This window comes from Gouania willdenowi, chromosome 6, assembly GCF_900634775.1.
Source record: "Gouania willdenowi chromosome 6, fGouWil2.1, whole genome shotgun sequence".
Classification (NCBI taxonomy): domain Eukaryota; kingdom Metazoa; phylum Chordata; class Actinopteri; order Blenniiformes; family Gobiesocidae; genus Gouania; species Gouania willdenowi.
This window is the reverse complement of record NC_041049.1, coordinates 50,553,971-50,842,328: the sequence shown is the minus strand read 5'-3', so window position 1 is coordinate 50,842,328 and position 288,358 is coordinate 50,553,971. Positions and strand designations below refer to the sequence as shown.

The 288,358-nt window shown below is 38.0% G+C and overlaps 7 protein-coding genes across 24 annotated transcripts; 3 read left to right on the top strand and 4 right to left on the bottom strand.

Annotated features, from left to right (window-relative positions):
• The first annotated feature begins 74,514 nt into the window (after positions 1 to 74,514).
• On the top strand, positions 74,515 to 90,951 carry tbxas1 (thromboxane A synthase 1 (platelet)). 2 transcript variants are annotated; one of them, XM_028449339.1, is made up of 14 exons: positions 74,515 to 74,695; positions 76,953 to 77,101; positions 78,325 to 78,418; positions 79,821 to 79,873; positions 79,952 to 80,048; positions 80,169 to 80,285; positions 81,626 to 81,714; positions 81,799 to 81,947; positions 84,173 to 84,303; positions 85,204 to 85,560; positions 86,568 to 86,656; positions 89,334 to 89,471; positions 89,605 to 89,767; positions 89,962 to 90,951. In XM_028449339.1, the coding sequence occupies exons 2-14, from the start codon at positions 77,001 to 77,003 to the stop codon at positions 90,049 to 90,051; spliced, it is 1,668 nt and encodes a 555-aa protein (XP_028305140.1). In that variant the 5' UTR covers positions 74,515 to 74,695; positions 76,953 to 77,000; the 3' UTR covers positions 90,052 to 90,951. The 2 variants fall into 2 exon arrangements, with proteins under 2 accessions (XP_028305140.1, XP_028305139.1); XM_028449338.1 differs by having other exon boundaries at positions 79,943 to 80,048.
• Positions 90,952 to 91,249: 298 nt separating this feature from the next.
• Positions 91,250 to 107,392, bottom strand: parp12a (poly (ADP-ribose) polymerase family, member 12a). The gene is made up of 11 exons (XM_028449336.1): positions 106,966 to 107,392; positions 103,723 to 103,858; positions 98,843 to 99,098; positions 97,870 to 97,983; positions 97,585 to 97,780; positions 95,912 to 96,080; positions 94,761 to 94,993; positions 94,598 to 94,685; positions 93,498 to 93,628; positions 92,504 to 92,655; positions 91,250 to 92,422 (listed from the first exon to the last, which is right to left on the bottom strand). Exons 1-11 carry the CDS (start codon positions 107,283 to 107,285, stop codon positions 92,172 to 92,174), a joined length of 2,046 nt encoding a protein of 681 aa, XP_028305137.1. The 5' UTR covers positions 107,286 to 107,392; the 3' UTR covers positions 91,250 to 92,171.
• Positions 106,963 to 232,075, bottom strand: srgap1a (SLIT-ROBO Rho GTPase activating protein 1a). 15 transcript variants are annotated; one of them, XM_028449324.1, is made up of 36 exons: positions 231,485 to 232,075; positions 195,157 to 195,352; positions 181,914 to 182,076; positions 175,865 to 175,927; positions 171,050 to 171,229; positions 168,126 to 168,254; positions 166,280 to 166,501; positions 165,999 to 166,100; positions 161,938 to 162,135; positions 161,479 to 161,563; positions 160,085 to 160,112; positions 158,213 to 158,318; positions 155,825 to 155,885; positions 153,348 to 153,425; positions 153,093 to 153,227; positions 150,213 to 150,318; positions 149,914 to 150,138; positions 148,090 to 148,169; positions 142,000 to 142,180; positions 138,300 to 138,434; positions 131,238 to 131,601; positions 128,729 to 129,135; positions 123,569 to 123,704; positions 120,424 to 120,585; positions 120,176 to 120,325; positions 119,850 to 119,960; positions 117,988 to 118,086; positions 117,783 to 117,890; positions 117,542 to 117,697; positions 117,281 to 117,415; positions 116,608 to 116,958; positions 114,128 to 115,113; positions 112,561 to 112,817; positions 111,920 to 112,110; positions 109,911 to 110,166; positions 108,757 to 109,828 (listed from the first exon to the last, which is right to left on the bottom strand). In XM_028449324.1, the coding sequence occupies exons 1-30, from the start codon at positions 231,546 to 231,548 to the stop codon at positions 117,296 to 117,298; spliced, it is 4,350 nt and encodes a 1,449-aa protein (XP_028305125.1). In that variant the 5' UTR covers positions 231,549 to 232,075; the 3' UTR covers positions 108,757 to 109,828; positions 109,911 to 110,166; positions 111,920 to 112,110; positions 112,561 to 112,817; positions 114,128 to 115,113; positions 116,608 to 116,958; positions 117,281 to 117,295. The 15 variants fall into 15 exon arrangements, with proteins under 15 accessions (XP_028305123.1, XP_028305133.1, XP_028305125.1 ...); XM_028449321.1 differs by having other exon boundaries at positions 108,757 to 109,825; XM_028449331.1 differs by lacking the exons at positions 108,757 to 109,828; positions 109,911 to 110,166 and having other exon boundaries at positions 110,864 to 112,110; positions 114,128 to 114,198; positions 114,394 to 114,460; positions 114,987 to 115,113.
• Positions 232,076 to 233,701: 1,626 nt separating this feature from the next.
• On the bottom strand, positions 233,702 to 246,825 carry rxylt1 (ribitol xylosyltransferase 1). Of its 2 annotated transcripts, XM_028449485.1 has the most exons (6): positions 246,337 to 246,825; positions 246,024 to 246,206; positions 244,660 to 244,762; positions 244,280 to 244,594; positions 243,978 to 244,148; positions 233,702 to 234,658 (listed from the first exon to the last, which is right to left on the bottom strand). In XM_028449485.1, exons 1-6 carry the CDS (start codon positions 246,482 to 246,484, stop codon positions 234,256 to 234,258), a joined length of 1,323 nt encoding a protein of 440 aa, XP_028305286.1. In that variant the 5' UTR covers positions 246,485 to 246,825; the 3' UTR covers positions 233,702 to 234,255. The 2 variants fall into 2 exon arrangements, with proteins under 2 accessions (XP_028305286.1, XP_028305288.1); XM_028449487.1 differs by lacking the exons at positions 246,024 to 246,206; positions 246,337 to 246,825 and adding an exon at positions 245,828 to 245,895.
• LOC114464861 (cytochrome b-c1 complex subunit Rieske, mitochondrial-like) lies at positions 246,785 to 252,448 on the top strand. Its single transcript, XM_028449488.1, has 2 exons — positions 246,785 to 246,995; positions 251,620 to 252,448. The coding sequence occupies exons 1-2, from the start codon at positions 246,884 to 246,886 to the stop codon at positions 252,228 to 252,230; spliced, it is 723 nt and encodes a 240-aa protein (XP_028305289.1). The 5' UTR covers positions 246,785 to 246,883; the 3' UTR covers positions 252,231 to 252,448.
• A 691-nt stretch (positions 252,449 to 253,139) lies between these two features.
• Positions 253,140 to 257,017, bottom strand: zgc:112052 (protein C19orf12 homolog). 2 transcript variants are annotated; one of them, XM_028450170.1, is made up of 3 exons: positions 256,890 to 257,017; positions 256,578 to 256,741; positions 253,140 to 253,755 (listed from the first exon to the last, which is right to left on the bottom strand). In XM_028450170.1, exons 2-3 carry the CDS (start codon positions 256,738 to 256,740, stop codon positions 253,490 to 253,492), a joined length of 429 nt encoding a protein of 142 aa, XP_028305971.1. In that variant the 5' UTR covers position 256,741; positions 256,890 to 257,017; the 3' UTR covers positions 253,140 to 253,489. The 2 variants fall into 2 exon arrangements, with proteins under 2 accessions (XP_028305971.1, XP_028305972.1); XM_028450171.1 differs by lacking the exon at positions 256,578 to 256,741 and having other exon boundaries at positions 256,890 to 257,004.
• A 3,426-nt stretch (positions 257,018 to 260,443) lies between these two features.
• On the top strand, positions 260,444 to 276,286 carry uri1 (URI1 prefoldin like chaperone). The gene is made up of 11 exons (XM_028451499.1): positions 260,444 to 260,838; positions 264,213 to 264,247; positions 267,526 to 267,604; positions 267,708 to 267,843; positions 269,934 to 270,025; positions 270,106 to 270,169; positions 271,939 to 272,137; positions 272,213 to 272,450; positions 272,582 to 272,736; positions 273,631 to 273,871; positions 275,671 to 276,286. Exons 1-11 carry the CDS (start codon positions 260,767 to 260,769, stop codon positions 275,860 to 275,862), a joined length of 1,503 nt encoding a protein of 500 aa, XP_028307300.1. The 5' UTR covers positions 260,444 to 260,766; the 3' UTR covers positions 275,863 to 276,286.
• Positions 276,287 to 288,358: the final 12,072 nt, after the last annotated feature.

Genomic DNA, 288,358 nt, shown 5'->3' with positions numbered 1-288,358 from the left:
CACTATGGATTAATAAAGGATACATTATTACATTATGATTGACCCCAATTCAGGTTAAAACATCTTAGCTGCCTTCAAAAGACCATTTTGTGGGCCCAGAATGTTTCTTTTTTCAAATGAAATGAAATTTGTTCAATCAAAAACAAACTTAATGTGCTGAAACGGATGCATCATAAGTGAATATGAGCTGTTACTCAGACATAGACCAAACGTGGAACAGTAAAAGAGTCAAACTTCATTATTACAGTCAGTCTTCTACATCTGCTGTAAGTATCCTAAGATCAACAAGCGACTCAATGGTGCCTGGGAAATCTGTCACTAGTAAACACAGCTTTCAGGTTCAACTACTTTAAAAAAGGGGGTGAAAAACATGTCCATGATTTTGAGTAAACAGATCTATCTCTCAGGGACAGTGTGTGGTATTAACAGTTGACACAACGTGACAGGCCTACACGCCAATGGGAAAAGATGTACACGTCTATTAGGGAAAGTCACATGCATATGGAAGTAGTTGCTACTGAAAGCACATAAATCTATGGGTGTCTGTAAATAAAAGAACACATGGGGGATAGAAGTGATGTTGTTTTAATCCTGGGATGCCTCTCTAGCTACTTAAACAATGAGTGCACTCAATCAGAATCATTTTTGGTAGATTCACCCCTAACCGTCCTTATAAGCCATTCAAAGTGTTGATGGTTTTCATTGACTTGTACATGATATAAATTAAAAATGAAATAAAATCTGTCTTTTTTTTTTTTTGTGTGCATTTCTATGTATAAATCTTTTAGGGAAGTTTAAGAAATGAGGGAGTTTGATTTACCCACTTTTAGTCCCAAAGGTCCCATGTCATGCTATTTTTCACCCATCTATATTTGTTTTAAGTACATAGTATTTGAGGTTTATTTCCCCAAACTAGCCTGTTTTCAAGAATTGTAGCCCTCTGAAAAGTCACTTTCTGAGCAACTCTACACAAACAGGCTGATTTGCGGCCTACTGCATATTCATGAGTGGGCGTGTCTATAGACGGGACACTGACTTCCTCCTCCCCGCACGGTGACGTAGGGCCAGAGGACGGCCCACCCTCCTGTCACCCACTCCGAAGTTGAGCTCATGCTGTTTTAGAAACACGAGACAGAGTGTGGGGGCGGGGCATTCACCGGTACATACATAGACTGTAAAAAATACATACATAGGACTGCACAAAGGACGCTGAAATGCTCACCTTTGTGGGCGTGTCTGTTTACATGTCAATCACGGCAGAGAGCTTCCTGTAGGCGTGTCTTCTCCAGCTCAGTGCTGCGTCAAATTCGTCATCAAAGTGGGTACGCTTTATCAAATTGGAGCGAGGTGTTTGTGCTCACCCTGCAGTAAGAAAGGAGCAAATCACCCTCTAACTAACCATTGAGGGAATCAATGAAAAAACACTTTGGGCATGTGTATGAAGCCCTAATAGCACTTTATCATGTTTAAATCACAGAAAAGTTGATTTAGCGTAACATGTGTCCTTTAAATTGAAAATGCCCATGTGTAATAATGCAATTCTTCTAATGTCTTCTAACATATTCATATAAAATAAACTGACTAACTGAATATTGAGCTTCTTTGCCATGAGCAGGTGAAGTTTCTGTAATGTATGACCATGCTTTTAAGTTTTTAAGGCGCAATCAAACAAATATGTTTGATGTGTATTTCATTTAGAAGGAATAACTTTGCGATAGGTTGAATTTCTTAAAAACAGCAAAGAAAGTTTCTATAATGTCCTTTTGAGGTGGTTTACCAATTGTAAAATTTAGTGGAAATTATGTGTTTTACCATCTTTTATAAAGGTTTTGATGCTATTTTTTTTTTTTAGCTTTTATGATCAACCTTAAGTTGAGCCATTTGAATTGCCTTGTTCCACAGTTTTACCCCCTCTTGTAATCACTTAACCTTTACAATATGCTGTAAAAATAAATGCACAAATATGTTCAGTGTCCAAAATGTCATTAAACTTTTAAATGTTTTTATGGAAACTATGAACATAGCTTAGCAGTGCACACAGTGTCATATATTTGTCGGAGCTACTTTGAGAGGTCTTTTCCTGTTTTCCTGTGAACACATACAAAGGATGCTTATCCCACGAGCAGCTAACAGCTGAATGCCCTGCAACGAGTGTGTCCTCCGTGCAGATAAAATGCTCAATGTCCTGTCCAGATTGCTGAGGAATGTTGGCGAGAGGCTCACTGATCCATATGTTCTTTCCCACATGGCACAGCGATCTGGACTCTTCAAATCCCATCCAAACCAATGTGTTTCATTAGAGCTGGCAGGACACAGAGTCTGTAGAGGATTAAGTCTATAAATCAGAGCTGAGTTACGTATTGAAATCAGCAGCCAGTCTGTGCAGAGCTATTACCCTGCAAATACAAATGGACTCTGGGCCGATGTGTTTAGTTGGAAGATTTTTCCCTTCTACTCGTCTGTAGGGGAGCAGAATTGAGGGGAACAGTGGTTTGTTAAAGGTAGTGTGTGTTTTTCTCTGTGTTTCTGTACTGGTGTGTGATGTAGAAAGTGGACAAGAGAACCTTAAGGATGTGAAAAAGACAATTCATAAACCAACCACCACCAGTCAGTTTGTTAACATCACTAACTTACTCACATTTACAGTGAAGATGCATCAACCCAGCCTAGAATTCAATTGTTGCACTATTATCCATATAAAGCCAATTTTTGCTGTTAGTATTTTTTTTTCTTTTACATTTTTGTGGGGCTCTTTACCCAATATATCCAAGAAGCCTTACATTCCATATTACAAGTGTCAAAGTCACGGCCCACAGGCCAAACATGGCTCATTAAAGCTTTCAATCCGGCCCCAGAATTAAAGTAGTTGTTCACAAATTACAAAGTACAGAGAAAGCCTTGATCTTAAAACTCTATTATATACTTGCTTTTGCCACCGAATGATGTTATGTTCCTCCTTAGAGAATATACAGAGTTCAGTCCAAAGCAGAGGTGTCAAACTCTTTTTAGTTCAGGGACCAAATACGGACCAGTGGGCCACTTAAAGTGGGCCATGGATCATCAGCAGAAAAACATGCATTTTCAACATTAATGTGTCCTAGTTTACACTTCAACCTCTCAATGACGTATACAGTATCTAAGGCACTGATAAGATCCAATATAAAGCAATAAGTGACCAATATCAGTTGTTTTCTTGATTTTGAGACCAATTTTATTTATTATGGGGTAGTTTTGTGGAATGGTTTGAGGAGAATTGCAGGATTTTGCAAAGATATGGAGTTTTTTTTACATTTATTAAGGACTGCCAGGTGATACCAGCACTGTGTGAGCCTTGCAAATATTGTGGAGTTTCATTGAATTTGTGTATTTTGAGGGGCTGAGATATCTACAACTGAATTAATTCAACAGTGAATCATGTTTTCTTTTTTACTTTCTCCAACGGGCCAAATTGGATGCTTTGAAGGGCCTGATTTGGCCCCCGGCCCTTGAGTTCATTGCCACATTCAGTGCGGTTGTTCTTATGCGCCTCAAAGAGGAAGGAAATCTTGACTTCTTTTTTTTCCACCTATTGCAGGAGCAAACAATAAAATCCAAATCCACTGCAGGAGACAATATCACAGCAACACAATCACAGATCCTCATTCTTCAGCTTTAAACACACGCGTCAAGCCAATCAGTGTTAAAGTGTGTTCCTCTCGCTGGTGCAGAATTATATCCTGATTTGAGCGTCAGCAGCTTCCGCCACGGTGTCAAAAAAATGTGCAGCCTGAAGCAGTGGCCTGAGACATGCAGCCACGTACAGCGTACACCAGACAGAGGCAACTGGAGGCCCGGGGGCCACTTGTGTCTAATTTTGTGCGGCTACCAAAACAAATCCCCAAAAATTGTAATTCAAGAAGTTGGGAGGAATATAAAGCCCAACATAATACAAAAAAAACTCCTAAACACAAAGTACACAAAACAAAAACACACAAAATGACTAAAAAAAAACCAAAATGGCAACAAAGACAGACAGAACAACCACTTAAACAAACAAAATGATCATGAAAACACAAAAAACAACAGCACATTACAGAATAGCTCTAAAGACATAAAAACCATCAACAAAATTACACAAAATGGCTGGAAAATACAGAAAAGAACAACAAAAATACAAAAGATGATCCCAAAAACACACAAATTGACAACATAAATGCAGAAAATGACAGAAGAATATACAAAATTTAACCAAAAACACAAAAAATAAAAAAAAACACATATAATGACTCCAAAAACACATAAAATGAAAGCTGCGAGCAGCGTTGAATGGGCCCTTGCAACCACACGCATGTCGGGACGTGGCGCACGTTGAGGAGTGTTGCCTGTTGGGGTGTGGCAGAAATTTTAAAGTTGGCTTACAAATGAAAGCTGCTAAGATTAATTTTCATCTACTTAGCTCTACAAACTCTTATTAACTTCCATAAGCACATCATCCAAGTGAACAGGCTGCTAAGAGGAATATTTCCATCTATAAAGATTCAACTTTATTGACCAATTCCCGGTTGGCTCTGTCATGGTCGCCATGGTAGCCGCTGTAACCATTGAGTATGGTCTGGTGACAACAAGGGGTGAAATGGGGGAAGGGGGGCTTTGGGCTCGGGGGAGGGCCTTGGTCACCTCTGCTGCGGCCCTGGAGTCAGCTGAAACGCACCTCATCCCTGGTGGTGATGGTGGGGGGGCGCGCGCACACACACACACACACACACACACACACACACACACACACACACACACACACACACACACACACACACACACACACACACACACACACACACACACACACAGTGACCATCTCTAAACCAGCAAAGACATGGTTCATTACTAATGACTACAGACTGACAAAACAACAAAACCACAAAGACAAAAAAGACAACCCCCCCCCCACACCCCTGTATTAATTAAGGCTCAGATTGGTCATTCTTCAAATCTAAATGCTGAGCCTTACATAAATGTTGATCATGTGGCCCTTGGATCAGATACAATCACATTTTTTTGGCCCCCCTCCCTGGCGTACACTGAGCGATAGTGGACTGCGGGCAGCTCCTTTGACCTTCCTCTCTGTTTGACCTGTTGTCATTAGCCAAATGTTTATTGTTTGGCTTGGAATGTAGCAAACTATAGCTGTCCTTGCACAAGAAAGTCTGGGTTTTATATCCATCACTGTATCCATCACTGCCTAATAATTATTCTATTTCTTATTTTCAGAAAATTCCTTTCATTATTTTTACTCTATTGGGTCCATGAATACAGTATGTATAGTGTAGGAATGTTTCTATTAATTCAGTTCAATTGAATTCAACTTTATTTAATACAACAATAAGCTGCCTCATAGCACTCATTACAAAATATGGAGTTATGATGGAAAAATCAACCATTTCCACAAGAGTTGGCATCAGCGACTGTGGAGAGGAACGACTCCCTTTTCTGAAAAGGTAAATAGAACATAAGAAAATGCTCTTAAAAACCAAAAATATAATAACACGCTCTGTATAAAGGTCCACAGTGTAAAAACCATACAATAAAAAGCATATCATTTGTAAAAAGTACAGTTTGAACTCTTACAGATCTATGTTTTACCACAGTTGGTGATTTTATAGCTTTTTTCACCTCCGGTTATTGATTTTAGCGTATATAATGTTTCTAATCCTCATATTTATTGTAAAGAATAACTGTTTATTCTTCCTGCTCTGCTTAATGTCTGCTTGTTGACTGAAAACACACAATGATTCACGCTCCCACCACACAGGATGTCTGGATGAGTAGAACCAGGTGAACAAGAAATGTATTTCATGGTACAGGCTGGGAAAGATGTGCCCGTTGCCTTCAGGGTAATTTAATATGCTTAAATGCTCAATATGCTCTTGTAAACAATGTATTCAACATATACATTCATTTAGACATTTATTTCTAAATATTTATTGAACATAAAATCCAGAGTGTTCCAGTTAGCTTAATCTCCTGCCTCATCTCTGCCTTTCACGAACATGTTGACGTCAGGTTATTGTTTTGATAGCTAGAGAATTCACATCAGCATGGTGCTTCCTGTCAGAGGTATAAGAATAACTATCTTCTCTCTGTGACTGGCAGCGATCAATCAAGCCACCAACATGTTCCTGATGGATGTGGTTTTATGAAACCTGCCTCCTGCAGACAGGAGGTGATGAGAGGTGCAGGCCATAAATACCAGTGTTGGTAATGGTGGATTATGCACCATTATGTATTTCAGAACTGCAGTTGTAGGAGTAACTCAAATTTCTGAATGAGTTTCATTCAGATTTCTGCTTTAGTGAAGGCAATCTACAACCTGCTGTTCTCATTGCAGTGAACCTGCATCATTTAGGTTTCTCCATGATGCTGTGCATCTGACGTCCTGAAGTCTCACCCTTCTCTTAAATTTCTCTCGGGAAAAAAATAACAGTTGTTTAGTTTTATATTTTCTGCCAACCTAAAATAGTATTTATGGTATTCAAAAAAATTTAATTTCATTCTATGGTTTCTGCAAAATCTATTTTTTCCTTACACCATCGTATCAGTAAGCAGAGTGGTGGCCCAATGTTTACAGCAGCTGATTTGTAACTGGAGGGTTTTGATTGATCTGATTTGATTTCTTTATTCATTTTGATCACGTAAATGACAGCTTAAAAACAGTTTATAATAAAATTTAAAAAAAAGTAAACATCAAGAAGAAGAAGAAATAGCAGTATCTAGCATCTTCAAATTCTTGTGCATCTCAGTTTACATGAGTTGCAAGGTTGCTGGTTTGAATCCCACTGTGGGTCATCTTTATGCTGTAGCCCCAAGGAGGCAGAAGGAAAGGAAAGAAGAATCAGGATAGAAAGGAGCAGTATTTTACTTTTGGGTTATGCATATTATTAAGTTGGAAAAACTGAAAACATTAACTTGGTTCACCTTCATTTTAAGTTAAATTCAATTTGACTTTATTTATATAGCGCCAATTACCATAACTCATCTCATAGCACAAGTTGGATTAATGCAAAACATTGATTAGAGAACAAGTAAATTATTAAGTCAATGTCAAATTAATCAATTGTGTCAGTCTAATTTATTGACTTAGTCATTTATCAATCAATCAATCAATTTTTATTGATAGAACACTTTTCATATATTCAATATAATTCAAAGTGCTTTACATCATTACATACATATTACATACAATAAGAAATACCCCACGCAAACAACCCACAGGAAACTCCACAATAAAATGCAGCTCAAGGTACAAACCCCGCCCACCACACACAGACACACAGGTAAAATAAGGACAATGGCACATGGCTGGGTACAGAGGATCTAGGTAAGGAGACGTCACAAGGAGCCGTCTGCACCAGGAACACGAGACAGAGTCCCCAGTCCAGCAAAACAGCAGAAGCTATTCACTAACACTGAGGACCATGAGATAGACAGCACCACTGCAGCCATGGCCCATCACAGCCCCTAGTGCAGAGGGCGTCCTCTGAGGAAACACTGGGACAGTAATCCTAAAAGACAAACCTAAAACTATATAAAAATAAATAAAAAGTGAATAAAAACAAAACAAAAAAACATAAAAGAACTATCCGAAAAACTATTAAAAAAAAACAAAAGATACACAATCCTAAAACTATAAAAACATAAAAGATAATCCTAAAACGAACTAATAATTAGTTAAAAGCTCATTTGAAAAGGTGAGTCTTGAGCCTGTTTAACTGTTACCAATTGAAACAACTCAATGAAGTTGGTCCAACTATTTTCTGTTTTCAGGCTAAGAGTTTTGGGATGGCCAGGTAGGGGGATCCATGTTATTACTATTAAGTGAAGACTAAGAGGCTGTTGTAGCTATTAAGGGTCATAATGCATGTAATGTACATGCAACATGGCTCCACATTCTCCCCTTGACACATTATCCCAATGTATGGCTTAGTATTTCAATATTTATTACCTGATCTCATTGATTTATTTGTCTTAGTCTTCCCTTCTTTTTCTTTTGTTCTTTGTCATCCATCCTCATTTTAGAGGAAAACATTCTGTTTTTTTCTTCTCTTGCCTCAGTGGTTCATTTCTGTCTTGTGTTGTTTGTGGAGGCTCAATGGAGCGTCACTTACTGGCCCCTCGACAGCTTCCAGACTACACACTGCAGCTGCTGCTGTAGAATAGACTTCAGAGCTGGCACCGCGTTGCTCCAAATTACCCGCTCTGCTTTCAGTGTTTAAATAATGGTCTTAGTGCAGAGTTAATGGCAGTTGTGGGAGGCCAAGTGATGAACACAGTGTTTTTTGGTGCAAAGCTAGTGCAAGCACAGGAAGGCCCGGGTCCCTGGGTTAATAGGGACCAGAGAGTGATCTGCAGTCCTAATGGAAATGAAGGCTGCTTGAGGGAAGACATTAACGTGGTTCTTCCATGTGTGACGTTTTGAAGGAGTGAATGTGACCATTATTTCCTATCATTGCTTTCATTGTTGCCTCTTTGAGGGGGAGGGATACAGTCAGATCCAGTCAGCAAGTGCACTTTGGTTAATACCATTAGTGTACATGCAAACAGCCCAGAAATCAATGTTTGCCATTCCACTCAGATGTTCTCTTTAACCAATAGATTGTAAAAGTATTCTTCTTTATTACTGCCTAGCCAGTGTTGCGTTGAGAGATTATTTTATTGCGTGGATATTTATGGGTGGGAAGTTGAGTCTCACTGGGGCTTTTTGTGAAACTCAATTGATTTTTTTATATTGGTCACAATAGACGAACAATGATGTGTCACAGAGGAGGAGCAGTTATGGAGAACTGTGAGCTTTTTAGTGGGAGCACGGTTTCGCAAACTGGACCTCAGGGACCCCTGGGGGTCCAAATGCTTTAGGTTTGGGAGTTTTGCAAATAATTAAAAAAAGAAAACTGTAAAAGTTGTAGTTCATCAATAAAAGTTGCACTATTACGCTACACCAGTTCACTGCTACACATACCCAACACTCCTACACGGACATTCTGAAACTCACAGATGAATATTTAAAGTCTATCTTCTCCTACCTCAGCAAGGGAAGCAAACCTTAAACTGTGATTTTGGGATTTGCAAATTCATTAGAAATAGACCAGTATTAGATTTTTAGAATACCTCTGAGACCTTATCTTTCTCTTGGTATAAAAAGCATATATACATATCACCATGGACCTAACACTTAAATACCTACTTTTAATATGATGCCCCACTGGATGTATTTCACATAAAACATCCTCTGTGCAAAATAAGAACACTAATTTAACTTCAGTAATAGAAAAAAGTGAGTGCCATACACCAGTGTTTCTCAAATGGGGGTACGCGATGGCACTACAGGGGGTACATGAGAGAGAGAGAGAGAGAGAGTGGAAATTTAACAAATGAAAGCATTCTTTTTAGTTAGAAATGAATGATAATCATTATATTGATGATGGGAATCATCTTGATTCGAACATGAACTGAAATGACCAGATTTGACAACAGCTATAGAAATAAATCTATTAAGGAGAAACTTAATACTGCTTCATTCCACTAATTTACAACATTTGATTCTTTTAAAATGTGTGTTATCACTCATTCATTCCAGCATTATCCTCTATAGTTGTTTTTTTAAAGAGTATAATTATTCAGAAATAGGGTACAGGCCAAAAAGGTTTGAGAACCACTGCCATACGCCATAAGAAGTGATACCCATGTCATCCGATATTCCATTTTATGGTGAATATTGGTCAGTACTATTGGTGGGCTGATAAGATGGAGAAGCCGATAAAATCCCCAATGGTCTCTAGTATAGATAAAAGTAAAACATGTTATCATCAGTGGTTTAACTGGGCCGGGACGCACCGGTCAATTGAATGTCCTGGCACTTCTCCAAGCGCCAGTAACGTACTTTCAGCGTTCCGGTACGCTCACTAGCGCGTCTTTTTTAATCCTTCAAATAGCTGCTCCACCGCTTATCAAAGCACATCAGCCTTCACAGTGCCGATGGAGGTACCAAATGTGTCCGGGTGCCAAATTAGTCCGGGGTCGCATGTGTAACGGCAGTTCGTGTACTACGTAAAAGGTTGAAACCCTGCTTTTTAAAAATATATAGAAGTTTATGCTTTGAGTGAATTCCGATTTATTTTGGTGTTTATCTTATTTTCTGTCTTGTTCTTGATTGTCAATGTTGTGTATTGTGTTTTAATCCGTTTTTTTCATTTTTATTTTTTTTTCAAATTAACAAATAAAAACACCACAAAACAGTCACATATTTAAATGTGTACTATTAAAATATTAAATAAACATCGTATGGTCGGTTTTCATTCAAATACAGTATTTATTAAATCTTTATTTATTGGATTTGTTCAGCACTTTGTTTTTACTATTTCAAGAGCAGGAAAAAAAAACTCTCAGTTTTGCATATAGACAGTTTACATTTTTTACTCACTGTTAACTTTGTTAATAAAAAGCAAAGGAAATGTAACTGTGTTCTCATTTGGATTATTTAAATTCTATATACATAAAAAATCTGTTCAATTTGATTATAAGTAAGGATTTGAGCCAAGTTAGTCCCTTTCCTTTTGGGTCTTGGGGGATCACGCTGCACGGGGAGAGGAAGGAGGTTGTACTCATTAACCTTAACAGCGCAGGCTCTGTCTGACTCCATCCAGCTGCCCTGTAACTCATATACAAAATATTAAAGATCTTTGGTTGTATATGTGGTCTGCTAACTGCTGGAGTGGGAAAGTTCAACAAACATTGTTGTTGCACTCATTCCATACATTATCACGTTTCTATGGCTATGTTCACACTACAAGCCTTAAAGGGGACAAATCATGCTAAATCCACTTTTTTAGCCCTTAAATGCATTTTTTTTGTATATTTAGAATGTTTAGAAGTACTGGAAAGTTCAAATTAATCTCTTCAGGTGCTCCGTTGATATCTTTATATTCTGTTTTGGTCATATTTTTCAATTTGTTTCGATTTTTCGATTCTCTATTACGTTTTTTGAACAATAACGTCACAGTATTTGCAGCGGAACTGCCAAATTAGTACATCAACTCCAGGTCCAACACTTCGAGCAATCCGCCATTTTTGTTTCTTGCTTTTATTTTGTAGTCCAAGCTCAAGGATGCTGAAGTTTCGAGAGGATAAGTCAAAATGTTTGGTTGTTGGATGTAGTAACCCACACGCTTCATTACACCGTCTCCCAGCATCAGAACCTTTTCAAAGTGCCTGGTTGAGTTTTATTTTTCACGGAAATGTACTCACATCTGTGGGTAAGGTCATTTTTGTGTGCGAAGCACTTCAAGGATGACTGCTTCTGCAACCTCTGCCAGTATAAAGAAGGATTTACAGAAAGACTTTGTCTGATTGAGGGTTCAATTCCTTCTATCTTTGGAGACGACGAACAGAGCACTTCGGTAAGCTGTAAATAATGCTAAAAAGTGTGATGATAAGACATCCCTGTCATTGTTTTGTTAGCATTAGCAGTTGCACCGTCTTCAGACTTCATATGTTAGCGCTGTGTGCTTGTTTTAGATCCTTGATGATATGGCCTACGTGATTTAATTTAAGTCTAAAGTTTTCATTAGTCATTTCATTTTGCCGTTATTGTCTCTGAAAAGACTATTAAAATGCATTTTGTGACGTTAGCTGGCGCTAGCGTTAGCTCGGTGCTTGTGTTAGCTCACTTGTTAGGGTTCTGCAGGTTCATCATCTTCATTTTCATCTCGCTCCGCTGGGTCAGACTCTGGCTTTAACATGTAAGGCTGGATGGACAAGTCTTCTGTTGTTGACATTTTGTAAATAACCTCTGAATAAAAAGTTTATGCGCCGCTACAAAAACTACAAACTACAAAAATGGCCGAGCAGGGTGGAGTTGAACCGAGTGTCACCTGAAGAGGGGACGGGGTATGGAGTGTCTCATTTGCATTTAAAGAGACCGCACCAAAACGAGTTGCTCTCAGAAGCACATCAGAAAAGGGGTAGAAAAGGGGTGGAGCTATAATAATGAGGAATTCAGACCCAAGCATTGCAGTTCTGCTTTATATAGACCACAACTGTTTGATTTATATGTAAAAAGGAAGGATTTAAAAGCATGATATGTCTCCTTTAATGCTCAATTCAGATTTTTTTTTGCTCAGATCCGATTTTTTGGTTTGGTAGTTCACATTACCATGTAAAATGTGACCTGTATCAGATTCCAATGTGAACTGTTTGCCGCACCAAACTGACCAACATGCACAAAGGAACAGTAAAAATGATGTCAGATGCCGCACACTGGAGGAAGTTTGCATTTTTACATTTATCTTGAAATTTTTTGTGCAGTGGGAGCCGGAGAATGAATGAGCAGGTGCAGAGGAGGACGAAGATAAATAAAGAAGAGAAAACCAAAAATGGTTTGTTTTGGCTTTTTTCTGTGCTGATAAGCTCATAAACACACAGCAATTACCGTATGAACCTTCAAGCTTTGCTTGTATGGAAGCGTCACCCCATATACTTATTAGGTCTAAGACCTTGCTGTCCCTCATTGATTTTCATGTTTGATTCATTTCTTTGTTCCTTTTATGAAAATGCATAGTTGTACAAGTTACATACTGTACGGTTCACACTTTCAATGTTTTATATATTTGATCAGAAAGGAGCGGATGGAAGAATAATATTCTTATATTTATCTGCCCCCTTTTTTAAAACATATTATTAGATGGCTTTATCGCTGTTCCCACCACATCAGCTGAACTCCAACATACTTTATAATATTCGTTGAATCATTTTTACAATGAACACATCCAATCAAAATCAAAAATCAATCAGATATGATGCAAGTTGTTGTTGTTTTTATAAACTTTTTAAATCTTTCTTTTGAGAATTCCACACTTTCACACCAGAAACAGACAAGCACATTTGTTTCAAACGTGTTCGTGCTATTGGATGTTTAAAGTCGTACCGCCTTCTATGATTTTCATCTTCACTAAGTAACAAATAACTTTTGTAAGTCCTGTGGAAGAGCTTTGTTTCTAGCTTTGAACATCACTAATAGAGTTTGCAATTCTACAATGTCTTTTAGTTTTAATAATCCGGACCTAATGAAGAGTGGATTTGTATGGTCTCTAAATCTTGCTTTAAAAATAATACGTAAAAGAAATAAAGACAATATGTTGCTGTGATTTCTACACAATGATTTAAATAAGGTAGAATAATTGAGCAATATAACATTCTCATTGTATTATACTGTAAACTGTATTTAACCTTATTCAAAATAACTAAGCTTTTAGATACCCTATTCTTTACATGCAGTATATGAGCTTTCCATTTTAACTTTTCATCTAAGATGAACCCTAGAAATATTATTTCTTCCACTGACTTGCTCCATCCTTGCTATCATCAATTTTTGCAAGGCTCCTGCTGGCAGAATGATGTTGCTATAAAGTGACGTCAAAGTATGAAACGCACATTAAAACCACTTTGGCCGTTCACACTGAGGTCGCAATGAAAAAAAATCAGATCTGTATCTGATTCAGGACCACATATGAAAGTGTTCTAAATCGGCTCAACTCGTCTGGGACACTGGGCTGGACTATCCTTCTATCCTATTCTGTTTGTCCTTCTGTTCGCTGACCCCAACCAGTCAAAGAGAATGGCTGCCACATCTGAACCTGGTTTCACTAGAGATTTCTTCCTATAAAAAAGAGGGAGTTTTTTCTTCCTACTGTCGCTAAACGCTTATTCATGTGGATCTTGTTGGATTCTTTCTTTCTCATTATGGCTTTTATATTTTGTTCAGCGCTTTGAGATGACTTTGTTGTATTTTGCCCTATATAAATAAAGTTGAATTGAATTGAATTGAATTGAATCTCATTTGAAAAAATCAGATACGGATCAGATTTGAGTGTTCACACTGCTTCTAAAAAAATTTGATCTGGTCACTTGACACCAGTGTTTGGAATAACGGCGTTTAAAATAACGGCGTTTAAAATAACGGCGTTATGTAACGGCGTTTTTTTTTCAGTAACGGGGTAATCTAAATAACTACTTTATATGCCGTTACAACGCCGTTATCGTTACTGAACGTTAAATACGGTGCGTTACATGCATTGATTGAATAAACTTTTTATCCGAAAGCATCCCTGGCTTCATACGCAGCTGTAGTGAAGAGGTGGGTTAAAAACAAGGTGAGCGATTATGATTGGCTAAGGTGGCATCATGTTTCATGGTAGCCAATCAGAGACAGTGTTTTTACACATGTGCCAGCGCACACACACACACACACACACACACACACACACACACACACACACACACACACACACACACACACACACACACACACACACACACACACACACACACGCACACACACACACACACACACAGGCACACGCACACGCACACACACACACACACACACTTGAAGCAGCAGAGATGGTGAGCGTGGAGCAGTCTGATGAAAAGTTGTCATTTTTAAGGTGGCGATACCAACACTACTTTAAATTAATTCTGGTCAAAAACAAGAACGTGCATGTGAAGTGTTCATTATATCCAGGGGAGAAGACTTTGTCGACATCCGTTGTAAGCAACTCAAATTTGATGAAACACCTCATAATGACACACGCATTTAAAAAATCTGAATTATTTGACATATAGCAACTTTTTTTTTTTCAGTAACGCAAATAGTTACTTTCCTTGGTAATGAGTTACTTTTATTATAGAGTAATTCAGTTACTGACTCAGTTACTTTTTGGAACAAGCTGTGAGTAACTATAACTAAAGACTTTTTTAAAGTAACATTCCCAACACTGCTTGACCCCAAAAAAAAGAATTTTATAAGTTTCTCCTTTTCTCTGATCAATCAGTGATTATTCATACTGGACTCGTGATTGTGAAATACCTGATGTTCTCAGAAGGTATTGTTAATAAATGAGCGAGGAAGAATTTGTGCCTGCGGAGCAAAATCCAGATTTGGTTAACTTAACGTAATCATAGATGATTTTGGCTTCTGAGTCTGCAGGGCCACTGCTCATTAATCACCTCTGTGTGATAAGCCTGTGTGTCGTATCTGTGTGGTGGTGTAACTGTGACGGACCACCAGCCAGGATGTGGGAACGTATGTTAAGCTAACATTGACAATGCTCTGCACACATGCACATGCACACATTCATCCACATGTGACAAGAATTGATATTTTAGTCTTCACCGCTGCAGGTAAAAGGGTTATTTCTCCTCCTCTCATTCCATTGTTTTCTTTCTTTCCTTCTCAGAGATTCTTCCCACCTTCTCTCCTGCCCATCTGGATGCATCCATTTATTCATTGGTGTCTCAGTGGGCCAAAGTGGGGGTCTCGAGGAGATCTGATCCTGGCACCCTCGCGTCCACGTGACCGTCTCCACATGCTCCTTTCACTTTGTTGCACGAGGGTGTGTGCTTTGCTTATGCATCAGCCATAGCAACCATCTGGGGAGCTTAGCTAGCCCACGCACAAATCAATGGTCATGTATCCGATGCTACTTTTACAAGACACTTAACAATAAAAAAGCAATAAGCTATGACATGGGTAATCCGGAGGGGCATCACGAGAATTACAAAGCAATTATATCAGTTCTGCCTTTCTGTGAATGATTTACAGACATGCCTGCAGCTTACAATGCTCATGGAAACCAACAACATTTCCAGAAACCAAGAACAGGATTTATGGAACTGTGTGTCTCACTTATCCCTCTCCACCTCCAGTCCTTTTTTTTTTTCAGGGTTTTTGAACAGATAAAGTGACATCATTAATAAACCTTTTGCACTCATGGAGCCTGAAGTGCATTACACTTTGCTTGTGGGTGTTTTTGTCACATGCCATTATTCACTAGCCATCACTGTGGAAATACAGCGTGTTCCACACTTTGCACGATTACATGTGGGATGATAATTTTGTTTATGGATTTACCCAAAGCTTTTTCTCCCTGCTGATGATAATGCAGGATTATTCCTGTAGTGGAAAAAGCAATGGATCACTGAGTATTATTTATTGTAGTTATACAGATTACAAGCTAGCACTATATATGTGGGTGGATGAAGATGCAAAACTCATATGACAGAAGCAGGACTCGCTTTTCTGAAAACTTTAGTTTTTGGCTTGAGGGTAGGTCAACACAGCAAGCTGTCATTCTTTCTCTTGTCTTAATCGAATCGCTTGGAAAAGTGGTTTGTTACAAGGCAAAAGGTTGTGTCATGGCAAGCTTAGGACAAAGTCACTGGGAGCAATTCAGGTTTAAAAAAAATAAGTCCATTTATTTTCTGCTTTCAGTCCAGACAGCATATCTTCTTTAAACAACAGGAAAAACAAGGAGAGAATCATCAAAAACAAATACTCCATCAAGGGGTTCAATTCAGACCTGCTCAGACATTTCCCTCTCCATGTGTGCTGCAGGAGCCATCTTGGCTTGTTCTCTCTTCCTCACCTTCACTTCCTGCTTTTATAGGCCCGAGGCTCCGCCTCCTCAATCAATGCCTCTCATTTCTTTAACCAAAACTGAACCCTTCATAATTGTAATAAAACAAGAATTTTACAAAATATATTAAACACAATTTCTCACTTGCAAAACAAATTAAATACATGTTTGAAATCTACATTTAACAATTATTCAACATTTTAGTTGTGAGGGAGTTTTTGCTTCCTAACATGGTTTAAGACTTTTAAGACCTAAGGTTTATTGTATAAAAGCTTTGGGTGATTGATCCTATTGAATAAATACTTCAATGTTTTTGTACATGTATTCAATCCTGTTAAAAGGAAATTATTCTCACACGTCTGGGTGAACATGAATTTGCCGTCCGGGCAAAATGAAATTAAAATAAACATTTGAAATGACCAAATTACTCCAAAATAACGGATGCTCACACTTGGTGTACTTGGAAGCTGTTGACAAAGTTTCAGCTTGAACAGCCACAGCGGTGGGGAGATATTCGCTCCACACAAACACGCACTCAGACCTTTCTTGCATTTATCATGAGATTACCATCCTTATAATTACTATTATCATTGTTATTACGGTAATCAAATATTTTCACTTCCAGCAGTTAACAATGAGTGACATTTACTATACTTGCAACATGTTTGAAGTTGGACTTTACAACTTAAATAGTTTGGAGCTGACATAGTTGGTAGAACAGTGATTGGTTAATTTGTTAATGTTGAAATTTCCGTTGAAACCTTGTGCTGCTTTAGGTTTCTCTCAAAATCAGTAAGGATTTTGTTTACCAAAATTTGATAAACAAAATCCGTGACCGCACAGTTCCAACTCTACTGTTTTGTAGACGGCATGAAGAAGAGAAGAAGAGCTCCAAGGGCATGTAAATACAGGCAACCAGGACCGGACTGCTGCTCAGAGAAGCAATATAAGTGATGGTAGAGCAGCAGTTTGATCGTGGTTGCCTGTATTTACATGCAACATACATCAACTTTTTGTTTAACTTTTACTGATTTTTAGAGCAACCTAAAGCAGCACAGAACTCAATGGACTAAAAGGGGCTAATCACGTCACGTCACCAATGATGACATCATTTCAACATGGCGGCACACTGGGTAAAGTAGTGCCAGTTTTAAAAGTCAATAAAACAAATATGGTGCAAAATAATGCGTTTTGAGAGGCATAGATCTTCTTATAAGGACATTTCAAAGGTTTTAGGCTACGTTTGTAAAAACAGTGAAGGATCCCTTTAATAACTGCAAGAGTTACATTTTTCCAAGAATTTAGTTACATTTGTTAAGAGTTGAGATTCTGCTTCGATAGAGTTGTAGACACCTTTTTTGGTCTGTCAAATGTATTTAAAAGAAACTAAAACTAAAAAGAGAATGTTCTCTATCTGCTTAACCTTGTCATGGTTTTTGAAATAGGTTTTTATGGTATTAATGCATTCAGGTCTCGGGCAAGTCTTGGTCTCGGATACTGTGGTCTTGAGCACAGCACTACAAACCCAGGCAATAGAACTGTGGCATTCATATCTTTCTCTTTGAGTTGTTTATGAGAAAATACAATACATCTGAGCTCCTGAACACATCTTTATTCAGGTCCACGGGGAAGGATCACAAATTACAATTTATTCCACAAATTGTCTTTCTGTAAACATTGCATTGTGTTTTGCTTTAGGTATAAAAAGTGTAACAGATTATGTGATTAAGTGTATTCATCATGACGTTAAATGGATTTCACTAGCTCAGACAAAACAAGTGATATCGATTTACCTTGACTGTGGCAACAAAACAGTGCAACAAATAACTTTTAAAGCCCTGTACATGTTATGGTCTGTGGGAGTCACTATGGCTTTACATACACCATAAACTCACCTTCTAGACTACAGTTGCTATGTGCGTAAGACATGTTTGATATACAGCTCAGTTCTCTCCTCCATGCCTGTTTTATTCTAACTATGATCACAGGAAGATGAAGCGTCTCCGGCTACAGCCAAGAGAAGTACAGAGTGTGTGCTTGACGTTAACACAATAAATACGTTCTACCATAAAAGGACTGAGACATAAAATCCTTTGCAATATGAGAGCGAGTAAAAAATGTCACAATCTGTAAATCAACTGTAAACAAAGATGTGTAATCCAATAGTTGCTCTTTATTTAGTTATATACTGTACATATTAAACTTTTCTATAATAAAAATATAACAGAAGACTCTTGAGGCTTTGTGTCTGCATGGGGCCGGCTTTGGGTCGTGCGTTGCTTAGCACCAGATCTTCTGCTTGCATAATCAGGCTACAGACCCTGGAAAAGCTGGGACTTCTCTGCCTAAACTTGCTGATTAGACAGGATTCAGCTCACCCCAGTGGTTCCAACCTTTTTTATTCCCCTACATGTGTCAAATTGTATAAACCAATATACAGTCTGTCTGTTTCTTTCAGTGTTTGGTGAGAAAATATACATTAAATATTAAACACATATTTTGACTACGTCATTGTTTTTTTTTTGTTTTTTTTTATCATTCAAGATGCAGAAATATAACTTTGACAAGTTTGTGTTTAATCTGTCTAGCCGTAGAGAGTCAAAGTCATCACTTTATTTTAACTTTATTATAGTTGTTACTAGGCTCTAAGCTGAGTGACAGCTAGCTGCCATATTTTTGTCTTTTTTAAATGCAGCTTAAAGAATAACAATGCCTTTATTTGACTTTAACTCTGAAAATATTTGCATACGTACTCTGTGTATGACCTTTTCAACTCAAGTGAATATAAAATATAAAATAGATGCAAACATAGATCAATCTTTCCTATTTAAAGTACAAAAACTGCCACTATGTAAATAGAACGCAAAACAGAGATTGACAATTCATGCCAGTCTAGAATTAAACACAAATCATGTCATCATCATGATATTCTTTAAATAAATAAATGAATAAATTAAAAACAAGTTTTTTAAAATGTCAAACTAGAACAGTCTATACAGCCCAGATTTGTGGTATGGATATGTTCTTTTTCAAGAATATTGGGATGTTTACATTTTCTGGCAGCAGTTGAGACCTTTGGTCATTGACTCTGTCTACTGCAGATGACCGTTGTACAGTTGATGATATATCTTGTGACGTGTTAATGTCACGATGTATGTTGCACGATAGAGGAAGAAAGTGTTCTTCTTTATTTATTTTATTTATTTATTTATTTATTTATTCAGTTTATTTCCGACATGGTTACTTTTTTTTTTTTTTTTTTTTTTTCTTTTTTTTGTACATGCCGAAAAAGGAGACGAGAGAAGCAGTTTGCTTATCCGGGTCCCGTCCCCTGTTGTCTCTTTTGATGTTGTTGGCTTGTCCTCTGCTGTAGAAAGGTTTTACTGCGTCATAAACAATCTGTACAGATTTTATTTTTCTTATACAAAACAAGGATTTAGTTCCCTTAACAGAATCTGAGATATTATTTACACTGATTCGACTAAATGATTGCTTATTTTGTGCAGTGTGGTGCAATTTGTTGCTGTGGTATGTAATTTAAACACATAAATGAAAACATATGCATCTGGCCAAGCTGCTTTTTGTCTGTTGCTCCATCAAGTTCTGATGCTCATGTTCCTGAAGGCTTATGTCACAGTTTTTAGTTGTCAAACTCACTGAAACCTTATCACCTTATACACTCAGCACAGTGTTTAAGTGCTGCCAAATCTTTCCATTCCACTAACATGAGTGATCTTGTCTTTGGTTTTTTTTTTTGTTGTTTTTTTTCAAATTAGAATATATTTTGTTTGCAGTTTTGTTGGTCTAACAATATTTTTAAAACTCCATCGAGAAATCATGAAGTTTGTTTGTACTGTGGACAAGTCTGTACTTGGCCTGCCAAATCAGACCCTTTAAAAAGGTATTGTTACTTCACATCTCACCCTCACTGTAAAACAATCTATTCTTCCCCACCCTTTCTATTTCCTACCTTGAGTCTCTCCTCCCTGCTCCCCTCCCCCTCCCTCACCACTTAGGTGTAACACTGCTCTCCCTTTTTATATCCTCCCTATAATAAAAGATTTCTTACCCCTCCTTAGGGAGGGCTGGTGATGGTCACAATTAAGCAATAAAATAAATCAATTTATTTTATTGCAATAACAAAACATGCATTGCTGTCTCATAATGATTACACTTCTTGTAGAAAAAATAAATAAATAAAAAAACAAAAATAAAATAAAAAGGTTGTTATCCGCTACACAGTAATGTCTTTACCATCTATTCTCATCTCTGTCCATTGACATGGTACTGATGGATCCACGTGTCTCCTCAGCAGGCTCTCTGGATCTCTGCGTGCCTGAAGGAGTGTATCATGCAAAGGTGTGACGTTTGTGTGTGAACAATCAATGTCTCATAACTTTTCATCAAACAGCATGAAGCATTTTCCTTTCCTTCCATGCTCTGCTCAGGCTAATCATCATCTGTCTCTTCTGTTTGTTTATACAAAAATTCTACTCTCCATATTGTGTCTTTTGGGCCACATTAGTTATTATTTTCTGCCATTTCTACAGAGAACAAAGAAAGGTACTGAAATATAGAGCACACGTTTAGTTTTGTAGTCAAAATTGTTATTTATGAATAAATTAGAATAATTCGTGGACTTTGTGGATTTTCAAGGCCTTTAAGTGGTGCAGGGAATACAAGACAAATAACAAAGAAAACATTTAAATATTTCTTGTGCATATTAAACATGAATGTGGTACATTTTTATATTATGCCTATAAAACAGTAAACTGTAATTTCTGAGGGGGCTTAGTTGTCCTGGGGCTTAAGTGAATTTCACCTTGAATCTTGCCCGCACTAAAACACATCAAACTAATTTGGTCCAATTGTTAATTCCATAAAACTACATTTCCCCACGTTGCATGTCAAGGCCACAAGGTCACCATAAGAACAGTGCGCACGTAACCTCGAACATCAGGCAGGAGTGGAGATTAGAAGCTCACGTTCATGTGTTAATATACAGTGAGACTGGGTTGTATTATACTGCTATGACTCTACCAGATGAAAAGTCCATGAACCATGACCAAATTGGGGGAAAGTATTCAGTGTCATCATTGAAGTAGTAAAGAACAATCAGGACAATTCACTTACAGTCAAACACGTGTAAAGAAAGAAAAGTAATAACACATCATAAAATTATTAGTTCTACAAGCAGGCTGACATCTCATCCCCAGCTTGTCTATCACAGCTCTAGTGTGTTCAGCTTAAGTAGAAGATGCAGCTCCCAAAGGATTGTTCTCAGCCCTTCACTGGTCCTCTACCCCTCCTCTTTCCTCCAGCTTTGCAGGAGTTGCATTTCCCAGATAGGTTCAATCCCCACCTCCTTTCGCTCTTCTGCAAGTAAAGAGCACCTACTTCTCTTTCTCGCTCTCTCTCTCTCTTGCTCTAAGTCTTTCCCAATATTCCTCAGTCGCTCCACCCCCACCTCTTGTGCCTTCTTCCAAGCGCAAAAGGTAGGTATTGGTTCCCAGAGGCAGACTGCTCATCCCTCAATAACTCCAGCTGCCTCCCTGCAGGGCTGAGCCCTGTCCTCCACCACTCAATTACAGCCTTCCATAAAGACATACAGATGGTCAGGGAAACACACACACACACACACACACATGCAGAACAAAAGAAAGAGAAGGCAAGGGAGGAAGGCTTAGGAGGCACAGAGCTGTCCATGCACTCTTGCCTCTACATGCACAGGCAGTGCACACACTCTGGACAGTAAATGGGCCAATCAGGGTTCAGGTAGCAGAGGGGTCAGCCTCTAATCGAGCCATTGCTAATTTGATTCCAGGACTACAGCCTATTTGTCAATTTGTTGAAATGTCATGATCCAGGTGAAAAAAGCTACACCGAGCAAGACAACTCAAAACTGGTTGGCAGCTTATAGGAAGAAGAATGGGTTATCCAATACCTGAGACACATTACCGTTTAGAAATGTAAGGGAATACTCCTGTTGAGCTGCCCCGAGAAGCTGAGGATAGAGATATAGCTGACCTTCACATGTCATGTATGTTTGTGCTGTGAATAGATTTTCAGATAAAAGGAAATGCAACAAATTCAATATATTATTACTGAGATTCTAAGGTATAGATCACATTAATCTATCTTAATAAAACATCTTTTTACTGACCCGCTTACTCCATGTTTCAAGGTCGTGGGGGTCTGCTGGTGCCTATCTCCACCTATCAATGGGCGCTAGGCGGGGGTACACCCTGGTCAGGGCGCCATCGCAGAGGGAAAACATTAGAATGGTATTTGTCATATGAATAAAATATTATCTCACCTACAAAAAAAGGAATTCAATTCAATTGTTTGATTTTTCTATGGTAATATTTTCACCTGCGTTTATTTACAGTGTTTGCTTATTTGTTTGTCTTTTAGCAGGATTACATCAAAAGTACTTAATGGATTTTGTCAAAAATGTAACCAAAGATAGATTGTAGGTCATGAAAGATTTTGGAGGGAATCCAGATCAATCAATTGATTCTGGATTAGTTTAAAAAATAGAAAATCCTCTCTTGGCGAACTTTCAAAAATTCATATCTCGGTTGGTAATTGACCAATCTTTATGAAATTTGACTCAGTTATGTCGGGTTGGTTCCCCAATTGTCTCTGTGTTCATTTTATCATATAGTCACATAATTACGAGTTACAAAAAGCTTGTTTTTCCCAGAAATGTTTGTATGGCCTCATGTTTTTGTGCTCTATGTACTGTAGAGACTGTCTTTCCCTCATTTCTTACCCGCTGTGCCACAGAGCACAATCCAATGAACTCAATACAAACTTATCAGACACAGAGCAACAGAAAACTGTGTGTACCATATAATATCTGGGAGATTTTCAGCTTATTGATAACTCCTGCTTAGAGTATCCTCACGCTTGTTTCTATCGCTACAACATTTGGTGGTTGTTTGTTAAATGGAAATAAATTGAATTTTTTTTTGGATCAATTTGTTTGCGTTTTCTTTGCATTGAAACCTGAAGCTTGTCTCTGCAAATGTATATTTATGATGTGGGCAAGTTTGAGACTATTTCTATATTTAGCATCTGGAGGAAGAAGTTAAAGAGGCCATGTGTGTGTGCGTGTGCGTGTGTGCATGAAGACTTGCAGGGGTGCTGTCTGTCAATTTTGACACATGCAGTTATAATTATCACACTGTCATTAAAATGACTCACTGTGAGTGCCTGGCAGGCTTCTTTATTGCTGGGTTTAATCTATGACCGCTTCTCATCTCATTATTAATATGGTAATGGATCTCCTTGAAGAGATTAAGGGATGCATCGGTTGATGGTTACTGTAAAAGCTATTTTAGATTTTTAGAGTCAGTGAGGGCTTGGAAGGCAGCGGGTGGATGCTGTGGCAGATCAGGGCTGTCAGGTAATGGAGTGGCTGCTGCTGCGCTTTCTGTAAAAATAGGGCATGTGTGTAATACGTGTGTGACAGAGGATTGATACAAAGTGAAATTTATGGTTTTTCATTGTTTACTAAGCAATATTTTATTATCATTATCATTATGTGTGTGTTGCCTCTAATCTTAACAAGCCTTTGAGATGAGATTCAGTATAGGCCATAAGATACCGTATTTGGGGGCTTGTCATGGATACTTCTAGCTACCCTTACACATACAGGTTGTTGGAAATGACACGTGTGTGTGTGTGTGTGTGTTTTCCTATTTCAACAGGCTTTTCAGATAAGTTTCGGTATAGGCCATAACATACAGTATGTGGGGGCTTGTTCAGGGTACTTCTAGCATCCCTGTTGTAAACATCTGTATCATATTTGTACATTTGTATTATTTTTGTAAACATCTGTATCATATTTGTACATAATTTGTATATTTGTATTATTATAATCATTATTATTATTATCAATCTATCTTTATTTTTTACCACTGTAATGTATGTTATTTTTAACAGTCTTTTACTTAATAATACACTTATTTAACGTTTATTCTTTCTTTCATCTTTGTTAAACATTTTATTCTTTTATTTGTGATTTTTTTTTCTTAAGTGGCTGTAATGAAAGCTATTTCCTCCGGATTCTGATTCTGATTTTGTATGTGTGTGTAGTGTAATTCTGAGAAAATTTTAGTCAGAATGTTGTTTTTTTGTTTTAACAGCAGTAGGAGATCTAAGTGTAAGTACATTTTTATTCTTTGTTAGTAGATAGTATTATTAGTGTCTTTTTTTCACTTGGCTGTCCACCCTCGACTTTGGAATACCTCAGAATGAATGGGAGGATGAATGAGTGAAGGAATGAGGGGCTGAGTGGGTGAGGAGTAATAGAAGAACATTGTGGTTATTATAAAGGGAGAGTACGTGGGAGTCGGACTCAGAAAGCTTCTTCTCCCTACTCCTCTTTAGTCATGTGAAATGCTTTGTCATGGAACTGTATAGCCTAAAATTGTTGTTTTATTTTTAGTCCGAAATGAATAAACAGATAAAAAGTAAATAAACTATTTGCTGTACGTAAATGCCATCACTATGCTTCTACTCTGAGCACACAGTGAGGGATCCCACATAGTAATTGGTCTTTTCATTGGTCAAGACTTCCACTGCTGCACCATCAAACCTCTTCTTTTTTCTCTCTCTCTCTCTCTCTCTCTGAGAAATTTCTAAGAAAACTGCAGCGCAGACACAAGACAGACAAGGCCCATTACATGAATAGGGTTCTGCCACATCCCATACTGCTCCTTAAACAAAGTCCTGCACATCAAGTCCTATAAATGCACATCCAAGGACTTTCACATCAGCAAAAAAAAAAATAATAATAATAAAAAGAATTGCCAATGCATATGAATTATTCATGACAAAGGTTCCAAGAGTCTTGCAAGGGTTCCATTCCCCTGAGTGTATAAATCTATATAATGTCACGATGTTATATGTTTATCTAATGAGACGCTAATGTTAGAGATCCACAAGATTACTTCTGGTGACAATGGCAAGAACTTTTCTCATTATTTGGATTTGAAGCAGCACCACAAACCTGAACACCGCTCCTCTTCTCTTATTCTATCCCAAGACCTCTCTGTTCTTTTTGCATGACATTCATGTTTCAGCAGGTACAAAGCATTGATATAATCTGTAGCATCTGCTCTTCATTTTCTATCCTACGTTTCCTTCCAAGTTTCTCCTCTGGCTGTTTTTTCCTCTTTTGTCTTTTGAAAAATGTCACCCGTAAAACCACTTAAGTCGTTGACTCACCCTGATCGCACAATCCCTAATACTCTGTTACACACACACGCAAGCACATGCACGCATACACACACACACACACCCCCGAAGGTGAAAGATATCTTGCCTCCAACATATTACTGCACTTCATTAGATTTGTTCATTAAAGAAGGCTCACAAGTAATGACTTTCTGCACCATGTGACCGCCAAATAGATTACAGTATTGATAATTGCATTAGTCTTATGATGAATATGCAAAAATTTGAGATGAACAGTGGGTGTGTTGCATATTTTGGATTGAATAAGGTGGGTTTTTTTTAGCCTCTATTTCGTCAAGGTTTTTGTCGTGTGTTTAACAGAAGTCTTCATCAGATCAAAGGGAAATAATGGGTATCACCAATGACAAAGGAGGAAATGAGAAAAAGAAAAATCCAGCAGAAAAATGGATTTATAGTTGTCCAAATATCCCATTCTCTCTTTCCCTTTCTCTCTCTCTCATAGAGTAGAGGTGTCAAACTCAAGGCCCACAGCCCCAATCCTGCCCGTCAGAGCCTCCACTTTGGTCTGCGGATTTTGTTCATTATATATTTGAAAATTACAACAAAAAAAAATCATTATCTACATTACTTTAGGTTAATTCCTGATACCTCAGTCCCTCCAAACTCAAAAAAATATGAACACTCCCCAAAATATAAAGGGATTGGTAATTTCTTACTACTTAAAGATTATATCCGGAGTTTCTGAGAAATCTATGTTTATGCATCATTCTTTTGAAATGCGAAAAAATACCTAACTAGTCTTTTACCAGTGTCTACTCCCGGTGGTCATTTATATATATTAATGTATATACAGTAAGTCCCTCCTTCGTCCTATAGACCCCTATACAAATGGAAACAAGTGCGGCGATCGCCCAGCCAATAGGCTTCAACTTCCTGTTTTTGAGACTGTCAATCAAAGTGAATGCACATGTCACAACAGCAAACAGGTAAATATGATTTTGGCACTTTCCTCAGAAATGTCCATTGCCAAAAGACTATAAACCTATATCAATGAGACCCGATGAGACCTTGTTATGTTTCGTGATGCGCGTTCAGAAAAGTAGAGGCGTGGCTTCTGGTAGATTGGCAGAGGCAGGGGAGGAAGTGGAGCGGTTTAGGGCGGGACATCGAGACGTTCTTTCAGAAACCACATCTACAAAATAATAAAAATAAATAAAAAAAATGCAAATTGTAGACCAGAACTCTCTCTGTGTATATTGGTATGTGTGTGTCATAATTTAGCTCCTGTTAGCATGTGCCTTTGAAGGTGTTTGCTTTTGGGTTTGCCCAAATACATGCTTCTTAGAAAATAATAAAACTGAATGACTTTATTCTCAGTAACAGGAGAGAATGGAATGAATAGAGGAGTTGTATTGGTAAAGCTCTCATATAGAGCTCTTTAGCTGCACCATGGCAGAGAAGCAGTCGCTGTGACTGACTGGGAAGATGCTCTTCTACAAATTGAAGAGTCTATCACACAGAAAAAGAAAAGCAGTCACTCCTTCAGGCCTTTATCGAGGTGATTCAGTACAAACACTTTAGCTCAAATGGTACTTTAAGCAGAAAAGCAAATTTTGAAAATCAAAGTTTAAACATCAACATCATTTTAGGCTGTTATTTCATTATGTTTAATGTTTGAAGAAAAAGAAAAGGGTGCATCCTCATTCGTCTTTTTATCAATATCGTACCACAGCAGAATGTTGTCTCTATATAAAGCTGACCACGTGAACGCCATCGCATCCTGAACAAAAAATCTTTAGCCCTTTTTTGTGTTTATTCTCTTTGCTTTTCAGCCGCCACCACCCCCACTGTTTCCCTAAATACTATACAGCACATTAGGCAGAGAGCTACTATTACAGATCAGCATTTCCAGGGAGCAGCCATGGGAAGCTCTGTGATAGAGTAAGCTCCCACAGATTTAATGGTTCACACATCTCTCACCACCTTGGCACAGCCTCCTCTCCAAAAGAAGCAAGGTCAGATTAACGCAGAAGAGACATCAGCCCAACTGTGCGACGTGTACGTGTTTGTTCAAGTTTTTGTATGACAAAGGTGAAGTCTTTAGGAGGAAAAAAGACAAAAGGAGGATGAAGTTTTCTCTCCTCCTCCTTTTTTCTTGCAGCTAAATATGGTGAAGAGTGAAGTCTTGCCATGTTCAAACACAAATGGAAATGTCTAATCCCCCTTGGTATTAAAGAAATTCCGACAGGACAAACTTCAGATCATTCATTGTTGCATTGAGTCAAGAGTGCCATATTGATCTGTTCTGTCTGTGATGAATTCACAATTAGAGTCATGGAAGGCCGCTTGGGAGTCTGTCCTCTGTTTGATTGAGCATGCCCTCTTTGCCTTCACAGATATATTTGGATGAAACATTAAGCAGGACAAAGAAAGTGCGTGCATGTGTGTGCACCCGCACTAGTGTGTGCGTGTGTTGCGTCCAATCTTAATATGCATTTGAGATGATTATCGGTATGAGCCACAACATTATTGGGGGCTTGTCAGGATACTTTTAGCTACCATCGAACATACAGGGAGTTAGAAATAACATTAGTGTGTGCATGTGCGCGCAAGCATGTGTGTGTGTGTGTGTATTCTCCAATCTTAACTAGCCTTTGAGATGAGTTTTGGTATAGTCAACAACATAATTGAGGGCTTGTTCAGGATGCTTCTAGCTGGGAGTTAGAAATAACATTTGTGTGTGTGTGTGTGTGTGTGTGTGTGTGTGTGTGTGTGTGGGTGTGTGGGTGTGTGTGTGTGTGTGTGTCTGTGTGTGTGCATGCGTGTGACTAACTCTGGCTTGGTGTTAAGTCAAAATGTTGGGATTCAATAAAGACACACAAAGGCAATTAAAAATAAAAACAATGAGTAAAAATTGGCAATACATGCAGTTATTCTGATTTAAATATATAATCAAGTTAAAGTATTTCTAAGATTATCCTTTCGGTGCAGGACATCAATAATCTACAGAGTGACATGAGATCCAGTCTGAAGGAATGCTGGTGTCAACGCTCCATGTAACAGGGGAGTGGTGGTCGGTTGAAGGGGGGATCCTGCCAACTGGGTCTGCAGCTTAATTAACTCTAAGCAGGCGAGCTGTGGACTGCCCTGTCGCCTTGCATATCAACGACCTGAGCGCTTTGCTAAGCACCTTAGCAAAAAAGCCCTCCTTTGTGAGCCAAAGAAGTCTTTCAGTCCAGGCCAGCAGAGCCGGGGGAGCTCCTCTCTTGAGTCTACTCTGTACCATTGGCCTGTCCTGGTTCCTTCTCATACATAATGTGAGCTGAGATCTCTGGAAGGACATACTGTAGGTAGCACATTAACATAAAGCCTTTTGACGATTAAATCACACTCTGAGTTAGATCTGGTAATCAGATTTCAGAACTTAATCAGATCTATGATTAGATTTCGCAACCACTGTGTAGCTATCAGTCTCTTTCTTATCAATGGAAAGGTCAAAAAACAATGCATGCTGTGATCAAGTTCTAGGTTTAAAAGTGCAGCATTCTTTGCTGCCAGCATTCTCCTAACTACCCACTGACCTCTAGTGGTCGTCGGTGGAACTAATCTATGATCTATAATTAATTGTGGCATTTCTAATTAGAACATATGCCTTTAAGATCTGCTTCCTTGATGCAAATGGTTCATGTTGTTTTATTTACAATATTAGACAATTTTCTTATTTTGATTCATTGATTATTGCACTGCACCTCCTGAGCTGTGACTTTTTACTTGCCTGTGGCCACTGTTAAAAATTGAGAATTGCGACTCACACGCGCACACACACACACACACACTCAAATGTAAAACTTCAGTCAAAGCTGCAGAGGTCAGAGCTTCGATATTAGATTTGGACCGCCTCCCTCCTCCAGGCAGGTTGGATGGCTGACCTTGAGATGTTGGACGGTGACAAATACACACTGTTTGTAGTGCTGAGCCTCTCTGCAGACTTAATGACTGCACTGCATGCATACTGACTGAGTAAATGACCTTTTTTTTAGACTTACAAACTAAATTGCAATATTTTATTGCAGTTTAGTTTGAGATTGAACATTTTCCAGCTCATAAGAAAATATTTGACAAAATTAATTATTCTAACAGTTAAGGCCCTGTGGCTTTACATTTTTCAAATTTGGCATTCATTTAAAGAGTGTAAAGCACCTGACTGTTTTGTATAATGAAGCCATCTGAACTGTTGAAAAGACACGTGAGCACTAATTTCTAACTTTATAGTTCAGCACATGATCAATGGCTTTATAATCAATTCTCCAACATTGTTTCATAGTAATGATCTATTATATGATTAATTTCATACACATTTCAAGTTCTGACCAAAAACATGCAGTCAAATTATGACTCCAAAAATACACCAAGTGACAGTAAAAACACCCGAAAGAGCAATAAACAAACACTAAATGAGAAAATAAGAATCACAAAATGAGTCAAAAAACACAGAAAATAACAAGAAAACACAAAATGAAAGCAAAAATACAAAACAACTATAAACACACAGAAAAATATACAAAATGACAACAAATACACATAGAAACCTTTTGTTCCTGTGTTATTGCTGTATTTCTGTGGCCTCTGCTGTAATAAAAGTAGCCAATTTCTTCACTTCATCTAGTAATGGTGCATTTTTTTAAATTACTGGAATATCATTGAATTTGCACTCAGCTGGACACACTTTGACAAACAGCATTCCATAGATTTTATTTGTGCCACAGAATCCAGTGAGCAAGTAAAAGCAGTTCATGGAAAATCTTCAACACATATGAGTCTTCAACATAGAACATATTTCATGGCTAATGCATGTGTCAGGTTAGTCCTCTGTCTTTTTCTCTTCCAGGTATGAGAGTATCAGATGTTGCACCCCATCATGACAGTCCCCTAGTGAGGACACAGTTAAAGTTATACTCTTTCTGGTACATCCTCCGATCAGTACCGGTCCTATAGGCAGAAACGCTTATGAAAGGCAGATTTCTTTCTTAAGAACACATCAAAGCAGCAAGTCTTGCTCAGTTCCCCACTTCAACATTTCTGCCTGGGCTGAACAAAGAAAATGAGAGAGACAGCCAGTTTGAAGTGGAAAGGCACAGCAAATTGGGTTTGCCAAGGCTGGCTGTGATGCCAGGACTGGATCAACCAAGTCAGAATTCGTGGAAATAACCCAAAAGAAATTACTACACCTTTCAATGAATGTAATCCACTACTTCCCTGTGTACTACCATTTGTTTTAACATCAAAATAAGCATTATCAAGCTGAATTTCTTATACTACTTGTAAGTGTATTTTGTAAAGATGGGATGAAACGTCACAAGATGTATTGTCGAGGGTTTGAGTGGTATCTACTACATAACTACTTAAGGTTTGTTTTGAGAGTTAAGTTTTGGGGTTGGCCAAAAACATATATGGGGGCTTGTTCAGGATCACACTCTCATCATGTTTTTCAGAGTGTACGTGTGTGTGTGTGTGGTAAACACTGCGGTGAATACGTTTTTCATGTGGTATTCATCGTTTTTTCTGTAGCCCCTGCAGTACTTTATTTGTAAATACGCATCTGGCAAACCGAAGCTCAACAATTTTGGGTTTAAGGGTTTCATTTGCTAATTAACAGTAGTAGTATCTTTTTGTTTACGCTGTGTTAATGGGCTATAGTTTAACATAAAGAGTTGATCATTTGTTGTTTGCCAGTGTTTTGCACCGTTTTCCTATATGGCTGTACTTTGTTGATGCAATGGTAGTTTTGTGTGTGTTGGCTGCTGGTTTTCTTTCTTTTGTGTGGGATGAGAAGAAAAGAAGGCACCATCTTTAACACCTAGCCCAGGATATAACAATTTTCAGGATTAGAGGAAACTACAATAAAAAGTTAGAACAATCTCAGGCAATTTTATATTTTAGAAAGGTCTTTTTACAAAAAAAAAAAATCCTGGTGCACAATATTTGGAAGGGATCGGTTTGGTTTTAAATGACGACAAAACAGCTTTTTTGGTGGAAATGAATAGAGACACCAGTGAGAAAAAGCATCTGAGGCATTTTTTATTGGCTTCAAGAAGAATGACCTAAATCTGGAACAAGAACACGAGACTCCAAGTCCTGTCGGCATTCTGCAGACGGGGATCTTTTGATTCATAATTTGTGATATGAGTATGTGCAGCCCACCAGCTGTTAGATGGTAGTGTCTGCAGGGGGCCTGCGGATGAGCAAGGCTGTCTAAATCAGTGCTGACAGCCTAACTGCTCTTCTGTAAGTAGTACAAGACAACTGCAACCACTTCAGAGCCTCTCCTGAAAATGTGTGCTTAACTCCTTGATATTAACATACTTCATTAGTCCTATAATGAAATCTTATGCGGTACAGGGTTGCTTGAGCGAATTCCAGCTCATTTCAGGCAGAAAGGCAAGGCACACCAAGGACTGACACAGAGACAGACCAAGCTTCTTTCTGCCATTTGGATAGATTTAACCTCCCATTGATGTGAGTGTCAAAGAAAGGCAGACTAATTTTTTGCACAGATTGCAAACATGGGTTGGACAAAATGGAAAAGTAATGCAATGATTTAAGTTCTACTTTGAGAAGCGAAGTTATTTTGTAAGCATTGGAAACTTTGAATCTGACAGATTAACAATGTCCTGTGGGGTTCCTCAGGGCTCTGTTCTTGGACCCCTTCTGTTTAGCCTTTATATGCTTCCTCTAGGACAAATTTTACAGAACTGTTAGGTTGATTATCAGAGCTACGCAGATGACACACAACTATATCTATCACTGAACCCAGATGACTATGGTCCCATTGAGGTGTTGTGTGACTGTTTAGAAAAAGTAAACTGCTGGATGAGTGAAAAATTCCTTCAACTAAACCATGACAAGATGGAGGTGATTGTCTTTGGTAACAAGGAAAAGAGGACTGCTGTCAGCAAGTATATTGAGTCTTTAAAAGCTAAAGACCAAGTCAAAAACCTTGGTGTTCTGATTGACTAAGATCTGACATTCAGCATCAGATCAAATCTATCACAAAAACAGCTTCTACCACCTAAAGAACATCTTCAGAATGTGAAAGGTTTAATGACTCAGAAAGATCAGGAGAAACTGGTCCATGCTTTTATCTCCAGCAGACTGGACTATTGTAATGGTCTTCTGACAGGAATCCCCCAAAAGAGCATCAAACAGCTACAGCTGGTTCAGAATGTTGCAACCAGAACAAAGAGATCAGAACACATTACTCCAGTTTAAAAGTCTTTACACTGGCTCCCAGTCAGCCTCAGAATAGACTTTAAAGTTCTGCTGCTGGTGTATAAATCTGTGAATGGGTTTGGTCCAGAATCCATCAGTGAGATGTTAGTCAGGTATGAACCCAGCAGGTCTCTCAGATCTATGGACACAGGTCAGATAGTGGAGCCCAGAGCTCACAGTAAACATGGTGATGCTGCGTTTAGTTGTTATGCTGCAAAGACGTGAAACAAACTGCCAGCAGAGCTGAAGTCAGCATCCAATAAGAACATTTATTAATCATCAAAGTTAAAGGCACTTTTTTCTCTACTGCGTATGATTGTGAGGGAGATTTTTGCTCATGTTGTTGTTAATATAGTGTGTTTGTTGATGATTTTAAATGATTTTACTGATTATTTTAAATTATGTTCATGTATATTTTAAGCTGTTAAATGTTTTCTGTTACACTTTTTGATTGTGTAAAGCACATTGAGTTGAACCAAACTACTGTCTAAAGAGAAATACGAATCCAGCAGGTTGTATGTGTCTTCCTGCTCCAGAACAAATTTCTGCACTTTTTCCAACACCAATATCTCTCTAATTGAATAATGTCAGACACATTTCCTCTGTCTGTCTGGAAAATTAGGATGCCCTTATAGTTAAAACTGAGGAGGTGAAGTCATTAGCTGGTTCACACACTAATGCTGTTTTAAAGACAGAAGAGAACACATACAAAGTATGTGCGGTCATTGTCTCCATGTGTGTGTGTGCAAAACTGGAATACTGAACATTTTAATGTTAAATACTTCATGGTAAATTGAAGCAGTTGGGTACACAGGAAGCAATCTGTAGACCACTACGGCTTTCTGTAAGAAATGCGCTATACAAATACATTTTTTTTGCCTTGCCTTACAATCAACCAGTTAAGACTGTTTAGCTTTTAGAGTGTATTCTACTATTCTTACTCGTGTTACACTTCTTTATCTAAGGAAAAAGAGAAGCTGTATTTAAAATCTCTTTTTACCCTAGATATATAGGGATCAGCAGTAGAAAGTCTTTAAATTCTCCAGATTTCTTTATAATGAATCAAAACATATAAAGACTAACTACACATACATTTGTAATTTGAACATTTTTACATTACTGAAATATCCCTGTTAAATAAAATGTAGTGTATGTTTTTACATATCGTGACTAAATGAGTCTGTGATACAACGAAACATAAAGAAAGCAGAATTACTAAAAATGATAAAGTCCCCACAGACGCTGTGTACATAGCAGCGTTGATTTGGAGACTTTCATGTTCTGCAGAAATAAAGAACTGTAGCCTACTTATGCCTTTAGTTCCAAAGCTATCATCTTTGACTTGAACAATATTGATGATTAATGTGTCTGACAAGCCACTTTGTTGTGTCAGGGTTGGGTTTATCCGGCAACTTAAAAGAGGTGTTATTACAGTTATGTGTGCTCTGTAAGTGATGACTGTTTGCTAGCTTTTGCAAAGACCCCATTTAGAGTAATTTAAATTGCTTGTTAGTGCTTAAAACAAAATTAATGTAAATTTAGATTTATATCTCAGCATACGCTATTGATGTTTGTTCACATGCTTGATGCTGCTGCACTTGAGGCTGAGAAAAACTCCAGTAATTGAAGAGTTATATTATCTGTACTCCTGTTGCTCTGTCTTAGGAGTAGCAGAACTATGTATATAGACTTGATCAAACGCACTGGAAAAGACAGGAAAACACAATAGGAACAGCTGCATGACTCCTTCCATTGTTGTGATGATTCGACCATCTGGGAGCTCTGCCTGTAGAATGAAATGATGACCCAGAGAATTGTTGAGGGAAGATGGGGTAGCGAAGTGGGCAGCAGAGGTGTGATGAGTGGTTGGAGGTGTAAACAAGATTGTGACTTTTCTATGTGGCAGACATCTGGGATCTTTGTGTAATGTGGATGCAATTGGAAAGAGGATGTCCTTGTGACGGCCTATTCCTTTGACAACAATGAAAGGGATGGGAGTGTTTTCTGTCCTCATTCTAAACCAATGTCCTCTCTTTTCTTCTTTACGAGCCCTATATTTTTCTATTTCCATTGTAAAAAATGTACATTACTCGTTTGTCTTTTTTTTCTTTCTTCCAGCGTCATATCTAGTTTCTTCCATCTGGATTAAAACAGCTCTTTCATATGCATACTCCCACTCTTTATTCCAATAATGACATTTTTATATGCAGATGCATATTTATTGCTACTAAGGATGGGAATTTTTCACCAGCGTTTATTTGTCTGTTAGTTTGTCTTGTAGCAGGATTACATCAAAAGTACCCTATGGATTTTGACAATTTCTTTAACGAATGATGGACCTTAAGAATCCATTAAGGGACGTTTCACATCGTTTTAGTCCTGGACTTTGTCCAAATGGGCGGAGGACAGGTGATCATTTTATCACCTTGGTTTGGCTAGGTTTGCGTTCAGTGCACAACTTCTGATCCACTCCAAACAGCCTCTGGTGCAGTTACATGAGCAACCCTCTTAAGGAGGAAGTTACTGGAGACTTCACGAGGCAGAGAAACAGAAACCTTAAGAAGAGGCTCTAATCTGTGGGTCACAGCGAGTGCTCAAGAGTGTGCAGAAACTATGGCCTTCACCATTTGTTCTGTCACAACATTCAACAATAGAGCAGCAACCTGTAGTTGTGTGTAACAGGATTGATTTTAGATTTAGTTCATGTGTTCTCAATCCAAGCTGGCACCTTAATTGGTGGGCGTTGCGATAAGTGGAAGGATGTGTATATCTGCACCTGTAGTGAACTGACGCAGAGATCACTTCCTCCTATGTTGAGCCTTCCGTGGTTGGGTGTTTGTGCTGACAGCGTCAAGCTGAAGTCTCCGGTTCATACTGGCAATAAGCACATTTCTCTCTTCTTTTAAACTCAGAAGTGTCGCCTGGGGCGGCGGTACTGTTCAGGTCTCTTTCCTGGTCCTCCCACCCCTGACACGGCCATGTGCTGCCGTAAAGGCAGGTGGTGAGACGTGTGTCAGGCTACCTCAGACCAGCTGCCGCGGGCCATTCCTGGGCGGGCGCTGCTGTTCTGTCCTTCCTCCGTGACTACGGTCGTCCTGTTTTAACGCTTACTGTGCTGTTGTTTTACAGACTCTGCTATGGATCACGGACTATGGCAACCACTAATGAGTTGTATTTTAAACTCCTACTGTGAGCGTGCATGCGTGCATATGCACGCGTGGGACAAAGTTTTAAGAACACAATTTTAATGCCACGTCGCCTGCTTAATTAATGTAACAACTTTTTGTAATTTAATTTGTTATTATTTTGGGTTAACCTTCCTTTGTTTTCAGGATTAGAGCTGTGGACCAGACGTCGCTTTCCTTCAGGTATTTTGAGTGATGTGCTGTGCCTCACGGGGGTCAGGTGTTACATATGTGTTTTGTCTTGTCTCTGTGTAACTTTGGGGTAAGTCTTTGTTCCTCAACATTTATTAACTTGATTACATTAATTTGATATCGTTTTGTTTATTTTCTCTGTTTTGCACAACAGAGGCTCATAAAATACTGTTTTTAAGAACGTAAAATGTGATTAATAAAAAAAAACAAATCTAAACCACTGGAATCCTGTCTCCTGCCCTTGTTGTGAACTGTTGTCAAACCTGTGTTTTTGCTGGTAAGATGGGTGTCCTTTACAAATGAGTGTTTGGAGGGAGAAAAAATCCTCATCTTGCCACACGTGCTTTTGGTGGTTTAAAAACCCTGTTTTACCATTTACCGTTCAGGGTTTTACGCCCTAGCCTAGGGGTACTGGAGTGTAAGATGAAGGTTTGCCACCTTCGCTGGTCTCAAGCAGAAAACAGAAGCCTATAATTGCATTTATCTATTTACGATTACACATGTCAGAATAAGGATCAACTGAAGGAGGGGGCTGTAGGCCAAACAAACCAAAAAGAAATACGGCCGCTCACAATGTTTCTCGATAACAAATTGTCCCACAATTTCCTAACTGCTGAGCCGGTTGAGACAGTGAATGATGGCACCAGTACACTCTGGTACTCTGCTCCGCCAGGCAACGTCATCTTTCCTTCTTTTTACTGGTCACCGCACAGAGGCTTGACCAATCCTGAAGGGACTGTAGGGGGAACAGAGGGTATTCATATTTGAAAATATTAATTATTGTTTATTGTAACATTAATTATGCCAGGAGTGTTCCAGATCACTTATTTTTCCTTAATTGTTCCAGTACCCAGTTTGGTGGGTCCTTGGCGCTGATTAGTCTTCTAATAAGAATCGTAATGTTAATAAAAACACAGCGGTTTACAATATGTACATTTTATTTTACAGGTTCCTATTAACATTAAACACAAGCATGATGATGATAAATCGTAGGCAATTTCACAATTATTCACAGGATTATTTTTTCACTCACTGGTATCACACATGATATACATTTTTACAACAATTTGAGTGTGGTGGATATGAGATATGTTGATAGTTCTATATGGACCTTTATGATGCTATATGAGGGACTGAGAAAAATGGAAGCTAAAGTAATGAAATCAAAACTTTAACAGAAACAAAATCAGTGACTATGAACTTTTTATGAAATTTTTGATTGAGAGATTTGGTTCGGTGTAAAGCCACCTTCCAGCCAGAGTTGTGAGTGCGTGCAGTTTACCCTCCTCGAACAGGCTTTGTCGACAACAGTTCCATGTGTGCAACCAGCAGATTTGGTGAAGCTTTTCCTTGCGCCTTCACAGGGAATGGTTTCCTCTTCTTCCTGTATGGGCTCGCTGGATACTGACTAGCCTGGATAGGGTTCTGGTTCCTTCTGTCAAACGGCATGGCTCTGGTTGGCGAAGGTGGTCTTCAACCAACCAAAATCTCAAATCAAACGCCAGAGTTCTTTGTCCAGTTATTTATTGTAAAGTTATAAAAGGGAAGATGGCTCATAAAGGGAAAAAAGTTGCTTAGGAATTTCAAAAATAGAAAGAAAAATAAAGGTTAAGGTTAAGGTCATTACTGAAGTGGCCTGAAGCCACTTCTTGACCGGGAAAAAGAGGTTAAATCATTTCTCTGACTTTCTACAGAACTTTCTCTAAACTGCGCTGGTCTGATCAACTAAAGAGCTGAAGGGGGTAAGAGAGACAAGAGTTTAAGAGACTACAGGGCTAAAGGGGAAGGAACAATGCAAGTTATAGGCATGTCAAAATGTTATCTGATTGGTCAAACACACATTTGCAGTGGAGGTGGGGTGAAACCACAGACTGTAAAAAAGATGGACGGGACATTTTCCCGAGGAAGTGAAGCTTTTTTTTAAGAGCTCCCCCTGCTGATTAGCTGCAGTATAGATCATAAACCCCGCCTCCTCAATGATAACGAATGGGATGTTGGTCAAACTGTAAAGTTAAAATACTCGTCACATACTTTTTTTCTAAACCTAAACTTTGCTGTGATCATTAGTTATTATCACCCTACATTGTGTTCAAGTGCTAATTTTTCCGTGAAATTTGTTTTTAAATAACTTATTTGAGGTTGAAAAACGGGATTTGACATCATATACAACGATGATTGACAGCCTCGGATCTTGCGTAGCTCTCTTTGTGAATAGTACAAGCAGTTACGTCATGAAGGGAAGCCGAGACACTATTAAACTTTTCCGTTCAGTTTTTTCGTCTTTTTTGAGCTACTAGTACTAGTACTAACCTTTATGATCTGATCATCTGAACAAGACGATGGTAGAATTTCCAGTGGAAAAGATACTTAAGTTTGTGGGGTCGCTGGGCTGCATAACTCATCAGGGCAGTACGCTAAAACAGCTGTTTTTTCTTGCAACTGTTTACATTTTTGTTTGTAACCTGAATGTTTTGCCTCTTCTGAGTTCATATTTCCGAATTTGCAGATGTCATGTCACTTGTAACAATGTGTCCATCCTACTGCTGGAGCATGTTCCATAGGGACTGAGTTTGTAGCGTCCTTGGTTCAAATTGATAAAAAAAGTACTGTTGATTATTTACATCTTGATATATACTGTATCTACAAATAGAGTCAAATAATCAAACATATATTGTATATACATATTTAATATTATTATTTTAGCACAACACAAGTAGTTTTCTCCTTGCTACGTCCTACCTCAGCTCACATCTCTTCTGTCTACATTTACTGCTACAAGGGTTGTGACACCATGACAGAGTGCTATTCAACGCAGCTGCTCCTGAGCCTGGAACATGACAGTGAGAGTCTCTGTCTGTCTGTACTTTAAAATAGCACTTACAGCTTTTCCTCTTCACTTCTTCTTCTTCTTTTTTCACCTTGCACTGCTCCTCAGTGATTCAGAGATAAGAGGCAAACACGCACGCTTTTATAATTGAACTTTAGAACTTCTGTTTTAATCCATGCATATGGTACACTGAGTAATGCATATTAGTGATAATGATAATACAACACAAGTGAGTGTAATTAAATTGCATCTTAAGATAGCACAGTATTCCTTCTGCTGGAGCATAAAGATATATATATATATTTTTTTTTTCAGCAGTTCAATGCACAAATGTGCTGCACATATTGATTTTAATGCAGATGATAATAGCTCTGCATTAAAATAATGAAACATTCTTTTAGCATAAAACAAAGTAATTCTCTTACGGCCTCTATTGTTTCCAGACAGGATTATTTGTCTGTAAAGTAAAATAAAAGAAGCTGAGCTGAGCTGGGCTGAGGTGACGTCCATAATTACCCAAGAGACAAAGGGGGCGAAAGAGAGGGAGGTGGTCATTTAGATGGGGTGTTAATTGTAATTAGTCATCTGGTGGGATGTTGCTATAGCGACCTGAGCCACCTTTAGTGCTGGCCTGGCAGTGGAGAATGTGTGTGTGTGTGTGTGTGTGTGTGTGTGTGTGTGTGTGTGTGTGTGTGTGTGTGTGTGTGTGTGTGTGTGTGTGTGTGTGTGTGTGTGTGTGTGTGTGTGTGTGTAGGACAGAGGGCAGATAGGAGACACTGCAGACCCACTCAGTCCATTTTCAACAATCCAGCCTCTTCAGAAGCATTCATCCTCCCATAGTCCTGCATGCCTTTTATGTACCATACTCACTTTGCTCCTTCACCCTCCTCTTTTTTCGCTTTATTTTCTGCAGCCATCACTCATGCATACTGACCCACTGTTTTGCTTTCTGCTCTGCTGCGTCCTCTCATGTCGGCTTTTAATCACAGGCTAGTAGTTTATAAGGATAGAGCTAAGTTGATGGGTTTTTTTTAAATACCACCTACTAAAAGCTCAAACTTTCAGTGTCTGTAAGGAATACTGTTGTACATTAATTCTTAAGAAAATGAAACCTTTTTCTAGAATATATAAAAAGTTGAGGAAATAATCATACACATTTATTATAGTGGTGGGAGAACACACTGAATTCACAATTTGATACAATAAACGATAATGGGCTCTTGATAACGATAAAATATTCTTGGGAAAGAAAAAAAGAGCTAAAAAATTGTGGTTAGAAAAATCAGCATGTTTTTTTTTTTTACTTTAACTCTGGATATACTGACATAACTGACCTTTTCAACTCACAAGGAATCTAAAAATTATTATTAAAAACAAAACAAAACCATAGCAATCTGGCCGGTGTGTAATAGATCCTATGGGGTCTATTACCACAATATCTTGTTGCACGATACATCATCCTACCTTTAATTTATTGTTATTTCAAAGTAGAATAAAACATAAACATGACATAAAATACAGGAAAAATGGCACATTACAAGAGTGTGTGTGTGTCCGGCTTATGGGTGGGTGGTGAAGGGGCTTATGACGCACTTATGATGCGGTCAGTGATCATATGGTACCATTTCTGTGTTTGTTTTGAATTACAATCTGTCTCTACAGTTAATTGTAAATTTTTGAACATTGTCCATTTCAAAATATTTAATGTGCATTTGTATGCATGCGCGTTTATGTTCACATTATCTTTTTTTTTTTCTTCTCTACTATTGTACCAAAATACCTTAGATTATATTTGTATAAGGATGTTGGTCATCACGGTTTTTGTGTATATCTGGATGTCAAACCCCACTGTTCTAAACAAAACAAGACAGTGCCTGAATAAATGTCCGATTAAATTTGAAAATTCTTTAAAAATCCATTACACACATAATCACAGAAGGTATAGATTAATGAGTTGTATCTATGACTCTTGGAGTAGGATACTCGTTAATTATTCTAATTTAATAAAACATAAGTGACGAGAGGGAGCATCATAATTTCTTCTCAAAAGATATATTTATTGAATAATATTTAATTAAAAACAGTTTTATTTGCCAGGATAAACAATACAAGAAACATGCATCACTTTTCACCTCAGGATGGCAAAGTTAAAGTTGAGTTTCACTATAAATTATCACTGTTATCAGCTGCTGGAGCTTAAAAAAAGAAAAAGAAAAAAAAATCTCTAACAGGCAGAGACGCAAAGTGAGTCGCATTCCACCATGCATCTGAACAAACCCACGTTTACCAGAACTCTACTGGTTAATAAGTAAGTACAAACCAAAGTGAAAACAAACCTGAAGCTGAAGAAACCCTAAACATTAACAAAAAGACCCGCAAACCTGAGTGACTGAGCAGAGACAGAGCTGTTGTGTGTGTGTGTGTGTGTCATTGAACAGAGCGTGTATGTGTGTAGGTGAGGGGTGCTCTGATTAGCCTGCAGAACGCAGGCACAGTCAGTTGACAATGAAGATTTGACTCGTACTCGGCAAAAGTGCTTTATCCGTACCAGCTATGATAACCACCATATCCCCCGTAAGGGCAGTCGGGGAGGGGTAGTGGAAGCAGTTTTTCAACCTAGCTTATCAGTCACCCCAGAAACCAAACTCAACCACAATTCATTAGAAAGCCTTTCTCTTGAAATTTGTAATCCCAAAAATAAAATAGAAAAACTCATCTTACTGGTTATAGTTTACTGTCCTCCTGGTCTATATTCAGAGTTTCTCTCTGAATTCTCTGACCTTCTCACTGATCTGGTGTTGAGCACCAATAAAGCTATCATAGTAGGTGACTTTAACATTCATGTTGATGATGAAAACAACAGCCTAAATAAATGATTTACCTCACTATTAGATTCAATCGGCTTTACACAAAAAAGAATTATCTTAATCATGCCCTGGACCTTGTTCTAACATATGGTTTATATATTGATCACCTGACAATATATTCTCAAAATCCTATTCTTTCAGATCACTTTTTGTTATCCTTTGAATTCAGAATATCAGCCTGCTTAAACTCGGAGAGAAAAGTACACGCTTGTAGATCACTATCTGAAAAATCTGTAGCTAGATTTAAAGATTTAGTTCCATCACTGCTTACCTCTGATATATCTCAACAGAGAGTAGCTATCAATGTCTTACGACAGAAAAAATAGATGATCTTGTCAAGTGCAATGTTGTCACTGCACACAGCTCTGGATGCTCGGATAAGCAACCTGCTTCTCTTGTCTCCTTTTTCGGCATGTACAAAAAAAAAAAAAAAAAAAAAAAAGAGAGAAAAAGAAAACTTCTGCGAATGCAACCATGTCGGAAATAAACTGAATAAATAAATAAATTTAAAAAATGCTCTGGCTCCGCTTAAAAAGACGACGATATGTCATAAAAAGGTTGCTCCCTGGAATCATTGCGAAGTCTTTTAAAACAAAGTTTTAAGTGGCTTTCTTCAAATATAGTAGAAGTTCATATTGCCTGGATAAAGAGTTTGTTAGCTCATAAAAAAAAAAGCTCTTCGCAAAGCTCGAACTTCCTATTACTCATTTTTAATAGAGGGAAACAAGAATAATTATTGGTTTCTATTCAACACTGTAGCTAGGCTCACCAAAAGCCACAGCTCTGTTGAACCTTCTATTCCTGTCAACCTGAGCAGTGATGACTTCATCAACTTCTTTACTGATTAAATTCTAACAATTAGAAACAAAACTAATGTCCCCCCTGCAGGAGTGCGCAATAATTTCTTAAACAAAGCAGCTCTTGAAATAACCCCAATATGTAGCTTTTATTTACAAGGTTTCACTCCAATTGGTCTAGCTGAACTGACCTCAATAGTTAGTGCTTCTAAATCAACAACCTGTCTTTTATATCCAATCCCAACTCCACTATTTAAAGATGTTCTTCCACTAATTAGGACTAATATGGTGAACTGGATTAATGCATCTCTGGTAACAGGTCATATTCCACAGGCCTTTTAAACCACTGTAATAAAACCTCTCTTTAAAAAAAGCAACCCTTGATCCAAGTGACTTGTCCAATTCAGAATCAGAAATGTTTTTAATGGCCATGTACAGTTTTAAGGACAGTACAAGGAATTTGTCTTGGTAGTTGGTGCACAAAACAAACAACAACAAAAAATAAAAAAAACAAAGAACAACCCAGCAACAATAATAATAATAATAATGATAAATATAAAGGATGAGGGATAAATAAAGGATAGATAGAGAATAAAGGATAAATAGGATAAATATATATATCTATATATAAATATATATATATATATATATATATATACAGTGCAGCAGATAATGTCATCATGGAGGCCAATATCCAATATCTCCTTTATTTTTCCAAAATTCCTGGAAAAAAATCATTGCAGGTCAACTACGTGATCACCTACTTAGGAAAAATTTATTTGAGAGCTTTCAGTCTGGCTTCAGAGTCCATCACAGCACAGAGACTGCCTTAGTAAAAGAAACCAAAGATCTCCTCTTAGCCTCAGACAGAGGGTTGGTCTAAGTTCTGGTGCTCTTAGAGCTCAGTGCAGCCTTTGATACAGTGGATCTACTGCTACAGAGACTGGAAAGTGTTTTTGGGATTAAAGAACATATCAGACAGAACCCACTTTGTTCATGTTAATAATCTCTCCTCAGCCCACGCCAGAGGTAATAATGGAGTTCGACAAGGTTCAGTTTTAGGACCAATACTTTTTACATTATACATTATATGCTTCCACAAGATAACATTATTAGAGAACATAATATAAATTTCCATTGCTATGCAGATGACACACAGCTCTATTTGTCAATGAAATCTGATGAAACTCATAAGTTATTAAAACTCCAGGCTTGTCTTAAAGACATCACATCGTGAATGAGCTGCAACTTAATCCTTTAACTCTCATATTAAGCAAATCTCAAGGACAGCCTTCTTTCACCTCCGTAATACCTCTAAAATCATGAATATCTTAGATCAGAGTGATGCTGAAAAACTAATACATGTATTTGTTACATCTAGACTAAACTACTGTACGTCTCTACTGTCAGGATGTCTCAGTAACTCACTAAAAAAGTTACCAGTTAATTCAGAATGTTGCAGCCAGAGTACTAAAGGGTACAAACAGGAGAGAGCTGTATTGGCTTCCCTTCATTGGCTTCCTATAAAATCTAGAAAAGAGTTTAAAATATTCCTCCTAGCATACAAAGCTCAACACGATCAAGCCCCTGTATATCTTAAAGACCTGTTAGAGCGCTATCGTCCAGGCAGAACTATCAGCTCTCAGTTTGCTGGTCTACTGGAAGTTCCAAACGTGTCTAGAAGTAGAACAGGAGGTAGAGCTTTCAGTTACCAGGCCCCTCGCCTTTGGAACCAGCTCCCAATCTTAGTACGAGAGGCTGCTACTTTCTCCACCTTTAAGGCTAAACTCAAAACTTACTTATTTGCTGAAGCGTATACCTTATAATAGCATTAACCTAACCACTAGGAATAAAGCCTTAAACCTAAAAATAGGAACTAAAAACTAAGATTATATAGTAGAACACCAACACTATATTCAAACACAATCCACCATCTACACATAGCTCTAATGGGTTGCAATGAGTGAAGTCCAGTCAAACAAGGTTGTGCCGGGTTGTAGCCAACCCCCCACATCTGAACCTTGTTGTATACCCAGCACACTGCTCACAATGCTTACACACATTTACACTAATGTCCACCCCATACTCATTCTACTCACACATAGTTTAGCACCAGGTGTTTCCATGCAGGCAGACCTGCTACTACTGTATCATGATTTTCTGCAGTCAGCGCCTTCTCCTCGCCCTTTTCTCTCTTTTCTGTTTCAGGTGTTGTGAAGCTGGAGCTGGTAGTTCCTGATCAATGGTTCACGGCTCAACTAGTCTGTGACACGCTGATGGTCTATCTCTCTATCCTGTTCCGTCCTTCCTCCTGTCCACTAACAGCAACCAGTCGAGGCAGATGTCTGCCACCTCTGAACCTGGTTTTGCTGGAGATTTTTTCCGTTTAAAAGAACTACTGTTAGAAGGGATTTTTCTTCCCACTGTCGCTTATGCTTGTTCATGTGGATTTGTTGGGTTGTTTCCTTTTTATTAAAAATTTTATATTTTGATAGCACTTTGAGATTACTTTTGTTGTAATTAGCACTACATAAATAAAGTTAGAATTGAATGAAATGTAATCCTTTTGTTAAGAGTATGGCAGAGGTGGATACACACAAAAGGCTGAACTAAAAAGCAGGCTGACAGGTTGAATAAAGGGTCAACTAAAAATTGACAGAAAGAAAACAACCCTGTCTACTGTCAGGATCAAATGAATAAAAAAACACTGACTTGTCAGAGGCATTGAGATGCAGACTGAGCAGAGCAGGTAAATAGGGTGAGCATTACAGGCCAATCAAGAATCACCTGGTTGACCTAATCTCTTTAATCACACACAGGCCTGCAGAAAGTCCAGGCAGCAGAGGTGAAAGTAATGGATTAGAAGTACTCAAGTTACTGTAATTGAGTTGCTTTTATGGGTACTTGTACTTTTTTGACTATATTTCTAAATCAATCATTTTACTTGTACTTAAGTACGTTTTAAAAGAAGCAATTAATTACATTTCTACACCCAACCGTCACTGAGTGAATTTTTATTTTTTGTTTTAAAATGATCAGCGGACATTGTGAAACTACAAAAAACTAAAACCAGACAACAAACATAATGCACGGCGCCAAAACAGCATTAAATGCTGGTTATTTTCTCAGTTTTAGAGTTAATAAATGTAGCTATACTTAGAGCTGGGCTATATGCACAGGGAGAAGTAACGTATTTCCGGTTGAAAAAAAGACCTGTTACCTCAACGCTTGCTTTTGGACAGTCAAAAAGACACTTTTGAAACGTGTTTTTCACTGTTTTGTTTTATTGTATTTGTTTCTGTGGTTGTGTGTCTACACAATGACATCCAAAAGGACAAAGTTTACCTTCCAAACAAGAGACATTAGCCCATCAAGATATCACTCTTGCGTCCCCAAGGCTACGTTCACACTGCAAGCCTTAATGCTCAATTGCGATTTTTTGTTTGTTTGTTCACATTACCATTTAAAATGTGACCTGCGTCAGACTCCAGTGGTAACGGTTTGTGGCTCCAAACCGACCCGCATGCGCATTGTCGCGTTTGTCTCAAAGGTTTTGTGCAGCAGAGCCGGAGAATGAATGAGCAGGTGCAGAGGAGGACGATGAAAAAGAAAAAGAGAGCCAAATATTTCGTTTTGGCTTTTTGTGGTGCCGATTTGCTTTCAAACAAATTATTTAAGATAAATAATACATATATAATGATAAAATAATAAACCAAAACCGACAGGTTCGACATAGACACGAGAAGTGGTCTAAATCTGATTTGAAAAGATCAGATATGGGTTGAATTTGAGTGTTCACACTGCTTTTAAAAAAATGGATCTGGTCACTTGACTCCCAAAAAATCGGATTTGGGCCACATTTGACTGCAGTGTGGACGCATCCTAAGTGTACAGCTTCAGCTCGATGTAATTCTGCTTTGTAAAGTCTTTACACTGGCTCCCAGTCAGCCTCAGAATAGACTTTAAAGTTCTGCTGCTGGTGTATAAATCTGTGAATGGGTTTGGTCCAGAATACATCAGTGACATGTTAGTCAGGTATGAACCCAGCAGGTCTCTCAGATCTATGGACACAGGTCAGATAGTGGAGCCCAGAGTTCACAGTAAACATGGTGATGCTGCTTTTAGTTGTTATGCTGCAAAGAAGTGGAACAAACTGCCAGCGGAGCTGAAGTCAGTATCTAATGTGAACATTTTTAAATCAAAGTTAAAGGCACTTTTTTTCTCTAGTGCATATGATTGAGAGAGAGATTTTTTGTCATGTTGTTGATGTAATGATGATTTTACTGATGATTTTAATTGATTTTACTGATGATTTTAATTGATTTTACTGATGATTTTAAATGTTCTTATTGATTTAAATGTTCTTATTGATTTTAAACAATTGAATGTTTTATCATGTAAAGCACATTGAGTTGCCTTGAGTATGAAATGCGCTATATAAATAAATTTGCCTTGCCTTGCCTTGAGTTTTTTTTACGTTTCCACAACAGGATGAGCTGTGAAAAAAGTGGGTCATCAACATCCGGAGAGATCATTTTCCGATTACAAATTACACAAGGATCTGTAGTCATCATTTTTTGCCAGTTGACATGAAGGAGCCATCAAATCCACAAGGGCGTCGGAGGAGCTGTCCCCATTCTTTTTGAATGGAAGAATTACTCCCTCCCTGCCTAAATTCCTGGTGTTTGGGAGCAAAGAGAGCGACCAGACTGTCCCTCTGAGGACCTCGAGGAGGAAATGGATGTACCATGTCCTGACAACAACTACTGCTTCTCTGCTGAGCCAGGTGCTTAGCCCTCAGTGTTATGGAGGAGGTCCGGGCGGAGAACGCTGCGCTCCGGATACAGATGGATGAGATGGCCATCAGCAACAAGTTTGGCTTGGAACAGTTTGCTGCTTCAGATGAGAACATTAGGTTTTATACAAGGTAAGAAATGCTATCAAAACATATCTGTAGCTATTAAAACATAGGATTAGTGCCCAGCTAACATAAAACAAGAGGAGCAACTCTGAATAAACGGGAAAAACTGTCAGTGAAAGGCCAGTAGCTTCCGCAAATGTATAAGATGTCCCCTGCTATTTATTCCTATTGTTGAGTTAAGTGAGATCAATGTGAAAACTATAGTAATAATAATATGATACATGATTCTTATTTACAGTGTATGAATCTGATAGTCTAAAAGGTTCTATGGTTTGCTTGAGTCAAAATACTGCAGTTTGTTCTTTGACTAGTGTTTTCAAATTTGACGTCTCAGGACATAAACACATTTCAAATTACATATTACGTATGTCATTAATCGATAGTTTGGGAAGTTCCAGCAAACAGTGCGTAAACTCAAGAGACTCAGCCATCGTTATCTAAACACAGCGCTCTGAAATCGCTTCGTCGAACCGGAAGTTCTTTCTCGGTCTTCACTCAAACGTGAAAGTGAAGCATGCATATAGCCCATACCTATTTTTTTCATTTTGAATTGAAATCATTGATGTTATTTTAGTTAAAAAACAAGTGTAAAAAAAGTAACTAGTGACTTTCACTTTGGGTACTATCTAATTGAGTTACTTTTTACTTTTGTACTTGAGTATTTTTTGTATGACTTACTTGTACTTGTACTTGATCACAATTCCAATCAAGTAACAGTACTTGAGTAGGATATTCTAGTACTCTTTACACCTCTGCCAGAGAGTGACAGGAAAACAATCAAGCATGCGCACACACGCACGCACTAAACCGAAACTCATCAAACGGAGTTCATTTTCTGAGGTAATTTCAGTGAAATTAAGCTACAAAGTTGGATGACGTTAAAAAAGGCCTTTTGTGGCTGAATCAGACGTTTGCGATATGAAGCTGAGCAGTTTATCTATCTGCTATTTCTGCAAAAACTAAAACAAACCCTCGGGACAACACAATGTAGAACAGAGATCTTTCACATCTTTTTTCAACGTCATTACTATTCTATTCTATTTAGCAGTGATTATTTTGCATGTAATATGTTTATGCATGTCTGATTATGTCATTGTGTCTACTGGCTTCTCTCTCCTGGCAGTAGTGCGACATAAAGATTTTTATTCAGGAGATATTGTGCTGCAGAGCAGGAGGACACTGCACCTGTCACATCCAATCAGCTCCTCTGTTTTTCTTCATCAGCCTTCTTTTCTGTCAGCCTTACCCCTGACCTGGCATCCATCCATCCATCCAGTGTCTCGCTGCACTCAAACTTCCAGCATCTGAGCTTAATTTTGAGTTAAATCCTTCTTGATGTTCAGTGAGACGAATCATCCAAATCACAGCAATTAAAAGCATCCACGATGAGACTGAGGCCTATGTAGACCTTTTGTACTTAAACACATCCTGTTTTTGGGCATCAGTGCACAGATTTAGTATTTCATTTGACGTATTGATTTCTGCTGCCTGGTGTGCCAATGGAGAGCAGTTGAGAGATGGAGTGAGATAAAGAAACACTCAGATGTGCAAATATCTCAGTTTTTCTTTGTGACGCAACCTCCTCCTTTTCTTCTAGTTCACTGATGGGCAACTCAATCACAGCGGGGGCCACAAGACTGAGATTGTATCTGATCCGAGGGCCACATGATCAACATTCATCTCAGCATTAAGAATAATAAACAATCAGAGCATTATCAGAGGAGGAAAAAGGTGGTTTTATCATTTTCTTTTGATGTTTTGTCAGTTTTTAGTCATTTTGTGTGTTTTCTGGAGTCATTATGTGCATTTTTGTTGTTTGTTGTGGTCTTGTTGTAATTTTATCTATTTTTCTGTAATTTTGTGCTTTTTAAGGGTCATTTTCTGTATTTTTGTTGTTTTCTGTATTTTCATGTCATTTTGCGTAATTTTGTAAACAGTTTGTGTGTCTTTGGAGCTATTCTGTAATGTGTGTTTTTGTAGTCATTTTATGTTTTATGTTGTGTGATTTGGAATTACAATTTTGGCGGATTTGCTTTGGGGGCTGCAAAAACATGTGACCCCCGAGCCACCAGTTGCCCATGTCGCATAGTCCTTACTTTCATTCCATCATTTATCTTTCACTCTTTAACAATGATCATTACCTACTCATGTTCCATCATGAGGAGGGAACATAGCATATGTTCCTGTCCTTTTCCTGGCCTCTGGTCCCAAAGTCATCTGAGAGGAGATCAATAGACACTATCAAAGCCTGATGCTTTCGTATCACTGCTCCAGAGATGGTTTCTTGTTAGGTCTTACAGCTTCCTGTCTTTTCCTTCCTGCACTTAAACTAGCACAACGTGTGTGATGACTGCTTTTATTGTAAAGTAATGTTTCTGTGTTGTGTGAAAATCACTCAGTGTCTTATGTTAGCAATACAGTCCCTTTCATGTTTTGTTACATGTTTTAATTTCATGTTTTCTGTCTCATTTTTTGATGTTTCCCCTGAAAAGCTTGTTGTCGGTTCTCTCTTTTTCTCTCTCTGTGTGTTTTCGTACATTGCATATAATTGTAACCATGCTTGCATTAAACTAAAAGTGGTCATGAATAAATGAATTAATTAGATCTTGTTTGATCCCCCATTATCTTCAGGCATTTTCTCCCCCCTCGATAATGACCTCAATACTGGTGCTGACTTTAATGGGATTTTAATTGATTTTGCTCATTTAGTCTTGCACTGTTTAGGATCTGACAGATTGATTGTTGCTCTTTTTCCTTTTGTCGTGCTTTGTTTTATATTTTACAAGACCTAAAACTGACAGAGCATCCTAATCTTTATTTAGATTGTTAGACATGGGAGTCCAACAGTGTGAGAAAGACCATCACTCATGCTCTTATGCAAACACCAATGACTAACCAGGCGTGACTAGATTGATTTGTTTCCTGTGGTGCAGCATCCTGCCAGGACTATGACAGCATCCTCAAGAAAATTAAGGTTTACCATATTTCCAAAACCAAATATCTTTTGTGTACTGATGACTTTGTTCAGAGAAGAAAGATAAAAGGGGAAAAACCATTACACATACATATTTGGAAAGAGATTACAGTTTGATTTCACATTCAAATATTTTACTGGGAGCATCATTGTACCTGGTAAAAAAAAACAACAAGAGCACTCGCAGAGCGCAAACCTCTGCCAAGTTTAGAGGTACTGTATCCACAGCACCTACCGGATCATCTCCAAAATTAAACATATTCTGACGTTGTCAGACCACCACCTTCTTCCACACTTTGAGATATTCTGCTAAAAATAATCCACATTAACAGACGGACAAACAGACAAACGGTGGTGAAAACATCACCTCCAAGGTAACTATTGTTCTGTAGCCTAATGCAAATACTTTTAAAAGCAGTGTGGTTAGCATTGTAAAAATGCTAAACTTAAACAGAATTTGATTTAAAGGTGCAGTCCGTAACTTTCAGATCCCTCCATCCCCGCTGCTCTCTTACCCTGCCTCCAAAGTCCCTTCCTCAGAGGAGCTAACAAGCTAACGTTAGTCCAACAGCAACATCACAGTAATATAACATGCACTGTTAAAAGCATATTACTGCAGCGCTTCTCTCTCTCAATGTGCACACACCAATCTATTAGCAACAGCAACAACACAGTGTCACTTAAAGCAGCCCACAAGGAGGCTGCAGTGATGGCAGCGTGCACACGTACAAGCAACACATGCGCTACAGAGTTCTAGTGTAACAATTACAAATCAAACATAATGTAAATCAAGCAGCAGTAATTACCTTTCAAGTAGAAAAGTTGCCAATTCCATCTTTTACTCCTCCAGACCATACACTGTAAAAAAGACGGCACTCCAGGCACTACCTTGCTGTTAGCATTGCTGTGTTTTGGCCACGGTGGAATGGGGGGAAGTTGAAGAAATTGGCGAAACAGCATATTTAATGATATCAAATTGTAGATCATCTAATCTATAATCTTCACATTGGATGAAATCCAATCAGAAATCAATACACTTTTGTTACTTGAAAGGTGGGACGAACCTTAATATCATCCCATATCAGATTAATAAATGGTATTTTAATCTTTTTTTTTAAAGCTTAAACTCTTATGCTTTATATTTTAATCATCTATATCTTTCACTGAATTAATCAAATAAAATCTTAATGTCATTTCGTTGACTAAAACTAGACTATAACTGAAATAGTTCTGATGAATAAATTGTTACTTTAACTCAGTTTCATTTTTGACAAAACTATGACTAAAACTAAATCAAAATGTGCAGTTAAAATGAATACTGTTGTAGATATTGCATAGGAATGACAATAATAATAATGATAATACTAGGTCAAAGACGCATTCATTCTCCAATAAAACCTGGACACATTTTCTCTGGACATTTTCAGTCTACAAATGAATATAATATTAAGTGTGTGGTCTAAATTAGGCAGAATGAAGGGATCCAGAAACTTGTCAGTAAAGCATTTGCAGTATCGAGTCTGTGGCCAAGTTACTCAGGCGGTGGCAATTTTTGGCTGAAGAGCAGAAGAGACGACATCACAAGGGATTATTGAAAGATCAGGGACATGTGAGCAGACGAATGCTCTGACCAACATTTGGTTTGTTTTGGAGTTTCTTAAAAATCTAAGCAGACCAGAAGATAAGATTGAAAACATAAGGAGGAGATCTCTACGGCTGTAGTCAGACCATCTTTCATCTCTTTTTCACCATGGAAACTCACAGCTGTTTCATTTTCTCCACACACCATGGAGGGGAATCTCTGTGTTTGTTTTAACAATGCCTGATAGAAACACAGATTTAGATTAACTCAGTTTATTGCTTCAATTTATAAGTGACTAATTGAGTTGTTTTTTACTTTAGGTTTATTACTGGCTAACTCTAAATAAAAAGTTTAAAAATAACTTATTTCTACTTTTAAAAAAATGCATCAAGTAAAACAATTTCTTAGTAGAATAATAATAAAATAACAGGATCAATGATTCAATTATAGGGTTTAAAACTATGAAAGGTTACTACTGCAACCATTTTAGTAGATAATATACAATTTTAAGGTGACCTGAATGAGCTTTGGTTTTCCAACGAACTCCAGCAGTGTTTGCCTCCCACTGTTCTCCATTTCACAGGTTCTCAAAACCGAGACAGAAAAGGTGAAAGGACAATCTTATTCCTGGTGCAATACAGTGAATCCCAGGTGAGGTGAGTGTGAGTTGCTATAGATGGATGGATTGGATGGATGGAAAAATAGTTTAACACATCACATTGACTGATAATAGAAAAAATAAAGCAAGTGACGTTTTTTTCATAATATATCAAATTGCCTGGACCCAATATTTCCTATCTGTCCACGCAGGATTTATCTGTGATGAATTTGCAGCCCAAAGAAAGATATGTAAAATCTGGTAGAGTCCAATTGAAAAATAAGAAAATCTTTATATATATATATATATATATATATATATATATATATATATAAATAAATAAATAAATAAAAGAACCATAACAATCTGGTGTGTATAAGTCGTGTGGATTTTTTTATTGACCCCAACTTGTTGATACCACCCGAACCCTCAACAATACTTCTTGTGATGTTTTAATATTGCAATATCTTGTTGCAAGATATATCACCCCACCTTTAATGTCATACGTAACACTTTCTTGATTCCTGAGGGAGAAATATACAGTAAAGATATACGTTATTTTACCTTTACAAAAATATTTAAATTAATACTATTGTATTGTGAACTCAGGCAATCATCCTATCCCTACTGTATATTAGTATTTACTTATTAGCCTATGTGATTAGTCTAAGGAACATGTAATCACTTTTTGAGTTATATATATATATATTTTTTTTTTTTTAATCGAAATGTATATTATGTAAAAATATGTTCAAATGTCTATTAACAGTTAGAGTACAAATTAAAAACCCTGTTTATATTTCAGGAATTTATATAAAGAAACCTTCTGAGTTAAAAACGTACTACAATTTAATGTTCCCTTTGCATGAAGGAGGTACATACAACCACACAATCATTCAAATAGGCTAAAACTGACTTTAGACTCGACAAAATCACAAAAGACTTGCAACTCAACTTAGACTTGAAAACATATGACTTGTAACTTAACTTGGACTTGAGCCTATTGACTCTGGAAGACTTGACTTCCTACCCTTCCATGAAAAAAGATTTTATGAAATGTGATTATTATTAATGAGCAAAAAATGTGCTCAAACACCTGCTGGACTTTGATTGACAGGTCCACCTTTAAACAAATTGACAGCCAATCAGAAAGCAGCTGAAAATATCACGTGTGGCTGAGTTGTGTGCGCACTAGCAGAGAAAATGATTCCAAGAGTAATATATCTTTTAGATTTAAAGGTTATACTGTGATTAATAATTGCTTTGGAAAAATTGTACTTCATTCCACTTTCCAGTATGATTATGGTTTGTTTGGTTAACTTTGGTTATCACTGTTATTTGACAAACATGTACTCTGTAATTCATTAATTGTTTATATCAGCTGAACAGACTTGCTCTGTAAAATGGCACTAGCTGTGGTACATTATGTATGACTTGTTAAGACTTGTAGAGCTGCAACTGACGTTTATTTTTGTAGTCGACTAATCTATTAATTATTTTTTCGATTTGTCCACTAGTCACGATTATTTCTCTGTTTTGAAGCACATATTTTGGACTGTTATTTTAACACCTGCTCAAATCCTTTCACCTGTGAACGTGTCCCTGTTGTACTGTGACAGCATGTTTTACAGAGAGAATTTAAAACTAAAGCAGTGGCTATCTGTACGGTTGCCGTATCAATATACAGACATTCTATCCGTACGCAGTGCCCCTCATTGGCCAGTTTAGGTCACGTGATAGGTCAGTCATTGGCCAGTGTACTTCGGTAAACGTACCAATAGCACCGGGGGTTGTCCGTACAAATAGACACTTTCTTAAAACAATGACATAAAACATGTATTTGTAGTGTAGTTATTATATTTAATACACAAAATATAATTGAAATCACAATAAAATTATGAATAAATGAAATATCACAAATTTATAGAGTAAGTTGTCTTGAGCAAAGTAGTATTAGTAGTAAACAAAGAGTGTAAATAAGTAACTTTAAAAAGTCAGAGCCAATCTGCCTGCAGGTTGTGGAGGTAATGAGATTTAAACCAATCACAGAGCTGATTTCTATCAGTGTTCTTGTCGTTTAGGTACCTCATTCGTATTTTTCCAGGTCTTCCATCCTTTCGATTAGAACGGGTTTTTCCATTTTCTCCTCCTGGGGGTGTGATGTAGATCCTGCAGCCTCTGGTCCAAGTTTTCACAATTTTTCCTCCTTTCTTCAGTTGGCGTGCCTTCCATGCGATACTTGCATTCTGCTTCGTCAGGTTCTCGTTCATAAACGAGAACCTGACGCAGCGGAACATGCGCGCTGACGTTGACGGCAGCGCGGATTGATGGAAACGGAAGAGAAAATAGTGCCGATTAAAACTGGAGGTATGAATTTTTTTTGTGGGCGGTTTTGCGATGTAAATGAATCAAGCTTTCAAACGCATATTTTTTCTATTAAAAACGCACAGTTTTGTGGCCCCGGAAACTAACCGGGACTACTTTCTTGAACAACTTCAAGCGGCCAGAACTCGGACCAGGGAGGTGACCACTGAGTGAGACAATGTGTATGCACTATAGTGCTGGTGAGGATTGCATACAACGTCATGTCTTAAATAGGCGAACTATCCCTTTAAGTAACAATAAAACATTTTTGTAAAAAATACATCTACATTTTGTCAAAACTCTTCTATACACATCAAGTGCAGGATTGTTAATAATGAGCATGTCCTAATAAACAGCTGCTTGTGTTGAGAAACATGTCTTGTGATTTTTTTTTTCTGTCCTCTCTGGTCTTCACACATGCCTGTCACGTCACCACGAGGAGACGAGAGAATAGAGGAGAGCATGACATAGATGGATCCCCCTGACGCAGAGACGGGCAGATTGAGAGGTGTAGCTGATCCTTCTCAGAAGCACTGCAGGCTTAATATCCCCTCTGTATCCTTCCTTTGTGCTGCCTAGAACCACCAGGCTCTCAGCTGACGTCAGTGTATATTTCTGTCCATCTCCTGGTCAGTGAGAGGTCGTCATCTTCAATGCATTATTCACACATGCAGCATCAACTCAGACAGATTTATCTCAACAAGGCGGAGCTGTTATCAACCTGGGATCAGCACAATGCATAAAATGACTTTTGTCACCTCTTTTTCATTATTACTTTCAACAATATATTTCCAAGCAACTGGTGCCCTGTCCAGAGTGTACCCCCGCAAATCTGAAAACAGCAACAAGAGGGTCAGAAAATGGGTGGATGGATGCATTTCCAAGCAAGGACTTTAAGGGAAACAGTATTTCTTCGAAAGTGTCTATTTGTACAATTGCCGTTGTCATCCTCACTAAAATACACACAATTTCTTCCCCACTTCAATCAATCAATCAATCATTTATTTATATAGCACCTTTCTTAAAGATTCAATTATAGATCAAAGTGCTTCAAAGAAATTCACTAATTGACAAAAGATAACAATGATAAAAAGGTTTGGAGACTAATGCACACAGAAGAAATGTAATAAAATAATTTTAAAAATATGATAAAATACTAAAGAGCCAGAGATAAAAAAAAAAAAAACCAAACAAAAACAATAAATAAATAAATAAATAAGCAGAAAAGGGAACATTTTTCAAAATATATAACATTAAAATGAGCATAACAACATAAAAATTAAGAACCCTAAAAATTATAAAAATCATAAAGCACTACATAAAAGCCAGACTGAATAAATAGGTTTTTAGATTATTTTTTTTTTAGCAATTTGTAAGATTCAATGTAACATGAAAGCAGGTTTTGTTTTTGTTTCTGTACAATCCCTGCAATGTTATCTGTAGATCTCTCTTTAATGGTGTAAACAATTAGCACAATGTTATGTGCTTTTAATTCACAGATTACAACAGGGTTGCAGACATTAGCCTACATACATAAAACAAGAATGAGCACAGCTAAATAAACCTGTGATGGACAATGATTGTGTGACTGAAAAGTTATACGTAATATAATTTGATATCCATTTGGTTATTTGTTGCTCAATGGTCACATCATTCAATTCATTTCAAATTTCATAGCCGATAAACAGGTAAACATGCCTCATGCTGTCATATGTGTTTCTGTTGGCATGATAAACATAAAGAACACTTGAGGCAAACTCAAGGCCCGGTGGCCAAATCCAGCCCATTAGACCATCCAATCCGACTTGCAGGAGAAACTTAAAATGACAGAAAACTTTAGGTTATGTATATACCTTCAGTTCTATGAGTAATATGAGTGAGAAGTCTCACTATGGTATGCAACCTCTGTCTGCATTCCTCAGAAGCATTTATTTCAATCTGCCAATCCTAATTGGCCAGTGAAGCGCGTCCATCCGCTAGGGGGTGACCCACCTCCTATAAAAGGAGGACACGGACAGACGCGCACCATTCAAAATAAGCACCTCTTCTCCTTGTTCGAGTAAGAAGGGTAGTCTGGTGACACATGTTACTCATCTTACTCATAGAACCAGGGTTATATACATAACCTAAAGTTGTATTTCATAATATTTCATGAGATGTCTCACGATGGGGTATGGAAATTCCTGTAGTGCAGACATGCTTTATTGAGCGGTACCAGCCCCAGGGCAGAAGTCTGATCATATCAGGTTAGTAAAACCGCCCGTGCCATGCATGGAGCGGAAACATCCAGCATGTAGAAATGGACAAACGTGAGGGGCGAGATCCAACTCGCTGCTGCACAGATGTCCTGAACAGAAACTCCCCTGAACAAAGTCCAGGATGTGGCAAGAACCCAAGGCGAGTGTGCACACAGACCCGTGGGTGGCTGCAGACCCTGACACGATTAAGCCAAAGCAATAGCCTCCACCACCCAGTGTGACAGGCATTGCTTAGTAATAGGCTTCCCCTTGCGGGAGTTGGCCCAGGAGACAAACAGCTGATTGCTCCTCCTGAGGCTCCTCGTCATATCCATACAAGTGTGGATCGCACGAACTGGACATAGCACATTCAACCCTGTGAGGCAGAAAAGGCCAAAAGATCAATGGGAGAACACCAGCCCACAACCTTTGGCACAAAGGATGATCCTCGCATCACCTTGGAAAAGCTGAGCGCACAACGGATGAACCGAGAGCGCATGGATGTCACTAACCCCCTTGGGGCCGAAGCCAGAGCCAGTAACAAGACAGCCTTAAGAGAGGCGAATTTCAGGCCAGCTTCCTCCAGTGGTTCGAAAGGAGGATGTTTAAGTCCCTCCAAAACCACCACCAGATCACACGGTGGTACCAGTGGTCTGGACACAGGGAGGGCCTACGTGCTCCCTTCATAAACCGGCAGATCAGCAGGTGCTGAGTGGTCGACTTATCCCCAAAGCCAATGTGACAGGCGGGAGCTGCCAGGGACGTGCACACAGCAGCTGGTAAATCTCCGCCAGCCAATGCATGGCCGGCCACAGAATCAGCGAGTGTCCGCTCTGAATCCCTCACCCTGGACAGGGTGGAGGGAACAGGTCCACCTCGGCCATGATCCATGGAACGTGGTCCCTCCCGAGACCAATCGGGAGAGACCACTGAGATTGCTCCCCTGCGCAGCAGGGATATGATCTCCTCTTGTAACACAATGGCCGATTCTCCGTGGGCCCGAGAGTGATTCATGGCAGAGCAACAGCGTTGGAAGGAACCGTTAGCCGGGGCCGAGGCTCGGAGGTTCACTACCTTTCGGCAGCGAAGGACAGCACCTACCAAGCAAAGCAAGATAAGAGCTGTATTCTACCCACTCCTACCTCTTGTGGTCTAGAGCAGGTGCTAGTTCTCCCAGTGTCCGGCGACTGGAATAAAGAGAATCCGCCTGTGGACAGTTAAGCTGGCAAAAGCAAACGCGAGATAGCTGAGATGAGAAGAGGCGTTTGAATGGTGCACATCTGTCCGTGTCCTCCTTTTATAGGAGGTGGGTCTCCCCCTCACAGATGGACGCGCTTCACCGGCCAATCAGGATTGGCAGATTGAAATAAATGTTTCTGAGGAATGCAGACAGAGGTTGCATTCCATAGTGAGACATCTCACGAAATATTATGAAATAGAACATGAATCATTGTGTAAATGAAACAATATTTGCAGGTGCTCACCTTTTTACAGGTGCTTATATCGCACGATTGCAGTCATTTTTAATGTTAAACTGTTAAAAAAAAAAAACCTTAAAATTCTTACAAAATCCTTCAATTTTCCTCACGGTATTATATAGAATTTCCCTTAATTAAATAGAAAATTATTACAAAATCTAGGAAATTCTGTTGGGACTGCTATCTATTTTGCATTTCATTTATACATAGAAGCTTAAAGGGGACATATCATGCTAAATCCACTTTTTTAGCCCTTAAATGCATTTTTTTTTGTATATTTAGAGTGTTTAGAAGTACAGAAAAATTCAAATTAATCTCTTCAGGTGCTCCGTTGATATCTTTTGTATTCTGTTTTGGTCATATTTTTCAATCTGATTCAATTTTTCAATTCTCTATTACGTTTTTTGAACAATAACATCACAGTATTTGCAGCGGAACTGGCAAATTAGGACTTCGACTCCAGGCCCAACACTTCGAGCAATCCGCCATTTTTATTTCTCGCTTTTATTTTGTAGTCCAAGCTCAAGGATGCCGAAGTTACGAGAGGTTAAGTCAAAATGTTCGGTTGTTGGATGTAGTAACCCACACGCTTCATTACACCGTCTCCCAGCATCAGAACCTTTTCAAAGTGCCTGGTTGAGTTTTATTTTTCATGGAAATGTACCCACATATGTGGGTAAGGTCATTTTTGTGTGCGCTAAGCACTTCAAGGATGACGTTAGCGCCAAGCTAACGTCACAAAATGCATTTTAATACAGTCTTTTCGGAGACAACTAATGAAAACTTTAGACTTAAATTAAATCACTTAGGCCATATCATCAAGGATCTAAAATGAGCACACAGCGCTAACATATGAAGACGGTGCAACTGCTAATGCTAACAAAACATCACACTTTTTAGCGTTATTTACAGCTTACCGAAGTGCTCTGTTTGTCGTCTCCAAAGATAGAAGGAATTGAACCCTCAATCAGACGAAGTCTTTCGGCAAATCCTTCTTTATACTGGCGGCGGTTGCTAAAGCAGCATTAGCTCGGCGCTTGTGTTAGTTCACTTGTTAAGGCAAGGCAAATTTATTTATATAGCGCATTTCATACTCAAGGCAACTCAATGTGCTTTACATGATAAAACATTCAATTGTTTAAAATCAATAAGAACATTTAAATCAATAAGAACATTTAAAATCATCAGTAAAATCAATTAAAATCATCAGTAAAATCATCATTACATCAACAACATGACAAAAAATCTCTCTCTCAATCATATGCAGTAGAGAAAAAAAAGTACCTTTAACTTTGATTTAAAAATGTTCACATTGGATGCTGACTTCAGCTCCGCTGGCAGTTTGTTCCACTTCTTTGCAGCATAACAACTAAAAGCAGCATCACCATGTTTACTGTGAACTCTGGGCTCCACTATCTGATCTGTGTCCATAGATCTGAGAGACCTGCTGGGTTCATACCTGACTAACATGTCACTGATGTATTCTGGACCAAACCCATTCACAGATTTATACACCAGCAGCAGAACTTTAAAGTCTATTCTGAGGTTGACTGGGAGCCAGTGTAAAGACTTTAAAACTGGAGTAATGTGCTCTGACCTCTTTGTTCTGGTTAAGACCCGAGCTGCAGCGTTCTGAACCAGCTGTAGCTGTTTGATGCTCTTTTGGGGGATTCCTGTCAGAAGACCATTACAATAGTCCAGTCTGCTGGAGATAAAAGCATGGACCAGTTTCTCCTGGTCTTTCTGAGCCATTAAACCTTTCACTCTGGAGATGTTCTTTAGGTGGTAGAAGGCTGTTTTTGTGATAGATTTGATCTGACTGCTGAATGTAAGATCTGAGTCAATCAGAACACCAAGGTTTTTGACTTGGTCTTTAGCTTTTAAAGATCGAGACTCAAGATACTTACTGACAGCAGTCCTCTTTTCCTTGTTACCAAAGACAATCACCTCCGTCTTGTCATGGTTTAGTTGAAGGAAGTTTTCACTCATCCAGCAGTTTACTTTTTCTAAACAGTCACACAACACCTCAATGGGACCATGGTCATCTGGGTTCAGTGATAGATATAGTTGTGTGTCATCTGCATAGCTCTGATAATCAACCTTACAGTTCTGTAAAATTTGTCCTAAAGGAAGCATGTAAAGGTTAAACAGAAGGGGTCCAAGAACAGATCCCTGAGGAACCCCACAGGACATTGGTAATCTGTCAGATTCAAAGTTTCCAATGCTTACAAAATAGCTTCGCTCCTCCAAGTATGACTTAAACCATTGCATTACTTTTCCATTTAGTCCAACCCATGTTTGCAATCTGTGCAACAAAATTGTATGATCTACAGTGTCAAATGCAGCACTTAGATCCAACAGAATGAGAACAGATACTTTTCCTGAATCAGTGTTCAACCTTATGTCATTGATCACTTTGATAAGAGCAGTTTCAGTGCTGTGATGAGAAAGAAAACCTGACTGAAATTTATCAAATATTTTGTTGAATGTTAAGAATTGACTCAGTTGGTTGAAGACCACCTTCTCAATGATCTTGGCCATGAATGGAAGGTTGCTGATTGGTCTATAGTTAGCCAGTATAGAGGCATCCAGTGTTCTCTTTTTTAACAGTGGTTTCACAGCAGCTACTTTCAGGGATTTTGGTACGGTGCCTGATTGGAATGAGCAGTTAATTATCTGACACAAATCAGTGACAATTGACTTTACAACAGTTTTAAAGAAGTTTGAGGGTATTGTGTCAAGGCAACACGTTGATGGATTCAGCTGCTGAACAGTCTCCTCTATTGTTTTTGGGTTCACTGTAATAAACTCTAACATTGTAGTTGACTCATCCCTCAGTGGTTGAAGCTGTTCAAGCTTTTTGTGATTTTGCTGGTTTGTTCTGATGTTTGACCTTATTGATTGTATTTTTTCATTGAAATATACAGCAAATTCATTGCATTTTCCAGCTGACAGTAATTCAGGGGCTATCTGATCTGGGGGGGTTGTGAGCTTTTCAATTACAGAAAACAACGTGCGAGAGTTGTTGACATTTTTGGCAATAATTTCAGAAAAGTATTGCTGCCTTGCTTTGAACAAGCCATCATTGAATTTTCGCAGACTTATTTTGTACAGTTCTAGATGAATTTGGAGTTTTGTTGATCTCCATTTACGCTCAGCTCTTCTACAGTCAGATTTCAAATTCTGCATTATCTCAGTCCTCCTCCAAGGTGTTTTCTGTGTGTTTGGTTTTCTCTTAGTTTTGATTGGAGCCACCACATCTATGACATTACAGACATTTCTATTATACTCATCCAGAAGATCATCAACTGTCTCAGCACTCAATGTTGGTGTCATTGCTATGGCTTCCATAAACTGTGCACTTGTGTTCTCATTTATGTACCTTTTCTTTAAACACACATAACTAGGGGGAACAGATGTTACAGTCACTAGGTCAAAAAAGACACAGAAATGATCAGATAGAGCTAAGTCTCTTACATCAACAGCAGAGATATCAACACCTTTAGAGATAACCAGATCCAACGTGTGACCTTGAGTGTGTGTCGGACCAGTCACATGTTGTGTAAGACCAAAAGTATCCATTAAAGCATACAGTTCTTTGGCAGTATTGTCCATGTTATTGTCTACATGAATATTTAAGTCACCTGTTATTATTAAAAAGTTGTATTCAGTGCATACAACTGACAGCAGTTCAGCAAACTCATCCATGAATTCTCCAGAATATTTTGGGGGTCTATAAACGACTAAAAACAGAACTCTTGAATCACCCTTCAGTAAGAATGACATATATTCAAAGGAGATAAAATCACCAAATGTTATTTCTTTGCACTGAAATATTGATTTAAAAATGGCAGCAACTCCACCACCTTTCCTGCAAGTACGACACTTATTTAAATAAATAAAGTCTTGTGGTGCACTCTCATTGAGAATAGTATTACTGATACCATCATTCAACCATGTTTCATTGAGAAATAAAAAGTCCAAGTGATGTGTCAAAATAAAATCATTAATTATTAGTGACTTGTTAACAAGAGATCTAACATTAAGAAGAGCTAATTTTAAAGACTTTACTGGAGACACTGGTGGACTTTTTGGATGACATGTTATAGGAGTCAAATTTTTATCTCTATAAAGCTTTTTGCTTTTCTTTAATTTCACAATTTTACCTGTGTTACCTGTCACCACAGGAATTAAAGAAGCTGCATTAACTCCATAGGGCCCTGACTTTTTCTGGTTGTTCCTAAAAATAGAGCTATTGCAGTCTGGACCCAGCACACATCAGGCCTGTGTCGCTCTAAGTTGAACACAGCTGGCCTGAGGAGAAGAGTGATCCTGAGCCTGGTATCGTCGAGGAGGGATGGGTGGTGCAGATTGACCATGGTGGGGTAAAGGGTGGGGTGTTAGTCTTGTGCCAGCCAGAACCAGCTCGTTCATCTGGGCAGTTAAATCCAAGAAGGCAGGGGTAGGAGAGAAGCTGGATGAGGTGGAAGTATGTGAATTTTGGGGTGAAGCAGGTGGGTCCTGAGATGCGGGGGTTGGGTTGACCTCTTCATTTTGGCGATTTTTATTTCTTGCTGGAAGCTCATTGACTCCATGTTCTTTCCTTGTTGTTCTGTTCTCCGATGGTACATGTTGTCCTCTGTCTTTATCAGAACTGATAGCAGTGTGACTGGTGAAGTAAAACAAGTTGGATGTGAAAAGGTTTACTCCAGCCTTGTTTAGACACAGTCCATCTGCTCTAAAAAGATGACGACGTTCCCAAAAAATAGGAAAATTTTCTATAAAATTTAGTGAAAGGGCAGCACAAGCCGAAGACAGAAATTTATTCAAAGAGTAAATCCTTGAGAATTTCAGATCTCCTTTGCGGACTGGAGGTATCGGGCCACTGATGAACACTTTAGGCTGTATACATCTCACAGTTTTTAGCAGATGGGTGAAATCCTGCTTTAACACCTCAGACTCCTCCTTGGCGAAATCATTTAACCCAAAATGAATCACAACATTTTTCAAATGTGGGTAATCTGCAACGATATGCAAGATTTTGTCAGCCAGGTCTGATACTGTGTCATTAGGTAAGCAGATCACTTTCACGTTGCTGCTAAACATCTTCTGAGCATCTTTAACAGAAACGTCTCCCACTATCAGTGTGTGAGGTTGTTGCTTTGGCCTACCATGTCACTTTTGTTTTCCTGAAGCACTTTCAGTCTTCGCAGTTCCAGAAGGTTGTGTGTTGACCTCATTAGAGCCAGATCCTTGGTCATTCAGCAGTGGGGCGAATCGATTACCCAGTTCTACATGAAACTGGGTTTGTGACTTGGTGATACTCCTGCCTTTAGCAGATGTCCACTTTTGTGCCTGGGCAGACAAGGGAGTTGATGTTGAGGCTGCAGTCTGCGAAGCCAGTGCAGGCCAGTCCGTCTCATTATCGATATCAGGACGCTTTGCTCGGCCCGTTAGCCTTTGAAGTGGATATGACTTTTTCTTAGGCTTAGCTCCCAGAGTATTCCAGGGAGGACTCGCACCTGTTGGCTTATCAACGGGAACAGGATCCTCCCTAGGCCTGATAGCTTTGTTAGCACGGGCTGGTAGCGAGTTAGCTTTATCCACTCCGCTGTTTTGAAACAGCGGCACAGTCGTATCATTATCATATCCACAGTGTCCATTAACCTCAATGTTTACTTGTATTCCTCGCACTGTAGTCTCCAGTTCAGTAATCTTTTGGAGGAGACTGCTGTATTCTGTTGTGGAAAGAGCCATTCTTCTGCTAGTTAGCTTGCTACTTGTAGCTAGCTAGCTTGCTACTTAGCTTTCCAGTTGAGCCAGCAAATAAAAAAGCAGTAGATGATTACCTCAGAGCCAGAGTCAGATGGTAAATGATAGAGTTTGATGTTGAGGTATCGTATCATTTCTCAGAAGAAAAAGTTCATGTTTAGTAAATAAATTCCTCTGTGAGCTCTGCTCTGCTCTTTTGCTGCTGTCAGCTCAGCTGCCGGAAGTACCAGTCGGTACTCCATATGAAGACGTTGTTCTGCAGGTTCATCATCATTTTCATCTCGCTCCGCCGGGTCCGACTCTGGCTCCAACATGTAAGGCTGGATGGACAAGTCTTCCATTGTTGACATTTTGTATATAACGTGTGAATAAAAAGTTTCTGCACCGCTACATAATCGTATCTCTTCTATCAAACTACAAAAATGGCCGAACAGGGTGGAGTTGAACCGAGTGTCACCTCTGCAACCTGGAGAAGGGGCGGGGTATGAAGTGTCTCATTTGCATTTAAAGAGACAGCAGTTGCTGAGTTGCTCTCAGAAGCACATCAGAAAAGGGGTAGGAAAGGGGCCTGTGGAGCTATAATAATGAGGAATTCAGACCCAAGCATTGCAGTTCAGCTTTATATAGACCACAACTGTATGATTTATATGTAAAAAGGAAGGATTTAAAAGCATGATATGTCTCCTTTAAACTATAGGTCACAATCCTGTTGAAATTATTTTTCCTGCATAACATCTGTGGCTTAATTAAAATCAAACTGCTCTGTATTTGGCCCCTCAACTAAAATGAATTTGACACCCCTGATAAAGAACTTAAACCGATTTGATCAAGAACTATTGCTTGTGCCAAGTGTTAGTTTGAACTTTGTATGTACTTTATGTATGTATGAAAACTTTTTTATTCTTTACTATTTCTCATTTTGCTTCCAAATCTTTTCTACAACCCTGGTTCATTGTATTTAAATGCAGTGTTGGAACGGAAGGCCATTGATTGATGTTCACGGCAGCCATTAGCTGCTTTCGCATTAGCTATAATTGAAATGGTAATTTTGATTATACAGGATGATGACCTGTGTTTAAACAGTTATCCAGGGCCTTATGGGTAATAAATGACAGTTGAAAAATCTCTTTAAAACTTACAGACACACCTTTCATTGAGAGATCAGTGATGGTAGATGCATAGATCTGGAGGATGATAGTGATTTTATTAACTGTGACTTTAGTTTCCCTAGAGCTGCTCTTTCTTTACATGCCTTGGTGGTATATAGATTATATGCTTACAGATTTGAAAATGTAATTCCATAATTTAAGATTAAAATTATTTTAAGGCTCTCTGGGGATGATTCAAGGCAAGAGTATATGTAGTGTTTGTATACTGTAGATACTTATTGTTGGTTTAATTGAAATAAATGCCTTTTTTTCTCCCAACATTTCTGTTTTCCTTTTCTGATTAATGACTTGCATTGTGGTATTTAAACACAATGTATTCTGCAGAGTGTAACTTTGTTTTCTTGTTTTTTAGGAATTGTTTTTCATTCCTATACAGGTTTGGAAGCTGATGGAACAAACGATTCACATTTATGGGCTACTTTTGGAGGCACGACAATTATTAAGTAAATTGTAACATACTTTACACACACTGTTTTTTGTATTTTTTTTTTTTTTTAAATATAAAATTCTCATTTATAAACAACCTGAATTTTTAAAAAAAAATAGAGTACCTGCTTGTTGTAAGCCTTTCCTCTTTTAGTAACTGCACCAGCAATCTAGGTTGAGCCATTTATCTTCTTTGGCATCTGAAAGCAATCTAAACTTGCATGTGCATGTAAAGCAAAACAGTGTTTTTATAGCTTTTCTTGCTGGAAGCATTTGTGATGGCTGGAAACAAACAGGCTTCTTACAGCAACAGGAGTAAAATCCAATAAACATTGCTGCTGGCCTCAAAACACTTGATAAAAAAAAACAAAAGGGAAATCTAGCGTAGCACAAGCTTCATATTTGATGTATTGAGATGAAAACCATTATTCACGCTGATATAATTTTAACTTTCTGGTCTATTACAACAAAATGGAGCCACTGGTCAATAGATCACTAATTTAATCCCTGCTTTTCCAGTCTTGCAGTAACAGGTTTAATGCTTTATATTCAAATTGTTTTGCCATTTTACATATTATTTCACCTCACAGCAGGTCTCATGCAAATCCAAGGTAATGTAATGTAAATAAGCCAGGTTGTGGCAAGGACTAGAGCAGCCAGGAGTTATAATAAGGGATGAGGAAGAAGACGGGACATGGAATCTAAAATACAGACATTATGAGCAATTTTAAAAGGTACCTATAGTGGAAATGTATAGTATATAACAAAGAAGTGTTCAATGTATTGCCAATAAACAAAATATGTGCGTCTTTAAAAAAATAGGAAAAAAAAAAAACAGTAAAAGGACTTCAAGGAATGATTTTATACCTTGGGGCATAAACTATGGGGAGCCGCCATTTTGGTCAGGATATGACGTACGTTCCTTGATTCCTGTAAGCTGTTGCAACGCAACAGTGTTACAATAGTCCAGTTTCTGAACAACGGTGGAGTGTAAAGCCAATGGTTGCTATAACAAGAGAAAAACCCAGCAGAAACATTTGTTTTGCGTCTCTAAGACAATTAGCGTAATCCAGCGTAATCCAGACGTTGGCTCGATAATATCGGTACGGGATACACACTTAAAACGTTTCTGTTGAGATGAAATTGGGTAATATGCAGTCAGATGCCATGACCACTAGGGTTGGGTAGGCACGTTGCAAATTGAGACCACCAATGACAATTTCATATGTTTCTGCTGTCAAGTGTTAATTCAATTCAAATCAATTTTATTTGTATAAAGCAATTTCCAACAAAGTCATCTTAATGCGCTTATCAAAATATAAAATTCATAATAAGAAAGAAAAAACCCAACAAGATCCACATGAACAAGCATTTAGCCATCTAACAAAATCAACATCGTAAAACACCATTGAAGAAACATAAACAATTATTTAACATAGCCTCCATACTCTCCCAACAAGATATATCTCATGACACGGCAGCGCATCCGTTGTTTGTGTTGGAAACACAGAAACACGGAGAAAAAGACAACAACTCAGAACATCCTCAGTGAGGAGCATCCACAAAGTCAATCCTTCCTTTTGTACCATTCACTGTGGAAAGTATAAAACATTTTCTGACCTTGCCTTTGCTGAAGGTCTGGTAGCTCAGGTGTTGGTCTCCCATCTTTTAAAAGCTGTAGTTTTTCCTCAGAAAAAAAAATTTCTCTGTCATCTTTGGCACTGTCATCCTGCCTGTAGTGTTATCCCGCCCACGAGCTAGAGAATGTAGCAGCAGCGGTCACATGGCATCTATTCACTAATGTACTGTGAACTTACGTATAGCATTTAGCATAGCACGGTTATGTCCAAAGGCAGACGTAAATGGTTTTCATCTTGGGGACCTGACTGCACATGCGCAAACGCGTAAAAACATGCAATGGGAACAGAGGCAGAGGAGCAACGTGCCTTTGGGAGGGGGTGTGGCCTCCCTCTGCCTTACAGCGGAGTGAGACTGTACAACTGTTCCAGGAAATGGCGCTGTTTAGCAATTTGGGCTATGAAACGCACAAAATGCGGACACTTTCAAACTTATAGGTACTGTAGGCTATTGGAAATGGAAAAATAAATAATTTATAATTATATGATAATTAAAACAAATAATCAAAATATCAATTCACCCTGGGTAGGCACTGCCTACCCTGACGTCACATCACTGGTGATATGAGAGGACCGCTTCAAGCAGAGCTGCTATGAGAGGGATCTGTGCGCTAAGCTAATGGACACGAAGCCAGAGCTACGTCTGAAATCAGACACGGTCCCGACAGAATTCCTTCACAGAAAGTCCTTCAAATGCAGCTTGTAAACGTACTTGTTCAGAGCACATTTCTGCTTACATGTAATATTATGGGCAGCTGTCATGTCAATAACCACATCCCCACTAGACTGTTCCCTCTTATTTCCTTGTAGCTAAATGATGAGCTGTTAGGAGAACTTACTGTACCTGTTTGTTAGGGCGTCGTCAGTTACTGATCATCGGAGGTAGGATCATCCTCCTGTCAATGAATAGATATCCTTTCACGCAGCTTTCATCGCAGCTGCTAGCAATATTTTTGCACTTCCAAAACCTAACTACTCAGCCATGGACCGTTTCTGCTGCTAACAGCTCTGTCCGTCAAGGTAATTCTGCATGCTGAGTGGGTACAGGGAGGCATATTAAAAGAAGGTAGTTGATGAAAAGGTGATATTTAATACTGTACTTTTATCACTAAAAATTTCTTTAAAGCGACAGTCAATGCCAATCAACAAATGTGTTATATCCTGACCAAAATGGCGGCTCTCCATAGTTTACGCCAGAAGGTATAAAATCATTCTAAAAAGTCCTATTAATGTGTTTTTTTTTCTATTAAAAAGGTGTACATATTTCATGTATTGGAAATACATTAAACACATTTTTTGTTACATACATTTTCACTACAGGTACCCTTTAAATGTGTGTTGCTGTTTTGAGGGAGTTGAATACTAATTGATACTTTCTGATGCAGGGTGGTTGGTTTCATTAGTTCATTTTCCCTTTTCTCAGAGTAAATAATTCACCTGGACTCATTAGGTATCAGACATAAGACATCAAAGAAACTGCTCTGCCAGCTTTCACACTGTTACCTGTTACCATGCCTGGATCTGCCTTCTCTTCTGAGTCTGCTGCCAAAGCTTTGTGCTTCTTTTTCCCATGCCTGCTAATAGTTTTCTCCTTTTGGAAGCAAACATTTGTCTTCAAGCTGTGCGTTTTACCCTGTCAAAGGCTTCAGTTTCCCCCTGCTTATAACAGTGCAAGGTCTTTCTATACAAAGTCAATGAATTAAAATGTCTATTAAAGTGCATAAATGTTCAGAATTTCAAAATACTTTTGTTAATAATAATCTAAATGTTTTAAACTCTAAACACTGTCTATCTTTTGATATTGTGATTGAAGAGTCTTCAACCAGAAAGTGTTAATGTGCTTGAACAACCATGTGAATATGATAAACACTCTCAGTAATACCTCAGGGGCTACTCCAGTGCTCATAAATTATAAATAGATGCATTTGTAATACTGCATATCGGCATGGACAAGCAAGTATAAATAAATTCATCAAAGAGCTAAGGTGAACAGATTATTGAGCAATGCCCTGAGAAACAAAATTGATTTTTTTTTTTTTTTTTTTTTTTAAATAAAAGATGAGTTGAATTTGTTTACGCTGTTTTATAATGAGAAAAGAAATTGGGAGGATAATAATAAAGATCTGTTAAGATGACTGACGTACTACAGCTCTCCAGTTAGAGTTTGAAGGAAAAAAGAAACATAAGGTTAAAAAGTTTACATTTGTTCAAAAGTCATGTCTCCATGTGAATATGGGGTGCTAATTGTAAAGTTGTGTACGCTAAAATAAATAGCAACATTTAGCAATTTGTGATATCTCTTGTAAAATATGTCAATGTTAAATCTCAATGTTAAATATTACATCTAATTTCTAAATGTTACATTTAAATCTCAATGTGAAATCTAAATGTTAAATCATGTCACGGTTGAAACTAAATATTTAGCTAATATGCAAATTCACTGGAAGTACCAAAATAAAAGCTCATTGACAGGAACAAGCACTAAATGTGGTTTGTTGCTAATTGTTGCTGTTTATTTTAGCGTGCACAACTTTACGATCAGCGCCCCATATGTGAACAGTAACTTTTAAAGCATGTTGGAAAGCTCGTATGATTTGAGCTCGTAAGACCTCCTCTAAGCTCCACCCCTTCCTGTAAGCTCGGATCAGGCTCCGCCCAAAGCCACCCACCCACAAGCTTAACACATCTAATATGCTCAATAACAAATTCTCCCAAAGCAAAACAAATAAAAAAATAATGATCTGCTTCACTTTTCAAATGATTCCTAATTTCATGAAGGCATCTGATTGGTTGTTTCTATTAGGACAGAATGGCAGGGATTGGTCAGAACTTTTACAGGACTGCAGCACAGACGTTGACTCTGTCATTCCTTTTTTTCTAAATACATCACCTTTAATGCACCATCACCTCTACCAGTGTTGTTCTAAACTTTGACAACCCTTAGATTCCAGTAGTGTGAGTAGAACAATGACAGAGGCAGAGGTGAAGACATGTTATTTACAGTTCTCAGTGCCCTCTGGCGGCCCTTCGAGCCAAATCTACAGCACCTACTCCTTATTTCTTCCCCTGCTAGTCTCTCCATTAATAGCTTAGTGCTGCTCCCGTTCCCTCTGTTATTCCTGCCTGGCTGCATACTGCACAAAGGCTGCTGCAGCAAGTTCATCAGACCAGAAACATTATGCTTCCCTGCTTTGATGAGAGTGAAAACCTCCTCAAACTCTGGAGGTCTTTTCTTATGACTTTATTTATCTTTGATGATCCCTTTGACCTTTCCTTCATCTTTCCTTTGGAAAAAAAAGATGCTTTCTGGAGGCCAAGGGCGAACTGTGCGCATTCTCTCGTCTTATACTCCAGAGCAGAGCGCTGCTGCTGAGTGGGAGATATGAAGTTCAGCTCCCTCATGGTGCTTTAAAAAACAACTATGGCTTTGCATTGATTTATCTGTTAAAAGGCCTGACATTCAGAGTGCAGCACACAGATCTTTGAACATGGTGTACTTTCTTGTCATCTTCCTTTTGACAGAGAGATGCAGTTTGATTACATATGCGAATGTAAACACTGAGAATGTGTGCAGTCAGCATTGTTTAACACCTCAAAAGGTTGGGATACGTAGCTGTTATTGAGTCAGCATAATTAGGACACTATGTAATCTGAATTTAAATGGCACGCTTGCCCTTAAAGACCTGTTCAAAAGCCACATACATGTACAATACATTATTACTGCATGATCAGCACAGCCTGCTCATTAAGCCACAGGATTTTTACTCTAAGAGTGGATACATCACACACAGTAGGGATGTAACGATTAATCGTAAGGCAGTTAAAATCGATTCATAGGTATCACGTTTCACATCGATACTCTGAAAATTGAATTGCAGTACTTTTTTTAAACAGCAGAGGGCGCTACATATATTTATCCTTCTCTTGTCCAGAAGTGTAGGCGGCGGGCGGAATCTCCTACTACTTCCTTTCTGGCCGCCTTCTACTCTTAAACATGTTCATGAATGATTCCGTACCCCTTTAGCATCGAAAGAATATCTGTAATTTTACGTGAATATCTGTAAAAGTCACGTTTTTCTATTAGCTCTGTCTGCTAGCACATTGCATCTCTTCTTCACTGCAAGAATATCTGCATGCCAACCAACCACTGGAGTACCAGTGCCCCCTGCTGGTCCAAACAAATATCTGATGTAAATACAGTGCAATTACTGTTTTTTTTTTGTTTTTTTGTTTTTTAAAAAAGTCCAATTTTAGGCACAAAAAACATTTTTAGTTGCACTTTTAAAAAGAAAAACAACTATTATGCAGTTGTTTACATTGCATTGTTTACTATAGAACCAGAATTTAAATTAATAGGCTTCTTCTTCATTTGTATTATTCTTTTATTTATTTGATTCAAGATTTATTTTTAGATAAATTGCATTGTTTTGAATAGTTTATCAAGGGATTCTTTTGCCAATGAAAAATAAAAGGAAAATAGTACAGTTTTTTCTAGTTTTTTTCCCAAAAAAAATAAAGGAATATTTTTCAGTCATCATTTGTCTACAGTCCCATTTTGTAAAATAAATCGTGAGAGAATCGTATCATGAATCGAATCGTATCGGGAGTTGAGTGAATCGTTACATCCCAAACACATAGTATTGTTACTTTAGCCGAACATGATTTGTAAGTGTTAAAGATAATTAAAACCTGCTGTTAACATCAGCATATGGCCTTATATTTACATAGATGCTGAGTCATTAGATCGAAGTCACCACAAAAAAAAACAGGCTTTATTGTGACAGACTAGTTTTCCTGACCCAGGTACTCTTAGGTCTGGAAAATAAGGAGGAAAAATAGAAACAGAGGAGAAAACATAGAATACAAAATAAAATATAATAAATATATATTGTGGAGTTATACAAATTCTCAATAGTGCCAAAAAACTGTGTTAAGTGAAATTAAGGCCAAAATTCTAACCCACATACACATGACATGGAAATTAAATATAGCACACCTTCAGAAATGTGTTTTTATGACAATGAAATGTGTTTTATAAACAATACTAATAATATATTTATTCAGAAATAATTACTAATATGTTATATTAACAGGAGATTCTAATTTAAAAAAAAAATAAAAATAAAATTCAGTAATGCATTTATCATCTCATTTGAAAAAAAATAAATGCAAAATGTATACGCCTTAGAAGGAAGATATACCGTCTCAGGAAAGTCAATGAATGGAAAAAAGGAGACTTAACACATTATTACATTAACATGGTTTAAGGGCGCCCTCTATTGACAGTTGAAAGTATTACAGTTTGTTATCTCATTGATAGAATGTGTCCAACTCATTTAGTTTAAAGGCCTCTGACTGTAACAGACCACTGATTTCATCTTTGCCCTTTAACAATTTTATGATCAAAAGCTGTGCAATTTAAACATTAATGCGCCCTAATGGGCCAAATACGGAGCAGTTTATCTAAAGTGGGTGGGCTGCAGATTTTATGCAGGAAAATGAGTAATTTAATTATTATTCTCTAATTTGCACGTATTCATATTTTACACTTACATACGTAGGACACTGATAAAATCAAAGCAATAAGTGACACATCAGTGCAGGATCTTCACTTTAAATTTTTTAGATTTTGTGATGCATTTTGATGTAATTTAAGGACATTTTGTGGAATCATTTGAAGAAAATTGCAGGATTTTGTAAAACGTTCTTTTAACAATTTGAGATGAAAAATGGCTGCCATCATGTGATATAAGTATGGGGAAAATGAGGCCTAATTTACACAATTATTAATGGTTTCTCTGACTCTTTTTTTTACTCTTGTACGAGCCAAATTGGGAGCTTTAAATGGCTGGATTTGGCCCCCAGGCCTTGACTTTGACACATATGATGTAAATAGTGATGTTAAAGCACTCAGTTACTGATATCTGAATCTGAAGTATATGAATTTATCAAATAATAATGCGTTTTTGCACATACCTGTAATTTTTACTTTAAAGCCAGTGTCAGTTGGTCTGTGTCTCCTTATGTCCATCAGGTTAATAATTTCCAGCTGTTCGGTTGATAAGCCTTTTCACATTCTCACTCTGGTTCAGTACTTCCGCATTAGGTCAAAGGTCAAGAGGGATAAACTCGCCATGGCTGACGGTGTAGGAAGCGAGCTGACAGAGATGATTTTATTATGAAATATAATTATAATAAAATAATTCGATGTTTAAGAATAATAAAACATATTTCATAATAACTACTTTATTTAACAATTTAATGACCATATTATATATTTGTCTGTTATTTATCAAAATTATCTTCATTTCAAAATGTAGCTTTTATTTTTTCAATTATGACTCTCTTGGGCTTCCATACAGGCCTCCCTTCGTCGTACAAAAAGTCCATAGCACAAACAGCGTCGTGTTGACATTTATATCCCTCTTGACCTATGACCCCGCCCGCCGGTTGCGCATGCGCACTTTCAGAGTGCGAAAGGTTTATTTGCCTCGTCATGTAATTAGACTCCACTACAGCAGGTGGCAGCAAACACCGGTTTTTATTGAATTACACACAAACAAGAGCTGTCAATGTTTACAGAGGATGTGCTGTGACCGCAGTGTGTGACGTAAGGACGGTGTGTGAACAACAATCTCACTAAAACATAGATCATATAACCATACCAGCTTTATGATGTACAGTAATGGATAAGATTAGCTGAAAAATTTGCTGTTTGTATTCAGGAAATTTACCCACACGTGATCAGGTGAGTGATTTACCGACTAAGAAAAGCTGTCAATTAAACAACTTGCTTAGATCACATGACTATCACATGACTTTTTTTATAGCTCAAAATGTAGTATAACATATTACATGATGGTTATTTTTCGTAAAGCTGTTGGTTGAGATGCTAGTTATTTTTGTAATATATTACAGTAATATATTCCTTTTTGAAGTACCTCAGTAGTGTATCTCATTACAAAAGTGGTAATATATTACTAATTACAATTAAAGTAACTGAAGTTACATGCATATTTAAGTGCATATTTGCTTTGTTTTCTCACTGTTTGCAATTATTTGAGGGGAAAAAAGATGATTAGTTAAATATAACTTATGGGGAACAAAAAAAGAGCTTTGTGCTCCTGAAACAGCAGAAATATTTGAAATATTTGAAAGATCGATGTTATTCAAACACTATCAGTGTGATATAATTAGTGTTCTGGACCAAAAGTAACTCAAAGTAATGTAACTTAGTTACATTAAAAAAAAAAAAAAAAAACAGTAATATTGTAATACAAATATTACATTTTTATCCCAGTAATTAGTAATATATATATATATATATATACAGGTAAAAGCCAGTAAATTAGAATATTTAGAAAAACTTGATTTATTTCAGTAATTGCATTCAAAAGGTGTAACTTGTACATTATATTTATTCATTGCACACATACTGATGCATTCAAATGTTTATTTCATTTAATTGTGATGATTTGAAGTGGCAACAAATGAAAATCCAAAATTCCGTGTGTCACAAAATTAGAATATTGTGTTAGGGTTAAATTTTGAAGATACCTGGTGCCACAAACTAATCAGCTGATTAACTCAAAACACCTGCAAAGGGCTTTAAATGGTCTCTCAGTCCAGTCCTGAAGCCTACACAAACATGGGGAAGACTTCAGATTTGACAGCTGTCCAAAAGGCGACCATCGACACATTGCACAAGGAGGGAAAGACACAAAAGGTTATTGCTGAAGAGGCTGGCTGTTCTCAGAGCTCTGTGTCCAAACACATTAATGGAGAGGCAAAGGGAAGGAACAACTGTGGTCAGAAAAAGTGTACAAGCAATAGGGATCACCGCGCCCTGGTCAGGATTGTGAAAAAAAACCCATTCAAGAATGTGGGGGAGATTCACAAGGAGTGGACAGCTGCTGGAGTCAGTGCTTCAAGATCCACCACCAAGAGACGCTTGAAAGACATGGGTTTCAACTGCCGCATACCTCGTGTCAAGCCACTGTTGACCAAGAAACAGCGCGAAAAGCGTCTCACCTGGGCTAAGGAAAAAAAGAGCTGGACTGCTGCTGAGTGGTCCAAAGTCATGTTTTCTGACGAAAGCAAATTTTGCATTTCCTTTGGAAATCGAGGTCCCAGAGTCTGGAGGAGGACAGGAGAGGCACAGGATCCACGTTGCCTGAAGTCTAGTGTAAAGTTTCCACCATCAGTGATGGTTTGGGGTGCCATGTCATCTGCTGGTGTCGGTCCACTCTGTTTCCTGAGATCCAGGGTCAACGCAGCCGTATACCAGCAAGTTTTAGAGCACTTCATGACCTGCTCTATGGAGATGGGGATTTCAAGTTCCAACAGGACTTGGCGCCTGCACACAGCGCAAAATCTACCCGTGCCTGGTTTACAGACCATGGTATTTCTGTTCTAAATTGGCCAGCCAACTCCCCTGACCTTAGCCCCATAGAAAATCTGTGGGGTATTGTGAAAAGGAAGATGCAGAATGCCAGACCCAAAAACGCAGAAGAGTTGAAGGCCACTATCAGGGCAACCTGGGCTCTCATAACACCCGAGCAGTGCCAGAAACTCATGGACTCCATGCCACGCCGCATTAACGCAGTAATTGAGGCAAAAGGAGCTCCAACCAAGTATTGAGTATTGTACATGCTCATATTTTTCATATTCATACTTTTCAGTTGGCCAACATTTCTAAAAATCCCTTTTTTGTATCAGCCTTAAGTAATATTCTAATTTTGTGACACACGGAATTTTGGATTTTCATTTGTTGCCACTTCAAATCATCAAAATTAAATGAAATAAACATTTGAATGCATCAGTCTGTGTGCAATGAATAAATATAATGTACAAGTTACACCTTTTGAATGCAATTACTGAAATAAATCAGGTTTTTCTAAATATTCTAATTTACTGGCTTTTACCTGTATATATATATATATAGAGTAACTTACCCACCACTGTGCATTATGCATTAACACATTTTATTGTTTTCTCCCATACAGGATTCTTCATTTTCTTCTAATTGATGATTAATGTGAAGTGTTTCCATCATGGTGGCTGTCCATAACTTATTAAGTTTATTCAAATATGAGGTCAGCAGTTTTTCTGTGTCACTCAGCCTCTTCCTCGTTTTTCTGGGGCTCCTCTCTTGGTAAGTAAAACAAAAAAAACCCCCAATTGATAGGTTTGTACTTTTATATAAATTTAATCCATACTTTCTTACTGAGGTGTGTATTGCCTGGCATCCGGCGATACCATTCGTATCCATACATAAGTCACGATACGATACGATATATCCCGATATTAAAGTATAATGCAATTATTGCACTTTTTTAAATATATATATGACTTAAACATCTAATTTGTAAATGTGTACACCTTCATGAGAACATTATGTGTAAAATATATTTTATTGGCATATTTTACACTCTGAACATTGGCTTCAACCTGCCATGTGCCAACAATCTAAAAAAAATAACATAATCTGCCTGTGGCTTTTAAACCAACTCTGACTTTAGTGCAACTTAACTGAGGTATATGCCTAGAACAATAACTAAAAGCAGAAAGTTAGTTCTTTCTTTTTAGATTTTATTGAAAAAATACAAGCTGATCAACATGCCCAGGTTTTAGCACTTTGTGCAGTTACAATGTCTCCTGCAGTGGAAAAGACTTTCCTGGTTAAATAAAAAAAAAAAAGATATGGATGCATTTAGAATCGATTCAAGAATCGTGCGAGGTAATATCGTGATACATCGCCAAATCGTTTTTTGTCAACACCCCTATTTCTTACAATGTCTTTCTGTAAAAAGGTCTTCCACTTTGGAATTGCTTTCGTTTGTAAAATATTCTGCACTCTTACATCCTGATTTTGTACTTCTACGGCCAAAGATGTGGAAAACCTGAATACAACTATTGTTTTTCTTCTCTATAGCGTATCAAATAGGGGTTTACATTGCCTTGAATCTGACGATACAATTTGATTCACGATTTGCATGTCACGATACGATGTAACACAATACGATATATATCACAATATCAATAATTACTAGAGTCACTTTTATGAAATACAATTTTAAAAAAAAATTAACTTTTGAGAACAAGTAAATGGTATTAACTGTAATTCAAGTACAAATATCAAAAACAAGTGGTATGTTTATCAAACTGTCAAATTACATTTTTCAAATAAGTTTAACTTTTTCATCTACAACAGATTCTGATTCTGTCAATTTCTTAAATTCTTTAAAACAAGTACTCACATACATCTATAATTGTGTCCAAGCTAAAATGCATCAAGGGGTTAGGTAGTTAAACAAGGTCTGATGTGGGTCAAACAAAACTTTTTTATCTACAGTATTCTGCTTATTTTTTCTGCAGGTACTCCGTTTACCCATTTACCATCCTTTCCCGCTGTGGCATCAAACATCCAAGACCAATACCATTTTATGGGAACTTATTTATGTTTCGCCAGGTAAGAAACCGTGAAGCACAAGAATGTGGAAAATCAATCTGATTGAGACAAAAATGTTACAAAATATTCTGTTTTTACATTTTTCTGATAGTTTCTGTCACTATGTTATTTACAATGTTAATTTCTGACAAAATCTGAAGAATTAGTTAGTCTTAGAAGTCACGGGTATTTTTTTCTTACAATTACTTCTAAAGCAGTATTGTCAGTGAATACCAAGGAACTTCTTCAACTTTATTTATATAGCGCAAATTACAACAAAAGTCATCTTGAAGTGCTATCAAAATGTAACTTGTTTAAAAAAAAAAAAAAACAACAACAAATCCACATGAACAAGCATTTAGCGACAGTGGGAAGAAACAATTCCCTTTTAACAGGAAGAAATCTCCAGAAGAACCAGGTTCAGAGGTGGCAGCCATCTGCGGCGACTGGTTGGGGTTAGTGGACAGAAAGAGGAGAACAGGATAGAGAGAGAACATCAGATTGTCCCAGACTAGTTGAGCCATGAACCACAGATCAGGAACTGCCATCATGAGCTTCACGACACCTGAAACAGAAAAAAGAGAGAAGACACTGACTGCAGAAAAACATGATAGGGGAATACAGTGGAATGAGAATGAATATGGGGTGGACATCAGTTTAAGGAGCTCAACTTTCTTTTTTTTGCTCGTTAGAAAGGCACAAATCTCTCCCCGTAGATAGATCATTTCCTTGTCGGCGCTTAGTAATAAAATGTCTATCTCTAACGGTGGCTAAGGAGCGGCATCTCCACGGTCTGTAGATGCGGCCATCTTGTTCGCCAATTGCCGATCACAGAGGATTCAGATGCACAGGATGGTCCCACACATGTAAGACTATACTGTGCACAAGTAAAACCTATTTTCAGGTTTAGGGCTTTGTTCATAGCGGTTAGGTTATTATACGGTGTACGCTTCAGAAAATAAGTAGGTTTTGAGTTTAGCCTTAAAGGTGAAGAGAGTAGCAGCCTCCCGTACTGAGACTGGGAGCTGGTTCCAAAGGTGAGGAGCCTGGTAGCAGAACGCTCTGCCTCCTGTTCTACTTCTAGACATGTTTGGAACTTTCAGTAGAACAACAGACTGAAAATGGAGTGTTCTGCCTGGGCGATAGGGCATTAACAGGTCTCTAAGATACGCAGGAGCTTGATCATGTAGAGCTTTGTGGGCGAACAGGAGGATTTTAAACTATTCTAGATTCTACAGGAAGCCAATACTGGAGAAGTATGTTGGTACCTGTTCGTATTCTGGCTGCAGCATTCTACACAACCTGCACTTTTAACAAGAATATTTTGACCCACAGTATACATTTTGTTTTTTTGTAAAATGTGAAAAATGTATATATTGTTTGTGAAGTGTTTATAGTTGTGTTTTGTGTAATGTTGTCCTAGGGTTTTTTCTACCCCATCAATGACCTGATCAGGAAATATGGGAAAGTATGTGGGTAAGTAGAGTTCTCTTTTGACTGATTTCACACTTTGTAGGCTTTAGTTTCACTTGCTGTTCTTTCATGGTGTCTGAGGTATTATTTGGCTCGGAGGCCTGTGGTGGTGATAGCAGACCCTGATATGCTCAGACAAGTGATGGTCAAGGACTTCAAAAGCTTCCCTAACAGAATTGTGGGTTCATTTTTAACTCAAACATTGCATAATGTGCTTTTTTTTTTCATTTTCGTTTTTTTTTTTTTACATAAATCTAATACAAACTTGATAAATTTTGACTTCTGTCGCTTTGCAAAGGCTTTTCGTTTTGCCACCAAACCCACCACCGACTGTCTGCTTATGCTGAGAAACGAACAGTGGAAACGAGTGCGGAGCGTTCTGACCCCGACATTCAGTGCTGCCAAGATGAAGGAGGTGTGATTTAAAATATTCGGCTCTCATTATGTCTTTGGGACATATTAGTGAATTTAATTTATTATAGGTTTATTAGGTGTGTTTTGGATGTCTGTTTCTATCATATGTTTATATACTTTAGAGGAAAAACATCGAGCCATGCTGGTAATTTCATGCTAAGATATCTTTCATGTTAGTGATGTCTAATAATAACAACATATAAAATCTTCTGAAACCTAACAGGACAATTATACACTGACACAGTTTGTCATTCACTACAAGGAAGTGACATTATTATTAATATGAAACCAATGTAAACATGCTGAAAATGTGTTTTATTATTATTATTATTTAATTATTTAATCTAATTCAAATATCAATTAAAATCAGCTAAAAAAAACACCCCAAATCAAATCTTATTCACACCTTAAATAGACATTGGTGCATCTGTTATTTGTTTATTTGACAGGGACGATCAACATTCATCAACTTTACAGTAAATGTACCAGAGTTGGTTTTTTTTAATCTGCTGTCACATTCTAAAACAGCATAAAAACATTCATAAAACTTTATCATTCACCTTCCTAAAGGGTTAGGGTTAGATCATATAGAATTCTTATAATTCTTAAATCAGTTGCAACTATTTGTTTTAATCAAACTTAAAGGCGTTACTAACTCAAGCTAATTTTCATTTTACTTTGAAAGTTGGATGATACCAATAAATCTGACTGAAATGTCATAGCAGTGCCTCTGTGTAATGTCACATTTTAAAACACGTGTGAAACCCAAGGCCCGGGGACCAAACCCGGCCATTTAGACCATTCAATTTGGCCCGCAGCAGAACGTTAAAAAGACAAAACACACAAATTGTCTAAATTACCAATAATTCAGTTGTAGATATCTTAGCTCAGATAATTCAAATAAAAGCCACAATATTTGGCGGGTCACAATTTTCTCATGCTTTAATCACAAGACTTTAAATCTAAAATTTCAAATTTTCAAATAACTCAATTTTCCTGAAATTATTTCACACAATCTCCCCAAATTAAATAAAAAATGGTCACAAATCAATGAAATCTAAAAGAGAAAATCCTGCAGGGACTGATATATGTCACTTATTGCCTGGATATTGTTGGAGCCTGACTGTATATACTTTATGTATGATTTATACAAAGTACAAACTTGGAGACATTAATGTTGAAATTGCTTGTTTTCCCAAATTAAAATCTGTGGCTCATTTAAGATCAACCTACTTCATATTTGGCCCCTGAACTAAAATGAGTTTGACACCCCTGTTTTAAAAGAACAGATATTGCTTTTATCACATTAATATTGGTCTTTGTTTATATGTTTCTATGTAGATGGTTCCTCTCATTAACACAGCTGTTAATGCTTTGATCAACAACTTGGACGTCCATGCAGAGTCAGGAGAAGCCTTCGACATCCACAAGTAAACCCAAGCACAGAAGCATGCCATATATGAATATTAGCAATACATTCTCACGTTCTCACAGTGGGTTTATGGTTTCTACAGGTCTTTTGGCTGTTTTACTATGGACGTCATTGCTAGTGTAGCATTCGCAACTCACGTGGACTCCCAGAACAACCCGGAGAACCCATTTGTCCACTACGCTCAGATGTTCTTCTCTTTTTCATTCTTCAGACCCATCATGCTGTTTTTCAGTCAGTAAACATTTCAGTTTTTTAAAAATACAAAGTCAGTGAATATGAAAGAGATGAAGCCCATTTTAGAAACTGTTTTCTGTTTTAAAGACTAAAGAATGTTTGATTAGTTATTAGCAATGTTTAAAAGCCGTTACCATTATATACATATGTATTATTGCTGTCCTATGTAAAATTGTTGCTCTTCTTTCTTATGCAGGGGGACAAGGGGTTTAAACATTTAAATGTTAATTATTATTACTATTACATTAACATTTGCCGAGGTGCCATCTACGATGGAGTTATAGCGTTCGAGATCACTTAAAAAGTTATTACAGTAATACCGTATCATTCAGGATGTAAATTCCAGTCAAACTTTATACTCTTCAATAGCGAGCCATATTATACATGAACCAGAGGCAAATAGTTAACGGTATTGTGGAGGATGTTATTTTGGCTTCAAATTCTCACATGTGCATAAGTCCAAAAAGCCACGCAGCAGCGCTGTTTCTAGCTGTGTGCTATTCTCCCCCTGTACTTAAGTCAGTCGCTGTGCACCTTTATCCCAGTTACGCACTCTGGGTGAAGCAGCCCTGAAATGTGGGTGTTCCCATTCAAATCTGCACTTGCGTGCATTCTCCTGTCTGCTGTCCTTTTACGCTCTTCTAACCCTGGAATAAGTGCAGGGCCCCGATAAGGTGAAACATTATATTGCACTAAAAATATGGACTTAGTTACATTTGAAATCACACGGACTCGTGCAGCAGCAGCTGTGATCACTCAGCTGCTGCTGCACGATTAATTAAAACTGACAGTCACAGACTTCTGTCCATGTTAGTGATTCAACTATTTTCATACTATGTCCAACGTAAAGTCACAGTTTGATCCACTACAGAGTGAAACAAGCTGTCATATGCAGATGAGGATGGACCACAAACTGTTCCAACACATTTTAATGAGGCTCAGCTCAGGTCGCTTTAAACAATTTATATTTAAAACTGTATTGTGGAAGCCAATATTTGTGTTTCACTGCACTCCCTCTGTATTAAAGCAGGACGCTCTGCGGCCGGGTTATTTCCTCATATCTCCAGCGCGTCTAACTCGATGACGCTTTACAGTGTTGATGATGATCAAGGAGAAAGATTTTAACTGTGACTCGGACAAAAGAATGCGGCCGATCCTCAGTCACACTGCAATAATCTGATCAATAATCTGATCAAATCAACCTGTTACATTGTTTATCAATGAAGGCGTTTCAAATTAAAAGTGAACTTAATCATTTTCTCGGATTTCAATGACATTTACAAGCATTAGGAAAACTCCAGGTTCCGTGATTTCTAGACAGCTCAAAAAAATGACATCACCACCTCCTTTCCTTCAAACCTGCCTTCATTCATACATGCGCTTTTTGGCTCTTTACGGGCGGTGGGCGTGTCAGCGGCCTGGACCGGAGAAAACGCGTAGGAGAGAAGTGCGTAACTGCAGGTGCGCAAAACAGCGCTTAAGTCCAGACCCCGAAAAGAGAGCTATGCTCACTAAGCTTTTCTTAGTTCGCTGTAAATTCTTGGAGGATTCCTTTTGTTAACAAGGTTCTGATTTGTGTCAAATTTAGTGTGTTTTCAGAATATATCCGCAAAGTATAATTTAGTTTATCTTAGTTTCACTTTCTATTTTCATATATCTATGTAAAGAGCCCTGCCTTGTTACAGCTTAGCAACCAATCACAATTCACTTCCTTGTTCTCTCCACCAATCAGGAGTCAGTATCCTCCGTCCTAACTTTCAGGCAAGTCAGTGCGCAGGTATCTTTCCTCGGGGAGACATGTTCAATCCTTCCAGCAATTGCACGGAGTAACCTCTCTTTCTTCTTCATTCATGTGTTCATGCATCCATGAGAATAAAACACGAACAACGTGAACGTCATGTACAGCGCCATCTATTGCAACCTGCAATAAAGAGTTGCATGAGTGTGAATCCTGTCTTTCTCATTGTTCTGGCCGGACAACCTGGAGAGATTGAAGAATTTGAATTCGTCCTAATTAGTCTTATCTGAGGTCACAAGTTTGGGGCTCCTTCCTGACACCTCCTTTACACCTTTGTCTCAGTGAGAAAAAGGAGGGGGAAAGGCAGGAGTTAGATTCAATGCTTCGAGGCCTGCTCTTTAAAGAGGCAAGGTTACAGACTGTCTGTGCTACATTTATACTTACTAACCAATGTAATGGTTTTTTTTTCTTCTTTTACATCTAGTTGCATTTCCAACCATCATGGCCCCTGTGGCGAAATTCATTCCCAATAAAAGACGAGACCAACTAAATCAGTTCTTCATCAGCACCATTCAGAAGATCATCCTCCAGAGGGAGGAGCAGCCTCCAGAGCAGGTAGACTCATGTCTTGCTGATGTTCAACACTTCCTCTTTTCCTAAATATCATCATAACCTTCTTTGATGGAGAAAATTCCAAGAGCGATTAATCACCAATAGGGATGTAACGATTAATCGTAAGGCAGTTAAAAATCGATTCATAGGTATCACGGTTGATATCGATTTTCTGACAATTGAATCGCAGTACTTTTTTTTTTAAACGGAAGTGTTGGCGGCGGGCGGAGTCTGCTAATACTTTCTTTCTGGCCGCCTTCTACTCTTAAATATGTTAATAAATGATTCTTTACCCCTTTAGCACCGAAAGAATATCTGTAATATTACTTGAATATCTGTAAAAGTCACGTTTTTCTATTAGCTCTGTCTGCTAGCATAGCTTCTCTTCTTCACTGCAAGATATCTGCATGCCAACCGACCACTGGGATACCAGCGCCCTCTGCTGGTCCAAACAAATATGACGTAAATCAGTGCAATGACTTTTTTTTTTTTTTTTTTTTAAGTCCAATTGTTAAGGCACAAAATACATTTTCAGTTGCACTTTTAAAAGAAAAATAACTATTATGCAGTTTTGCATTGTTTATTATAGAACCAGAATTTAAATTAATAGGCTTCATTTTCATTTGTATTATTCCTTATTTATTTAATTCAAGATTTATTTTTAGTTAAATTGCATTGTTTTGAATAGTTTATCAAGGAATTCTTTTGACAATGAAAAATAAAAGGAAAATAATACAGTATTTTCTAGTTTTTTTCCCAAAAAAAAATATTTGTCTACAGTCCCATTTTGTAAATGAAAAAAATCGTGAGAGAATCGTATCGTGAACCCAGTATCGTGAATCGAATCGTATCGGGAGTTGAGTGAATCGTTACATCCCTAATCACTAATGCTTTCGCTCGTAGAGACGCAGAGATTTCCTTCAGCTGATGTTAGACGCCCGGACCAGTAAAGAGGTGGTGTCATTGGAACACTTTGACACAGGAACCCACGCTGATGAGATGGAGAGCGAGAACAGAACCCATCTGCAGCAGACGACACAACCCCCAGCCTCAGATCAGCCACAGGAGGCACCAGCCACCAGACGGACTCAGAAAAAGATGATGACCGAGGATGAGATCACGGGCCAGGCGTTTGTTTTCCTGCTGGCAGGCTATGAAACCAGTAGCAACGCGTTAGCCTTCACATGCTACCTGCTGGCCATCCACCCGCAGTGTCAGCGGAAAGTACAGGAAGAGCTGGACGAGTTCTTCACCAGACATGTACGTGTTGTCGACCGATATTGTATTTTTACTCTGGTGTTGACATCAAGTGATGTTTTTAACACTTTTTTATGAGGGTAGATATGTTGCCAAGTGTGAGAGCTTGTAGGATGTGATGTGAGGGTGTGTATAAAAAAAATTCACACACGTGATATAAATTTAATGTCACAAATGATGTGGGAAAAAAATGTATACATTGACATTTACACAAAATTACAGCTGCAAACACGTTTTTTTTAATTACTTGCGTAAATGATCGTTTACAACCACAACTCACCGGCTACAACTTCCCCAATCTACATAATGCGATGAAGCAACAAAACATGTACGTGAACTGTCTCGTAAAAATAAAGATTTAGTAAAATACATTAACTGCTTGGCCACTCCATCAGCTGTCAGCTCTCGATTGTCATCTCCACATAGTGTTAACCTAAATTTAAACAAGGAGAATCACTCTCCATGACTCATTTTGTTCAGAAATTACTAACAACCTTTTTCTATCAATCTGTGGAGGTAAATTTCAGTATTCTGCCTTTACAGTGAAGAAAAATGACTGTTTCGGTCATATCCGCGGCTGCTGCGCTCTGGCTCCAAATTCTCGCTTCCGATTGGTCAATCACACACACGCGCGGGGAGGGGCTATTTCTACCAGCATGAATCAGTTTTGCTACAGACGCGTCTCGCAAAATGTGTTGCAAAACTCAAGCAACGCAGATTCACGTGAGAAAAGTAGTTTGTGCATCTGTAGCGGTAGATTCCAGAGAGTTGTGGTTGTAAACAATCATTTACACAAGTAATTAAAAAACATGTGAATAACTGTTGGATCACAAGTTTGCGGCTGTAATTTTGTGTAAATATCAGTCTATACATTTTTTCCCATCATTTGTGACATTAAATTTATTTCTTGTGTGGATTTTTTTATACACAAGCTCACATCACATTCTACAAACTCTCACATTTTGCAACATATCTACCTTCATACTTTTTCTGCGGTTTACTTTTCGTAGAGCGCACCAGATTACACCAATGTCCAGGAGCTGAAGTACCTGGAGATGGTTTTATGTGAATCGTTGCGTCTTTACCCGCCTGTATCAAGGTATGAGGAAAAATAATGAATGCAGACAAAACCCAACAGTCTTTAGTAAAGGTGTAAGAAAAAAAATAGATTTGGTGATATATCGCGATATTTCACATCGATCCAAAAAATGTCCAGATCATTTTTTTAAAAATGTTTTTTTTAAATCAGAAAAAAAACATTAAATTGTATAGCACGTAAACGCTCGGTCACTAGGTGTCAGTGAACCACATCAGACCTTATTAAACTACCTGTCAAGTCCTGCTCAATGTTGCGCTGCTCCTGACTTGAGAGGAACTCCTCTTTACTGGATGTTGTTTTCCTGGACTTACACTCCATGGACCAGACCTTCAATTACTGCTCTTTTTTTATTAAAAGTATCATTTTTAGGAAGGTACATCAGCTTAGGTGAAAAACCACAAAAGACAAACACACAGTACAACAACAATTAAACAACCATTCTTTCATTGAAGTCAAATTTAGCTTTTCAACTTTGTAACTCTTTCCAAGTATTTCATTTAGTTGTTAGAGTTTTAAATCCGTACCATTTTTTTCTAAACAAGGTTTTCCACTTTTAATCAATTACATTAAATTATTGGTATTCTAACAACCAAACTTTAAATGTATTTAACATGTACAGTAAGTCTAGTATTTATTTGCCCAGTTTTAACAAAGAAACAAATCAAATATTTATAATCATCATTCTTTTTAATCACACTTAACAAAATCATTTAAAAGTTAAAAGTAAGGTAACTTTATACTTTAACTCATGTATTTTCAAACAGTTTTAAACCACAATAGTTTTAATACATGTAGATCATTCTTAAACTACTTATTTAACCAACTACCTTTAACCATTTAATCTGATTTTATTTGTATTTCCCATTAACCAAGTGTGGTTTTAACTGCACAGTTCACGCGGCACCTTAATAAATCTTTAAATGAAACAAGTTCCAAAGTCAAACATTTCTTGCATTTGCCTGTTAAACAATTAACAATTGCCAAACTTTACAAATAAATGAACAAGAAATGCATTCAGCTTATGTTTCAATGCTAAACAATGTTTAAGTCGTGGGGTTTCCTGAACTTTTGAGTGAATTGTCCAAGCAACAGAAGTTTTTAAGGTTATTCTTACCAGCTGTCCATCCAATCATATAAAGAGTCTCTTGCACATCAAAGTTCAATCCCAGTTGAGGAACAGAACTCTGTCCACTCTGGATGCTAAGCATGCACTACCATTGTGTCAGTAAAAGAACCAGGTGTGCACACTCACAAGTGGGAGGGGCTTCCACCTGGTTCCTCCCCTGCTTAGCAGGAGGGCGAGTGGCACTATCTCACTATCAATGCATTTTAGCAGCTGGAAGTTGATGACACTTTATTTTCATAAAAAATATGGGACACTTTTATAGATGTAAGTGGTTACTAAAAAAATGGTTTTAAAGAACTTATCAGAATCACAATTTAAATCTAAACTTTTTTTGAAAAATGTAATTTGACAGTTTCAGAAACATACCACTTGTTTTTGATATTGGTACATAATAAAGGTTAAATTTGTAATTATTGATATTGCAATATATTTTAATGTATATCATATTGTTTAGTATCGGGATATATCGTATCATGACATGCAAATTGTATTGTATCATCAGATTCAAGGCAATGCACAGCCCTATCGCCTACCGTCTGTTGCTCTGTGTACTTTGGCTTTATTTTGTGTTTCAAAGTGCACCTTAATTTACATATTCAGTACTTCCTTAACTAGGGATGTCACGATACAACTTTTTCACTTCCGATATGATACCGGTATTGTTCCGATGCGATATTGGCACGAATTATATATACTTTTATTACTTATTTTGTAGTGTGGAATGTTAGAAAAGGCTTGATTAAGTGATGTTACTCAAACAGAGAACAATAGTCAGCAACAGTAGGGTGTGAACCACATTCATCTATGGATAGAAGTGGTGGAGCATAAAAATTTTATCGGAGTGCTTATATCGGTGGTTTTAGATGCAGTCCGATAAAGTCCGATATGTGTTTTCTGGCTAATATCGGATCGGGACACCTCTGTCCTTAACTACTGTCAAAAACATAAAGGATTTGTTATTTCCTTTTTAATAGTATTCTTGATTTCTCTGAACACAGCTCGTTAGAACAACAGAAAGCTCCTCTCTCTTCAAACCCCTCAAAAAAAAAAAAAGTTTTATTTTATAATCAAAATCAGAAAAGCTTTAATAATCCCAATAGAATAGATTAGAATACTCCTTTACTGACCCATAGAGTGGGAATTCACTTTTGCAGCAACATAATAATACAAGAGCAGACAGTAGAAACAAAAATACATATTTGCATAGATAATAGTGCAAAGCATGTAGAGTTGTAGGTTAGACAACAAAACAGAAACAACCAACACAAAATAAATGAAAATATTATTTAAAAAAGAAAAAAGAAAACACAATGTGCAATGACTCTTGAAGGAATTTGGTGTCAGTTATTGTGTTAAACAGTGGTGTTGAACAGACAATAACAAAGGATACATACATGATTAAAAAGTAAAAGTAAACCAAGACAATGATTTTATTAACACAAGAATAAGGATTACTTGTGAATGATTAGATGAAATACATGTGCAAATAATTGATACAAATATAAGAGAATATTTAAAATATAATCTTTCTGTTATTTTTGCCTCACTAAGGTATGCACGAGACATTGATGAAGACTGTGTTGTGAACGGCCAGGCGCTTCCTAAAGGAGCTTTTATTGAGATCCCAACAAGTTTCCTTCATCGTGACCCTGAGCACTGGCCAGAACCTGAGAGTTTTATTCCTGAGAGGTGAAATGCAGGAATAATCCAACAGGCTGACTTTCTGCTTATCTATGCCATTACATATCATAAACACTATTTCCTGTTAACAATGTTTTAAACATTTATTGATCAAACATGAACTTATTTTTCCCCCCCAAAGGTTTACCCCTGAGGCAAAGTCCAGCAGACATCCCTTTGTTTATTTGCCATTTGGAGCCGGACCACGAAACTGTGTTGGGATGAGACTGGCTCAGCTGGAGGTGAAAATGGCTTTAGTGCGTTTGTTTCACAGGTTCAACATTGTAGCGTGTTCTGAAACCAAGGTACGTCACCACTACGCAAAATACATTTAATAACAGATTAATCTCACTTTTTCTGCATTGTATGAATATTTATGGTTTTTCAAACATTAATTCACTTATTATAGATATGAATTATGTCACTTTAGGTTTACAAGGATTTTTAACTAACTCAACAATAATGTAATTCTTTGTTTGTCACTTTTTATTTCTTTCAGGTTCCTCTTGAGTTGAAGTCATTCAACACTCTTGGACCCAAAAATGGCATATTTGTCAAAATTGAAAAAAGACACGCAATGGAAGGTTAAACTGGGTTTTCTAAAGACTAAACAGGAAACAATCTTTAGGTAGGGAGTGCTTTACAAACTGGTTTAAAAGGAACATTTGTAGATTGAAACAATGTTCAGAATGATGGCTCCATGTTTGTCTATAAAGGGATAATATTCTATTCTTTAACATCGATTTCTAAATTAAATCTGAAAGTCTGCACATAACATGCATTTTTTTTGGCTTTATTGCAAACCCTGAAAAAAAGTTCCATTCCTCAAATACTTTAATGAAGTGTGAAGATTGAAATAGTGTTGCTCTGTCTGGATTGACTATGTTAATGCTAATCTTATAGCTAATAAGTAGCGTAGCAGGGCTTACGATTCCAACAATGTTTTTCTTCCATGTAACCTATTAATATATTTCAGTTTTAGATTTTTTTTTTTTTTTTAACTCCTCATAACAAACACTGTTACTACACTCTGATAAACAATGTGCACTGACTATACAAAGTGGATGGCTAGCTTTATGCTAACAATGCAATTCACACAATAGCATAATAATAGGGCAAAGTAACCAGATAAAAACTGTGAAATTAACCAAATGGTTGTTGTGATATGAAAAATTTGTGCAATTTCATTTGACACACGTTAAAAAAAAAAAAAGTATTTTGTTCTGTTTGCATCGTTTCTGATAACTGTATGTATTCAAATTACCTTCAGTTACATAATAAATGATCTGTGATGTGTTTAAGGAGCAGAAGTGAAAATGATTTGTTGTGGTTGGTAAAAGGACTTTGGTCTCAAGTGTTGCTGCTAAATATATTTAATATGGAACACACTATTATGGTCTCCATTTTAGTAAGATAACGTAGTCCTGTCATTAGTTTTAAATAAAGACACTCATTTCACATAGTGAGAGTGACGTGTATTTTGGTGAAACCTAAGTTCTCCTGTGGTTTTTATTCCCCTACTGTTCATAAGTGGTTACTACAGTATGTACTACTCTTCACCCATTTAGAATCACAATAAAACATGTTCACGCCTGTCAATTTACGTTTTTTCGATATTTTGTAACCTTGGAAATGTTTTTAACCAAGCAGCCTCTCCCTAGTGCAAAGAGCTTTGAATTTATGAAGTTTAAAAAAGTCACTTATTTACATATAGTTATGCATGTGTAGTTAAAAAGCATAAAACATATAGTCACATTTTGAAAAATAAATTAAAGAATATTTTGTGCTCCTTGCTCATTTTATTTTTTTATTGCAAGTAAAACAGTACAAGTATAAACAAAACCAAAACAACAACAACAAAACAGACAAAGTACAGGATGGAAGCAGTCTATAGGTTTAATGCAAAAGGAGGATGAGGTGGGGTGTGTGTATTATTAATAGTCAGGTGAGGTGGAGTAATAGATGATCAATGGAAAATTATTAATGAATCATTGTATCACCAATACTGCTGCTGCCACTACCAGCCCACCAACAGTCTAATAATATCTTTTTTTATTATTATAATTACAGTTACGCCACCACCATCAATTCTTTTCCACTGTAATCAAAAAGACAAATGGAATTAAAAAAAAAATCCATTATTTGAATGAGTAATAATTAATGTTCATGGGAAAAAGATCTTGAATGGGTTTAATTCAATTTCACTCAATGAATTAAGTAATTGAGTTGAGTTTTTTCTTCCCACTGTCACTAAATGCTTGTTCATGTGGATCTTGTTGGGTTCTTTCTTTCTTACGATGGACTTTTGTTCAGTGCTTTGAGATGACTTTGTAGTATTTTGCGCTATATAAATAAAGTTGAATTGAATTGAACTCAAAATACGTGACTATTAGGAACTAATTGTAAATACATATTCAACAGTATTTTTATGGTCCTGGAGCATCTTCCAACTCATCTAATCGTGAACATTAGAACTCATGTGGTTCTTTTAAATCTTGATGAAAGTGCTTGGATTTAAAAGTAATCACAGTAATAAGAAAATGTGCAAGGGGATATTTAAAACAAGCGCAGGTTATTTAAATGCATAGAGATATCAAACAAAACAATTATTTTTTCAGTGCTGTTCTCCTCTAACTCGTATCTTTAAGGTCACCATCCTCACTAAGAAGTTGCTCACAACCAAACAACAAACCTTTGATCAAACTTTGCTTATGAGTACTTGATGAGATATTCCGGATAAATCTGGAGTTTGTCAAAGATGACATATATGCTTGGGTTCCTGTCCCGGTTCACGCAGCTGTCGTACAGAGCTGTGCTACCTTCTTTAGCAGGCGGCCGTACAAAGCTGCTGTGTCCCTGGGTGTAGTCCCCCACCAGAACCAGGGCTACAAACATCACCTTGGTGCCTGAAGCTCTGCTGTATTTATCTGAAAGTGAAGCCTCTTTTGCAAAGTAACTCCCTAAAAAAAAGAAGATAAAGACTTATTTAAGATTCTGTTTTGTATACTTTATAATTTATTATATATATGTTTGCATTATACCTTTGCCATACAATGTGTTATGAAGGCCACACATCCTCCAGTCAAAATTTTGCTCACAGATGTCCTCGACCTGTTCCTCACTTGTCCCATGGAACAAGTGCATCATATTTGCAGGTTTTCCTCCATTCCTCGCATTCATTTGTTCCTTCTGACTGAACAATCAACAAGAAAACATTAAAAAAAATAGTGGTGTTTGACATCTGTGCAAAGTTCTTAAGAAAATCAAACTCGTTTAGTCCGAATAACAATATAAATATTAAGACGTACAAGGATTTCGCCGCATGATAGATAAAATGAGCATCATTGGGCAAGTTATTCATGAATATTATGATGGAAATAAAAATACTTTGAAATCTCATACACTATACAGGACTATAAAGATATATATATACACATCTAAAACAGGGCAGAAAATAAGATTTAGAGTAATTGTAAAGATTTTTTCAAAACAGCAGTCATGGCCAGACAGTCGCACCACACGACATTTTGACACTTTGAATAACAGAATAAATTACAGAAGTAATTTAGTTACACTAAAAAAAAAAAAAACAAAGTGATAGCATTAGCCTAGAAATAGCATCACCCTAACATTAGCATTAACCTAAAATTAGCCTAGCGATAGCCATAATCTAGCATTACTATTAGCCTAGCATAACAATAACCTAGCATTAACATAGCATTAGCCTAGCAATAGCATTACCTGAGCAATAGCAATAACTTAGTAACAGCATTTGCCGAGCAATTGCATTAGCATTAACCTCATATTTGGTATCTTTTAATGCATTTAAACCCTTTTTTTACTAAAAGAAATGCAATTGGACAGAACATTTAGGTGTCATGTAGTTGACCCACGTGTAATTATCCGACGTCTGCGTCGCTGTTATATTAAATCAGTCTGAATATTTCCTGTTGCATCCTGTGTTTTAACATTTGCATCTCTTGCCACCGAAGTGTCAGGTTATTGTACATTTTTACATGCAGGCCAGTAAATTACCATTGAAAGAGTTTCCACAAAGATGGATTCTGGATCCTCTCGATGCTAGTTATGGTACTCTGAGACATACTGTTCATAAACAGTTTCTCAATCATTCTGTACTCCTGTGCTGAGTGGGAGAGAGAGACCATCTGAAAGAAGAAGTGCAGGAAAAGAAATCCTTAATAAAAATAAAAGTGATAGTAAAAAAAAAAACTTTAATAAGAAAATGTACATATAACAAAATGTCTTGTTCTTGTGACAGAGAAAATTGCTCCGTTTCAAATTTTTTAAGTTTGTGATGTCACAAGCTAAATCGAGAAAAAAAATACCCTCCCCTCCGCTGGTAACTCCACCCATGGACTCCACCCCCAACCTGATGAAAACTTTTGCAAAAGACCGCCATTGTTTTTCTCGCTAGCGAAGAATTGAAGGTGCATTCACACCAAACACAACTGTAGTCACTTCAATCGCCTGTGATGAGTCGCTTGAAAATAGTGGTGCTTTTTGGTCACTCCATCGCTCCAGTGAACAGTGTGTGTGTGTGTGTGTGTATTAGCGCTTACATTTAACAGCACCGCTTTTACGGTTTAAATGATCAACTTACAGAGTTACTAGGCTTACTCAAGAAGTTAGCCACTTTAATTTTGCCCCAGTAAATTGAAGAAGTCTCCCGCTGCAGTCATTTCACTGTAGCAGGACGGAGGGGCTGCTGCCTCGACTCTCCAGACAGTGAAGGACAAGGGAGTTGTCGCTTGAAAAGTTAAAATTTTTCAACTTTGACCGACGAGGTTGCATAGGACCTCTTGAGGTTGCGTCATTTACATTGATTTTAAATGTAATCTAGTCACTTCAGTCGCGTTCGGTGAGAACGCACATTTAGTGTGTGCCACCCCACGGAAGAGAAGGGCGGGGGAAGTGGGAGGTCTATGCAAATCCAGGGACACACCCCCAAAAAAAATACCTCAATAATACAGGTTATTAATCCTCCCCTCTTGCTTAATTCATGTCATGTTTCGACCAAACACCAGCACAGATATGTCATTTAGACCACGGGGAACTGTTTCAAAAGGTGAAAAATTGATATAATATTTTACCTTTAATTTGTCATTTGAACATACCTTGTATCCATACGAAGGGAGAAACTTCTTATCCCAAGAGGAAGGAACGTTCCCAGCTGTTGATGAGGTTGAGCCCTGTGATAAGGTGCTACAGAGCAAACACATCCTGTGAACATCATGGAGATGAAAAACATTTATACGTCCCTAAGAAATTAATAAATACCTCGGCTGTGATTCAACATCCTTAGGGGAGAAAAAACGTGGCCTCCGTCTGACCTCTCTCCTAGTTTTGGATCGTGTGTCTATTTGATACATCCTCTGAGTTCCTGCTGTGTCTTTGAAGCGGAGGATGTAATCTTGTTGTCCAGCACTGAAGGAAATCTCTGCTTCTCTATCTGCCAGGTACTCCTTTTCTAAGGTTTGAGTGGTGACCGTGGCCGGTGTATCATCATCACTCTAAAGAATCAAAGAACAGAAAAAACACATTCTAGTGCAGGGATGGGCAATTTACTAATTAAAAAGGTAATGGCCACAATTTCAGATTATCATCTCAACAGTCAGAATAATGACCAATCTGAAAATAATAGAGAAAAATAAACGGTTTAGGCTGTTTTTGCCTTCCTTTTTTCTCTTTGCATGTTTTTGTGTTATTAAAAAAGTTTGGTTTTTTTGGCCGTTTTGTGTATTCTTGAAGCCATTTTGGATATTTTTATTGTCATCTTGTGTTTTGGAGCTGTTTTTGTTCTCATTTTGTTTATTCTTCTGTTATTTTTGTATGTATTTGTATTCTTCGTATGTGTTTATGGAGTAAATTGTGTATTTTTGTAGTACTGTTGTACATTTTTCTGTAATTTTGTATGGTTTTTTTTTAACATAAACCGTGTGTATTTTCCCTGTTTTGTGTGTTTTTGAATATATAAATTTTTTTGTCATTAGTGTTTTGGAGCTGTTTTTGTTCTTGTTTTGTTATTCTTCTGTTATTTTTGTGTGTATTTGTAGTTGTCTTGTGTGTTTTTAGAGTAAATGGTGTACTTTTGTAGTCCTTTTTGTAATTTTGTATGATTTTCTTAAGAAACCTTGTGTATTCTCCCCGTTTTGTGTGTTTTTGGAGTCATTTTGTATATTTTTGTTGTTAATTAGTTTTTTGGAGTCAATTTTGTTTTGGTTTTATTTATTCTTCTGTTATGTTTGTGTGTATTTGTACATTTTTCTTCTAATTTTGGATGATTTTCAAGAAACCTTGTGTATTTTCTTGGTTTCGTGTGTTTTTGGAGTTATATTGTACATTTACTTTGGGGGCTGTATGTAGCCCCTGGGCCGCCAGTTGCCCACATCTGCTCTAGTGACATTACTTAAAAAAGTCATATCACTTGCCTTTCCAAACTCCAGCCATTTCCCATTGTCATCTTTCCAATACCAAACCCACTGGGTTGTAAAAAGGTAATTTGGTGGCTTTAAGACAGAGGAGACAGTGGACAGGCGACGGACTGGAGATCCTTCAGATGTCATCGTTATAAAATCAACCGACTGTTCAAATACAGAGCTGCAAGGAGACACATTTCAATTAAATTTAATTGATTTGTGTTAAAGGTGCTGGTCATAAAATTAGAATATCATAAAAAAGTTGATTTATTTCAGTATTTCCATTCAAAAAGTGAGACTAGTATAGTATATTAATTCATTACACAGACTGATATATTTCAAATGTTTATTTCTTTTAATTTTGATGATTATAACTGACAACTAATAATAATCCCAAATTCAATATCTCAGAAAATTAGAATATTAATTAGGACCGATACAAAAAAAAAGATTTCTAGAGATGTTGGCCAAATGAAAAGTATGAACATGAAAAGTACGAGCATGTACAGCACTCAATACTTAGTTGGGGCTCCTTTTGCCTGAATTACTGCAGCAATGTGACATGGCGTGTAGTGAATCAGTCTGTGGAACTGCTCAGGTGTTATGAGAGCCCAGGTTGCTCTGATGGTGGCCTTCAGCTCTTCTGCATTGTTGGGTCTGGCATCTTGCTCTTTACAATACCCCATAGATTGTCTATGGGGTTAAGGTCATGCGAGTTTGCTGGCCAATCAAGAACAGGAGTACCATGGTCCTTAAACCAGGTACTGGTAGCTTTGGCACTGTGTGCAGGTGTCAAGTCATGTTGGAAAATGAAATCTGCATCTCCATAAAGTTGGTCAGCAGCAGGAAGCATGAAGTGCTCTAAAACTTCCTGGTAGATGGCTGCATTGACCTTGGACCTAGGGAAACATAGTGGACCAACACCAGCACATGACATGGCACCCCAAACCATCACTGACTGTGGAAACTTTACACTGGACCTCAAGCTACGTGGATTCTGTGCCTCTCCTCTCTTCTCCAGACTCTGGGACCTTGATTTCCAAAAGACCTGCAGCATTTACTTTCGTCAGAGAACATAACTCCAGCTACAGTCCACTCTTTGTGAATCTCCCCCATATTTTTGAATGGGTTTTGTTTCACAATCCTCTCCAGGGCGTGGTTATCCCTATTGTTTGTACACTTTTTCTGCCTCATCTTTTCCCTCCTTTCACCTTCCTATTAATGTGCTTGGACACAGAACTCTGTGAACAGCCAGTTTAGAGATGAACTTTTGTGTCCTGCCCTCCTTGTGCAAGGTGTCAATGGTCGTTTTTTTGACACCTGTCATGTCAGCAGTCATGACTGTATAGCTTACAGAACTAGACATGGAGACCATTTAAAGGCCTTTGCAGGGCACCAGGTGTCTTCAATATTGAACCACTCCACAATATTCTAATTTTCTGAAATACTCAATTTGAGATTTTCGTTGTCAGTTATAATCATCAACATTATGTCAGTCTGTGTGAAATGAATGTATACATTATACAAGTTTCACTTTTTGAATAGAATTACTTAAATAAATCAACTTTTTCATGATATTCTAGATTTATGACCAGCACCTGCACTTTACACAGATGTAAAAATCTGTCAAATTTAACCTCATTTAAATCATGGATAAGCATTCAAATTGCCTCACACGTCCTCACCTTTGTCTGCTCATTTGCAAGTACAGCTTTCTAGGAGCTGCTGCCACTTCCTCCATGCTGCAGGAGTCCTGTGCTGGGTCACTGTATGTCTTCTCAATCCTTTCATTGATGTCCAGGTCCTTCCAGGTTACATTGTCTTCGTCCAAAACCTCCCACTTGTAAGGCAGACACCAATGGACGTGAGCGCACTTCTCTGCTGAATTACATAAAAGACACTACTTTAACACACATACAAGACCATGTACAGTAAATTCTGTATCTGGGTGAGTTCAGCTGCAACAATACCTTTGAAGTTGCACTTTTTAAGAAGGTGGAAGAGACAAATTTCCTTCTTTATAGCTTGACTAGTGGTTATAGGTTTGTTCTGGGAAAACTGGGGAGAAGGAACTCTCACGACAGCTGCAGAAAAGACCCAATAAGTTATAGAAAGTACAAATGTGGCCAGGGTTGGGGTCAATTACATTTTTCAGTTACAATTACGTCTTCAATTTTCCATGTTTAATTACAACTTTATTATGATCACGTTGACCTGCATTTTTCCAATTACAATTCAAATTAAATGAATCACAATTACTGAGCCTAAAATAAATAAGCCAAAACTTAACCTTTATCTTGAGTTAGCGTTCTGTTAGCATCTCTTATGATAACAAGTCTGTTGTCTCCCTTGTCTTAAATCAGCTGTAAAATACACTAAAATATATTATCTATCACCTAATTAGTTTTTCATCTCTTGGTTACATTGTTAAGCTTCCTAATCAATGATAATATTGGTATTAATGTTCTTGGTGTGGGCGTCTGAGCCTCTTTTCTGCCAGCATACCCCTTAATTTAGTTAGTTTTTCTTCAAATATTAAAATGGTCTCAAAAGTAAAAAATAAAAAAAAAGCTGCATATTTTTTGAATTTTTATGCTTTACTATATACAGCATTGTCTCTATAAAGCAGGTGATTTTCCAAATATACTTACTGGTTTTTAACTCACACTTTAAATGTGCTCATCATATTTGAACTACTTTTTAGGGTCTGATTATATTATCTATATTTTTCTAGAATTTTCATGCCAATGAAATTCCAACTCAATTATGATTACAACAGCAACAGATTATTTCAAATACAATTATTATGACATCATAATTTTAATTAACTGTCAATTACGCAATTACAAATATAATTGACCCCAACCATGCATGTTGCTCTCAGTGTTAAAAAGAATAAACATACTTTTTAAAAAAAAAGGAATAATAGTTTATTAGACACACCTGCAGCAGGCCCCTTCTCTTGGTCCAATATGATGAACTTATTTCTGTAAATCTTGAACAGGTTTTTCATATTTTCTTCACTGACTCCTCGAAAAAACTTCAGTGTTTGTTCATCAAGTTTATGATTTCTCTTGCAGGTTGAACCAAATGTACAATCGCCCTGGAAATGGTGCTTGCACACGTGGATCTTGTTGCATGTGGTCGTGTATTTACAGGAGCCATGCAAACCTTTGCCATAGTTGTAATATGAGCATATCTGGATAGTGGGATGGAAACCAGGCTGGGGTCAATTACATTCTTCAATTATCCATGTTCAATTTTTCCACTTCCGTAATATCTCTAAAATCAGGAATATCTTGGCACAGAGTGATGCTGAAAAACTAATACATGCATTTGTTAACTAGATTAAATTATTGTAACTCTCTACTGTCAGGATGTTCCAGTAACTCAATAAAAAGTCTCTTGTTAATTCAGAATGCTGCAGCTAGAATACTAACAGGAGAGAGCATATTTCTCCAGTATTGGCTTCCCTTTATTGGCTTCCTGTAAAATCTAGAACAAAGTTTAAAATCCTCCTGTTAGTCTACAAAGCTCAACATCATCAAGCTCCTGTATATCTTAGAGACCTGTTAGTGCCTTATCGTCCGGGCAGAACACTCCGCTCTCAATTTGCTGTTCTACAGGAAGTTCCTAAAGTGTCTAGAAGTAGAACAGCATTTAGCTACCAGGCCCCTCGCCTTTGGAACCAGCTCCCAGTCTTAGTACAGGAAGCTGCTACTTTCTCCACCTTTGAGGCTAAACTCAAAACCTACTTCCCTTCACTCCTGATTCTCATTGTATACCCATCACACCACACAACACTATACTCAGACTGTATTTATTTATTTATTTATTTACTTATTTATTTTTGTCTTTGTTTTGATGTATGTTGAACTTCGAAAAATCATAAAATACAAAGTAAAAAAAAAACACCAACATTATATTCAAACACAATTCGTATTCTTCAGCTAATTTCAGACCCTCACGGAAAGTAATGTGCTGCCTTCAAATGATGTATACTCCAAGTTCCCAAAGTGGGGTACGGATAACGCCAGGGGTACGCAAATTGTCATAGGGGGAAATGAATAAAAAATAGGAAAGTAGAATTTAAATCAATCAGCATTCAGGAGTCTCCATGCATTGCCACAAATTACACATTAGCCAACTACCCATGGTTACAGATTATTATTATTATTATTATTATTATAATGTTCCTCAACATGATAGGTAAAATTCAGAGACCAATTTCACTGTAGGGGTACAATGTATGTGACCAACTTTTTTGGGTTGTGATGCCTTTTTAATATCATTTGGTGTCTCAAGAGACATTTTTCTTTCTTTCTAGAATTAACTTTTCATTTTTGTTGTTGCCAGGATTGAAATGATGGGCCAGCTCAGATATATTTACAGTAAACTGCATTTTATGTAAACTAGATTTATGTTTCAGGAAGTGAAGGAATACAGTTGTTTGAGATTATTTTGTGTGTGTGGTGTTATAATTTGAATGGTAATAATAATGAAAACATTAAAAAATTTAAAAATTCAATTTGACTTTTCAGAGGACCCCATTTAAAATCTTGATGACCGCAATGGGGCCATGACCCCAAGGTTGAAATGTTTAAATGTGCAGGAGTAGGGGGTACATGGCTTCACATTAAATGCTTGAAGGGGTGTGGGACTTTGAGAAGTTTGGGAACCACTGGTGTATATAGTTGTAAAAAAAACAATGTTTGGTACTTAATGCAACTCTAATTTCTTGTCTTTGGTATTTTTTCTTTATACACAGAGACATACTAGTATTCTGGCAGATGGAGAGACGTTGGCAGGTCAAATCCGTGAAGCAGACACTTATAAATGTCCCCTCTGCTCATACAAGGCTACTTCCAGGGCCTCTTGAAGCAAGGCATTTCCAACAACTGTGGGGTGTTCGTTTTGATGGAAAGCTCTACAATATTTAGTGTATTATTAATTTGTATTAATTGGTTAAATGTAAATATGTCTGCATTATTGTATATGACATGATGCCTTTGTGTTTTCTTCAAGCCCAAACTGAAAACATTTCAAGTGAGTCGAGTGCTGTTAGCTAGTTTTGTTTTGTTTTTCATGATCAACAACTATTGTGCTAATGATAACAGTTGCTTGTCCTGTTTATTACAGAAAGAATTAGGATTGTAACGATTAATCGTAAGGCAGTAAAAAATCGATTCATAGGTATCACGGTTGATATCGATTTTCTGAAAATTGAATCGCAGTACTTTTTTAACCAGCAGGGGGCGCTATCCACAAGTGTAGGCGGCGGGCGGAGTCTGCTAATACTTTCTTTCTGGCTGCCTTCTACTCTTAAATATGTTAATAAATGATTCATTACCCCTTTAGCACCGAAAGAATATCTGTAATATTACTTGAATATCTGTAAAAGTCACGTTTTTCTATTAGCTCTGTCTGCTAGCATAGCATCTCTTCTTCACTGCAAGATATCTGCATGCCAACCGACCACTGTGTTACCAGCGCCCTCTGCTGGTCCAAACAAATATGACGTAAATCAGTGCAATCGTTTTTTGTTTTTTTTAAAGTCCAATTGTCAAGGCACAAAATACATTTTCAGTTGCACTTTTAAAAGAAAAAGAACTATTATGCAGTTTTGAATTGTTTATTATAGAACCAGAATTTAAATTAATAGGCTTCATTTTCATTTGTATTATTCCTTTATTTATTTCATTCAAGATTTATTTTTAGTTAAATTGCATTGTTTTGAATAGTTTATCAAGGAATTATTTTGACAATGAAAAATAAAAGGAAAATAGTACAGCATTTTCTAGTTTTTTTTCCCCAAAAAAAAAATTTGTCTACAGTCCCATTTTGTAAAATAAATCGTGAGAGAATCGTATCGTGAACCCAGTATCGTGAATCGAATCGTATCGGGAGTTGAGTGAATCGTTACATCCCTAGAAAGAATGTGTGTTTCTGAAGAACACTGTTGAGGCAACAAGGTTCTTTTGATAAGACGGAGTAATGGATTATTGTCATTGGGACATGAGCTTGGCCTTGTAGTTAGTCTTGTAGTTCTGACAGCCTTTCTATGTTCAGTTTTGCTTTGTTTATGATGTATTAATGTTCTTAAGTTTGTATAATAAAGATATTTCCAAACTAAATGTTGCAGAATACACACCTGATTATTCCTTACACCAGGACTTTAGCGTAAGGATATTTGGCCGAGCAGCTTGCATGTGAAGTTTAAAGAGCTCAATTGAGGAGAAGTAACAAACCATACACTTGAATGTGTAGTGCAATGCCAAATCAATTCTAACAGACCACTCTCTGTATTCAATATTTATCATTTCTGAGTTTGCTATGCCTAAGAGGCCAATAGGTTAAGCTCAGGATGTCAATGTAGGTATCTATCCGCCTTCGAGAAACAGTCTCAACTATTCAAGGAGGCAAGAACATGTGTATCTAATGCGATTCAGAGTGAAACCACATACAGGGCCAAGTACAGGTTTGTGACTATGCTAGGAACATAAGACCATCGGAAATTTGTGCTACAAATGTATATATTTTATTTTGTATGCCTATAAAATTATTTATATGGCGTGATTTGTTCTTTTGTTTTTTAATTGTATAAGAATCACACAGCATAGTAGGAAATTTCTGCCACAAATATATACCTATTTTGTATGCCAATAGAATTATGTAACATAAAATTATTTATTTTGAGGTTTGTCTTTAACAGGTAAGCTGCTAACATGGAACTACATAAACATATGTTTATACATATATGACGGTGTACTGTATAAATCATGTAAATCGGTCAATTTGTCGCAAATCTCTGGATTCAGCCAATAGCATGCCGCGTGTGCCGCATTGAGCTCCCGCCCCGAACTGCGGACTGCAGTCAGGGGTACTTGACCCATTCCACTCACACATCATTTAGCACCAAGTGTTTCCATGCAGGCAAACCTGCTAATACTGTATCATGTTTTTCTACAGTCTGTGCCTTCTCCTCGCCCTTCTCTCTCTGTTTCAGGTGTCATGAAGCTGATGATGGCAGTTCCTGATCTGTGGTTCATGGCTCAACTAGTCTGGGACACTCTGATGTTCTATCTCTCTCTTCTGTCCACTAACCCCAACCACTCGAAGCAGATGTTCTGCCACCTCTGAACCTGGTTCTGCTGGAGATTTCTTCCTGTTTAAAGGGAGTTGTTTTTTCCCAGTCACTGATGCTTGTTCATGTGGATTTTCTGGTTTTTTTTTCTTTTTTCTTAAAGAGGACATATTGAGAAAAATCCACTTTATCAGTGTTTTTGAACACAGATGAGGTAACTTGAGTGTCCACCGGCACACAAAATATGTAATCCATCCAGTCCTTTGTGGTCTGTGTAAGTCTTAGAAGATAGATAAAAGTGCTTTGTTTCAAATTTTCTGAGTTTGTGATGTCACAAGTTGAATCGGGCTTTGCTTCGAACTCCAGCTGCCGAAGACACAAGAAGGAAGTGGCAATGTCCCCTCCTTAGTTAGGAAATACTTGTCAGTGTGTGCCAATCACTTCACCCTGACTGTTTCCGTAACCTCAGAACGGGTCTTAAACCTCCCCTTTCGCTTGATTCATGTTATGTTTTGACTAAACCCCACCACAGATATGTCGTTTAGACCACAGGGAACTGTTTTAAAAAGTGAAAAATGAGTATGTCCCCTTTAAGAATTTTATATTTTGATAACGCTTCAAGATGACTATTGTTGTAATGTGCGCTATACAAATAAAGTTGAATTGAATTAAATCTTCAAGAAATTATTCAACAAGATCTTTGTCATCATGTCTGTATAATCTGGGGAGGAAAACTTACCTCAGGAAAGAGGGAGGGGTCATTCTGTATCAACAGCTGGAACAGCTGTTTCTCTGGCAGAGCTTCAAGGTTGTATTTTCTCAAAACAGTTGCATTGTGTGGCAAAGTCAGGCTGTGGGAATTTTTGCACTTCAACCTGAAAATGAAAACTTATCAGTATCAACTACTGTGATCATGTCTGTTAACTTACTGAAAACAGAAAGGTACATTTAATTATCTTTTTTTTAATATCTAACAATTTTAATCTGGCTTTTCTTTTAATGGTGCAGCATTTGATTATTCATTACTTATTATTTCCACCACAATAGAGGTTTATAATTTCACCGCAGTTTATTCATTAGTTTAGCACAGGGGTGTCAAACTCATTTTCCTCTGGGGCCAAATATAGAGCAGTTTGATTTCAAGTGGGCCAAAGAAGTTAGGTTTGAAAGTAATTTCAACATTACGGTACTATGCCCTAGTTTGCTCTTCCACATGTAAATTATATATACGGTACAGTATGTAAAGTACAGGCACCGACAATATCCAAGCAATAAATGAGAGGTATCAGTCCCTGAAGGATCCTAACTTCTAAATTATCTGATTTTGTGACCATCCAAAGTAAAATTGTGTTTGTGATTAATTGCACAATTAAAATATAAAATAAAATTGATAGTTCTTTCCACAGCTTGCAATGAAAAAAGAACTGCAGTCATGTAATAAAAGCACAAGAAAACTGTGAGCTCTGTAAGTATTGTGGGGTTTCATTACATTTGTGTATTTTTGGGGACTGATATATCTACAACTGAGTTATTTGGTAATTTACAAATTTTTTACTTTCTCCTGTGGGCCACATTAAATGCTCTTAAGGGCCAGATTTGGCCCCCGGAGTTTGACACAGGTGGTTTAGCAGGATTATGTCAAAAGCATTTAACCAAATATAAACTTCACAACATAGAAAATTCCATTAAATTTCGAAGGGGTTCCAGATCAATATACTGACTCTGGATCAGATTCAAAAATAGAAAAAACGAATCTCAAGAATTAATAGGTCGGTTCATTATTGACCGATCATGATAAAATTTGCTCAGTTATATGGGGTTGGTTCCACAATGATCCCGGATTTCATTGGGGAGTCCTGTATACATTTGGACCTACTCTATGGTTATTAATGGGGATAATAAGTGATATTACTCAAACAGAGAACAATAGTCAGCAACAGTAGGTATGAGAAAAAAATTACCCATTTATTAACAATGGGTCACAAAGTTTTTACCTTTAAAATATAGAAAAATATTCTACAATTGAAAAGAATAAATACAAAATATAATAGAAGACCCTGAAAAAAACCCTGAATAAATCCAATAAAAACAAATTATATATCGGAGTGCTGATATTGGAGATTTTAGGTTCAGGCTGATATCATTTGACACCTTTTCTTTTTTTTTGCTGGTATTGGACAGATTACTAAATTTCTATAACACATTCCAAACATTTACAAACACCAGTATTTCCTTAATGACAGAAACCTCCAAGACTGTGAACAAACAAAGTGCTGAAGAAAACAAGTGATTCATGCACTTCATGTCTGCTTTGTTAAAACATGCTGACATTTTTGTTTCTTTAAATGAAGCTGACTAAACATGTGTTTCATAACAGATGAACAGAACTATTACCTGACTCAACATTCCCATACAAGGTGCAGCCTCTCCTTTAATTTTTAACTGATGACGTAATTAGTCGGTAAAGTAGGCCAGTCTAAGTCTAAGTCTCACTTTTCCAACTCATTTACTGGGTGTATTTAGCACACAAGCAGCAGTGATAAGTTAATACTGGCATTTCAAATATCAGATCATAAGTGGAGGTAATGTAAAAAGGAGTGTCTTGTTTACATAGCTTCTTCATTGTTTATTTTTTTGTTATACAATCGTTTTTTTGGTGTAGGTATGACAAATATGTGCTTTTGGGGCTTAGATTACTCACTTTGATGATGGGAAATTTGTTACATTTTAGGAATTACAAACAATCTTTTAAACCAGGCAAAAAAAATAAACGTCTAATATTTTCTTATTAAATAGAAATAAATAAAAATTTTGACCAGGATTTATAGGCTAAGTGAGAATATTGCTGACATATCAATGGATGTTCCTTAACTACCATTTATTTCACAAAGTGTCTATTGATACGGAAACTTATCAATAGCCCTTAGGACTATTGATACAGAAACGTGTAGAAACGTACGCACTCAAGGATCCTTCCTTCTGCTAACGTGGATTTGAATCCCACTTTTGTCATATGTATTTTTTCATTTTAACGTATTTAACACGGCAAATTCCACCTTTAAAATTACACATACGAAAAAAATAAAAATATTTGGGTATTTCCTGGGCTAGGGCTAAAATAAAAGGGTGAGCGGGGTAGCTAAAAATAAATATGAGCTAAAAAAAAACTGACGGAACTTTAAGTCACGTGGTGCACCTATCATGTCACCTGAACTGGCCAATGAGGGGCGCTCCGTATGAATACACCAGTATGTTATTCATACAATTCTGAATTAATAGCCACAGTCTTTATGTAACAGCGTTGAAGAACACTCTATTACCCCTTTACAACTGGCCTGGAGCTGGAGCTAAGTCGGAGCCATAGGTTAACAAGGAGCCTATCACTACCAGTGTTGGGAATGTTACTTTAAAAAAGTTATTAGTTATAGTTACTCACTACTTGTTCCAAAAAGTAACTGAGTCAGTAACTGAATTACTCTATAATAAAAGTAACTCATTACCAAGAAAAGTAACTATTTGTGTTACTGTCAAAAAAAAAAAAAAAAAAAGTTGCTATATGACCACAATTAATTTAAAGTAGTGTTTGTATCGCCACCTTAAAAATACCAACTTTTCATCGCTGCTTCCTCCAATCTGTAGTGTGTGTGTGTGTGTGTGTGAGTGTGAGTGTGAGTGTGTTGGCACATGTGTAAAAACACTAGCTCTGATTGGCTGTTCCATGGTAGCATGGTACCATGGTTCCATGGTAAATAAAACACATACGTTTTTAAAACATGGTTTGTTGCTGTTGATTATTTTACATAAAATCCTCTTTGATAGTGTGATTTGATTTAAACTTTCTACTTAAATCTGGTCAAAAGTTAAAAAAAAACATTATTAATATTTATTTTTTTTTTAAACGTGGTTTGTTGCTAAATGTTGCTGTTTACTATTTTACAAAAACCTCTTTGATAGTGTGATTTGATTTAAACTTTCTACTTACCCAAACTCACAACCTCCGCATACATGATACATACAGAGGTGTAACCCTTCACACTGCTCACACTCTTCTGCCTTTTTCTTACACAGTCGCAGTCCAGTTTTAGCCACGATCAGAGAATCTGGACAGATCTGAAGGGGTCCACTGGGCTCTTCTTTACCTTCTTTGATGGCGATGATCGTATCGTCAAACAGAACCGTCCGCAGCACCGATTCTGCGATGGTGAAACTCTTCTTCATTAACTCTTCCAGCCGTCTGAACTCCAAACAGCCGTGGTTGTCATACAGGAGGCTGAGGACGATCTTTGTAGTAGCCGATGTCATGTCTGTGAATAAAAAGGTCTAAAGAAACGACAACATTCACCGCCACCAAATTATTGGTTTCCTTTTAAAGGGAAACGAAAGTAAGAAAACAAATAATCAGCTGAGTGACACGCCCCCTCTGTCACGTGTTGAACATGTGACGTCAAAACCCGTTTATGCAAATATTACAATTCTGTGCAACAGTTTATCATTTATCAGTGTTCATTAGTCCTAAACTGATTAAGGAAAATATACTCAATGATAAACAATGGAAATGAGCACTAATGTGTTTAACCAAATAAATCAATTAATGTTATTTCCTGATTTTTTATTTTTATTTTTTACACTGTGAAATCTTGCACCAGCCAGCTTCGAAGTTATAAAGCAGGGGTGTCAAACTCCTTATTGTTCAGGGGCCAAATATGTACCACTTTAATCTTTGAAAAATCCATTTGAACTATTTTCTTTTCTTTTCTTCTTTTGAATGATTTATTTATTTTTATTTAAATTCATTTAATTTTTATTTTTTTTAATGAAAGTCAAGTTGTTTGTATTTGGGTGGGACATTAGTTTTGATTATTCAATCCAAAAAATATTGCTTCTGTCAAAAAACAAAATCAATAAAAATTAAATTAAAAATCTTCACTAAATAAACATTTTCAATCAAGGAAGAAAAGTCATAATTTGTTTGCATTCAAAAACTGTTTTTGCTTCATTGAAAGCGTTTTTTTTATTAAATTTTTTTTTTAATGAAAATATTTTTGATTGAAGCTTTGTTTTTAAATTGATTATATTTTTTTCTTTCTTTCTTTAAACAACACAATACTATTAAAGAACAAAAACCCATGATTACAGAAATTGTCAGATTGTATGAAGGAATGATCACCTGCTGATATATTTAAAAGAAACCATCCTAATGGAACATGTTTTTGTTTAAGTTATGCATTGCACATTTAAGATTGCATTCAAATTAGAAGAAAAAAACAGTAAGATTGGTGACGATATTCTAAATATTCAATGTTTTTGTAAATATCTGTAATCTACAAATTGAATCAAAACACTCATCATCATACTTTGCTGAGGTAAACTACTTAGGAGGGAGGCCAATTTCCATAATTTGTAATAGTTCCTGAAGGCAGCACGCCTCCTTAGCAACCAGTGTAGCAACAATCAAACATGTTTTGTAAACTTTGGTAACGTTACTTTCTGGTGTCATATAAGTATTACAAAGTTGGTAGAGGTAAAACAGAAATAAGTTGTGATGTAATGTGTAACTGTGGCTTATAAATGAACACTTTAATTTATCCGTTTTTCTTTTATTGCTTTCACTTTAGACTCATCAATGCAACCCTCCTGGCAGAGAATGACATGTTGGATCGGTTCCTGGGTCGTCTGGATCCACAGGATCTGCTGAGTCAGACAGATGGCTATGTTCCAGGTTTCAATGCAGGTTTCCAGTCAAAGGGGGAAGTGAGTGCTAGTCTGGACACGAGAGAGGATTTGCAAAAAGCAAAGGTCATTTATTACAAATAATATACCACATTCAACAACAGCAAATAGCAAGAAAAATGAGAAGTGTTGACGTCAGGGTGAACCAATGCCAAAACAACAAACAAAACTCCTATATATAAATCTGAACACAAAACTACTAGAAAAGAGAACAAAAATGGCAGCTTACCTCTGCAGCTTTTTAACAAATCTATTTCTAAAAGCAAAGAAGCTCTGCGTGTGTGCGTGCGTGTTTGTGGAGAAAATTGTCTGAGCAGCCGCATTCACACTGATATACTAGCAAAGCTCTCAAGTCTCACGTATTAGGTGTGAGACACACGCATTTCAACCTAATGTGAGTCACTGAGTGTGTGCATGAGCGCAGCCGATGTAAGGGCGTAGAGCCCACGGAGGAGAGATGGACTCATTGCCAGTCTCACGCACACACATTTCTTCTGGAAGTGTGAGCCACACACATGTTTTATAGATGAAGTTATTCTCAGTCTGCTCGCTAAGTTACATTTGTTTGTACATTAATTACGAACCTTGGATGATAAGCACCCATACACAAGAAATGTTACATTTTTATCAGATTCTACCTAAAACCCCACACTGGTGCAAACTTTATCAGTTTATCATGCACATGTCCTTTAGAATTAAACCAGGGAAATTGCACACGCTATTTTACTTTGCACCCGCACACATACCCCTTTATACCACTACAGAGTACACAGTATGTGCACCTCTTTGTAAATCCAACCTTCAAACACATACTCATTTGGCCATAATTGACAACTCTACTTAAGCTCCCATATGAAAACATACTTTCGATGGACATTGTATAAGTAAAACAATAATTTCAGATCCAGTTCTACCTTAAAGCATTGGGTAAAATTGGGAAACTACACACTACTACACACAACCGCTAGATAACCAAGGTGATGACAGCAAGCAAGGGAGAGTTGACACAAGCACTAAGGCTCTCCATCTGCCTCTAGGACTAATGTTTCTTTTGTAGGGGCCACTCCTGGAAAACTAATCAGCTTCCTCTGCATCGGCCAATCGCTGATGACCTGCTAAATGTGAGAAAGATGTTAAACTGTGGGTGAACACTGACTCTTCTACCAACACAGAAAACAAAAGGTTTACCAGACACACCTGCAGCAGGCTCCTTCTCTTGGTCCAGTATGATGAACTTATTCCTGTAAATCTTGAACAGGTTTTCCATATTTGTTTTCCATACTTGACTAACTCCTCCAAAAAACCCCATTGGTTGTTTATGATTTCTTTTGCAGGCCGAACCAAATGCACAATCGCCCCTGAAATGGTGCTTACACACATGGAGCTTGTTGCATGTGGTTGTGAATCTACAGGAGCAGTGCAAACCTTGGCCTTTGTTGTAATGTGGGCATATCTGGAGAGTGGGATGGAAATGACATCTTCAAGGAATTATATATTCAAGAAATTCTTTTTAATCATTTCTGTGTATAATCCAGAGGAAAACTTTCCTCAGGAAGGAGGAAGGGGTCATTCTGCATCAACAGCTGGAACAGCTGTTTCTCTGGCAGAGCCTCAAGTTTGTATTTTGTCAAAAGTGTTGCATTGTGTGGCAAAGTCAGGCTGTGGGAATATGTGCAATCAACCCTGAAAATGAAAACTTATCAGTATCAACAACTGTGATTCTGCTAAACAAATTAAATAGAATGGTATGTTTATTTATTGTTTTATCCTTAGCAATTTTAGATGAATCGTGATGTGATTATCTTTGATCAGTCTTTTTTTCCAATAGTGCATCATGGCACTTGTTTGATTCATTCATTTTCATACAAGGACAGATATGGACCGGGAACCAAATGTAATGTGGAACTTAAGTGCAAAAATAATGATTCACGTTAGCATGTACTTCACATGGAGCGGAATAATAAACTTTCAATAGTTGACTTAAAACATTAATTTCCTTTTTGCTTTTCTTAAGCATTCTGGCACAAACAAGGACACGGAGACACCTTGATGTAGAGCAACTTGCATCACAATTGAGGAATATTTCTATAAAAATATAAAGAATTGAAATCCATAATTCAGAAAAAAAAACCAACTCTATTGTGGCAGAAAAAGCAGGAAGGAAGGAATGCAGGCAGGAAGCTGCTGACACTGTTAGTGCATAAAAACGTGAGATTATACAATATTAATTCAACGGATAATGAACGGACAGCGCTCTAATCAGTTTCACTTTATTACAGCACAAATGTGCTTCTATTCAGGTTGTCCTTAATTTATCACACACACACTGGGATGAGAGCATATTGTTTCACTGTAGTATGTTCCTTGTGAGACTGTATGCATCCGTCCATTATACAGAGAGTGTCCGACACAGACTCCATCAGCCGACTGTAGATCAGTCCATAAGATGTGAATCTATACCTTTCCTAAAAGATGTCATCGCTAAACAAAAGGATGACATTTATTAATGAATAATTTCCTAAATTCAGCTGTCAGATCTGAACCAATCAGCATCTTCCAACAATGGGCAGGTTGTTTTCTAAGAGAAGTGATTGGTCAGGAGGCGGGACTTTAGTACTCGCTCAGATCTTATCCACTTCATAACCTGGTGTTCAGCCTAAGTTACCATGGTGATTTAGCCAGCGTTGTAGTACAGGACACACCGAATAAATACCAGCGTCATAGTACAGGACTGTCATGTTGCCATGGTGAGACTCATTTACTTACACAATGTAAATGTTGTCTCTGAGTGCTATCTTCATTTGCATGCTCTTTGGCAGAAATTTGGGATTAAGGAGATTGCACCACAGTAAACACTCAATTACCTCTAACACACCTCACTTTATATCCAAATAAATTACACAATAAAAGTCCCAGATATACGTAGGTAACCATGGTAAAATACCATACAATAATAATGATTATAAAAATCCCACTAAAACCTCTTTGATAGGGTGTGATTTGATTTAAACTTTCTTTTATTCATTAACAGAATGATTGAATGAATAGATACTTGTTCCAACCTCCGCATACATGATACATACAGAGGTGTAACCCTTCACACTGCTCACACTCTTCTGCCTTTTTCTTACACAGTCGCAGTCCAGTTTTAGCCACAATCACAGAATCTGGACAGATCTGAAGGGGTCCACTGGGCTCTTCTTTACCTTCTTTAATGGCGATGATCGTATCGTCAAACAGAATCATTTGTAGCACCGATTCTTCGACAGTGGAACTCTTTTTCATCAACTCTTCCAGCCGTCTAAACACCAAACAGCCCTGGTTGTCATACAGGAGGCTGAGGATGATCTTTGTAGTAGCCAATGTCATGTCTGTTGTCATGTCTGGTAATGGTTTCCTTTCAATAGGAAGGAAACAAATACTCAGCTGAGTGACAACAAAGAGGGACACGCCCCCTGTCACGTGTTGAACAGGTGACAGGGGGCGATTTCCAAATTTTTCATGCCTTACTGGTTTTTAACTCACACTTTAAGTGTGCTCATCATATACAAACTAGTTTTTAGGGTCTGATTATAGCCCTATCTCAGAAAAAAATTATCAAATTTTTCCATTATTATGCCTTGGCACTGACGTTTTTCTAGAATATTCATGCCAATGAAATTCCAACTCAATTATGATTACAACAGCAACAGATCATTTCAAATACAATTATTATGACATAATTTTAATTAACTGTCAATTACGCAATTACAAATATAATTGACCCCAACCATGCATGTTGCTCTCAGTGTTAAAAAGAATAAACATACTTTTTAAAAAAAAAGGAATAATAGTTTATTAGACACACCTGCAGCAGGCCCCTTCTCTTGGTCCAATATGATGAACTTATTTCTGTAAATCTTGAACAGGTTTTTCATATTTTCTTCACTGACTCCTCGAAAAAAACTTCAATGTTTGTTCATCAAGTTTATGATTTCTCTTGCAGGTTGAACCAAATGTACAATCGCCCTGGAAATGGTGCTTGCACACGTGGAGCTTGTTGCATGTGGTCGTGTATTTACAGGAGCCATGGAAACCTTTGCCATGGTTGTAATATGGGCATATCTGGATAGTGGGATGGAAACCAGGCTGGGGTCAATTACATTTTTCAATTACATCTTCAATTATCCATGTTCAATTTTTCCACTTCCGTAATATCTCTAAAATCAGGAATATCTTGGCACGGAGTGATGCTGAAAAACTAATACATGCATTTGTTATCTAGATTAAATTATTGTAACTCTCTACTGTCAGGATGTTCCAGTAACTCAATAAAAAGTCTCTTGTTAATTCAGAATGCTGCAGCTAGAATACTAACAGGAGAGAGCATATTTCTCCAGTATTGGCTTCCCTTTATTGGCTTCCTGTAAAATCTAGAACAAAGTTTAAAATCCTCCTGTTAGTCTACAAAGCTCAACATCATCAAGCTCCTGTATATCTTAGAGACCTGTTAGTGCCTTATCGTCCGGGCAGAACACTCCGCTCTCAATTTGCTGTTCTACAGGAAGTTCCTAAAGTGTCTAGAAGTAGAACAGCATTTAGCTACCAGGCCCCTCGCCTTTGGAACCAGCTCCCAGTCTTAGTACAGGAAGCTGCTACTTTCTCCACCTTTGAGGCTAAACTCAAAACCTACTTATTTGCTGAAGTGTATACTGTATAATATCATTAACCTAACCACTAGGAACAAAGCCTTAAACCTAAAAATAGGAACTAAAAACTAAGATTATATAGTAGAACACCAACATTATATTCAAACACAATCCTGTATCTACACAGTCCTCTATGGGTTGATGTCCAGGCAGACACATGCAGACAATGTGACGCAGACAATGATTCTCATTGTATACCCACCACACCACACAACACTATACTCATTCTTATTCCACTCACACATAGTTTAGCACCAAGCGTTTCCATGCAGGCAGACCTGCTAATACTTTATCATGTTTTTCTGCAGTCAGCTGGTTTTTCCTGATCTGTGGTTTTATGTCTCAACTAGTCTGGGACACTCTGATGTTCTATCTCTCTGTCCTTCTGTTCTCCTCTTTCTGTCCACTAAACCCAACCAGTCGAAGCAGATGTTCTGCCACCTCTGAACCTGGTTCTGCTGGAGATTTCTTCCTGTTTAAAGGGAGTTGTTTCTCCCCACTGTCACTGATGCTTGTTCATGTAGATTTGTTGGGTTTTTTCTTAAAGGGGACTGTCATAGGTAGGCCGTTTCATTTAAGCAGTTGGAGGAACAGAGTAGAGCTAAGGCCACGTTTCCAGGTGCAGACCAAAGTGTATTTATTAATGACTTCCAAGTAGAAAAGTATTTACAAAGAAATAGGCAAAAACAAAATTAAAACATGTGCAGCCCTCCAAACATAGCTCACATTATGCAGCACTCTTCCCCAACAATGCAGCTGAGCAGCTTTTATAGGCCGACAGATGATTAAGTCCCAGCCTATTCTGCAGCACAGGAAAGTTCTTAAAAACAACAATTTTATTCTTCCACACTATACATTACAAATCTAACAATGTAAAAACATTTCATTACCTCGACCAAATATATATGTTTTATTAAGTTAACGATATCTATATTAAAACAAACATCTAATTTAGCACAACATTTAAATCAAAGACCCCTCCTGCTCCTCACACAATGGTCCCTCCTGGAACCTTCTTAAGGTGCTCCGGCTCTCTGGGGAATCTTTTAGCCGGAACACCTGGGACCAGACCAGAGATACAAAGTAAGTTCATTTGTCAGACAATTATACATTTTATATTTAGTTTCACTCATACTTTACTCTCTGTTGCAGGTCCACAACCATGGGAAAAGACAATCAATAAATGTTTGTTTTACAAAGATAATATGCATGCGTCTTTTGTAAACAAGTAATGGACTTGCTTCATTACAGGGACAAAATGTGTAATAAATCCATCCAGTCATTCATTTGTTTGTCACAAGTTGAATCAGGCTTTGCTTCAAACTCCAGCTGCCGAAGACGCAAGAAAAAATGTCCCCTCCTTAGTTGGGAAATACTTGTTATTGTGTGCCAATCACTTCAACCCCGACTGTTTCCATAACCACATAACTCATCCTCTAAGAATTTTATATTTTGATAACGCCTCGAGATGACTATTGTTGTAATGTGCGCCATACAAATAAAGATGAATTGAATTAAATCTTCAAGAAATTATTCAACAAGATCTTTGTCACCATGTCTGTATAATCTGGGGAGGAAAACTTACCTCAGGAAAGAGGGAGGGGTCATTCTGTATCAACAGCTGTTTCTCTGGCAGAGTTTCAAGTTTGTATTTTGTCAAAACAGTTGCATTGTGTGGCAAAGTCAGGCTGTGGGAATTTTTGCACTTCAACCTGAAAATGAAAACTTATCAGTATCAACTACTGTGATCATGTCTGTTAACTTACTGAAAACAGAAAGGTACATTTAATTATCTTTTTTTTAATATCTAACAATTTTAATCTGGCTTTTCTTTTAATGGTGCAGCATTTGATTATTCATTACTTATTATTTCCACCGCAATAGAGGTTTATAATTTCACCGCAGTTTATTCATTAGTTTAGCACAGGGGTGTCAAACTCATTTTCCTCTGGGGCCAAATATGGAGCAGTTTGATTTCAAGTGGGCCAAAGAAGTTAGGTTTGAAAGTAATTTCAACATTACGGTACTTTGCCCTAGTTTGCTCTTCCACATGTAAATTATATATACGGTACAGTATGTAAAGTACAGGCACCGACAATATCCAAGCAATAAATGACAGGTATCAGTCCCTGAAGGATTCTAACTTCTAAATTATCTGATTTTGTGACCATCCATTATGTAATTCAAAGGAAATATGTGATTGTTTGTGATGAATTTGCACGTTTAAAATATAATTGATAGTTCTTTCCACAGCTTGCAATGAAAAAAGGACTGCAGTCATGTAATAAAAGCACAAGAAAACTGAGCTCTGTAAGTATTGTGGGGTTTCATTACATTTGTGTATTTTGAGGGACTGAGATATCTACAACTGAGTTATTTGGTAATTTACAGAGAAATATTGAAAAATAGAAATAAACATTTCAAGAATTAATAGATCGGTTCATTATTGACCGATCATGATAAAATTTGCTCAGTTATATGGGGTTGGTTCCACAATGATCCCGGATTTCATTGGGGAGTCCTGTATACATTTGGACCTACTCTATGGTTATTAATGGGGATAATAAGTGATATTACTCAAACAGAGAACAATAGTCAGCAACAGTAGGTATGAGAAAAAAAATTACCCATTTATTAACAATGGGTCACAAACTTTTTACCTTTAAAATATAAAAAAAATTCTACAATTGAAAAGAATAAATACAAAATATAATAGAAGACCCTGAAAAAAACCCTGAATAAATCCAATAAAAACAATTTATATATCAGAGTGCTTATATTGGAGATTTTAGGTTCAGGCTGATATCATTTGACACTTTTTCTTTTTTTTTGCTGGTATTGGACAGATTACTTCATTTCTATAACACATTCCAAACATTTAGAAGCACCAGTATTTCCTTAATGACAGAAACCTCCAAGACTGTGAACAAACAAAGTGCTGAAGAAAACAAGTGATTCATGCACTTCATGTCTGCTTTGTTAAAACATGCTGACATTTTTGTTTCTTTAATGAAGCTGGACAAATGTGTTTTTCATGTACCGTGCTCGTCGGAAGTATGCATTCATGTGGGAGCTTAAGTAGAGTTCATTATGGCCAAATGAGTATGTGTTTGAAGGTTGGATGTACAAAGAGGTGTACATACCCTGGTTTAATTCTATGAGACATGAACAAGATAAATGTGTTTGTTGTTGTTTTTTTTACTCACTTTTATATTTTTTCGTTTGGTGTATTTTTCTGAAATGTACACAGTCTTACACAGTCGCAGTCCAGTTTTAGCCACGATCAGAGAATCTGGACAGATCTGAAGGGGTCCACTGGGCTCTTCTTTACCTTCTTTGATGGCGATGATCGTATCGTCAAACAGAACCGTCCGCAGCACCGATTCTGCGATGGTGAAACTCTTCTTCATTAACTCTTCCAGCTGTCTGAACTCCAAACAGCCCTGGTTGTCATACAGGAGGCTGAGGATGATCTTTGTAGTAGCCGATGTCATGTCTGTGTTTTTGATTTAAGAAATTTAAAAGTCGACATCATTCACCACCAAGGTAATGGTTTCCTTTTAAAGGGAAACGAAAGTATACAAATAATGAGCTGAGTGTCAACACAGAAGGGATATTGAGAAAGAATTTATCTAAGGAAGAAATCTCCAGCAGAACCAATTTCTACCATTTTAAATAAAAACATGTATCTAAGTATTACATTTTGATTTGCACAACATACATAATAAATTATCTTTGTGTTGTTTCTTCACTCTGATTATTCTGAATAACTCTGCTTTTCCATTGCACATTGAGCAACAATAAGACTCAGGCGTATTAAATGTATCAGCTAATGTTAAGACATTAGGAGAAGTGTAGGAAAGCATTTCTTGCTGTCACCTGAGTTTAAAGAAACTAATTTAATGTGTCCTTTTCTGCTATTTGTGGGAGTTTCACTGGAATGTTGTGTTTCCAAGTTCTTGCTGCAGCATGTGCACTTTTGCTCCCAGCCTTGGAATGAATCTTCAAGGCAAACTATTGATAAAAAAAATGAAAAAAAAGATGGGTTTTTGTCGGATCCAGTAGGACAAAGTAATCAAATTAATTAATTAACTAAAATATGTTTATCATTAGATATTTCATTTTTTTTTTCAAACTCACCTCAGCGATTCCAACTTTCCTCTCCCACGTTTGTACGCTCTGCTTTAGCTTGCTGTGTTTGTTTCTAACTTGTAAGTATTCCATGGTACCAGGGGCTTCAAACTCAGACAGTTGGTGTCGCAGGCGCTGGTTCAGGACTTCAGCTTTTAAACAATCCTGAAGTGGAAAAAGACGAGAACAGGCTTTAGAGATGAAAAACAAAAAGATGAATCAGGTTTTAAACATCTCAACCTATACAAACCTGCTCTGCGTGTTTAATCTCATTTTCAATTTTCTCCAGCATTTTTTTCGTTCTTGTGATGTCGCTGCTCAATGCAGCAGACTCTGATGTCACATTCTGAAGCTTCTTCTGTTGAAACAAGACCAAACAAACCAATCGGTGGTTAAAGATAACTATGTATTGTTTACATGTGCACAAACATCCTTGAGAGGATGTAAAGAGTTACCTTGTGTGTGCTGAGGTTGCGTTGAACTTTCACATTGTTGATCTGAAGTTCATCCTGATTATTTTCTAGTCCTGGCTCAGAATAGTCCAGAAATACTCCCTGATTTTTACAGAAATGAAATGTATTTATTTACTCATTTAGAAAGAATAACAAATATCAAGAATTTAAAGTGTACCAAGGCCCCTGCAGGCCTGTGAGAAGTGCTTTAATTGTTCCTGGAATACAGTAAATATAAAAAGTCTACACACCCCTGTTCAATTGCCAGGTTTCTGTGATGTAAAAAAATGACACCAAGATAAATAATTTCACAACTTTTTCCACCTTTAATGTGACCTATTGTTGTGAAATATTTATCCTGGTGGCATTTTTTTACATCACAAAAACCTGGCAGTTGAACAGGAGTGTGTAGACTTTTTATATCCACTGTAACTGAAGAAACTAAAAAGGTGACAGAAGTCAAAAGTTCATTCCTTACCTAAAGTACCATGATGTCTGTTTCTAAGGAAGAACAGAATAATACTGTAATACTTGTGGTGGCAAAATTGATTAATTATGTATACTCATATATTTGCTTTTTGATCTCATTCAACTTAATACCCCAATTTGTAACTTTCCACTCCTGTCTGATGTCTTTTCCTCTTCCTGCAAAGTCAGTGGACCCATACTCCCATGATACAGCTTCTCTAAAGGAATGTCAGTTGGCCTCAGTTTAATCTCCAAGGCCAGAGCACGTCCAAACCCACCCCGACATCGGAGGTGTCACCTCCGGCAGACTGACCTTCCCCCCCTGGTCTCTTCTTTGTTGTCTGTGGAAGGGGGGAGGTGGGACAGTGGGGTATAAATGTGTGTGAAAGGAACATTTGGGCCCTTCTTCGCGTCTCTCCTCTGGCCAGAGAAGACCACTTCTTTGTCTATGCCGCTTTGTACCTTTTTATTTAGTTTAGATTAAATCATTTTTTTATTACTTCATCATCTCTCCTGTCTGGTCTTCATCATTTATCACCACAGAGTGTGTTTTCAAGTCAAAGACGAGGTAACCGTAAATTTCACCGTAACATACTATAATACTGTTATAAGAATCTATCTGACACCCGGCTACAACGTACAACCGTGAGTTGAGTTTTGTACAAACCCCAAAGTAAAAGCACAAAATGACCTCAAAAACACTCAAAATCATGGACACCAAAAACAAAAACCCACAAGACAGATGTATACAAAATTACAACAAAAATATACAAAAGGACAACAAAAACACACAAAACTACAAAAATCATAAGATAAGAGCACTCAGATAGAGCAAACCTCCACCAACCACCAAACCTCCTCTTTGCCAGATATTGGCAGTAATCTAGATCAATGATCCAGATCATGGTACCATGATCATTCACACTTGAAAGGCTTGGAAGAAATTTCTATCTCCATTAACAACCATACAGTAGGTCCAAACGTATGGGTACCCCCATTTTTTAGAACAACCATGATAAAATGGGTAGACAGGTGTCACGTACTGAGTTTGTAAACGTACTAAGATTTCAGTACACAGCAGTGACGTATTGGGATTGTACCCGTGCTGGAATTGCCATGCGCAAATTGTCATACTGAGATTACAATAATATCTTAGTTGTAATTCACATTAATATTGTGTATTAAGAAGTGTAATATGCGACACCGGATCCAATTCAAGATGAAACTGTGGGTAATTGAGGAACCTACGCAACATAACTGAGCCAAAGTTCATAAAGATCGATCAATTATGTAATGAGAAATGAATTTTTGAATTGACACTTTTAGGTGTGAAGCTTCCAAACAAAAGCAGATAAAACAGATCTTTACTCTGTGGTGTTTTGATTTTGAAACTCTACCTCATTCTTAGCTTTTCCCATTTGTTTCCTTTGTTGCAGTTGCTGCAGCAGCTTCTGCTCTTGAGCTTTCAGGGACTGGTTCTTCAGTTTAAACTTCTCAGACTGGTTCACCTGTTGCAGATGGTTTCCATGTGTAAAAACCAACAAACGAAAAAATGTAACTATGACTGTAACTAAAATGGGACATAGGAACAGAAACACTACTAAGGATAATATTTCACAGTGAAATAAGATATCAAATATAGGTTATTTATTATTATGCTATTAAAATTGACTGCCCATGTTGATGTGTTTGACCTTTTAAATAGACATTAACATAGTCTTACCTTTAACTTATCTGCAAAGTAGTGGAGCACCCTCTCCGGGTCCTTCATCTCCAGTTTGTGCTCCTTCATTGGTTTGACTACTTTTCGTTCAAACACGCTCCTGGCCTTTCTGATGTCATTGAGACGCAGTTCAGCTTCATTTAAGGCAGCCTAAACACACAGATTCATTGCAGAAAAAAACTTTAAATGGGCCTTATTTTGGTAAATTTTTAAAGTTTCTTCTGCATGTTTCGAGCATGTGGTGTTACCTTATAGCTGTCCTGGATTCTCTGATGTCTCCATTGTAGTTTTTCCTTGTCCTTTCGTGTTTCTGCCACTTCTCTCTGGGCCACGTAGAGTTTTTGTTCTAAAGTTAGCAGCTGGAGATGCTCAGAAGCGTTTGGCCTGAACGTACGGCCCCATCCGCCACCCTGACAGCACATTTTAAATAACTTACCACGTCAAGTTATAGAGCAGTGTTAAGGTTCTCTGCTGTGTTGGAGAGCTTCTGTAATCTCAAGCTTTTGACAGTAAAAGAATGCAGTTGTAAATATGCGCTATGAGATGACTTATTGTTGTAATTAGCGCTATATAAATCAAGTTGAATTGAATATCTCACCAATGCAATGACCTTCCCCAATATTTGCAGTTGTTTTTCAAATTGTTATTCATAAAAATGTCTCCAAATTAAAGAAAAATTGATCACAAAATCAAAAAAAATTCAAAGTGAAGATTTGACAGGGACAAATATCTATCATGTTGTTATTGTACTTTTATTTGCTCTCACAACCTGATCACGTACTTTAAATCAGCGATTGTTAACTGGTGAGTCAGAACCCAAAAGTGGGTCGCAGAACCTGTACTAGATAGGTTGTGGATCTGTACTGGTTGGGTTGCAGACAGCTGGTCAAAAATAAATAAATACTTAATGTCTCATCATGGATTACCATTGCGACAACACATCATCAGTAGGGTAAAACTAACCTGTCTCACGACATTCCAAACCCAAACGTTCCCTATTAGTGGGTGAACATTCCAACGCTTGGTTAATTCTGCTTCACAATGATAGGAAGAGCAGACATCAAAGGATTAAAGGTGGAGTGCCTTCTCCGGGTTGAAGATGAGTTCCTGCCCCAAGTGGAGGAGTGAGGCAAGGATGGAGCGAGAGATCGACAGGCGGATTGGTGCGGCATCTGCACCGATCCGTCGTGGTAAAGAGGGAACTGAGCCGAAAGGCAAAGCTCTCGATTTACAGGTCGATCTACGTTCCTACCCTCACCTATGGTCATGAGCTTTGGGTCATGACCGAAAGAACAAGATCGCGGGTTCAAGCGGCTGAAATGAGTTTCCTCCGTAGGGCGGCTGGAATCTCCCTTAGAGATGGGGTGTGGTGAAGGGTTCAAATGAAAGGGGCTGTCACCATGGGCATCGGGTCAGAATGCCCTTTTCAGACAATGAGACTGGATATCAGTTCAATAGGTTTATTCGATCAACTTCGGAGGCAACGAGGGTAAAAGAAAAACACACATGAACTGAGTGACCTCGGTGCATTGCTGAACTGCTACCCCATGTGAGGATCCAAAACTTGAGTGCAAGGGAGTGCCATCCTCAATAAGCACTGACCAGGTGAATGCAATCTACTAATCAGTGACATAATGCAAACCGCATGCAATCAAGGGGGGAAAAAAAGGGAGGAAAACAAGGAAGTCTACTGAAGGGAGGTGCAGTAAAAAGAGAGAGAGAGAGAGAGAGAGAGAACCTGTGGGAAAAAACTAGTGATCTTTGCTAAATAGGGTGAGAAGCTCAGTCATCCGGGAGGGGCTTAGAGTAGAGCAGCTGCTCCTCCGCATTAGGAAGAGCCAGATGAGGTGGCCCTAGCACCTGATTAGGATGCCCTCGGATGCCTCCCTAGGGAGGCATTCAGGGCACGCAACTTCGGAAGAAGACGGCAAGGAAGACCCAGGAGACGCTGGAGGGACTATGTCTCTCCGCTGGCCTGGGAACGCCTCGGGGGAGGAGCTGGAAGAAGTGGCAGGGGTGAAGGAAGTCTGGGCCTCCCTGCTAAGGATGTTGCCCCAGCGACTCGACAACAGATAAGCGGAAGAAAATGGATAGATGGATAGATGGATGTCTCTGATGTTGGTCTTTTATTTTGAAAGAAGCTTTTCTTTTGACAGGCGCATGCTGTGAAATGGAGAGATACTAAAACTCGGTGTCGTGATCTGAGTTCACATTGTATTGAGATTGTATATGCGCATATTAGCGCATGCGCGCACATGCGCACTACCGAAAAATTAATTTTTGCTAAAAAAAATGTATTAATTTTTGTTTATTTTTGTTTTCAAAGAGAATGGACACATGTTTTATTTGCTTATTGGATTATGTTAGGGTTATAGGGAGCACTCGGATGGGCAGATCAATGGTTCGCGGCTCAACAAGTCTTGGACACTTGGATGGACTATCCTTCTATCCTATTCTGTTTGTCCTTCTGTTCACTGACCCCAACCAGTCGAAGAGGATGGCTGCCACCTCTGAACCTAGTTCCGCTGGAGATTTCTTCCAATAAAAAAGAGGGAGTTTTTTCTTCCCACTGTCACTAAATGCTTGTTCATGTGGATCTTGTTGGGTTCTTTCTTTCTTACTATGGACTTTATATTTTGTTCAGCACTTTGAGATGACTTTGTTGTATTTTGCGCTATATAAATAAAGTTGAATTGAATAATCTCAGTACGGAGGTAAATCAGTATGTGACACCGGAAACATGTGGAAACATTTCGGACACAGAGTAAATGCATCCCTGTACGGCTGCACAGGCTGTAATATCACCAAGTTTATCATTGTCCCAGTTCTTAGAGCTATTATCTTTATCAGGGAGCAAATATTTATTCATGGTTAGTGGTTAATGTTTTCCAGAGTTTTATTGGGCTTTATTTACGGCTGATTAGTTCCTACTGCTCGGAAACACATTTTATTTATCTTTTAATTATTATTATTTAAAAGGTTACCTCATTCAGATGTAGCCTATGTGTATGTTCAGCAATTCAAAACAGGAACTATGCACAATAATGAAATAAAATTCATAAACTTATAAATGTGCAGACTTTACTATGTCTTCAAAATGTTTCCGGATGTTTCCAGGTTTTAGTATCTCCCTGCAATGCATGTTGCACAGGAAAATCTATAGATTTATGTGTTTTCAACAGCTATTTTTGAAAAAAGAAAAAACTAAATTTGGTTGAGTTTGGTGAGACCAGTTGAGAAGCCCTGCTTTAAATAACCACACTTTATAAATGGGTAAAAACTACAAACTTCATTTGTTTTGCATTTGAGTCCCGTGAGGGTGTGTTGTTGAACACTTTCCTCACATTCTCACTACAAATAATGAAGAATAATAGAATATTTTGCTGCACTCACTTCCCCCTTAGACTGGTAACCTGCAGTGAAACCTGGAACATCTCCATCCGGATGACTCAGCAGATCCTGTGGATCCAGACGACCCAGGAACCGATCCAACATGTCATTCTCTGCCAGGAGGGTTGCATTGATGAGTCTAAAGTAAAAGCAAAAAAAGAAAAACAAGCAAACAAAAGTGTTCATTTAGAGTTATAAATGACGTCACAATTTATTTATATGTTTTTCTTCTACCAACGTTGTACTGTTTATCTGACACCTGAAAGTAACGTTAGGTTACCAAAGTTTACAAAATATGTTTGATTTAAACTTACTTTAGCTCTTCGACTTGTTCACAAACGAGGTCTTTATGGTCGTCTATGTGTTTTCCGTTTTTCTCCGTCACAAGCGTTACCTCGGCCGCCATGTTTGTTGCTACACTGGTTGCTAAGGAGCCGTGTTGCCTTCAGGAACTATTACAAATTATGGGAATTGGCCACTTTCCAAAGTAGTTTTATGGCGATGAGCGTTTTGATAAAATTTGCAGATTACAGATTATTTACAAAAACATTTCATATTTAGAGTATTGTGACTAATATTACTGCTTTCCCCTCAGAAAATGTATGTTTTATCTTCTTTTTCTTCAATCTTAAATGTGCAATGCTTAACATAAACAAAAACAAGTTGTATTGGGATGGTTTCTTTTAAATGTATCATGATCATTCCTTCTTACAGGATTATTTCAAAAATAGGGTTTATTGTACTTCATTTCTATTGTGCAAGTGTGTTTTTTTAAATTCAATTTAAAAACGTTGTTTCATATATATATATATATATATATATTATAAAGAAATCTCTTAAATAATAAAAAACCCATACTTTCCTACACAAAGAAAAAGGTTTGTATTTATTTTTTCTAACACAAAGTGCAATTAACAATTTTCAGTCATAAGTATTTTTAATAAAAATAAAAAATACATAAATCTATTATTAACAAAAAGTGCAGTCATTCTTATCAAAGTGTCTAAAAAAACAAAAAAAAAACTACATTAAATATCATTAGAACTACAATTTAACTTTATTCTGTTAAATTTAGATGTTTTCTATAATGCATTTTTAAAAATATATAATTTTACATTATATTTATATAATAAATATAAATGTATTATTATTAATAATATTAAATAAACATACGGTATATATAATAAAAGTATATAATTACATTTTGTTCTGTATTGTTAAAGGTTAAATGTCCAGAGTTCATATAGATATCACTCCCATCATCTTGTTTTGTGATTTAAAATAACACAATAAAATAAAAAACAATCAACCTCAGACTCAACAATCTATTTCCTTTATTAGAAAGAAATCCTTACAGAAAACAAAACTAAATGTTATGACTTCCATGCCTTATATACAATTATGTACATAAAAGTGCAATGTCACGATGAGTTAGCCGTTTGTTATTTCTGCCACAGAACTGTGAAAAATGGCATAGTTTCTTTTACATAATCTAAAAGTTCCTTGAAAACATTTCAAAGGCACTTTCACGAGTACATACTACGGATGTACAGAACATCACAGAGTAGCTTAAAGCCTACAGACCGTTAAAACCATTCCTAGATAATATTCATATTGCTGAGTGACGAGAGCACACGTTTCCTATATATACAACTGGCTTCACACTGTGGGCGGGACAGTTATACATCATATTATGTCCCATGTGACTTCAACCCACAAGCACATCACAGGTAAAAGAAAAGAATAGAAAAATAATTAAAGTTAGTTCTTAAAAAAAAAAAAAAAAAAACTTTTTTTGTTTGTTTTGTTTTTACAATACACACAATATTTCTCAAGTCAAAAATAGTGTAAACCTGCTGTTAGGGGACTAATTGATGAAATATTATGTTGCTACTAAAGATTCCACCAACATGCAACCAGCTCAGCAATCTAAGCAGAAAAAGTAAGGGGGTGGGTGGGGGGATTAGTGTTTTATTTTTGTCGACAGTAAATATAATGTTGGAAATCCTGTTTATTTCTATTCCCTGTTCTGTGTCCTTTCATTCACTGGATGATAAAACACTGTAAAAACCCACATTCGTTCACTTTTTGTGCTTAATTTAGTTTGATTTTGGAAATGACTAAGAGTGTCCCGATTCAATATTTATATGGATATTTGCAAGTATAGGATTATATACTGTAATCGCTGATATAATCTATATTTTTATTAGATTTATTGCGCGTTTTTTTTCCAGGTCTTCTATTTTTTTTAATGTTTTATTTAGTTTAAAATTCAAATGTATGGAACCCATTGGTTAATAAAGAATGGGCAAGTTTTTCCCTCATATTCACGGTTTCTGTTTCAGTTATATCACTAATCAACACTCCACACTACAAAATAACTAATAAAAGTATGTATTATTGATGCTGATGTATCAATATCAGCCAGTACCCAAGGCTACAATATTGGTATTGAATTAAAGTGTTATCGGGACACCCCTAGACATGATTTGACAAAGATATATCAGCTTATTCTTAATATTCCATCGACACAACCTGCATTAAACTCAATGCCCAGGAGCATCCAAATCGGCCCGCAGAAGGAAATAAAAACGATAAAAGAAATTACTAATCACAGCGTGAATTAAATGACTGAATAATTCAGATGTAAATACACTGTATCAGTGCATTCAATTTTATAAATTCAATGAAAATCCAATAAAAATTGCTGGGGTTCGCTATTTTTTACAAGGATATCATCCTGTGTCCTTAAGACTGCATTCATTTTTAACTGCAATCTAATCAAATTTATTGAAAGAACGCTTCATTCTTTTAAAATGCTAAATTTCTTACAATCCAGCATAAAGTCAACCAAAACTACACAAAAAATGGTCACAAAATTATCGAATTTTTAAAGTGAAGATCCAGCACTGATATCAACATTGTCGGTCCCTTATATACCGTGTTTATATCAGTTATACGGTGGACATAAAAATGTTGAAATCACTTTTTCTACCTAAAAACTGTGGCCGACTAAAAATCAAACTGGTCCGTTTTTGGCCCCGGAGTGAAAACAAGTTTGACAGCCCTGATCTAAAGATCATCCACGCAAACCAGTAAAGAATCACCTCCACATTCACTGTTCTGCTGCTCTGGGTCTATGGCTACTGGCAGCACTCCCACTGTGTCCTACCTGTGATTCTACATTTCATTGCAAATAAAGTATCAACATCCAACCATTTACACAATAGCTTCAGGTTTTTTTTGGTAGATAAAGCCAAAAAAAAAAAAAAAAAATCTACGGCATGTGGTCCAGTTTGTAAAAACTCAAATGAATCTTATCACCCCCCCCCACAGTCATACACACTGTAGATACTGAAGTGTATTAATATAACAGGCATGTGTATCCCTGTTTTGGGAGTTTTGATACAGAAATCAAAGTTAAGATCAAGTAGTGGTTCCATCCTCTCCGTGTGTGATTCCAGCCAATGTGGATTAAAGGTAAAATCAGCACAGAGACACAGCGTATGTTGCTCCTTTACTGGGAAAGAAAGGTGCAGTTTACATGCAAATAGGGGAAAAATATATCCAACTGTTTATCTATTAGCAGAGTAGTACCGTTAATAAATAAGTAGTCCAGGGCTCATCGTCAGTCCAATCTTTACACCCTTTACTCTCTTCTATACAGACACTAATAGTGACTATTAGGAACTACTGACAATCTCCAAGTCTGTTAGTGTAAGGCCATTGAACACGAATCAGCCCTAAGGATCGTCTCTCATTGCCCCGTTAACACAGTTTAATAACACATGTAAACTAAACTACTGTCTACATCTCAAACTCTAAAGGAAGCCTTTGTGATTTGTTGTTCATATTATTTGTGTTTTTGAAAAATATCTATTGGACCTGAACCAAAGCAGGCTAACATCACAGCTGCAGATTTGGCTACACCAGTGGTTCCCAAACAGGGGTACAGGAGCACATTGCAGGGGGTAGTCAAAGACAAAGTCATCTTTATTGTCAATTTTTCAACATGTGCTGGACATGCAGAAAAATTGAAAAAAAAAAAAAATTCTCTCTGAGGCATGGTGTAAACTAACAGTAGAAAGACTTAAAATATATACTCAGAAAGATTTAACAATTCATTTAAAAATAATCTGAAAATGTTCCCAGTTTCTTTTTAGATAATTTACTGGACAAATTCATCACAAACTAACAGTACTATTGCTCAATAAAATACAAAATTTTCTTGTGTAGATGCCATTTTATCACACTTATGACAATAGGAGACAGTAATTAGATACATATTAGAGAAGAGACTGTATTTACTTACTATTAATCACATAAAAGTTGATATTTAACTAAATTCCACTTTAAATTCCACTCATTGTTTTGAATTTGTAGGTCAAGCCTTAGAGATCTAATGTTCAAGACATAATTAGGGGTTTAAGAGAGCTCGCTGTTCATATGTTTTTTCTAAATGAAAAAGCATATGAAATTATTCCGAGGGTACTAATAATATGAAGAGGGGGTAAACATGATTTGACAAAAATGCAAAAGGGGGTACACTGGACAAAAACATTGGGAACCACTGGTTTACACTTGAACTACTCTTCTCAGAGGTTTGTCCTGAGCAGGTCCCACACAGTGTAACACACTGTGTTACGCTATCACACTGTGTTACGCTGTGTCACATTGTGTTACACTGTGTTGCGCTGTCACACTGTGTTACGCTGTCACACTGTTACGCTGTTGCACTGTGTTACACTGTGTTACAATTTGTTACACTGTGTCACTCTGTGTTACACTGTCACACTGTGTTAATCTGTCACACTGTGTTGCGCTGTTACACTGTGTTACGCTGTCACACTGTTACGCTGTTGCACTGTGTTACAGTTTGTTACGCTGTTACACTTTGTTACACTGTGTCACTGTGTTACGTTGTGTTACACTGTGTCACACTTTGTTACATCGTGTAACGCTTTGTTATACTGTCTTACATTGTGTTACACTGTATCACAGTGTAACACAATGTAATGCAGTGTAACAATGCATTGAAGTCAGATTCAATGTGTTACACTGTTAGTGCGTTACAGTGTTACACTGTGTCACATGGTGTTACATGCTAGTTGAAGTTGTTTCCTTTAAGGTGCAGAAGCTGGTGATGCTTCACAGTTTATTTACATGGTGCAGGACTTGTCCAGAGGGTCCTGAGGAGATGTAGGAGGAGGCTGTGTGGCCTGGCTGGATCGAGGCAGGACCATGGGCTTGGGTCTCAGCGCGGGGGGCTTCAGCTGCACCCCCATACGTGGAGCCACCATGGGCTTGAAGGTGCTCATGGTGTCACTGGAGGAGCTGACGCTGCGGCGAATGGGTGGCTCGTTGTTGGCGGCGGACCGCAGCATGACGCTGTGGATGGGGCTCAGGGACTCGTTGGAGCTGGCCGGGGTGGGACCCTCTCCACCACCGCTGCTAGAGGTCTGCCGCTGCTCCAGGGTGTCCAGCACCACGTCAGGGGCGTGTTTGGCTGAGCTCTGACGCTCCAACTCACGCAGCTCGTTCAGGGCAGTGTTCATCGTTTCCTCGATGTCCTGCAAGAGCAGGAAAGAACAGGACTTCAGTCAAAAATATACAGACAATGTAGATATCTTTAAAAATTAAAAAAAAAAGGGCAAAGGAGGAAAAGAATAATTTTTGATACAACTTCTAATAAACATTTCTTTTTCTTTCTTATCCTAAAAAACAATTTTAATTTAAGTTTATTTATGATAATAGCGTTTTAAATGATCATTCATTACTCTGCTTTAATCTGCCGTGGATCGCATTTAGAAAATCCTGTTTCTGAATATTTAGGGGTGACAGTGACTCAGTGGTAGAGTGGGTCGTCCAATAAATGAAAGGTTGTCAAATGGGGTCGAATGCCGCTCCAACCAAGTCATTGTGTCCTTGGGCAAGGCACTTTACCCATATTGCCTCGTATGAAAGTGGTGTGTGTATGAACCAATGGTTCCCTATGGTGGCCTCGCTCCTGTCAGTCTGCCCCAGGGCAGCTGTGGCTACAACAGTAGCTTACTACCGTGTGCGGAGAGAAAGAATAATGCACATCAATGTAAAAGAGCTTTGAGTGTCTATGAAACTATCTATCCAATGCATTATTAATAATATATCTTTGAATAATACATATACATACACAGCAAGAACATTAACCTTTGATTAAAAAGGTCTTTTTTTAAAAAAATGATCTTGTGATCTTCAATGGCTCCACCAAACTCCAAAAATATCAAATACTGTAAGCATCCCCCTTTATTTTCCTCATCTCCAGGATTAAAAAAATTATAATAATTCTAGTTTAATGGGATTCATCAACACTTTTCTTGGAAATGGATAAGTTCCTGTAAATGGTGAAAAAATAAAACTATGAAACCACTTTGTAAACCTCTGCAATGATGTAAAGATAAAGAAAAGGATGACAGTCAAACTATAGAAGAAAAAAGCATGTGGGTGTAGCAAAATGTAGGAATAAATAATGAAGCTAATGAAGGAAAATAAGAAATAACAGATAATATAAAAATATTACGCAGGGAGTCATTGGAGAATATTCACACTTCTCCCTCTGCATGCTAATGTTTTTAGCAATAGAGATGATTGATCTCCTCAGATCTTGCTGCGTTGCGTGTAGGAAACAGACACAAGCCCAGCACAGCAAAGGTCTCTGCTTTCTAACAGAAGCTCAATACAGCAACAATTTGTGGCTCCTCTAATGGGAAATGCAGAGCGTTTAAGTGAGATAAACCAAAGACACTTTGTTTGTATTGTCTGAATAATACATTTGCGAAAAATGTACGTAAGACATGGGCTCCTGGTGTCCAAAGTAACTGCACAAATTAAGTCATAAAACACACAAAATGGCAGAATAAGCATACCAAATAAAAGAAACATACAAAATGACAACAAAAATACACAAAATGATAGTAATATATACAAAATGACAATTAAAATACGCTAAAATGACAACAAAAAATAGACAAAAATAAAGACCACACACATACAAGAATTACTAAAAATACACAAAATGAAAACAAAACCATTCAAAAGACAAAAAAACATACCAAATAGAGGAAAAATATAAGAAATGACAACAAAATAAACAAAATAAAATAAAAATACACAAAATCATAATAGAAAAGACACAAACTGACCTAAACACCCCCACAAAAACAATTCCACAATAAACAAACTGACAGCAAAAAAACACAAAAATGACTCCAAAAACAAAATGTCAACAAAAATACACAAAATAAGAGAAAAATATTTAAAGAGACAACAGAAATACACAAACCCTTTGGTGTTTGTTTTCCTGTGTTAATGCTAGGATTGGCTCTTTTTCTAAATGCTAATATGAATGTTGGTAATGTGGCCCTAGGATCAGACCAACGTGTTTTTGAGGCCCCTGCTGTGATAGCAGTAGCCCATCCCTAGCTGTAGGTGAACTATATTGAGTGCTAGTGTTAAAGGTGAGTTGTCTCCTTGCTGTCTGCCTGTGAAGCTACTGTAGTCTTTAGCGTGTATTAATCACACAGACACAGATGCAGCAGAGGAAGCAGAAGACAGGGACTGACTAGGTTTACAGGGCGGGGCAGGGCTTTGATGGTGGAGGGAGCAGCGGTCTCGTCGCCGCTCGTCCCGCGCTGACCTGTGCGATGGTCTCCGGGTCAAGTGGTTTTCCTCCGTGGTGGTGGTGAGCGTCTGTAAAGCTGGTGTACTGGCCCGATGAGGTAGAGCGGCGTATGGGAGGGCTCTCCATCTTCTTCAGGGACTCGTGACGGCTGATGTTAGTGAGGCTGCCGTGGCCGGTGCGGCGCCGTCGCTCAGGGCTGTCTATGGGGAGGTGGTTGCGGCTTCGCAGCATGTCTCGTGGGCTGAAGTGGCCCAGAACTGGAGATCCCATCTCTGGGGTGCCACCGTGACTCTGCTGGGAGGTGTGCACCATGCAGTGGATGTCACTGGGACGGGCAGGGGGTCGCCGACTTGGTGGGTCGGATCTTTTCCTGTGCCTGCTGAGATTAGGGTGAGAAACAGAGAGAGAATATTCCATCATTACCTCTGAGGTCAGGTTCAGGGGATGGAAACAAACAAAAAGTCTGATTCTGGACCAGGATCTTCACCTAACATTTGATTGATTGATTGATTGATTGATGTCTTTATTTGGAACATAAAATAATAACAGAACGAAAGTTTAAAAAACAAAATATGATGAATTACAACAGTAGAATAGACCATTGATTTGATCCACAAACCATAAACCTCTCATTTACATGTGCGAAAAGGAGTAGGAAGAAGTGTACACTTATTTAATCCTAGTCCTATCTTTATCTAATCCCACTTTTATTCATTACCTATTTTGCTTTTTCAAGTACAACTAATGATACAATTAATTTGGGGTGTCCTGATCCGATATCGGTCCGATATCAGCCAGAAAACGTATATCGGATTTTATCAGGCTGCATCTAAAATCTCTGATATAAGCGCTCCGACAAGTTTTTGTTGTTTTTGTCCCCGCCCTCAGTTATTCCCACCATATACTGACAGTAAAACATAACTGAAGTGAACTTGATCTGTTTGCACTTTAAAAATATAATGTAACATCACTTGATCAAGCCTTTTCTAACATTCCACACTACAAAATAAGTCATAAAAGTATGTAGGATTTGTGCTGATATCATAACGCATCGATATCGGCATCGACTAAATAACCAAGGCTGCAATATCGGTATCGTATCGGAAGAGAAAAAGTTGTATCTGGACATCCCTGCAATTAACTATCCATATATCATTATACAAACAATCTCCGTATTCACAAATAGTCTAAAGCTAATCAGTATTACTCAAAACAGAAAAAACAACAATAATCACTATTGATTAGTAATGCCTTTCTTCATTCTTATAGCTTGTGAAAATAATTTCTTTACACCCAATTTTAAACTGAATTATGTTTGAAAAATGTTTTAGCTCTACACTCATTCTGTTCCATAGTTTTTACTTTACACATTGACATACAAAGGCTTTTTATGTTGTTCGAACACTTAAAATCTTTAAATTTAAGTTTCTCCTTAACTAATAACCCTCCTTTCTTCCAAAGAATGTGTTTTAGATATTTTCTGGCAGTAGATTACTTATTGCTTCATCAAGTAGTTTGTAAATCAAATAAGAATATAATCATCTCTTAAACCAGGTGTGTGCAAGATACAGTAGTCTCAGACCTGGAATTATCACAGCAGTCACTGTAAGGGCTCCATTTATTGTTTAAAAAAAAAAAAAAAATATATATATATACTGTATATATATATTGGTAAAATCAAGATTTCTGTTTTGGAGCAACTCGCAGGGAAGCCTTAATTTCCAAAGTAATAATGTGAATATTTAGACACAAATAGTAATGTGTTTTATCTAGAATCTATTTAGAATTTTTCTCACACAATGACGAACATGAAACACACACTGGAGCGCTGCACATCTAAATTATGAATCCAAACATGACCTGAGATCATTGAATAATTCAAACCTTTGATAAAACACAACGTCACACCCGAGTACGGCTGTAGTAACTTTAATAATGCTACATATTCATCACTGGTACAGTGCATGACTGCAAACCTTTGAAATGTCTTTGACTTCAGGACTCTGTAATATAAAAAAAAATAGGCCTAAAGGAATTTTACAACATCATTTTAACTAACTTTTATATTAAAAAACTCAGTAACGATATAATAGCTGTTAGTTTATGATGATTTCAGGTTTCACACAGATATTAAATTAATCTCAGGCATCAAATCAGACTATTAGACATAGGCCTGTGTGTAAATTATAGATTCACTTTAATTAATGATATTTTATTCACCACTCAATAAAATGAATGAGTTTCTGTCAGTTTTTCAGCCATTATTATAACTATCATGGTGCTAACAATAAATCAACAGATATAAAGGACTGTGAGGGTTAAATAAAGTGTAAGTTCTATCACAGAAATGATCAGCAATATAACCTCATATTAATCCCAGTTGAGGACAAGGATTATGTAAAACGTATACTTAATCTTAACCAAATAAAATGGGAAATATTATGTTCATGTTTCATTTATTCAGACAGCTGTTTTTCAGGAAATGTACTTTGATCTCCTGACATGTTTCCACTGTTAACTATTTATTCAAAAAGAAGACAAAAACAACTTGCTGTAATTATTACTCGGAAGTCAAGGGAACATCAAAGCAATCAGCAGACGCCTCTGAACAATACTGGCAGTTGACAGTCGAAACATGTCAGGAGATCAAAGTAAATTTCCTGAAAAACAGTTGTCTGAATAAATGAAACCGTAACATATTATTCAAAAAGAAGACAAAAAGAATTTGCTAGAATTAAAATGGGGAATAGATTAAGTAACACATTTTATTACAAAAAATACATTTTATATGAAACATAAAGAGTGCTCTACTGCACATTTCTACGCGGATACGGCATTATAAACGCTACAACGGAAGAGTTCCCGAAAGTTTCAAATAGTTCCAGTGGGTCTCACACACACACACACACACACACACGCACACACACACACACACACACACACACACACACACACACACACACACACACACACACACACACACACACACACACACACACACACACACACACACACACACACAGTATTTATAATAAGAATATACTAAATGAGTACAATAAAACAAAAAGCTAAATAATATTTATACAAAAAGTACACAAAACGACAACAGAAATGCACAATAATATACAAAAAGGCTCCAAAGACACACAAAATGACTCCAAAAAACATATATTACAAAAAATGCACTAAACGACAACAACAATATGAAAATGACTCAAAATACACAAAACTAAATATCTATACAAAAAATACACAAAAATGACAACAACAGAAATGCACAAAACTACACCAAAAAAGATCCAAAAATACACAAAACTACTCCAGAATCACACCACAATGGCAACAAAAACAATAGTTATACAAAAAATGCACAAAAACACAACTGAAAGATACAAAAACATACATAATGACTTCAAAAAACATACATTACAGAAAAATACACCAAAAAAATAAATAAAATAAAATAAAATGAGTAAAAAAAACAAACACATTTATCATGCGCATGTCCCATAGAATTAAACCAGGGAGATTGCACATGCTATTTTACTTTGCACCCACAAATAAACCCCTTTATAACACTATAAAGTACAGAGTATGTACACCTCTTTGTACATCCAACCTTCAAACACATACTCATTTGGCCATAATTGACAACTATACTTAAGCTCCTCCCACTATATGAATGCAGACTTTAGACGGGCACTGTACTAGTGTGTTTAGTTTCTAACTGCAGTTGCAAAGCCTGACATGTAAACAGGTGCAGTGATGACTCCCAAACAGCAGGTGGAGCAGTCTGCATTCATAATGCATCGTTCCCTCTGGGACACAGTGTACCACCACAACAACAGGCCCTGCAACTCATAGTGCACTCACTGCTCACTCATCCTGAACCTATTGTGGATCGAGCAAACATTGCAACGTAAATCAAAGGACGAGACACCAATGCGCCAACAGAACCAGTCCTTGCTCATCAGAACCACACAGTGTGATCTTCCTCACTATGCAACGTTCCTGGGGTTGTGTGTTGATGGAGAACACCAGGGAGTGAAAATATCTAAATAAAAACCAAGATATAAATGATTCAGCACCAGTGAGGAGTGACTGAATAGAAGAGCTGAAAGTGAGGCAGGTTTAGGAAAATCTAAGTAGATTTAACAAATAATTTCATTACAAATATGTATTTTCTGTATATATTAGGCTTATCTATCATAAAAGGACAAACAGGGGAAAATACTAGAGGAGTAAACAAACTAAAACACTTCATCGAGAAGTAGTAAAAGATCAGTAAATGTAGAAAATGACTAAATAGAATACTCTATAACTCATCAAAATTACTCCCAAAACCCAAAATGACAACAGAAACACACAAACACAATCAAAACAAGACCAAAATATACAAACCGACATCAAAATACAAACAAAATAAGAGAAAAATATACAAAATGACAACAAAAATACACAAAATGACTCCAAAAACATACAAAATGACAACAAAAATGACTATAATAAGACATAAAAAACAAACCACATAAAAAAACAAAATAAGAAAAAAATATACAAAATGACACTGGTAAAAACCCAGTGAAGCAGAACATAAAATAGCAGTTAAGCTGAGGGCTGGAGTAGATTCTACCTGACAATAAATAAAGTTGTATAAATTATAAACAAAAAAGGAATACAAACCGGATTATTAAACTATTCCATTCATTAGAAAACAAATACAAGCTGTTGATGATAATAAATCCCTAGACATTATTCCTAAAGAGCACAGAGAGGTGTGCATGATTCATTCAGACATCTTCATCTGCATTCTGATGTCAGCAGACCACCAGGTGCAAATATTGCCTCCAGCATGAATCATCACTTACAGTGAAGTCACAGGAGAAAGTGAGACTCTGTGTGAAAGCACTTTTGCACATGCTCGAAAAAGAACAATCTGTTCAAGGTCGTACATTTCACCATGAAAGATACACCGGAGAAGATGAACAAAACACTGACAGACAAACAGCACACACTGTGAGGAGGTGGAGGTGTGCTTGAATATGTGCTGCCTGTGTGTGTGTGTGTGTGTGTGTGTGTGTGTGTGTGTGTGTGTGTGTGTGTGTGTGTGTGTGTGTGTGTGTGTGTGTGTGTGTGTGTGTGTGTGTGTGTGTGTGTGAATACAAGTTATTAAATAACCATGAATTGTCTGACCACGAGAAAGAAATTCCATTGAGCAAATAAACACTATTAGCAAAACCTATTTTGATTTATCGTCTCAAGCAGCTAATAAGCAAACAAACAGGCTTACTGTCTCTTCTGATCACACAAGAGGGACATTCGGCACCACAGCACCACCTCAAGTGTGATATTGCTTTTATACAACAGTTCTACAAGTTCATTTTAATAGTTAACAGTATTAAGCGGCAAGAGATTAAGATTTGTTTATTTAATCATTTATTAGGCTCCGCCAAAACAAATAGGTCCACAATTGGAAAGCAGACAAGGCTGTTGCCAGGCAACACATAAACAGTTGTTAGGGCACCTTAACAGCTTTACTCTGCTACTCTATATCAGCACTCATCAAATGTCTCTCGTCCAATCAAATGACTTGGTCGCAACTAACTGTTGTATAATACCATTTACAGTAAGTGCTGGTTGCAATGACTTCTACGAAATCTAATTATCCAATTTCAATGAAATTACAATAGAATTGTTTGTTTCTCAAAGATTAACAACAAATAAATATTAAACTAGTATCAAATACTTCAGTTTAATCAGTGTCAATAAACAAAATTATCTCACATTTAACATTAAAGAAATAAATGTCACTTATTTCAGTGAAAACAACACATTAAACAATAAGCGTTAAAAAGACAAAGTTAATTTGTGTGTAAAGTGCGGTTTCATTGGTTTTCCCAAATCAGATATAATTATTACTGGTTGATAAACTTCAGAAAATCCTGCCAAACATGTTTAATTGGGTCTGATATCGGATATCGGTCCAATATTAGCCTGAAAAACGAATATCGAATATCGGATTAAAATTTCCGATTTTTTTGGGTTTTTTTGCAATTCATTTTTTATTGATTTTATTTTATTGTAGAATACTGTAGATATTATGTTGAAGGTTAAAATGTATGAAACCAATTGGTTAATAAATAAATGGGCCAGTTTTTCCTCATACCTACTGTTGCTGACTATTGTTCTCTGTTTGAGTAACATCAAGTCTTTTCTAACATTCAACACTACAAAATAAGTAACTATTAATTTTTTATTAAAGAAAAAGAAAAAAAAGAGTCATAAAGATATGTATGAGTCATGCTGATGTCGGATCAATATCGGTATCGGCCGATACGCAAGGCTGCAATATCAGTATCTTATTGAAAATGAAAAAGTTGTATTGGGACATCCCTAATGTTTAACACGATTATTTGAGTTCATTGTTGTTATTAACTTCATATTTCTCTGCTGCACTGCACTGAATGCTCGCGCTGAAATCACGTGACATTTTGCAAGAGATTTCACGTCTGTCTGTTTGCAACAGTTGCTTCACATTAGATCACCTGTGTTACGGTGGAAAGTGGCATGTACATCTGTGGTATTGCCCCAAAATGTGTCTGGAAGTGTTTAGTCCGTGTTTTATAGTTATTTCCATTTCAGGAGGTGAACTCTGCTGCACATACTGTATTGCGTTAATATTACATCATATACGCACATGCATGTGAGGGTATGTTCCCTGTCATATTGCACTTTCCGCTTGATTTTGTTTGAAAATATATAAATAAATTATTTACAAAAGATAATTCTGTTTCAGAAAGTGAATTCTGTTTTATTTTTTCATCCATTTTCCGCGATCATGCAAATTCGGAGCCCCTACATAATAAACACTTATTTCAAAGTAGGTGTAAATGAAACACAGAAAGAGACACTTGGCCATCAGGTGCAAACCAGTAACTTTAAACTGAAGTTTTTGAGTATTTTCAGCACTTTTAGGATCTGCTCGAATTATGAGGAAGATGCAAAAAAATATGAAACTATGTTTCAATAGCAAAAAATCCAACGGTTGCAGGTTCGCAGTCATGTATAGAACCTCACCTGATGTAGGCTTCTGAGATCCTGGTGTCAGTGGGAGAGTTGATGTCTTTTCCCGAGCATTTCTCCTCCCCAGCGTGACCGCTGCTCGCCTCGCTGTCAGCTTTCTGGCTCAGGGTGTCTGAGAAGTTGTCATCTCTGCAACACAAAGACATGGTGACATTGAGACGTGCACGGAGCGCACAACTAACCCACAAACAGATGAAAACAGATGAAATCAGCACGAGTCAGAAAGTTCATATTTTTGCATTGCACTTTGATGACGACATCTGATATTCAGTTTCCTTTCGAGTCAGCATGGATCCTTTGCTAAGGTCCACAGAGCCAGATGAGTCATAGTCCTCAGCTATTCAGTATTCTACTGGTAGCTCGCACACACACAGACACACACACACACACAGAAGCCAGCTGAGTGGGTGTCAGTGAGGTATGTGACTGGATTTAAAGTGCAGTTGGTTGCAGCCTGTCAGCTGAGCTACTGCTGTTTCTGACAATACGGAGGAGTAAACTAAACAGTATGTACTAATGTGGCATATTCAGATGAAATCACACGCAGGGAGAGCATCATAAGCTATTGACAGGAAATCAGACATCAGTACATTTTGCATCTACAGCCTATCAACAGTGGCAAGTAGGAAATATAAATGTCAAACAGTCAACTTCTGCACAAATAAGAAGAACCAACTTCACCATCCAGTCTTTCAACAGGTTCTGATGAACTACGGCCGGGCCCGCGAAACGTCTCTGCGCTGAATAGCACGTACCACATTCCTGAGAATTCAGTGAAATGACTCGATTCCACCGAATAAAACAAATGAATTTGTGCAACGTAAAATGGTAATCTACGTTGAATTTCCTTTGAAAGGAGATATCACACGACTATGTTCCGATAAATTTAGAAATTAAACCCCCCCCACTCTCCTCCCTTTCCAAAAGGTCTCCAAGAGGCTCTTGACATGTCCATGTCAAATTACAGCCAGAATCAAAGAGCATTAACAGAGGAGAGTAGTCGTTTGAAAAATGGGGCCCCCGGGCGCATACGGAGTAATGGGCCCCATTAATATATTGGTATGTGTCAAAAACTCGGGATCACCAACTGTCGCAATATTTGACTCACAAATAAATCAGAAATCGACTTTCGTTTTCTTCTTTCTTTTGCCCCAAATCAAAAATCGGGCTCCGAGCGTCAAAGCATAGACATTCATATATCATACCTAGCAAATTTCAGTCCGATCCGTTCACTAATAACAGAGGAGTAGCGATTTTAACTAGTGTACAGAACAACAAGAACAAGAAGAACAAAGTGAGTGGCGTTTTGAGTCTGGTAGCCCAGCCTAAAAATAATAATCCTGGACATAGGCATTAAAATTAAAATTTCCATTGTTGTGCCGGTTTGGATAAATGAGACGGAGTCCAGATTTAGGGTTGCTGGTCAGATGTGAACGCAGTGTTTATTGTCCTTAACGTGTGTATCTGTGTGCGGTGGATGGGGTTTGTAGTGGGTGGGTGTATTTTTAACTATGTAAAAGCACTTTGAACTGCATCTCTCTGTAAGTAAAGCACTTTTTATAAATAAATATTGATTGATTGATTGATTTATTGTGTCAAAGGGTTATGCACAATTTTTTATGCATCTTTGTTTCTTTTCCTCACTTTGTGGCTATTTGATAATTTTAAAGAAGGTATAGGTGTCGGTATCCACTTATTATGCTATTTTTCACCCATCAGCATTTGTTCTAAGAACCCCAAAAACATAGTATTTGAGGTTTATTTTCTCATACTCGCCTGTTTTCCAGAGTTCTAGCCCTCTAAAAAGTCACTTTCTGAGCAGTTCTGAATTCGGGCTGTTTAGCGCCCTACTTATGAATGTTCATGAGTGGGCGTGTCTATAGACGCTGACGTGCCTGCCTTGCTCTTTTGTGAGGGGATCAGTGATCACCAAAGCGATTTTATTTTTGCTATCCACACGTTGTTGTTATTGTTTTCTGCCAAAAAACTAGACTATTGTTATTGTGAGTCCGTCTTCGCGCTTCAGGGTCCGTTTTTATCTCAGCAGCAGTAGCAGCAGTCATTCAAACTCTCACCGGAGTATGAAGCTGATAAGTCACTTTCTCCTCCTCCTCTGCTCTTCTAACTACAGGAGTGCATTTAAAGTGATAATCATTTTTTTGTATTGCATTGTGTCACAAACACATGAGATCAGCAATACAAGGCAATATAACAGGTCCATGGGTGGAGTAACCACCCATGGACCTGGGGGAGGGGAGGGTATTTTCTTTTCCAATTTAGCTTGTGACGTCACAAACTTAAAAAATTTGAAATGGAGCAATTTTCTCTGCATTGTAAGACTTACACAGACCACATACAAACGACTGGACGGTTTTATTTCACATTTTTTGTGCCAGTGGACACTGAAGTTACTTCATATGTTATCAAAAAAACTGCAAAAGTGGATTTTTCATAATGTCATCTTTAAAGTAACCAATCAAATGTATCACTATTATCTTTATTTATATCAAATCACCAAATCCAACAGTAATCATATTACAAAAGAAAGAAATATATATAAAAATAACTAAAATATTAGCTTGTTCAGCTAATTCAATCTGATCTAACACAAAAGCTTATTCAGTAAAAATAAAGACTTCCAAACAAAACTTAAATGAGCAGCATAAATCCCACAAGACACTAAATATTTTGCTGTGCACAATCAAAGCAGCTTTAAACCTACAATATCAGCTCCCATAACACTTGTGGAATTTGGGTTTTTAAATAAAAAGTGGATGGATAAAAGAACACATTCAATTATTATGCCAGGGACTATAAGTGCTGAGACAAATGTGCAGATACTCATCATCATGGCCATGTGAACATACCAGCCTGTCGTTTCCCGATCTCGTTAGATCTCGGAGGCTAAGCAGGTCTGGGCCTGGTTAGTAGTTGAATGGCCACTCAGAATTCCAGGTGCCACAGTGGGTGAGAGTTGCCTCATAGATATCTGTCATTGTGTCCTTGGGCAAGACACTTCACCCACATTGCCTAGTATGAATGTAGTGTGTAAGTGAGTGTTGGTGGTGGTCGGAGGGGCCGATGGTGCACTATGGCAGCCTCGCTTCCGTCAGTCTGCCCCAGGGCAGCTGTGGCTACAATAGTGGCTTACCACCACTAAGTGTGGAGTGAAAGAATAATGCCTTAATTCTGTAAAGCGCTTTGAGTGTTTATGATTGGTTTTGCAGATTAAAAAGAGAGTTAAAACAACCCATGCACACCTGGGAGTCCCTTTTGTGTGCAAAATAAACCAAAAAAAAACAGAAAATCCCCCCACGTTGCTGAAAATTGACTGTAGGGGGCGCCATTGCTTCATAGGGGAGAAAAATTACAATGTTGGGGGCCCCTACGCTCAACAGCGGTGGCGACCCTGATTTTCTATCAAATGTAATGAAAATGAAACTGCATAAATTAGGAGAAGTGTTGCATGTTGAAACTTAAACATTTTTTTAAGTTACTGCTAACCTTCCTTATGATCTTACCCTCTAATAAAAGTGAAACCATGAACAATTAGTATCTAAGAAGTGCTTTTCAAACTGGTAACCCTTTGGACTAATCAGTACCTACAGTATGAAGTAGCTCACAGTTTCAGAAAGGTTGGTGACCCCTGCTTTATATCATGGAAACTAACTACAGTCATGTGTGTATCACTCACATGTCCTGGACGACAATGTACTGGTGTGGCACCAGGCCATCGATGCCGTTATGCCGTCCCTCCCACCAGTCCTCAGAGGCTCGCTGGTACAGCAGCAGCGAGGCGCCCTTCTTGAAAGATAACTCTCGAGAGGAGCGGCCGACGTAGTCAAACTTGGCAATGGCTTCAATGGGTTCCCCCTCTGTCAACACAAGGAAGATAAGTCGGTCAACAAGTAGCTGATTATTACCACACGTGTGACATTTTATTGACTGATATAAGTGTTGTGGCAAAATACAATATCTATTTTTGTGCAAACACATGCTGGTGTTGATTCAGGACTGCTTGATACTGGCAAGCCTCTGCATGTTACTAATGTTTGTGCCATAGAGTTTAAGTGCACTAATCCAGCTGGGCATTTCATTTGTGGTCAATTGTAATATAGATCTACAATAGCAGAGCTGGGCTACAACAGGCCCTGAGGAAGTTGGGTGAGTATTTATAGAGGCTTGGGCGCAAAGATCTATATGACTCAGGGACGAGTCCATCACAGCATGGCTTATTAGACTCTGGTCATAATTACTCATTAACTTTAGGAATGAGTGGATCAAATAAACACAGAAGAGATGAGGAAAACATGTACTCACTCAACACTGTCCTGGTTTACATTTGATACCAATTGTGACTTTAGGAAAAAATAAAATTCAGTTTACAAAGGTACAGCTCCAACTGGCAGTCTGCGGGCCACATGCGGCCCTCGATCTTATTATATCAAATGTAAATACACAAAATAAATCCAAAAATACACAGAATGACGACAAAAAATGCACACAATAACTCCATAAAAATATAAAACAACAAAAAATACACCAAATAACTTCCAAAATCACACAAAATGACGGAAAATGCACACAATTACTTCATAAATATGTAAAACAACAACAGAAATAGACAAAATGACCCCAATAACACACAACATGACAAAAATGCACACAATCACTCCATAAAGACAGAAAACAACAACAAAAATACACAAAAAGGCTGTAAAAACACTGAAAAAAAGAACAAACAGGCCACAAAAACAAACAAAACGACTTGACAACACACAAAAAACATAAAATGACTCCAAAAACAAACAAATTGGCAACTAAAATACACAAGATGGCTCCAATTACACACTAAAGTACAATAAAAATATACAAAATTACAGAAAAACAAACAAAACAAGAATAAAATACAAAAATTAAAGGAAAACAAAACAAAACAACCACAAAAACCCACACCTTTGTCCTTTCCTGTATTAATTCTTAGATTGGTCATTATTCAAAATGCTGACATGGCCCTCGAATCAGAAAATCACATTTCTGCGGCCCCCAATGTTGTAAAAGTTGCCCATCCTTGCCCTACAGCAACACGAGTCTATAAATAGATCTGTTTCTCCTCCCTCAGCCCTACCTCAGCCTTGCTCCAAACTCATTTTCTCACTTCAAGTCAGACAGGGGGTCCCTCGACAGAGAAAGCACGACCCTAACTCTATAATAGTTTATGGTAAAAAGAGAGAGCAGAGGAAACGTGTGAAGCTTGTGACGGATGCGTGTCATGCCATGTTCTGGTGTACAATTCACAATTTTTCTACATTTCTTCCACTGAAATCCATGTATTCTAAAATCCTCCAGCATCCATTTCTATCCTTCCTTGCATCACTGGGTTGTCAGGATTGATGTTACTGGTTGTGACGCTGCACCGATGAAATGTGACAAGCCAGAATTTATGGTTTGAATTAATTGGACTGCACTGCAGTGGATAAGACTGTTAATAAAGTTGATGGCATCCTAAAAGAGGCAGGGAGTTTCTCATTCTTCCACGTTCCCTTTTCTGTCAATTCATCTCCCTGTGATCTGCAAATGTTTATTCAGGCAGAGGAGCACAAGTTGGCACTACCGTATAAAAAGCTACAGCTGGAGGCAGAAGAAACACCAATCTCACAGTGGGGAAATTATCTTCTCTGTCAGGTTGTACAATTATAACTGAAAATAACTGCAGATCTTACAGGCAAACAATAACAGACATAATATTAAAAGATATAAAAACTAACAAGTGTTGCTATGCTGTTAAAATTAGTGTGATAGGTTCATGTGCTAGCAGGCAGAGTGTACCGGGGGTACGTGATTCAGGGAGGGACTCTGTGAATGATTTATCACAGATGTACTGCATCGTGATTAATCACACCTGTTTTATATGCTCTCGGAGCGACTGGAAGAGCTACAAGCAGACTGCAAGAGACAAACTTAAACTCCTGCCGAGTCGAAGCTAACGGATGCTAACTGCGGCTATGAGAATGAACCGTTTATACTAGACAATGCAGCTCCACCAAAAACCAGCAATCTATCTGTGTTAAATGTCCAAACCCTCAGGCTGTGTTAGAAATGGCACATTGTTGCACTATACACTACAAACTCAATGAGTAAATACTGTCTACTACACACTATAAGTATGATTAGGATGATGAGTGTTACTCCTGAAGTATACTTCAAGGTCAACGACAAAAAACAAATCTGTTGATTCTCCACCTCTGAAAGTTCTGAAAACATTTTAAGTGAAAAAGTGACCAAGTAGAATATCAACATTTGGCCATTTAATCCATAAGCCATTTAATCTGTAGCTGTACTTTTCATTATTTTTATGTACTTGTGACTTTGTTTCATGTGTTAATTAATTATTCAAAGAAGATATTAGTATTGTCTATTAAACTGTTAATTGGTAAAAATAAAGATAATATATGACATGTATTATAATTAACTGGACTTTCCAACAGGAAATCGAGAGACTCCCAACATGAAGTCACTCAGAATGAAAATTGAATGACTTTTCCAGCTCAGTAACCATTCGCTTTTATCGTAAAATACAATAAACCAGCTGGTTCACTCGACAGGAAGGACACCCTGGCGTACTCTTGTAAAGTGATATGTAATCAATGTGCTAGTGACCTTGTGGGTGAATTTACCAGTAGATAGGACGTCAATATATTGATCGTGCACAAAAGCATGCCATTGTAGAACAAGACAGTTAATCTGCCAGCAACCATGACCCTGTTACACATTTCATCTCCTACAACCACAGAACAAACAGAAATGTTTAACAGATCAACACAAAATTTGCACGTCAGTTGGAAACAGTCGCATTTGTGTTTGGCATTAAAGTAGAATTTGATGAAGTGTGATTGTGGATGACAATAATCTTCTAATGATATCTTAAATGATATAAAAGTAGGTAAATAAGATTCTTTGGTGTAAATATAGTAGTAGTAATCAGTAAAAGGTACGGGTGGCCATCAGGCTTCACTTTGGAATATTGTAATATTTGTACATTAACATATTAGCTTTTAGAAATACTTTTTAGAGTATTCTAGATCAAATTGTGTGCTTAATACACAGCCCACAAAATCAACTGTTTTTACTAAAAGCCTCTTCAGATTATGTTTCCATCACTGCTGATTTGCCTTTGTTTTGTTGAATTAGTTCATGGTTAAAAAGGACAAAAAATGTTTGAAGCTATCATAGAGAAAGAGAATGTGGAGTAACTAAACAGGATAAGAAGTTTGTCTGAAGTCCAAGTGAGCTCATCTGGATTTAAAAATAAATCATAACAATAACTTGAACCCAGTTCAACACTTTAAGAGGAAGAACTCAGTCACTGAGGACATCCTCTCCGTCTGTTCGCAGACAATTTTAAAAACAAACACTGCAAAGAAAAGATTACTTCACTCTCATAGTTTTTGGAGTTACAAGTAAAGCTGATGCTTTTGTTAACAAATGTTGTGATGAGAATAAATTAGCCGAATTAACAGAAAGTGATGAATGATGATGACGCAGAGTCCAGATTTTTGTAGTCAGTAGATATAAGATATCACCGAGATGAATCAAAACAATCTCATTTCTACATGGTCATGTGATCTGTGTGTGTGTGTGCGTGCATGTCCGAGAGCCTGAGCATCTTATGCTGTATGTATGTAGTGTTGTAGCTAAAAAGCAGGAAAACAAAATTGTAAATATAACTAAGCGGTAAAAACAGCTCAGTTTATCTAACTATCACCTTTTGGTAATAAAAGAAACATAATGCCATGATTACTTAAAGAGTAACTAAACCCCTGCTTTCTGCTGACCTGCCACTAGGAGGGAAATTAAAAAAAATGCCTTGATTATGGGCGTTACTGCTGTAGCAGTAAGACACGCCCAGTCAGAGGCAGACGGTAATGCACACATAGCGAGTTCGCAGCTGTGCAGATGTGTCACTACAACCACAGGCACACACAATCACGACGTGAAGCTCACACACAGCCCTACTCTCTCACCACCTCACGCACACAGCAATAAGATGCACACACACGTCCGCGCACACGTAGAGACAGACGGGAATACACACAGAGCATAGATGTGTCTGTAAATACACACATCGCTTGGTGAATCCTCTGATTAGCACAGAATCTGCTCTTTATAGAAGCACAGAGTCACAAACATCACCGCTACAGCGGCTGTTTCACATGGAGCAGTGGAGTTCCTAATTACAGCTGTCAGTCAATGCTCACTGAGGGCTGTGATTGGAGGAAACCCTCCTCCCTCCTCTCAGCTTTTATAGGAGGGGCGAAGCCAACAGTAAATGTTGATGAAACAGGGTAATCCAATGAATCCGTCTCAGCCAGTAACAAAATTCAAATGTAATAGCCGGCGCTCAACCCTTAGAGACCAGAAACTGTGACGTTTTACAACTAAATACGCAAAATTAAAATATTTTTACTAAAATGTGAAGAGTAGGACAAGGATTAATAAACAGCACTACCTAATACCCAAACATATACTGTATGTATTCAGCAGAAAAAGCGGGTTTGGGGTTTAATCATTTAAGGCAAGCGTGTCAAACTCATGTTAGTTCAGGGGCCACAAATGACCCAGTTTAAACCCAACTGAGCCGGACCACAAAAATCCAGATGTTTTTTTTTTGTCATTTTAACAATACCGTGCTTGAGTTTAGACATTTACATGTAATAAAAATGTGTATAATTCACAGACAATATCCAAAGTTTGAGATATCAGTAACGTCTGACTTATTACTTACAAATGTATTAAATTTGCAAGTAATGAAATTTTCAGGCACTATGCGGGATTTATTGTGAGAAATTGAAGGTTTTTAGCAAAAAAAAAAAAAAAAAGAGACAGTTTCTGCAACAATTTGCAACTAATATTAGTGCAATCATGTTGATGAGGAGATAAAAACTGCAAGCCACTCCAAATATCGTGGAGTTTCATTGAATTTCAAGACACTGAGAACTAAATTGTTGGGACTAAACTTCCAGACTTCATGTTTGTGTTAAAATAAATCCTCCTGTGGGCCAAATTGGACGCTCTGGAGGACTTAAAGTTACACAAAGTTCAAGTAATTCTCTTCTGATATTTAACATTAAGTTGACTGATCTTGATCATAGAAACTCATTTTGGGTTGTGGTAGATTAAGACTTTTAAATGACTCATTTATAGCAAAAAATCTGCAGCTACAGTTTAAAATCTCAAAGGAACGGGACAGAAACTCAACCTATACTATCGTGAAATATTTAATAATGTGTCCACTGAGTGTAAATGAACAGATTTTGTCATTAATAAAGGGGAAATTTATTTTCTTAGTAACACAAAGCTGAACCTTTGACTCCTTCTCAGCTCTTATGATTGGATTTGATCACCTTTTGGCCACATGTTTGATCACAAGAGCTGAACTTTCTCACAATGTCTGCGCACAGTCTGTAAAATGTTCCCCTTCAGCTCATTTCTTCCCTTTTCTTCAGGTTACACACATGCAAATGTAATCACCAATATGTGAAAACTGTATGATTTTCTAAAGCCAATAAAACCAGGTGCCTCTTACAACATTTCAGACATTTGTTTTTCCTGTACAAGCGGTTCAGAACCATCAAAAAAAAGAGAAAATTTCAAGGATGTCGAGATGGTCAAACACCACCATCTCTTTAATTAATGATGCTTAGAAAAACAGGAGGTGGGAAACTAAACATTTCATGCCAGAGACAGATTTGCTGTGAGTTGAGTTTGATTTATAGATCCTCACCGTCTTCACTGGTGTGTGTCTCCGTTCCTCCCTCGTTGTCGACCTCCTCCAGGGCTCCATGCTCACTGTAGGGGCTCTCACTGAAAGGGATGAAAGAAAAACCATCAGGGTCACTGCTTCACATAAAAAAACACACCTCTAAAAGTACAAACATTTTTCCTTTTTTCTTTTCTCACTCTTGATTTGTGTTGAAGGTTCTGCTGTAAAGCCTAAAGTCAAATAACGCTCCAGTGAAAATAACTCAATGGAATGTCCCAGCAAATAATACGATAACACAGGGGAAGTTTAAACAAGGGTCATTATCAACATCCTGTGAAAAGCTTAGATCTTCACTGTGTGACTGGGCCTCGCAGGTCTCCTAGTGTAGTGATGTAAGGGCTGGCAGTAGGAAGTACAGCCACACACAACAAACAAGTCCTCCCAGGACTTCATATACCGTAATTTCCGGCTATAAAGCGCACTGTTTTATTGGCCGCATTACAATAATTTAGCAATTTTATAACAAACATCCACACAAATGCCACAGCCTAACTCTATTGGCTGATGATTCACACAACTCAGTCAATCGGAAGGTAGGTGGGCTGCTGTACTCAAGTTAGGTTACACAAAAATGTCCGTGTTTCAACTGGTACGTTTGCTTTACTACATGAAGTCTCCTCCTCACTGCCCTACGTCTACATATCAATCCATTTACAGCTTTTTATGGTCATTTTTTACTGGAACCAGACTGATACACCGCTTTGTCCGCTCTTCTTACTGTGAACTACCGCGGAGCGATCACAGCGAGTCGGACTCTGAATCAGAATACGGACGCGATCGCTTCCGAACAAATCCAACCTGGTGATTTGGCAACTTCATGCTGTTATGCTACTATTACAAACTGGCTGACTTTTACTGGAGACGGAGCGGAGATCAGAACAGCCTGGATACAGCCTGATCTCTGCCCCGTCTGTCTGTCCTCCTTACGGAAGCGTCTCCATCAGGCTCAGAGTACCGATCAATCTTGAACAAACCTAACGCGGTGATTTAGCAACTTTATGCTGTTTATTCTTCTATTACAAACTGGCTGATTTTTACTACATCCACACTGCTGATGCTGCAGCGGGCGCTCTCTCTCTTTCTCTCTCTGACAACATTTCAGATCTAATGGTCTAATGTGACGGAGCTCAATTGTGTGGAGGCATGAAGCTTCTAAAAACGGGAAAAATTGACAAATTAGCCGCGTCATTGTTTAAGCCGCAGGTTTCAAAGCGTGAGAAAAAATTAGCGGCTTATAGTCCAGAAATGACGGTATATTGGTTGTTGGAAGAGCGTGGCCATGGTAGGATAGATGATTAGTTCTAGCCAGAGATAAATCCTCCACAGTGGTGTGGGTACATAGAGGAGGAGCGGCTGATGAAGACAGGAAAAAACAAGAAATGAGCTCTGCCTACAGATGTTAAGCTGGCAAGGAGCCTCAACTTTGACCTGCTTAACGCGACTGCGTTACCACATTTCAACTTTTCACCCACCACTTGCCTGATGATTTATCAGAGCAGAAACGTTCTTTGCTTTGTCACATTCCTCAACCACAGAGGCACAATTACTTGGATGAACTCTGCTGACACACTGCAGATGATGCAGATGATGCATTCTTTTATTCGTCCGACTTCACAGGATTTGAAAGACGACGTCAGATTCTTTTCTATAATTGCCTTCAAGCCCCGAGTTAACCTACAGATGGCAACAACTGGGTGATCTAAGTTTAATGGCTAATGTGACTAATCAGTAGAGAAGAAGATGAAGTGGAAGAATAAGGCGTAATGTGAGACTTTTTCCCCTCACCAGTAGTCTCCACCAGCCATGCACTTTTCATAAATGGGCCCATCGAGCTCCTTGGCATCAGGGAAGATGGTCTCATTGTGGATGATGATGGTCTTGACGATTTCATTAACATGGGCCTGGCAGGAAACCTGGTCCTGGCTTTCTGGAGTGGGCATTAGCGTGGGGCCGAAACAAATAGCCAGATTGTACGGGTCCATCATGTTCTCATCACTGTACTGGGACAGACTGGGCACAAAAACGATATCATTAGACACACAGAGCTACAGATTAAACATACAATTTTAGTATTATTAACTTACTGGTTGAGGAAGGCAAAGAGGTATCGCATCACAATGAGAACTGATCTGGGAATAGTCAGAAGGATCTTACGGATGAATAGAGCTCTCTCATACAGGTTCTCTATTCCTGTGGACACAAACAAGAGACAGACATGGTAATAATGAATACAATAATGAAGAATTAGTAAAAAGTAGGGGTGGGACAATAGACTGAGTATACAATGCAATAACCCATTACGGGCTTGTGATAATGATGCAGGATTTTTTTGGAAAAGAAAAAAAAGACAAAAGTAAAATAAGGTTTCATTTATTCAGACAACTTTTTTCAAGAAATTTTATTTGATCTCCTGACATGTTTCAACTGCCAACTGTCAGTGTTCCTCAGAGGCTTCTACTGATTGATTGTATGTGAGTTAAGGATACATACATGTCTGAACATTTTAAAATGGAAGACAAAATAAACTTGCTGGTAAAATAAAATCCTGAATTAGAGATTAGATTAGAAAAAACAACCATTCTTTTATTTGACTTTAACTCTGGACATTATTACATACTCACTCTGGGAATGACCTTTTCAACTCAAATGGGAATATATCAAATAAATTAATAAAAACCCAATCTTCTGACGTTTTAATATTGCGATATCTTCTAACATGCTATATCATCTCCCAACTTTAGTAAAAAGAAAAAAACTATTCAAAACCAAAAAATGTTCAGCATTATGTTTATTATTATTATTATTATTATTATTAAAAACACCCTCAACCAGGACCTGGTCAGGCCAACAGCACCGTCTGGTCATGCCCAGGACACGGCTCAAAACAATGGGCTGCCCCCTGCCTGTGGACCACCCTCCCAGACCACCTCAGCACCCCGCAAACGGTGGACACTTTTAAGAAAACACTTAAAACTCGCCTTTTTATGCAAGCTTATTTTAACAGTTAATGCCTCTTTTTAGTCTTTTTTTTTTTTTTTTTTAACAACAATGCTTGTTTTTAGTCCTGTCTTTTAATATATGTTGTGTTAGCACTTAAGTAGCACTTTGAGATTTGGGATCAAATGTAAAGTGCATTACAAATAAAATGTATTACTATTATTATTACGTACCAAAGATGTTTGTCAAAGCAAGATGCTTCACAAATTTGTGTTCTGTGAAACACTTCCAACAAAGTGTAACATACAGTATTTAACATATCTATAATGAATAGATTTGGGGCGTAAAATGTTCTCTTCCTACTTTTGCATCCCATTAGCATGCTAGATAAAGTACCTTATTACTATACCTGAAGCAGTCTGTTTAACGTTGCTAAGCTCATGCTGCACTCGCTCCTAAAAATAGTTTCGTCACCCTCTGGCCACTTTGTGCCATCTGGGATTTGGGCTTCAGGGATGTAGTACAATTTTCATGAATACCAAACTCCAAGTCTGTGCCGTTCTATCAGAGGATCCTATTTTAAGATCCACTCCCCAAACAGCATCCACGTACACATGTGTAGCACTGCCACAGCTGCAGATTCCCCAACGTGACACGTCTGAATGCACACCAGGCTGTTACCGGGGAAAAAAGTCATCAGCTGACCAAAAACTGGAGAAAAGGGGGAAAAAATAAGCGATCTTTCTAATCTATGAGGAACAGGAACTTCTGATTAAAGTCTAGCGCCCGCTCAGCCCACGCTGCAATCCCAGGCATGTTGTGAGGGGAATTTCAACAGGGAAACCCCATCTCTCATCTTTTAGAAGCAGCCACAGGAGATATCGACTCAATATTAAACACTGACACAAGTACTGTACACAAAACACAGCACTGAAACAAACACTTTAAATATAACAAAGTGTGAATATGACTAGAAAAATAAATCATCCCATGACCAAAATGAAAAGCCACAAGAGTGCTGTCCTGAGAGATGATTAAAAGGTATAACAAACAGAATACTGTCTTTGAGTCGACTCACCAATAAGTAAACAACATATATCCCCATTCTAAACATTTTTCAAATTTTGAAGCAAAGCTGAACATTCTGCCAAAACCACACGTTTAGTTAAAGGGCCCATGATAAGCTAATTGGCCTTTTCTGTGCTATAAACATCATAAAAGTGATATTTGGGCTTCATAATTGTTTTTTTCCTTGATTCCCTCAATCATTAATTAGAGGGTGATTTGCTCCTTTCTTACTGCAGGGTGAGCCCAAACACCTCGCACTAATTTGATGACTCATTAAATTCACTATGGCCACTAGAGAGTGGCCTGCACGAAGCTCTCTGCCATGATTGACATGTAAACAGACACGCCCACAAAGGTGAGTATTTCAGCGTCCTCGTGCAGTGCTATGTATGTATTTTCTACAGTCTATGTATGTACCGGTGAATGCCCCGCCCCCACACTCTGTCTCGTGTTTATAACGCAGCATGAGCTCGGCTACGGAGTGGGTGGAAGGAGGGTGGGCCGTCTTCTGGCCCTACGTCACCGTGCGAGGAGGAGGAAGTCAGTGTCCCGTCTATAGACACGCCCACTCATGAATATGCATAAGTAGGCCGTAAATCAGCCTGTTTGTGTAGAGTTGCTCAGAAAGTGACTTTTCAGAGGCTAAAACTCTGGAAAACAGGCGAGTTTGGGAAAATAAACCTCAAATATTATGTTTTTGGGCTTAGAATAAATGGAGCTGGGTGAAAAATAGCATGATATGGGACCTTTAAAGGTGTGGCAGCACCAATCCAGAATCTCAGATATGACAAAGGTTTAGGAGGAAATATCAAACATCAGCTCCATAATCACAAATCATTGTCACAAATGTTACAATATCAGAGGAAGGCTTGAATGTAAATGAATAAGCAAATATATATCATGTACAATTGAATGCTAATGTGTGATATAAAAAGGAGAAATGATTAATTTTTTCTTACTGATGCAGGACAGCAAATCATTAAACCTCTCTTTAGGAAAAAGAGGGTTTTCCAGACCACGAAAGTACAGTTTGAGGACGCCAGCCACTGAGTTAATGTCGTGATTATTCTCTTCATCTGTCAGAGGGTCATTTCCTAAAATAACAACAACAGGAAAAAACGAGTCAGTCAGTTTAATCTCGCAATTTTTAAACACACGCATATTTAAATTAAATCCTATTTTAATAGAACATAGTACCGGACACTGTTTTATACCTCTTTCAAATGAGTTCTTGATGTCGTTGACCTCCAGCTGTGATCCAGAGACACGAAATATTCCTTGATGTTGGAGACCTGTGCAGAGGATTAAACGTAAGCAGAGACAAGAAGCAGAATAAAGCTAAGGCATACACACAACATGGACCTAAATCCACCCAGAAGCTCATTCAAATAAGGAGAAATCAGCAAGTAAAACCTTTTTTAAGTGTGATCTAAAAAAGCACATTGTGTTGGTTAAGCCTCTTCACTTTGCTAATTAAAGATATTAATGAGTTAGGGAGTGTCCCCCCGCTGGGAATAAAGCTTAATACGGAAAGAGGTCAAAAGTCACGTTGAAGCATAATTAGTCTGCAGTTCGCCAGCGTTGAGATTTCTCTGAACATCATCACTCGGCCGCCTGATGAGATGAAGAGCTCACACACTGAAAGCATTGCAATCTCTCGTGTCAAATGAGTCAAATCAATTTGAGTGTTTGATTTAAAAACTGTTTGAATAAAAAAATAATTTTGTTTCCAGGACTAAAGCGTGTGCCCTCTTAAACAGCTGGAGACTTAGCTGTAATATACAGCTGTAAACAGGATGGGAATTTAGTTTCAATTTTCTGTGAAAGATTTGGAGCAGCCCCCACCCTAAGAAACAAACCATGAAAACACCCTAATAGTTATCCCCCAAAAACTGCAAGACTGCATTAGTCATAAAGAGACACAGAGGTATGAATTTTTGAAATTTTGATTTTTGAAACTAATTAATATCCTCTCCAATGGTATAAGGTCTATCTTTGGTTAAATGTTTGTCAAAAATCCGATACGTACTTTTTGACATAATCCTGCTAACAGACTAAAGACTAAGGGCTCTATTCGATGTTTAGAAAAGAAATGCCCTCTCCACTTTTTGAAAAAAATGCACATGCGCAACACGCCTACGTGTGCGGGAGAGCGTGCACGAGCCCAGTCTTCCTCGTGCACAGCTCTGTTTACAAGTTGGTGTGAACATCGGTCATACAAGCTTACTTATCAAAAGAAGATTTGCACTTTTCCCACTATGTCAGACTCGCCACTGGCAAGTGAAAATCCATTTTCAAAGTACCCGGTGCGCAAGGGGGTAACGTACGACGGGCTTATGTAAACATGATTGACAATTAGGACGACCAATAGTCTTGATGATGGTTAAACATCGTCCATAATACCTTTAAGTCAGTCACTGCATGCCTTCATCCCAGTTACGCACTCTGGGTGGAGCAGCCCTGAAATGTGGGTGTTCCCGTTCAAATTTGGTCTTGCGCGTATTCTCCCGTCTGCGTAAGTTCTTTTCCTCTTACACTCTTCTAACCCTGGAATAAGTGCAGCTCCCTGATAAGGTGAAACATTATATTGCACTAGAAGTATGGACTTCATTACAATTTAAGCCACACTGACTCATAATATTGCAGAAGAGACTCCCGGAAATAATCTATCTAAAGTGACACTGTCACGTTCTCACGGGGGTGGGGTTACACAACCACGCCAAAGGATTGACCATCAGCATTTCTAATATGTTCACATTTACCAGTTCTAGACGGGACAAAATGTGTTACATTTCATTATATTTCACCCGTGCCGCCGACTCCTCGTCCTGGAAGGGTGTGTGTGTGTGTGTGTGTGTGTGTGTGTGTGTGTGTGTGTGTGTGTGTGTGTGTGTGTGTGCGTGTGCGTGTGCGTGTGTGTGCGTGTGTGTGAGTGTGTGTGTGAGTGTGTGTGTGTGTGCGCGAGCCTCGGCTGCTGCTGCTCGTTACCTGACAGACGTCAGAATGATATCCAACTATTTGAACACTGTGTACAACGTAAAGCCGCAGCTTGATTACACTACAAGAGTAAATAACAAGTGAAACATTAACGACAGATGATGATGATGATGATGATGTGCGCTGATTATTTCTGAATTCAGGAATGTAAGAAGGTGATAAAATCAGGCGTTCCACTCAAACAAACATTAATCTGGCGTTAATATGAGGAGAAAAAGAGACAATTTAACGGTGGCTCAGACAGAAAAATGTGTCCGATCCTCACCCTGCAGTAATCTGATCAATGATCTCATCAAATAATCTGTTAGATTGTTTATCGACGAAGGTGTTCCAAATTAAAAGTGCGCTTAATCATTTTCACGGATTGCAATGACATTTACAAGCGTTGAGACAACTCCATGTTCCGTGATTCCAAGACAGCCCAAAAATAATGACTTCATGGCCCCGCCTCCTTCGCTTCAGACCGCCCTTCATTCACAGACTACGCGCTTTTGGTGGGCGTGTCAGGAGCCTGGACCGGAGAATACACACTGGAGAGAAGCGCGTAACTGCAGGCGTGTAAAAAAGTGCTTAAGTCCAGATGGGAGAATAAGGCCCTATATAATCATTAGTGAATATTTGACCTCTGCTCCTTGGCAGAGATAATAAACAAAAACAATTATACATTTTCCGACAGCAGTCGCACAACACTCACCGTACAAATTTATGAAGCGAATACAGCTTTCCACTACACGAGGGATTGCTTGTCCTGAGTCCTTTGTAGCAAACAAAAATACATGAATTATCGCAAAAGTCATAAGATCTTTTGTCCCACACATAAAGGCTGGAGTCTGACCAATAGTGAGTGCAGCTGTCATTATTATTAGTAAATAGTTAGTAAATATAACCAGAAACTGTGAAAATAACTGATATTTAGTACTTAATTTCATATTGCACACCAGGGTTGGGGTCAATTTTAATTGTGATTGCGTAGTTTATAATTAATTACAAATATGGTGTAATTATAATTGTAATTATATTTTTAAAATATGTTGCTGTCGTAATTGTAATTCAATTGTAATTGAGTTTAGATAATGGACTGTAATTGTAAATGCCATGAAAGATCTACAAATTTGTCAATTATAATTTAACGCAAAACTGCGGAACCATGTTACAGTTCTATGCACAGTTCTACACACATGTAGTTAATTATTAAAATATGTTTCATATCAAGCTTTCAAACATTTTTACATTTAAAAAAAATGAAATGAAGTATACAGACACAAAAAAGGCTCAGACCAAAAATATTAAAACCTATATTTTCATTGTTTAGGAAGCCTAACAAGGCAACCAATAGATAGGAAATAAATTAGATGATAGATATTTGTTTTTTGTGTATTTTACAGCTGATTTAGGACCCATTATAATAAGAGATGCTAACAGAAAGGTTATTAATTTCAGGCTCAGTAATTGTGATTAATTGTAATTGAACTTTAGGAATTGAGAACGTAACTGAAATTGACTTTCAGAAGACAGAAAAAATAAATGTAATTTAATTTTAATTAGAAAAAATCTTGGTCACTATAATCGTAATTGAAATGTAATTGAACATGGGTAATTGAAAAAGTGATTGTAACTGAAAAATGTAATTGACCACAACCCTGTTGCGCACCATACGTGCTCTTACTTTGAAAATGCCACACATGAACAATTAAACAAAAAATTCCATGACCACAACATTCACAGACCCATTGAATTTAGACAGATCAATAATTAACTGAAAATCACTAAACATCTAATAACTAATACTGAGCTGCATGAGTATTGGTTGGACTCCAATAACTTTTAAATAAAACAAACATGCACATCAAGGTGAATAAAGAAGGGTTAGGATAAGATGCAAGTTATTTTTGTGTGTGCTGAGATCTTACTGAGACAGACTGAATTGAGTTTTCCAGCTTCAACCTTACATTATCACTATGGCAGAATAAACTCATATGATAATACTGTACCTATCTTTTGGTGCTTATTATACATCGTTCCGTATTCCAAATAAGTTATCTCCTGTGAGATGTGGACGACACTGCTGTGGCTGAGCCAGCTGCTCCTGTGACTCAGAACTGAACAGTATGTGACTTTAAATATACAGTGGATCGTTTTACAGCCCTCGGGGTGCACGCAGTACGCCAAAATCGACAAGCTGTCGTTACAGTGGAGCCCTGAGTGCTGACTAATGATTCCACCTCTCTAACGTGTGTAATCTGAATTAGACTAATCATTTTAAGATTACAATGTTCAACTGTTTGAGGTAGGGAATTTAAACCACAGCAATTTGAAGAGGAAAACCTTCAATGGAGTCTGTCACAGTTTTCAGGGTTAGAAGAGTTATCCAGTTGATATAAAACACACATGAATGCAACAGGAAAGCAAATGTTGTTTGTATAAACCAACAGGATAAAAGAAGGAAACAGGAAAGCAGCACAGGAGCCCTTAAGATGCCTCAGAGTCTACCTGATGTCGCGTATGCGAGTTTCTTCGTCCACGGCTACAAGGAAATATGGCAGCAGTCAGGAGATGAAGAAAGAGAATCAAAAAAAAAGAGAGAAAACGAAAGGAAACTAGATTAGGAACCAAGCAGCTGCCCACCAAAGCTTTTACACAGAAAGACCCCCTTTTTTTTTTACACTTCGTTCTGTCTTTTAATCTAAAACAGAGCAGAGAGAACCTGACCAGGCAGCATTGGATACAACAACTGCTGAAAGGAAGGATGCAACACACCTTATCAGTCTGACATCTGCTCCCTGACGGCCATTTATCCTGCTCTCACTCTGCCAGAGCAGCGGTGATGCCAGGTCAGCCACAAATGTTATCTCTAACTCCCGTGACCCTCCAAAATCTATCAATGCTGCCCAGTCTTAGATACACATCACCAAACGTCCTGTCTGGAATCTATCTTTGCACAAATGCGTTGAGTTTGTTGGCAAACAATGAATTAAGGTTAAGATGGTTTGGAGAAAGCCACCGAAAAAAAAAAAAAGCCAGAAGAAGATGGAAAACAGACTGGAGGCGGAGCATAGCGAAGCAGCTGGTCGGTAATAAGTACCTGGATGAAAGTCTCCAAATTCCCATTAAATAACCTGACATTAAATATTGAGCGGGGTCTAGCCCGCCGGGTGCCAGTAAGGGTTCTGAGCTGCCCATTGGGATGTCTAAAATACAAAAAAGGGATTAGTAGAATCAAATAAAGCAGTTTTTTTTTTTTTTTTTTTTTAAATTGAAGGTAAAATAAAGGTATTTTTTTTATTAGCTTTATGTCTTGTAAAAACTTGCGCTAATGATGAGGTTGGATAAACTTTGAAATTATATAACTCCAGATGAAAGATGTGTGAAAAAGACTATTTTCAGGTGAAGCAGAAACCCCTGAATTCTCCTTTTCTCTCTGATTTTCTCCTATTTTTCCTTCTCCTCTGTATCACCAGTGAAATGTCAAACCTGCTGGGAGCTTCGGGATGTGTCAGCATCTACCTCATGACATGCCCGGCAGGGGACAGCAACTATTTGTTCCTCACATTGAGCGTGTTGGTGACTTAATGCAGTTTGGCTTCTTATAACATACTGGACCTCATAAAAAGACTCTAATGCACTCTGCTGCAAGACTGTAGGAAAAATACTGTAAATAAATACTAGCATATTATTTTATTATAAATCTACAAAAGAACAGATCATGTCTGATTATAATTCTACTGTAGGGAGTATGGAACAGCATCAAAATTAAACAAAATAATGAATTCCGGGATTTACATTTTTCTTTTTTTTTTACCAATAACCTGATTTCATGCTTGAAATGAAATCTGGTATAAATATCTTTGATATCAGTGCTGTGGCCGTGATCTGTCCTACTTTGCTCTAACTTTGTTAAAATCCTGCATCCTTATCAAAGCAGGAAGAGACCAGAGATATCAGAGAAGTGAGCGAATTAGCTTCAAAGCGTGGTTATTCAAAGACCTTGGTCCAAACCTTTTCTAAGGCTATTTGTTAAAATTTCAAATCAACAAAATCATTGTTACACAGAGCCTTTTATAATTGCATGTTTTTCCAAGAAACAGCACTGAAATACAATCAACAGCTTTTATAGAAATAGAAATCTGCTGAAAATGTTATTTTAAATAAGATCTTTGGTTGAATTGATCATAAATAGAAATGTTTAAAATGTATTGCAGTTAAAAATTGCTCAAAATTGATTGATCCACTATCATAGGGGTGTCAAATTCATTTTCGTTCAGGGGCCAATTTCATCATTACTGAGCCCTAGTTCGCACTTCCACGTGTGACTTACATCATACAGCATATAAAGCACTGTCAATACCAAAGCAATAATCCCTGCAGGATCTCCATCAATTGCCATAAGTCAATTTTGTGGGAATGTTTCTGACAAATTTCATGATTTTGACAATTTGGGACTGCAGTCAGTCAGTGAATCCCTGCAAATATCATGGAGCTTAATTGAATTTGTGTATTTGGTGGGGCTGAGATATCTACAACTTAATTAGGTAATATACACAATGATTAATGATTTCCTTCGCATCTTTACTTTTTTCTGAGAGATAAATTGGAGGCTCTAAAGGGCTGGATTTATCCTCTGGGCCTTGAGTTTAACGTGTGCACTATCTGAGCTACAAACAAACAAGCCTATCAGGAGTGTTTTAACTCAGCTGATTGGCTCGTCTCTAGTTTTTCTGGAGGGGTTCATGATGACACTACATCAAATTCAGGAATGTTGGAGCAGGGAAAATTCTAAGACCTATTTTGACACATGCTTTAGTTTTTGCACTGTCCAGAGAGTGACACTTATTTACGGTTTCAATTTCAATGCTTATCATAGCAACACGCGACTAAAGTTTCTGTTACTACACTGAAAAGAACAGACCGATATCATACTAGTGCGTTCTTGCACGTGTATATGTGTGAGCCTTACCTTGTGGTCATGTAGTCAGCCCTGTGGCCTGCCGTGAAGAAAGAAAGGGAAAGAAATGTTAGCATGAAGTTTGCTGTGTGGACATGCTAAGACGTGTCTGAGGTCTCTGCGTTGAACGCTGCAGCCTACGGCTAGCCGAGCATTTGAAACCTGCCATCTGTCCACAACCGCTGGTCTCTTTAAATGTAAAAACAAAACCTATACATGGGTCTAGATGAGCTCACCTTACTCCCTTTCTCATCTATCTTTGGCACATCACGATTACCAAATAGTTTGTTGTAAATAGTAATAATTTAATTAACCAGTCTGAGACTCACACTTCAGCTCAGTGAGGATTTTATTCAGCATGTGGGTGGCTTTTTCATCCTTGTTAGCTAAAGTTGACTGTAAAAGTGGCCAGTTTGACAAAGACCACCAAGGCAGCTAATTACAGTAGTGCTGAGGCCGGCAGGTACAGGTTAGGTCCTCAAGGAGACCCTACCAGTATGGACAGGGTGAATTTCTTGTAAAGATTCTCACCTGTTTAAAAAACAGGGTACACATGTCCGGATTTTCTAAATCTAAAGAGTTTTTTTTTTTAATCTTTTACAGACCCCACACGTGAAGATAACATAATCAGGCAAAGAGCAGTTTCGATCGTACTTTGGGTCTCAACACCACACATAACCATTCTGTCCCACCACCGAGCTTCCTCCAAGCCAGGAATCTCTCGTGATCAAATGATATCCAAAAACGTGATCTGATGTTGCGTTCCAAGCAACCTGAAACTCTGGATTTTCCAACCTTCCACTTGAAAAAGTGAGTTGAAACACCACCTTGAATCAGAGCTCCTAATCGGTAAAGTCGGGAAAAAAAATGTGATACCGATCATCCATGTTTAACATATTTTGACATGCTGTCGCCAAACTCGGAGATCAGAATTTTCAACTCTGAAAAGGTTTAATACTAACGATTATTGGTCCTGACACATTTTGAAGCCAATTATCAGGACAAATTCAATCTTAACACATTGCTGACGGCAGGATAATCTTATTGAAAAAGCTTGTAAAACATAAGATAATCTGGCATTTCTCTTTAAGTGTGCATCTTGCTACACACAGCAGTCAAGGTTGGGAGCCAAACAATTGCTAAGATTACGCCCATCATTTTACTTCTACCTTTCAGTTCTGGGTGTTTCTGAATTACAACCACGATAGCTTTGACCATCGGAGAAAACCCCCCCACAAATCACAGAAAACGAGCTGCAGTAACAAAAAGGAACAAGGTGAATGTTTGCAGGATGACATAAGATTCCATCATAAAGGTTTCAGGGTAAATTCCCATGTCTGTGTGTGAACAATACTAGTGAATGTCTCTGTGACTTCATTAAATGAATTGTAGAATCATGACGTTACCATCGCCGAGAGTCCTCTTCAGCAAGTCATGCTTGGCCTGGAGTTTGGAGATGAGATTACTGCCCTCCAGAAACTCGCGGAATTTCTGCAGAGGATTGAGATAAATTTCAAGGCTGCGAAAAGTGCCAGAGCACCTGCTCTTTAGACAGCAACCCACGATAAAACAGTCAAGGACAAAGGAAATGCAGCAAGCCTTCATCAAGACAAGCTTATCCTCAGAGTCTTACCAAATGATAGCAGTTCACTTTGCTAAATAAATGTGAGTTACTCAATTTCTGCAATTAAATGTTTTCGGGCCAGTTTTGTGCATGTTCAATACAAGCAAAAATTAGATGTATACAATTCTACACAATCCCTACTGTCCAAGAAAGTCAGTAAAAAAAGATAGACAGAGAATTTCTGTGCTACACAAACCTGAAACAGAACACGGAAGCCTAATCTGTGCAGTCCGTCACTTACCATGAAGTAGAACTGTTCCGTCTCTTGCTGGTTGGCTCTTCTTTTAGCAATGCTGGGTTTGCTAAGGTATGTCTCAGACACTGTGGACTTGACAGATTCTGTCGACCGGCTGTGGTGGAAACACTCAGACACATCGTAGTCTTCAATGGTCACCATGTCTTGGATTGTGGTCAATGTGGCCTCTGAAGTCTTTTTGATCTGTTGAGAAATGAGGACATTTAAAAGAGTGCTTCATAAATTACTCAGCTAGGATTCAAGTCGGAGCTGGATTCATCTTCTTATTCTGTCCCATGACATAACTAAAAGATTTAGATGTTTTCCACTAAAGTGCACTTTCCTAAATATCTACACGTGACTACCAACCTACTCAATCCGTGTCCCAACACTTAAGGAGGCCAGAGGTGAACAAAGCTGACCATAGACAATGCATTCAGCAACAACTGGTTGTTAAAGGGTAGTGAATTTTAATTGCAAGCTCTATCAAAACGTTGTGTATAATTCAAAAGGTTTAGCGATGCAAAGATGGTCAAAAATGCCTGTGAAGAAGCCAAGAGTAAAAATCTAACTTTCTGGGGAACTATGGCCAGTTCCATCTTTCCTCCCCAGATAGCATACAGATGTGGGCCACATCTTGCAATGATCCTGCACTTTTGGCATTCTTCTGTCCATTATAAAATAGATGTGAGCCAAGAATTGATGCTGCAAATGTGGGCTAGTTATCTTGAAACCTATTTGGGCCAGTTTTGGCTGAATTAAGGTAAGTTAGCATCGACTAATCTGGATGTGAGCCAAAAGTGGCCCATCTATAAGGTAAAGGTACCATATCTTTTTGGTCTGTCCTTATCTGACATTTGGCATTGTGATGGCTTGGTTATGGCCAGGTTGTGGCAAACATTCCATGAGTATGTGGGCCGGATGGACATGCCTGGTGTGGGCCCAATGGGCCAGATATTGACCAGAATATTTCTGCTATCTGGATCTGTAGTGACACTAAGTCAAGGAGTTGTGATTGGCTGAAGTAGCTGTATTGTTTGATATTACATTGATAATTTGCTAAATACAGAGATTCAAAGAAATGAATACAGGACTTTTCTGACTCAAACATACAGTATGTAAGGTATAATAATTGAGCTAGAGTCCATGAGAATAAAGAAGTTACAGTAAACTGCTTAACCTATTATTCACTCTGCCTTGGAGGGAGAAGAAAACAAAGATGGACTTCCTAGCTCCCGTGTGCTGCGGTGATGGGTTAAAGTGTTGACACAGTGAGGATGTTACGCTGTAATTTCACTCATCATGAGACAGAAATACTATGCACTGCAAGTCAGGACATGGCTTGAAATGGTGTTCAAAAACAAATATCCAAGTTTTTTGCTAAATTCAGCATTAACACCTGTAATACAATTAGTAGAATGCAGTTATTTGCTTGTTTCAATGTGTTGGGGATCCCTCTCACTTTGACCCTCCAAAGCCATGAGAGGCCCTGCTGTCATCATGCAGGCAGGAGCCATGCATGAACATGAACTAAAATCTCTTAGTGAAAAGGCTGCAAAGCCTATTAATTATTTAGGAGACGGATTGTTACCAATGTTCACTGCCGGGCTCAATTACACTGAAGCCTTTTGAAGAGACTTTGTGAACAGGCAGCTGCACTACTCAGTGCACACCTGCATAAGATCTTCAGGAAGGAGTTTAACTTATTTCAACAAACTCTTTCTTTAAGCATTTCAACTTAGGGGCTGAAAATAATCTTTGTGCAGTCAAAAACTATTAACCACAACACAGATAATAGATGTCACTCTCAGGGCAACAGCATGACATCACTAAACAATTATATCAACAAAGTGTTGGGTCATAATTTTCAGCAGCTCAATTTACTGACAGGCGCTACAGAAAAAAACAAGCACAAACACACACTTTGATGTGGCCTCTTGATATCCATCAGTGGGAACACAAACTTTTCTAGGTTCAGCGTGAAACATGAGAGTGTGTGACTAAGTGTTAATAGTGTATGTTGAGAGAATGAGATACAAAAACAAAACATCTGTTACGTTTCAGGCAGCAGAATTATTTTAACAACATAATATTGATGGGGAGAAATGCAGAATTATCCCTTTGATGCTGCGCTAATACTTCCCCATGAGTTTTTTTGCCTTTTCTTGCAAGTCAAATAGGTTTCGAGGAAGCAGCTGCACTCCTCAGAAGCACCTCCTCAAAGCTTTTCCTGTCCAAATAGAGACAGACTCTCTGTTCTTTGTCGTGCAGTTGACAGAGGAGCTTGTAGGTGAACAAAGTGTTTTGAGAGTTCATTTTTGCAAAGGAAAGACAAGCCATCTGGTCATTTTAACGTGAGGCAGCAACACACTCATCTGCCTCAGCAGAACATGCAAACAGGGACAGACACTCAGAGAAACACGCACATACTAGAGGTGCTTGTTTACAGGAACTTCCTACATGACGACACTTTGTAGAAACAGTCGTGTGTGGATAAAAGCCATTTGATAACAATTTGGGAGGAACTGAATATCTCAGCTACAACAGAGGAGTAATTTGTGAAATACTTAGGTTAAAAAACAAATAATAGCCTTTTGACTAAATCTGATATATTTTCAGTATTGATAATAAAGCTGCAGTTTGTAGAATGCTATCTCCGCTCTGTTTTGAAACTGAAACTTATCCTCTCTTACCAGTGTCTTTGTGAACGTTCTTAGCAACTTTGTGACAAATGTAAGGACTTTATATTGTGTTACTGGATAGTTTCCTGGTGTTTTAGAGACTCTGACATGAATACATGTAGTGGCAACCATCACTCCGCCGCATCCGGACTGTAAAATGAATTCACCTTGAATAAGCTTCTCTTAGATTTACACGTCTGTTCCGACTTTCCCTCTGACACCAGTGTGTGTGTGGGGTGGAACCTCCGCAGTCATGGAGATCCGCAGGGACACAAAGCTGTTTGTTTCTCCCGAGTATGTTTGTGCCATTAAACTGTTGCTTCTCCACCTCGGTCTGCCTTTATCTGCTTGCTTTGCCTTGTAACTGCTGTGTCTAACACCACAATGGAGACTTCTGCTGGAACGCCCATCATTGTACTTGGTACTTGAGAGCACCTGACCTCAGTTGAGCAGCCAATAGTGACGCCCAAACAGCTCATCAGAAGGAGATGAGATTCACTGTCCACTCAGAACACTTTGGATTACAATAGAGTTCAAAATGATTATGGATTTTTGACCAAATGATGCCAAAAAACTTACATACTGCAGCTTTAATGCACACTGTACCTGTTAAATAAACCAATAAATACAAATAAATAAATAATTTAAAAAAATACAATTTGATGCAGTTTAAATAATATACTGTGTATATATAATATGATATATAGAATATAAATAAACCTTGAACTAGTTAAATTAGAGTAGCTTTATTTCAAATTAAACTTGCGATTTCACACAAGTTCATTTAAAAACCTATTTCTAGTCATTTAACATCATCTTTATCCAAAATTATGGTAATTTAGTGAAGTGAAAGTAATATTGCGAAACAACTAATATCCATATCTTGAAGTCTGTACACAGTCATTCTGAGACCCGGATTAGACGCTCTCACAGGCCAAATTTAGCCCCCGGACCTTGACTTTGACACACGTGAGGTAGATGCATTAAAACAAAAAAAAGAAACAAATAACATGTGCCCACGGTGTCAAAAATAGCAGCCTATGTACGACCAGTAAGTGAGAGCAGGTTGGATAAAGACCCTTTGCTTCACAGAAGAGGGTTTGATGGCTACGTGTGGAGTATTTAGAGAGCGGAAAACACTGTGTAGGCAACCAAAACCTGATCCTCCGACAACATCAGCAACTATTTCCTGACTCACCTTAAATTACTTTTGGCAAAAGTTTAGCAATAACTTTCTGCAGAAGCATTAACTGTCAGCACTTTGCAGCTATTGCTAACTCTTTAAACTCCCTCAGATAACAAAATTAAGTCACAGAGACATGTTTGACACATTTAAACCAGGCAGTGCCCACAACCTCAAATGGAATTTTAGATTTTTAGACTTACCTCTTCATTTTCAATCTTTAGAGTTGCAAGGCGCGATTGTAGCTGCTGGAACCTCAGAATGAGTTCCCCATTCACAGGTGGCTGCACTGAGATCTGACACACCTGCAAAACAAAATCCACTTTTTTTACATAAAGGTAGCCAATTCAAGCTAGAAAAATGGGAAGACATCAACACAGTATCAACCAAACAGTATTAAATATGTAATAACAGGACAATCTGTCAATTGCATTCATTTGTAAACAGAATATGACAAGATAATTGTAATAAAGGCACAGCTTACTTCGTCTCCCATGTGAGCCTGAAACTCAAACTTAGAAGGTGGGCAGAAGGCTGTCGGGTACATCTCCATGAACCTCTGCCGGTCACTTCGAGGGTCCAGGCTGTCCACTGCATTCTCGATGATGTCCAGCCCTTCGTGGCGTGAGGTCTCCAGGTTGTATTCTGCTGACAGGTAGGTCCGCAAGGCTCGATTTAGGCTAGCATGGTAGCCCAGATCACAACACTACATGGAAAGAAACACATTTAAAATTACCTTTATGACCAATGATCATGAAAACGGATGTAGTGACTTTAAAGTAGAACTTCACAGGAACTGTACTACATACACAAAAACATTTTGAAATGTGGGACACATGCGGTATAAAATAATAAAATGAATCGTAAAAACACACAAAATGACAACAAAAAGGCAACCAATGACTCCATAAACTTATTAAACCATGACAGAAATACACAAAATGACTAAAAAAAATACACAAAATGGCAATAAAAATACACAAAATGACATATTACTGAAAAATGCACAAAAAGACTCCAAAAATGCACAAAATAATGACAGAGAAACACATATTACAGAAAAACTCCTGTAACACACAAAACAAGGATATACAAAAAATTAAAAGAGAACACAAACCCTTAGTTTTTTTCTTTTTCTTCCATTATTTTAAATGCTGACAAGAATGTTGATCATGTGTTCCTCATGGTCAGAGTCAGACAGTCACATTTTTGTGGTAAACACTGTTGTGATAAAAGCTGCATCATAAACACAAGTCTGTGTTTCCTCTTAATTGCATAACATTAAGTACTGACTTTTAATATATAATGTATGTCCAAGGTCTTTAATAAGAGGGATATAAAGTTACATCATATATAAGCACTGAAGCTAATTCACATGGTCAGTAAACCACATCTAACACAACTAAATTATGTCCTTGTTTTTACAGTAAAACCATGTCATTAATAAACTCATGTGTGAAGCTTTATTGTGAGTGCATCCCACTCCCACACATAAACAAACACCCTAGTGGGATGTGAAGGCTTGTGAGCAAAGCAGGGGGAGATGGGTAATTTCAGTTCCCAGCATGCCACTGAGCAGAGGTTATACGTTTATCTTTCCCTCATTCAGTTCTGTTCGGAATAATAAAAATGTAAAAGCCTGCTAAACCCCCAATGGTTTCTAAAGATGAAGTGTGGTAGAGGGTTTCATGTCTCTAATGTGAGCACCAAGCAAGGGAACCCCCTTTTATATATAAAAAAAAATCAGAGATATCTATCAGTGTGGGAAGATAAAGGTCAAAGCAAACAGCAGAATAAAGAAACCTCAAAGCAAAATATGATCAAAGGGTTCTGAGCAAATGTAAACTTCAGACAAACAATGGTTTAGCATTACTTTATTCAAACAGTTTGAAATGTAAAAAAAAGATTTAAAACAATAAAAAAAATCCCAACGATAAACAATATGGCTTTTCTTATTATATTGAAGATTGAAGACAGGAAGAGAACCTTTCATCACTAAAGCTATTAAGAAGCCTTAATTCTGTCCTGCACTGTAATTTCCAGCCCACAGTCTGGTGTTCAAGTTTCCCTTTTATGCGAGACCCAGCTGCTAAAGCCATCAGTCTCTTTGCTATTTTTAATTTCAAATCCTCTCTTAAGGGCAGTAAAAACACCCATGAACAATAACTGGCCTTCAGCATCAGAAGAGCAGATTATCCCGTAAGGAAAGAGGAAGTTTTCCTCAAACTGTCTATGACAAATACTTTTCCAACTCACTGAAGCATCCTGTGCTGAAGGGGGAAGTTCTCTCAGCTAAACGGTGACAGATATTACAAAGTGCTCATACTTACATCAATGAGATCTGAAAGGTCGTGGATGTAGTATTTGAACACGGACGAGTTAGAAGCCTCCAGTGTCAGCAGGTACTCATTGCGGGCTTTGATGGACTTCAGTTTGTTCTCGGAATACTTGGCTTGACGCTGACATCAAGACAAAAGTGAGAGAATAATGTTGCATTTTAGGTAACATTAAACATTAAAGAGTAACTAAATCCCAAAACCACTTTCTTCTGCTAAAACCAAATGTATTTGGGTATGAAGTAGTGTTGTTGATTGATTCGAGTCCAACTCTTCTTGACATTTTTCGTAAAGTATTTCAATTTTGTTTAATTCTGTTGCCCTCCGATAGACTGGCGTCCTGTCCAGGTGTACCCCCGCCTAGCGCCCGATGACAGCTGGGATGAGCACCAGCAGACCCCCACGACCCTGAAAAGGAGCAAGCGGGTTGGATAATTGGATGGAAGGATGGTATATAGTAGGGCTGCCAACTTTGGTCATTTAGTCACCTAATTGGTCGATGCCGTTGTGGTCGACCAAGATTTTCATTGGTCGACCACAGAAAGGGAATGAATTAAGATAGGCTTGAAGCACAAGCATCCATTATTGAATCAATCCTTTTTCTGCACAAGAACATGGATTATCCTTATATTTGACATGTGGATTATGTAAATAATTCCACTGCTGGTTCCACGGGTTCATATCATAAATGGTCTGTGTTTAACTCACTCAGTGCCATTGACGAGATAACTCATCATTTCAAATCCAAATGCACAGTGCCATTGATAAGATAACTTGTCATTTCCGTTTTTTCACGGGGATTACTAGAAAACACCATGTAGTGACCAACTGTGCCCTGAAGATGACAGCAGTGCACCTTTAGATGAGAGATTAACCACTGATGCTACCATTAGCTGGGGAGGAGAAGCAGGAACGAGTGAGATTATGGCGCTACAGAATGATATTGTGACGTATCCAGCAGCTCACAGCTCAACATACTAACACAGAACATGTGTGGACCTGAGTGGATTATTGATAATATTGAGATGGTGAGATAAAACCATCAACTGCGTGTCGGGAGGAGAGGGGGAGGGGGGGGTACAAAATACCCCCAGCTTGTGAGCGAGATAGCAAACTAATAGGTGACATGTAGGAGGTAGTAGTGCACCTTTGGATGAGAGATCATCCGTGCTCAGCAGAGCTCAGAGGCAGAGAAGGACAGGCGTTTATGAGACAGAAAATGGTGCTACGTACAGAGTTGACGTTCCGATCAGCGCACACTCGACCAGAGCATGTGTGGAACTCATGGATAGTGTGGCGATGGTGAGATAAAACAAGAAAAAAAACGGGGAACGCAGTGACACTGTATGTCCGGGAGGAAGTTACGTGTGTGCAGACTGACGGGAGAGAAAGTTGGAGGAAAGCCAAAATACAGTAAGAAATCCATTCAACTCTGACCCAGATAGCAAAATAATAATAATTTTGCCATCAAAAGCCCGGTCTCAGTGTTTTTTTTTTTTGTTTTTTTTTAATAAGGAAACAATGTTCAGATGCTAGAGTTGTCACTAAAGCAAAAAAATAGCTTTAAAGTCACTGACAGGGTGTTTTTTTTAGAAAAAGCCTGTTTTCTCAGTTTTTTGCTCTGAAACTGAAGATTTGTGTAAAACTTGCTCTATTTAACGGCTGATTACAAAAGAACAAAACTTTTTTTTTTATGAAATTAGCGGCTTCAATCTTTCAGAATCCGGTGTCCGATTTCAGATAGTCATAGTAGAAAATGTTCTGTGGGTCTTTAAAAATCAGTCAAAATGCTCAAAAACGGCTGTCACTGAGGGGGTAGAAAATCTGAAAATGGCTGGTACTTAATGAGTTAATAGAAAATCAGTACCACAAAAAGCCAAACCAAATATTTGTCTCTCTTTTTCTTTCTCCTCTGGACCTGCTTATTCATTCTCCATTTTTTTTTTTTTTTTGGTCGACTAATCGGTACGTGTGCCATAGTCTTGGTCAACCGACTATTTCCTTGGTTGACGACAGCCCTAGTATTTTGTTGTAATAATGTGAGAGTGACTGCCCTCTATGGGTTGAAACCTGGGTATTACAATCAGATGTTGCTATTCTCAGAGAATAGCAACATCTGATTATATCATTAACCACCACCTGTGGAATCTAAAATCTGTAGCGAGTAGGATGAATTGACAGAATTAAATAGAGAGGTATAGTAAGTATTGAGTAGCTAGTTAGCATAGCAGACTGTTTTGGTTTTTTTTATTTTATAGTATAGACTGGGCGTGTCTTCACTGCTCCAGAAGCCCCACCCACAATCACGGCAATTTCTAGCAGATAAACGTCAGCCAAAACTTCTGGGTTCAGTTACTCTTTAAAACTTAAAACATTAATCTTTAAAAAAAAAAAAAAAAGGAACAAAACAAATATCAACCCTTGCACATTTAACCAAAATACCTTATTGTGAAATAACTGTTCTGAGTCGACACTTCCTCCATCAGACAAACACCCGACTCTCAACAGTCAACATTTACCTACTAGTGGGCTCTGATGGACCCAATCTTTAAAGTGATATTTTCAATTCAACAGAAACTACGTGTCCTCTTTTAAATACTATAAGTAGGCCTGTAATGAAACGCAAAGGTCTGTGACTCGTAAACACTTACTATGTGTTATTTTCTTTTGCTTTGGTCTGACAGACCTCAAATAAAAAAAGCTGTTGTGTCACAGAAACCACAAAGGTTTAGTGTGACTGTGTCCAATATCAAGCAAGTGAATATAAGAGCTCCTTGAGCTTTGTTGCCTGCCTTTAAACCAATTAAAAATGCATAATGCTTAATGGGAAAGTGAGTGTTGTGACAAGTAGATCCAATTTGGTTTAAAAGCAGTTGCTACAAATTGGATTTAAAGTTTCATGAAGGCAAAGTTATTACCTTCTCTTTCATCTTCTCAATCTTCTTCACCGAGCTGCGTCTCTGGTGTTTGTCCTCCATACGGATGCTGAAGACGGGGTCGCCTCTGCCAAACTGCTTCTCTTCTTGTTTCTCGGCCTCCTTAAGCTTGCACTCAGCGCTGATGCTCTCCGAGTGGTACATGTGGTAGGTTTTCATCACCTGGACAGACCAGACCACACACAAAAATACTTTGAGCAAACTGAGGAAAAGATTAACCTTGGTCATTTGACTTTAAAGTGAGGAAAATTTCCTTCAATTCTCCCATTTTTGAGAAGAAATCCTGAGCACCAGGCCTGTGTATGTGGGGCCAAAATAATGTCACATTTTTAGCTGGGACTTGCCCAACCCACAAATAAAAGACTCCTATCCTTTCACGCAGTCATTTATCACACATCATTCCAACTCACAGAGGGCTGTTGGTCTCTCCTTACACCACAAACTAAAGACAGATTCTCTGCAGGCTTTGTATATGAGCCAGTCGTATACCCACAAAAGCCACAAATCACTGCAGCTAAATCTGACAAGCCTTCAACTGCTAAACAGTTGATGAGAAACACCCTCAGGAAGTCAAATCTGGGTTTGCCCTGTAATTTAGCAATCAGATTATTAGAGGATTAGATTGACTGTTTGAGATCAAACGTGGGCTCCTGTGGAGTGAACACGTGTATTTAAAGTGAAAGTACATCCTATAACCACTTAAATGATCAGGTATGAAATAATGTAGTTTATTGATCCTAGTCACATTCTTCACAATTTAGTAAATGTATTTTAGTTTAGTGTTTTTAGATGTAAAATGTTAGAGTTAATGTTCTCTATGGGTTGAACGCCGGCTATTACAATTTAACTTTGCTATTGGTTGACATTAGATCAGTGACGTCTTTTTTTGGATCAGTGACGTCACTCACTAAGGCTGCGTCCATCCTATTTCCTTTGTTATCCACTTTTCCTTAACCCCAAGGATGACGTCACAGGGTTAAGGAAAGGTGTTAGGAGAGGAGTATGGAAAAGGCCAACAATCAGACGCACTTCAACTAGGTGATGTAATAATTTGACAGTCGCAAAGGTTAGTGACGTCTGCCGTGGTGAAAAAAACTACTACATTTCCGAAAATGGACTACTAAAAAGACATTTATAACACTTTACGCTGATATGATCTAAAAAATCACACGGTTTGAATGTAAATCAAAGGAAAAGAGGCTACCAGGCTACGAGGAACAAAAGTGAAACTAACAAACGTCACATTGAGAATGGTTGCTCACACTCACCTTACACTCAGAAATATGAAATATGTTGAATAAAAACATAATGTGACTAAAAATGTCTCTGATCCCTTTTTCTTGAACCGCAGAGGGTCGGTTTTATGTCAGTTATAATCTGATAATATGTCTTACAAATAATAAGATAGGAGTTTTAGATTATTTACAGTATTTAAAGTTGTTCAAGGCATATTATTACATTGGTAACTTATCTCCGTTACTTGTCGGTAATCATGAGCTTCCGTAAGCGCTCGGGTGTGCGTGTGCCTTTAAATGTTGTCGCCGCAAGGAATTGTGGGTCAGCATTATCTTATCTCCTTTGGTAAAGGATGCATCAGTGTATCCTAGGCTAAAGGAGGTAAAAAGCGAAGCATTTGAGCCTCTTTTCCCGAGCTTAAAGAGAACTTGGATGCTCTTTATCGTGGCCAACACTTAAACACCACAGGGGGTGAAGGAACAGTGGATAGGAAAGGAGATAGGAGGGACAATTCAGATGCAGCCTAACTGTCGCTGTTGGCCCCGTTCCTCCCATAAAAGATGACCTCAGTGAGCATTGATTGACAGCTCCATGCAGAATTGTGCAGCGCTGTGGGGGTGGGCCTACTGTGACTGGGCGTGTCTTAACTACTCTTAGAGCAACGCCCATAATCTAGGCATTTTTTTAATTTCTCTCTAGTGACAGCAGCGTCAGCAAAAACCTGGGGGTGTACTTAAACTTCAACACGCAACAAAAGCCATTAAATACAATGACCTGCTTTTGATTTTACAGGACAAAGGGAAACCCACGTGAATTGTAGGACTCAAGGTTCCAGGCTAATGTCACGGATCACGCCATCTCAACTGGCCATTACTTTGCGGCTATGGTCTCTTGCTGACATGCCCATTCATCAGACGGGTTATTGTGGGCACTGCGGCTGGTCTGTGCTTTGTGTTCATTCTATACAAACTCGCCTCACCTTTACCAAATAAACTATTTTTGTTGTGTTTCATGTGCCAGAGTGTCTGTGAGCGTGCACATGCATGTGTTTGTGCATGCGTCACCACATGCGTCACTGTAATCCTGGTGAATACAGATAGAAGGACCGTTGTTGGATTTGTCCTTGAAGATGTTTCACCTCCTTCCAATAAAAGCTGCTTCTTTAGTTCTGTCTGGTTGCATTTCTCATTTCACTCACTGAGTCACTGATTCAGTGGTAAAAGTGAGAGCCGAGTTTAACAATAAGCACAGACAAACGGAAGATTTAGGACGTCTGAATGTTTTAGTGGCGCAGCAGGAGAGTTAGATTTAGGATGCTGACATGGATCAATAAGTTTGAATAACCCAATGACCCCAGCAGAGTCGATTACTGAAAATGTTAGAGGAACGAGTAAGGTAATAAAAAAAAATAATTAAGAGACGAGAGGGAATGTAATCTGATAAGAAGAGAGGAAATGAGGAGGATAAAGGAAAGAAAACAACAGAAAATGAGAAAGAGTGAGGATGGAAAGTCTGTAACCTACTTTGCATCAATTTTCACTGTTATTAATAGTTTTGAGAATATATGTTCTTCTGTCTGTGAAGCTTAAATGGGTTATGGAAGTTATCCAAAATATGAATAGAGTACAGGGCAGATGCTACATTTACACGCCCGGGAGAAGGCAGCAATATGGAGCACTGGTGGTATAACCTGGAATGAACCCACTCCGGCAAATTAAAGGTCTAGAATCTTTGTATGAAATATAGTTGCACCAAACCTCAACTCAAAGACCTATATGGAAACTCACCCACCTCAAAATCCAAACATCTTTCCCAAGAACTGAGTTATTTCTGTACATTGTCTGGGATCCCGTAGCCGTTAGTTGGGTTTGGCCTAACTGGAACCATGTTCAGACATGGCTGGCTGACCATGGGTCCTGCACTCCACACTTATTGGTCTAGAGTCCGTCCCTTCTGTGTTTATTTGACTCTGCTTTTAAAAAGAACATTTTTAGAAATGGACCAGACCAGCTATTTCAATTGCGGATACTGACATGTGGCTGTCTGATGCAAGAGCTTCCCATTGTGTGCGTGTAGACATGAACTTTGCTCACAACAGAATAGTCTACTGGGAGCTGCAGTTTCATTGAACAGGGATTGACAACAGAAAAAATAAATAAATCACACCTTTCACGGTGCAATTATGAACTAAATTCAAACTGTCTGGACAAAGGTAACACAATGGAAATAGCTGAGGGTAGCTCGGAAATACATCTTTGTATATTATTTTTGTGTAGAGTGAGAAAAGAAAGAGCCTTTGAACTAAGGATGTGAGAGAAAAAAAATTGATATATTGCAATATTTCACCACGTGATTATTGTATCGATCCAAAAAATGTCCAACTCCATTTTTCCAATCATGTTTTTTTCATTTAAAAAAACATTTATTTGTCCAAACATATGCATAGTACGTAAACACCAGGTCACTAGGTGTCAGTGAACTCCATCAGATGTTGTTAAACTATATCTCACTCCTCAATGCATTTCAGCTTGGAAGTTGCACTTTATTTTCATAAAACATACTGGGCACTTTTATAGGTTTATGTGGTTACTTTTTTTTTTTTTTAAAGAATTTAAGAATTTAACACAATCAGAATTTGTTGTAGAAGCAAAATTCATAAGTTAGTTACCATTTACTTGTTCTCGCAAGTTTAAGAAAAATAAATAAATTGTATTTCATACCATTTTGTACTTGTTATGGTGAAATTTGTAATTATTGATATCACAATATATTGCAATGTATTAGGGGTGTCCCGATCCAATATTGATATTGAATATCGGTCCGATATCAGCCAGAAAACAAATATCGGAATTTATCGGACTGCATTTAAAAACTCAGATATATATTATATTAATTCAATTGTAGAATACTGTAGATATTATGCTGAAGGTTAAAATGTATGTAACCAATTGGTTAATAACAAATGGGTCAGTTTTTCTCATACCTACTGTTGTTGACTATTGTTCTGTTTGAGTGACATCACTTGATCAAGCCTTTTCTAAGATTCCACACTACAAAATAAGTAATAAAAGTATGTATGATTCATGCTGATATCGTATCGGGCCGATAGCAGCATCGACCAATACTCAAGGCTGCAATATCGGTACCGTGTCGAAAGTGAAAAGGTTGTATCAGGACATCCCTACAATGGATATCATATTGTTTAGAATTGGGATATACCGGGATATATCCTATCGTGACATGCATGTCGTGAATTGTATCATATCTTCAGATTCATAGCAGTGCACACCCCTACTTTGAAAATAAGAGAACCAAATGTACTGTATATTCTTTACAGTTTTTTACAGCTGGTTAATGAAGTTTAAAAAATAATTTACTGACTTAAAACTGAGGGAAAACAGTGTTTTTCGGCAATGTGATTGACAGTGTGCAGCATCTTGAAAACTCTCAGAGGAGCATGTTTTATGAAGTCACGGTTATAAATAGTAATAATCATTCCATAAAACATTCTCAATCAGAGCCATTTGAAATATGAGTGCATTTGAAAAAGAAAGAACTTACCGTATATAGTTCATTAAGGACTTTCATTAAGTCCTCTTGGAGTTGGAAAGCTATTTCTTTGCTCTGTAACACAACCAAATAAAAATAATCATTTACAATGAGACTTTAAAATATGATGCAAAATAAAATAATAACAACATAAAATTGATTCAGAGCAATGATGGTAAATTGTGAAAACAGAGTATGGAAAAACGTACATATACTCAGACTACAACAACACATATTTAGCCAGAGGTAAAAAAAAAATGGACTGTCTATACTTGGCCTTCATGGAGGCACTACAGGAACTTGAACACTAGGAACTGTTCATATGATTGTTTGTATATGTCTGTTTATAGATGATTAAACAATAAAAACGCAAGTTAAAAAAAAATTGATCAAGAGATCCATCAAACTGAAACACTGTGCCCTTCTAGTCAGCAATATTACATTTGCATCATCCCCCAAGGATGTAACCAGGTTCAAAGATGCATCTTTGTTCCACATTTCATATAAATGATTATACATTCGTTTTCATAACAGATAACACACTTGATAGCTTGCACCAGTTTGAAAAATAAAAGCATCAAACATGTATTTCTCACATGGTAACAAACACAAAGGGTTAATCGAAAGTGATATAATAACATTCAAGTTTTAAAACTAAACAATCAGACGCTGCTGGAGTTTTGCCCTGTACATTCTCAACACATTATCTGGCTCTCTCAATAGAAAAAAAAGGTTTCTTCCAAACATGTTAACTCAATCAGCCATACCACAATGCTGACTTCAGAAATACTATCACACACACACCCACACATTAATGTATCACATGGTTTTGGGATAGAGTTGAATGATGATGGATTTGGAGGATTTGCTATTAATTGGACTCTGTAGCTCATATTTCCTTACCAATGATGACTCATATAGTATCACATGTTTATGAGAATATAATTCATGACAAGGCATTTTAGATTTCTCTGCTAAAGCTGATACCTTTTGCAGATACCTGGATTGTATTACATCTTTAGTTTGCTGGCTGGCTCTTTCTCTAACCTAATTATCCTCAGATAAATCACATTCTCGGAGCCGCTGCAAGCACGAGCTGCAGAGGGCTAAAAGATGGCATTAACCCACAGACTGTAGTGAGATAAAAGGAGTGATTTATTTCTGACCAGGTAATGGAGTGTGGGATTTTGAAGGCCGTGGAAGTCAAAATATACGCGACATACATTCCTGACCTCATTTTTGGGGCAGTAATCTGCAATAGCGTTAAGTGACACACACATGTAATCAGGAGTGGATAATTGTATAGATGTTTTGTGTTGGTTTTTCTTTCCAGAAGAATAATCTACATTGGAGGTTAGGATACACTTTTTTTACCAAACTCGTCATCAGCTCATAACTAATGAGTAAAACGTAACTCCAACTAATTATAACAACATCATGAAATTTAAACAACATGTGTTGCTCCCAGGTAAAGCTGTACACCGTCCAACCATCTGAACAGATCGCAAAGAGGATTACATTCTTTGTCACAGGCTGAAATTAGAGAGGCACGTGCTGTGACCTGGCTGATAAAGCACTTACCACATTTGCAGCCAGTTTATAATTTCTTAGATTAACGTTACATTGCAAACAGCCTCTAAACTAATGACCTGAACCAAGAGGCAACAAACTTGCCATGGGCCAGGTTGAGCAATGAGGTGCAGATAATAGAGTTAGACACCTATGTGTTTGGTTATTTACAGGATGATCTGGTCTTTAGGTCTTATTAAGTAGGGCTGGGCGATTTTTTTAGAGTTTTTTTTTATGCACTTAAAAATGATTGCAGACATCATATATATTGTCAAAAGTGATTGCTGCGATTGTCCTCAAGAGTTAAAATGCATAGAACAATCCCAAAATAAAAATTAAATGAGGCTCTGTCATTCAACAATTCCATGCTTAAACCCAGGTTTTAAGTGTAACAGCTACTTCACAGTAGCTTAAATTCAATTAATCAATTAAATCGATTTTTTGCCCAGCCCTATTATTAAGTAGAATCAAACTTCATCCTTTCAGTGATTGGTCTTTTAACAGTACTGAACTTTCATATCCTCTTTGCACATCATTGATGCACATTAGCAGTTAAGTTTTCTGTAAAGAAAAGGAAGAAAAACTATATCTTGAATCTGACGTATTCAAAATACAACCAGATATACGATGGGAAGCAGATGCAAACTGAAAACTCAGGCAGACTGTTGCTTCATACTTCTATAGGTCATTAAGATGAAAGCGTAACAGGCTGCATTCAGCTGGAATCCATTCATCAACCATTACTTAAGAGGACAGGACCGTTGGCGAGCTGACAGTTCTCACACCAGTGAGTTCATCCAATAGAGAAGGCTAGAGAGTGATCCGGAGCTCAAGTGAGAAGCCTCACAGATTACATGAGGTTGCAGAGAAGTCTGGAAAGAACGTGCCAGGAAACAAGACTAATCCATATTCTTTTTGTTATATCATTGTTTAAAATGACAGTGTTATTATTAGTGTAAGAGCTATACTTACAACATGCCATGTGTGTATCGTGGGGACCTCAGGTTAAAAAACATCAACCTCGTCCATCAATCGTGACCACTTTTATTTCTTTGATTTACACTCCAAACCAGCTCTTATTTAATCTCTCACTGTCGAGTACCAGGAGGGGGCAATTTATTTAATTATATTAAAAGGATCCTAAAAGGAAACTCCCCTTTCAAGTATGTAGTATCAACCGTATCCAGACCACATCTGAGAATCCAGAAAGGGGAAACCAATGCAGACTTTTAAGGAGTGGTGGGTTTCATATTGCCACTAACATTAATCACAGTGCAGAGATGACAGTTGTATAGCCTGCGGTGTGTGTGTGTGTGTGTGTCCAATGTGTGTTTGAAGAAAAACACACATTCGGAAAAAGAACTTAAGAATTGAAAGCAAAAAACAAGAGCCCAAACCTCCACCAAGCGCCAAATCTCCTCTTTGCCAGAAATGATCTGGATCAGTGATCCTGATCATGGTAACATTTACCATTACACCATTACCATTCACGCTTTAAATACTTGGAATAATAATACCGATACAGTAGGTCCAAATGTATGGACACTCCCATTTCTTCTGAACAATTGCAATGAAATGCGTAATCTGATTCCAATCCGGAAAGAAACCCAGTCGGGTTATTGAGGAAACAACCCGACATCAGTCAAATTTCATAAAGCTCAGTCAATTACAAATAAGATTTTTTGAAATTTCACCATTGATGAAAGATGTGTATTTTTTTAAACTGATTGAAAATTAGCATATTGATGCGAATTCCCGTCCAAAATGTAATGGAAACTTCAAACTTCCATCGCCTATTGTCTGACGAGATTTTAACCAAAGACAGACAATACTTAACAGACTTTGACGAGATTTTAACCAAAGACAAAGTCTGTTAAGTACTTTCTGGGTAATCCTGCTAATGGCAAAACCAATCATTACTATGAACAGATGCACGTGCAGTCGAGTCACAACTTAAATCAATTAAAATATATTAATAAATGAAATAAATAATTAAATAAAAACAGTTCTAATCAGTTTTATTTTTTACATCTGGGCCACTACAATAGAATTTGTTGCAACAACAAAAAAAAAGTTCAAAACAACCTCCAGCTGTGTGGTGTCAAAATATAAGCTCCACAAATAAATCAAAGAACCTAAAGATACTATTTATCAATGGAAACTGAAGGCATGCAACAACATCAATCCAAGTTTAAAGAATGAATCACAAGCCAACTACTAAACATCTGCATTCAGACAACAATTGTAGTGTTCTGTTACTAGTAAAAAACATAGTGCTAAAAAAATAAAAACCCAAGCTACAGAACAAGGAGGTCACCAAGACGATGTTGACAGAGACACCACGGAGACTCTGGGGTCCTCCTCGGCTGTTTTACCAAACAGCATGAAACCTGAACTTACAAGGAAATAAAAACATCAGCCTTTGAAGTGCTGGAAGGATGACAACAGTACAGCTGTCCTGTCAGAGCTGAGGAAGTCCACGTAACACGTTCCAAAGGGGACTTTTTCTCTTGTTTGTGCCTCATTATTGAAGCACAGCAGAGATCAAAGGCTCACTGAAGCTGTAATTAGAGGCCGAGCTGTGTCTCGGGTCTCCTGTGAGCTGGGACCTCCCACCAGGCCGCTCGCTGTTTGTCTGCACAATATCACCTGGATCCACAAAGGGACGGCAAAACTTTACAGGGACAGCCGTTTCATAATGCAGACTAACATAGCCGATTCCAGAGTAGCAGTGGTGATGCAGGTGGAGCACTGACAGAACAAGGACAACACACACTGCGATTCTGAAGACTGCAGCATTTCAATCTAGGCCTTTAAAGTTTATGAAAAAATATCTGAATGCTTTCAACAAGGATTTGGAAACATTTTATTATATTACGACCTAAAAAACTGTTTAGCATCCAATCTCTTTAAAAGAACCATTCACAGCCAGCAATGAAACAAACGCTGCTGCAACTTTGTGTTTGTGTGGAATAAACCACAAAATGTATCATTTAAAAGACTGTACCTTATGAGTCATCAGACAAATATCAGCAGATGTTATTTACTTTCTAAACAAGCAGGCAAGCTCAGCACAGCAACAAAGTCATGACGATTATTTCAAGTTGCACTAAAATTAAGACGCTTCTTTAAAGAACAGATGCTTTGTCATTTACGTCTGTGGTGAATTCATGTGACTCCTGCAGCATAGTAGAAGCTCATAGTCTGCCGGAGAGTTCTCATATTACTGGTGGTAATGGCAGATGATCTAAAGTTTAGGCTTTAAAGCTGAAAGAGAGCCGCTGGCGCACTGACTAAAGCAGCGTACACATTTGTTTTTGTTCCGATTTTACTCCTTTAAGACCAAAAACGGCAAACGCCAGATTATTCTATTTTTTTATAAGATTATCCTGTGATCTGAGGTTGTTAAGAATTAATTTGTCTTGATAATCGGCTACGAAACAGGTCTGGGCCGACAATCGTAAATATATTAACTTGTTCAATATTTACAACCAAAACTCCTTGTGTGGGGAAAGCCCAAGACTAGCCAATCAAAAGCAAGCCGACTGAGAAATACGTAATGCTGCGTTCAAGGCAACTTGGAACTTGGCCTTTTCGAGTCGAAAATTCCGATCTCCGAGTTCCACCGAGTTCAGCGGCAGCACTTCGATGTATCTCAAACTTGGCCGACCGCTATAATATTAGATTATTTTCCTGACGTTACTATGAAGGAGCTCAAACTTTAGGTAGTGTTTCAAGTCCCTTTTTCAATTAGGACTTTGGAAAATCCCAAGTTCCGAGTTCCTTAAAACACCCCATTAGATCAGGTTGTTAGATCTCATTTAATCACATGAGATTTCTGGCTTGGAGTGAGATCGGTTGGACAGAATAGTTATGTGTGTGCTGACTTAAGACGAGCACATCACATCGTGGTACGATCAAAACTGTTATGTGCCTTATTTTTTTATCTTCATGTGCGGGGTCTGTAACAGAAAAAACCCTGATGTGTGTATCCTGCTTTCAAAGTTCTAATGTATTCATCTAGATTCAAAAACTAAACCCCCACAGTACATTATAATATCAAATACAAGCTTTGGTACGTACCGCAGTCTGTATGTAAATGCCATATTTTTTGATTAAATACACATTTTTGTCTAATGGATGGTTTAATTTAAAGTGAAAGTTTAATTTATACAACACGCTGCTGCCCAGTCTGACCCCATGAAATATCTGGAACATGTTAGAAGTCTAACAAACTGTTTTGCTGTTGTCCTACGACCTCAGATTAGTTGTCAATCATCAGTAATGCAGAAGAAAACTCTAAATTATAAAAAACACAACTGTGATCACAACAGTCAAAAATAGAGCCAGAATATGTAATACAAACACTTTGAGACATGCTGGAAGCAGCAAATACTATGAATCACATAAGTGATGGTGTTCAATACAAATATGTAAAACAATTCAGTTCAGAAGCCATGGAGGGAGTCTGCGTTTTATTTCCAACACTTACCTTCTTCAGTAGTCTTGTGGAGTCTTCGCTGATCTGCATGAACCTCATGATGACGTTGTTGAGGTAGATGTCACTCAATGTTGCATGGTCCTTACTCTCCCTCCTCACCTGGTTCAGCAACAGGTACCAGCAGTTGACGGGGGACAACAGGTTCTGGTCTTTTCTGACGAAACATTGACAAAAAAAAAGATGCGTCAGATTTTCTGTATTATAACACCATTAAAAATATAACAATATCCTGATTTATAGATTTTTAATAGAATCACAATCTGCAAATAAGCAGAGAGCTGTTTTTAATGTGAATCAAGCATGGAGTTGGAATAGGACCAACATAAACAAACAAGAAATTCCTACTTTTTATTGTGTGTGTAGGGCTGGGTGATTTTGCCTAAAAAAATCTCTGATTTTCTAAAGAAAAATTTGAATTTCGATTATATTTTCGATTTATACATTTTTTTCAATAAACTTAAAAATGAATGCAGACATCAGATATATTGTCAAAAGTGCAACTTTATTGCTGTGATTGTCCTCAAGAGTTAAAATGCTTAAAACAATCCCAAAATCAAAAGTAAAATTCAACAATTTCAACAAATGCAACAGCTACTTCACAGTAGTTGATTAAGAAATCAGATAACTACATATTTTATAACATAAAATTACAATTAAAAAATAATAAACTCTCCCCTTTGCATCTCAGCATAGTGCAAATATAAAATTAAACATGCCTGTGAAACACATATAACCTACTCAAAGGGTAAACATATGTAAACAAAGAGGGGGCTGGCTCACATCGCGCTACGGTAACCCACAAGGACGGAACGCGAAAAAGTCTGAAAAAAATTGTGGTGGGGAAAACAAATGGAAAAACAAATGTTTTAGTTAAAATAAAAAAAAAAAAATAAAAAAAGTTGAATTTGCTAAATAAAAATCGTTTTTATCTACAAATTCGACAAATCAATTTTTTTGCATAGCCCTATGTGTGTGTAAGACATTTTTCACAATTTAAAAGTAAAACTGATGCAGAATGCAAATACAAACATTTCTCATTTATGAAGAAAGAAAGCTGGAATGGTTTTATTATTTCTGAACATTTAACAGTGTTCCTAGAATGTGATAGTTCTTTGCCATGCTGCATATTGAATAACCGACTCCAAGCATTAAAGTTTTGTAAGAGAAATCAGAGAAGGGGGTACGTCATCTACATCCCTGGGTGTTAAATGTCCCACATACTGGTGGCTCTGGGCTTAAAAGGTTCTCGATAACTAGAAGTACATATTTGAGAAGGCGATTCTTTGTATCGGTGACGTTTCTAGGGCAGAGCTCCAGCAACACTTAAGCCCAGATGACTTCCTCTAACCAGAGAAGAGAGAGTGCTTTAAGCAGTAGTGGATGTACTGTACTTTAAAAGATGTAACAGAAGTAAAACTCAGAAGAAACGTGACAGCAGAGGAAAGACTACAAATAGGAAGTGCAGCAAAAAGGGTAAAAAGGGGCAAAGATTAGGAATGAGAATGAAGGCTGTTTCCTGTGCTGTGTGCGGCTTCCAGGCTAACTGCAGGACGTTGTCCAGACCAGCGTAAGCAGAGGCCCTGTGTAAGCACTGGCCTGCAGACGGACTTCCTTTGGGTTAATCTATAACATTCATCCTGCCTGCAAAAAAAAAAAAAAAAAAAAAGCTGCAGCACCGATTAAAAGCATGCAGGCCTGTGTGTACACACGTGTGCATGTGTGTCTTAGGTCAAGCCGTGGCTATGTGCCACTCCTTGCAGCACTTGTCAACATAACAGGTGAAAATGTGGCCCCTGCGAGTGGCCCAGCCCTGAACCAGCCTTCCATGGCGACGGCACATCTGCTGTAGGAGCACGACCCGAGCAAACCAAGAGCTGATGGAAGCATTCCACCTCGCTCAACTATTCCCTCAAACGCTGCAATAACAGGAAACAAACTGCAATTGATAAATTGAGAGATAAAATAGGTTTTTTTTTTTAAAGTCATTCAGATGAACAATGAGGGAAGACAAATAATGATTAAAAACGGCGGTGCCACATGGGAAGCTCATAAAGGACAAGAGAGTAAAAAAAAAAAAAAAGAAAGAAGAAAAACAAGTAAAGTGGTCCCAGAACTGTACAGCATGACACACACTCTGTCAAAGAGCTATTACTACAGTATAAACCCTCTCTGCAATATGCATCAGGGATGTACCACACTTCCATTCTATGGCACTAAATATAGACACGAGAGGTCCACATGTGCATATTTATTAATTCATGCTCACGTTTGGTTGTGAATGCACATTGCTCATGAACCCACTGCAAAGAAGCTGGAACCTGCACAAAGTAAATATTACCACAATTCAAGAAAATACCCTGTTTGGTTTTGAAGGCAGTGTAAGCTTTAGTCCATGTGGTATTAAATATAATACTTTTTCAACCAGGGCTGGGTTCAGTTATAATTGCAATCACGTAATTGGCGATTATACAATTATAACCTGATTACAATTGAATTTGTATTTTTAAATGGCATGAACATTATATAAAAACTGTGATTTACAATTTAATTTAATGCAAAACTGGACACAATTATTAAATATGTTTCATATCAAGTTTCTTTGTTAGTTCTCTTGATAATCATTTTAACAGTTGAAAACTAATTTTCAAACAAGGGGTATATTACCGGCACAAAAACGGCTCAGACGCCCACGCCAAAAATATTAATACCAATATTTTCATTGATTAGGAAGTCTTACAAGGTACCCAAGAGATGATAATCAAATTAGATAAAAATAATGTTTTTTTTGTATTTTTACAGCAGATTTAAGACATGGGTCAAAACTGACCAGTTATCATAAGAGATGCTAACAGAAAGCTACACAAGAGGAAGGTTAAGTTTATTGGGCTTATTTATTAAAGGCTCAGTAATTGTGCTTCATTGTAATTCAACTTTAGAAATTGTGCTTGATTGTAATTCAGCTTTAGTAATTGAGAACGCAATTGTTATTGACTTTCAGGGGGGAATAATTAATAATTGTAATTTTAATTGTAAATGGAAAAAATGTCAGTCACCGTAATCATAACTGTGTTGTAATTGAATATAGATAAGTGAAGTCGTAATTGTAATTTAAAAATGTAATTGACCTTGTTGTGTTAAAGCTGAAGACCAATTTATTGGAATCATTGCAGACTAATTTTGTCTGAGCAGCCTGACTAGTTTTTATCTTTACCATTACCCACACCTCACTGGAAACTATTTCATATGGTCGATACCCTTAACTGCTACAATGTAAACATGAGTTTTATGATAGTCAGCTTGTCACACAATGCACAGTTTACAAAAGCAAAACCAATAATGTAGGAAAACGACCCTGAATTCATGTTATGAAAACTATAACAGGAAAAAAGTTGATTTAACTTAAATTAACCAATTTTACCTGGGTTGACCTACAAAATGCCAGGAACAAAACAACTAAATATAGGACGAAAAAAAAAAAACCACTAACTTTGAACCTTTTGAGGCCATGGCAACATTAGAAACCCTACGGGAGATGTCTATTCCACATAATGGCAGGAAAATCTTTCAGTGTCATAATTTCCTTTTCAGCCAGGGCAGGAACTGGGTCAGACAAAGTCACAAATGGATAGACGGCTCCTCAAGGGTCTCCCAGGTTCAATGAACTACAGGTTTACACAGGAAAAGCTGTGTGGAAGAGACTCTGAGGCAAGGAAGGACATGAATGAAACGGAGAACTCAATAGCAACTTCTGCCTCCCACGAATGTGCACGTATGGGCATGTTCATGCCATTTATTCCAAGTAATTGGGTCAGTGTTAACATATTCACACTCTCAGTGACTAAATGGATGCTGACAGTCAATGGTGATTACCATTTTTGTGTGACACTTGTTGAAAAAGGAGCTTTAGTGCAGCTGAGGTAAAATCTCTTTCAATTAACACCATGACACAATGAGCATTTTAGCCATTAAACATTCTTGCTGCTAATTAAATTAAATGTTTATGACATAATTCTTATATTTAAAAAAACAATAAAACAAAACAACAAGTGGCAAAAATGCTATTTTCAATACAATAATCTATCTCTAAAGCAGCAAAGGTCTGCGTGTGTGTGTGTGTGCGTGTTAGTGTGTTTGTGGAGCGAATTTCTCCCTGACGCGGTGTGAGTTCGACCTGAAACTTTGTCAACGGCTTCCAAATACCAGAAGTGTGTGCATCCGTTATTTTGGAGTAATTTGGTGTTGCAAAACGTTCATTTTAAAATTACGGCCCTCTTATGAGCGCGGTAATGAGCGTGCTACTTCCGGTTCATGACGTCACTTTGTCGCAGTTTGTATGGGTTTAAAAAAGAAGGTCAATATTAAAAAGGTTTCTTGTACAGCTACAAGTTCTTGAAGTTAATATTTCATGGTTATTAAAAATAATTCCTGTGATCCCAAACTTCCTTTAAATCGTGGGTCACGGACTCCACTTCCTCGGGGGCGGTGACTGTGCTGAGGGCCAATAGCTGACATTATCACAAACATTCTGCTTCTTCAGACAGTGGAATATAACTTTTTTGTGAGCGGATGGGTCCACAACACGGCTCCACTATGATTATTGTTCTGCGCAAGGGGGAGTGTTTCTACTATTCTATGTGTTAAGATGCTAGCAGCTATGATGTAAACACACACACACACCGACACACACATGGCTGATGCGCGTGCATGTTAGAGTGCCGAGATGTACATGCTGAACGCTAAGGATGTAACAATTCACTCAACTCCCGATACGATTCGATTCACGATACTGGGTTCACGATACGATTCTCTCACGATTCATTTTACAAAATGGGACTGTAGACAAATAATGATTGAAAAATGTTCCTTTATTTTTTTGGGGGAAAAAAAATACTGTACAATTTTCCTTTTATTTTTCATTGTCAAAAGAATTCCTTGATAAACTATTCAGAACAATGCAATTTAACAAGAAATAAATCTTGAATGAAATAAATAAAAGAATAATACAAATGAAGAAGAAGCCTATTAATTTAAATTCTGGTTCTATAGTAAACAATGCAAAACTGCATAATAGTTCTTTTTTTTTTTTTTTTAAAGTGCAACTGAAAATGTATTTTGTGCCTTAACAATTGGACTTTAAAAAAAAAAAAAAGCAGTCTGCATTTATTTACGTCAGAAATTTGTTTGGACCAGCAGAGGGCGCTGGTAACCCAGTGGTCGGTTGGCATGCAGCTAATCTGTGCAGTGAAGAAGAGATGCTATGCTAGCAGACAGAGCTAATAGAAAAACGTGACTTTTACAGATATTCACGTAATATTACAGATATTCTTTCAGTGCTAAAGGGGTAAGGAATCATTTATGAACATGTTTAAGAGTATAAGGCGGCCAGAAAACAAAGTAGTAGCAGAATCCGCCAGCCGTCTACACTTCTGGATAGATAAAAAAAGTACTGCGATTCAATTTTCAGAAAATCGATAACAACCGTGATACCTATGAATCGATTTTTAACTGCCTTACGATTAATCGTTACATCCCTACTGAACGCACACAGAGCCGTTTAGAGAGAGAGTTGCGACTTTGGTGGTGCAAAACGTTTATTATTTGTGGTACTTCCGGGTCCAACAACCTGTGACGGATCATGTGCATGTGTGAGAGATAACCCACTGACACGCACGCACGCACGCGCACAAATATACACCTTTATAACACTATAGAGTACAGAGTATGTACACCTCTTTGTACATCCAACCTTCAAACATATTCTCATTTGACCATAATTAACAACTCTACATAAGCTCCTCCCACTATATGAATACATACTTCCGACAGGCACTGTACTAGTGTTTATAATACATCAGCTTTTGCCAAAGGTTCTGAGGATGCAAAGCAAATATTCAAGTAGAGCTTTTTTCATAATGTAACACTTTCTATTCTCCCCTTGGAAACAAATTGCGGAAGTCCTTTAACCACAAGCTTAATTCCACAACAAAGCACCCTATCTATGGAAATCCCATGTGTGGCTTCAGAAATGTAAATATTTCCATAACTCCTAAAAGACCCTCCCTGAACAAACTTTGCATAATACAGTGTCTTGTGTGTCTATTTAACAAAGAAAGAGAGTTTGTTTAAGTTATTTCTGACGTAAATAAAATACAGTGAGAAATGCAGAGGCTGCACTGTGACCTTAGTTTTGTTTTTCGCAGGAAAAAAAAAAATTGGCAGTAATTGTTAAACATCAAAAGCTATTTATTGACTCGTCACTCATTTTCTGACTATTATCAGCTGTCAGAACTAATAGGAAAATTCCTGGACTGTGAAACTGTGTAATTTGTTTTTCTTTTTTTTTTAAATCTGTACTTATCATGATCATTTATTTAAAAAATGATGTTAAGAATTTACGTCATTTCATCAGATTTATTGCTGCTATTATTAAAATTATTTGTAGAAACATGCACAGGCAAGCTCTATTATGGCTTATTTTTTAAATAAAAAAATTAAATCAAATTTCACATCTTGGAATAATAGAATTAATTCTTTTTTTTTCATCCATGACCTGACAGAGCCTTTAGTATTTTTTTCCACATTTTAGAGATGTATCTGTTGTGTTTCTTTGTGATTCCACTGGCCTCACTCATTAATGTAGGGATGCAGCAATAATGATTCCAGTATCTGGTATTTGACATGTGGTGGGAAAACACATGTACTTGACTTCTAAAACATGCACCAACTTTATTTGAACAATAATAACATCTACATTTATATCAACTAGTACAGTGCCTGTTGGAAGTATGTATTCATATAGTGAGGGCTTAGGTAGAGTTGTCAATTATGGCCAAATGAGTATGTGTTTGAAGTACAGTATGTGTTGCCGCCAATAACTTCCGGGTTCCTTCCGTCTGGTCTAAACAGCGAACGGTCAAACAAACATGAAAATAGAGTCAAAAAGTAAGTTTCCTCAAAAGAGACGTCCACAGGAGCTCAAAACTTGTGAAAGAGCCTTAAACTATCTTCACCTCTCTCACTCGTTTGCCTGCGCACAGATCTGGTGCTACTCCAGGTCTTCAGCGAGCGACCGGCTCTGGTCACACACGTGACTCTAGCTCGCCACTGTGATTGGCTCTGGCACGCACCGGAGATATACAGTAGATGGTGCGCTAGCGCCCCCTCACACTGAGGTCAAAAGCTGAATAGGTTTCACTTCTGGGTGAACATGGATGTGCCGTCCGGGTGAAATAAAAAAAAAAAAAAACTATATTTTCACAAAACATACTGGGCACATTTATAGATGTATGCGGTTTTTTTATTTAAGAAATGAAGAACCTAACAGAATCAGAATCTGTTGTAGAAGCAAAAGTTTAACTTTTTTGAAGAATGTTATTTGTCAGTGTAATAAACAATTGGGATGTCCCGATACAACTTTTTCACTTCCGATCCAATACCAAAATTGCAGCCTTGAGTATTGGGCGATACCGATATGGATCCGATACCATATCAGCATGACTCATACATACTGTTATTACTTATTTTGTAGTGTGGAATCTCAGAAAATGCTTGATTAAGTGATGTTATTAAACAGAGAACAATAGTCAGCAACAGTCCGCATAAGAAAAACTGACCCATTTATTATTAACCAATTAGTTACATACATTTTAACCTTCAACAAAACATCTACAGTATTCTACATTTTAGATGCAGTTCGATAAAATCTGATATTCATTTTCTGGCTGATATCAGATCGATATCCGATATTGGATTGTGACACCCCACTTGTTTTTAATATCTGTACTTGAATTACAGTTAGTTACTATTTACTTGTTCTCACAAGTTTTTTTTTAAATTTTTTTAAGGAAATAAATTGTATTTCATACCATTTTGTACTTGTAAAAGTGAAATCTGTAATTAATGATGTTGCAATGTATATCGTATTGTTTAGTATCGGGATATATCGTATCGTGACATGCAATTTGTGAATCGCATTGTATCGTTAGATTCATGGCAATGCACACCCCTGATCAGTAATCAATAGGTACTTAAATCTGAGTACGCATTCTGGACACAAGTGCTATTGGACATCGGTATATATAATAAAATAAGTGCATCAATATTATTCAGCTGTAACATTATGCAGCATGTTATCTAAGCAGCTTTCTGTAGGTTACTGCATTGATTTTACTTCATATCTTAATCAAGTGCATCTCAGAGTCTTACTCAAGACTTAAAGACTGATGAAAGTGTGTAGAGTGTTTTATCAGGTTAACATCAGGATTTTCTTGTGCTCCATCTTACTTTAATTTTACAAACAGGTGAACGACAATAACACTTTCCTTAGAAAACAAACCAGCATTAAACGGCACCAGAAAGACAGTTGATTTAGTTTCTACTCAGCATTTCCTCGTCTCCTGTGTGGAGGCCAAAGAAATAAATATTGTTACACTCGTAAAAAAAACCCTTATGGATCTACAACCTCCACGCAGAACAGAAGATCATTAATATTATTATTATTATCAAGATGAGATTTATTTCCTGGTGGATTGTTTAAGTGGTAGCTGCAGGCTGTACTGTAGTGCTGGCATCAATCATATCACACTCCATTCTTACTACAGCAGAGGTTTGTCTGGCTCTACTGAAACTGGATGTACTGCTTCTCAGCTGTAGCAGTACTCCCATGAAAACTCACACTTTTTTTTTTTTTTTTTTGGCAAAGTTTGTTTCACTCCTCAGATGATTTTCAGACTGCACCCCTACTGAGTCCAAGCATTTCCCAGCCAGAGAAAGAGAGAGACTGTCTAGGTCTCACTATATACACCAACACACACAGATGGGAACGTGTGCTCTCAGTGTATGGAAATCTTCCAAACACCATAAAAAAAATCATCATCAATATGTCACAAAAATGTTGCTCATGAATTCAGGAAATTGCAGAATGTTGTCAAAATGTTTTACCATCAGTTAGACAAACAAGTCACATAAAAAAATCAAGTGCCAGCAACAGCAACACCCAGTAAAATAAAAATAAAAATTCAACTAATTCCTATTAAAATGCTTGCCCTTTTTATTTCGTTTCTGATTTGCCAACAAAATGTTGTCAAATAAACACAAAATGTCTCAAGGCTACTGACAACATGTCAACACAGTTTTCACACAAGAGAGAAATGTGAGGGGAAAAAAAGACAGTGAAGCTTTTCTGGATGTGGCTTTGAGTCAGTATGAAACCACAGGAAGGGTTTTTAATGTTGTTTGAATGCCTTGTATTTACTTAAGAAAAACACTCCTGCTCCTTTAACCAGTGTTTACCATGTGAATGAAGCCAACAGACTGTACATCACACAAAGAAAACCACAGAGCGCCATACCAGTCTCCTTCACCAGCTGCACACACGGGTTCATACTGCTGCTATACAGCCATTGGAGTGTCAGAATGGAGCAATGTTTTTTTCAGACAGGCAAGGACAAACTAGCTTTGTTTTTCTGCTCACAAAAAGTATAAACGGTATGCTAATGACTGCGTTTCTCTGAGCACGCTCCAACTGTGTAATAAGACTAAAAACTACAACTGGCTTAAATGTAAACGAATACCTCAAATCAAAATGAGGGAGAATGTGAGTCAAATTAAGAAGAACAAAGATGTGAATAATATACAGTTTTATGTCAATAACTCTACTGAGCAAAACCAACTAACTCGGAGACTAAATCTTATCTTCGTTTCTCATTTCGATCATTTTATAATGATTATTATATCTCAGCAGCTGCAAAACAAAGTATAAAGGGTTTATGAGCTTCCCTTACTCTCACAACAATAATAGCCAAATTGCCAAGCTCTAACGAGCCATTTGGAAGAATACAGTGTTCTATCTCTACATTGTCTGTCTACTGGTTATCATAAAGAAGCACAGACAGGGTTGGACATTAAACTCATAATCCGTGAGTTAAAAGAATGACACCCTGAAACCTAAAAAACTGGTTTTGTCTGCACCAAACTATCAAAATCCATCTACTGATGTTTCCTCTATACTATAGAGTGGTCCCCAACCATTGGGCCGCAGTTTTAAAAAGTTACTTTGATTTCATTTTCATGCATGTTCCTGTAGTTTTATTTTGAAAATTGTCACTTCCACTTTTGCGCTCATATTTCTTCCGCTTGACTGCATTGTGAAGAAGTGCAGACGCCACCATGGAGCATATTAACTAGGGGTGTTGATATTGGTCCGATATTAGCCAGAAAACGAATATCGGATTTTAGTGAACTTGAATTGTTTGCACTTTAAACATTCAATTTGTTTTTATTGGATATATTTAGGTTATTTTCAGGGTCTTGTAATTTATTTTTTATTTATTTTATTCAATTGTAGAATACTGTAGATATTATGTTGAAGGTTAAAATGTATTGTATTGGTTAATAATAAATGGGTCCGTTTTTCTCATACCTACTGTTGCTGACTATTGTTCTGTTTGAGTTACATCACTTGTTCAAGCCTTTTCTAACATTCCACATTACAAAAGTAGGGATGCACCGAAATGAAAATTTGTGGCGGAAGCCGAAGCCAAACAAAATATAAATGCTTGGCCAAATACCGAATACGGTTGTTACGTTTTTCACTATTTTTCTAAAAGTGCAAAAATAGCCTAGAATCAATTTTTAGACATGTTTTTTAAAGAAAGTAAATGTTTATTGAATATTCTGACATTTTTTAGAGATTCCAGTAGCCTTTGCTGTAAAAAAAAAAAAAAAAAAAAAAAACCATAAAGTTTTTCATTTATATTAGCCCTTCAAATTAAAAAAAACATGCATTTAAAAAGTGCATTAAATGGGAGGTATGATGAAAAAAATCACTTTTGCTACAGTGATATACATCCCTTTAGCCTCATTCAGAGGGACAAAGTTGAAAAAGTTCTGTTTCCTCCCTCCCTTGTTATTCCACATTTTGTAAAAAGTCAGCTTTAAACGGGACAGTTGGATTTTGTCCACGTTGGCAGGTGACGGCACCTAACACGCCTCCTAGAATGTAAGCTCCTCCCTCTCCAACTATCTTACAACTAAAACAGCACTGCGGTTTAATGTAGAATATATATTATATTTTATTGCCATATATGTAAATGCAAACTACACTACTGGACGCCCAAACTGCACTACTTTTTCTGCTGCCGATCGTGTTGGGAGTCACTGTTGAAGCCATGGGCCCATTGTTTATGCACATCAGCTGTTAGCACTCTGTGCTAATGCTACACCAGCCTATGCAGCGAGACCCGGTGTAGTGTAAGGAGGAAACGATGGGGATGTTAACGAATTCGTGGCTCACAGCGCTAACAACAGGCTCAGTTGTGGAATTGGACGGCTTCCAACTTTTACGCGGTGACGGACGATGGAGAGCGGAAAGGATAGAGTCTGGTTGTGTTTGTGTGTGGAGAGGAGCTGCTGCTGCTGGTTCTGCAGCAACGCGCACACACTTTTCCGACTCAAAATCACTGCACGTTGTTTGATTGCGTCACACGTTACTATTCTGCCTTGCTTTTGACTCACTAAACCGAAGGCCGAATGTGACTTTTTTTGCAATAATCGGCTGAATATTTTCAGCTACCGAATAATCGGTGGATCCCTATACAAAATACAAAATTAAGTTAATGAAAACGTAATCAATAAACCTGCTCAAATTCAGTAAACCATTGATCCCTGAGGGGTGATGGGTGACATTAATGCCGCTCTCATACATCTTTATATGATAAATATAGATAATCAAAAAGGAGCAGTCAGAATAATCCATGTCAGTACAACTTATATCTACCTTTGAATTGTATCTTACTCCTAAATTACATTTTTATTTTTGACATACTTTTTTGTTTATTTATGGTTTTCTTTTTTATTAGTATTTACTTTGTTTACTCACAGGAGTTAAAAACTAATAATTTTCTGGGAAAAAAAAGATTAATATGTCTTAAAAAAAAATGAAAATTAAAGCGAAAAAATAAAATGAATTTTATGGGGCCCTAAGAAACCATTCATAGAAAGATAATACAATAACCATTCAATTTTTTGTCTGGCTGAAAAATGTTCATTGAAAACTGGTGTAACAACATTGATAAAGTGGACAGTAAGTATTTTATTTGCAGTTTGCCATGCCAAAAAGGTACACACTTAGGTAAAACCACTGACACCACAAGAATGTGCCATTGTTTCATTGGTGATTGTTGTAAACAAGTTGGCTGATGAGGATAGTTTAATGTTTTCAGTCCTGGTCCCTGTTGATTTTTTTCTCCTGGCAAGTACAACGCTGCCCAAAATGAGCTATTAATGCAACTGTACAGAGCTTTCCTAGAAGCTTGAAGCACTTTTAAATGTGTAGTGTAAAAGGAAACCGAATCAAATCCAGTTTTAAAATCGTAACTTTTTCTACCCATATGAAACTGTCCTGGATATTATTATTATTATTATTATTATTATTATTATTATTATTATTATTATTATTATTATGTTATAGTACTTAGTGTATAAATGTTCAAAAAACAGGGAATCAGAACATTTTCAGAGAAAATTTTTCAACCAATGTTTATTTGCATTAAAATAAACCATCACCTTAAGTCAGTGGTTCATTGACTTCCACAATGAGCAAGATAAATTCTTGAAAAAAAAACTCTTGGGACCCAAATAATTTTATTATTACTCTAAAATACGTGATTGCACTTTTTATGTTATTTTTTATCAGTTTTTAAGAAGAATATTCACATTTTTTACTTTCTTAATAAAGATTACTTTTTTAACCCATTTTGTTGAAAATTTGCTACGATGGGAGGGCCCTGAAAATGTGTCAATCTTCAAAGGGGGACCACTGCCTTTAGTAATTTAACATCAGACGGGAATTAATGCGCATATGAAACAGGTCAATCTAAATTCACTGCCTTGACACTTACTTGCAACAACTTAATAAAATTTCCTTCGATTACACATGTTTGGAACGTGCAAACCTCAAGCCTCGTCAAATGGCCAAACCCTTAAACCACAAACTCTAAGAATGCTACTTTTGATTGAAAATCCTTTCCAATTACTTGTGCAAAGATGTAGGCCTCACTGGGCTGCATACCACAAAAATATAAGTGTGCCAAAGTCAGAATGAACTCACTGCTCTGTGCTGCACAATACAGCACTGTACAGTCGCGCATATAGACAAGCAAAATGAAACATCTAATCTAATTATTTATAAAGTCACTCAGTGAAGAAGTGAGCATCTGGCACAGCATCTTCTTACTTGTACTGCTGGTGATCCTTGGTGCTGCGTGTCTTTGCCATGAAGCGTTCGGCCAGTTTCTCCAGGTTTCTAGAATATTCCATCTCGATCTCGGCCTTCTTCCTGAAGAAGTCCTGCAGGTCCTGCAGCAGCTGGACCCGCATCTCTGTCTGCTGGTCCAGACATTTCTGTTGCTCCACCAGCTGGGCCCTAATTTCTGTGAAGACACAGGAAGAAAACTTCTTAGTATGCAGTCAAAACCTCAGTAGTAAAAAAACAGTATTGGACTTGGCCACAAGATGTCTTTTGTTAACCAGATTACAGGCGTATTCCAGCCCTAAAATTTATTGATCTCAAGTTCTCTTTTTCTTAGAACACCTAGGACTTGTAATTATATGACATTAATGGCTCACATGAGCACATCTGAGCAGCGCTGTGCCGCTCATTACCCTTTAATTATGGGCCCTCTGAACACTGGTGGTGATATAAGGGTGACAACACTAGTCTCAGGTGTTTCATTTAGGCTGAAAATAACTCGGGGGTAGAAGGGATCTGATTTTTATCATACCCAGACTTGCAGTATTAGCGTGCACACACTCTTATTCCGTGTTTGCTGCTTTTTAACAGGGAAAAAAAATCTAGAGTTGTATTAAAGGGACTGTGAAGGTAACTGCCATAATTCTCTGAAAAGTATTTTCTGAAGTATCATGCCTGCCACAGTTGCCAAGTCGAAATCTAAACCCCTAAAGGGGACAAATGGCATACACATCACAGAGCCACAAAGATTGTTTTCATTGTGAGCTTGCCTTCACTGCGGCCGCCTGTAATGGATTTCTCCTAATGGAGGGAGGCCGGGGCCAGGCATCTGGAAGGAAGCCGATTAATGAGGTGATTTAGAGCCACACAGACTTAAGTGGAGAGGAATATCGAGCGATTCCTCATTTTTTGAAGATGAAAATACAAACAGACAGGCTCCATCATGCCGTCACAAAGCATTTACTTCACAGCATGCTTGAGGTGTCACTGTAAAAGTAACAGCTTGGATGGTAGGGCAGGGTATCGCCAGGTACCACACAATACGATACTGTCACAATATTTTGCCCACGATAACGATAATTTATTGCAAGAAATTTAATCCACGATACATTACGATATTTGTGTCACAGAAGAAATTCAGAATGTATTGACTGCACTGAATTTATTTCACAGGAATTGCAAAAAAATTGTCAATCAATTTCACATGAATGACAGCCAAGTAAAACAAAGTGTATACTGCACAGTGGCTCTTCTTAACGCACGCGCACACACTAAATTTTTAATTATCCACACCTCACCCATTGTCTCATTGTACTGGTATATACTGCATCATCTCTGTGTATCATGTATATATATATATACATACGTATATCAATAACGTACGGCAAGACGAGATATTGATATTATGGCACACCCTTGGTCTTTCTGTTTGATTCCTGACAAACTAATAGTACAAAGGTAAAAGGTGCTCATAAAAAATAATTATATAAAAGATTTGACAAAATAAAGATATCAATTCTTGAGAAAAGCCTTTATTTTTACCTTCAAGACAACTGTAATTCATATAGCTAGACTTGCCAGAAGCCAAGGATGTTCTAGGTTTATAGTCAGATCTAGGATTATCTAATAACTGTGTGTGGACTGAAACACTGACTTTACCAAGTAGGAGCTGTAAAATGCCCACAATTGTGCTAAAAGATGATGTTTTTAAAGAAAGTTTTGGGTGACAAGTATATAAGCATTGCAAGACAGAGCAAAGTATCAAGCATTGCTAGAGACCCTTCAAGGCAAAGATTCCTAAACAGAATGAGGTTTAAAGAAAAGGCTTAAGTTGGGAAACCTCTTGAAACAGGTAGGGGCATTTACAAAGAGCAGGAGTAAACTTCATGTAGCATCCTTATTTTCCACTCTGCCTAAAGAAACTAGTAGTGCTGAAGCAAACCAAACAACTGTTCAGAGATGTCCATCTAGAGAAGAAGCTATACAAGTTGCAAAGTGGTTACTGGATCCTATCCGAGCCGAATCAGGGAGTAAAGAGGAACTGACAGCACCTTTTGCAAGTAGTTACACACCCATTCATTACTAAGACCAACTTAGTAAGTGTAAAGATATGTTTAATATTATTATTATTATTTTTCTCCCTTTTCTGAACCCATTTATTGCATTTTGTTTCCTGACATTCTCTTTACCCTTTCATGTCTCTTGTTTGCCGGTCGTAAGACTAATCTTGTTCTTGTATTAGTTGAATTGGTGATCATTTTCCCTAGTGACACGTCAAGGCAGAACCATCAACAAGCACACGGCTGTGCTGGGTTTTGTGCAAAATGTAAGGGTGATTTGCCGGATGGGTATTTCAAGGTTTCACAAACAATGTTTTGGGACAATATTACATAATTTCCATGGTATTTTTATAGTTAAACTGGTGTCTGATGGTCTGGCAGTGTGGCTAAAGTCACTCTTGAGACATCATCTCAACTCCCTACAACACCAATAGGTGTACAACTAATCAATGACTGTTAGATAATGCTTCCATTTGCTTTCACATATAAACTGATCCACTCTCCTTAATGTAGACATGAGCTGAGCCAGGGATCTAACAGAAGGCTCGGAGAGAGGGAATATCCTTCTGTTACTGCAAGTACATATTTTACATAAAGGACGTGTTGCAATCCTGATTGAGACCATATAAAGATCCCTTTGATCACACCAAGGCTTTATTTGAATCATATAGTAAGGGTAAAATCAGTTGCCATGGTAGTCTTACAAAGCTTAGACAACCAACAATGAGTGACATTTAGGACACCGAAGATCTTCAAACATCTCACAACTGTAATCGTAACTTTTTCTCAAGCTTCAACTGTCAAACTATCATCACGAGTGCCACTCTGCTATTACATGGTACATTCCTGCTGTTCTGAAGTCGTCTGTATGGTAAGCACGTGTAAAGGCCTCTGAAGAGGGACAGCATCAAAGCCCTCTGTGATCCCTTTTAAACTAGCAGGCTGAGTGAGGGTAGAGAACACCTGTGTGCTGTCGTAAGAAATAACACTTCAAATTTTGAAGAAACGCAGCTAGCTGATTAACAATTACTGGTACTCGTTTAATTTCACTTCCTGTAACTAGCAAGCATAAATGTATTGGGTATATTTGATACAAACATGTTTTTTAAAAGTAAGAACCATTTATATTCCAAGGAATTAGGAACTGGATTACAGAGTGAAAGCCTGACCTGCAGAGTGGTCAGCAGCAAATCCAGATGACTGATGATCATGTAGTTACCCAAAAAGCAATACCTGTTTAGATGTGGACAGTGGATTTGGTTTGGCCTACATGATGATCACATAAAGATAGTTTTTGTGGCGTTTTTTTTCCGTTCTTGACCAAGGATGACAATGCAAGATTATTTCATGTTTTAGATAAAAATTATCTAATAAGATTATCCTGTGGTCTGAGGTGTGTTAAAAGTGAATTTGTCCTGATAATTGGATCTAAAGTGGGTCGGGAGCCGACTATTAAATATGTTCATTTATTACAACCAAAACAAAGAATATAAAAAAATTTCAGGTGATGTTCCAAGCCACTTTTTCAAGTAGGAGGTTGAAAATCCCAAGTTGACTGGAATCCACTCAACCCAGCATTAGATCACATTGCTAGATCCCATCTAATCACGTTAGATGTCTTGCTTATAGGAAGATTGGTGGTAGGACAGAATGGTTATGGGTGTATGTTGTGTTAGGATTATCAGAGCTCACATACACAGTACCATCAAAACTGTTCAATGTCAGATCTTTTTTATCTTCATGTTAAGGGTTTAAGAAGTCTTGAAGTGTGTAGTCTGCTTTACCCAATTGCTCCTTTTCATGCCATATCGGATAATTCCCATTACCTGCTTCATGGTATGCCCAAAGTTGTCACACAGAATAGGTTCTGACATGCTTTGCTGTGAAGGAAAGCACCTGCTAAGCAGGATGGTTACTGACCCACCACATTGACTCTTGGAAAGAGAAACTGGGTTTCACTAAAAACAACTCAGCCCCTGTCGGGGCCAGACAGATAAGAGTTTTATTTCTTGTCTTGAATACCAAACAATATATTCTCCCTTGATTGTCCACATTTGCTGAAAGTTAATTTTTAACTATGCCTGACTCTCAAACAGGGCCTGCTACTATTTCTGCTGAGTGCAGCAATGCAAACCTCCCAAGGTACCACATTAGACTAAACCCAAAGAGTTCATACGCTTTGATTACAGTTTGCTCCAGCGTCTATCTAGTACAAGCTGTGCCACATCAGTCTCAGAGTTGCATTTCCACCTGCACCTGAAATAGCAGCTGAAGCATTAGAAGGGGAACAATGTAGGGGGTGCCTAGCCCCGCCATCTGCTTCAGATCTTAGGTTTGGGAATGGGGGAGTTGCCCAAGCAATCTCTGGAGGCAGGATATGAGATGGGATAAGTATCACGATAGGTAATTACTAAACGTCTGATCAGTTTGTCATTCATATGGACTTTCAATTGCAGCTGGAGGGGGAACATTTGGGTATAAACGCTTACAGTTAACAAAATGTAACTCCAACAATGGCCTGCTGTCACACTTTTTAGCACGGTGATCATTCATAATTTCCTGATAAATGGCTGCCATATGGTCAATGATATGGAAAAGAAATTGGATCTTTAGGACAGTTTCCAATCACTTTACTCAACTTGTTAAGTGTCGTGTTTTGTAACTTGGAAGTGATGGCAGTAACATGTTAACACCAGCTTAATTTTTTGTTTGTAAAACACTAATTTTTCAATATATTAGTATTCATGACTCCAGATATCATTTCACAGATGTTAACAGAATGAAGTACAGCAGGGTGATAGCTTTTATTAATGAAAATTAATTTAAACATTAAGATTGTTTTAGTTAAATTGTATGTAATTAGTGGCAAATAAAACATACAGCTAAGGGAATGATCATTGCAACATTTTAAAAAGTGATATCTAAATTCAACAAGACATGCTAAGAAGTAAAATGAACAAAAAGTGGAGTAGACCCGATAAGTTGGACATAATGGAATTTTTAACATTTCCATATAAGTGTCTCACACATGGCACACACCTGTGTCACTGAACTAACAAGTCAGTATTTGACCTATTCCCAATTTCTTTCAAATAAATGATTGAACCCAGATGTGAAGTCATCTCTAAGTCGCCTTGCCTAACCTACTCTCATCTCCCTTCTACACTGTTAATATAAGGCAGATGGAAGTGAGTGAGATCCTGAGCTTAAGAGCAACTCGATCAACAACAGCCCATGTGTATGACCCAGACAAAAGAGCGTCTTTAATCATTTTTGAGAAAATAAAAGTAATTTTTATTCTAGCAAGATCTTTGGATTGGTAGCTCCCAAACGTGTTCCCTTGGAATACACATGTTGGATTGTCTGTTGACAATAATACATACATAAAGATAATCAGGCTATTTTTATACTGGTGTTCTCCCTTTCCACAAATCCCATATTATTTTGTGTTTTATTAGATTATCCTATAAGATTACCCTGTGGTCTGAGGTGCATTAAGAGTGAATTTGTCTTGATAATCGGCTCCGAAACGGGTCGGGGCCAATGATCGTAAATAATAAACTTGTTAAATATTAATGACCAAAACTCTTTTTGTGTGTGGTGAAAGTCGACGACTCCCGACTCATCAAGACCCCGTGATTTGTGACGTGGAACTGAGTGTAGCCAATCAAGAAGCGAGCTGACCGAGAAACACGTAATGCTGAGTTATAGGCAACTCGGAACTTGTTGAAAATTCCTCTCTTCGAGTTCAGCACGTTCAAATATCTCAAACATGGCTGACAACTATAATATTATATTCCCCCCCGGCTTTACCGACTTTAGGTGGTGCTCCAAGTCACTTTTTTAAATAAGTAAGCATTAGATCACGTTGTTTGATCATAATTGATCACGTGTGATTTCTGGCTTGAAGGAAGATTGGGGGGTTTGAGAGAGTCAGTCTTTGTTTGATGTTTTGTGTTGAGATTATCAAAGCACACACAATACGATAAAAACTGTTCCATGCCTGATATTTTATAATATAGAGCTACCTGATTGGCTCTTTTCCATCAGTTGCTTGACTCACTAAGGTCTCTCTGTTGGAAAAGATTTTAACATTTGTTATTAACCGGTTATTTTTTTGAGCATCCCACAAAATATCTATATTTTAAAGGTAACTACAGCTTTCGCAATCTTGTGATGACTCTATAAGGCTGGTAAAACCGTGAAAAATGTATTCCTGTAATTAAGTGTTTTTAAACCCGCCTGTACCCAGCTGGGTTCAATATGCACGTTTTTACTGAATATATCTAGGCCTCACTACAGAAGGTCGGGTAAACTACAACAATCGTAAAAAAAATAAATCCAATTTATGACATTAAAGGTGTCTGGGACAGAATTATGCCATTGGAAAGAAGAAATCCTTTAAAGTTCTACAGTTGGGCTGCCAAAAAGGCTTGAAACACTCTTCTATTACATTAAGTGAAGCCAAATGACACACAAAATGCTGCCAGCATTTCTAAAGCATTTCTTTCCTAAAATATTACAGAGCGGGCAATATGGACTCCATTACAATGCTTGACTGACATGTGCGCAGCTTCCAAAACCACGAAGAGGCTTCCAGTAGATGCGCTGTAGGCTGCTGTGATCCAAAGTTGGCTTGCTGTTGAGAAAAGATAGAAACGCTGCGAGCTGGAGAGACATTTATTGAGGTGTTTCATGATCAAGCAGATCTTCAGCTCTCATGCCAGGTTATACTACTTCAGTAGAGTGTCTACACATTATGCAACAGTGCCTGTGATACACCTCCACAACATTTAAGAATCTAAAGAACAGATGTTACACTAAAGGACTCCTCGAAACTCCCTAAATCAGTTTTATTGAATAGAATGATTTTTAAAATGTATAATTTCCATAACTGAAATGCAACAACCATTTCCAAAAAGATTAAGCCGTTTCTGTCTATTGAGTCAAAAGCCAGCAGGTTGGAGGCGACAGCCAACAGATGAGAAGCCAACAGAAAGCGGGAAGGGATCAATCACTGCTGACTTTAGGGTGGCCTGTGAGGACCGTCGCTCAGATCCAAATAAAATAAGAAAGTGAGGGACGGAACCCTGGGAGAAGTAAGCAGGCTTTAGAGATGGAGCTGTTTGCACAGCTGCTGGGTAACACTGAAACATTTGAGCTGGACACTGGTCTGTTCAACAGACCTAGTTTTATGTGGCTGAATTTGTTTGCCTGTGTTTGCTGTAGTGGGTGATTGCTTTGATATTGGTGGTGACTTAAAAACCAACTCAAAAAAGTACTTTCCTTAAGGCCAACACCAGCGTCTGGTTTACATTTTTACTGGATTCTAATGGTAACACAGAGACACACTAAAGAAAAGAGCCCAAATGTCAATTGTTTGCTCATAATACTTAATCACTCAGTGTAATTAATTGCTATTGAATCATGTGATGTACATGTCAAAAATATTCAAAAACTATAAAAAACAATATATTAGTATTTTTATCACTAAATACTTTGTGACCATTGGTATTTTTCCAACATTAAGAATACCAACTGCAATTGTTTTAGCCCTAATTCACACATGAGAGTTCCTTTTAGCTTGAGTATAAAACGACTAAAATCCAATGATTTCAGCAAACTAAACCTGGAGATGACTCCGTTGATTAAATTTACTTTAATCTGAAAAGTGACAGCAAGTATTTTTCTCCTGCCACTAGGGGAGATATGTCAGTGCTCAGAATAATCATGATCGCAGAGAACGGACAGAGATAAAATACAATTTACTTCCTAAAATTAAAATGGCAATATTGTTTTTATTGTTATTTTCAATAATAATATCCAATCACCCTTTCATTCTCACTCAGAGTTAAAAAGTACCTAAAAACAATCTTAATCAGAGCATAATAGGTCTTAAGAGATGCTTAAAAGCTGGTAAGTGGGTCAGTCTGTGGGGCTCAACATAAAAAAAAGGAATCTGTGAAGAATACATTGATGTTGTTTTTATAGTGTCTTGGCCCGACCTCGCCCACTTTATTCATTCATCTCGAGAACATACCCAGCTGCTCTGTCTGGTGCCCTAAAGGGACCAGTGTGGGGTCTAGTGTGTCAAAAAAGAAAGAAAGAAAACCTGGATGAAAATAATTTTGATATTATTCCAAAAAAAGATTGCGCTAAACAAACGGGATTCACATTACACATCCAAAATTTTACATTTTAAACAACATCACTTTTCATCTGTGGTGCTTTGTTAGCTTTTGTTCGGGGATCATAGTGATGGGAAAGATAAAGATGCTCAAGCTCATATGTCAGGCCAGCCATTCAATTTCAACAAAGCTAACCTCAGGCTGAAACGTGGCCGGGCATGCCTACCTTTACAGTTTGGATGTTTGTTAGAGGCAACAATAGTATGAGAAACCTGTAGTCTGAGACCTGAAGAAAGAGTTACATAAAAGTAAACTGGAACGGATCCATACAGGCTTTCATCAATCAGAATATTGACATGGCTCCTCACTACAAACAAGTGGGAACTAGTGTAAAGGAAAAGACAAGGATAATGCAAAGTTCAATTTAAAAAAAGACTAGTTGTGTGGCCCGTAACAATATTTGATGAGCCAGCGTTCTTTGACAAATGTGGATCCGTATCAAACATCCGTACAAACCTCTTCCGACACAGTCTTTTTTTCCTAATTGTTTAAATGTTTTGATTTTCCGACATTCCATCAGCTTGCGCTCATTAACACTGTGCATCTGCCTCGACTCAGTGTGTACACCCCTACTTTAAAGGACTGCTCTTGTAAAGCCACTCTTGCGACATACAGACACTCAAGATGTGCAAGGACATGGATCCGTGGCCCAACGCCAGCTAGAGCAGCAGGCTGTTTGGGATGACAAAGTGTTCCCACAGTCTAGGCAATGTGGCACCACTGGGTTGCAGGAAACTGTGAGACGGAAGACAAAATGACACACACAGCAGCAGTTAGTGTGTCACTGACAAAGCTCCCAGCCAAAAGCCACCACAACCTTGAACAACAAATTGTAGCCGGATCTCACATTTTTTAATACAGATTAGACATCATTTGCAAAATATGGGTGCAATTATGTTTTTAGAGGAAAGAGTACTCGAGTTTTTCGACAGAACACTTTTAAACCTCTCAATCAAAGTCAAGAGCCCTCCCCTTTCGATCCTTCTGTCAAATCTTGATGTATAATTGGTTAAAAAGCACCCATTCCTTCAAAGAAACTACTTCAAACAATTGACTAAATCATCGTGTCATTAGAATAATCTCATCTAATGCAAAAATCTCAATATGGGTCCCTTCAGAACCTTTGTAAAAACAAACATTTCAAAGAACTTCTACAACAAAGAAGAAGGAAAGACCTGGGGCTGTTTTTCTTTTTCCAGTTCAAGCTCAAATATTCTCTCTTTCAAGTTAATGAAAACAAATACTAGTAAAAAGACAAGGTATGATTAACCAAATCCCTTTTTTATGACTCCAAGAAAAGATCTGATGTTGAGCCTGCTTAGAAAATACATTAGTCTATAAAATGTGTTCAAAGTTTTGCATAAACTGAACTTCTTCCACACAGAAATGTACCATTAGACAGCAACACTGAAGAGAAACATCTCATACTGGGAATGTTTTGGTTGAATTTTTTCTTTTTTAGTCTGGTGATGGGGCAATAAAACCAGCGGCCAACTGTCTCATTTACAGCCCAATTTTCACCTAGAAGAAAGAAAACCTTTCATGACCACACAGAAATGTTTCTACACCATTCACTGCTTGCCTCAAACAGACTCTCAGGCTATGTTCACAGAGCAGGTCTTAATGCATATTTTATTTTCCCAAACTCACCTGTTTCTGAGCAACTCTACACAAACAGGCTAATTTGCGGCCTACTTATGCATATTCATGAGTGGGCGTGTCTGTAGACGGGACACTGACTTCCTCCTCCCCGCACGATGACGTAGGGCTAGAGGACGGCCTGCCCTCCTCCCACCCAATCCATAGCTGAGCTCATGCTGCTTTATAAACACGAGACACAGCGTGGGGGCGGGGCGTTCGCCAGTACATACATAGACTGTAGAAAATACATACATAGCACTGTGCAAAGGACGCTGACATGCTCACCTTCGTGAGCGTGTCTGTTTACATGTCAATTACGGCAGAGGGCTTCCTGGAGGCGCGGCTTCTCCAGCTCAGTGTCGCGTCAATATTCGTCATCAAAGTGGGAACGCGTCATCAGATTGGAGCGAGGTGTTTGGGCTCGCCCTGCAGTAAGAAAGAAGCAAATCACCCTCTAACTAACGATTGAGGGAATCAATGAAAAAAACACTTTGGGCATGTGTATGAAGCCCTAATAGCACTTTTATGATGTTTAAAGCACAGAAAAGTTGATATAGCATAACATGGGCCCTTTAACAGATCACACAAAAGTCGTGTATGAGCAAAACAAATGGATTTGGGTCACAGTTGCCTGCAGTCTGAAAGTACCCTACTGTCTTGTTAAAAGTAAGGTCATTTTGTCATGTCCTCTACTTCTGGCATCTCCTGAAGTGGTCCGTTGGCACCATCTGGTGGTCTCCATGCCTCACTGTCCGGACTACTCACCTCTAATCTTCAGGATTGCTTCCAGCTGCGGCGGGGAGTGGTCTCCCCACCTGCAAGTATTCACACCACTACTTAAGACACTGGCAGACCACAAACCGACGCCAAACCATAAAACATTGCTCACTCAGACCCTCTCCGCCGCTGGGATCCCTTCTGCCTCCTTCATCTCTGGAATCTCTCTGCTCTCTCCACCCTTCAGCTGGTTCCTCCCCACTCCTGTGCCAGGCTCCTTCCTTTCGTCTGTGTTGGCTGCAGCTCGAGCGTCTCAGTGTTCCTGCCCATTCGGGGTTCAGAGGTTTTCTTTTGTTAGTTTTTGCCCTTTCTTAGTTTATGCCTTTAGGCCTAGAATTTTGGTTTCGTCAGTAGTTTCCTGATTGTTCTTATTTAACCTTAGTATTAGGTCTCCCTCAGTTTGCTCAGCACTTCCTTAGTTCTCCACTACCCCACTTAGGGCGCTGGTTGGTTTTATGTTGAATTCTGTTTTGTGAAATAAATCAGTTACTTGTATTTGTGCCTCCTGTTGTGCTGTCTGCGCTTGAGCCTCAGTTCTGTCTCGTGACAGTATGGTTTGGCCATAATGAGCTCAGCAGATCGCACGACAGATGAGGGCTCAGCCGCTCATCAGGCTGTAGTTAGTCATGACGCAATTCTAGGCCGGCATGAGGAGCTACTCAGGACTCTTGCGTCTAGCGTTAATGCTTTAATCAGTCAAATGTCTCACCTTACTGGTCAGCAGTCCGTGTTAGCATCTTCCATAGCTGCGTCAGGTAGCCAGCCTACCCCCACTAATGCCCACGAGACGACGGTTGTAGGTTCTCCCTCGGCTCTGGCCACGGTAGGCCGTGAACCCACGGTTCCGGTTCCTGAGCGCTATGCTGGGGATCTCGGTTCTTGCCAGGCCTTCCTGACTCAGGTTTCACTCGTCTTTGAGTTACAACCGACTTCCTACGCGTCCGATAGGGCTAAAATCGCATATCTAATTGGCCTTCTACGGGGACCTGCACGGGACTGGGGAACAGCTGTGTGGGAGAAACAGGGGGAGGTCTGCTCCTCCTACTCCCGCTTCTCTGCAGACATGAGGCGCGTCTTCGATCACCCAGTTCGGGGCCGAGACGCTGGAGATCGCCTCATGGCCTTGAGGCAGGGGGCCCGCAGTGTTGCAGAGTACTCCGTGGAGTTCCAGGCCCTTGCAGCTACCAGTGGGTTCAACGATCCGGCCCTCCAGAGGTCATTCTATAGGGGACTGTCCGAGGCTCTGAAGGATGAACTCGCCACCAAGGAGGAGGTGGCCAGCCTGGAGGCCCTAATCTCCCTCGCCATCCGGCTTGACAATCGGTTGAGGGAGAGGCGCAGAGAGCGCTCACACTGGAGGGACTCAGCACCCTCCCGCCGACTGAGTCCCACTCTCCAGTCTGCTACGCCCGCACCGTTCCCTGAGGCTGCCCCCGAGGCCATGGAGGTTGGTAGGATCAGTGGGGCACCGCTGACTCAGCAAGAGAGGGAGCAGAGGCGGGCTACTAACACCTGTTTCTACTGTGGGGGTTCCGGGCACTTCATTGCTTCCTGCCCCAAGAGACCAGCAAAAGAGAGGGCTCACTCGTGACGGGGAGTCTACGAGTGAGCCGGACTGCTTCCACCTCCCCTCATCTGCTACAGCTACCCGCCACACTCAGCTTCCAGAACCACTCACTTTCTGTGACCGTGCTGGTGGATTCTGGGGCCGAGGAGAACTTCCTTGACTCGGACCTCGCCAGGCAGCTCCACATCCCATCGGTGCCACTGGATTCTCCCGTGGAGGCCCGTTCTCTCAACGGCCTCTCCCTGGCCACGATCCGCCGGAAAACAGTTCCTGTCTCCCTCCGGTTAGCAGGTAACCATCATGAAACACTAACCTTTCACTTGATGGAACATTCGCGCCCACAGTTGGTGCTGGGGCACCCCTGGTTGATTAAACATAACCCCTCTATTGACTGGTGCGGCAGCCAGGTTAAGTCCTGGAGTACTGGGTGTCATGCTAACTGTCTCCGTTCAGCCCCATCCCCTGCTCCTGTAAATCCCAAGCCAGATCCTCGGCCTCCAGACCTGTCCGGCGTTCCTGAGGTTTACCATGACCTAGTTCCAGTCTTCAGTAAGGAGGATGCCCTATCCTTGCCTCCTCACCGGCCCTACGACTGTGCCATCGAGCTCCTGCCCGGAGCCACCTTGCCCTCTGGCCGTCTGTACAACCTCTCGAAACCCGAGCAGGCCGCCATGGAGACTTACATTAGGGACGCCCTGGCAGCAGGTATCATTCGGCCCTCCACTTCTCCGGTAGGTGCGGGATTCTTTTTTGTAAATAAGAAGGACGGGTCCCTGCGACCCTGTATTGACTTTCGGGGCCTAAATAATATAACTGTGAAGAACAAGTACCCTCTACCTCTGATAAACTCTGCCTTCACCCTTCTCCACGGGGCCAAAGTGTTCTCCAAACTAGACCTGAGAAATGCTTATCATTTGGTGAGAATAAGAGAGGGAGATGAGTGGAAGACGGGTTTTAATACCCCCCTGGGACACTTTGAGTACTTAGTAATGCCCTTTGGCCTCACGAATGCCCCCGCCGTCTTCCAGAACCTGGTTAACGATGTGCTCCGGGATATGATTAACCGCTTTGTGTTTGTCTACATAGACGATATCCTGATTTATTCCAGAGACCAGGAGGAACACGTCAGCCATGTCCGCTTGGTTTTGGAGCGCCTGTGGAAGAACCGCCTTTTTGCTAAAGCGGAGAAGTGTGAGTTTCACGTTACTACTGTATCATTCTTGGGTTTTGTCATCTCCCCAGGACGTGTTATGATGGATCCGGCCAAGCTGTCGGCTGTCACCGAGTGGCCCCAGCCAGAGACCCGGAAACAGTTACAGCGTTTTTTGGGCTTCGCTAACTTTTACCGCCGCTTCATCCGTGATTATAGTAGGGTGGCAGCCCCTCTCACAGCCCTGACCTCCACCTCAATCCCCTTCCAGTGGACCCCCAAGGCCGAGCAAGCATTCCAGTCCCTCAAGGTACGCTTTACCTCTGCTCCTATCCTTGTTCAGCCAGATCCCCACCTTCAGTTTGTGGTCGAGGTGGATGCCTCGGACTCCGGGGTTGGGGCCGTGCTCTCCCAGAGGACCCCATCTGACCAAAAGCTGCATCCCTGTGCCTTCTTCTCTCGCCGCCTGACCCCAGCAGAACGGAACTACGATGTGGGGAACCGGGAACTGCTGGCGGTCAAGCTCGCTCTAGAGGAGTGGCGTCACTGGCTGGAGGGGGCAGAGCACCCATTCATTGTCTGGACGGACCATAAGAACTTGGAGTACATTCGTTCAGCCAGGAGATTGAACTCTCGGCAGGCCCGCTGGGCGCTGTTTTTTTGTCGCTTCCAGTTTTCCCTCACGTATCGCCCGGGGTCCCGTAACATCAAGCCGGATGCCCTGTCTCGTCAGTTCTCCTGCGACGAACCCTCTGGTGACCCAGAATCTATCCTTCCCCCTGCTCGTCTTGTCGCCTCTCTAACCTGGCAAGTGGAGGATCAGGTCCGTCAAGCACAGCCCCAACAGCCAATCCCAGGTAACTGCCCGCCTAATGTTCTCTATGTTCCTGAGTCTGTGCGTACCCAGGTGCTCCAGTGGGCTCATACCTCTCGCTTCGCCTGCCACCCTGGGGGCTTCCGGACCACAGCCATCCTGCGGCAGAGGTTTTGGTGGCCCTCTCTCGAAAGAGACACTCGGGACTTTGTCGCCGCTTGTCCCACCTGCTCCCGGGGCAAGACCCCTTATAGACCCAGCTCGGGCCTCCTTCAACCACTCCCAGTGCCCACTCGGCCTTGGTCACACATCGCTGTAGATTTCGTCACGGGGCTACCCCCCTCTGGAGGTAACACGGTCATCCTCACCATTGTTGATCGTTTTTCCAAAGCAGCACACTTCGTCGCCCTTCCCAAACTCCCCTCAGCCAGGGAGACGGCATCCCTCCTAGTTGACCACGTCTTCCGGTTGCACGGGATACCAGCAGACATTGTCTCGGACCGGGGTCCACAGTTCATCTCCGGAGTCTGGAAGGCCTTCTGCGCTGCTCTAGGAGCCACCCTCAGTCTCACCTCTGGCTTTCACCCTCAGTCTAATGGCCAAGCGGAGCGGGCCAATCAGTCTCTGGAGACGTACCTCCGGTGTCTGGTCTCCTCCAACCCCACTTCCTGGGGTGAGCATCTGACCTGGGTGGAGTATGCACACAATTCACAGATAAACTCTTCTCTGGGGATGTCTCCTTTTCAGTGCTCCCTCGGCTATCAACCTCCGCTGTTCCCCTCCCAGGAACAAGAACTCTCCGTTCCCTCTGTACAAACCTTCGTCAGTCAGATCAAAAGGGTCTGGGACAGGGCCAGGGCCAGACTTATACAATCAACTGAGAGGATGGAGCGGCAGGCCAACCGCCGTCGCTGCCCGGCACCAACCTACTCTGTGGGCCAACGAGTCTGGTTGAGGGCCAAGGACCTCCCTCTGAAGGTTGAATCCAGGAAGCTAGCGCCTCGGTTCATCGGCCCCTTCCCCGTGGAGAGGATCATCAGTCCGACAGCGGTACGTCTCACCCTTCCCCGAACTATGAAAATTCACCCCACGTTCCATGTCTCGCAGGTCAAGCCCTCCAGGGACTCCCCCCTGGCTCCTCCTGTTCCCCCCCCCCCCCCCCCCCCGGATGGTGGATGACTCACCCGCCTACTCGGTTCGGCGCTTGCTGGATGTTCGCCGCAGGGGTCGCGGCCTCCAGTTTCTCGTGGACTGGGAGGGATACGGGCCTGAGGAGAGGAGCTGGGTCCCCCGCAGTCGGATCCTTTGCCCAGACCTGATCAGGGACCTCAAGCGGCGGCGTCCTGAACGTTTTGGTCGTGCGCCTGGAGGCGCACGTAGGAGGGGGGGTACTGTCATGTCCTCTACTTCTGGCATCTCCTGAAGTGGTCCGTTGGCACCATCTGGTGGTCTCCATGCCTCACTGTCCGGACTACTCACCTCTAATCTTCAGGATTGCTTCCAGCTGCGGCGGGGAGTGGTCTCCCCACCTGCAAGTATTCACACCACTACTTAAGACACTGGCAGACCACAAACCGACGCCAAACCATAAAACATTGCTCACTCAGACCCTCTCCGCCGCTGGGATCCCTTCTGCCTCCTTCATCTCTGGAATCTCTCTGCTCTCTCCACCCTTCAGCTGGTTCCTCCCCACTCCTGTGCCAGGCTCCTTCCTTTCGTCTGTGTTGGCTGCAGCTCGAGCGTCTCAGTGTTCCTGCCCATTCGGGGTTCAGAGGTTTTCTTTTGTTAGTTTTTGCCCTTTCTTAGTTTATGCCTTTAGGCCTAGAATTTTGGTTTCGTCAGTAGTTTCCTGATTGTTCTTATTTAACCTTAGTATTAGGTCTCCCTCAGTTTGCTCAGCACTTCCTTAGTTCTCCACTACCCCACTTAGGGCGCTGGTTGGTTTTATGTTGAATTCTGTTTTGTGAAATAAATCAGTTACTTGTATTTGTGCCTCCTGTTGTGCTGTCTGCGCTTGAGCCTCAGTTCTGTCTCGTGACACATTTTTATAGTAGGAGCTCAAATATTGACGATGCGATGTTGGAGTTACTGAAGTTCTATTCATTCAAAATTCACAATTTTTTATTGGTCGATTTGGTTTAAAGTAATGCATTTTCAGTTGAAAATGCTTTACTCTGTGAAAATAACCCAATACACTAAATCAAAGCCTGTATATCAGAGTCAGCTAAAGTTACCCACAGGGGACACACGATTGTCTTTCACTGAGAAAACACTACATGTAAAATACAATAATTATTTGTACTGTCTCCACTAAACAAAGAATAAAAACAGAAAAAGCTAAAGTTGTACTCGTGTTCCCTTTCTCATTGATGTCCAGCCCTCGCTCTGCCACGCCCCTTGGCCAACCACAAAAACAGCACCTCACAGGATGTGCGGTTTGTGGGCCTTTGATAGGGTTGAGCCTGCAGAGGAGCCAGAGGGGCATACGAGGAACAACCCTACCATTCAAGACCAGGCCTGTAATTCCAAGAGCAAGGACATAGACTGCAAACTTGCTGGAAAGACACAGATTGGGTAAATCAGAGGGGATGGATATGAAATGGAGGAAACTAATATTTAAAATACTATGCATTAAGAAACACAAGGTGTTTTGATTTAAATGACTTCTGCTAGCTCTCAAAATATACTAAAATATTACTTTTAGTGTATTTTTTCAGTACGTAATCCACATTTTAACTCGCAAACATAGACACTAGGGATGGGACAATATATACTGTGTTCATGATGAAATGCGATAGACAATAATGGCCTCACAATAACAATACAATATGCTTTAATTTGGCTTTAATTCTGGACATAACAATTTCAACTAAATTAAAATAAATAAAAACGTACCATAACAAGTTGGTGTGTAGTACCCTAAAATGTGTTCAAAAAACAGTCAAAAAGCAATTGCACCACAGCGATAGAGTTTTTAATTTACTTATTTATTTAGCAATAAACCATCACTAAATATTTTATGGTAAAAGCACTGAAGTTATGTAAGTGAAGCAGGCCTTAGATTGTCCCTTACAGACCCTACAGGTCTGGTCAAGATAAAATAAAGACAGAACAAATGTGTCTTTTAAGAATACTCCCAACCACTGATGTTTTGGAGATAAAGACAGATTTAGGCTGATTTCAGTTGTGGATAGTTCAGGGGACTCAGCTTGAGCGAGGAAAGCTGCTCATTTAACTACATCGACTTGACTCGTTTCCTTTCGGACTACGATTTCCAAAGTGCTCCAAACTTACCAGGAAAACCCAGTGCAGTTAGATGAGCAGCTTGTTTAGAGCTTTGTGTTTTAAATCGAACATTTGCTAGTAAACAAAACCCAAAAAAGAAGACGGGAGATCATTCTTTTTTCTCATTTCTTTAATCTATGGCAGAGTCAGAGGGCACGTTCAGCTCTAGCCAAACAAAAAGCACTATCTGAAGAAACAAACGCAAGTATATTTAAGGCAAACTAAAGATGGTCTCAAAGTCCCTTCGATGATTGCTTCTATTTGGCTGCTAAGTCACGTTTCCATCAAGCTATAACCACTACACAAATGAGCTAATTATGGAGGATTATCATCTATAAGTACGATCAACTAATACTTGAAGCTCAGCACAGCAGGTCCATATTTATTCTGGCGCTGTATCAGAATTAGGACATAAAAAGCATCAGTTTGACTTTGGTTCCCAGTTTGCCTGTTTAAAAATGGAAGACTGAGAACAAAGGGGGTTGGGGATAAAAGAGCAAATTGAAGTTTGAAGTAAATGAGGTGCATGCATGGGTAAACTAAGGCTGGAATTGAAGAATGAGCATAAAGAATTAAGGGCAGGTGAAGGATAGGTGAATGGTGGTTTGAAGAAGATGATGGATTTAAGATGGAAGAAGAGTTATTCCTCTAAAACAAAAGATAAAGTCGTCTCAGGTTAAAAAAAAAAAAATGACCTAACTGATCAAATTAATGATAACCACAGACCAAAACCTTAAATGTATGAACAACAAGTTGAGTCATTTTTGAGGCCCAAAGATATTTGTCTATTCAGAATGTTGAAAAAGATTATTGTAGCTAACTCTTCTCTCAACAAAGAGCTCAAGATGGGCTTTAGTATCTGGCAACTTTTCTGTGGCATTGTCCTCACTCTGAACATTTAACTGAAAATCTTCAATTATATCAGAAAAATTAATTAATGCTGAAAGATAGGGATGTAACGATTAATCGTAAGGCAGTTAAAAATCGATTCATAGGTATCAAGGTTCACATCAATGCTGTGAAAATTGAATCGCAGTACTTTTTTTAACCAGCAGAGGGCGCTACCCAGAAGTGTTGGTTGGCTATCCAGAAGTCATTGCGGCGGGCGAATTCTGCTAATACTTTCTTTCTGGCCGCCTTCTACTCTTAAACACGTTCATAAATGATTCATTGCCCCTTTAGCACTGAAAGAATATCTGTAATATTACGTGAATATCTGTAAAAGTCACGTTTTTCTATTAACTCTGTCTGCTAGCATAGCATCTCTTCTTCACTGCACTTAGCTGCATCCCAACTGACCACTGGGTTACTATCGCCCTCTGCTGGTTCAAACAAATATCTGACGCAAATACAGTGCAGACTGTTTTTTTTTTTTTTTTAAGGTCCAATTGTTAAGTCACAAAATACATTTTCAGTTGCACTTTTAAAAAGAAAAATAACTATTATGCAGTTTTGTATTGTTTACTATGGAACCAGAATTTAAATGAATAGGCTTCTTCATTTGTATTATTCCTTTATTTATTTCATTCAAGATTTATTTGTAGTTAAATTGCATTGTTTGAATAGTTCATCAAGGGATTCTTTTGACAATGAAAAATAAAAGGAAAATAGTACAGTATTTTCTAGTTTTTTCCCCCCCAAAAAATAAATAAATATTTTTCAGTACAGTCCCATTTTGTAAAATGAATCGTGAGAGAATCGTATCGTGAACCCAGTATCGTGAATCGAGTCATATCGGGAGTTGAGTGAATCGCTACATCCCTACTGAAAGAGCATTCTTCCATTTCATTCACGTGTTTAAATGAAAGAAAACTAGGCAGATATTAGAAACTACCACCTTCAACCATCTCTATGGTTTTATTTTTGGGCAAATTCCCCAGAGTTGAGCAGAAACATTCAGCGGAGCCTTCATGTTTGTTGAGCTGTAACCAACCAAACTGGCCGCTTGAAGCGAACTTAAACAGAGAGAGGAGTGAGGGGCTTTAATGTCATAACAGAAGATTTAACGACTTGCTCTCACTCTGATGTAACAAAAAGCTGTAAGGGCAAAAACATTACTGCAAGATCAAAACACTGAGTCTTACTGAAATGTTAAAAAACAGATCCCTAACATGAAAAACTGACTAAAGAAACACTTATGTGACTAAGAAAATGTAAGGTTAAAATTAAAAAAAAGATTGTGTAAGAGAAACTACACATTTAATAACTTCGAGTGCTTCAAAGTTAGAACCGAACAGAGACTAATTACCACTTTTATTTTTTTCTAGAACAAGAAGGTGATGCTTTGGCCCCAGTATTTGTCTGGACTTTCAGCTCCAACATTAGCCAAAACTATCACTGTCAACTGTAGACATGCTGTATTTCCATATTAATAGAGTAATTATCAATATCGATAATCAATTCCTTGAATTTAATGTAAAAAGTAACAGTAGTTTAAATCACGTAATCATTTACGATCACTCAGGTTTCAGATCGAGTCTTGCAAGTGAGGCCTAAAGCCCAATCTGTGCTTTTGTCACAGTTTCTGTCACTGCCAGTAAGGATTGATTTCTCCCAAGTCCTCTGATGGAGAAACCCAAGCTGTTAAGAATGAGGAAGTCCATCATGGTTCACCCAATCCTGCAAGGCTCAGAAGACCAAGACGGCCAGACACATACCTGTACTCACATTGCCAATTTGGACAATGAGCAGGCTTTACAATGACCTTTCCACATATCCAATATGAAGGAAGTGACATCTTTTTTGAACTACCCTGGGACGGTATGTAAGTTACAGTAGGTCGACACCAAGATAGCCAATCCACCCCAAACAAAACCAGTCATTAAATACATTAGTTTTTTTTCCATATCCACAAAGCTAGACAGGTGAAATTTAGTACCAGGAGAAACCCCACCACCCACCCATGCTTTTAAATTAACGTGAGAAGTAAGCCAAAAAAGGCCAGAGAGTGTGATCAACCTGAGGGCAGCTGGTCAGAGTGCTGAAGTGAACAGGACAAAGAGAGAAGCGGAAGAAAAGAACAGACGGATCAGCTTTCACTGCCCTTTGTGCTTTTACACTATAGCCAGCACGACCAGAGCTTTCTCTTTTCTGTCTCCTACAGAGCCAGAGAGAAGCTGGCCTCCCGTTCTGTGTGTGAGAGACCACAATCCAAACATGCCAGTGCCACATGCCCTGCCAGGTGCATCACATCACTGTGACACCAATAACCAGGAAAAATCAAAGCACCACCAGTCGAAGCTGGAGATTCTTCCACAGTAATTGAAAAACAGGATAAAAGACTTTTTAATGACGCACACAGTTGATGAAGATGGTACTAATTATTCGTGTAAGATGTTGTTTGCTTAAAACTGAAATAGTAAGAATTAGGAAAGATCTGGTGTTTGTTATTTTCTGAGTCCAGTCTAATCTAAAAACATTAACAAAAAAACTGCTGGGGATGATGGATAACATTTTTTCATAACATTGATGAAGACATACGTAATGTAGGCCTCATAGATCAATGAATTGAAGGTATTTCTTACGAAAAACGTGATAATTTACTCACAAAGTTTGAAATTGAAGCTTGAAAAGATTTTCATGACTCTGCCATCCTATCAACAATGGGTTGTTGTCAACTGGTCACGCGACTTGAACTTAGGAAAAGTTTCTTTAAGAAGTGTTTTTACTTTATTCTTACAGTGATTTCTTGAGTTTCAGACAAGACTGTGCTTTGCTTTGTTTGCCATGTTCTTTGTGATATGACTTCACTTCATTTTCAGCCACGTTCATGTGTTTCCATGAAAAACCAAAATATGAACATCGGCCATTGTTTTGTTTTGTTTTTCAATCCGTGAAAACACCAGAAATGTCACTTTGGCAGTGTTTTTAGGAGCACACTGGCATCAGTAGTGGATGATAACAACTTTTGGATGAAATGCAGGTACAACTTTTTAAAATTATTATTGTTCCTTTACATTTCATACTACTTTGATTACACTGTAATAAAGTTTGCTTTCATTCGCTTCTCATTCCATTGAACAGGTTGGATCTTAAAGAACGTCAAATGAACCAGAAACTCACAAATAAACCAGGAAAGTTGTGCAGTCTACTGACCAACTTGTCTACAGTGTGAATGTATCTGCCACAAATAACTAATGAGTCAGCAAGGTCGTGCTGTATTCTAAGCGAATGACTACAAAGTGATATGCCCATTTTCCGCTAATGCCCCGTGATCAAACCAAATGTAGGCTTGTGACAATGAATAGTCCTGATATTTATAGAAACAGCTGACCCCTTTGCCGTAAAGCAAGAAGAGCTTTCTGGAAGACCAAAGCCATAAAAGTCAATGCCTCATCGATTGCAATACTTTCTTTTATTGTTTAACATTAGTAGTGCAGTAATGGTAACCTTTTAACAGTGCTTGAAAATCGAGGCAAAACAAGGACTCACTCAATGTGTGACCACTGCTTGTGGAGGACAGGCCTCTGTCTGTAAATGGCCTGTTTTCTTTTTTCCTAGCACCCCCACATAACTGTGGCTGCAACCACAGCTATGGCTCTAGTTTCCATATCGAGGGGTGGTGGTGGTGGAGGAGAGTTCAGACGACAGCTCAAAAGTCCTGCCTGAGGCGGCTAACACACCAGCTCTTACTGCGGCACTGGGCTCGGGCCTCCTCCAGCTGCAAAAGCCACAATGAGCCTTTATTGTGAGGCTGATAAGATGAGAGTTGAAACCATGGGAAACTCTTTCCAGTTTGACTGCACAGCTCAAAAAAGAAACAAAAAACCAGTACATTAAGGGAAGACCACATAAAGTGGTGTCGATATTTAGTGGTGTCCGCAATGACAAGATTCACTATAAGTCCCAGTAAAAGAAAAGGGTGGCTTCTTGAATTTAGGCTAGAATCAATCAGATGCGAGAAATAAGGGGGGAGATGAGGATTTTTGTTTTGATGTTAAGGACATTGTCTTTTTATGTGTTCTTGTGTTTGTTGGTATGGTTTTTATGGACTCCAAGTCTGAAATAAAGCTATCTATCTATACTACTCTGTTAGCCGCAGACCTCTCCTCTGGGCAGCAGGTAAACGTGACAGTCATAGCCCATGGGGTGGTCCCGGGCAAATGATTAGAAGGGCAGCAGGCTCAAAGCCCGGCTCCTTCAGGTCAGGAGGTCAGAAAAGAAGAAAAGAAAAATGGGGGAGGGTAGGAGGCGGAGTTTTAAGATTAGTAAATAAAACCTCTCTTCATCATTGTTAAAGGACTATGGGAGAGAGTGGGGGAAGACAAAACCTATTGGGCAGGAATGCATTAAAAAAGAGTGAGATAGATAGATAGATAGATAGATAGATAGATAGATAGATAGATAGATAGATAGATAGATAGATAGATAACAGTTGTAGGAAACATAACCATCAACACCTATGAGTCCTGGCTGTGTGTAGCAGCCAAATACAATCTTTATTTATAGCAGGGAGGTAGCTGCAGTACTGACAAAGTTGTACTAGTAATTGGTCACAAGTTAGGAAGTCGGGACTTGGATGTTAAGCCACATGTCTGACTGCTTCCTCTTCAAATGTGAATCCTTCCCATGACACACTTACATGAAATGCAGCATTCACTTCTAAAAAAAACGGCAGCTAGACTAAGGGCTAAACGATTTTGGAAAAATATCTAATTGCAATTTTTTACCTCAATATTGCGATTGCAATTTAATATGCGATTATTTTTTCAAGGGCCTCTTGTCCCATAACCTGTTTCATAATAAACAATTTCAGATTTATTTAAACTTTAAATAAATATAAAGTATGAATTTTTAAGCACAGATTACAACAACGAAGCAAAACAAATCTGTGGCTTTACCTCTTCAACATATCTAACTAACTTCACGTTTCATGAAACATGTAAACATGTGGACTGCACTTCTTAAACACTCTCTGAATTTAACAGAACAGTCCATAAATAAATCAAATAAACAGATTTAAAAAAAATAAATAAAGATTACTAATAGCCAGTCAGTAACATCACACATACTGAAGTTCAGGAAAAGTGAGGAGAACTAATATCTGCTTTAACCAATTGGATGTTTTTTAGGTAAATCAAACTCCCAATAAACTTATAATAAATTATTACTAAAAAAATAAAAAAATAAAAAATTACAGCCTTTGCGATTAGAAAATTGTGTTTTATGATATCGCAATAATATTACACATGCAATTAATCTTTCAGCCTTAACAGAGACCATTAAAATAAGTAGGAAAGTAAGCCACAGGCTTCATTTATCATCCCCATACATTTTATAATACCCATTATCTGTCATTAAGGATGCTTAATATTCACAGTGACACTATGATATGGAAACAATTTGTAAAAGCAAACAATGCCATAGAACTTATGTTTAAGGAGTGAATTTGGAATGTGTTCACTCAACTGTGTAAAAACATTTCATAATTTTAATGTGATAATATTTTCCCATTCTACAACTATAAATGGCAAAATTGGTGAGCAGCTATGAGGCGATCTATCGTGATGAATGTACGAAAGAGCCCCAATAGAATTTGGTTCTAGTTCCACAAAGGTAATAATTATTAGGACTGGGACGAAATGCATTAGTCCCGATTCAATATATATTGCGATTCTACAAAAATTGCGATACATTGTAACGATTACAGCAATTTACATATTCTTATTATCCTTATCCAAAAATGTAATAGTCACAGTTAGGGCCCTATAAAATCTGTTTTTTTTTTTATTCCAAATTCCATTTTATTTTCCAGAAATTATTAGTTTTTAATATCTGTGAGGAAACCAAATATATACTATTAAATAAAAAACCCATAATTAAACAAAAATATGTGTCAAAAATAAAGCAAGATACAATAAAAAGGTAGATATAAATTGTACTGACATGGATTATTCTGACTGCTCCTTTTTAAATATTTAAATGTCATATAAAGATGTAAGAGAGCAGCATTAATGTCACCCAATTCCCCCTTAGGAATTAATGGTTTACTAAATCTGAGCAGGTTTATTGATTAAGTTTTGATCAACCTAATTTCAATGATCCTGATTACATCATTCCAGACTGTAATGATTACACAAAAATAAATGGAAGCAAGAACGCATCAGTTATTTCACCAATAGGGGCCAGAATATATAAGTTATCATTAACCTATGATGTTTAAGACTCTACAGTCACTGCCATCTGTGGTCTCAACCACAACAACAGAACAATTCTTACCACAGATCTTCTGTAGCACTGATGAGATGTTCTTCAAATACTCTGAGCAGGTGAAGCTGATTAAAGCTGATCATGTTTTCATGGAGCGCCACTACGAGTGACGAGAAACGGACTGAGCTTCACAGGCACTTTATAGTTAAACGAGCACTAGTCCACTCTGTATTTAGGAGTAAGTGATGATTTGAGTAGATTTTTGGCAGTTTAGACGGTGTTTAAGGTGGTTTAGACGGTGTTTAAAGTGGTCAGTATGGGAGGGAGGCGAGCAGTGTACCTAATGAGCGGTCCCAACAGTGGATTCCGTTAGCGTGGATATCATAGGGCCCTACACAGTTCCAAAAAACTATGCGCATCATGTTAGTTGGAGATGTCGCGATCCGATATTGACATCGGATATCGGTTCAATATCAGCCAGAAAACCAATATCGGATTTTATCGGACTGCATCTAAAATCACGGATATAAGCTCTCCGATAAAATTTTCCGCTCTAGCACTTCTATCCATAGGTGACTGTGGGTCACACTTCAACAAAGTAACCTACTGTTGCTGACTATTGTTCTCTGTTTGAGTAACATCACTTGATCAAGTCTTTTCTAACATTCCACACTACAAAATAAGTAATAAAAGCATGAATGATTCATGCTGATATCGTATCGGATTAATATCGGCATCGGCCGATACGCATGGCTGCAATATCGGTATTGTATCCGAGGTGAAAAAGTTGTATCAGGATATCCCTAATGTTAGTCATTTGCTCAACTGAAATTGAAATGAGCACTACATGTAGTGTGAACCAATGTTGCATTATTCAGACATGGTAAATAAATAAATAAAATTATATTTAGTAATCGAGTCTGGGAAGAAACATTGAATTTTAATATTGTCACCAAATAAATCATGATATATTGTGAATTGATTTTTTTTCCCACCTTTATCAAGTATTTCAATAAAACGTGAAAGGTAATAATTAGCACTACTAAGTAAGAATGAACAAGAAAAACTTTTACTCACAGCATGTTTGTCCTTAGACTCCTTACCATAAAAAACTTTTGGCACTGAACTCGTAAAGAGCTTATGGCCCTCGGCTGATTTCACACTGATACAGATTAAAACAAGTAAGGCAAACCAGCCTTTATGACCTCCGCCTTCACTTATTCCTGCACTGACCTCATAGCATCTTTCCCATCCCCCAGTCTCCTTCCCTCTAATCCAGCTCTACTGGTTGGCAGGCAGTGACATGGCCTGATGGGTCAAAATGTATATGTCTGGCTTTCTGTCCATCTGCTGCGACCCAGCCGTGGTTTAAAGGATTTAAAGTCATCCAGAAAGTAGCCACAAATCCCTCTTCAACTTTTCTTCCCCCACTTTCCTCCATCCATTTAAAACCTTGTACTTTCTCTAAACACAATCCAATTCCATTTACACCTTGTGCCTCTTATTAGCTAATGCTGTGCAGCAACACACAGAATTACATTCAGCTTAATAACAACAAGCACGACTGGAACTCTTCTATCTGCCTTAAAGCTGCAGTATGTAGAATCGTGAGATTTGTATAGAAACAACCACGCTCAGCCTATCCTCCCTGTTTCGATACCTATCGTCCCTTGCCGGTTTTCGAGTTGTTAACGGGCAAAACTGTGGAGCTCTTAGTGAGTTTTTTTCTCTCAATAGACTAGTGACAAATGTAGGAACTTTATCTTGTTTTATTGGATAGTTTTCTGATGTTTTAGAGACTCTGACATGAATGCACGTGACACTGTGTCGTCAATAGTGGTGCAACGAATCATCATTGATCTGTGATCTGCACGGATCTCTCTCCACAGTTTGGCACGCACGTGGACCACGGTTTGGTTGACAAAAAAAAGAACCTTTTTATAATGATCTGCCCATCATTAGTAATGCTACAATGAAGCCTGTTCTGTTTGCGACATCCGTGTGTGTGTATAACTCCGTGTGTCCGTGTGTATGTGCACACGCGAGCGTACCCGCGCATGTGTGGTTCGCACTCCTGGTTGTGTTTCTGTGTGTGATTGCTTGAGATTCAAAGAGAAACGCACACACAAAGGGATTGAAAGAGAGAGAAAGGAACAGCTCTGTGTGCGTGCGTGTACACGTAACAAGTCCGTGTGAAAGTCATGTTTATGCCTCCATCCATCCATATCTTTTAAGGCTCTTATTAAATAAATATCGGCTCTAGTCCGGATGGCAATCCTTGACTATTGTAAGATAGTCAGATGTTCTTTCTTTTGCTTCTTTCATTGTTTTTTGATGATGTGGGCATAGGCTAGTTTTTAATTCACTTTCCATGTTTAAAAAAGTAGGTATCATGCCTTTTTTTTTTTTCCCATACACTTACCTGTTGAAATGATGAAGGTGTCATGCCTTATATTGCACTTTAATTTGTTTTTATATGATTCAAAATTTTATTTAAACATTGGATTGACACCTCAAGTTAAATGTTGTTTCTATTTAATGAGCAGGAAAATGTTGCACTAAGCGTGTTCTACAAAAAAAAATGGAGAGCAAAGTTATTTGTCTTGTCTTTTTCTTTTTTTGTCTGCTGATCCGAAAAATGATCCGACCCATGACTCAAAACCGTGATACAATCCGAACCGTGAGTTTTTTGATCCGTTGCACCACTAGTAGTTAAGGATCAAACATACTCGGGGGGACAACTGCGGAGCGCAATCCGCCAGGCCAATTAGGTGTAATTAAGTGCAAACAACAAAGCTCAAATTTTATGACTAGTGTTACACAAAACTAGCCAAGGGTAACACCCCAAAACAGCTCATGGAGCAGTCGGTTTGTAAAAAGGTCTTTGATTGGCTGAAAAGTCGCGTCACGTTCCTGGATTTCTAAAGATTATATATAGAGCCAAGAGAAGGTGCAAAACTCCAGTTTCCTCTCTGAACATTATGAATTTTTGACCAAATGATGCAACTTTAAACAACCCAAAAAGAAAGGACAGTAGCTGAACAAGTCCTCAGCAGATACTAGAGCTGAGTAAAAATATTAATTTTGGATCGATTTAATTAACTTTTTAAAAAATCGATCCAAAGGTGCTACAATCAATATTTATAATAATTAAATTTTTACTTAAACCCTAGTATTCCCACGATAGCAGCGCAGCACGGATTGATTTCCGTGCAAACATGGCTAACACAGACTGTGCTGCACTGGGTAGGCCGCCCCAGCTGAAGTCAGAAGTTTGGAACTATTTTGGTTTTGAAAAAAAATAAAAACACACCCGAGCTTGATAAAAGTAGAGCTATTGGGAAGTGAGGTACTGAAGAAATACCACAAATTTCAAAAACCACTCAATGAGGTACCACTCAGAAGCGCTATAGTCCGCCCCTAACACGGGCCCAGGTTCACCCAGAAGAAACTAACGGAATTGCTACAACTATCTAATAACTAGCTATGACCAGTACTGTTTATGTAACACTGGATAAATGTTTTTCAGTTTTATTGTTTATGGACCAAACAGAAAATAAAGAACTTTCTTATTTGTGACTGCATTGTAGTGATTTGTCTACATAAATATTGATATTTCTAATAATTCACAATGCAGACTAGAGGATTCACACTAACAACTTTTTCTCTGACAATATGTATGATATCCAAGTAAAATTTGAAAAATAAAACAATACGGAATCGAATCAAATGGAATCGGGATTAATCGATTTGAAACCCTAATAATCGAAATCGATTCAGGAAACTGGCCGTGATACCCAGCTCTAGCAGAAACTTTTTTGGTATGTGAAATAGACACTGTCCTCATCGCGACAGTTGGGGTCAAGCTGTGATTGGACAGAAATAGAATGGGTTGGGTACAACTGAAGATGGCACGCTTGTTCTTGTTTGTTTAGTTTAGTATGAGCGCACGATCAAGGGCTGGTTGTGCTTTTTTTGAAGCGGTGATGTAAAGGATCACGGTGTGCAGTCGTGTCCTGGTGGCCTTTGTGGATATGATGAAAAGCTTGGGTAAGGAATGTAAAGCTTTGCTTGCACTCAGCAGAGTTTATTAAAACAGGCAAAAAGGATGAGCAGCCACAGATGGTGCCGTCAATAACAATTCATCCAGCCATGCAATTTCATGCCACACCCAGAGCAATGCCACTGCATAAAGAACACACTAAACATACAGTTACATGGTGAGAAGGTGGTGGTAAAGACAGATGGTGAGTGTGTGAATGGGTGTGTGATGCTGCAGTGAAGTGCTCCAGGAGGTGTTAGAATTCCATTAGTTTTCCAACCTCTAGCTTCCATCAACACCTTGGAGGCGCTGTAAGACAAAGTGCCACAAAGCTACCAGTTTGCACAATGCAACCCATCTGTTTGTTCATTCATTCGCTCATCGTCTGACCCACTTGTTCCTGTTTAGGGTCGTGGGACCCAACTGTTGGAAGGACTGAAAGTGTTCAGATGAAGCTTGGAATTAATTTTCAATCACAGGATAACTTGATTGTAACACGTAGCAAGAGATTTTGATTTTTTGAACAAGATTATAGGCAGAATAGGATATATTTGTCCATTTGTCACACTCTCCAGGCACTCGGTCATCTGATATTGTCCCAAAACATGGGGCCCAAATTTAAAGAGCGAGAAAGAGAAAAAAAACCTGGGTCACATTGGTTTTTCTTTGTCGGATAGATTTATGTTTCAAAACAGGAATTCTGTTTTTTCCATCTATTTTCCGCAAGTACAGTTAATCAAAGGTCCTAAGCATGTGTTTAGTAAGCTGTGTGAAAAAACCAAAGCATTTTAATGTGAAAAAATGAGATCTTTGATCATAACAGGTCTTTCTTTGTTTATCTGGTGACTTTCCAATCGACAGCAATAACTGGCAAAGATCAGTGAGCAGAAGTCTATCAGGTGATAGGTTTATCAATACATTCAGTCTGACAGGAGCCTTTGTTAAGGACCCTTACACGTGACTATACACGACAGGCGCACATGAGTCGAGCTGGGTGTTAATAGGAAAATATTTGACTGTGAAAAAGGTCGAGCTGAAGTGACAGCTGGGTCCAAGCCCCCGAGCGCACGAATGACAATATTTACGGAGCCTGAAGGAAAAGGTGACGTGAGGACATCTGAAGAGAGTCCAACAGCTGCTTGAATTTGCTTAATCACTCTTTTTCAAATCATGTCTGATGGGCCAGAATAGGCACAAAGCTAATCATAATGAAATAAGGGTCTACGAACACAACTTTCCTCTGGCGTAAACTTTGACAAAATGTAGCTTTCAATATTGAAGAAAAAAAAAAGCCAGATGTGCAGCATCTAGATTGTTTATTACAATGGGAATACATTTTAGTGACAGGTGTTAGCACAATGACACTTCAGCATGGTGTAAAATGTTGTTGCAAGACTTCTTTCAAATTAAAATGTGTGTTTGGGCTCACAAAACACAGAGTAAGAATAAAAATGACTGGAATACTAAATCCTAAACATCCTTTGCAAATGACGTACAAAACTCCCTATAACTGTAATTTAGATGAGGCAACATCACAAAACAATCCATTCCAGAGAAAATCTCCTCTCTCTACAACCATGAAACCCTTACTCCCCCAAAGCCTGCAGAAGGGTAGTGATTTTAAATTGTGCTGAAGTCAGGTCAAAGGTCAGGCTTGTATAATAATCCAGGAGAGGACCCCTGGGGTGGGAGGTATCCAGCCATCTGAGTCACAACACCCCCACCATGCCAGAAATAGAAATCAGTAACCTGACATGAGAACAGCATGTTGACAGAGGCCACGGTTACATGATGTTTTTTAATTTGGAATTAGTGATTCCAAATTAAATAACTCGGAATTAAAGTGTTCTGCTTCGTGTTTACATGGAAATGGTAACTCAGAATAGAGGTTTACATGGAAAACCGGTTTATTCAATTCCGCTTTCGTCTGGGGGTTGGGAAGGGCTCTGATTGGACAGGAGGCGAACGTGACGTATTGACGTCTATCGAGGTAAAAACAAAACCTTTTCTTTTCAGCTCCAACATAGAAGACCACGTGAGAACTGTTTTCACTTTTATTTTGATTGTAGTTTTGAAGCAGCAGTTCGAAAAGGTTTTGCTTTGCTCCGCGGAGCAGAAGAGAGATAGAGCAGCGAAGAAAGGAGGCAGAAGACCGCACTTTGGTCAATCAAAGCCAGTGGTTAATGTAGCATCATTAGTGAAGCTGTCTGTTGCTTCATGTCCCGATGAGGCCGTTCCGTTTGCCGAGGTCCATGTGTGTAATAAGTCTGTGTGTCCGTGTGAATGTCTGCACGTGTGTGCCTCCGTCCATCCACTCTTTTCCTTATATCAATGTCTTTTAAGGTTCTTATTAAAGAAATAGCTTCGGCTCTCGTCCAGTCGGCCATCCTGGACAATGTCTTCACCAGCACATAATCGCCGTCAAGTCGCGCATGAGCAGAAAGACCTGAATTAACTTAAAGCGGCATTAAATGTTTATAAGAAAGGGATTATTTAATTCGGAATTAAAATCAGAATAAACTTGCCACCTAGTTCAGATTCAAGCTTAATTTGGAATTAAATTTGCATTAGGAATTATGTTTTAACAAGGTCAGTTTAAAGAGAAATTAACTTTTATTCTGAATTAAAGAGAAATTATTGCTCCCATGTAAACGTGGCCAATGCAAAAAATCACAAAGGTGTTGCTTCTGCCTTACTCCAGCAGAACAGAAAAAGAAAAGCACTTAGAAAAGGAAAGTATGGACTCTTGATTTTCCGTAATCACGAAAAATGGATGGAAAATGTGGAATTTATGTTATAAAACAAAAAAAAGCGATCTATACCGTTTTTTCTTCCTTCTTTATTTAAAATCAGGCCCCAATATGACACAGAAATATCTGTTTTTCGTGCATGTTTTGGGACACTATCAGCCATTTGAATGCAATTTTTTCTAGCAAGTGTACTAAACGAAACAATGTCAAATATTGTTCTCGTTCTTGCTACATAATCACAACTGAATGGGATTTCCTGCACAATTAAATAGAAATAGCTATAATATGACCCAGACAAAATCCTCACATGTATTGGAACAATATCATGCATTTCCATGGTATTTTCCCCATAAAACAGGTAGCTGAGTGTCTAGCAGTTTAGATAAACATTTTTGTTACACAATCATGCCTAGCGGCTCCCGTAAACCATCTGAAGCAATCGATAAAAGTAGTTGACTCTATTAACCCTATTTAGCATGTTTACTACAATTTTGGAAAGTTTAATAGTCATTAAAGTCATCTAAATGAGGAAAGATGATGAAACAAAAGCTAAAAGCAGAAGGGTAATGATGCGGACTATGAGTATTCTCTGAAACAGAATTGGGGAGATTTCAAAAACAGAAAATCGAAGAACTTAGAAAAGGTAAGTGGGTAAGTGAACCAACAACCTTCTGAGACATCATTAGATGTTTCACTTCCTTCTCACAATCTTCCTAATAGTTTGTTTTTTCCTAAGCTGAGTCTTGATGTAGATACCACTGTCACGCAATAAGCAAACCCAACACTACAGAGCACTTTTCATGGAATAATGTTTTTGTTCATTGGCTACAAGACATTCAATCTGTGGGGGGTAGAAAAAGAAGCTTTTGGAAGCCATTAAATGTCAGCTTAATGGCAAACTGAGCCTGAAAACAGTGGTATCAGCCATTGCAGCGATTGCTTTAGGCAGGAAGTCATTTAAAGACCTACATTAAAACACATTCTTCTACTGATTTCAACCACGAAGCAACACATTAAATCAAGGGGATTACCACGAGACATTTTAGATTCTTGAAGTTGTTGAAGTAGAAATCCAACAAAGGTAGAAAATTCTAGAGACATGGTACACTCTTTTCTACTGCTGATTATATCGACGGTCCATGATTCAGTATGTGTCCATAGACACTCCGAATTATTGGGAGCATCTGAGTTTTTGGAGCAGTGAGACTGGAACATTTCTTTGCATCAGCTAGTCTTGTTATTTTTGCACAGTTCCTGTCGTTCTACTTCTTCTAACTGTCTATTTACCAGAGCAGAGCCTGCTTTTTGGCTCTCCCCAATCCTGTGCAGATGTGACTCCCCTCATCATCAACGTCAGTTATCAACTCACGACTCATAACAGACATTACAAATGCAGAGCAGAAGCTCCTCCAAAACAGAGTACTTGTATTGAAGAAGTGTCTGACACTAATTACTCATATTGTAATGAGGCTGTCAGAACTTATTCCAAAACAAACAAGGTTTTTGGTTTGGCATGAATTACCTGACCTACTAAAGAAACTCCTTGTTATGTCAGAATCAGAGTTATCCACAGTCATTTTTAGCAACATAACTAACAATATGCTGCCGCTCTAAATAAGCCGCACAGATAATCTCGGAAATATAAACATGATCCTGACATGTTTACTACAATATATTTTAAAAAAAAACATTCTCAGCCTGTATTACTTGTGTTTTTACATTGCAACCATCAAAATATTGTTTGCATCTTCTTGCGTTTGCTTAAAACCGTGATCTTGCGCATTAAAAGTACACAAGGAGTTTGTAAATAGGACGGGCACTAACATTTTAAAGGGATCCTCCACTGTTTTTAGAAATGTGGCCTAAAACCTTTGAAATGTCCTTATTAGAAGATATATGCATAACAAAACGCATTATTTTGCACCATATTTGTTTTATTAACTTTTAAAACTGGGACTACTTTACCCAGCGCGTCGCTATGTTGAAATGATGTCATTGGTGATGTGATTAACCCCTTTTAATCCATTGATTTCTATAGGAGGCAAAGCATTCAGGATAATTTAGCAGCTTTTTCAGTCAAAATGACAACTTGTGCTACTTTGGGTTGCTCTAAAAATCAGTAAAAGTTAAAAAAAAAAAAAAAAAGTCGATTTAAACCTCTTTTGTTTACTGAGAGATGATAAATTAAAACCGTGACCCAAAAGAATCTGTGGCCACAGGGGGCGACAATTCCCACTCTGCTGTTTCGTAGACGCCATTAAGGATCCTGGTTCAACGCAGCAGTGGAATCTCTGCTGATTCTAATGAGCAGCAGTGAATCCTGGTTGCCTTAATGCACATGGAGCTCTTCTTCTCTCCTTAATGGCGTCTACGAAACAGCAGAATGGGAACTGTCGCCCCCTGTGGCCACAGATTTTTTTGGGTCACAGTTTTAATTCATCATCTCTCAGTAAACAACAGAGGTTAGAGCAACCCAAAGCAGCACAAGTTGTCATTTTGACTGAAAAAGCTGCTAAATGATCCTGACTGCTTCATCTCCTATAGAACTCAATGGACTAAAAGGGGTTAATCACGTCACCAATGATGTAATTTCAACATGGCGGTGCACTGGGTAAAGTAGTCCCAGTTTTAAAAGTTAATGAAATAAATATGGTGCATGCGTTTTGTTTGGCATAAATCTTCTAATAAGGACATTTTAAAGGTTTTAGAGTAGACCGCATTTGTAAAAACAAAGGAGGATTTTTGCTGTCTAAACGCTTACATTTGAACACTATTCTGCAGGTTATTTACAAAGAAAAACAAATAAAACAGTGCTTTATGCAAATAACTTCAGGTTTCCAGTGGCATTCACTTTTCCCAAAAACAATACATTTACAAAGAACATCAATAAGCCTACAGTTAACTGTTACATCATCATCATTTCAATAATAGACCTAAACAGGACTTGACTGTACTTCTAACGCTCCCACCAGATTTAATCAGCATCAGGTTGTTTATGATCCACTGGGCTCTGCTTAACAAATGGGAGACTTTGTCGTGGCTTGCTCAGCACTCCATATAATCATGCCTCGTTCTTTATTACAGGTGGAATACACTTAGTCATCCTCTCCGGAAAAGAAAAGGTCCTGAGCATTCCTCTTAAATAAGACCTTGTGTCACGGCACAAGTCATCTTGTAAATTCCCAAGTAAAAATAGTCCCTCGACGCACCGATTGAAAACACAACTGACCTCTACTAACCTTGCTTTCTCTACATTTAAGGTTGGATACTGGATGTGAATGGGTGGTATTTCACCACACTGAGGGCACTAAAGATCAGAGCAGGCTGGCTACAGGCCAAATCCCCATGGTTACCCTGTAGCTGCTACAAGCACTTTCCTGTGACAAGCCAGTCTCGGAATAAACCAGCTCTGCTCAGCATGCACGGTGGGATGCGAGCGAGGAGACGAGTTCATGGTGGCATCATTATGTCGTCTTGCACACCTTTAAATCACTCAAATCTGGGCACGGAGCAGTTCTATCCTTCACTCTAAAAGTGTGTGTTTGTGACATTTAAGAGGCCAGCTGAATAGAGCCAAGTGCACGCAAGCAGTGCTTTTTAAGTGCCCCTGAGCAACAAAATGAATAGGAACACATGTGAGCAACAACTTCTGTTGCCGCTTCACTTCCACGTGTGTAAAATCTGCTAAAAACATTCAACTGTACTAATTAAGAGTGGGACGATATATCGAGCAACAATATATTGCGATGTATTGTCGATGATACGTATGAGTGGTATCGCGATATTGCTGACAGATAATGTAGACATACTGCTAACAAATATGTCTATATGTTAAATATGAACTGCATAGACTGTTCTAGTTTGATGTTAAAAAAAAAACTTGCTATATTTTTTTAATGTGTGTGTGTAAATATATATATCGTCCTATTGTGTTGAAAAAGTCATACATAGAGCAAGTTACGTCAAATAGAAGCATGCTTATTTTTTTAAACTACATTGTTGTTGTTGTTTTTGGTCTTTTTTCCCCTTTCCCAAAAATAATCAGTTATTGTTATCGTGAGCCAAGTATTGCGTACAATCGCCTCGTGAACTTTGTATATCGCCCCCCAGTGTTAGTTTTTGTCAACTACATTTACTACAATAACAGGACTAAGAATAACTTCTAAAAAAAGACAACACGTGGAAAAACAATAAACTATATTGATTTTTTCATCAATTAATAAAAAATAAACTACAATTCTGTCACGTGAGACAAAATCCAATCAGAACTCATCTGATCATGTGGTCTTACACATTGAACACATCAAATTTATCTGTATTTACAATTTAATACCAACCCGTATCGTGTTGATCAATGGTCAATAGGTTCTCTAAAATAAAATGCATAAACTCTTGTGACTTATATTTTACTATATCTGCAACAGATTTAGTCGACTAAAATCCTAATGTCATTTAGTTGACTAAAACTGAAACAGTTCTGATAGATTACATTTCCTAAATTAAAACTACATCACATTTTGCTGTGAGAACAAGGTGCATTTTAACAGATGTATGAAGCGTGTAAATAAAACTATGGCTATAGCAAATTGATACATTTGTGCCAAAAGATGAATGGGGGTCAATGTGCTGAGGCTTTCAAATGCACATGTCTTTTATTATGCTAATGCATCTTTTTGCAATTTAAGCATGCATTTTCAATATAGAATGCACACCAAAAAATAAATAAATAAATCCAGTTTTTAAGATACAAAACAACCAGTTTTTGCACCCAATGAATGAATGTCTTCCAGTGAGAACTTTTTCCCCCCACAGTGACTGCTATGACTCATCGCCAGGATGTGATAAGTTAACCAGGCGTAAAGTCTGCTTTAAAAGCCCACTCCTCATTACCTTTGACTTGGCTCTCGTAGTCTGCGATGATCTCTTTATCCTTTTTGAACCTCGGGGTGGACATTTTCCGTCTCCCTGCGGTCGCAGCCTGTTGTGAACTAGTTGTAAAAGTGTTGGTCAACAACAGAGATCCTCAGTGAATCCGCCGCATCCCTCACAGGACGAGGGGAATGAAGAGCGGATGAAAAAGAGGAGGGAATGGAAGGAGGGGGAAAAAAGCAATGTCGAGACAAAGTGACTCTTCTTTGGCGGGGTTTTCAGTGAGAGTAGGTTCACTACTTCAAATTTTCCTCTTCGCTCCGGGTGATAAACGGTGGAGACGCAGCAGGGCCAATGCGCCAAACTGCTGCCGATGAAGAAGAAGAAGAGTGGGGACGGACTGCTGCGAACAAACCACAAGTTTTAGGGTCTCCGTGGTGGCTTTTCAGTAAACCGCTGCCGTCCGAAGGATCCAGAAGTCGGTTCAAATCGTGAGTATGGGCGCTTTTCTTCTCCAATTTGGGACGCGCTCACGCACTACTTCTTTTTTTTCTTCTTCTTCTTCCTCTCCCTCGACGGGTTGTTTCCCACCCCCCCACCCGGATCCCAGCACTTCCCAGCAGGCTCAGAGGCAGACAGAGCAGACGGGCAGCAGCACAGAGCAGAGCGGAGCGGAGCAGCTGGAGCAGAGGGAGGGAGGCAGGGAGGAGGGATCAGCCACTCACCGGACACACCACCACCTCCACCGGTGGCATTTCTCCGATTCGATTCCGACAAGTCTCGATTCGATTGCAAACTGATTAACGATTATCAATTCATTTAAAATATGTATATATTGCTGTAACATATCCAGAAATTACACTTTTATTATGAAAATAAAGTGTTATGTGTTAAAAAAAAAAAAAAAAAGTCTTAAAATGTGGAGGTAGATTTGTGTCTATTATTCAATAGTATTATTATTATTTTTTATTATTATCTTATCTTGTTATTGTTATCTTGTTATATTATTTTATTTAGTTTTGCACATATTAGTCTAACTACTGTTTATATTTTTTTTCTAGTTAATTGTTATTATTTAATGTTTACATTATTGGAGAGAGCACAGTTCACCAAGTCAAATTCCTCGTGTTTATAACATACATTACATGGCCAACAAAGTTGATTCTATTCTATTCTATTCTATTCTATTCTATTCTAATAATAAAATAAAATAAAATTCGATCAAAAGAACACATTTCAATCAAAAAAGTTTTTTTCATTCAAAAATAAATATTTTCAATCAAAGAAGTATTTAAATGAAAAACAAACAAACAAAACAAAAAAACACTTTTTGTCTCTGGTTCAAAAAAAAAAAATATATATATATATATATATATGTTTTTGATTGCATAATAAAGACACAAATCCATAGAAAAACATTATATGGTTTAGTTTTACACTGTCCGCCAATTGACAGAAGCCATTAAAAATATGTTTTCAATTGTTTTAGAGATCATTATAACATGTCTGGACATTTTCTATACCATGTATGAGCATTCTGAAACTGCTCTATCCTTTTGAGCCATGGGCACGTAGGCAGTCGAGTTTTATGGAAGATTTATAGCAATATTATAATAATTATAATCTATTTTGACATTTATTCATAAGGTTGAGGGTTTCCATTTCACGTTTCAGCCTTTTCTCAATATAATTTGACATGTTTGGCATTAAGAGTGAATCATTTAAAAGAAAGCTATAAAAATATCTCTATCTATACATGTATGCTTATACTGAAGAAAAATCATTAATTTCTACATGTTCATTCTGTCATCTTTTTTAAAATAACATGTTAAGGTTTTATTCATTCATTTTTTCAGGAATTTTATTCTCATCTCCTGACATGCTTTGACTGCCAACTGTCTGTCTTCCTCAGATGAATCTGCTGTTTGCTTTGATGTGTCCTATCAAAGTAAATTTCCTGAAAAAAGTTGTTTGAATAAATTCAACCTTAACATATTATGAAGAAAAAGCTGTTTATGGCTCATCATCATCAGACAAACCGAACACGCAGGCCTATTTTGAATTATAAGGCAGGTGGATTGAGATATTTTTTAGTGTCATTCGCTTTAAAATGTTTAGTGTTCAAATGTTCACTGAGAAAATATTTATCCAAAACATGTACTCCTGTCATTACATGAAGTTTCCCCTGGCCCACAGCGCCACCTGCAGGCAGAAGTGAGAAGCAGACAAGAGTAGGGGCAGCTGATCAACTAAACTTCTTTATTTTATTGCACAGTGTTAAAAATCCATGCGTTATTACACTGAAATGAATGGTACACAATAAAACAATTCTTTGTTAATTTGAGGGACCACTAAAGCAAAAATACATCACAGCGACTGTACATTTTCAGGCTGTTCACTACACAAAATAAAGTCATAGCGTGCACCATTTGCAAACAAGGCTTAAAATGTAATACACACTTTGCATTAAAAGATTTTATCCACAACAAAAATACAACAATAAATAAAACACATACTTGTGCTGGCTTTAAAATACAAAGGCAACTTGATGTTAGTGATTTCCAAATGCCTTTGCATTCTAATGCTGTAAACATATAAAGGATAAACATCCAGAAATTCTGTGGGCCCCCAAATAACAGCAGTTTTACAATTTGACATTGACATAGATGGCTTTATAACAAACAGTACCAGAATATTATACCAAATACCACCAAGTTCACGCCAGTAGTACGTCACATTTCTGCACAACCCAACAAATAAATCTTACTCCAGTAATACATAAAGCTGGCCAGTTAACCGTTTTTAAAGAATGTCTCCTCAATGACTTCAGTGAACCTCTCTTTCATCTGCTGGCGGAAGCTGGAGTACCACTCCAACAGTCTTCTTCTACGGTCCACCCTCTGCTCCTGGCTCATTTCTCTTTCTCTCTCCAAGATGGCAGGAAGTTCCTTCCAGTCGCTGATGAAGATGAAAGGTGCTCCTGCAGCTTTCAGCAGACGTAGCGGGGAGCTGGGCCCCGGAGCGCAGCTGCCTGCTGTAAGCACATCCTCCACCACAGGCACTGAGCCATAGGAGCAGGCCTCATAGATACGGTAACACTCAGTGTTGATGCCAACAGGACACAGGGTGAGCTCGCTCTGGGAGAGAGCAGTCTGATAATTCTTCAGACTGTCAGCGCTCTCCTGTGGCAGCCACCTGAGGTCAGAAACAAGGAAGAGCAATAAAATAACAGTTAGAGCAAGAATGCAACATGTTTAAAGCTGCTGGAGATGACATTTTTATTCAGATTATTTATTCAGATTATTTTATTCTTGAAAGTTTGTTTTCATCTCCACCGTAAATACTCTGTTTATTGACATTTATCGGAAAAGTTTCTCACATTGCATTGTGGGATGTGAAGTCCTTTAGACGGATGCATAGATGTGTTTTTACTTTTTTTTTTCATTGGGTTTAATTTTAGAACAAAAACATTTAGGACAACAAGAACAACTTGGCAAGGGGAGAATTGCAATTTTGCATGTTCACCCATATTTAAGTGAAGTGGAATTTTTTTATATATATATTAAATACCAATTTAAAGGATTTGAAGAATGGGCTAATAAACTCTTTGTTTTTACACAGCAATTTGGATCAGATCCGAAACTATACTTTTAAGGATTACCAGTATTATATAAAGTCAGGCCTGAAAGTTGACACATGGATAAGCCATCTTGACCAACTCTCTTCAAATATGTCAAATTGATTTCTTAGTTTAAATTTGATTATTTCCATTGTGTGTATATTTGTGTCATTTATGGTTGGTGCATCTTTCGTAAGCCTTTTTCTAGTCAAGGTCTTCTTACATGCCACTAACAACACCCTTAACAGGTATTTATCACTCTTGGCACAGTTGATATGTTCTAAATCACATAGGTACATGTGTTCTCTTAAAAACTGCTTCCAGGACCCTGTTAACACCTTGCCAAAATGGAGCCAAACAGTTCCAGAAAAGTGATTTGCCACAGTCTCTCCACACAATCTCCAGCAGGCAGTCTGATTGGAATATTTAATTGTCTGTGCAGGAATGCAAAAAAGCAAGTCACGTCCTCCCAACTGAATTCTCTCCATGTGGGAGAACTCGTCATTGACCATTGTTGTCTACAGATTCTGTCCCACTCTTCTAATATTATTGTGACACTGCCCTCTGCTTCCCATTTTGTTTTAATGTTCAAAGTGTGATGTTTTAAAATTTTGAATAGCCAAACATAATTTAGATATTACTTTTTGATAAGGTCTGTCTTTATAGGCTTTTAAGAATATCTCTAAGATTTCTATTCCTGTTAAGCTGTTGTCTTTTAGGAATTTCTTGTACACAAAATCTCAAATTTGTAGATATCTAAAGTGATCTTGTTGATGCAAATTAAAATTGACCCTGAGGTCCCAGAAGCTCAAGACAGCACCTTGATCTAGGAGTGTACAATATGCAGTAAGACCAAAAATAGACCAATTTCTAAACCTGATGTCAAATTAACTGGGTGTAAAGGTCGGATCATATGCAAACCATCTAAAAAATTTCAGCTCTAGTTCTTAGTTGGTATCTTTTAGATATTTTGTTCCATATCCTTAAGGAACTACTTATCCAAAAATTGTTGGGCTCCAAAAGATGACTGGTTAATGAAGGGTCTCCAAATAATGTGCTAACTGGTATTCCATTTCCCATTGAGCTTTCTATCTCCGTACATCTGGATCCATAGCTTGGTTTACGCCAGCCAACTAGTGGTCTAATCTGGGCTGCTCTAGAGTTTTTAAGGCATGGAAGAGCTAGTCCTCCTTTTTCCTTAGGTAGTTGTAAAGTTTTGAATTTTACTCTTGGTTTTATCCCTGACCATATAACTCTTGAGATACTTTATCTCATTCCGAAAAAAAAAACTGTTCTGGACTATCAATGGGTACCGATTAGGGATGTAACGATTAATCGTAAGGCAGTTAAAAATCGATTCATAGGTATCACGGTTGATATCGATTTTATGAAAATTGAATCGCAGTACTTTTTTAACCAGCAGAGGGCGCTATCCAGAAGTGTAGGCGGCGGGAGGATTCTGCTAATACTTTCTTTCTGGCCGCCTTCTACTCTTAAATATGTTAATAAATGATTCATTGCCCCTTTAGCACCGAAAGAATATCTGTAATATTACTTGAATATCTGTAAAAGTCACGTTTTTCTATTAGCTCTGTCTGCTAGCATAGCATCTCTTCTTCACTGCTAGAATATCTGCATGCCAACCGACCACTGTGTTACCAGCGCCCTCTGCTGGTCCAAACAAATAAGACGTAAATCAGTGCAATGACGGTTTGTTTTTTTTTTTTAAGTCCAATTGTCAAGGCACAAAATACATTTTCAGTTGCACTACTAAAAAGAAAAAGAACTATTATGCAGTTTTGCATTGTTTATTATAGAACCTGAATTTAAATTAATCGGCTTCTTCATTTGTATTATTCCTTTATTTATTTCATTCAAGATTTATTTTTAGTTAAATTGCATTGTTTTGAATAGTTTATCAAGGAATTCTTTTGACAATAAAAAATAAAAGGAAAATAGTACCGTATTTTCTAGTTTTTTCCCCCAAAAAAATAAAGGAATATTTTTCAATCATCATTTGTCTACAGTCCCATTTTGTAAAATAAATCGTGAGAGAATCGTATCGTGAACCCAGTATCGTGAATCGAATCGTATCGGGAGTTAAGTGAATCGTTACATCCCTAGTACCGATTGGAATAAATATAGAAGTTTTGGCAAGACATTAATTTTTATTGAGTCAATACGTGAACCCATGTTTAGGTAAGGAATTACATTCCATCTCTTAATATCCATGGTGTCTGAGGTCTTACAGTAGTTGACTGCATAAGGTAACTTAAAACCATCCATATATGCTGGTGTCTCACAATGAACAATAGAAGTCAAACAACTGGTCTCCCTTGCCTTCAACTCAAAACAGTAACACACGCTAAAAAACATACGAACAAGAACAAAAAAGCAGGGATGCTTGTCCCTCTTAAGTCCCTGTTGGTAGGTGGAGGGGAATGGCCCCCTGCAGATGGGGTGGGGCCCTAGTGGTGGAATGACTGACTTGCATGTACATTCCATCTCCTCTAGATAAGTCCAACATAAGTTCTGATATTCCCCTATTCAGTCGGCAGTTTCAGATACTTATAAACAAATGAGGGCACAACAATTCAAAATTACCTCTTTTCTCACAGTCTGTTCTGCATAGTGTCTTTTCTTTTAAGGATTTAGAGCATCTCTTTCACTCATGTCTCCATTTGGTCTACTCCGTCATGGGCATCTGATCGTTGCCATGGGAATACCTTCAGTATGTTTTCTTCCATGCTGGGCCCCGGGTCTCCTCTGACGGCTGCCACCTGAAAGCCCCATGCCTTCAGCTTCCGTGTAGCCTTCGTAGGTCTATGGTCCGGTATTCCAATGGTTCCGGATCCTCGTGAAAGGAGTCTTAAAGCGGATTCCTTTCTCTTTGAGGGCTTTTTTAATTCCAGCATAGGCTATGCGCTTCTCCATCACTTCCTGCGCATAGTTGTGGTAAAAAAATAAATCTGTTTGGCATTTATAAATACCTTCTTCTTCCAAGCCAATTTCAAAACAGTTTCTTTGACGTCAAACTGCAGGAAGTTTACGATTATGGATCTCGGGGTAGCGTCTGGTCCGGTTTTCTGTGTCAGAGCTTTATGCACACATTTGATTCAGAGGGACATGCTCTTGGGTAAAGTGAGCTTGGTAGTGAGCAGATTTTCAATAAACTGAATCATAGAGCAGCTCTCCAAATCTTCAGGCACGCCATTCACCCGAATGTTATTTCTTCTGGACCTGCTCTCCAGGTCCGTCAACTTTTCCAGCAGCCTTCTTTGTTCTTTTAACAGTTTTAGCAGGGCTTCTTTGGTTACAGTGCTGCTTGTCTCCAGATCCGAAACACGCTCCTCTGCTGCGTTGATTGCGTGGCCCTGGGCTTGAGGCGTCACTCCCACCTCGGCTAACTTCTGGTTGAGCTCTTGTTTCAATGTTGACAACTCATCTCTCATCTTTCAAATCTTTTTTTATATCTCCCTTGAGTTCTGAAATAGCACCATAAATGCCTTCTTTAAAGTCACAAAGGTCTTTGGAGACAGACAACATTTCTCGGAGCAGCGTGTCTGCCGGTTCGTTAGCTTCTTTGCTAGTTAGCAAGGCGCTATCTTGCGCTAGCGTGCTTTATTTCGCCTTTTTTGTTGTTATCTGGCCAGTTGACCGTCCTTTTGGCGACTTTGCATGCTTTGAACGCCTCATGCTCTCCCACATCAAGGACATCACCGACCCCCACCTGGACCCCCTGCAGTTTGCCTATAGATCCAACAGGTCCGTAGACGATGCTGTAAACCTGGCTCTCCACTTCATCCTCCAGCACCTGGACTCCCCAGGCTCCTACGCCAGGATCCTGTTTGTGGACTTCAGCTCTGCTTTTAATACAATAATCCCAGCTCTCCTTCAGGACAAGCTTTCCCAGCTGAACGTGCCAGACTCCACCTGCAGGTGGATCACAGACTTCCTGTCTGACAGGAAGCAGCACGTGAAGCTGGGAAAAACCATCTCTGCTCCCCGGACCATCAGCACTGGATCTCCTCAGGGCTGTGTTCTTTCTCCTCTGCTCTTCTCCCTGTACACCAACAGCTGCACCTCCTCTCACCAGTCGGTCAAACTCCTGAAGTTTGCAGACGACACGACCATCATCGGTCTCATCGCTGATGGAGACGAGTCTGACTACAGGTGGGAGACAGACCGGCTGGTGTCCTGGTGCAGCCAGAACAACCTGGAGCTCAATGCTTTAAAGACAGTGGAGATGATAGCAGACTTCAGGAAGAACCCAGCCCCCCTCACCCCCCTCACCCCCCTCACCCTGGGAGACTCTACAGTGAGCTCTGTAGAGTACTTCTGCTTCCTGGGGACCATCATCACTCAGGACCTCAAGTGGGAGCTGAACATCAGCTCCCTTATCAAAAAAGCTCAGCAGAGGATGTACTTTCTGCGGCAGCTGAAGAAGTTCAGTCTGCCAACAAAGATGATGGTGAACTTCTACAGCTCCATCATCCAGTCCATCCTCTGCTCCTCCATCACCATCTGGTACGCTGCAGCTACGGCCAAGGACAAGGCCAGACTGCAGCGTATCATCCACTCTGCAGAGAAGGTCATCGGCTGCAATCTGCCCTCCCTCCAGGACCTGTACGCCTCCAGGATTTTGAGGCGTGCAGGAAAGATTGTGGCCGACCCCTCCCACCCCGGTCATGAACTGTTTCAATCTCTCCCTTCTGGTAGGAGGTTTCGGTCCATCAGGACCAGAACCTCCAGACACAAAAACAGCTTCTTTCCCTCTGCCACCATCCACATGAACACACCCCAAGTCACCCACTGAACCCCCCCACCCGATCACCACCTCCACCAGCTTGATACCATGCTGCACTGTATATATATATTTATATTTATCCTATTTATCCTTTATTCTCTATCTATCCTTTATTTATCCCTCATCCTTTATATTTATCATTATTATTATTATTATTATTGTTGCTGGGTTGTTCTTTGTTGTTTTGTTTTTATTTCTTTTATTTCTTTTTGTTGCTTGTTTTGTGCACCAACCACCAAGTCAAATTCCTTGTACTGTCCTCAAAACTGTACATGGCAAATAAAACATTTCTGATTCTGATTCTGATTCTGTCCTCTCTGAGATTTCCCCCCACTCATTTCTCTCCATTCAAAGCGTTTGAGTTGTTATTTTTGTGTTGGGGGTTGATTTTAGAGCAGACTGAGCAACAGCACTAAACTATGCATCTGTTCCGAGCATGGCTTCCCCAGAAATCCTTTATTTTATTCTTACTGTGATTTCTTGTTTTTTGTCACCAAACAAAAAGGACAGTTCTTGGCTTGAAATCATTTTTGTTCTAGTTTGTTCTATTCAATTTCAGCTGGATTCTGATCTTACTGTGTAAGCCCCAAAGTAAATAGTCACAATTTTGGCAGCATTTTTGGTGGCAAACAAGAAATAAAAACCCTCACCCTCAATTATGGTTATGAGCTTTGGGTCAAGACTGAAAGAACAAGATTGCGGGTACAAGAGGCCGAAATGAGCTTCCTCTGGAGAGAGATAAGGTGTGATGCCCAGTCATCTGGGAGAGGCTCAGAGTAAAGCAGCTGCTCTTCCACATTGAGAAGAGCCAGATGTGGTGGCTCAGGCAACTGATTAGGATGCCTTCTGGATGTCTCCAGGACACGCTGGAGAGGCAATGGCCTTCATTTATCAACTACTCGTATGCTACGATCAGATCTTACGCCAGGTCTGAACTCATGTACGCAAATCTGAGTGTGTGGTACAACACAGCCTAATCGGACTGAGACTGAAAATAATTATTTAACAAACCTCAGCTGTCATTTAAGCTGGCACACGCCAGCCTGACTTGACTTTTTCTTGACCAAAATGTAAAGAATTGTCTCGATCAACTAGCACGCATTTAAGGCCGTGGATGAGTAAAATTTTATTTAAACAATCATTAGGCATTGGGTAAGTTAATATTGAACATTTAATTCAAACCTCAGGCCTGAGTCTGTTCCAATACGGAAATGCTGTTCACTGCCTCTGTTATTCTCTTCCACAGAGCGTTTTTAGGAGCTATTTTAGTTCCAGTCTTCACACGTCCTAAAAGCACATCTTTGTTTTACTTCATCTCAGCTGTGAGGATGTCAATTTTCTACTCAGAAATGTGTATTTTCTTGCCAATGTTTGTTTGAAATCAGTGGGCGGAGCCTCTGAACCAGGAATAACTAAGGGTGTATCATCTTAATGACGAATTCAACCGCCACATTTATTAACACTTGATCATTGGTACACTGGGAATGGTCAAATACAAATGTTTCTTAATTTATACGTTGGTCCTGTCATACGACCAAATGTGCACTTAAATTTGCACCTGTTTTCACACAAAATTGATAAATTAGGGCCTATGTCTCTGGGCTGGCCTGGGAATGCTCTGGTGCACGTTTTTGAAGGCTTGGAGAGGCGGCCCAACACTTGAAAATAAAGAAGAAGGAGAAGAAGAAAATGGCTTGGAGACTGAAAGAAGACAAGCACAGTGGACTAAACTACTGTGTGGTTTCACAGATGCATGCAGAGGTATGTGCACAAGTCTTGCAGTAAAAAGTCACATGAACGGCGAGTAAATAAAAACCGTCTCACAGTTGGAGGGCTGATCGGGCCGCATTTTCTTGTCCGAGTCAGACCCGACAGTTAAAATTAAATTTTTTTCTCAAAGGAATGACATATTTACGTTTGTTTTAGTGGTAAGCACTAATGGTGCTCCGATCGATCGGCCACCGATCATTATCGGCCGATCTCCGTGGAAAAGTAAGTGATCGGCGTTCGCCGATCAATGCCTTACATTGCCGATCACAAAAACTGATCACCTGTCCTGTAGCTCATACTTTGCAGCCGGCAGAGGCTCTGTGTGCAGAGTAGTGTCCCCTCCCCCTTTCCTTCACACTGCGCAGGTGCGCGGCGGTAAACCACAACAACAAACATGTCTGCCGTGTGGAGCTTTTATAAGATCAGTGAGAGTGATGTAAAGTTTGCATCCTGCAACACATGCAACGAAAAAATACCTCGCGGGGGAAGCACGATAAAAGGCTTCAACACAACAAACTTGATCCGACATTTGAAGAACAAACACTTGACGGAGTATGGTGAGTTTTCGAGGCTCACGGCAAACAAAGAAAAAAAGACTGCAACAGTCAGAAGGCAGTTAACGCAGCCCACGCTTGGCAACACTCGTCCGTATGAGCGTCAGAAGGCTCAGCAAATAACCAGGAAAATAATTGAATTCATCGGACTAGATGACCAACCCTTCTCAGTGGTGGAGGACACTGGGTTCCGCCGACTACTCTCTCACTCGGAGCCCTGCTACATGCTACCGGGACGTAAATGTTTCACAGACGTAGCCCTGCCAGAGCGTGGATGAACACAGGAATAGACTCATGACCGAAAAAGCAGAGATTCTCCTCTTTATTAAAAATAATCTTCCCACAATGCTTCTCAACAAATCATAGACATTTGGCATGTGGAAATGCTGTTTAAGATATTTTTTTTTCTTCAAAGCAAATGCACTTTACGTTCAGTTGTTCTATTTTTCTGTTTCAAGGTCTTTAATACCATATTTATGTTATTTAAGTGACAAATGGGCTATTTTTTATTTATTTTATGTTTTTACATACAAAGCAACAGACCCCTTATATTTATTTTATAAATCATAAGAAAAGTAAGTACTAAGTAGTTTTTGTTTTTGTTTTTTGCCAAGCCATGTTCTCAGGCATTTTGATTTAGCAACTAATGATAGTTTATTTGAATTCAATCTGCATTTGACTTTGAATGTATCCTTTGTTACTTGACATGTTGTGAGATATACTTTTATTTATTTGATTTTCTGCACTATTCAGCCTGTTGAGAGCTTTAATGTTTTCAATCTGTTAAAGATTGTGTTACTGAGAGCAGGTCATTTTAACTGTTTTTTTTTCAGTTGCTGCATTGTCCCTGCAAGGTTTTAGTATTTTTTCTTTTGAAAAAGTAATAACATGCTTTTCTCTAAATCAAAGTGATTTTATGGTTCTTTTTTCCAAACCGTCTAGCCGGTAGCACTCATCATACTACAATGCAAAATTTACAGCCAATCCATGTGATCGGTATCGGTGATCGTCAGCGATCGGCTCTTTGGCTGATCGGTATCGGTGATCGGCAGCATAAAACCTGATCGGAGCATCCCTAGTAAGCACCAATTTTATTAACAACTGTTAATGTCAATAACAAACCAGCGCTGGGGTAGCAAGCGAAAGTGAAACAAACAGGGTCACAGTGCATGCAAGAGACTCATCGGATCTATTTACATAATCCATGTATCAAAGATAGGAATAATAGATGTTATTGGGCAGAAAAGGGAATTTTTCAAAGGTGTATTCCTTTATAATTTTCCTCCTTTGCTACATCCGAGGGAGGATGTAGCAAAGGAGGAAAACTGGGATCCTGCTTTCACAGTTAAAGCTGCATTCTTCATGGCTGCAGCAGCCACAGGGAAGAACGCTGCGCGCCAACGACACTATGTGACCAAACCCAAACACCAGTTTTAAATATCTGTCTGAACCTGACCTGTCCGGTGCCGTCGGGTATCCATCCTCTCGTCACAGTATCGGATCAGCTGTGCGCTGGTCATAAAGAGTTGATGCGCGTTCCCACGGCGGCTTGGCTGTTGGCTATAGTTACACTAACAACCGTGGTGTCCCTATAGAGTCTAGATCCTGCCCTATGCTCCTTTAAGTATTTAGGACATTGTGAAATAGATAACACACTAAGCACTACCTTGCATAACAATAGTTTAACCTTAAACATCATCGGATGTAACTCAGTGAAAGGTGAGGCTGCTGAAATCATTTTCTAAGTGTATAAGTTCCACTTACTTTTCTCTGGCAGTGGTGATGCATTCCTTGTCGAGACCTGACTGTTTTAGCACATGAATGAGTGTTTCTCTTGAGGAATTTTTGTAAACAGTTCCTAAGAAATTGCAGAGGTATGGCCGGTTGGAGGTAATCAGCTGAGCGTTTGCCCTGATCATTGGGAATTGCCTGTAACTATAGAGAAACACGAAAAAAACAACAGCAGCTAGTGTTACTCATTTAAAGGTACTGAGACTCAACTGGGCACATGATATTATTGAGAATATATGCTTCCAGCATTAGTAGGCAATTAATAAAGTACATACGTGGCAACACCGAGAGGCCACTGAAAGACGTCCTTATCGTTAACCCAGGGGCTGTCGTACACAACAAAAAGCAGGTCGACGAAGCCTCCGTTCCTCTTTAAGTGTGGAGCGATCCAGTCATTTTTGCAATGCTCATTGCCCAGTAGCACCACAGCCACATGAGACACCGTGTGAGACTGAACCAGGGATTCCACATGCTCCAGCCACCGTGTGGAATACGACACCTTCTGCTGTTCGCGGCCGTTGAGAACAAGAACCAGGCTGTTCATATCCAGAGGTACATGACCCTGGACCACAGCGGGACCTGTGTAAAAACTACCAGCACAGAAGAGGGAAAAGTCAAGTGTTGTATTTTTGATTTCATTGAATTGATCTTTTACCTGAAATCGATCTTTCCTGATTGCAGCTCGCCTTCTCTCCATTGAGCTACCTTGTCAGTGGGATTAAGTGGACCTTCCAGAATATGTTCCCAGAGATAAATCCCTAAGGAGAAAAAGAACAGAAGAAAAAAATGTTTTAATGCTGCTATGTAACTTTATTAAAATCTTAAGAATATAAAGAGCATCACACTGTTGCATGCAGTTCAACAAAAGGAAAAAAGAAATTCTATAAAGTGGGCATAAGAACTGATTTGTGTACATTATTATTACCTTGATGTGCAACAAATATTTATGATGTTGATAAAAAAACCCATTTTGACACGTTTATTTTTTATTTTATTTTTTTTTTGTCATCTTCTTATTTTAATGTCCTGAGCTTTCATTTTGTTTCGTTGGCTCAATTCCCCCATTTTTTTTAATGCAGTTCTATTTTGCTGTGAAAGCACATCCGGTGCCCCTCTAAATAACTATAAATAAATGAAATAAGTGCGGTACTTGGTAAAGTAAGATACAATTTGTATTTAGTTTTTCTAGTAAATAAAACAATCAAAGACAATAACACATTAATTATAATGCAAGACATGAAAGGAATATGACAACTAATACTTCTGCCTCCTATGTTGTAGTCCTGTATATGGTGCTATATATAAAAAATTGAACTGCTGTTTTATGTTGTCTAATGCAGGTGTGTCAAACTCACTTTAGTTCATGGGGCCAAATATGGATCAATTTGATCTGTATTTAGATTAAAAAAACAAGCAAATTACAACATTAATGTGTTGTAATGTGCACTTTCACATATAAATGCTATACAGATATGTAAGGCACCGACAATATCGACTGATTGATTGAAAGGTTGATTTATACTTTATGAATACCCACAGGCAAATTTCGTTTCAGTTACATCCCCCAGTTATATCCAAGCAATATGTGACAGATATATTTGTGTCTGCAGGTTCATAACTTACATTTCTTAGATTGTTTGACCAATTTTGACCTAATTTGGGAAAATTATGAAGAAAATGGCAGGGCTTTGAAAAATGATTTGATTTAAAATGACTGCCAATCATGGGAAATTTTAATTTGTGTATTTGGAGGGGGTGAAATATCTACAATTGATTTATTTGGTAATCTACACAATTATTCATGCTTTCTTTGTCATTTTTACTTTCTCCTGCAGGCCGAATTGGATTCTCTACACGGCCGGACTTGCCCCGCGGGCCTTGAGTTTGACACGAAGTCTACGGATAAAAACGATTCAGTTAAGAGATTGCAATAAAACCTTGTGCATTTTTAATTATATTACATGACATGTAATTTACATAAACCCAAACCAGAACCGCACTTGATGACTCTTTACCTACCAATAGCAGCTTTCCCCCAGATTTGAACTTTGTATCTTTTGGGTTTGTTTCTCTCGATCTTGGCCATGTGCTGTTTGAAAGCCTCTCTTTTTGCGTTCAACGCAGAGTTATACTCCACCTGTTCATCCTCCCACGGATTCCACTCGTCGGCAAAAAACGGAGCACCACCATCTCTAGCAACACCTGCACACATGTTTCCACTCCATATTAAAACGGACCCTTTATTTCATGCAACACAGTATCAAAACAAAACAAACATATTGCAGATATAATTATATGTCTATGAAGGCCTTGGGATGCTCGCTGAGATTACCTGATGGCGGTCCAGCCTCTTTTTTCACCACTCGGTGAACACGGGACATTGTTTTGTTGCTGAAGAACACATTGTAGGCGGCATAAAGTGAAAAGGCCACGTACGCAAAAATAACAAGTAGAAATAATTTTCGTTTTGGTATTTTCATCTTTAATATTTGTTTTTCCAATCTTGGCTCAGGTTACCATCGTGTAGCTAGCCTCCCCATTCCCTGCTAGGACCTTTGTTTACATCACAAGGACCTTTCGATGTAGCTGCCCAAAAGAAATGCCCGAATAAAAATAGTACACAAGAAAAAAAGTTTCTTTCAATTTTTAGTGCCATATATTTCGTATAAAGGCATGTATTAATGGCTACATAAATCATGTGATGGGGTTTATTAGGTTTAACTAACAGTTAGTGCTCTATTACCTGTCAAACGAAACGCTTTAAACAAATGTAGTCATTTCTGTTTAGGCAAAGAGCGGATTACACACGGATAGATCAACGCACACTCCGAAGGTCGTGTCCCCAGCGGCGGGGTTGAAACGTCGACATTTGGGCCAAAATGTTGTCCATAACTGCTCGGTCCGGAGCTCTAAGCTCTTATTATCAGGCGTCGAAGCTCGCAGTGAAATGTCTGGAGTTCCCTGGAGGTAAAAACCTGCTCGCAGCTGCTGGTAAGGCCGATTCCCTGCACCGCTTCAACCTGAGCTGAGTTACGCCATCGTCACACACATAATAACTTAAGATGCTACGCGTTACAGACTCGATACGTTGTGATGTCTAACTTTGTCTTATTTACTTCTTCAAATGGACATACCTGTTTTCTGCCAGATGTCTTGTCATGACCGCAACTAATCTAAGCTAATGAGGCTTCGTGTATAAATGCTTTGATACAAAACTCTTCTCTGTTATGATTTAGTGTAGTTAAAAATACAAGCACCATATTGTAACTTTTTAAATATATATATATATATATATATATATATATATATATATATATTATTATTATTTTTTTTTTTTTTTCCTTTGTGACCTGTGTCCAATGTATTGAGTTGTCAGTTTTTTTAAAAAAAATGCTCTGAAATCTAATACATTTCTTTGATTTACGTAATGGCTTCACTTCACTATGACCCTATCACAGTGCAGAGGTTGTGGGTTCAGGTTCTGTTTGGTGTCTCTAGCTTTTCTCTCGTGTTTGGGCTAAATCTTAGATTGTGTTCAGGATCAGTTGGAATGGTCCAGTAAATCTGTACAGGATAGATGAATAAAAAACAATATACGGTACATGATTGAATTAGCCTAATTATTATTATTATTATTATTATTATTATTGCACTCTGTAATACCATGAGAAAATCTGAGCACACTTAAGGTAGATTATTTTAATACTTAGCTGACGTGAAAATAAATATGTAAATATAACACATATGGGTAACACTTTAGTTTAGGGAACACCTATTAACCATTAATTAGTTGCTTATTAGCATGAGTAACATATTGACTCTTACTTAGACATTATTAAGTACTTATCAATGCCTTATTATACAACCAGTAAGCCATTAACTAAGAGGTTTCCCTCAATAACCTCAGAATTATTACTTATTAGTATTAAGTAAGGAAGTTGTTGTATATGAATTACAATCTTAACATGTTCGGGTTAACCCTAACCCTGTTTGGACTGCGAGACTGCAATTAAGTGTATCATAAGGCATTAATAAGAATAAGTCATGAATAAGTACTTAATAAGGTATTATTAAGTACTTAATAATGACTAATTAAGAGCCAATATGTTACTAATGCTAATAAGCAACTAATTAATGGTTAATAGGTGTTCCCTAAAAGACCAATTTAAATGCATTAAAAATCAAAACATTTCTCCCACATCAATATCAGGTCAATCCAATGTTGGAAATGTTATTGCAAAAGTGGGTCGAGGTTTTTGTTAATAATAATGTTAAAGACAATATTTTCTCAAAGAGAAAACGTACCGTAATATGAGGGCTGGGCGATTTCGCCTAAAAAAAATCTCTGATTTCATTAAGAAAAAATTGAATTTCAGTTCCATTTTTATTTTTTTCAAATGCACTTAATAATGACAGCAGACATTATATATATTGTCAAAAGTGCAACTTTTTTGCTCTGAGAGTTAAAATGCATAGAACAATCCCAAAATAAAAATTAAATGAGGCTCTGTCATTCAACAATTTTAAGTTTTAACCCAGGTTTAAGCAACTACTACTTCACAGTAGCTTAAATTTTCTGGTTAAGAAATCTGATAAATACATATTTTACAACATATAATATTACAATTTAAAAAAAAAAAAAACTCATCCCTTAGCATCTCAGCATAGTGCGAATAAAAAATGAAACATGTGTGTGACGCACATATAGCCTACTCAAAGGGTAAACAAAGAGGGGGCTGGCTCACATTGCTACGGTAACCCACTAGGACAGAACGCAAAAAAGTCTGAAAAAACTGTGGTGGTAAAAAAATATATTTATATATATAAAAATCGTTTTTAACTACAAATTTGATATATCTATTAAATCAATTTTTTGCCCAGCTCTACGTAATACTTGATCTAAATGAGCTTGTTTGCATTTATTCATCAACTATTACTGTAGTACTTGTCCCTTTAAGACACCAAAAATACAATTTTTTTTGTGTGTGAAACACTAACATAATCCTCCCCTGACAGAGCATCCGTGAATTCAAGCAGTGGTCCCAGTGCCTTGCTGACTGACTCCAGCACATCCAGATCTTGATATCCAAGAATTAGGTGCCGGGTGTTTCTGTCCTCTGAGAGGACCTCATGGAGTGCTTTCTGCTGCTCCAGAATCCTGTTAATCATGAGCACCCTAGACCCCCATCTAGTTTGACACTCAGTTATGAGTCCATGGACTGGAAGGTTGAGGCGTTTCTGGGCTTGCTCAAGTGCCACTCTCTTTTTCCAGCTGTGTGAGAAGTGGCACACCAACTTTTTGCAGACACCTGTTGCACGGCTGATCCGGCTGTCACCTTTCACTGCGTTTTCTTGGAAAAATAGATGTACAAAATAATTAAGTATTATATTACAACAGCTAAATAACCACATAAAAATGCAGATTGTTTCCCCTCTCTCTGTCTCTCTCTCTCTCTCTCGCTCTCTCTCTCTCACACACACACACACACACACACACACACCTATCTCGCTCTTTCTGTCTGAAAGTAATTAAAAAATAAAAATAAACATAGCAAAACGTACTTATTGCCAGGTGTAGCCTGTGTCCAAAGCACTGAAGGCGCGTCCAACCATTCACCTCCAAAGCCTTTATCATGTTCGATGCGTTATCAGTCGTTACGCAAACTTGTTGGTCTTCCTTCAAGTTCCAGTCTGCTAACGCACCTCCCATCTCCTCCGCTATATTATCCCTGGTATGCTCCCCGGGGAAGAATGATGTCTGCAGACAGCGGGTCTGGAGTTCGAAGTTTGTAGTAATAAAATGGATCGTTAAACTAATGTAAGGTTCGGTTGTCCGGCTCGACCACAGGTCCGTGGTTGTGGCGAAATGATCGATATCATGGAGCACGGATTCAACATTCATTTTACACTCATTATAAAGTTTCGGAATGGCCACTTGATTAAAATGTGTTCGGGATGGTATTTTATAACGCTTGTCCAGCGTCCGAACCATTTTTTTAAAGCCTTCTTTTGAGACTGTACACAGGTACCATGTCTTTAGCAATGTGGTATGTTATAGCGTCGGTAATTTCTTTATGTCTGGTGGACGTCGACTCGTACGGCGTAATGCTACTGAACGCATCAGCAATAAAACTTTGCTTTGGCTTATTTTGGGATGACTGAGAAGTCCCCGGTGTTTCTCTCATGGTCATGTACTCTTCATGCAGCACACGATGGTGTTGTTTCAGGTGGTGAAACATGTTTGTTGTGCTACCTTGCTTAGTCGCAATTTTTGCGAAACACGACCTGCACAACACCTCACTCCAGTTAACATCGTCCTTTCTGAATCCAAAATACCTCCAAATTATGGAGGATGATCTATGTTTTGGCACCAAATCAGATTCTGCACTGCCACCGGCCGCATTATCTCCCGCACTCATTTTCTTTCTTTCTTTCTTTCTTTCTTTTTAATTTATCCGCTGTCTCTGTCGTGTGTGCGCGCTGGCCTTAGCGGTGCATTCAAGGGCACTCGTTAAAGTGATGTTTGTTGTAACTGCCAGAGTTGTATGCAGGGCGAGCGGGAAGAGGAGAAATCTATATCGTCTATATCGTTACTTTTTTCGATATTCATATCTTGAAAGTTCATATCTAGATATAGATACGATAACGATATATCGTTCAGCTCTACCGCGTAGTCATTAGGAGTGTGCATTGCCATGAATCTGACAATACGATATGATTCACGATTTGCATGTCACAATACGATACACTGTATCCCGATACTAAACAATATGATATACATTGCGATATGGATTTTTACAAATTTTACCTTTACAAGTACAAAATGGTATGAAATACAATTTATTTCATTTTTTTAAAGTTATGAGAACAAATAAATGGTAACTAACTGTAATTCAAGTACAAATATCAAATGCAAGTGTTATGTTTATCAGACTTTCAAATTACATTTTTCCCCAAAAGTTTAACTTTAAATTTGTGAAAAACATGATTAAAAAATTGATTTGCATTTTTTTTAGATCGATAGGACAAAAAAAAATAAAATAAACAGCCAGTAGTGGATTTAGAATAAAAAAACAGGAAATAAAATGTAAAAAAAAAAAAATAGAGCGAGTTTAAGAGATAAGAGTTAAGATAAGAGTTAAGAGGCTGTTTAAGAGAAAACACAACAAAAACAATGGGTTTACACATTAGATGGTGCACTTGTACATTGAAATGCATTTTTTTTACATTGGAAATGCAGGTTGTATAATTTAAAAATATATATATTTAAAATTACATCAGATTTTTATTTATTTTTTCACATTGATAAAGCTCATCGGATATGTTTTTTTTTTTTTTTACAATGAAAATGCGTCTGATTTTTTTTTTTTTTTTTTTTTCACATTAAACCATATGTCCTATAGCTAAAGTTTCTCCAGCTCCTTAAATTATGTATTACAATACTGTTGATCCAATAACCATTATTTACCGAGATAATGCTATTTTGTTACTTTCCCATACAAAGATGGGAAAGTAATAATCGTACTGTAAAATATTGTGATATATCGCAGAATCTATTTTTTTCTTTCACCCTTAGTTGTCCTAAACATCTCTAAGTATTATCATGTCTCCCCAGCTCCTGGAGCAGTCCGCCTGGCTCACACAGACATCAAGATTCCTGACTTCTCCGAATATCGCCGGCCGGAGGTTTTGGATCCGAACAAGTCCTCTCAAGAAAGCGGTGATGCCAGAAGGGCGTTCTCCTACCTGGTGACCGGAGCCTCCACCGTAGTTGGCATCTACGCAGCCAAAACGGTGGTCACCCAGTTTGTCTCCTCCATGAGCGCCTCAGCTGATGTCCTCGCTTTATCCAAGATCGAGGTGAAGCTGAGCGACATCCCAGAAGGTAAAAACATGACCTTCAAGTGGAGAGGAAAGCCGCTGTTTGTCCGCCATCGCACGGAGAAGGAAATCGCTGCCGAGGAGGCTGTGAATCTGGCAGAGCTGCGAGATCCCCAGCATGACAAGGATCGAGTGGTCAACCCCAAGTGGATGATCGTGCTGGGCGTTTGCACCCACCTGGGATGTGTGCCCATCGCCAACGCCGGAGACTACGGAGGATACTATTGTCCCTGCCACGGCTCCCACTACGACGCATCGGGAAGAATCAGAAAAGGCCCTGCTCCTCTGAACCTGGAGGTTCCCTACTATGAATTCCCTGATGAAGAAACAGTCTTGGTGGGATAAATAAATACCAGCGCTTCATAGGACTTCCTCTGTTATGGGTATTTTTAAGAATGTGATGGTGGCGTAAAATATATATTTACCAGTTAACAGCGTTTCCAACTGCAGATTGCATCTGTTCACACAGAAGATTAGCTTTTCTTCTCTTCATCTGATATCTTCATTTGATTTACTGCAATGTAACTATTAAAATGAATAAAGAATCTTAACGATCAGCAAAACTTTTTTTTCTTTAAACATCACCTAAATCTTTTCAAAGGCCTCAGGCAGTGACATGTCAAAGCTGTCCATCCAGCTCCCAGAACCCTGGAATAACCAAAAGTAGTTTCCAGTAGGTAGTAGGTTTGAGTAACTGATGCATAAACTATGTGGTGATTAGAAATACAAAACAGCTGGGTGTGGTTTATGAACCAATCAGTGCATAAAGTACTAAAGTGAGCATAGTCTTGTATTATTGTACTATATAAACCTTAGCACATTTATGTAAAATGGAAAAAATATTAGATTATTTAATTAAATATTTAAGATATCAGCATGAATCATACTTTTCTCTCTCTCTTTTCTTTAATAAAATAATGACTTATTTTGTAGTGTGGAATGTTAGAAAAGGTTTGATCAAGTGATGTTAGTCAGAGAACAATATTCAACAACAGTAGGTATGAGGAAAAACTGACCCATTTATTATTAACCAATTGGTTACATAATTTTTAACCTTCATAAGAACTACAGTATTCTACAATTGTATAAAATAACTGAATTGGGAAAAAAATAACGAAAAATCCAGAAATTTGAATCCGATATTCGTTTTCAGGCTAATATCGGACCAATAGCGATACCGGATCGGGACAGCCCTAATAATTTGTACACTTTAATAATTTAAAAAAACATTTCAGTTAGAAAAACAAAACTCAATTAAATGGCACTCAATATATTTATTACAAATTAAAAGAATGCACAGCTTTGTTTGACGTCCTTTAAATACAGCAGTGATCTATATGAATTAGTGGAGCAGTTACTGTAAGTATTCACTGTGCTAAAGTCTGAACACATTTATCAGACCAACCAACAGGTTTCCTCCACTTAATTCCCTTCTTTTAATAAGTTACAGTTCTTAAAAAAACATAATTAAAAAGGCATTTCAATTCTGTCACATCTTATCAGTACAATGTTGGTGCAGCTTCACAACATGAGTTCAAGTTTAGTTTAAAGTCTCATCAGCATCAAATTAACCAAACATCCATTCCATGCCAGATGATGGTGGTTCAGTCCACATAGTGAACCTCTGCCTGCAGCTCCTTAGTGACGTAACCCAGCAGAGCAGTGGTGAGCTGCTGCTTCATGGCCTGGTTGCTCATCACCAGCATGGTTAACTGGAGCACATCAGTCCACTGAACATCTGCCAGGATGACCATGAGGTCGTTGTAAAGCTTCTGCTTCTGCTGAGGGCTGAGCTCCATTATGATCTGAGGCAGAGGTTTGAATTGTCCACTTGTCATCCAGCAGCCAATCAGGCCTCCCACAGCGCCGCCTGAAGGAGGAAAGAGAAGCTTATTCATTATAACACTGAAACGTGGAAATATGTTTTAGGTTTTGTGTAAAAAGGGACACACAATAAAACAGGAAACAATGCTGCCTTTGGAATAACTGGGAGCTTTTCCCCAGGTACAGTTCTTCACTTTTCTACCATCATTGTTTTAGACACCCCCAAAATAAAGGTAACTGAGACCAGGGAAGGTGGTCTAACACAGACATGAGCATTCATGTGGAGACAGAGCCATCTATAAGGTTATAGGGTCATCTATCTATATGGTCATTGTTCTATGAATCTGTGATAACCACATTTATTTATTTATCTGAATAATATCCATTGTTATTCATGAAGTTTATTATTATTTGCACCATAGTATATAGTCATCTTAAAGATGGAAATCAGGGGTGCCCAATCCTGGTCCTCAAGAGCCCCTATCCAGCATGTTTTAGATGTTTCCCTCTCCCAACACACCTGATGGAAATGACCAGGATCATTATTAGGCTTCTGCAGAACTTGATGATGACTTAATCATTTGAATCAGGTGTGTGGGAAGAGGGAAACATCCAAAACATGCTGGATAGTGGCTCTTGAGGACCAGGATTGGGCACCCCTGATGTAAATCCTTGTTCTAATCAGAAATAAAATGGGTTAAAAGTGACCAAGAATGGTTGAAAAAGTGGTGAAATGACATTTTAAAAACCACAGCAATTGATTAAAAGTTGCAAATTACAGTGGCCAAAAACAGACAGAAAAAGTGGTACCAAAAAAAAAAGTTTCAAAGTGCCAATATTGGCTAAAAAGTGGCTAAAATGAGGGAGGGGGTTGGGGTAATAGAATTTAAAAAGTAGGAATAATTAGTTTAAAATGGCAAATAATAGCCATGACAAATGGTGAATGGGGTGAAATTGGCAAAAAAATATGCGTAACATGTCGAAAAAGAGGTTAAAAGTAACAATAATGGATCAACATACTGTATATGACATTAGATGAAAATGGTTTATAAGTGCCCAAAATGTCTTGAAATTGAAAAAAAATGTGCAGAAAAAGGCATTGAAATTTGATGGAGAAGTGGCAGAAATGTAAGTAAGCAGCCAAAATGCATTAAAAGGAGTAAAAATATGGCAAGAAAAAGTGATGAAAATAGGTTAGAATATGGCATGTTCGGTGTAGTTGTCAGAAAAAAAGGGCTCAAAATAATTGTTCAAAAATATTCTTAGTTTCTTGAAGGCATCTGGAAACCCCCCTCCTAGTGTCACGTGACCCCAAAGAGGGTCCCGACTCCAAGGTTGAGAATCCCTGGTCTAAGTGGATTTGCTTTTCTTTCTTTGTAGCTGCTGCATCAATGACTGCATGTCCATCTTCACATATTCTTACCCTGATGAGGCATTTCTTAATTGGTAAAATGGATGAATGTAAAAAATAAATAAATCTAATAGGAAAACTTAAGAACTGGAACCAATATTTGGTCCGTCAGCTAACTCATTATCATATTTATGAGAGTCATCTTCCCTCCAAGTGCTGTCACACACTACTCTACATGTTGGTCTCCAAGGCAGAAATTCTAATGCTGCACACGCACTAAAATTTCAGGTTATGCCTGTGTTTTCAACAGTGACCAATCAGCTAAACAGTGCTGTTTCACTTATCGACCTGTTAATATTGTGCACTTCCTTTAAATGTGTCAATTGAATGAAAACAATAGCTTAATAAAAATAAAAATGGACCTGGTTAGTGAATGGTGGACCTTGTAAATTTACCTTTTCAAAGTCAGAACTCTCACTGTCCTCTTCACACTCGGAAATCTCACTTTACCATCAATAATAATAATACATTATATTTATAAGCACTTTTCAAAAACTCAAAGACACTTTACAGTTGTTAACAATTACAAAAGTCTGGTCAGGAGGTCTGTTGCTTTGATAATAAATCTTTCGTCGGTTTTATAAAAGTGCTCAGATATGAGCATCATTCCCGGGTAGAGTCCAAATTCCACCCGTTGGAGACCCAGGTAGTCTGTGTTTCCGTCAACTACAGAGGTCACCTGTGTGGAAGCGAGAGGACTGCCCTTGCTTCTATACTGCTGCTGAGCTGCTGCCATCGGTTTATAAAAGTGCTTGGATCAGCTGAAAAACCCTGGTCACCTCCTGGAGTCTGAATATGTGTAATATTAATAATATGAACACTATTAAAACACTAACGATCTCTGGAATAAAATGACAAACGCTGTTAGGTTGAAGAACGCTGTTAGCTTGTTTACGTTTTTATACTTCTCAACCTGTCACACATGCACAATTCCAGAGACTTATTGACTTTGTTTTTTTGTATATAACAGAAGAATAATAATCACACAAACAAAGTACCTGAAATAAAATATAAAGTGTCAATAAATAGACCAAAATAAATAAATGTAAAAAAAATTTAAATAAATTAAAAAAAAGCACAAAAACTCTGAGACAAACGTGACAATAATTAGAGCCACAAACCATTCACACTGGAATTTTAAATGGTTTGTGAAAGGATGAACAAAAAAATGGGAAATGAGCATTAACGCCGCTTTGGAAAATATATATCAGTAGACTACATTATTAAAATCGCATTTTTTTTTTATTATTTTGCAAATAATGAACAACTTTTAATGCTGAAATTGAAAGTCAAAGTCCCTGCATATTTAATAAGTCTGGTCGACCAATGAAAATCTTGGTCGACCAATTAGTCGACTAAACGACCAAAGTTGGCAGCATTTCCATACAAATAGACACTTTCTATTATTAAACAATCACGTGCCACGGGCAGCCCCCATATAGATGAGAGTAACGTACCCACAGCAATGCCCAGAGGACCCCCCAGCAACCCTCCAGCAAAGGCCAGCCCCCCCGCTGCTGCCGCCCCTTTCCCTGAGCCTTTAACGGTGCTCCTGATCTGCTGGTTGGCTGAGAGTTCACAACACAGCTTCATCACGTCATCCATCCGATGACACGACATGCTGTGGATAGAATAGGAACATCAGTTTTAGCAATAAGTTTACTATCTATACAAACCCCGATTAGCGGATATGATAAATCAAGTCTGTGTAGATTAAAAAAACATAACCAATATTGACGTTTCTATCATTGAGGCTTTCATTCACTTACTTTGCTCTTTTATCGCATCTAACAAACACTGAGCCGATGTTTAAGCTGCCGTTACACGTCCATGTTTTACTGAATCATCACCATGACGCTGTTCGTCATGTTACACGTTGTGTTTTGAGAAGGGTATGTCGCAATGCATTCTGGGAGAACCCCGAGATGTTGCATTCACTGACAGTGCAGAAAACCCACTTTTCCTATGATTTAAATGAAATGAAATGAAATGAAATGAAATGAAATGAAATTAAACAGTTCTGAGTTCAATCATTTAATATAATATATTATTAAATATATTTTATTTTTATTTTTAAAGTAAAATAAAATAATTTAAAAAAAATCCATAAATTCCTACAAGCATCAGATGCTTTTCTTACAGCCAGGAGTAAGAACAGTTAATAGCCACCATTATTAGACCAAGAGGCAGGAAAACACTGAATGAGAAATTAATTAAACATATTACATTGATTCCAAGTAATATTATTTTAGTAATTGTCCATATTCTAATTAAGTTCCTAAATTAAACTTCTTAACCTCCTTCATCCAGCAAGTCCAAGAAGTACAACAATTAAATGGGAAGTTGGTACAGAGAATTTAAGAAGCAGATCCAAGCAATATTTCTGTTTCTTAGTTGCTAAAATAAATAAATAAATAAATAAAAAAGCCAGTTTGCAACAACCGACTGGTTAGTTTGGTAAGCACCCTATTGCCTATACTTTCTAGAAAATGAGTTAAAGTGAAAGAATCACGTGAGTTAAAACCTTTTAGTGTAATATTGGATATTTCCGACGTTAATGAAAGCAGCACCAACAACCAATGAACGTTAAGCACACACGGGGGGCGGGGCTGGAAAACGCAGCTGTGTCATATTTTTCACCAAACTTCCTCTTCATTCGTTTATGTCACAATATAACCATAAAGTTGTCTTTATGTGAATGTTTAAATATAATGCATGTTGCAGCTGAATGTTAAATAGCCAATATTAGAGGGATTAAAGTGTACAGCTCTTCTGTAGTATCAAGAATTACAGATAATTCGGTGTCAGTCAGTGTGTAACACTATGCTTGTCTGTGTTTGTCGGTGCTGAAGGATGTGACGACTGTTTACATGTAGGCATACGTGCATTTTTACCCAGAGTTCCCTGGGAGAGAAAGAGAAGCGAGTGTCAAGCTGCTTCTATTTAGTCTATAAACGGAAACTACTGTAACGCATTTTCAGAGTAAATCTCTGAAGTCAAGGTTGTGTGTAAAAAAAATCGTAACCGTTTATTATTATTATTATTATTATTATTATTATTATTATTATTATTATTATTATTATTATTATTATTATTATTATTAATAATAATAATTTATTATTGTTAAAAAAAGAAAAAAGCCTCAGAGTTTTCTTCCTTACAGGAGGCCAGAGATGGGAAACTTCTATCACAGAACATGGAGGCCACAACAAGGTGATTTTCAACATTCATGTCAGCATTAAGAATAATGAACAAGCTGAGCATTAATACACAAGAGGACAAAGAAGGGTTTGTGTGCTTTTGCTCTCATTTCATGCATTATTGTTGTCGTTTATCTGTCACTTTGAGTGTGTTTTAGAGTGATTTTGTGTATTTCTAATTATCTAGTTCTGTGTTTTTATTGTCATTTTGTGTATTTTTCATTTGTGTTGTGTGTTTTTGTTGTTGTTTTGCACGTTTGTGGAGTTCCTGTGTGTATTTTTGTTCGCATTTTGTTAATATTTTGTGTCATCATCTTTTAAATAGAAAAAATATATTATTAGAAAAATAAAATACAAAAAAAAAACGTGATTTTCACAGTGTGTTAGCCCTATAATAGAATAGTTAACTGGTCAGGTATAGTTTGTTCTGTAAAGTGGGTACATGCTCTATATTAGGGCTGGGCGATATGGTCCAAAACTCATATCTTAATATTTTTTTCTCAAAATGGCGATATGCGATATCAATCTTGATAATTTTAATGAGGATAAAGTCTTACCAGCCAGACAATTCAGGTGAAAAGTCATGATACAAAATACCACACAGGCACATGTATTAACAAACTGCTGCACAATATGTGCCACTTTAGGCTTTTTCTCCTAAGGGACAGCACGTGTGAGTGAGTAGTGGTAGATCTGGGGTAGAACGCATTCAGCAATTCATCCAACTCTGCTTTTTCCTGCTGTTCTGAGAAGTAGAGAAGGAAATAATTCCTGAAACCGGTATTTTGAAACAAAAGTAGCTACAAAAATATACATATTAAAATAGGCGATATTGTAATTTCACATATCTCCAAAGTAGTAAACTTGATATATATTAGGGCTGCGCGATTACGGCCAAAATGATAATCACGATTATTTTGATCAGTATTGTAATCACTATTATGATAATAATTATTTATCATGTTGGGAAAAAATCTGTATTTCTTTTGCACCACTTAAAAAAAACAACAATATATTAACAGTGTACAGTGAAAAACGAAGCTTTAAATGAAAATTACCAAAAAGTAAATAAAATAAATTAAATTATAATTGACAATTTGTATAGAATTTACATGGCAATTGCAATTACAATTGAAATGATCTGAACTCAATTTCAATTTAATTACAATTATGACAGCAACATATTTTTTTCAATTACAATTTCAATTGTAATTACAACATAATTGTAATAATTATCAATTACGCAATTACACATTTATAATTGACCCCAACCCTGCTGATTTGATATGCAGCAGAGCCCACATTTTAAATGTAAATATTGCCGACAATCAGGTTATTTTAATCGTGGAAACTGAAATCGTGATCACGATTAAAACTGGAAGTACCCATAGTTCTCGAGGCTATTGATACGTTTCCGTACCGTTTTCTAAACCTTTTATAAATAAGCGTAATGTGCCTATTGTTTGTCAGGATGGCCAAGTGGTTTCAAATCCCGTTTTTGTCATATATATATATATATATATGTTTTCTTATTTTAATATATTTAACATGGCAAATTCCATCTTTAAAAATACATATACAAAAAAAATAAACATTTTAGGGTATTTTCTCGGTTAGGGTTAGTGATAGCATTCGGGTTAGGGCTAAAATAAAAAGGTTTGCGGGGTAGCTAAAAATAAATATGAGCTAAAATAAAACTGACGGAACTTTAAGTCACGTGGTACACCTATCACGTGACCTAAACTGGCCAATGAGGGGCGCTTCTTATGAATAGACTGGTAGTCTACTGATACATTTCCGTATTAATAGCCACGGCCATTAAAATGTGATCGATTGCTCAGCCTTATTATATCTTAAATCTCGATATATTGCCCAGCTCTACTCTATATGGCAACTATATTATGAAGGATAGTGTACTTCTTCCCACTCTTTTTTTAGAAATGTAAACTGACTTGTGAAATTGGTTTTGAGAATATTTTTATTTTTCATGTTTCTTATGATATTCTGTTTACATGTTCGAAATTAAATAAAAAAATAAAAATAAAATAAAAATCAGGTATAAAGCGTGGATGCTGTCTTTTATTTTGAAAGCCATGACCGGATGTGCAGCTCTGTGTGGAGACATCTTGGTGTTTGGTGTGAGGTGCACAGCGCAGTGAGTGACGGGGACTATTTGCTAATCTTTGGATATTAAAACAAAGCCGTGGATGTTTTCGGAAGGAGATGCAAAAGCATTGAAATGAGAGTGTGAGATGATCTCATCTGTTAGCCTGAGGATTACTATCAACGCCTCATTGATGACAACAAGCAGCACGGCCCCGACCAAACGCTGCTGCTGCTGCTTTCATAAACACTTCTTTAGGACTCACAACAATCCCTGAGCTTGTCTCTCGGAGTCATTGAACAACTGTAATTTCACATTTCTTCTGTTGCACTTTGGTTGACAATGGCTGAGGAAGGTAACGTGAGCGCAGAGCAGCTCGGTGGGCTGCTGAAGCTCCGACACGAACACGAAAAGGTAATTTAGTGTTTGAACGTGTTTCCGCTGGCCACGCGGTCTCTTCTCCTCATGTGCTTTCTGAGTCTGATATACAACTTGTAAAACTTGTATTTGGTTAAATTATGTGACCCTTAACGTGCGCCTGTGTTCCCCTTTTGCACGAGTCGATTCATGTGATCGTTTGACTTTCAGTTTCCAGAAGCTTCAGCATGTGGTGTTTACGTCCGTCCGTTTATTTGCCTTTCAGCGCAACTAAAACTATAATTAATAACCCCAGGTTATACATAATACATATATTTTACAAATGAGCTCTAAGCACATGTAAATGAGAGTCGTGGTTTATTAAACCGAATAGCTCAATGTGTGTTTCCAAACTTGTTCACTCAGCAGATTTCCCTAAAAAGGACGAGTTTGTGCAGATGTTTTGACAGCTGTGTGTCTTCTACCCCCATCCTCGATAACATTTTATTTCCTTTTCTTCTACTCTTCTAAACAAGTTGTCTAAATGTGCCCTTTTATTTTTTAAACAATATTTTTATTCAGTTTTTTAATTTCACACATTTGAACAATATCAACTTTAATAACGGAGAATGATTCAAAGCACAAACACACACCAACAACACCTTTTATTATTATTATTATTATTATTATTATTATTATTATTATTATTATTATTATTATTATTTTTATTGTTATTTAAAAAAAAAAAAAATCATAATACGTTTTGTAGTGGCTTTCTAAAGAGCTGTAGATGTTTGTTTTGTTTTTTGTCATTTAATTACTTTTTATGTTTAAAATAAAGAAATCTGAAACACAAGATTTCATGTTTCAGGTTACACTAGTTGCCTGTTCAGATACCAAAATTACATTTGAAAATGTTGATTTAAATCATTAAAAACCAGCCATGAATCTGAACTTCCAGTGTTTTTTGCCTGTCGTCACCTAAATTTATTTATATTTTATTTTATAAAGGGATCCTCCACTGTTTTTACAGATGTGGCCTAAAACCTTTGAAATGTCCTTATTAAAAGATCTATGCCTAACAAAACACATTCTTTTGCTCCATATTCGTTTTATTAACTTTTAAAACTGGGACTACTTTACCCAGTGCGCCTCCATGTTGAAATGACATCATTGATGACGTGATTAACCCCGACAGTTCCCACTCTGCTGTTTCGTAGATGCCGTTAAGCAGAGAAGAAGAGCTCTGTGTGCATTAAATAATCCTACTGCTGCTCAACGCAGCAATGCATTCACTGCTGATTGTAATGAGCAGCAGTGAATCCTGGTTGCCTTCATTTACATGCACACAAAGCTCTTTAAATTTTACTGATTTTTAGAGCAACACAAGTTGTCATTTTGACTGAAAAAGCTCTTAAATGATCCTATAAAACTCAATAGACTAAAAGGGGTTAATTACGTCACCAATGATGTCATTTCAACATGGCGGCACACAGGGTAAAGTAGTCCCAGTTTTAAAAGTTAATAAAACAAATATGGTGCAAAATAATGTGTTTTGTTAGGCATAGATTTTCTAATAAGGACATTTCAAAGGTTTTAGGCCACATTTGTAAAAACAGTGGAGGATCCCTTTAATAACTGTATTAGATTTTTCACATTGTTGAAGACACTTTTCCCATCTTCACTTTGCAGGATTTTGTAAGACTTCATTGACTTTCACTTTTATTGAACAGATGCTCAATAAGCTCATGTTTAAGGTGATGTCATTGGCCTTCCAGCACATTTCCCTGTATGCCTTCATCTCTGAATCACTTTAATTAATCGCCATTCCTGAGTTATCTTCATAATGCATCAATGTGTACAGAAGTGATAGTTGGCCAATCATGTGACTAATGTAAGGTTCAGGGTGCCAAAGACGATTGCATTTAATGTATTTTAATTCAAGTCTTTCAAATGACCATAGCGTGGTTGGTTTTTACATTTTTTTAATGTTTATCTGATGGTATTAATTAGAAAAAATACCAATAGTGTCTTTAAATTCTAATAAAATTTGCATGTGAATGATTAGGGCTGAACAATTTTGGAAAATATTCTACTGTAATTGCGATTTTTTATTTATTTTTTCCCCCTCAATATTGCGATTTAAAATGCAATTATTTTTTCAAGGGCGTCTTGTCATGTATTTTTCAATGAACACAAGCAATAAATCAATCTGTTTCATAATAAACAACTTTAGATTTATTTAAACTTTAACTAAATATAAAATATACATTTTAAAGCACAGATTACAACAATAAAGCAAACAAATCTGTGGCTTTACCTGTCCAACATATCTACTTCACTTTCATGTAAACATGTGGACTGCACTTCTCAAACACTCTCTGAACCTAACAGAACGGTGTGTAAACAACTAAAATAAACAGATACATAAAATAATAATAAAGCTTATTAGTAGACAGTCAGTAACATAACACATGGAAAAGTAAAGAGAATTGATTTTTTTTATTTTTTAGGTAAATCAAACTCCCAACAAACTTATAAGTTATTACTAAGAAATAACTAAAAAATAAGAAAATGCAGCCTTTACGATTAGAAAATTGCATTACAAATGCAATTAATTGTTCAGCCTTACAAATTATTTCAAACTGTAACAAAAAAGTACGTAGACCTAAAGAAAACACAGTAAAAAAAAAAAAAAACAAGCTTTTTGCTAAGATTCCCAGTGTGTTTTTTTGTTTTATTTTTTAATTTATTATTATGTCTTGCAGATGTTCAGAATAACTTTTTATTTTTGGTTTTTTATGCAAATTATGGTACACAATGTCTGTGATTGTTCATATGCTGCAAACAACTACAAACCTTCTGAATGTTCTACTTGTTGCTGTTGTTGTGATCATTTTAAACAGAATATGACGTTTCCTACTTTGATTAATTTCTCTTTTTATTATTCTAACAGGGTAGCTGCATATCTTCCAAAAAACTTCATTGCTGTCTATTTATAGACAATTTTATCCTGAATCAAGATATTTTTTGGCAAATGTCTTGGGGGTACTGATAGATATTTCCCCCTAATGGATGACAAAAACTGACATTGCCTTTTAAATCATAACTGGTTTGATGTGAAGGATGTAATGGAGCCAAAAAAAGACGGACGAAGAAACGCTGACAGATACCTGTTCACTGCATTAACCACGTTCCCATAAATACAGAATATATCTTTAAGGTTTCTCTCCTTTCATTTATTTATTTATCTTCTTCTCTTCTTTTTAATTTTCTTTTCCTTCTTTCTGTTCTTCTTTCTCTTGCTCTGATCCTTTATAATGATTGTTTTCACTTTTCTTTTGCGTTCTTCCTTTCTTTCTTTCTCTTTTTCTCTATTGCTTTCATTAATTCATTCTTTTATTATCTGTCTTTTCATATTTCTACAACAGGTGGTGAAAGACTGTGAAAGTCGAATACAACACTGGTAAGTGGTAAAGATTCACTCTCCTGCCCAGTCCTCGCGTGATGCTTGCAATGGTTTGCTTGTATTATTTTGGCGTTCAGTGAGAGACGCATTAATGCAGGAAATACCAGTTATTTTATGGTTTTGTTTAGTTTTTGGTTGACTTGTTTTGGACGTTAGGCATTGTCTGTCTGGGGCTTATTTTTAGATATTGTTATATATACTTCAGAGCTGAGATTCTTCCTTATTTATATGTAGATTATTTTACAATGGCCTAGTTTTAGCACAGTTTGGTGGTAAGATGACAAAATTAATCTTAAACAAAGTAATTGGTTGATAATCTCAGGGAACAAACTTGTTTGCCCAACCTTTTTTTTTTAAAATAAAAAAAAAAAAATGTTTTCTTTCTTTTTCTACTTGAAATTCTATTGTAAGAAGGGTTTCCAATTTTCCCTTATCGTAACAGATGGATGGAAAAAACAAAATTCACATTTTGAAAAAGAAAATTAATCATTTCTTTTTTTATTATTATTATTTATTATTATTTTTATTAAAAACCGTCCTCATAATGACACGGTAATGGCTCACATACATGTTTTAAAACAATGCGATGCATTTACACATAATTATGAACAGGAAAACGGGTGATGATATGATTTTAAAAGTGTGACAACCGGACCAATATTTCCATTTGCGATTTTGTGCAAAACGTGAGGGTGATTCGTCAATAATTTGTGGTAAATAAAGGTTTAATAAAAATGTCTTTGGACTAGTGCTGGGAGATATTTTTCTCAAAATCGTGATATACAATATAAATCGGGATTTTTATTTATTTTTTAACTCAATACAGTCTTTCCAGAAAGACAATTAAAATGCGAAACAGGCAGATTTATTAACAAACGTGCCACTTTTGGCTTTTTCTCCTGTAAGGGACAGCACGTGTGAGTGAGTTCTGTAGTGTGGTTGGGTTAGGTTTAGGATGCACTCAGAAATCCATCTAACTGCTTTTCCTGCTTTTCTAAGAAGTAATGAAAGCAGCAACTCCTAAAACGTGCGACAAAGGTGGTGGAAACGGTTTGAAAGTGCTGAAAATGTCTTAAAAGTTTAAAAAAAACTTGCAGAAAAGGTATTTAAATTTGATGGAGAAGTGACAGAAATGGGAGCAAAAATGCATTAAAAAGAGGAAAAATATGGCAAGAAAAATTATGTTGTAGAAAAATGGTAAAATAAGCAAAAATGGGCTCAAATTGTTAAACATATTCATTTTTTGAAATATTTTAATAGAAAATAAGCCATAAAATATATATCTCAGAAATGTGGAAAAGTTGTAAAGGAGGACACTGTTTGACTGTACTCTAGAATAACATTAAATACTTGTATGATGTGATTTCTACTATGATTGTATAAATAAAAACAAGTTAAGAAAATATAGATATAGATCTCGATATACGAGATATTGTCATTTTCTATATCGCCAAAATGGAAAACTTGATATATCTTGAATCACGATATATTGCCCAGCTCTACTTTGGACCATGTCACACATTTCCATGGTATTGTTTCCATAAACGGTTAGCTGAGGGTTGATTTGTTGATATTTTCTGAAGGCCAGTTTTGTTTCTGGGTCTAAATGAGCCAGAGTGGACAGTTCTCAGTTAAAGGTTGAATAGATCAGCGTTTCTCAAATGGGGGTATGTGACGTGTAACCCTAGGGGTACGCAGTGGCACTACAGGGGCAACTTGAGAGAGAGGGGGGAAAAGAACAAATGAAAGCATTAATAGTATATGATTTTTAAAGTTTATTTTTAGTTAAAAATCAGAATCATATTAAATATTACCTAAATATTAACTAAAACACACAAAATAAAAGAAAAATACACTGAATAATAAAAAAGAACAGACAAACAACAACAAAATCCATAAAATGACACCAAAACCACAAAAGGACACAGAATAATCTGGATTTGAACATGAACTGAAAATACAAGGGTGAGTCTTGGTCCCACATCAGGAGGGAGATTCTTTAAAATGTGTGTTATCACTGATTAATTCCGTCATTATGCTCTATAGGTGTTTTTTCACAGATTTCTGAGGAACATGTAGTCAGACAAAGGGGGTAGTTGCATTCAAATGTAAGAAAAAGGAGGTTCTTGAGCCAGAAAAGTTAAAGAACCACTGGAATAAATGATTGAGCATCACCTTGTTTAGCAGGCCTGGGCAATAAATTGAGATTCCAAATATATCAATTTTTATATCAATATTTTGGTGATATAGAAAATTACAATATTGCTTATATTGATATATTTTTCATTTTAAAGCTTATCTTGTATTAAAATACTCATTTTAGGAGTTGCTGCTTTTGCAACATTTCAGAATAACACAGTTAGATGGATCACTGAGTGTCTTAACCCAGACCTTCCCTTAAACAAGCCACACTACAGAACTCACTCACACGTGCTGTCCCTTAGATGAGAAAAAGCCAAAAGTGCACATATTGTGCAGCTGTTAATGAATAAGTCTGCGTGGCATTTTGCGTCAGCAGATTTAACCCAGAATTGTCTTTCTGGTAAGACTTTATGGAGTTAAAAATATCTAGATTTATACAGTATTGTAAATTAGCCTTTGGCTAGATGGCCCATGGACATGGCATCAGTTGCTTTTTTTTTTTTTTTTTAATGTAACAATACTCTCTGTTCTGTCTCTACTAAATAAATTAATAAAGAAATATAGCCATTTTTAGAAAAAATCTTGAGATGTGAGTTTTGGTCCATATCGCCCAGTCCTAACGTTTCCAATAGTCTTAACCTTTCCAACCTTTTATTCAGGTCAATTAAATAAATATCAAATTAACTATGATATATTGCGCCAAATTACAAGAGACATAATTGAGGTTTGTAGAAAAGTTCTGCCCCTAAACTTTAGATTGCACTTTGCATTTTATTGCAATTTATTGTCTCGTCATTCTTTATGCAGTCATATTTTAAGTGCTCAGTGACGGTAGACTGTAAAAATAGGTTGATACTTTTTAACAACTGACCAGAGAGGCATTTGGTCACTTTTTAATGCACTTTCTAGCTATGACAAATATAGTTGTGGCAAACGGCTTTAGAGCTTTTCATTGGTGCTGATATTTCCAAAGGAGGGATTCAGGTGTGTTTTAGCTCTGAATAAGTCTTAAGGTTTCCAACCTACCGCAGCATTAACATTGATTAAGTGAGTTGATAAGATAAATGGATGAGTTGTAATGACAGTTGTCGTATGAAGGGAATAATATTGTTTGTGTTTAAACCATTTGACAGGATAAAGGTGTCAGACGACTATGACGCGCTAAAAGACCGCCTCAGAACTCTTCCTGATCAGCTGTGTTATGATGTCATGGTGAGTGCTGGTGTTTACTATACATACTAATTAAAGTACCTCTCCATAAAACACAACTTTGTGTTTATGTGATGCTTTTCCTTCTGTCTACTCCTGCTTACAGGTGCCGTTTGGTCGTTTGGCATTCATGCCGGGGAAGCTGGTTCACACTAATGAAGTCATGGTGTTACTGGGTGACAACTGGTTCGCAAAGTGCTCCACCAAGCAAGCGCAAAAAATCGTGGATCACAGGATGAAACGTGAGTCTTTTCTAATTATTTTGTATCTTTTTGGAAAAATCAGTTAAATGGCAGTTTTCTCCAGCAGAGGGCGCTGATGCATCATATCTGGATGGCTTTGACAAAGCCCACAAGTTAGAAACAAACTGTGATGTGATACTGCGTTCTGATAGGCAGAGCTGGCTGCAGTCTAAGGAGATTGATATGTTGTCATCAAAAGATATTAAATTTGTATTTTTATTTGTGATGGAAAATTGGAATGTTGGATCTTCTTTTTAACACTTTGATTTTGCTGTGAAAATTCTGTATTCACAGGTACTTTAAAACTAAACCCACTCTATGCTATTGGAATAATGAAATCTCTAAAACTTGTTAAAGACAAAAGCTTGAAATGTGTATGCTTTACTGTGTAGCTTTAATTTGATTTAAGGATTTATTTATATGTTTATCAATATCTAGTTAGGTCAGGACTTATGTATGTTTGACAGTTTTTGTGTCCTTACTATTATCACTGGCATTTATGGTTGAAAGTTCCCTTTGTGTGAGGCTAATGTGATAAAATAATTGACTCCTCACCCCTTCCACCGTCCCACCCTGAATCCCTCTTCCCTGTTCCCTTCCTCCTCACCTAGGTGTAACATTTCCCTCTCTTATATATCGTCCCTCTAATAAAGTTTGTCTTACCTTTCCTTAGGGAGGGATGGTCATGGTCACAATTATGAAATAGCATAAAGTAATTTATTTAATTGCAATAAGAAAACATGCATTGCTGTCACAAAAAGATGGCACTACATATACAGAGTTGACCTTCCACAGCATGTGCAGATAAGCTGAAAAATGTATTGGATGTATTGTTTGTATTAAATGCATGAACAAAAGATGCACTGATGCTTGCATTAATAGCACATACACATACTGACTTGCAAGGTAAATGTATTTTTCTTACACAAGACAAGTCAGTGTGCTTTACATTAGTGGTTCCCAAACTGGGGTACGTGAACACCTTTCAGGAGGCACACAGAAACATTTGTCAGTTATATAGTCAGTTATATAGTTCTTTTTTACATGCACACAGACTTTTTTTTTTCCTCTCATCTATCAATAATCATTTGTGGCACAATTCTTTAAAATACACCAAAAAGTGAAGTTTAGGTTATAAAATTAGCAAAACATCAGAAATAAAGGAATAAAAAGGCTAATAAATAATGTATAACGTGAGCTAAGGGATACTTGTGATAAGAAATATAGGCTAGGGGAACATGGGGCAATAAAGTTTGGGAAACACTGCTTTACATGATTAAAAAAAGTACAACAAGCATCATTAAACGGTTTGAAAATAATCAATAAAAACATTAAATCAACAACAGAATTATTAAAAAATAAATTCCCTGTCAGTCATAGACAGTAGAGAAAAAAGAGTGTCTTTTACTTGGATTTAGAACAAGTTTGTTCCTGTGTGTGTGTGCGTGCGTGTGTCTGTGCGTACATGCGTGTGTGTAGCGCTGCGTTCCATGTGGTATTTTGTGGTAATTCTGCTGCTCAGTCTCGGCTGAATTTCTGACATCAAGCAAAATGGGCCCAAATAATGATCTTTGATGTGAACATTATTAGAATGTTAAGTGAAGCAGAAATGTGCTGCGACAGCCCCATCCACGGCCACCCTTCCCTCCTCTATACACCCCCCTTCCGCCCCCATCTCCTGACCCGGCCTACCCTGCTATTACACAGCTAAGTGCTGTAATACAAACACAGCGAGCTGAAATGTGTCAGACAGCAGCAGAGTTGTCAGGCCTTCTATGTTTGACCTTTCTTCACTTCCAGTTGATGCACTGACTGGAGGGGCTCCCGATTGCCATGGAAACTATGGCCCTCTGCTGCTATTAGTGGAAGGGCCTAATTGTTGTGAAGATTTAATGATCCAGAGTAGTATTCAGGGCAGAAGATATTATGAACTGTTTGTGTCATCATTTTCTTTCCTATTTTCCACGACTTATTTGGGGTATTTCAACTCGTTCACAGCTGCTTTGCCTGCAGCCGTTATTAAGTACGTCTGGATTTGTCAGTAGGATTTCCTCAGAGCAAACGGTGATTATGATCTTTGATTTGTGCAGATGTGAAGAATGAAATGGAGGATCTCTCCAAGACGAGGAAAAACTTTCAAGCCAGAGTCGGGTTCGCAAAGGATTTGGAAACGATGTCAGATGTACGTATTATGTTCGCGTCATCTCTAATACATGATGTCGTGTAAGAAAGGAATTCTTTAAATGTGTTGTTGTTTTTCAGAGGAAAGGGCACTATGTTGAGATCAGAGAGGAGGTTGGAGATGACGGCTTTACTGTAACCAAAGGTATGTTTTTCAGTGACTATCACTCCTGAATGGGTAATGTAAACATTACCCAATGACTAATGTAAACATTAGTCAAAGACCAATGTTTACATTTGTTTGACTCAAAATGCAGTTTTTAAATGAAGGGTTTTATTAATGAGGATGAAAAAAATCCAAAGCTACATGTGTGCCCTGTGTGAAAAAGTGTTTGCCCCCCAAACTGAATAACTGGTTGGAGCTTTGGGGTTTTTTTTTTTCTCATTATTAAAACCCTTTTATTCCTTACATTTTTAAACACATATCTGTACTTTCCACTCCTTGCGTTTTAAAAATGAGCTCGTTACTTTTAAGAGCTTGGAAGACGACGTCACAGCATAAAAAGATGCAAACCACGAAGCTGCTTGTGAAAGGTTGATCAGCAGCGCGACTCATTTTCAGACCTAAAAGGGCACGTTTCCATCCCAGAAACCTGGAGAACATGATTGTTTTTAGGCTAAATGAAAAATGTTGGTAGTTTGAGCTTTTTTCTATTTGGCAGTGTCCCTTAGTTTTATGGTTAAGTTTTTTAAGTTTTTAAAAATGTGAAACTGCTCTGGGTTTTATTGAGCATTTACATTTTTTTTTTCTTGAAACATTTTATTTACCAATGTTATCTATAATGAGTGCTAAATTCTCCAGGTGTTCATAAAGGGCAACGGGTTTCATTTATTTCCATGTACCAGTTTTCTACAAGTTCTTAAAAAAATAAAAGATATTGGATTTGCTGGTTTAAAAACCGTGTCTTATTATTGAAGGGAAATTTATTTTACTTTTAACTTTTTTTCTTAGTAGCATGTACTTTTTTACTTTTACTCAAGTAAGGGAGCATCTTCAATACTTTTACTTTTATCAGTCATTTTTTATTCTAGTACTTTTACTTGAATACTGAATACTAGTACTTTTGCCACCTCTGCCCACTGGATGTAGTATTTTTTTTTACAAATAAACGTAAGAATTCTCTTTATTCACTTGGTGGAAAAACCGTTACCGATATTACATTTTATGGCTAATATCGGCCAATAATATCGCCCATCTCTACACTAAACCAAAAAGATGATTCAAATAACAAGATTGACAAACTACACATTAAAAAAACACAACCCTGGGGTGGTGTGTAGCTCAGTGGGTTGAGCGCCCGCCCCATGTACTGAGGCTATAGTTCCTCACCTGCAGCGGGTCCAGGTTCAATTCCCGGCCTGGGACCCTTTCCTGCGTGTCATTCCCTGCTCTCTCTAACCCCCTTCCTGTCAAGCAACTGTCATATAAAGGCCACTAGAGCCAAAAAAATCCTTTAAAAAAAAAAAAACACAACCCATAAAATTAAAATGAGTAAAGCGTAATTCAAAGAGCTGATGCATCAGTGAAGGTGACTGCACTTAAAACTCATGTTATTGCAACAAGTGTCAAGTAGGAAAACAGGGAACGTAATTTGATTTTAAACACGAATAAAACAAGTTGTTAGAAATATGGCTAAAAAGAAAACATTTCTAGTGATGATTAAAAAATAAATATCGATACAAAAGCTTGAACTGCAGCGAAGGCAGAAACAGCCATTGTCTTAGTGATTAAATCCTCTGATACTGTAGTACGTTAACTAGTCTGTTGTTATGATCTAATATGTAATGAAGTATGATGTTGGCCTACTGTATTAAGTTTGACCCCATTAATCAAATCAAAACGATGAAGTTAAATAAAGAGTTGGTTTGAAATGTTTCCTGAAGTTGATCGTTCATGTTTGTTTGTTTTTCCAGGAAAGCAGAGAATAGCTCACAAACTCAATTCAAAGCCCAAGCTGGACTCAGTGCTGGATCTTAAAGACGAGAATGAGGAGGAAGTAAAAGGAGAAAAAGAGGAAGCAGGTGGTAAAAAGTCCGTTCTGACTGAGGAGGAGTTATGGACTCGATTGGATGAGCTGGAAAAACTGGAAGAGCTCCAAGATGAACAGGACAGGTGAGCAATCCTCCTCTAACGTTTGCAGATTCTAACATTAAGGTAAATGTGTCCAATGAAACGTATGTGCTTCAGACTCTCTGATAACGCAGACATGAACGGTGAAGACACCACCACGTCTTCCTCAGAGGAAGAAAGAGAAGCTGATGCTCCTCCCATTAATGGCATAAGTTTAAAGCCGAGCTGGAGCTCAGCAGCACGCAGCACCGCTCCACTCAGTGGGAAAATCCAAGAGGAGGAGGAGGAAGATGAAGATGAGGAAGACCACGGTTTGCCAACTATCTTCTTCTCTCACACGGTTGAACCCAAGAAGGTCAGTGTGATGGATTCTTTATATCATAATGTTACGACTATGATTTTGGGGTTTTCTGGGTCCTATTTTTGTATTTAGGTACATTTGGTCAGGCAGCCTACATGCTTCATTGTTTTTGTTTTAAACTCCAGGTGAGGATAAACACAGGAAAAAACACCACCCTGAAGTTCAGTGAAAGGAAAGAGCAGAAGGAACACTCAAAGAGGAAAAAAAAGAATGGCCATAATAACGGCCACTCCCATCATGAACTTCACAACAAAATCACTACACCAGCAGACGTATACAGGTAAAAAAAACACATGCACGATATACTGTACATGAGTTCGTTCACATTATAGCTCAGGCTTTGTGATGAGACCAAAATTCATATTTCAATATTTTTTTCTCAAAATTGCAATATTTGATATAAATCTCTACTTTTTTTACTCCATAAAGTCTAATCAGAACGACATTTCTGGCTTAAATCTGCTGATGCAAAGTGCCACACAAGCACATTTTTTATGTTAAACTGTTGAAAAACTCAAAATTCGTACAAAATCCTTACATTTTACTCAAATTATGATAATTTCCTTTATTAAATGTGATGATCCCGTTGGAACTGATATGTATCACTTGTTGCTTGGATATGGAGCGTTTCTTACATATTTTGTATTTCATGTATACGTAGAAGTGCACATTAATGTAGAAATTACACATTTTCCCGGACAGAATCTGTGGCCCATTTGAAATCCAACTGCTCCGTATTTGGCCCCTGAGTTTGACACCCCTGGGTTAGGGAATTGAAACCGGTGACCCTCCGATTACAAGCCTGCTTCTTTAACCATTATGCCACCACTGCCACTGGGTTAGGACGCACTCAGAAATCCATCTAACTGAGCTCTTCATGCTGTTCTGAGAAGTAGCAAAAGCAGCTACTTCTCAAACATGTATTTTAAAATAAAATAAGCTACAAAATCAAAATACAGTGTATCTATATATGCAATATTGAATTTTTTTCTATATCGCAAAAATAGAAAACTTGATACATCTTGAATCTTGATATATTGCCTAGGCTTAATTATAGCTTGTCATATTGTCCACAACCGTTTGTTGACATAATAGATTTTGTAACGCACCGTTTCTGTCACCACAACCAAACCATTTCCCCAACGTGCTCCTAAACCCGCTCTTTTTTCATCAGGTTGTTTGTGGATGTGAAGAATGGGGAACTGGTTCCCAGGAAGTCCATCCTGAAGTCACGCAGTCGAGAGAACAGCGTGTGCAGCGACACGAGCGAGAGCAGCACCGCAGACTTTGACGAGCGTCGGATAATCGGACGCAGCTTCAGCCACGACGAGGCCAACCACAGCGACACCAGTGATGGCATCGCAGAAGAAGACAGTCCTGTATCCGTACCTCTGCAGACACACAGCAGGTTTGAGGTAATAACACTCATTTCCTTTCAGTCTTTGCTGTTTAAGGACTTCCTGCTTTAGTTAGAAAAAGCAAAAAGCAAACATTTTTTTACAATTTAACATCCCAAATAGAATAAACGTACTAATTTAAATGTTGCTGGACTGAGAGAGTTTGGGCGTTACTGGAGGATGAAGCAATGAGAGGTTTGGGACGGACTTTATTGTGAAGGCCCCTCCACACAACATCTGGTCGCTGCTCCCCTGATGTTTGTTCTTGTTTAATGCTTCCATCACCCTTCTCAAAGTCACTTTCACTTAATCACTGATGCTTCTCAATAAAATCAACAAATAAAATGTGTAATTATAAATAAACATCAAACTTCTCTCAAACCTGGCCAAGTTTTGCTAGCTGTTATTATTTTTCATTTATGTATTGTAAAATCTATTGTAAACTAATAACTTCATGAATCAAACTTTAATTTTAAGTGCTTTTATATGAACATATGCAGTGCAAATTTCTTTTACAGCAATAAGAAAGCACCTAAGCCTTAAACAGAAACTTCTAAAAGCTGCTTTATCATTAGCAGCTTTATATTATTTTTTAAACTGTTTGTTACACAAAAGTTGTTCTCATCCATTACTGACCCCAAAAAACGCTGCCAAAGTCACATTTCTGTCGTTTCTACGCGTTGACAAAACAATTGCGATGTTGATTATGAGGATTACCAGGAAACACACGAATCCAGCTGAAGATACTTATCCATTTCAGCGGCATTGTTGCATTCTTTTACAGAACTCCAACTCCTATAATGCAATACGTAAAGCTTACTGGAGTTGAAGTCGCATGACCTTTATTTTATTTTTTTTACATCAACACCCCTTGACATTTGTGGGTAAATCCCCATCAGAGGATTTCTGAGAACAACTGTTGGATGACGGGTACAGTTTTAATATACGAGTTATGTGGTTAAGCAGCTTTAAAACACGAGTTTGCAACATGAAAAGCTTTATACTCCATGTATCAAATCAAATCAAACTTTATTTGTATAGTGCTCTTCTTCATACATAGTGTAATTCAAAGTTTTACATAGTTAAAACCACAAACCCCACACACAGGCCATGCTTATATCGCATGATGGAAGTCATTTTGTAATCTCAAATTGATGAAAAAAAACTAAAAAATTTTTAAAATCTTGCAAATTTCTTCAACATATCCTACTAAAGTAAAAAAAAATTTTTTTTTATAATATTAAAGAAATATAAGTGAATTTATAAGGTCACTTAATGCTTGGATGTTGTTGGTCTCATATACTCACATGTCATTTATACATGGAATTGCAAACTAGGGCACATTAATGTTGAAATTACTCATTTTCCAGCCTAAAATCTGTGGCCCACTTTAGATCAAACTGTATTTGGCCCCTGAACTAAAATGAGTTTGACGCCCCTGATCTAAGGAAACACTGGGAAAGACAAAAACAATCATTAAGAAGGATAAACACAATTAAAACAAACATAATAAATAACAATCCTAAAACGGCAAAAGCAACACAGAAATAAAGACATACTACCTGATAAAATGACCAAGTAGAATACAAAACAATAAAATAAATTAGTCATTAGTTAAAAGCTAAGTAAACAGGTGTGTATAGAGCCTGTTCTTAAATGTATTGTATTATTAAACGATAATAAATGGAATATAGAAGCCTCATAAGTTAAAGTTCTTCCCAGATAGGCCTTAATAATCATTAGTTTGCTAAAGGAGGCGATGTAAATAAAAGCAATATTAACGACTTTCGCTTTCTTCTTCCGTATGTTCTCCTCAGGCCTTTTCAGGCACAGTGATTGAAAAGGATCCGATGCATTTGTCTGTCCCACATCTGACCATCTCTCCACCCACACTGCCAACCATACTGGAGAGGAAACAGGAGGAGGTGGTGCCCGACGTTGTGGCCCCTCCTCCTCCAGCCCCCAAACGAGTGTCCAAGTTCAAAGCTGCCAGGCTGCAGCAGAAGTGACCGACAATACAAACACTTTCCCCATGAACGTCTGCTCTTAAACAATTTGTTTCCTTACCGTAACTGTGAATTATAACCAAAACAAAAGAATGAATATTTTATTTCCTCCCTCACTTTCTCTCTGTGTTTTTCTAAGCTTTTGTCAACAGTTGCAAAGGAAATTTCTAACCGATAACCTTTGTTTGTTTACCTGCTATTTTCACACTTGTGTGCAGTTATTTTTATCACCATCTACATTTCAGAAGCACTTACCAATTATTAGTCTGTTTATTGGCTTTCTGTTTTTCTAGTTCATGCTTCAAACATGTCAACTGATCTTGACCCGCCGAATGAATGGCTTTGTGATCAGCTTTATGTAAAGGCAATAATAAGATGATTCTGTTGCTCATAAAAAAAAAAGTAAATAAAGAATTTTGTCTACAAATTTTGTTTTGTTTTATTAAGAAATACGATTTCCGAATTTTTCCTTCAGTTGAAAATAAAGCATAGTTGTTAGTCACTAAAAGTACATGTTTATACGCCATTAAGGCAGGTTTTATTTGGTTTTACTAGATCTAAACACACAGGAAGAAGCAAATTTGGCTTTTTTGCAATACATTCTTTTTCTGAGCATTCAAATTTGAGGAGCTAAAGAAGTGCAGCGCCAACCCAAACTGCAGCCAAACTTTTCAACAAGGCACCGATGTTTCCTCCAAGGAGGCCAAATAGACGTGACGGCTTTCCCAGTTGGTGGAAGTCCAACAAGGCATTAAATTAGGAGCCAAGACATCCATTTAATAAGTGTCACAAAGAGATTATCTAAAGATTAAAATCTGATACACACACATCCCAATTCTGAGCTCAGGGTAAATAAAGGCCTGTCAACTTTTGTATGATCTATGTAATGTAACTACAATTCTTTTTTTATCACTATTTTGGATGGAAAAAGTACATATAACTTTTGCAAAGAGCTTTCCCACAAAGCAATAAGAAACTGAGACAATATTTTGTTTTTTTAAATTGTATTTAAAATATACTTAATTTTTAAAAAAATCAAGCTGCCAGAGATAAAGTCTGTTAGGCCGAATTTAGAAGCTTCAGACTCATGAGCAGAGGTGAGATGGTGAGTAATACTATTTGGAAAAAAAACATTAGGACTTGAACCCACAATCTTTTAATAGTGATCATCAAGATTTTTAGCGCCGATACCAATATTGGGGTTTTTCAACTGATTTATCGGCCAATATATCAAATAAGAACATTATACAAGGGGTATATAATATATTGTACATGAAAACAAGTTCTTAAGTAATCTTTTTTTTTTCTTGATTATTATTATTTTTTTTTCAGTCGTGTTTTTTTTTTTTTTTTGGTTTATTTATTTTTTTTTTTGTCTTTTTTTGGTATTTTTTTTTGTTTTCTTTTTACAGAAGAGGATTAGAGCCCCAAAAACAGGAATTCAAAAAATTTGAATACTATAAAAAAAATACCATTTACTTTTCAGTTTTTGCAGAAAAAAAGAGGAGAAGAAGGACTGGACTGTTGGCCAGTGGTCCAAGGTCCTCTTTTCTGATGAAAGTAAAGTGTGCCTTTCACTCAGGAATCAAGGTCCAATGGTTTGGAGGAAGACTGGTGAGGAACAACCCAAGCTGCTTGAGGTCCAGTGTGAAATATCCACAGTCACTCATAATGTGGGGTGCAATGTTCTGATCTGTTCCTCACCCGGATTCCTCCAAACCCTTGGACCTTGATTCCCTAATGAAAGGCACACTTGATAATCAATGATTCATTCTATCGATGTGCTCTATAGTTGTTTTTTTTCATAGTATTCTGAGCTAAATATTGTAGTCGGAAGTAGGGGGTACTTGGATTCAGAAATAAAAGAAAGGGGGAATGCCAAAAAAGTTTGAGAACCACTGAACTTGTACTTTTTCCCAATGCTATCATTTAGTATAATAATTACTACTGATTTAAAAGTGTCAGATTATAATGCAACCAGCAAAGCAGAGCTACAGAATTTACACTTAGCAAAAAAGTTCACGCATCAGTTATATATTAGATTATTAATCTATCATTAATCAGTTTGTGTTGCCATTCAAATTATTCTCTTTTCACCTGACTTTTTTTTCATCCTGGACATTCATTTGACTTTATATAAAGAAATAGTTCCTTCCGATCATGTAAATACACAGAGCTCCAGCTAAGAAGGACTTGATAAGACGTTTGCCCTAACAGTCGACCTTTCCTTTCTTTCTTCTAAGCAACCGATGCACACCACTGTACTTCATCAACCCTCAAAAGCATCTTTAATTAAAGCCGTTGCTTAAGAGTCAAGGGCTATCATCGCACCTCTTTTAGGTAAACGGTAGGCATGCAGCTCTGTGATAAGAAGCTTTAAAACAGGTCCTGAGTTGTGTCTCCTCCGCCTTTTCATCAGGATTATTCCTCCCATATGAAAATCCAGGTATCATAAAACAGATTAGGCAACATTTAATATGCTAACAGTTTGTTAGTGAGACACAGATCGGTGGACTTATGCAGGTTAAGCTGTGGAGGTGTGCTAGAACACAGAAAAAGCTACATTTCAAGGAAATCTTAGCATAAAAACGATGTCATAAACTGGAGCAGACTTGAGATCTAAATTTCAGGGATTAACTAGGGATTTTAAAAGTTGTGAGATGAGGGATTTATTCCGGTATTGTTGTCCAGACAGATGCTCTAGCCTGAGAGGAACAGAGGGAGAGTTGGATTCATCGTAAAAATGACATGAAGTGTGGATTAAACAACAGGCTGTAGATCTGCTTCACTGCTGTGTGAACATTAAAGATCCAAGTGCATAATTCACACACATGGTCTATAGGTGCAAGGGCTTTCATTCCTCTCCACTAATGAACCTCAGGTGGGATTCGCAAACGTTCAGAAGCAGCTGCATCACACATCTACTCTACATGGAGGATTCCTGTGAACGCCCTCAGATGTTTCTTTGATTTTTGTCTTAAACCCACAGATTTACATTTTAATGTCTTCAGGTAATCATTGCCTCTTACAAGCCCTGGGTTTGAGTTGTTAATATCAAATGTTTCATCTAGACACATATAGAGGGGCAGCGATTGAGACGCACATAGCACCAGTTATTAAAGGTCCAGTATTATGCTATTCTTCACCCATCACCATTTGTTCTAAGAACCCCAACAACATAGGTCTATTTTCCCAAACTCGCCTGTTTTCTGGAGTTTTAGAACCTCTGAAAAGTCACTTTCAGACCGCTCCTAAAAACAGGCTGTTTTTGGACCTTCATGCATTTGAATGAATAGGTGTGTCATTAGATGCTGACTCGTTCACTCTTGGAGAGGGCTTGGCTTGCACTAATATTATACTGCATCTGTGTTTGGTGTGTGGGATTCCAACAATTGATTACCATAGCGATTGTCTTTTGCTATCCACACACTGCACATTACAGTAAAACACATGGCTATTTAAGTGGATATTGTGATTGTGAGTCTGACAAACGCTGCTTCAGGGTGTGTGTGAGGCAGCAGCAGCAGCGGAGTCAGTCAGCTTTTTCTTCTAACCACAATAATAGTCGATTTAAGGTGATAGTCCAGTCGCACACCTGTCAGATCATCCCATAAAGGCGATACACGGCGGTATAGTGGCTGAATTTTGGATTATCTACATACTGGATAATCTATATACTGAACGTAAATGTATTATCTGTGGGGAGTGGTGACCTAGTGGTTAAGGGAACAGGGTGTGTAATTGGAAGGTCACTGGTTCGAATCTCCCTCGGCCATCACTGTGGGATGTTGAGCAAGAAGCTCACATTCTTATGATAGGGTAGGAGGACCCAGGGTTTTTAGGAGGAGGAGTTTCCGGCTTATGAGTCACAAGGCGAGAAAAATCCAACTCGCCTGTTTGGAGCTATCTTTTTACAAAATGCGGACTAACAAGGGAGGGAGGAAACATTTTCAACAATGGCCCTTAAAGAATGTATATCACTCTAGCAAAACCGTTATAGTGATTTTTTCACAATACTGCCCCTTTAAAGTTCACAGATTAGTTGGGATGTCAACCAAATAGTCAGCCTTCTATCACTTTGAAATATACACATTTATAAAGACCCAATGTAGATATATTATTATCAGTCAGCCTGAACACTGCAGTATTTTAACAGTAACTGGCAATAACTCACCATTAATTTACCATTAACTCACCAATAACTCGCTAATAACTCACCAATAACTCACCAATAACTCACCACTAAACCACAAAAGACTATTAATTATCAAATAACTAATATTTACTCATCAATAACTCATCATAAATGCTTGTTCATGTGGATCTTGTTGGGTTGAGATTACTTTATAATTTGCACTATATAAACATGATTCAATCGAATTGAATTGAATTGAATAAAAAATATAACAAGGACTCACCATTAACTCAAAAATAACTCTCCATTGACTCACATTGACTCACCAATAACTCACCAATAACATCAATAACTCCCCATTAACTCACCATTAAACCACAAAAACGTATCAATAAATTTCCAATAAGTCAATATACAATACGAGCAGTTAGGGTTAAGGGACTGGTGACCCTCCAATTACAAGCCCACTTTACCCCACCACTGCCAAATAACTAATAACTCACCATTAACGCACCAATACACGACCAAGTAACTCAACATTAACTCACCAATTAACTCACCATTGATTTACTAATAGCTCACCATTAAATAACCAACAACTCATTGTTTATTCACCAATAAATCACTCATGAATAATTCACCAACTTACCAAAAATGCACCATTAACTGCAAGAAACTCACCATTAGATTACTAATAACTCACCATTAGCTCACAAATAATTATGAGTTAGGAGTACACACATCTTCCTCTGAAACTCTGAGATGTTCAGGCAGAAGAATACATAAAATGAATCAAAAACAGACCTCGAAGGCCTTTTGACACTGGTCTACTTCCAGTATCTGGTCAAGACCAAACATGATGAAGCAGCATTACTTAAATGTTAAAAAAAATGTGACATTATTTCTCCAGTTTCTAGTCTTTAAAACCTCACTGTTTACATATGAACACATTTTATTGCTCTATAACATGTACTGTATTGCTGTATAACTAGACAAATTATGGAAGCTAGTCTATAAAGTGAAACAGAGATACTGTATGTGTTCACAGCCACTGTCTCTGATTCCCATTAACCTTAAAACTGTAAAAAGAAACAAGAGTTAACACACAAGGAAAAACATGCAAACCCCACAGGACCAGTTAACACTCTTAATCTATTCACCAACTTGTCTTTATTGTTGCTTCCCATATATTGTCGCACGGGCTTGAGCTGTTTTGAAAATGCTTTCTTTGTATACATTACTTTGCATACATTATATACACATTATATACAGAAAGTTTCCCTTTGCCCAAAAAGTGTCAATAAAATTATAGACACAAACAAATATTGAATATATATTTTTCCAGTCAATAATAATAATAATATTAATAATCCCCTGTGATACTGCTTCAGATAAAAAGAAGATGGATGTATAATAATAATAATAATAATAATAATAATAATAATAATAATAATAATAATAATAATAATCCTCTGTGATACTGCTTCAGATAAAAAGAAGATGGATGTATAATAATAATAATAATAATAATAATAATAATAATCCTCTGTTATACTGCTTCAGATAAAAAGAAGATGGATGTATAATAATAATAATAATAATAATAATAATAATAATCCTCTGTGATACTGCTTCAGATAAAAAGAAGATGGATGTATAATAATAATAATAATAATAATAATATTACACATTTTCTTTTTTCACGACTTGTCAATCAGTTTGTTTAATAAATTGTTCAAATAAATGGTTTAATCTCTCCTGCTTTGAACTGTCACCAGTAAATAAACATTTAAAAAAAAATGTAACCAAATGTTTCTCACATAAATACATTTCTGACTGTGTAAAACCACTGAATACATTCAAATGAAATAAGATCTCATTAATGAAGTCATTAGCGGAGGAATAAGGTTGTGAGGGACATTATGACAAGAAAAAAAGTGGTATAGCTACTGTATATACAGTACAGTATATATACTAACATATATAGCGTGTAAAGACTTACCCATGTTGTATGCATTTTGACAGATAATTATGGAATAAGTAATGATGAAATAAAAAATACCTTTAATTGAAAATGGAACTAAACTAAGATTTGAACTATTATTGGATAATATTGTGAGAAATGTCTGTGAGGGTGGTGTGTTTACTATGAGCAGATTCATATTCAAATAAGTCTTTAGCAAAAGCAAGACATTTTGCAGGAGAATATCTACAAAGTAAGACAATAGTGTACAGTATTAGTGTTCATGGACTTATAGCAGTGGTTCCCAGTCTTTTTCAGGTCGTGACCCCATTTTTATATCATACATTTCTTGCAACCCCTGGGACTTTTATTTTGCATTTTGACAAACCTTTTATTTTACACAGATGCCTTTGTGGAAAATAAGTTAAACTCCTTTTTAAGTTTATACATGATGAGATGTTTACTGTATGCAAGGCAACCGTGGCAAGATTTATTACCAAAAATAAATGTTGGGAGGTGAAAGTAATTAGTTACTTTGAGTACTACTTAATTGAGCTACTTTTTACTTGTACTTGAGTATTTTATGTATGATATACTTGTACTTGTGTACAATTTCAATCAAGTAACAGTACATCTACTCTAGTAGGATATACAGTATCAGTCCTCTGTACACCTCTGGTTGTTTGATATTTATTGTGTGTGTGATGTGGTACTTTGAAAAAGAATGATAATTTAACAAATTTAGAAATACAATTTTATGCTGTCTAGGAATTTGCCAATTCCTGGACATTTCAGGCGACCACACATGGTGGGGTCACGACCCCAAGGTTGAAAAAACACTAACTTATAGGCTACTTGGTCCAGCATTTGATTAATTCTAGGTGTAAAACCATGAGGATATAATAACATCTGACACTCCCACCTCTTATTTTTGGGCTTCGACTATTTTTGGACACTAATGCGTATTTACGCACAGTGACAGTGTGTTACAGTTACACACCAGCGGCCAGATGAGGGAGACATACGGCTTCGGGACATGTCGAAGTATCCCGACTCATAATTTTTTTTTTTTGTGGGGGGGAGGTTAAGATTTTATTACCTCCTGTTATCATTTGGAAAATACTACAAGGCTACACGCACTGCACTGCACTGCACTGGCTGAGGAGCGCGTCTGAAGCTTTGATCCTGGTTCCTCGGTGAAGGTGAAGGAATTGAAGGAAAGCTGCTCCTCACGAGCGCCGCGCGTGCACGACAAGCCGCGTCGGATCGCGCGGTTCGTCCGTCAGTGTCAGTCGTTCAGTCAGTGTCAGTCATCAGTCAGTCTGTGACCCGGTCAGTCCTCATCACTCTGTCCGTTCCACTCCAGCTGTCACAGGTAAGTGCAAACACCTGCAGCTCTGAGGTTTACGTAAAGTCATTCAGGAAAAAGTTTATTGTTGCTTTTCTTCTTCTTCTTTTTTTTGTTCCTCCACTACTGCTTTATTATTATTATTATTATTATTATTATTATTATTATTATTATTATTATTATTATTATTATTAGTATTATTATTTATTTTATTTTGTTACTGTGTTAAAGTAAGTGGAGCTTTATGTTGGAGGGCGTGCGCAGCAGCCACATAGCAAACGAGTGTTAATCTCCATCATATTTGTGCCTTATTATTGATCCCTAATGGACATTAAACACCCTATAACGCCTCCTTTTGCTCTGCACGTGCTCATCCACACTGTTTGATCTTTTTAAAAGAAAGCGTCATGACGCGCACATTAGTGTTAATATCGTCAAAGCAACTCTTTTTTCTGCTTTTTGAAAGCAAAAGCACAAACGTAGGCGCAGAGTCTCATGTCAGTTTAGATGATGTTCAAGCCAATTCCAATGTATGCTGCACTTTTGTTTGTTTTCTTATTCATTTTTTAAAAAAATCCAACATATGGTTCAGTGTCCCAACGTGGTCGTCACGTGATTGCTTTTGGTCCACGAAACGATTCAGCAAAGACACACCGATGTCTTTTTCAGGTCCACTGGTCCAAGGAAATAAAACAAGACATAGTGCATAGTTTTCACCAGTGTTCATTTGTTTGTCTTTATAGCGAGATGATGTCAATAGTACTAACCAAAGATAGACCTTTTACACTATGGAAGATTCCATTACATTTTGAAGGGGATACGGATCAATATGTTGATGCTGCATCAGTTTTAAAATAGGAAGAACCCCTATATCTCATTATTAGTGACATTTTTAAAATGTGAAGAATGTTTCATCAATTACAGCAGCACATTTTATCTGAATTGGATTGAAATTGCGCATTTCATTGTGATTTGTTTACAAAATAGTGGTACTAATGCATTTCGACCTACTGTATCTTTATTAATGGGGATAGAAATGTCTTACAAGCATTTAAAGGTTAACTAAAGCCCCCAAAACCACTTTATTTTGCTGAAAACAACGGTATTTGCTTAAGAAGTCATGTTTAGTAGTGAATAATTCTTGTCCAAATCTTGAAGTATTTCAATTTTTCGTATTTTCGTTGTAATAACCAGGTCACTCTGGTTATTTATTTATTTTATTTATTTATTTATTTATTTTTTCTTGTTTGCACATGCTGTCAAAGGTCAACACTACAAGAAGTGGAGTCATTATGGGACAGCAATGCATGTTTTGTTATTGCAATAAAATAAATTGATTTATATATTGCGACCATCACCTCTGGTTATGTCATTGTAATAACCAGAGTGACCTGGTTATTACAACTACATTTTGCTATTGGGTAAGAATGGTGTTTTGTAAATTTTGATGGTCGTCTTCTGATCAAGAAGTTGTGGGTTTGATCCCACGATATACCTGTCTATGCGTTGAAGTGTCCTTGGGCAAGACGCTGAACCCTAAGTTGCTCCCAGTGGTTGACCAGCGCCTTGCATGGCAGCTCGGTCCCATTGAGTTGATATTATAAATTGGGACTATTCAGTGTAGTCATAAAAGCGCTGTATAAATCAAGTCCATTCGCCATTTGTTAGCCCCGCCCCCTCATATGAAAACGAGCGCCTGTCGACGCTGAAATCTGTTGTGGGTTGGATTGAGAGAATTGTGAATATAGTGGCGGTATAGGGAGTATTGAGTAGCTAGTTTGCACAGCATGGATTGTTTTTTGGAGATTTTATAGTATAGAGTGGGTGTGTCTTAAAAGCTCCAGAAGCCCCGCCCATAATCAAGACATTTTTTTTAATTTCCAGCCTAGACGCACATGATCATAGTACCAGGATCAGGACCACTAATCTAGATTAGATCTAGTGAATATCTGATAAAGAAGTTATTTGGTGCTTTGGCTGTGGTTTGTGCTCATGATAGTGCAGCAGTTTCAGGTTCTCTCTTCATAGACATATGTTTAGGAGTGGGATTCTTTATTAGCTGCTCATTGTTTTTAGTCCAAGATCAATGAAGGCCCGACATGGTCTAGTGCATACGCCAGGGTCGGGGTCAATTACATTTTTTAGTTCCAATTACGTTTTCAATTACCCGTGTTCAATTACAACTCAATTACGATTACAGTGACCAACAATTTTTTCCCAAAAACAATTCAATTACAATTACTGAGCCTGAAACAAGTAACCTAATAAAAGTTAACCTTCCACTTGTGTTAGTTTTCTGTTAGCATCTTTTATGATAACAGACCTAAATCAGCTGTGAAATACACTAATAACAAGTATCTATCACCTAATTTCTTCCTAACCTTGTTAGGCTTCCTAATCAATGAAAATAAAGGTTTTAATATTTTTGGTGCGGGCGTTTTTGTGTCAGTATAAATTTAGTTGATTTTGAATGGTAAAATGTGGGAAAGCTTGATATGAAACACATTTTAATAATTGTTAAATATACATATGTAGAACTGCACATAGAACTGTAACATGGTTGAACAGTTTTGCGTTCAGTCATAATTTAAAAATGTTCATAGAATTTTCATGGCAATTATAATTACAAAGTCAAATATCCGAACTCAATTACAATTTCATTACGATGACGACGTCAACACTTTTTTAAAATTACAGTTGCAGTTACAATTACGCCATAATTGTAATGAATTATCAACGACGCGATTACAATTATAATTGACCCCAAGCCCGGCATTAGCTGTTTGACAGACGTGATGTCAGTGCCACCAGTGCCAGCCTCGCCCTCTGCCCATCATGATGTGCCACTACTATTGCTAATGCACACTGAGGCTTGCTAATATGATGCTAAGATGTTCATTAAGTGCTTTTTCAGCCTCTCTCAGTCTCATGTGGATTTTTCAGAAGCGTAACAGTGGACTCGCATCATTAAAGCTGCATCTTCCACAGATCAGCCTCCAGAGGCCCTTTTCCTTTGGATACTTCAGATTCCTCTGTCACCTGTACAGTGTCCCCTTTGAAAGCCACCTTCGCCCTCTGCCCCCCACCCACCCGCCCTCCTCTTCCTTCTGTTTCCAAACGCTCTCCTTTGAAGCGATGATGCCCCATCTGTCATATGTGAGCAAAGAGAGACCAAGCTCTGCTCTTCTCAATTACTGAATTCTCCTCATGCCAGCTCCGGTGGGACAGGAGGAGGAGCAGGTGGGTGGTAGTCAGTGCGATCAATCAACATGAAATATTCAGCTTTGAATATACACATCATTTACTGTCTGCTGCTGCTGGTGATGCCCTTGTTGGAAACACACCCCTCCCAAATAAGACTTTAAAGTGTTTGAATGGTTTTTTAATCTCAGGCCATGTGTAAACCAAACTGTGACGTGGATGCAGATCTGAAAGAGTTCTTTGAATGTTAACCCAGTGTCTGTTTCTGTCTGATTGTCAGTTATCTGAACCTATGATGATGGACATGATTTGGAATCAATGTCAAATACGCATCCAAATTTCAATTTCGTCTGTGTTTTAGGCTTTGGGCTGAAATTTAATTTAGTTTATGACTAATTTTCATTGATAAACCAGTTTATTTTCACTGATCAATGTCAGAAATTATATATATATATATATATATATCTTTTTTTTTTTTCTGTAGAGGATTTATGTGACTATAATTTCTTCTACTTTTTATACTACTACTCTTTTTATTTATTTAACAGGTATTGGTATGTCCCATACAGAGCTTGCTTTTGATTGGCCTACTTATATCAGAAATATGTTATTGATCCCAGGGAGAAATTACTTTTTTATAAGAGGTTCTAGAAACATTACAAATGGAAAGAAGAAACACTGAACAAAGAAAAGACAAAAGAAAACATACATAATTAAGTATAAATACAAGTGCACACATTACAGTAGAAAAAAAAATTATACAAATGTACAAATATAATACAGATATTTGAAATATAATGCATATACATATATATATATATATAAGAATAAAAAAAACTGTCAGTTGAAAGTAAGGAGTTGTACAGTTTTATCTACAAGTCTGTCGGGTTCAACATATCGTCCTTCCTGTCGTGACAATATTTTGCCCCAAAACATAAAAAAAAAAAAAAAAAAAAAATGTTTTTTGTTCAAAACTCACAAAATAACATTAAATAAGTACAATGCTCAATGTTCAGCAAGGCCGTTCTCGCGCCTCCGCCCCTTGTCATGACGTCATTTATGCCCCCCCAGTTTTGAAATCACTGTCTTAATGCAACGTAATTGTCTAGGTCACATATGTCAAACTCAAGGCCCGGGGGGCCAAATCCGGCCCATGGGACCATCCAGTTTGGCCTGCAGGAGAAAGTAAAAACAGGAATAATTGTCTAAATGAAAGTCAACAATATTTGCAGAGGCTCACAGTTTTCCCAGTGCTCATATTGCATGATGGCAGTCATTTTTAATGTTAAATTGTTGAAAAAAAAAAAAGGCCCAAATTCTGACAAAATCCTTTAATTTTCCTTAAGTTATTCATAACATTTCCTTTCATTTAATAGAAATTGGTCACAAGGACATTTAAAGTGAATATCCTGTTTGGACTGTCTATCACATAAAATACACATTTTGTGTTTTATGTAGATGTAGAAGTGTAAACTAGGGCACAATGACCTACTTGAATGCTCTGTATTTGGCCCCTGAACTAAAATGAGTTTGACACCCCTGGTCTAGGTGATGAAAACAATGAGGACAAAAGTTATTTCACCCTAAACAATAGAGAACCTTTTGAAAGAAACCATGTTATACGGGAATGCGAGTGAGTAAAACTGTATCAGATGTAGCACCACAGTCATTTTCCTCAAAACACAGCTTACATGAGAAAAGCCCTGCTTGGCAACTTTGTCCCCAGATAAAGGCACTTGTTGGAACACGAGGCACATGATTTAAATAATCCACGCTGGAATCAACAGGCCAGATGAACTTTTTGGCACCTATCATCAGCAAACAGTAGGATTTTCTGCCCCCTGAAAACGCT

Coding starts and splice junctions, on each gene's coding strand:
- rxylt1 (XM_028449485.1), bottom strand. CDS start 246,484: ATGAAAATACCAAAACGAAAATTATTTCTACTTGTTATTTTTGCGTAC. Junction 244,763..246,023: donor CTGGGGGAAAGCTGCTATTG/GTAGGTAAAGAG, acceptor TTTTCTCCTTAG/GGATTTATCTCTGGGAACAT. Junction 244,149..244,279: donor TGGCCTCTCGGTGTTGCCAC/GTATGTACTTTA, acceptor GTTTCTCTATAG/TTACAGGCAATTCCCAATGA.
- uri1 (XM_028451499.1), top strand. CDS start 260,767: ATGGCTGAGGAAGGTAACGTGAGCGCAGAGCAGCTCGGTGGGCTGCTG. Junction 260,839..264,212: donor TCCGACACGAACACGAAAAG/GTAATTTAGTGT, acceptor TTTCTACAACAG/GTGGTGAAAGACTGTGAAAG. Junction 272,737..273,630: donor ACACCAGCAGACGTATACAG/GTAAAAAAAACA, acceptor TTTTTTCATCAG/GTTGTTTGTGGATGTGAAGA.
- parp12a (XM_028449336.1), bottom strand. CDS start 107,285: ATGACATCGGCTACTACAAAGATCGTCCTCAGCCTCCTGTATGACAAC. Junction 99,099..103,722: donor ACCCCTCCCTCTTTCCTGAG/GTAAGTTTTCCT, acceptor CCCACTATCCAG/ATATGCTCATATTACAACTA. Junction 92,423..92,503: donor TAACACATTGTATGGCAAAG/GTATAATGCAAA, acceptor TCTTTTTTTTAG/GGAGTTACTTTGCAAAAGAG.
- srgap1a (XM_028449322.1), bottom strand. CDS start 231,548: ATGTCCACCCCGAGGTTCAAAAAGGATAAAGAGATCATCGCAGACTAC. Junction 182,077..195,156: donor AAGGATCACCAGCAGTACAA/GTAAGAAGATGC, acceptor ATGTTTCGTCAG/AAAAGACCAGAACCTGTTGT. Junction 118,087..119,849: donor TGGGAAAAGCTAAGAATGAG/GTAGAGTTTCAA, acceptor TGTAAAAATCAG/GGAGTATTTCTGGACTATTC.
- tbxas1 (XM_028449338.1), top strand. CDS start 77,001: ATGGTGGCTGTCCATAACTTATTAAGTTTATTCAAATATGAGGTCAGC. Junction 81,948..84,172: donor ACCCATCATGCTGTTTTTCA/GTCAGTAAACAT, acceptor TTTTACATCTAG/TTGCATTTCCAACCATCATG. Junction 85,561..86,567: donor ACGAGTTCTTCACCAGACAT/GTACGTGTTGTC, acceptor TACTTTTCGTAG/AGCGCACCAGATTACACCAA.
- LOC114464861 (XM_028449488.1), top strand. CDS start 246,884: ATGTTGTCCATAACTGCTCGGTCCGGAGCTCTAAGCTCTTATTATCAG. Junction 246,996..251,619: donor AAACCTGCTCGCAGCTGCTG/GTAAGGCCGATT, acceptor ATGTCTCCCCAG/CTCCTGGAGCAGTCCGCCTG.
- zgc:112052 (XM_028450170.1), bottom strand. CDS start 256,740: ATGTCGTGTCATCGGATGGATGACGTGATGAAGCTGTGTTGTGAACTC. Junction 253,756..256,577: donor TCCTCTGGGCATTGCTGTGG/GTACGTTACTCT, acceptor TTCCTCCTTCAG/GCGGCGCTGTGGGAGGCCTG.